This window comes from Tiliqua scincoides, chromosome 6, assembly GCF_035046505.1.
Source record: "Tiliqua scincoides isolate rTilSci1 chromosome 6, rTilSci1.hap2, whole genome shotgun sequence".
Taxonomy (NCBI): domain Eukaryota; kingdom Metazoa; phylum Chordata; class Lepidosauria; order Squamata; family Scincidae; genus Tiliqua; species Tiliqua scincoides.
In genome coordinates, this window is record NC_089826.1 from 61,234,574 (window position 1) to 61,478,366 (window position 243,793).

Below are 243,793 nucleotides of genomic sequence, written 5' to 3' on the forward strand. Positions count from 1 at the left end.
TCACAGACATGCTTATTGGTTAAGGTTGCATAACAAGGGCTGATACCTCAGCAATGCACATAAAAGGCAGCCCTTCTCAAATGTGTTGCTGCTTATTATCTCGATTGCATTTTTCCTTCTGCAAAATGTCCACAGTCACAAATCATCACCATCTTGGCAATCTTCGCAGGGAAAATAATTACTGAGCACTGAAGTATATTAATTGTAGAATGTGTGGGAATCTCCACTGATGCTTTCTATGCTTGATAAGTCATATCTGTGCTGATACCAAGTTGCTTCATTACACATGGATTCCAGCAGCACCTGCATAGCTTATTGGTTGAGAGCAGGGCTCTCCATACCATGGCCCACAGGTCAGGTCTGGCACACAGCTGGATCTGTCCCTTGGGTGAACAACACTTACTGTTTCATTGGGGAGCTGCTGTTCTACGCCACTGACCTCCCTGAAACTGCACCCCGGCCAGCCATTTCTGGGTTCCATCACCCCAGCAGCCTTTGCACTTGGATTTCTAGGCAGGCATGGGTGGCTGGGGCATAGTTTCAGAGTGATTGGTGGTGCAAAACTGCAGCTCCCCACCATTTGTTGTGGGGAAGTCTTTCCTGATGTGCAGCAATCTCCAAATTGGAGAATGCTGGTTGAGAGGAAGACCTGCCCACCCAATTACCAGCTAAGAGGAAGAGACGATGACAACTAAGATGCTGGGAGCCCTGAGCAAAAGCTCTGCAGAGGATTGCACCAGGCTCCCTGCAACATGCTGCAGTCCTAAGTAATTAAAAGCACCTCCCTTCATCCCCCCCTTAGCAACATGATCCTGGGGATCACTTTGCTGCCTCTCCCCTTCTTCTGCCTCTTAAAGGGGCAGGGGAAGTTTTACATGAGCTGGTGGGTTGCAACCCACCAGTTTGAGTGCCACTGGGCTAAGGGATTCTGAGCTGTCTGTGATGGATCAGGAGACAGATCTCGGTGTGCTGGTGGACAGCTAGATGAAAGTGTTGACCCAATGTATGGCAGCTGTGAAGAAGGCCAATTCCATGCTTGGGCTCATTAAAAAAGGGATTGAAAATAAGTCAGTATTGTTAGGCCATTGTGGTAAGGCCATACCACTATGATGGTAACTGATGGTAAGGCCATATCTGGAGTACCGCATACAGTTTTGGTCACTGCATCTCAAAAAGAATATAGTGGAAATGGAAAAAGTGCAGAAGAAAGCAATCAAATGATTAGTAGGCTGGGGCATTTTCCCAGAGGCTACAACATTTGGGGCTCTTCAGTCTAGAAAAAAGGCAATTGAGGGGGGCATGATTGAGACATACAAAATTATGCATGGGGTGGATAGAGGTATGTTCTTTTCCTTCTTGCACAACACCAGAATCAGGGGACAATCACTAAAATTCAGTGTTAGCAGAGTTAGAGTGGACAAAAGAAATGTTTCTTTAACCAGTGTATCATTATTCTGTCCATGCCACAGGATGTGGTGTTGGCGCCTGGCCTAGATACCTTTAAAGGGAGATTGGACAGATTTATGGAATAAAAGTCCATCACAGGTTACAAGCCATAATGGGTATGTGCAATCTCCTGGTTTTAGAAATAGGCTGCCTCAGAATGCCAGATGCAAGGGAATGGCATCAGGATGCAGGTCTCTTGTTGTGTGCTGTCTAAGGCATCTGGTGGGCCACTGTGAGATACAGGAAGCTGGACTAGATGGGCCTTTGACCTGTGGAAGCTCTTCTTATGTTAGGTGACCTTAGGCAAGCTACTGCCTTTCAGCAGTAGCTCTCCAGCTGCAATGTGAACAACAATATTTACAGCCCAATCCTATTGTTTTCCCTGACATAGCATGAAACAGCACCAAAATGGTCTGTGCTGCATGCTAAGGTATGTGTGTATGTGGGGGGGGCAGATCGGGAGGCTTGTGATGTAAGGGAAAATATTAAGCATCCCAATTTCCTGTAAGCCTCCCTATTGCCAATTGATCTTCTTGGACCTGCGGCAGCGGTTTAGCTGGCACAAATCCAAAGACACAAAGAGGATGCGGTGGCTCACTCCAGAAAGGATAGCATCAAGTTGCCCACACTAGGTGCCACTCCCTCCCACCTCTGACATACCTCCTGTCCTCCCTGCTTGACCCCATTCTGCACTTCCCCTGCCCCATTCCACCCTTCTTGCTGACTCAGCATTGTCTATGGGCATTCCTCTTCCCACTGTTGCATGCTAGGCCTCCATGGTCTCTCTGGCAGCAGTCTGAAAGTGCACAGATATGTGGTCTTTCAGATTGCAATTTATGATGGCCAGAAAGTGCTACTTTCTGCCACCAGAATGCTAGTTCTGGCAATGGACCACTACAATAGGATCGGGCCATTACTTACCTTGCAGGGTTGTTGTACAGGTTACAGAGAGATAGTACAAGTGAAGTGCTTGCACATTCAAAAATGCTATAGAAATGATGGTGTTGATGATGATGATGGTTGGTGCTTTTGTATACTCTCTTCAGCAGTTTTACAGATGTGCTGATATCCTTGGTGTGCAAACATGCCCAGTCACTGTGCATTTGTAGGATGTGGTCAGAACTGTTGGGCAACAAGTAGGCATCAGAATATTCTGAGGAATATACAAATAGGAATGATGAAAAACTTCCAACTCTATGGTATTAAACTTGTAGATTTGGAAAATGGAAAAGAAATATAAAGGGGGGAAAACACTCTAAGTAATTGCTTTGAAAGTGTGCTCTGAAAAGAAATTGTAATATGTTCAATATTTATATCTCTAAAGCTTTGAATCTCAGAGCACATATAAGTATCTTAAATTAAATTCATGTTGAGGTCTCAGTGAAAGCACACTGAAAATACCCTTTCTACTGAAAGCACACTGCTGGGCATGAATCAGATGATTACATTTAGATCAACAGTAGGGGTAACAGGTTATGAGTCTTCACTGGGGAATTAACTATTAATGTGTATGACTTCAGCATGGGTTAAAGCACGAGACCCAACTACCTAAGGACCTGCTTTAAAAAAATAACACTTGGAAGAAGCTTTTGCAAAAGCACCCAAAACAAGGCAGCTCATTACACATATCAAAAAGATGGAGTCACTTCAAAGTGAATTCATTTTTCTTACCGTGTCATCAAAGCGTAAAAACTAGTTTATGGTAAATCTGCTTGTAATTGTGTTTTGTTTAATGTATTACTCTGTAAAACAGGTAGCACACAATGTCCTAAATGTTTTATAAATGATTTAATTCAGTGATAAGCATCCAGTGGTACTTATTTAAAAAAAAACAAAAAAAACCTTAGAAAAACACAAACGGTGAGATAAAGGATTCTATCACTTTGCTTAAACATGTTCTCAACAAAGAACCCACACTGGCAGCTTCTAGCATTTGGGAATAACGAACAAGTAGACTTCAATTGTATAAAAATAGGCACAGAGTAAAAAGTTGCCATCGAAGCTTCACAAAAGGTAGAAAAGTTCAGTCCCAAAGCTGAGGCTGTTTCAGAAATTCTCAGAACTTTGGTGGCTATTTTTTTAACTCGAAAATTAATAGAAATCACACCGGGGGACACATCATGGAGTGAATAGTCTCAGATTATAATGAAGTATATACCCAGCAAATTGGAGGTGAGACAAAAGGGCAAGGTATTTCAAACATGTTATAAAAGCATGGACTAGAGATCATAGCATAGTGAGACTGGATGTGCAATGCAAGACTGCGACGGTTGCCGTACCACTAAGTCAACTTTGTAGTGCCTTTGTGTCACAGACCCACAAGGGAAAGGGCAAGAATCACGATGAATTATAAGGTTTCCCTCTCTGTTCTAGTATTAGCAGCAGTGCAGGAGAAGATATTTCAAGACAGGCAGGGTGAAGAAGATGCAACAGGAAAGCCAAGGATTGGGAAAGCAGATGCTGAGTCAGTAGGATACAAGGCAAGTGTGGTAGTGGCGTAGCTAAGGCATCTGCTACCCGGGGTCAAAGAAGATTTTGTAGCCCCTCTCACCAGGACAAAATGAAATTTAATTTATTAGTAAATAAATGAATAAAAAAGTTTTCTGGTTGATTGGCCACATATTTTGATAGAATGCAGATATTTCAGTGTGGTTTGTTTCAATGGATTCAGCATGAAATTACCTTTCCAATGATGTATAGCTTGATGGCATTATTTGTACATACCATAGTTTTCCCAATTTTGGCACTAGTGTCAAGCTCAGCTTGTTGCCCCCCTAAAGCTTGTTGCCTGGTGCAATTGCCCCTCCCTGCACCCCTTTAGCTATGCCACTGAGGAGTGGCATTACTAGTGCTCCATGCTGCAGTATTCTCTCTCCTGCTTCCATTTCACCAGGGTTAAGTCCATTGCACCAATTTACACCATACATTGAGGCAGTGGGTCTGGAAGAGTCCTGAACCATCACAAGACCGATCTGGCCAGTTGTTTTTTTTTTTGTTGTTGTTTTTTTTTCAGAAAAAGTCTTTTTTAAGGAACCCCACCAAGTTTACCTTTCCAACAAAGGAAAGGTGCTTTTTTTTTTTAAAGAGTGGTCAGGCTCTGTATATCAACAGTACTGGGCATTATCCATGTGCATTTTTGCTCTTTGGTGCTGATCAGATAACATCATATTGTATCATGTTTAGGATTTTGCTGTTAATCTGCATTTGTTCAAATATATTACTTTTGTTCCATAGAGGACCCATTCCAAAGGCAGATGACCATAGCAACTTCATTGGCTGCTTTAGCATGTGTAAGGCATTCCATTGCAAGGTAAAGTACTTTTAAATTAAATTAGCCACTTTCCAAAAGATAGGGGGCACAAAAGAACTCTTCAACTCTATCCAACATCCTGTCATAAAACTCCTCCATCAGTTAAAAGATGTGTTGGCACAGGAGTGATGGGACTATTCTGGAGGCCCCTGAGATGTAACACAAAGTGCCAGTACTTGTATCGGTCTCTCTCCATTCTCATTCTGTCCCCTTCCTGGCTCAAAAAGCGCCCAGCATAGGTGATAGTTTCTACTCATAACGCTGGAGAAAGGGGATGAATCATTCCTTTGCACTGATGGTGTTAGAAGCCTAACACCTTATCCTATGCTGCAACAAAGAATATAGGGTGAGATAACAGCAGTAGGACTTCATCATGACAGTTCTGATTGTAACTGTTGCTTTCCTTCCCCATATTCCAAAGGATATTTCAAGAGAGGCAGGGGCAGTAAATTGGTAAAGGGGCAGTAAATGGGTCATCAGCTTGCAAACAGTGTGTCTTAAATGGTTTGTGACTTCCGTTCTTGTCAAGTTTAAGGTAAGACAATTGCATTTTGCAAATACCAGCATCATGGTGACCCTGATGACTGCAACAGATTCACTGATGCTCACATGTATTATGTTCAGTCTGTCTGAAATTTCCTGAGGGCTGTTGCCTATCAAGACTTATGAGTACATGATTAATGACTGCAATTTTTGAAACAAGGGAACTCATAAAGCAAAAAGCAAATTAGCCATGATAGCAGACTGAAGTTTTAGGGTCTGAATTATTTAAAAAATAATAACACTAGATGACTTCTGAAAATATGTTCTTTTTACAAATGTACGGGAGGGTTGAATACTTTATTTCACATTCCTGTTATAACTACACTAATAACTATTTCACATTATAACATAACTACTTCTGAGAACCATAATTTTTTTGGATAATGAGGTGGATTCATTAAGATAAAAGTTCAGACATAATTTTAACAAAAAAAGCTAGTATTTATCAAAAATATTGGAAATCCACATTGTACTCTGATATGAGACCACCCTGTTGAAGAATTTGGTAGAAGAACAATGACTTTAGGCTAACAATTTGTATGGTAATATTAGGTTGCATGCAATTTCAAGTTGATAATATACTAAAAAGTTGAAACCAATAGAAGAATAAGAGACTGATAATATTCTGCACCACAGCAAAAGGTTAACCCTGGACATTTATGAGAAATACCTATGTAGAATTTTCATGCCTTTCCGTATACAGTAGTTACCAAATCCCATTTTACTATAGTAATGTTTTGTATTAACAGCACTGTTCTATGCGTGTTTAGTCTTATTACATTTAGAGGGTCTTACTCCCTTGTAATGGTGTTCAGGATGGCAGCCTTATATTGCATCTTATGCATAAGATACCTACACAGAAGTAAGCTGTATTCAGTTCAGTGGGGTAAGTCCCACCAAACACAATGGATATGTGTGGATATTTCTGACTGAACACAATGGGACTTACTTCTGAGTAAATATGTATAGGATTGTGGTGTTAGTTTCTATTCATATAGATTGGACCTTGTCATCTGTGGATTTGACTCAATGTGGGTCCCCCTATCTCTGAACATGACGAGAGCTGTGCTCTGGTCACATCTGGAGGATGTGTTGAGGCCTCCAGGAGACCTCCAGGAGACCTCAGAGAATGTTGCTTCAGTTTTCTTCTGCCTCCTTCCCTGCCCTTCCCCTACCCTGTAATGCCTCCCCCACCCTGATCTGCCCTTCCCCATCCCCATTGCCCAGTGGAGCGCTTTCCTGTTCTAGAGGGTGCATTCTTTTGAGGGGTGGTGGCAGGTTGTCACAGGCCATGCTGCCTGCGCCCTGGGCCTCCATACTGCAACAGCATGCTTTACATCATGTTTGTGACAGCGTGTTGCAAACACAGTTAGCCAACATAGGATTGAGCTGTAATTAGTTTCACATTGAACAAGCTGGCTACTCTACAAACAGTGGGATGAGATGCAATAAAACTGCTAAGGGAGAAAGGACCATGAAATACAAAGAAACTTCCATTTTTAAAAATTCATTTGCTATCCTTCAAGTACAAGCTATATGTTGTAAAGAAAATGATTTTGAAGAATATGATTTCACCTAAGCCTCTCTAAATGACAATACATCCAACAAAAGTAATGGGAAACAAAATTGTTAGGCGTCCTGCAAGGGGATCCTGGTGGTGGAATACAAAATCATCAGATGTATTGGCAGAAAAATCGCAAGTGACTCAGAGTTTGGTTTCTTTGCAATCTCCGAGTGCTCCTTTTCCAGGTTATTTGTTCTCTGGTCAGGTTCCTACTTTTGTTGCAAGGTTTAATTATCCTGATTGTTTGTTTTTTCTAAATATTTTGAGTCCGTTTGTCTGAATGTTTTAACGATCCTGTTTCATTTTGGTGTACAGGTTGAGTCTGCTTATCAGCGAATTTTCTGTCTGTGGATCTGGCTCAACGCTGGTCCCCTGGACCTGCATTGAGCTAGACTTAATCTAAACTGAACCCTCTGAAGGTGACCAGAGCTGGGCTTCCCTGTCCCACAGAATGCCTATTAAAGGCATAAATACATCACTTCCGGTTTTCCTCCAAAAACTGGAAGTAGCTTTTTTTGCCTCTAGGAGGCATTATGAAGCACACAGAATGAATGAGTGGACACGTGGTGCCTCTGCGGGCTTCAGAAAGGCCTTTGGAAGTGACTGGAGGCTTTAAGGGGCCCTAAACTGTGGATTTGCTTATCCACAGTTTTCTGTGTCCGTGGGGGGGGGGGGGTCCAAAAACAGATTCCCTGTGGATATCAAGGCCCCACCTGTATACATTAGTCACAACCTGTGTGTGCTCTTTGGTTTTGTGGATTTGGATTACCCTTTCTCCTTTTAAAGGATGCCCATTTTACTTTTAGTAGATCTACTTTTGATCTACTATTTTGCTATGCTAGCTGCCCATTCATATTCCCCACCATTATGGATGATGCAGCTGCAGTGATGGAGCATGAATTGCATCCAGTGATGGGGACGGGTAGTGATGCAGCCTGCCAGAGTAAGTAAAAATATTTTCTACTTACCTCTGCGTAGGCCTACCAGTGGCCTATGGGCCTTTTCAGACCCACACCAGCAATATAGCTGGCATAAATCCAAGGAGAGAAAAGAGGTGAGACAGGTTGGAAAAGTGGAAATAGGATCCTGGTGCATGCTGATGCCATTGGGCTCCACCCTTCCCTCCTCTTCTCGGCCTCAAAACTCTCCCTGCCTTACTCCCTGCTCCCACTGCCAACTTACCTAGAGCAGTGGTTCTCAAACTTCCCAGGAGATTTACTCCCGGAGCAAGTCTTTGCGGGGGCAGGGGCAGCAAAGCGATCCCCAGGATTGCGCCCCTGTGGGGGGAGGGAGTGCTATTTTTAACAAAACATACATGTCTGCTCAATTCCTTTTCAGTCTGCTCAATGTTGCAGCTGCTAAGGTAATGACTTCACACTAAGCAAGGGGGGATATTCTAAAACCAGCACAACATCTCTAATGATTTGCAGCCTGACACATCCATTAACAATCACTTTTTGACATCTATGTATATAAGCCAGGTGCCATCCCTCTAAATTTGCACTCTGTCAGTCTCACAGGTGTCTCTGAATGTAGACGGACCAGTAATATGTATTCACATCACTGAAGCTGTTGATTCTGATACACAAAGACATCCATATGGGCTTCTTCACCTGATCTATTTCATTATGAGTTAAGTAACAGAGTCATTCTTAATCCATGCACAAACACCTTTACATAATGTGAGATGGTCAAACAATCAAGATGGTTTTCTAGTTTCAATATCTAGCTCTATGTCAGACGTGGTTCTCCCAGGACAATATACTTCAGATTGCAGGTGACAGCTCAGATGTTTGAATGTTCCTTCATACAAAATATTCCTGCTTTGGAAAATTAGATGTCCAAGGAGGACAGTTCTAGTCTAGCCCTGTCTTACTAGAAAGGACCTTTCTTTTGTTTCACGACTAGTGGGAGGAAAAAAAGAATGGACCACTACGTGCATTTTGTATAAGCAAATGTAGAGAAGTCGTGAATGATCCTCCCCATTCATTTTCATTTTTGTAAAGTGACCTTGGACATAAGAACATAAGAAGAGCCCTGCTGGATCAGGCCCTGGGCCCATCTTGTCCAGCTTCCTGCATCTCACAGCAGCCCACCAGAAGCCTCAGGGAGCACGCACAAGGTACTTGCATCTCGCTGCTACCTCCCTGCATCTAGCAGTCTATTTACGCTCACACACCCCAGCAACGACACCAGATTGTGATTGGGTTTAATTGGGTTAAATTGGTGCTACTTTATTAAAAAGCGTGACCAATTTTTAATGCATGAAACCTGCTGAATATACCTTCCCTCTCTCGCCAGTCTGGGGTAGGCAAAAAAAAAACTGCTATCCACAGCCAATTCGGATGACTGAAAAGAATTCCTACCTGGTCCTTGTGATGAGAGACCAGCTAATCTCAGGCTGTACATATCTTGCAGTTTGCATTAAACTCACAAAGCAATTCTTGCACTATATGAAAATGCAGGAACCATTTAACAGAAGGTAATGAATAAGGCATAATACTTCTCCTGTTTTCCAGAGATACTGGTAATTTGGAATTAAGTAGCCTGGTTCAGTGCTCTGGGCATGACTTACCTGAAGACCTTAGGATAGCAATTCAGTTCCTAAACGTGTTAGGTGCAAAAAATTATATCTGGTTTCTTACATATTGTGTGTTGAAGTGTGCATTGTTGTATATAATTTATAATGTGTACCTTTCAGAAGCCGATAGTTTTGCAACTCTCCAAATTACAGTTCAAGTGACACCGTTTAATAGTGGCAAAGGCTGCTCTAAGTGTTGAGACTGAATACAAAACCATTTCTTTTTTATAATAGTCATAGGTAGGAATCGGTTTAATAGTAGTAACAACTGGTGTCAAAGCAGGTGAATATCAGCATTTCTCTTCTAAATACCTGCATGTTGCAGTATATCGATTAAGGAAAAGGGTGATTAGAGCATGTCATGTGTATGTATTGCAAGGGTGGTGTAACTAGGAGCCCAATCCTATGCATGGGCAGTACCACTCTCGTGGGTGGGGGTGGGGATGGCAGTAGAAGCTGACATCGGATCCTATCCCTCCTCTGACACCTGAAAGCCCTACATGGGCTACTGAAAGCTGCCCAGCTATGGAGCTGGTGCAGATCCAAGTAGCCCCATAGGGGCTGCCTGGTCCTGACATGGTGTAAGGAAACCAATGTTCCCTTTCTGGGGAGGCCTCCAGCTGCCTCCTGGGCCCCACAGGATACAGCAGCGGCCATTTCAGTGCCGCTATACCATGGCACCAGAATCCCAGACAGGATTAGGCTGCCTGTTTTTACAGTAATAGATCTCCCTCTAGCAAGGAATGGCAAAGCACAAACATTGTCCTGAAATTGTTAAGGTCTAAAGAGCCATATTATGAAAACCACTACCTACATCGAATACTTTACTCTTTATTTTCACTGCTTATTAGAAGCTACTCTATCCATTCCTCCCGTTTTGTTTTGTTTTTTCAAAAATTAACTGACAGCAGGATGTTCAGCACTCTTTAAGAAATGTTCACCTATTCTTTGGTAGTACCCTAATTGGTCTCACACTCAATTGATTTTACCTGCCATGAGCAGTGAGGTTGCAAAGTTTGCAGACGACACCAAACTTTTCCGAGTGGTGAAGACCAGAAGTGATTGTGAGGAGCTCCAGAAGGATCTCTCCAGACTGGCAGAATGGGCAACAAAATGGCAGATGCGCTTCAATGTCAGTAAGTGTAAAGTCATGCACATTGGGGCAAAAAATCAAAACTTCACATATAGGCTGATGGGTTCTGATTTGTCAAGAAAAATCCATTATGGGTTACAAGCCATGATGTGTATGTGCAACCTCCTGATTTTAGAAATGGGTTATGTCAGAATGCCAGATGCAAGGGAGGGCACGAGGATGAGGTCTCTTGTTATCTGGTGTGCTCCCTGGGGCATTTGGTGGGCCTCTGTGAGATACAGGCAGGTGGACTAGATGGGCCTATGGCCTGATCCAGTGGGGCTGTTCTTATGATCTTGGCATACAATAAATCCTGCGCTATGAAGTTTGTGTGTGTGTGTGTGTGTGTGTGTGTGTGAGAGAGAGAGAGAGAGAGAGAGGGGTTCAGGCTGTGATTTACAGAGTGACTTAGCCCTATTTTATATCTATGCTGCAATTAAAAAAATAATCAGCTACTCTTTTGTTTGTCTTTTCAAAACACAATCCATAGGAATAAAGAGACAACATCAAAGGAGAGGTTAAATTTTCCTGCAGTCCTGAAAATCAGGTTTAATTAGATTTCTGAAAATATCATTGCATAGCCAGTCTTCTAGACTATATTTCATGAGGTTTTTTTACATTGATCCCCAAAGGATTTATCTTGTCAGATTGCTGATGACCATTCTGAGGAAACCTTGTTTGCATATAGTGATTAAACAAAAGAGATTCCACTGTTCCTGTGGATATGGCATACACTCATTTATGAACTGTGGGCTCTCATGAGTCACTACATATGTTGCTGAATTTTGATGAGGCAAAAATAAAAATATTTAGAATGTCTATATTGAAAGTGCTGAATAAACATTAACAGATTAATTAACACCTGCCAACCCTTTGGGGAGGTGAATAAGTGGAACCCGGGAGAAAAGACTGTTATCTCTATTTAGGCCACCTAATTGTATTTCATTTTCTTGTATTTGCTACATAGATAATTTCAGGACAAAACATCTTGTGTACCCTGGTTCATATCTGTAAGGGTGTTTGTAGCACTTCTTGGCAGAAAAGAAACCATTCTCAGTTGACTGGTATGAGTTATTATGGAACCACAAGGATCCATTTAGTCCCACATTATCTTCATCCATGGCTAGCCAGGTGTCCTAGAAAAGCTAAAAAGCAGGACATTGTGGAGACATATTTCCTTATTTTGTTCCAGTATTTAGTGGTCCTTCTCAGTGACGGACCTACCATTAAATGAATGAGGCAAATGTCCCCGGTGCAAAGCGTCGAGCATCTCTAGGATTGTACGGAAGCCTCCCTGAGTCTTCTGACGTGGTCGTAAACTGTGCTTCTGGTTGCTGGAAGCACAGTTTAAAATGTCAAGGAAGCTTCAGGAGGCTTCCCCAAAGCGTCCTGGAGTTGCACGAGGTTGCATGTGCTTCAGATAAGTGGGGGGAATTTGTGCACAGGGGGGAGGTGGCATCCAGTGGGGGGTGCCATCGCAGACTTTTGCCCTGGGGCACGGAACTGGGGAGGTCCGCTACTTGTCCTCCTATATGCAGAGACATCACTGTCCTCAGCTCCAAATGCAAACCTTAGTTTTCAGCTGAAAACCAGATGTAGCTATTTTTGGCCTCAGAAGGCATTTGAACGACTGAGGAGGTGGCACTTGGCTCTAAAGGCCTCTGTACAGTGGAGGTGCAGCACCCTATAGTCCTGGCCCCAAGTGTTAAAGGGGCCAGGATCACCAGTGTACACAACTAAAACAAGAAAGCTGAGTTTTCTAACTCCAATTGAATTCTAACACTCACCAGGCAGTTGCCCTCTGAGCATAGCAAAAGCACAGATCTTTCACCTGTTCTCCCGTGTCTGGTAAGATGACACATCCATTGCTAGCAGTTGGTAGAAGCATCCAGAAGAAGCCCACTCCTTCTTTTCTGAGGGTATCTTTATACCTCTATGGCAGTGAGCATCCAATCAGGGGGGCAGGCCTGCAAAACGTCTGGTAGAATGATACAATTCCTAGCAGTCACTTGAAGTCACTCATGCCCCTCCCCCCTGGTGGATCTCAGCTGTGTTAAATCACCTTCATTTTGGGGTCCTTGGGCACCACAAGAGAACTCACTTTTTATCTCCCATTGCTCTCACCAGAAAGTGAGATGAGATAAGAAGCTGAGTGCCTTCTTGCTGCTAATCACAGCTGGAACTAAGCGAGCCAGAGCTGTCACAATGGAGTCAACTTCATAAAATGGACTCAGACCAGGCCTTGCTTATTCTTTACACACACACCCACCACAGCATAAGCTCTGTTGGGACAGCTACATGCTGTAATGTGGCAGGGGATAGGGTTGGACAGAAAGTTGGGTGTTTGCCTATCTAGAAGCATTCTTGTTTCGCTCTTCTCGTGCGACATAGATACATAATGTTTTCTGTTGCACCAGCAGATAGGTTTTTCCAAGCATCTTAGAGGGTGTTCTTCAGTGGGATGTGTGATCAAATGCACAACCTCGTTAGTGATGTTGCCAAATCAAAATTTGTTTGGATGTATTATGAAAAGAATCTAATTTCCCCAACAGGTTCTTCTTCAGCTCATAGTATAAAACTGGGTTCTGCCCACGCATGGCCAGTCAGCATTCAATCTGACTGCATAGATTTGTCAGGGCATGCACAGAGGTTCTGTAACCCTAGCCCCCAGTGGAACTCCCAATGACTGCTGTGAATGAGATATAACCCAGCCAGGTTATAACCAGTCAGGCCGTACAGCCTGACACAGAGCTGCACAGCTCTGCCAGTTCCACCCCCTCCCCCCACCTCTCCCCCTCACCTCCTCGCTGCCCTTCCCCCTCCCCAGAACTCCTCCCTGCCTCCCCTCACATCCCCACTCACCTCTCTACTGCTCAGTGGTCCTGTTGAGCCGCTGGGTGGCTGACTATGGGCCCAGCACCAGAGCCGACCCTGCACAGGCTTGTGCTGGGCTAGCTGTGGCACTGGTCCTGAAGTAACGATCACAAATGTGCCTTCTCCTTCCCAGCTCATTGACTATACTCCAGCCATCCCTTCACTTACAGATTCCTTCTCATGTTTAATATCCGCTGTTTACTATAAATGTGTACCACATTGTTAAATTTGTTGGCATCCTTCAGTCTCGGAAGACTATGGTGTCACGCTCTGAATGGTAGTTCTGGAACAGAGTGTCCTCTCCAGTGTGCGAAGCCTGGGTAAAGTAGGTATGGAGGATAGGCTGTTACCCATGCAGCAAATCCCCCCTCTCCACATCGCTGAAATGGTCCAATGGAAAGGCAGAAGCCAATACGGTTGGTTCCAGTGGCGTCACAGGAGTTGCCAGAACGTGACTGTGTTCAGCCATGAACTGCCTCAGGGACTCCGGCTCCGGATTTTGCCTCGAGGTTGACTCCTGAAGCCTTTTCCATAACTGGATGTAGCCACAAGGCAGTGGAGGTTTGGGATCAGAGTTTTCCATCTCTCTGATGAGCTGCTTTCCCAGGCTGACGAGTCCCATCTACCCGGTGGCTGTTTAGTGTACCACATTACACAAATTCATACATTACATACATACAAAGTTAGAGTTGAAACACATTTTTTTTTTAATGCAACTCTCTGTATGAGCTTTGATGTCTGGCTTAGGTAATCATGGATGTCACTGCAAAACATATCTAAATTTAATTTGCACTGATGCTTTGCCTCTTTGACATCAAGATGACAACAGTTTTCTTAATTGATTGAAACATCATTCAATGTGAATAACGTGTTCTTGATCACTACGACTGACAGGGACTGGCATGATGTACACTCAACCTTCTGAAGGTCTGGTATGGAGTAACCTCTACATTTTCCAGACAGTAGCTTCTTCCACCAACCTGCAGAAAAGTTTAGTTGCCACCAATGCAGTGTGTGTTTGTCGATGGGGGGGGGGGGTCAGCATTGGTAGATAGATAGCAGTTGTGCACTTAGGTTAGTGGGAATAGAAACCTGGTTAACAGGGATATTTGGGTTGGCAGCATGGGGGAGCAGATGTTTCTTTATAGGGGTCTTTTTATAAGGCAAGCAGTGGCCTGTGTGAATAGAACTGAGATTGGGAGCTGCTTGTCAAGCAGCTGGAGACAGTAGTGGTGGTGAAGAGATGTTGGCATAAGAACATAAGAACAGCCCCACTGGATCAGGCCACAGGCCCATCTAGTCCAGCTTCCTGTATCTCACAGCAGCCCACCAACTGCCCCAGGGAGCACACCAGATAACAAGAGACCTCATCCTGGTGCCCTCCCTTGCATCTGGCATTCTGACATAGACCATTTCTAAAATCAGGAGTTTCCGCATACACATCATGGCTTGTACCCCATAATGGATTTTTCCTCCAGAAACTTGTCCAATCCCTTTTTAAAGGCGTCTAGGCTAGACGCCAGCACCACATCCTGTGGCAAGGAGTTCCACAGACCGACCACACGCTGAGTAAAGAAATATTTTCTTTTGTCTGTCCTAACCCGCCCAACACTCAATTTTAGTGGATGTCCCCTGGTTCTGGTATTATGTGAGAGTGTAAAGAGCATCTCCCTATCCACTCTGTCCATTCCCTGCATAATTTTGTATGTCTCAATCATGTCCCCCCTCAAGCGTCTCTTTTCTAGGCTGAAGAGGCCCAAACGCCGTAGCCTTTCCTCATAAGGAAGGTGCCCCAGCCCCATAATCATCTTAGTCGCTCTCTTTTGCACCTTTTCCATTTCCACTATGTCTTTTTTGACATGCATTATGTGCAAAGGCTGCACATCAGAGCTGGAATCAAGGGGAATAATAACACATCATCATCATCATCATCATCATCATCATCATCATCATAACTTCTTTCACTCAAGATAGAGTACATAGTTTTCCCAGGGCTGGTGCTATCATTAGGCCAACTAGGCAGCTGCCTAGGGTGCAGACCTCAGAAGGGTACAGTGCTGAACTTTGAGGAACACCGTTTTATACAGATTAGTTTTTTAAATGCATATTAAAAATGCAGTTGACGTTTATATTTTTATTTTGAGATAAATACCACAATAATAATAAATAATAATATACAGTATTTATATACCGCCTTTCTTGGTCTTTATTCAAGACTTTATTCAAGGCGGTTTACACAGGCAGGCTTATTAAATCCACGCAGGGATTTTTACAAATTGAAAGAAGGTTCTCTCTTTCAAGAACCACCATATTCAAGATGTTACACTCCGATCTGGTTTAACATTCTGGCCTCCATCCTCCCACGCTCTGAGCAGATAGAACAGCTCAGCTGCAGCTTGCCAGCTGCTTCAAGGTCGCACGGTGCCGGTGGCCTCGAACTGGCGACCTTGTGGATGTTAATCTTCAGGCAAATGGAGGCTCTACCCTCTAGACCAGACAACATACGTAAAAAGTGAAAATGCACTTTCTTTTTAATCTTACAGTCATATTTTGGGGGTGTTTCCCCCCTGCTCTTTTCTCCTAACAATAGTGAAGTGGGGAAGACGAAACGATAGTAACTGGTCCAATCAGAAGCGACTTGCTGATCATGCTGCTTGCACTGGCCCTCCAACCAATTTGGGTGTTATTCTCCACCATTAATGGTCCTCTTGTCTGATGTTTGAAATGAAGAGGATAAGATCCCGCATGTGCCATTGCTGCTGGATCCAGCCCCACCACCTGCTCTCCATGCTGGTGACTTAGGGCCCAATTCTATCTAACATTTCAACACTGATGCAGCTATGCCAATGGAGCTTGCGCTGCATCCAGAGCTGGGGGGAGCAGTCATGGAGGCCTTCTCAAGGTAAGGGAATGTTTGTTCCCTTATCTCAGAGCTGCATTGCAGCTGCATCAGCACTGAAAAGTTGAATAGGATCAAGCCTTTAGAGCCCAATCCTAAGAGCTCTCAGCACCAGTGCAGGGTGTCATAAATGTACCGTAAAGCACATTTACGACACCCTCTGTGGAAGGAGTACCAATGCTGGCCCAGCGCCAGATGGACGCAACTGGGAGCAAGGGAAGAGCTCTGGGTGGTAGTAAGGACGTTCAGGGTGAGGGAGTCATTCCGGGGTGAGGGGGAGGAACCAGGGTAGGAGAGAGATAGGACTGGTGGAGCCCTGCTCTGCCATATCCTATCCTCTGTGTTGGGCTGCAAAGCCTAACACAGAAGTTCTCAAGTCTATGCCAGCAAAATAGCTGGTGCAGACTTGAAAAGCCCTATTTGTAGGGCCTGGGGCTTTCATTGGGAGGTGGGGCAAAAGTCCCCTTCCTTCATGGAGACTTCCAGCAGCCTCACCAGTGCCACTGGATACAGTGGTAGCCATTTTGGCGCCACTGAACCCAGTGGTGTCACCAGGGATCGGATTGGGCTGCCACTGTGTCCAGTAGGTACAGCAGGGTCTGGCAACAAAGCTCTGATGCTGTCACCTCTTGAGGCAGTACTCACAGAATGACCAAAATGACAAAGCACCAAACCAATTGGAAGCCATTTTACAACAGTGGAAGACTCTTCTACTGTTGTAAAGACTCTTTTAACAAACCCTTCCTCCTGACAGCCCAATCCTATGCTGCCAATCATGGCCCTCCTTCAGTGCCTTCTTTCTAGACTAAATAGCCCCGAACATAGTGTCCTTTCTTCATAAGGGATGTGCTCAGCCCACTAATCATTTTGGTCACTCTCTTCTGCATCTTTTCCCATTCCACTATATCCCTTTTGAGATGTCATGACCAGATAACTCTGGCTTACATTCAGATTGCATTAAAAAAAATAAGTCTTCACAAGGAATTTTCTGGGTCTTAGGTCATGACAACTATGTCAGGACTAAAGTTAACAACACCTATTGCAAGTACCCTTCCTCTTATAATCCGTACAAGCCATACAAGATGATTCTATTTCTATCTAGACACGAATACCTGAATGTACTCACTATGCGCGTCAGTTTGTTTCAATTTCTTTCGGGGGTTTTTGTCAGTGAATCCTGGCATCCTGGTTCATTTTAATACATACCTAGCTCAGTAATAGCAACCAAGTGAAGGGTTAGAGGGGGTCCATTTGCACATCCCATCTCACTGCCTCGAGAACAACTACAAACCATTTAGGTCAGAAAGCTAAGTTGATAAAAAATGTATAATGTGACACGTGCATTTTGACCTACTTAAAGAGAGAACACAACGACTACAAAGGAATGTGGGCCTTTGGATGAGTCACGTGTAAAGCCACTGAGAGCAAATTTCAGAATGGGAGCATGCTGAAAATGTCTTGTACTGAATTCTTCATTTAATGAAAAATTATTGTGAAGCAAAGTACACAGCCTGAAGTCTTTGTTACTCATTCAGTCTTGTGTGTATGGGTAAAAATAAGGTATACTGTTATCCCCACTATGGATGTATGCAACTTCTATCTTCTTTGTGTAGGCATAAGGACATTTTTTTAAAAAACTTGCTGGATAAGGCAGCAAGAAAGGGGAGGTGAAAATGACCAGGCTGTTTCCTCACCTTGTCAGTCTCACTTACCAGAGAGTAGAGGGGTGGATGGTGAGGGAAATGATGAGCAGGCAAGCAGTTAACACAGGGTTATTTAAGAGTATCTCCAAACACCTTTGTGTGCCTGTACTACTCTGGCATAACTGTACTACTGTACTGTACTAACTGTACTACTCTGTTCCTGCTGGAAAAGATTGTACTGTAATAGTATTAGATACATTTTAAAACCTAATAATAAATAAGAACTTGGGGGTGGTGGTGGTGCAACAATACACCAAATATAGAAATGCAACAGTTTGGGAGGAATATCAGGTAGATTCTCAGTAATGAATGTCTGAGCAACTAGTATCAATAATGGAGAGAAAAAGAAATTAGTGTGGAAGTATACGCAAACTGAAAGTACCATTAATTCTTGAAAATGATGGCAGTTACAGCTCACTGGATCCTATCAAGCAGACAAAAGAAGCAATTTGGTCCATATGACCAGAACACCATGACTCTGAAAAAAAGGACCTTTAGGAGACTCTTATAGGTTTGGGAAGGAAGGGAACTAGGCCCTGCCCCATAGTATGTGGGAAGTGCCTTTCCTTCAAGTAACCAAAGGTGTCCAGCAATGATGGAGGAGGTGGGGCACATTTTTCAAGGGGCACATTTGCCCTCTGCTGTCCCCCAGCACTGTCTTTGCCTAAAGCTTCAGTTTGGTGATTGATTGTTGCCTCTATTGCCATCATGTTGCTCTGGGGGCCTTCAGGGGTGTGAAGTGGGAGTACATCCCCAGGCTGCCCTATGCTTGTGTCTTGCATGCCGGTAGGCCTCTAACAAAACAAGAGGGAGGAGATGTCATCTCTTGTCACACTGAGATGTCATCCTTATCACAGCAAAGCCTCAGAAGCAGGCAAGCGAGCCCTAGCCAGGCCTCTTTGTGCACATACAGAATAGACTACAGCATTGATTTTGGATGCCACAGACAACTTCATGGTTTTGGCACAGTGGAACATAACTCGTCAAAATGTCTGTTCTTAAAAAAATATATATATATATATATATATATATATACATTAAAAAGCAACTAATCTCCAAACCACAGTGGACATGCCCTGTGATGTGTCTGAAAATTGCTAGGCAAACAAGATGTGATTTCAAATTGCACCAGGAATTGCACAAGGCTATGGTTAAATTACGTTTTTCCTTTAGTTGAAAGGGCCTTTCTCATTGCATTGAGATAAAACTGTGGGTGAAAAAATCTGTGGATAATTAGGTTATATCTGTGCTGTTCCCTCCAGCAAGTGGAGAGGGTTTCTGCTGCATGGTACATGTTACTGTTTTCCAGTCTTGTGTGAAGCAGGACTGCTTTGCTTCTTTTGTGCCTTGCCTCTCCTGTGCTTTTCTCCCAGATCTCACCAGGAATCCACAAAACTTGCTTGCATATTATGCGGAAATTCTTCTGTGTGAGGAAACATGCTCAGGAGCCACTATATCACCCACTGATAGATAGGGACACACCATTTTTGGGATATTATTGGGTGCCTGACCATACCACAGATGCAAGCCTATTTACACACACATCTTCATCCTTTGATTATTGACCCATGTGGTTGCTATTATCGTATGCATCTACTGGTGCATTCCTGAAATGGTAATTCTGAAATAATCATTATACCTTCTCTGAAATCATTCATTGCCTTTGTGATGCAGTTACTAAACCTGAAAGTCTTGACTTGTTGATGGGTATTAAATGCTCTTAGGATTTCTGGATGTTTGTTAAATGCATACATACACTTAGCAGTGCCTCTGACCCAGAGAAACAGCAGGGCATGTGCATTATGAAAATGTCAGCTGGTTCAAGCTGAGATTGCCTGACCAAGCACCGGGGAACAACTGTGAACCTAATCAAATATTAGAGACACTTTCTCGGCACCAGGATAGTATTCTGGCAACAGGCGGAGGGGGGGGGGGTGTTTGCAATAAATTGCTCTTTCTCCTTTCTTCATAAGTAGGGTCAGGGAAAACCCAGGCCTGGCTGAAGAAGGCCTTTTAACTGTCATGTGTCAAATGCACCAGGATAAAGCTATGCTTGGCTTGCATTTGAGTTGCCCAGATTGATGCCTTGGGCAACTCTGAGAAATATGTAGGGCTTTTTTGGGTGACTGAACACAAGGCCTGGGAAATTGTCTCAGCATGCAGAAGGAGCATCATGCTTTGTTTGAGACCAGAGTCTGAAGGAAGGTAGAAAGGTTGCTGAAGAGGAACCTTTGCTATAATCTAGCTAATTGATTTCTGCTATGGTCCGTGGTGATGCTTGCATACCTTCTAATTAGGATACATTTTAAATCCTGGCCAGTGCCAGGTTGTGCTGGGCCCTGGGGCAAAACAGAGATCCAGGCTCACACATGCACAGGCAGTCCTTCAATGCTGGCACCCTGGCACCTGGATAGCTGGCTGGCTAGGGGAGCAACTTCTCAACCTCCCACCCTCTATGGGTGAAAGGGAAGGAGCTGGTGCTCCCCTGGCTTGCTCCCAGGGCCCTAATACTGCAGGCACCACCATTTGGGAGTAAATTTTTTTGGCTGTAGTATGAGTCACAGCACCATATGCTGTGGTGCTTTCTTTCTTTCTTTCTTTCTTTCTTTCTTTCTTTCTTTCTTTCTTTCTTTCTTTCTTTCTTTCTTTCTTTCTTTCTTTCTTTCTTCAAAATGGGTTTTTACAAGTATTATTCTATGAGAGAAATTCATAGAACACTCCATTTCTCCAGATGTTTCCCTTCATGATGAGATCATCATCCTGGCTGAATAGCACTTTCCAAGCTTCCACAGGCATTTTCGTACAATTACTGTTTCAACTTACACAGAAGTTCCCTTCACCTTCTCTTTACCCTTTTCTACTGGTGTTGATAGATGGTGGTGGTGGTGGTAGCCAAAGAATGTCTTTGTGGGGAGGAGAGAGAGCTTTTTAACCCTCTTCCTCCCTCCTCCCCCTGTCCCAATTTTTGGCATGGCTTAGCAACAAGAGAAGGGCAGTTGCTGTATCAAGTGGGTCTAGGCCAGGGGTCTCCAAACCCCAGCCCAGGGCCAGATGGGGCCCGCAGAGAGCCTCTATCCGGCCCATGGCCAGTCTCTGATCCCCTGAGAGCCTCTGGCCCAGTTGACCAAACACAACCAGAGTTATGCTTGTGGGGTAGGGGAGCGGGGGTCCATTTAAGTGTGTGTGCTTTATTTCTTGGGCTGTGTTGGTGCTTGGAGAAATCCTGGACATTTGAGCCCATTCATTCATTCATTCATTTCAGTCATTTATCCAAGTTCCATCTCTAACGTATTTATTTAAATTTTATATTTAATTTTTTTCCGGCCCTTGACACCATGCAAGATATTTGATGTGGCCCTTCGGCTGAAAAGTTTGGAGACCCCTGCTCTAGGCAAATGGGTTTTCCCTCCTCCCTCCCATGTTGTTGCTCTGCAACAGTATCAGAATGACATTAAAGGGGGATAGGGCCCAATCCTATTCAGCTTTCCAGTGCCAGTGCAACCATAATGCAACCTTGAGGAAAGGGAACAAACATTCCCTTACCTGGAGGAGGCCTCCATGATTGTCCTCTCACTGCAGGGTGCAGCACATGCTGGAAAATTGGATAGGATTTGACCCTGAATCTTTTCTGATTTGGGGGAAAAGAACTCAGATCATTTTTAAGCTGATCCAAGATGTGTTCAAGCCAGCTCATTCATTTTTACAGATTTTTCATTTTTCATCTTGCTTTACATATATTTCATTCATTTTTTCCAGTGGTACATAAAATGTGCCCATTTCCAGAAGTGGGGTGAAAACCCAGTTTCTCTTCATTTTTCTGAATTTTTTTCTGTGGAAAGTGAAGAGATGAAACTTTTTCCTGCACTTTTTTCAGGGTGTAAGGGTCATCTCATTTTATACACCAGGAGGGAACCTAAGGGATTGATTAGGCAATACCTAAGGGTATTCTCCAGTCCCATCCCCCATAAGTAAGAATGAAACTTTCACATTCTTTTTAATGCCAAAAAAGTGGACTAGAAACCGATGTACTGCAATTCTTTGCAGGTTATCCCCCACTGTAAGTTAGAATAAAACTTTGGCATACTTTCAATGGTAAGGGACTAGACTTTGTAATCCACTTTGATTGAAACCATTCAGAAACAGGTAAAATACCTGTAATCAGGTGTGGAACATGCTGGTGCACAAATGTGCCTAATTGAAAAACAGGAGTCAAAATTTGCAAAGTGAGAAATAAGCACCCCTCAGACTCAGCCCCTTCAGGAGATGCTTCATCTGTAATTGAAAACCTGCTTCCAGCAATGTACAGGTTTTTCATGGTAGGTGAGTTATGTCTAGGTTTGTCTTATTTAAGACTTGTGTTTCCAGCAAGTGACAGGGTGGTGATAGGTTCTGTTTTTGTTCTGAGGCTGCAAAGCAGTTGAGCTGTTGCAGCAGGCAGCTCAATGTAAAATATGAGGGGTTTTTTTCTCTAGTTGTTTACAGGGTGTTCAGAGGTCAAACAGACACCCCCTTAAGGCTTAATTTATTGAAGGAATCTGTTCCAGCTAACCGCAGGGTGAACAAAGGTAATTAGCTGAGCTGCTGCAACAGGCACCTCAATGTAAAATATTAGGGTTGGTTTTGGGTTTTTTTTTTTTGTTTGTTTTTTTTTGCACCTCAAGTTTTGTACAGGGCATTCACAAATCAAAGAGGCCTCCCCTGGATATTCTTGTGTGAAGTCAGCTTATGTGCATGATTTACATAAGGATCTAAATGTCAGTACCTTGGACAGCACTGCAAAAAATATCTTAGGGCACAATACTAACCCCTCATGCTAGTGCTTTCCAGCACTGACATAAGGGCAATGCAGCTCTGAGGTAAGGGAACAAACATTCCCTTACTTTGAGGAGGTCTCTGTGAGTGACACACAACTGCAGGATGCAGCACATGTCTCATCAGCACCGCTATGCCAGTGCTGGAAAGCACTGACATAAGGGGTTAGGATTGCGCCCTAAATCCTTTTAGCCTGAGGCGCACATTTTCACCAATTTTGTTTCAGGAATAGGGAAATTTTTGAATTTTTTCTGAAGTCTTTTTCCTCATCTTGGAGGTTCCCTGACACTTTTGTGCAAACACACTTTTGGCAATGCTGTGGTAACACAACCTTGGTCGAATAAGGTTAACTTCCATTCTCTGTTTCCACCATGATCCTGAACTATCCGCGGGCCTGATCTATGGTCCTGGTCACCCACTGATCATCTGGAAACTTCCCATTTTACTACCAGTACAGCCAAGGCTTGGGACAGGTCAGACTGCCTTGTTTCCTGTGCATCAAACCAATTTATAGTTATAAGGGCCATTTACAAATTTCTCCTTACACTCCATAGAGGAGAAAGTAGGACTATAATTGCCAATCTTTCCCCCTAATATTGACACAGCTCCTAACCCTGCATAATATCTGTGCGTTGAGCAAATAGCACACATATGCATCTATATATGCATTAGTTGCCTCCACGGTGACATTCCACTCAAAATATGGAAGTTGGAATCTGGGAACATAGTTGGGTCGAGATGGCAGGTGCAGTCCCACTTCCCTCTCCATGCATTGGATATTCATGCAGAGGGGGACCTGTGAATGGTCCAATATTTCTGAGTCCCAGATTGAAAGATGGTAACTCAATTTGGGCAATATCTTTTTTCTTTCTTCCGTTTTAAAAGATCAGCATACTTTGGGTTTCTCCCTCCCCCTTCCAAATCATGACCAAATTCTCTGTACTATTTCTGGGTCTATTTTTCTCTTGTTTTTTTAAGGTTAGTTCCTGGGGATGGAACTCTGTACCCAACTTTGGAAAAACGTGCTTGGCAGATGAAACAGGGTTTTTTTTTCCTCCTTTAAAGTAAAGCTAATTTTAGGGCAGAATCATGCTGTACATTACAGCTTTCATTATAGTTTGTCCAACGGTGCCCACATACAAGCTGTCCCATGGCTCACAGTTTCAGAGGCCTATATTGGGAACACAGTTTCAGAGGCCTATATTGGGAATATATAATATTTTGTGCTGAACCTCCTGTCAGTTGTTGGAGCACAGTGCAGCTTCTGCTCCACATTATCTCATTCCTTCATGACCTTTAGTCATCACCAGTGTTTTCCCCCCTTTTAAAAATAAAGTTAATTCTCTGCATCTTATTGGACCAGTGAGGACTTTTATAGATCTTTTCTGTTGTTTTCCTTTCCACTTTTAAAATACAAAACACATCATCGGCCCAATCCCCTGCAGGGTGTGCACCAGCAGAGTGCACACTGCACAAGTGCTAGCTGTCACAAAAGTGACTTAAAGCCCTTCAAGATGGCCTAGCAGTTGTTGGCTCTGGCACAAAGGCCCACACCGTCCCAAGTGCAGGCAGAAGGAGTGGTGCATGCCACAGAAGGTAAGAGGAGACAAAATGGGTCAGGGGGAGGGCGAGAGGAGGGTCGGAGGGGTGGAACAGGATGTGGGTAGGGAGGCAGTGGTGTGAGCCCAGATCGGGCCTGGGAGGAGGGTGGGATTAGTGGCAGCCATGAGCGCCATATCCTATCCCTCTTTCTAGGCCTAATCTGCCAACACAGATCCACTTGGACATGCACCAGGTACTTAGCTCGTGCAGTTCCTAGTAGACCCATTGCTCAGGCTGGGGAGTACCCCTGGGCAAGGAGATGAATGACCCCTTACCTTTAGGAGCCTGAGAGAGAGAGAGAGAGAGAGAGAGAGAGAGAGACTTTTGCACTGTCTAAAAAAAGAATTGGCTCCAAAAGCAGTCCTGGAGTTTGACCCCTTAATACAAGTTTACTGCCTATTTTTCAATACATAAACTGCAAGACTCATGATTCTGAAGTCCTGTATAAAACATATATGAGCAGAACGAAAGTTCTATTTCTATGCAACGGAGCGAAAGTCTCCATGGTGCATGAGATTTTTTCTTTATGAAGCGAACAGATAAATTTTGCAGAGAGGCAATTGGTATTTGATCACAGAGAATGTGTTGCTAGAGATATTGGATCATCGTGTTCATTTTTCTGTGATTATTTTACAGTTATGTTTTCTCAGTAGGTTTTTTCCCCCCTTCAAAGACACAGCTCTAGGGATGTGTGGCATGTCTCTGAGAAATGTCTCTAGTCTTATTGAAAATGGTTTTGCAGTCCTCCAAATTCCTTGACTTTTTCTCTTGAGAACTTGTTATCAGGTGTGCTATTTAAGACATGTTTAACTTGTGGACATGGGAGAATTCTATATTGTATGCAGGGACTGAGCAGTGCAGCCAATGGCACAACTCAGTGAAAACTCACTTGGGCTTGCCTTGAAAAAAAACAAGCTTTCCTTTCTGAGCTTTCCTTTGAGGAAACTTGAAATCACTCATAGGTAGGGGATGTTACACAGTCATTACATTACTTTATGTGCAGGAGACATTTATGTATGCATGTGTGCCTGCCAGAAGATCATGGGCAGGACACATGGCTGTTACAGCGCGACTTACCTCTCAGATGACAATGATGATGGCCCAATGGACAGAGAACCAAACATTTTGAAAGAAAAAGCAAAATGACCCATGGAGAACTTGCCAAACAAGAAAACCCCAACAATTGATAGGATATCTACAGAACTACTAAAACCAGTGTCAACCTACATCATCATTGCTCTGTGTCAGGAGACATAGTCTACCTGCAAATGACCTAAGTACTGGAAAAGATCACATTTTATCCCCTTAGCAAAAAAAGGCAATGCCAGAGATCGCTACAACTGTGGCACAATTGTGTTGATTTCTCATGCAAGCAAGATTCTACAAAAGATTGTTTAACAGCACCTACAAAGCATTATCAGAGCTACCTGATGTATCTGATGTACTGATGTGAGTGGTAGATATAAATTTTCCCCTGCCTAGATGAAAGTGTGAATGAAGAACTCAAGCTCAGCCCCAGTTTTGAACTTCGGGCATGGGAACGCCTCAAACAGAGGGGCCCACTGGGTCCCTGAGATGGAATTGTTTGAGGATGATACTTTTTTGGAAAGTTTTTACGAATCCATGCCCGAGGAAAAAGACCCACGGCAGCGTTTTGTAGTTCGAATGCAATATAAAGGGCAGGAGGTAGAGCAGAAACTGTCTAGGGATTATGTAGAAATAGATTTCTTGGAAAGATATTTGAATTTCCCAAAAGAGGAAATCCTGGCAATTACCATCCCACCAGGAATGAAGGAGATAGACCTTTGTTTCATCTCCGAAAAGGCCTATCAGCACTTCTGGGAGCTCTCTAGAGCCGCTTTGAAGTGTGACGCGAGCTTTCTGCAAGAGTACAATGTCATCCCACTCTTCAGTGGAAAAACAAAGGTCTTAATGGTGTTCTTTAGAACCACTGTTATCCCGGTGGAGGATCTCAAGTGCTGGCTAAAACAGAGGTTTAGAGTGTTAATGTCACCAGAAAAGAAAAGAGACAACCGAGGGTATTGGATGGGGGAGTTTAGGGCAATTATTTCGCTGGAGAGGGATCCATATATGGGCCAAATCAGGCACCTCCCAAAATACTTCTTCATGGGAGCAGACAGAGGCACCACCAGGTATAGTGGCCAGCCCTGGCATGCTTTCAATGCGGGACCTTTGACCACATTACAAAAAATTGCTTATCGCAGCTGTGCTCTAAATGTGGGGTCAGGGGACATAGGACCAGTATGTGTCATAAAGAGGTGACCTGCAGTCCGTGCCTCGAGTCTGGACACGCTTACAGATACTGCCCGGAATCCGAGTTCAACAAACGACACCTGGAGGTTTTACGAAGGGACATGGAGAGAGCAGCATTGGTGAGGATCAAGGATGACCTGATGCAACAGGGACGGGAGGAGAAGGAGGAAGGCAGAGAGCCCTCAGGAAGGGAGGAAAGGAGGGAGTTGGCGGCCGAGGGCTCAGGAGGAGCGGGCGAAAGAGAGTCGGATGCCCAGAGATGAGAACGGTGGGAAACCGCAAGTAGGAAGAAGAGAGGCGGTATGAGATCTAGAACGCATCACCAAGAAACCCCGTCCAAGGTTCTCGTGGGGACCAACAGGTTCCAGGTACTCCAGACGCAAGAGGAGGAAGAGACAGAGGGAGAAGAGGGTCGACACAAAGGATCAGAGGAATGGAGGAAAGAATGCACAGGTCAACAAAAGAAGACCAGGAAAATATAAAATAAGAAAGACCATTGCCAATCCCCCAGGGAGACGGGGACCCAGGAGGAAGATCCTAAGCCTCAAAGACCAAGAAATCAGGAAAGAAAGAAGGTGAGAAGGGACTTCCTGCCTCCGGAGGATGCGAAACAGAAGATTCTCGTGGACCTGTGGAAGGAGCGGGAAAGTAAATATAAGCATCTGGTTGAAACCAATAAATTCCTAAAAGTGTGGCAGGAGAAACTGAGAAAGAAACACTCCACCAAAAATATCTTTGAGATCAAGAGGCTGGAAGCAGAAATAACGATCACCAACGCACAGCTGGCACGGCTGGAAGAGGAGACCACAAGGCTGGAGGAGGAGATAGAGAGGGGAACTGCGTCCAAAAGACAGGTAGCCCGGAGGGAATTGCAGGGAGGAGAAGCGGCACTGGGAAAGGAAACCAATGCAACGGTGCAGAAAGAGAAGAGCCCCCCCCCCGCCCTGTCCTCCTGATCCACAGACAAAGAGGGCAGACTGAACTGACTTTCCAGACTGGGAAGCAGAAGATCGTGCTTCAGCTGAACGTAGGGCTACGCCTCAGGACCTGAACCTTGAGGAGGTAGAATTAATGGAGGTTCAAAGATCTGTCCTGTCTGACGCACACCACATGATGTGAGAGATGGAAACAGCACAGAGATAAGCAAACTGGGCACATCAGACGTCGCCAAAGCCATAACAGTCAAATATTTGATTTGAGTAGGATTTTTAGTAGTAATTTTTCATTGGAATTCTGTTATTTTATTATATTTTATATCAATGGCTCAGTTCAAATTAAAAATATTAACGTGGAACTTGAGGGGTCTGAGACAACAAAAAAGGAGAGAGAAAATTCTTGACACTGTGAATCATCTGAACCACGACCTTGTGATCCTGCAGGAGCTAAATTTTAAGGGTGAAGAGGACAGGAGCAATGCTCAGAGGTTCTGGATGTGGGGTCCATCCATTTGGTCCTATAAGACCGAGGGTTCAGGAGGAGTGGCTATTCTAGCGCGAAACCAAGATGACCTGCAAATTCAGAAGTTGGTGGAAGTGGTCCCAGGCCACCTGGCCGTCCTTGATTTTAACATTATCGGGATACAGAAGGACGGGAAGGAATATCAGAAGCGCTATAGACGGTGCAATCTACACCCCGATCCAGGTCGGACCTAGGAAAGAACTGTGGGCCAAACTCAAAGATTACACAATCACCAACAGGTCCCTCATAGTCACCAGATACTTCAATAACAGGTCGAGAATAGAAGACAGGCGTAATCTGAGAGATATGACGACGGGACGCCCGGCTAAAGATTGTCCTCTGACCCTGGAAGAAAGGAACCTAAACACCTTTTTGCTTAATTTAGATTTAGAAGATAAAGCGCTTTTAATTGATAACGGGTTAGATTTTTTTCCTTTAAGTTGCAGGAAGGTTTATATGAGTAATTTTCCACAGATGGCAGGCGGACGTTGGTGGCCAGCGGAATAGACATGGTGTGGGCGGAGAAGAACTGGATGGTGCAATCTTGCAGGATAGGACTGACCCCTTGCTCAGATCACAGGTACCTTTCCATAGAGTTGTACGGTGATTGCCTGACCCTTCGTGGCAAACCAAGGTGGAGACTTCACTCCTGTATGCTGCGTGAGCAGGAATATAAAGAATTCATAGAGAAGTGTATTATCACTTGGAGAGAATTAACTGAGGTCAGAAGGAACGTCCCGATCAGATGGTGGTAGGAGCTAAAGGAGGAAATTAAGCAGAAGTGCTTTGCGATGTCATCGCACATGTACAGGAAAGAACTGGCCCAGTACCATAGAGGTCTTTTTGGCTTTCTGAAGGCCCATCAGAGGATCAACAAAGGACTGGCATGGAATAAGAAGAAATTAGAGAGGGATGGGAAGATTATCCAAGAATATCCAAGAGGAGGAGAGAGGCCAGAATACAAAAGCAGAAATACAGATCAAAGGGGCCAATTGTGGAGTGGGGAGAAGAAACGAAGGGGGGGGGAAGGACGATCAGGAACTTTGAAGGGCTTCGAAAGTCGGGAGAAGAGGTGATAAAATACTCAACCGATGAGATGTTGAGCATCATGAATAATCACTACCAGGAAATGTACGCTGAGAAAAAGATAGAAGAGCAAACCATGACTGACTTTTTGATGAAAATGCCTAGGGATGCCTATGACTCACCCAGTAAGGAAGAAGCCGAGGAGATGACTAAACCCGTAACAGAAGATGAAGTGCTGGAGGTGATAAGAAAGGGACGAGACGGCACTGCTTTGGGTCCCGATGGACTAAATTACACCTTTTATGTTTCAGAAAGAACTGGCCGAACCGCTAGCCGCAGCTTTTAATAGAGCCTTACGGGAGGAGGACAAATTTAGAGATAGTTTTTATGGAGGAATCTTAACCTTCATTTATAAAGAGGGGGACCCTACTCTGCCTAAAAACTGGAGGCTCATTACTCTGACAAACATCGACTATAGGATTTTAGCAAAGATTTTGAATGACAGACTTTCCAAAATAGCCCCTAAGTTGATTATGAGGACCCAGACTAGTGCTGTCCCAGGGAGGAAGATGACTGATTCCTTAGTTCTGGTTAGAGAGATCTTTCAGATGGTGGAGAAGGGAGAGTGGAAAGGGATACTTCTACAAATGGACCTATCTAAGGCCTTTGACAGAATAAACAGAAAGTATCTCTGGCAAACGCTGATGGTAAAGGGTGTCCCAGAGGTTTTCATAAACTATATAAAAACTCTGTATGAGCAGGCATTGGTTATACCACAGGTAAACGGATGGACGGGAAAAATCATACCCATAGAATCAGGGATACGCCAAGGATGTCCATTGAGCCCGCTCCTCTATGTTTTGGCATTAGATCTGTTGCTGGCCATACTCCAGGCAGAGCCCAGAAGGGAATCACCACGGGTAGGGAAGGGAATAGTGCAGAGGCTGAGAATGCCATAAAAACGGTAGCCCATGCAGATGATGTGTACATTATGGTTAGAGATGTGGGTGAGATGGAGACATTGAAGGGAATAATAGATGAATACAGCAGGGCCTTGGGAGCGGTGATGAACGAGGATTTATTCTCTTGTGTCGAGGGGGAAAAACATAGAGTTGAGGGCCATGGGGACTGTTTTTGAAACGGATGAAAAGAAACAAGAAGTTCAAAAGGTGGAATCTGTAAAAATTTTAGGTATAATTTTTGGACTGAAACAAAGAGGGTGGGAAGAGTACTGGAAACTATGGGCCTCTAAGGTGGAGGAAAAACTGAAGAGGTGGAAAAAATGGAACTTGAACCTGTACCAGAGGGCGCGTTACATCAACATGTATTGTGTTCCGATGGCATCCAATTTGGCGGCGATCTATCCCCTGCCGAAACAGGTGGTAGACAAGGTTACCCATCAGGTTTTTATTTTCTTGTGCGGCACTGCTTTCTTTCCTCTTGCCCAAGCGATGGCATATAAGAAATTGAAAGAAGGAGGACTGGGGTTTGGGCCCTGGGGCCCTTGTTCTTGGCGACCTTTGTCTCCTATAACTTTGACAAATGGGTGAAATGGAGACTGAGGCCGCAAGAAGGGGGAGCCTTTGCATCTGTATGGGCCCAATTCGGAGACACTTGGGAAAAGACGACCTGGGGACAGAAATGGTGGGCGAAAGAAGAGACAGGATACATAATCACTCAGGCGATAAAAAGATCTTTGCCAGAGTACATGAGGGAGGCGGTGACTCTGATGAAGGAGATGGGGCTCTCGGCCAAGCCATATAAAACCAGCGGGCTGGAAGGGAAACAACTCAAGCGTTACATGTATGAAACGACAGTACAGGAGTTTATAATGAGGCCTCACCAAGAGAAACAGCAAAGTAAGATGCACCTTTCCACGTACCTCTTTCAGGAGAAGGTGGCGCACAGTGCCTTTAGCAAGAAGAGAATCCCCTTTAGTTTATGGGAATTAAGGTGGAGGGCTTTCAATCAGGTCCTCAGGGTGGCAGCGGAAAACCCATGGTTGCAAGAAGATCAGAAGAGGTGCAAGAGGCCGACCTGTTCGGGGTCAGGACCCTCTAGATCGGTAGGTGCCCCTCCGCTGATAGAAATGATAGTCCATTTTGTCCAAGAGTGTATGCCTGCGATGGAGTTGTGGAGGGGCGTAGCGAGGGCCTTTAAGTGGCCCGAACTGGCTCAACAGGCCTGGGAGACTACCGTCTCTGGGAAGGAGCCAGCGGGAGGTATGAGGGGACCCAAGAGGACGAGTAATGTGGGACAACAGAGGGGAGGAGACAATAGGTGGGAGGTGCCATGATCTACGGTAAGATGGATAAATCTGTATGTTCTTTTTGCGCTGGGCATCCAAAGGGGCAAAGAAATAAAGAAGAAAAAGTCCACCAACACGCAGGGATAGATTCGCTTTGTGGTCTCCAGAGTATACGGTGTCGTGGCTTACAAAAGGGTGAGAACCGGTAGAGACAGGTGGAAAAAATGGTGGGAGTGGTTAGATGGGGTGAATCCACCTATAACGTGATATATCTGTGTTCTAGTTAAACAGTTGATGTAATGTGACTGTAGTTGAAAATGTAAAATGTGATTTCTTTCCTTTGTATTATTTATTGTAGTATGAAACTTTTTAAATAAAAATCCATATTCTCCCCCCCCCCAAAAAAAAATCTATATTTCCCAGTTTTGAATTCCATTCTGGTTGAAATTACTACAATAAATCCTTTTGTTGCACTATTCATCCTTCCCTCCCCGTCCTTTCCCTGCCAAATTATATGGCTGTGCCATTGGCCACAATGCAGGATCCCTGCACACAATTGTTTTCACCCCATGTCTACATGTTCAAAAAGCACTTTCGGTAACAGGGTTTTAAAAATGTACTCTCAAGAAAATCTTACAGAAACCGAATAGGTGAATTGTGCCCCCACTGTGAGCCTGCTTCCTGCTGTTGTTCCCAAGCAATAAAATCCTTACTGTTAAGAAGGTGTAGGAGAGCAACCAGCTGTGTGAAAGACCTTTCCAGCCTCTCCTTAACTGGAAATGATTCTCAGGAGAGTCATTTTCTGCCAGGAAACAGGAACTTTACAGCTTTCACTGCCTAGCAGATTAAATCAGGAGGCAGAAAAAACTACAAAGTCCATGATCCCCAGCCATCATTTCTCATCTGCTAGCACAGATAAGTACTACTGAAGAGATGCTTGTTCAACTTTTTTCCTTTGATAGGAATTCCATCAGGATGGGATTAAGTGGCTACCTAGGCTTAGGTCACTGCTCCAATATTTCCCATTGTCTTTTATTTGACCATGCTACAATATTTGTTGAACCACAGATTATCTTGTGTGGCCTATCTTAATTTTGATTGGCTGGTTCTCTGCTCTGTTCACAACGCTCTGACCAGTCTGGTCAAATAGTGTAGGGCAGTGTTATTCAAACTGTGCGATGCGGCTCTTTAGGGCAGCACCAGGAACTCAAAGGGGAGGTGCGGGATGTCCTCTTGCAGCGATACAGTCACACCCCTGGGCAGAATACGAGTCCGTCTTCTGCCTGTCTCTGCACTTTTTTTTAAAGCAGAAGAAACAGGAGTTGCTCAGCTGCGAGAATGGCTGCTGCTGTCCCGCCCTCTTCTCCCTCCGCTCCGAGGCTGCTGCCTTCTGTGTTCGCTCTTCAACTCCAGCCCCCATCTGGCAAGTACCGAGCATGCTCAGCTTGCAGTCCTTAACCCTCGCTGAACCTTGTCTGGTTGGTTCCTAATTCCAGCCTGGGATCACTTCTCATCAAAGTGAAATCTCTCTTTTCAACCCCCTCCCTCTTCCACTCCCCCTTTCAATCCCCAAACCTTCCTGCTTTTCTCCCCCTCCCCAAATAAAACGCTTCCTATTTTACCAGTTACCAGGGGTCTAAAAGTTGTTTCCATGCAGTTGGCAAAGGGGGAGGGGAGAGACAAGCACACACTTTACTTGGCCAGGAACAGAAAAAGGGTACTGTTTTTAAAGTGATTTATTAATCTTGTTGTTTGACTGAAGAGGAGAGGCTGTATTTTTAAAGTGATGAATCTTGCTATTTGAAGGGAATACTTATCAACCATTGATGAAGTGATTGCCAGCCCAATCCTATCCACACTTTCCTGGGAGTAAGCCCCATTGACTCAAATGGGACTTACTTCTGAGTAGACATGCATAGGCTTGAGCTGTGCATCTCCTAGTATAGGAGACAAATCAGCTTCCTAACCAAAACCTTATCAGCTCTGATATATTTTCATGGTCTATTTTTGTTTTCCCCACCAGCTGCTGGAAAAATTTAATTTCATTAAATTAATAAAGGGTTCTATCCAAGGAGAATGGGAGAAATGACTAGTTGGATTGGGGTCCACAGGGGTGTGTGTGTGTAATGTTGGTCAGACTGGTTGTTCACAAAGTTCATTTGATAAAACAATTCTATTGGTATGCTTACAAAGTTAAAAAAATGAGTCTTCCTGGACCAGACAAAATCTACCTACTCCAGCATCCTGTCTCCAACAGTGATCAGCAGCTGATCATTTATAAAGCATATATATTACTATGTATTAATAATATATTTTTAAGATCTGCATTTAATTAATGATATGATTAATATAATTCATATTAATATAGTTAATATATATTTAATATTATATTATAATAAATATAATTGTATTAGCAACCTTCAGTCTCGAAAGACTATGGTATCGCACTCTGAAAGGTGGTTCTGGCACAGCGTCTAGTGTGGCTGAAAAGGCCAATCCGGGAGTGACAATCCCTTCCACACCAGGAGCAAGTGCAGTCTGTCCCTGGTCTGTCTCCCTGGCTATGGGCCTTCCTTCTTTGCCTCTTAGCCTCAGACTGTTGGCAAAGTGTCTCTTCAAACTGGGAAAGGCCATGCTGCACAGCCTGCCTCCAAGCGGGCCGCTCAGAGGCCAGGGTTTCCCACTTGTTGAGGTCCATCCCTAAGGCCTTCAGATCCCTCTTGCAGATGTCCTTGTATCGCAGCTGTGGTCTACCTGTAGGGCGCTTTCCTTGCACGAGTTAATAAATATAATATAAATAAATATAATATTATAATATATTTAATATAGTTAATATAGTTAATATTTCTGGCCACTTCCTGTTTAATGATGCCACTTCCAGCCCTCAGGAATGTGATGGGGAGTCATGGCCAACAGTCACAGGGGTCAAGGGAGCCACTGGCTGGAAAAGTTTGAGTACCACTAGTGTAGGGGGAAGAGGTGAGTGCATAGTCACCCCACCTGAGCCACTATCCTACTGTCCTAACCAGTCTAGGGAGATGGTTCATTTGAACCATCCATGACACAATTAGAGGTGCTTGAAAATGGTGTTTTCATCTTACTCAACTCAATGTGTTCAGTGAAACTTACAGGCCAATCCTAATAGGAGCAGTGCAACTGGGTGCAGTGGTGACAAAAAGATTACTGCTGCATGCAGTGGCACTGCAGGGGCTGCCAGAGATCAAGGAAAGCCCCAAACCCTGCAATCAGGTTTCTCAAGTCTGCGCCAGCTATTTTGCTGTTGCCAGTTATTTTGCCAGTACAGACTTGAGACCTCCATGTCAGGCTTTGCAGCCCAGCATGAAGGATAGGATATGGTGGAGCAGTGTTCTGCTGGTTCCACTCCCCACCTGCCCTGGTCATCACGTCACCACAATCACTTTGCCAGGAGTTGAACCAACTCCCTGCACAATTCCACACCACTCTGGTTGCCCCCATTCGTCTCCTCCAAGACATTGCCTGGAGCAGCATGGAATTGTGCCAGGAGTGTCTGCAGCTTCCAGTGCAATGCTGCTCTGGGGCATGTCTTTCCTCTTCTTGGAGGAGAGGAAAGACACGGCCCAGAGGGGCATGGAATTGTAGCCACCTCAGGCATGATTCTGCACCATTCTGCGTCACCTCCTCCCAGGGCCTAGGAGAGAGGGTAAAGGGGGTAATTTGTACCCGGGCCCAGAGTCAAAAAGGGGGCCCAGGAGCCAAAGGAGGGGACCCAGAAATTTCCTGGGATCTTACATTTTCCTATCCAGACCTGTTGTCCACATGGGATTTCCGGGGATACTACAACGAGTGTGCAATTGCAGCTGCTGGTAAGCCATATATGTTGGGCCGAGGAATGCATACATGACACTCCTGGACAGTGTCAAATCTTAGAGGAAACTGGCCTGCTGCAGTAGCTCTTTGGCTGGTGGCTCTGCTAACCATGGAGCTCACGGACACTGCTGCAAGTCTGCAGCTGCTGCAGAAGCAAGTTTTGGTCCACCCAAGACACTTTCCATTCTAGTGTGAGCCTAAATATGATGATTTTCTGCATGTTTTTTGAGAAACTTAGGTTTGGTTTTCCATGTTACTGTATCTAGCTGCCAATACCACGCAGGTGGGTAGACCTGGGCTCCAAAGACTTTTCCAGCTATCTCCATCCTCCCCCACCCTGTTTTGCCCCTCCCTGCCCCCATTCTGTTCACCCATCACCACCCTCCTCCGCTCTGTGTTCCCCTTTCCCCCTTTGCAAAGGGGCCCAAAAGAAGCTTTGTACCCCCTGAGAAAATTTCTCTGAGGTCCTGGCTGCAATCCTATCCACACTTACCTGGGAGTAAAACCCATTCAGGGCCTAGGAAAGGGGAGGTAAAGGGGGTGATTTGTACCTGGGCCCAGGGTCAGAAAGGGGACCCAGGTGCAAAGGAGGAGGCCTAGAAATTTCCTGGGTTCTTACATTTTCCAATCTCACCCAGACTCATTGCCCTCACGGGATGCTGGGGCATTACTGTGGGCATATGGTGGCAACTACTGCAACAAGCTGTACACACCAGGCCTAGGAATGTATACATTCCTTAACAGTGTCACATCTGGGAGGAAACTGACCTGCTACAGCAGCTCTTTGGCTTGTGGATCTGCTAACCTTGTTTCGGAGCTCAGCCACCCAGCTGCAGGACTGCAGCTACTGCAGAAGTCAGTTTTGGTGTACGCAGGACACTCTCCATTCTAGTGTGAACCTAAATACAATGATACTGATCTCCTGCAATGATTTTCTATATCTGAAAGATTTTAGAGAGTCTTAGGAGTGTGTTTTCCTTATTACTGTATCTAGCTGCCAATGCCAGGCAGGCAGGTAGACCTGAGCTCTGCATTGGGATGACTGGTAGACCGGGACTCCAAAGTCTATTCTGGCTATTGCCACTTTCCCCCTGTCTGTTTTGCCCCCATTCTGCTCACTCCCATCCCCCCCCCACTCTGTTTCACCCCCTCTCTCTTTAGGAATCGGCCCAAAAGAAACTTTGTACCCCTGATAAAATTCCTCTCAGAGGCCCTGCCTCCTCCATCCTCTTCTCTTTTGTAGGAAGAAAGGAAAAACAAATCCCAGAGCAGCATGGAATCGCACCTGGAATGGCTGCAATTCACAGTCACTCTTGACTCTATTCTGGGCAGCCTCCTCTTTTGTCAGAAGGTTTTTTGCTTTTGTTATGTTTCTTTTAAGTGAAAGAAGTTGCCAGAGCTGCCGGCTTCTTTCTCTTATATAAAAAAAAAAGATAAAAAATGAATCATTTGCCCCCTTGCCGCCTCTTAGGTACACCAGTGGTTTAATACCACTGAAATACCATCTACGAACCTTGATTTGTTTCCATGGTACATGAAAAATCCTTTACTTCTGATTATTCAGTGAGATAATTATGAACATTCCTGAACAGGATCCTGTTATTTTAAAAGGAGTTTGATTAATGTTTGGTGTATGGATGGTGATCTGACAGCCTTACTGCAGCTCATAGTAAGTATACAAGGAGATATTTCTACACTGAAATGAGGCCCAAGGGCTCATGGTACCCAGAGGAATTGTGGCTGCTTCAGTAGTCTCGACTTTACAGGCCAAACTGCAAGGCACTCATAGAACGTTGCAAGGAGATGATCAAAGCAGCTCAGCAGCAGAGAGAGGAGGCAGGTTTCAAAAATAGAATGTGGGGAAAGCAAAAGTGAACATGCATATAAAATCATCATTGCACTTGTTGCTGGCACGAGGCAAAAAAGGCAGGGTTTCCCTAGCAGGGGAAGCAAATTAATAATATATCAGGCTCTGGGAAAAAGTTTGAAGCAGCTGTTCACGTTTCCTGCTAGGTTTTCCTGCTCTGAGTCTGCAAGGCTTTTAGACATCACTTGTGGGGCTTGAATCACAAATTCCCATTTAACTTCTTTGAAAGTGCTCCTTTGAGTCAAATCCTGTTGGTTTGGTCACACTCGGTTTCAAATATGATAAACAGTGCAATCCGATGCCCAAGTAGTGTGTCATCCCTGCTCCGCTGGTGCAATGTCTGAAGCCCATATGCTATATCCTAAGCATGTCCAGCACAAAGGGGGGAAAGGGAAACAAAAGCTTGAGCAACCCTGCAGTGACAAAGCCCTCTCAGCAACTCTGCCAGTTTTAATGGAAACCCCAAGCCCACCCACCCAATATGGCTTGTAGTGGCCCCACACAGACCCCATGTCATCCAGATGTGCAACAAGCCAATCAGCAAACAGTGTTGCTGAGATGCCCCCCCACCACATGCCACAAAATCTGCAACCCCACAAGCATCCCTGGAAACTGATGGGGTGGACCACAGCCCCACATGCATTGTAGTCACCATGAGCTAATCATTCCAACCTGCCCACACCCAATGCCAGTGTCCAAGGAAGGGCCTCTAGGGTGACAATCAGGGGTAGTGGCTGATGAATGACCAATGAACAGCTGTCACTGAACTACTGGTGTCCTGGTGACTGAGCAGACTGACAGTGCAAGTCCATCTGCACCAACCTGGGAATAAATGCCATGGAACAAAATGGCATGTGTGTCTTAGGAGATATGCAGAGACTTGCACTGTGGTGCCCACATAGGCAGATGGCTGCACGCACATAAGTGCTGATGGAAAACTGCTTTAAACAGCCCCCACCCACCCCAACAGTGCAAACATGCTGCATCCCAGGAATGGTGATGATAGGGTACAATTCAGGGACGGAAGGAGCAATGCTGTGAGGAAAAGGGGAGTAACAGGAGTACAAGGAGCAGAGTGAGGAACCCAGAACCTGGCACAAGTGGAACGGTCCTGAACTCCCAACAGAAAGGCACTCTGTGCATTTGCTACATGCTGCAGCCATATCACCAATCTCCCAGGACAGGCTGCACACAGAATTATGGCACTGGCCATGTTAATGCCAAAACAGTACTAAACCACCAGCCACATGCTCCTATGCGTAGTAAGGCTGCAGATAGTATTCATGATGGGAGGAAGGAGGAAAGGAAGAAGACTGGGAGAGATACAAGGGTGGGAGAGATACAAGGAGGATGCCCTTAATTATGCTGATGTGTGGAGCCTATGGGCAGCAGCTATTTGTGCAGGGTGACCATGCTGTATTGGAATCTGCTGGAAGATCTGGCGAAGAGGTAGATGTGGTATCAGCAGTGGCCCCTTTAAGGGTAAGGCCTGGGCATCCAGCAGAGTGTGCTGCACAGCTGCAGCCCCTTGAAGGCAATAGGGCCCTCAGGGATATAAGGAGCACCAGAGGCAGGAAGAGTTTGTGGGTAGTAGAAGGAGGAAAGCTTGAGGAAGGACAGACTGGATTAATGGACTAAGGACTTGATGGCTAATGGACTGCTGATGAACTGATGTGTGAATGGGCTTTGGAAGCTACTGGTGCAGGAACTACTAGAGACACTAAGACTAGTGTTTGGTTGCTGTGCCCAAGATCTGCTGAGGACCAAGGGGCTGCTGTAGTAGTGGGAGGCTGCTGGCAGGAAGGAGGACCTCTGTAGGTTAAACAGGTGAGCTACCCTAGTGGTGGGGTCCAGCAGTACTGCAGGGCAGAACCAGGGTCACTTTTGAGGAAAGAAGGGGAGCTAATTAGCTAGAAGTGGGCATAATTCTCCAGGTGGAGCTTGGACTGGGAATTTGGCAGAACACATGGCCACACTGAGTTCCATGGTCAATGGCCTACACGAAGACCTCAGCAGGTGCCCCAAGAGCCAGCAGCCCTCCCTCAACAGACTGTTGCTTTGTCCCACTTGTGCTACTCTACCATATGCTGCACCCATGGCAATCCCTGCATCACTGTGCCTAGTTGCTCCTGCTGAGTCAGCACAGCCTGCTGGATGTACAGCAGGATCTCTCACAGCTTGCTCTGGCCCTACAGTGAGACATTCACTGCCTACTGTCCACCCTGATGCAACTCCAAAAGGAACAGGTAGAAGTTGGAGTGACTGTGGGTCATGTGCACATGGCACAGTTTCAGCAGCAGCACTGGTGCCTTAACCAGTGGCTGCAGAATAGGAGGCAGCAGCTGAAGTTGTGGAGGCACAAGAGCCAGCTGCTCCAGTGGTAACTTCTGAGTCAACCGCTTCACTGATGGAGGTGATAGTTGCTGAGGCTATGGTGGCATTGGCACCCACCGAGTTGCCTACTCAGCAGAGATGATGAGGAAGCCAGGCCCAAGGATGCAAACAACCCCATCATCCAGAACGTATATGCTCAAGAGACCTAGCTGATGATGGAGTTTTATCAACTTCCCCTGGATCCATGGCTGGTCGGGACCTAGGGTGGGGAAACACAGCACAGGTACACAATAAAGGGTTCAGTCCTTACAGCAAATGGCTCCCCTGAAGACAATCCCAAACCCCAGCTTTCTCACTTGCCACTTGCCCCAGCTTTCTCACAGCCACTGGAAGCAGGACCCCCCAGCCATAGAGGCACAAGCTCTATGGCTGGGGGGTCCTGCTTCCAGTGGCTGTGTGGCCAGCTGTACTGCTCCGTCTTGGCTTTTCCAGTGTCCCTGTGGAATGGCAGGCAGTCCACAACCTCATCCATCCTGGTTCCAAGCACCCAACCAGAGACCCACCATCCACCTGCCAGAGTGTATAGACCCCAACCCTGAACAGGTTCCTGGAGGATGAGGGATATCTCCCCCTGCTGAGCACCTTGGCCATGCAACCCCATGTTCTAAGGGGTTGCATGGCCCTGTTCTAAGGGCCTCCCTTATTCATTATTTATCATTCATTTCTTCAGTAGCCTCAGAATTTTTTCCTCAATTATGTGAGGCATGCGTTTCTATCATGAGATAGTGCCCAACAGTGACACTGCACCCAGTTACTGTGGTGAGCCAGACACTGCACCACAGTGCATTATCCAACTCCTTCCCCTGACCAAGGGCAATATCTGGATTCTCTGCAGCAAGCTAGGAGATGTTTTTTCTTTCTTTCTGCTTCTATCCAGTGTGAGGCCCTGGGTCCCCATGCACCCCTCTCTCAATGTCTGCAGCCTCCTGGTGCTCCTGTTCAAACCACGGTATGGATTTTGGCAGAACACAGGTGTGTTTCTCTCAAATAGTTTTCAAATACACATGGCAATGACATCCTTCTGATATCTGAGAGGCACATAATGACTGCCAGGCTCCCTGGAGTTCCCTTTCCATCACAAAATGGTGGACAGAGGACACCAGTGGTAGCAATATATCCAAAAAGAAGAAGCAGCTGCTGCTGGAGTTATGCTGGGAGTTCCATTGAGTTCTGGTTCATGAACTCCCCCTTAGGCAGAGACCCACATTAGAGACCTGGAGCAGGAAGAGCTGGCCTGGGCAACCCAGGCTGCCTGAATGGCCTGGAGGAACTAGGAAGGAGCACAATTTAATACAGTAGGAAGCAATTCCAAAGGATGCACCTGGGACTCATGAGAAAATGCTATACCTGGCCTCATTTATCCTTAAACAGGAGTGGGGGTGGGGGCTTATGTCTAAGTAGCCATGGCTAGGACTGGGAAGCCAATGTGCCTTGGCATATTCCCACACATGTGGCACGTACCCAGCTGCCAAGAAATATCCCACCAGGCTCTCGCTTCATGGTAGAACTACTAGCCACCCTTTTTCTCACTTTCCCCACCTGCAGGAGATGTGGCTTCAGGATTGGCCCCCCCTCCCCAGTCAGACAGGGTGTCCTGCAAATGTTGCTCTTGCAATTCTGTACTGTGGGCTAGCAAAAGAGACCGAGATAGTAGCAATAGCGATCTGTTCCACCAAGTGTCAAGGGAGTTCATCTTCGCCACACAGTGGCAGTCCTCTGTCATGCTAGTGGGCTTCCACTGAGCTACTTGCATAGACCTCAACCAGTTTTTCTTTTGCTTTAGCTCCAAAAACTCATTGCCTGCCTGCACACCTCTCATTTTCCTACCCCTGTCCCTGACTACAAAGACCATGCTTGTAGAAGAGTGACCCTGGCAATCTTTTTTTTATTTGGAAATATTCCCTAAGTAAAGGAAGTGCTTGAATGCAGCAATTAGCACACCTAAGTAGGAACCTGATTTCCTTAAAAACATCTCTGTGTTCAACCTTTATTGATCAGTGAAGCAGCTTTAATTATCTCCCCCCCCCCCACGGCTGCTCTTGCAGCCATAAAGCAAAGTAATTAACAACTTTCTTTGTTATTTAGAGACTTAAAAAGGGAAAGAGAAAATCTAGATCAGAGATGCTTGTCACTTGTTTTTACTGATAGCAAATCTGGCCAGCCTGATTCTAGTGTTACAAGATGCTGTCATGCGTGGGTTTCAAATTAAGGTTAGGCTTTCCAGGTTTGGCAAAAGAGAAGCGTACTGGTAACCACTGGTGATTCTGGGGGGGACGGGACACTAAGTTTCTTCAGGCACTTGGCTGCTGGTGTAAAGTGGCCCCTTCTCCTCACCTTCAGAGCCAGTCATGACTGCAAATGCAAAAGCTTTTGCACATGCAAACATAGTGTTTCCACCCCTTCCAGAAACACCAATGCTTGTAACACAAAATGTCTATGTTCCTCAGGAAATTTATAACACAATGTGATGCATGCCTACTCAGAAGTAAGTTCCATTGTGTTCAATGCCGCTGACTCCCAAGAAAGTGTGCATAGGATTGCAACCTTAACCAAAAAGCATATAGCACTTGGATTCCTTTGGATGGGAGACTGGCTTTAAAGAAATATGTCAAAGGTCAATTGTTACTATTTCTGCAGTCCAATCCCATGCATATTTAATCAGAAGAAAATCCCATTGTGTTCAATGGGGCTTACTCCCAGAAAGTGTGTATAAGATTGCAGCCTTCTCCCAGGACTGTCCAGCATAACACTTAGCTAGCTTGCATTTAGAATAATCAATACAAATAAGATCACAATCCTGCGATGAGTTGGTGCAGGCCCCCTGCATCAGCTCTCAAGAGTCACAAACATGTCATAAAGCATGTTTGTGCCAACTTAGGAGCAGGCTGTGCTGGCACAAGGATGTGCATCGGCCTGCTGGCATCAGATCCCATAGCTGTGCTGGCCAAGGCAAGTAGGTTTGCACTGGGCGGTGGGGGAGCATGCCAAGAGGCATGGGGGGCATTTCTGGGTGGGAGAGTGCATAAGGTGTTGCAAGGCCAAACAGCCACTCAAATAAGCAACTCAGAATAACTCGGTACACAAGGATGAAAGTTCACAGGCTTTTATTGAATTGTATACAATTGGTCCACAGGACTCATGTCCAGAGCATGGACATCGTCTGGCCAGTGGGTTTTAACCTTTGTACCACACAGTCCTTTTGTCTGAAAATCCAGACTTCTCATTCGCTGAAGGTTCGACATCATAAATGGGGCTCAATTTTTAATAGGACATAGATAAATACTATTTACATACAAGATGGAAAATAGGTGGGCAACAAGTGAGCAAAACCATTGATTGGCTCTAATGATACAGGCTAATGAAAGCCAGCCATTTATGTTAAAACAAATCATTTAAACAAAGCAAATGCTTAGCAGTTTATGAGGGAAAATGTTCAAATGTTCATAAGTTTAATGAAAGCAAACGTTAATGCTATGTTATGGGTGTTTATAGCTAAATTAGTTATTAGTTTCTATGTTTAAGAACTAGGGGAAAATGTTATGTTTAGCATGCTTATATGTTTGGAACAGAGAAAGCATTTTTGGTCTGTAAATGGCAGACAGGCTGTAAATTAGTCTCAAGGAATGTTTCTTGGTAAACTGTCAAGGACATCAGATAAAGTGAAGGAAAAGGGAGTATAAGAAGCTGGAATTTCCATCACAAGCTAATTGCTAGTATGTCAAATGATTTAAGCTTCTCTTGGAATCAAATTTACAGCCTTGTATATTCATTATACCAAAGCAACATACCCAAGCATCATAGAAGTGCCAAATAAATTACTAAGTTAGCATGCTTGCATGCCAATAGTTCTTTAATGCCTCAATAATTATAGAGATTGTTTTTAAAAATGTAATCAATATATAAAGGCATAGTAGTGAATTTTTTAGCTGTTAGAATAGTTTGATCAAAGCATGAAATACACAGAAAGGGGAAAACTATTAAAGAGGCTTATAGCCACAAGTCTGAAAATGTAATTCAAATGTAACCTTGAGGAGGCAGATGTCTGGCAAAGTTAATTAAGAGAGTCTAACAAGGAGACTCTAAGAAAAGTTACTCCCCACAGATAAGAACTCTGTATATCTCTGTAGACTCAAAGTGACAAAATTAGATACTTTAACTGGAACTAGAGAGTTACAACTTAAAGTGAGATTAGATACAACATACAGAGGAACTGGGAGTAGCCAGGAAGCTGATATCACTTGGCACCAAGAAACGAGAAAACTAAAGGTTATATAAACATTTTAATGATGAGATCTAAACAGACAGTTTATCTTGTTTGGCAGATACAGACACCTGCAAATCAGCTAGACAGGAAGAGATAAGCAGAAATAACATTCCAGAAAAAGTCCCCTAATTAAGCCAAAACATAACAAGAGCCTCTGTCTGAACTAAAAGCTAACAAAAGAAGCTGGATTTAGTTAAAATGAATAAGAAAAGTCTCTTAAAATCCTTTTTGCAATAAGAGGTTAGTTTGTCTTGTATTAAATATAAGTTTATACCACTATACATCACAGTAAACAAGTCACAAATAGAGAATTACACATGGAATAGACAGAAGACCAAAAGGCTTAGTTTAAACAGAGGTTAGCAGAAAGCCCACAGTGATTGATGAAACCAGACAGAAGGGAATTTGGAAAGATAACGCTGGTAACTCTATCAAGGTCAGAAATAAATAAATGAATAAAGAATGCCATCAAGTGGTGGTTGGAAACAATGTTTTCTATATGTCTCAAATGTACATTTTGCCTTTTTTGGAGTTTGTAACTTGAAGTCAACCAATCAAATGCTTGTAAAGTTATCTGTGGCCAACCCTAAGAAAGCCCCCATTTCTGATGTCACACTCCAGCCAATGAGAAATGTAAGACTCCTCAAACAAAGGAACCAGAATCAAATATGAGGCTCACACTGGAAAATTGCTCTCTCTGAGGGCTCTGAGAGTTCGCACATGGCTCTCATTGCTCTCTTCACTTTGGACAGGAGTCCCTGAGAAGCCCGTCGCTGGCAATGAAATAAAGCTTGCAGATGATCACCACTCTTGCCTACTGAGTTTGCTTTCGACCTTGCAACACTTATGTACATACAGGTGGGGTCTCATCTTAAAACTTTGCCAAAATTACACAGTTTCCAAAACCAGCAGGGTTCACTGTAACATCATTTTATCCAACACTGACCCTCACTCACATTTATTAGCCTAATTAGGGACCTCTTTGAGAAAATAAGTTTTCATATTATATTAAAGAGAACACACAAATACTTAAACATGGGTGTGAAGACCTTAATTTGGCAGAGCTTCTAACCCATTTATTGACTTTTATTCCTTTAAACCCTTTCCTAATTACTTATGCTACTCATCTGCATCTTCTCCTGGTTTTAGTATATTTCTTGTGGGCCCTCTTGCTAACTTGTGTAAACTAGAATCTTTAAACTCCCTTTTAACAATTTTACTATATAATTCTATATAACTATTTACTTTAAGTATATTGGTATTGAGGGCTTTATGACCTTCCTTTTATGACTGGCTAGCACTTATTAAAGTGTCATAAGGCTTCAGCTAGTTTTCTTGTGACCTTTCTACACTCCAACACAAAACAACCCAAGTAGTACTCTGCATATGTGATTTCTCTCAACAACTCCTTGCTCTATTTACTTTCAAACACATTATATGTATTAATATTATATAGCAATAACTATGACAAAAACAAAAGCACCGCTAATGTTTACGCAGAGTACAAAGACAGATCTCTGCCCTAAAGGGCTTACAATCCAGGCAAGCTGTTTTGAGGCAGCTCTCCACCTGCTCCCCCTCTGTTCCATCTATTCAAACAAAGACTCTTTCTTTAAGGATGGTCCATCTATCTTAACTAAATGTTTCAAACTTGTTTCTGCAGGTGTCTGCCAAGAACAGGCCGACTGATAAAAATGTTTGCTAAACTAAAAGTTTCCTAAAATTAAGCATTTTGGCTTTTTAAGACTTAATTTAATTATTATCATGTATTTATTCCATATATGTTGGTTATACTTTAAATGCAAAAACTAAATACTTATATTTGTTTGCCTTCTTTTGAAAGCTTAGAAGAATAAACAAGTGATTTTTGGCACCTGGCCTGGAGACCTGTGTGCCTGCCAGAAGCAGCCTGCTATCTTTTGTGGCCTTGGTTTCTTTTCTAATCTCTATGTAGCTTCTATGAAACTAAAAATACTGGTTTTTTCCATCCTGTTCTCTGTGAGACCAACTTATGATGACTTTTCTGTGCCTTAAAAAATGAGGCAGTTAGCAATGTGGTTTTTCAAGCTGTTTAAGCATTTGTTTCTAAAAACCAAGCAGCTCTCTCTTCTATTGTGCATATGCTTATAATATTAAACTAATTCTTAATACTCTGTTTATACTCTATTGGGCTATCCAGGTCTAGGTTCAGAGGTCACCTTGCCTTATTGGGAGTTGGGTGGGACCAGCAGGGGCAGTGTGCACTTTGTCCTAATCTCCATCCTCGATTCAGGCAGCCTTACATGGACTTTTTGGATTTGCACGAGCAAAATAACTGGTGCAAATCCAAGTAGCCCCATAGGGCAGGCTGGGGTGTTACATAGGGTAAGGGGAAAATATTCCCTTACCCTGAGGTGACCTCCAGCCTGCTCCTAACCTGTGTAGTATACAGCGCAGGCTATGAGGCCTAGTTGTTCTGTAACAGGTTAGGATTGGACTCCCTATGATCTACTGCCCAATCCTATGCATGTCTACTCCATTCCATTTCTACTCTAGTTCCATTGAGTTGAATGGGGCTTACTCTCAGTAATGTGTATTTAGCAGTGGAATTCAAACTGGGGTGTTGCAACGCCCCAGCCTGTGGGTCCTGGCCTCTGCCCCCTTAAGGTCCGGGGGCAGCCAGGAGACAGGGGAAGGCAGCTGCGCCACTCAGGGGGCCTGCAAGGGCTTGGGTGCACTTGCCCAAGCCTCCTGCAGCCTCCTGGGGGTGCTGGAAGCCCTGTGCAACCTTCGGGAGGGCTGCCCAGGTCAGGAAAAGAGAAAGCGGAGCGGTCGCGCCCTGCTCTGCAAAATCGGAAGCGGATCATGATCACTCCGCTTTCCCTTCTGACGGGGCTGCAGGAACTGGGGTGCACTCACCAGTCCCTGCAGCAGCCATCCCTGTGTGCGGGGAGCCCTGGGCGCGCGCCTGCAGGGCTCCCCAGGTCAGGGAAAGGGAGAGTGGGGCGATTGTGCTCCACTTCCACTTTTGTGGAGGCAGAGCAGATCACTCCACTCTCCCTTTCCCTGACCTGAGGTGCCCTGCAGGTGTGCGTGCAGGGCTCCCCGCACACAGGGATGGCTGCTGCAGGGACTGGTGAGTGCATCCCAGTCCCTGCAGCCCCCTGAGCGATGCAATCTTGGGGATCGCATTGCTGCCTTCCCCCTGCCCCTGCAAAGACTTATTGTGGGTTTCAAACTCCCAGAGAGTTTGAAAACTGCAGGTATGTAGGATTGCAGCTTTACAGAGTTATTGTTCCATAACAACCTCTTTGCATTGTACCTCCTCTCTGCTTGTAACACGTTGTGTTCTGGAATGTACGGGATGTGGAGAGCTGATGGATTGGTTGTTTGGCTTGTGGGCAGCAGGCATACAGAAAGTCTTTTTGGTCCCTTCCATCTCCCTGTCTCAAAAGTTGCATCCCTGGCAGTACAATCCTAGGTATGTCTACTTGAAGGTAAACATTTTTAGCTCTTTGCTCAGGCATAGTCAGAGGCATAGCAAACAATTGGTTCCAGGAAAGTTGCAAGCAGCTGGGTCAGCTGGATTACACTGCACCTGTGATTGCCACACCCTAATTAACTGGGCAGACTCTGATTGGGTGCTCAGCCCACTTAAGCCTCACTAGGCAGCTCCACCAGTGCAGTGGGTATAAACTGTAAAGCTGCTGCTGGAGATTTTGACTGACAATTACTGTACATGAACTTGGACTGACTGTGATCTGTGGATACTGACTAGGCTAAGGTAACTCTGGACTGCTATAATCTATGTGTATGGCCTGAACTGCTTTGACTACTCTGTATGTAACTCCTTGCTCAAAATGCAACAGCTATTCAAAGACTCTGCTGTGTCTGCTACTTTGTAGGCACCCTGCTCTGCAACAGGACATACCCAGGTTTATACCTAACAAACATCACTGAGTTCAGTGTGGTTTAGGATTGCAGCCTACGCCTTTTCAGTTGCATCAATCCCATTGAAAGCAACAGGTAAAATGCATGGTTACCTACTTATTTAATTTTTTAGCTCACACTTCCCCCAGGAGATCAGTGAGATCTAGAGCAGCATACATGCAGGGGTGTGGCAGGGGGTTATAGCTCAGTGGAAAACCACCTGCTTTGTATGCAGAGGGTTCCCAGTTCGACCCCCCCAGGGGATGCACAGAGGAGAGAAGAGTGGCCAGCCCCTGATGCTCTGGCCCACTACCCTGTTACCCTCTTTCTTTTCAATTTCAGAAAGCAAGAGGATATAGATATGACATTCCCCAGATTGCTTAAGGTCTTGTATCAGTCCAACATGAATGGCTCTCCTGTCTCACTGTCACAACAAGCCTGTGAGGCAGGTCCAGGGTGATCAGATACAGTGGAGGACAGAGTGCCTATGCCTTTAACCATTGTAGAGAAGAGAGAATTTTGGCAGGCACAGCTCAACATGGAAGGGTTTGGAAAGCTGCACCTGCCTAAATTCCTCAGCTTTGCTACAAAAGTTAAAGGTATAGGCACTCTGTCCTCCATTGCATCTGGTCACCCTGGGTAGGTCAGCCTGCGAGAGATCACCCAAACAATTTTGTGACTGAGTGGAGATTGGAACTCAGTCCTACTAGTCCCCTTCCCTATCTCACTACATCACACTGGCTAATACATACTTGACAATGACTGCTTATGGCCCTATAAGAGGGGTGTAGCAATATTCTGTTGAATAGCAGAGATACAATAAATGATTGCAAATGAAATCTTAAGGAAATAATTACAAATGTCACACAATTGTTTTCCTTACAGATGCCCATGTTTGTAACTTATTTTCATCAGGACTTGACATTCTTCGGATGTATTCATACTGCAGAATTAATGAATAAAATATGACTATAGGCATTAATGTGCATGTCAAGCTACATTTCTTCCCCAGGCGCTTGAAGATGTAAATCTCCAGCATCAGAGAGTCTTGTGAACAATCTCACCACAATTTTCAGGGATCAGCAGATAAAAATAACTAGTAATCTTTCTACCCATCTAGCCATGCTTGGGCAGAGCAATGAAACTATTTTCATGATTGAGCCAAGTTTGGTCCTGGACTGAGTTCAGCTTGGTATTTGGAAGGTCTCAGGATGATTACAGACTAGTAATCCATTCCAGGCCTTACACTGGGCTGAAGGGGCAGAGAAAATTCAAAGTAAGGAGTGGACATCAGGCTGTTTGTGGCCATCTGCAGAGAAAGAACATCCACAAGAAACTCTGCCCTTTGTTAATGCAGTCTATTCTGCTTTCCTACTCTCATTTTGAAGAGTTGCTGGCACTCTGATATACTGTCCTCTTTAAACAGGCCTTGCCAGTGTTCCAATGCCACTTAACCTAGCCACACAAAATGCCATCCTCACCCATGAGCCCTGCACAAACATCACCACTGCCACTACCTCCCTCCAGAAATAAATACAAAAATCTTGCAAGTGCCTGTCTGCTGCCTGGAGAGGGGCAGTGAAGAAGGTGAGTCAAGCCAAGCAGCCTTCCACCACTTAGGCCCAAATCCTAACCCATTTCCAGCACTGGCATAGTTGTGCCAATGGGACGTGTACTGCATCCTGCAGTTGGGGGACACTCATTGAGGCCACCTCAAAGCAAGGTGTCTTGTCCTATTTTCCCTATCCTGCCAACTACGCCAATTTGTCACATCCGATTATTCCAACTCCCTTCTAATACAATTGCAAAAATGTTCCATCTCCCAATGCCCACTTTTTTTGGCTAATTAACACATCTTTATCTCTAGAAACAGCTGTGGTGTGCAAAGGAATAAACACAGAACTCCTTATCTATAGCAATTAACCAGAATTTATTGCTACAAACACCTTCCCTGCAATCCCTCTTGTCCAGAGGTTTTCCCTCCCCAAAATTCCATTTAACTTAGTGGGTAAAGGTCTGAAACCTCCAGTCCAAGTCCAGTGTCCAAAGCACAGTCCAGTCTTCTGCAGCAGAGTCCCTCCTCTGTGTCCTCTCCAGCAGAGTGTCTCCTTCAGCAGGGTCCTGGCAGTCCTCTCTTCTGTGTCCTCCAGCAGAGCACTGGCAGTCCCTTTCTCCTCGTCCTGGTCTATCCGTGCCCCATAGGTGTGGGGTCCTGTAGGTCTGGGTCAGGTTCCCTCTGGATCAGGTAGCTTTTGGCACCTTCTGAAGCTGCCTTTTATCCTTGGATGTCCCATTATCCAAAATGCAGCTCAGCTGTGAGCTACCTTGTTAGCCCCTTGTTAAGTCCAAGTTAGGTTCAGGTGATCCATCTCTTCAGTCTGATCAAGCTTTTGTACTTTCACCTGCCAGATATTTTTATAATATCCTAAATTTCTAATCCTAATTCCTAAATTTAGGATTGCTTTTACCAAAGCTAGGTGTAATATACTTTTATCAGCAGTTCTTTTGGGCACTATGCAAGGCGTCCCTATTCAGAGAGACTGTGCCCCTGCCCTCAAAATGTGGTGGAGACAACTGCTCACATTCTTTGCAATGTCCATATTACGATGATTTGAGAGCTAAATTTATCATCAGTACTGAAACTGTTACGTGAAAATCCCCTTTTTCCCTTCCAAGTTGTGATTTTTACTAAAATGCAGGCCTAAAACTTCTCTTTCAGGCCACAAAAGGAGTCAAATCTTAAACTCACTCATTTCTCATGTTGTTTGTCAGTCTGGGGAGACTCATTTCCTCTAGAGACACTGGAAATGTCTTTATTGTTTAAGTCAATCACTGAATATGCAAACACCTTAAAGAAGGAGGACTTTGGCAGCAAAGTCTACCACCTATTGTTAATTAAATCACAACCGTTAAAGCCACCTCCAGACTCAAATCCAGTAGCAACAGGAAGTAAGCTACTCCCCCTCCCCCAGAGTCAAGCTTTGCTGATAACTGAGTTTTGGACCCTTCCACCTTTTCATCACATACTCCACGTGTACCATTGTGTGTTACTGAGCATGCCCACAGCTCTGGGATACTTCCGGTCAGTTTAGATTGACTTCCAGGTCAGACAACTCTTATAAGAGAGAACGCAGAGCTCAGGTCTCTCTCTGACTGCCCACCTGCTAGAGGGGCCATACCCAGGACTCTCTTCCTCCAGCTCCCCCCCCCCAGGTAAATATATCATGCATCTAAACTTCCCCCCTTCTTCCCTACCTATTCTTCCCTTCTCCCCCCATCTTTAGTCAGCAACTGGGTTTAGCAGATTAAGGAACCCCTAAAATACCTTCCTACACCCTAACCATTTCTGTTTCTTTTTTCGGATGCACTCAAATACATAGCACATGCATCCACCATGCGTTAGGTACACCAGACAAGTATATACTTATCGATTCTCCATGTGTATTATGTTACCTTTGTGTGTTTTTGCAATAAAAATATAATCCTTTGATTGAAAGTTACCTTCCTCCCAGTCTCCTCATTAAGCTAAACAAGGGATTTCTTTGCTCTACGCTGTCTTGTATCCAGCCTATGGTCCCAAAAGTTTCCAGAAGGCTAATATAAATAATTCCCCTAAACAAAACAGCATTTTTGGTAACAAAACAGGTACTGAAACAGGGATGCAGGTGGAGGAGCAGCTTGCTTTTCTGCTTTCTGACGTATACTCTGATATATCATTCAGGGTTGCCCGCTTTTGTTATGCTGCACAGTTGGTAAGAAAGAAAATTGAGAGTGTAAACTTCTGATTTTATGATTTTATATATATGTAAAGGGGTGTTGGTTTTAATTCTGTGTATTTTGTTTTGTTGTCTGTGTTTAGCTGGTTGGATGACCATAAATAAAGTCAGTCTGTCTGTCTGTCTGTCTATCTAGTCCATGTCCATTCAAAGTCCCATCAAGGTCAAATGAAACTCAGGTGTCCATCCAGGTCTCCATTGGTCTTGATTAATTATAGCTGTGGAGCCAGCCCTGCCCTTCCCAGAGCTGTCAACCAGCTGTCAAACATGGGATCACTGTCAACATCACATCATCCACCTGATGTCCTTCTGATTTTCCATTATACAAGGGAATGTTTGTTTCCTTACCTTGGAGCTGCATTGCCCTTATGTCGGTGCTGGAACATGGGTTAGGATTGTGCCCTTAGTCTGATCTATAACTTTAGCTGTCCTGGACACAATCTCTTTGCTTCTTTCAGGTCCTGATCCACATGACCTAGTAGAGCATTTTAAACAGGACCTGGGCAGAGTGAAGAGGCGACATCCAGGGCAGATAAAGCTGCAGGTAAGAGGAAGAGGCAGAAGGCTTTGCCTCACCATCCCTGGCCCACTTGGCTGCTTCCACAAGCAGCTGCAAGGCAGGGAGGAGGAAAGGCAGTCACAATCACGTTTCTTCCTAGAAAAAGAAGAAGGGGGCTGCCCCTGCCTTGATCCTCTTCCTGCTCCTTTGAGTGAACGTGATCAGCACAGCGGGATGATGTCTGTAGGAACTCTGTGAACATTTGATTAGAACAAACTGGAACATCTGATTGGACTGCCCACCACTGGAAACAAGAGGTTGGGCTAGATGCACTCTTGGTCTGACCCAGCAGAGCTCATCCTATGTTCTTGTAGACTCACTAGCAATTGTTCACTATATTGCACTCTTAGTCACAAGAATTGTTGCAGTAGCTACACCACTGCTCTGAGCTACCTGCAGTGAGGTTTGTAGTGCTCCGCCCTCCCAGGTTTTACAAAGTTTTCAAATCCGTTCTTGTCCTGCCAGGCCTTTGCTGCTGTTGATGATAGACAGTTTGGCAGTATATTAGTGATTAGTTGGATGTCTCCATGCTTCAATTTTACTGCTGCTGATTACTTGCCTTTAAAACTGCTGTGGCTTTATTGTTTTATTACAGTGTTTCTCAAACTGTGGGTCCCCATTTATTTCAATATTTTATTTTTAATATATTAGACTTGATGCTACCATGGTATGTGACTGCATTGGGGAAAATGTTACAGACCTGTCCTTTTAGCAAGCTACTATGCATATGCTTTTAACAATGATAGTAAATGGGACTTACTCCTGGATAACTGTGGGTAGGATTGCAGCCTAGAATTGTTAAAAATTTTCCATGTCACTTCCGGTCATGACATCACTTCTGGTGGGTCCAGACAGATTTTCATTCTAAAAAGTGGGTCCCCAATGCTAAATGTGTGAGAGTCACTGTTTTATTGCATTATGTTGTCAGCTACTGTGGAATCTATGGGTGAACATCTGGGTAAAAAATCAGAAAAATAAATAAAATATTCAGAAGCCACCAATATACTGTTAAGCAAAGCTTAAAATACTTTTGTATCCCTTTGGGAATACAAATTCAGCTATTATACATTTGGGTAATCTACACTGTGATATCAATTCTAAGCTTCTCAGCACTTTTGAGAACACTTAGTAGATTTCCATATTAAGGCAGTCAATGTTAACTTCAAAATGTACCCATTTGAGCTTGTCTGTCTTGAAGAATTAGAGTATCGAGAAAGCTTCACCATTAGTGCAGGCATATCCCATAGGAATAATAATGTAATCTCCCTTCAGTACAAAGAAGACATTAACTGATATGCTCCTGACAATACGTTCTCAGTAGCACATCATTTCAGTGATGCTAGCTGACAGGTCTTGTTCTGTGGGAGACTTCTTTAGAGAGATTAATTTAAATGCCTTTAGTTTTGCTTCAGTAGTATAGCTAGAGGGGGGCAAAATGGTAAGTACTGCAGGCTGTGCAACATACTGTGTAAGCAGCCCCTTCTACTTGCCATAGGAGCCATTCTGCAGCGATGGCAAAATGCAGGAGACCCTGTTTGGTTCAGCCTGTACATTGCCATAGCTGACCAGAATGGCTCCAATGGCAAGTGCGGGAGGAGCACTTACACAGCACATTGTGGCACCTGCAGTACTTACTGTTTTGCCCCCCCCAGCTATGCTACTGGTTTGCTTTATAACTCATGTGGTTTGTATTGTCCTGGCAGGTTAGCTAGCAAGAGGGAAGAGTGGAAGGAATGGGAAGTTGGAATAGGGCTGGGCTCAGTTGCTGAAGGCCAAGGGCCATCAGAAAGCACAATGCCAGTCTATGAAGTGTCCCAGCCCAGGTGTGCCCCACATTGATGTAGTAGGTGTGGCAGGAGTATGGCTTCCCTGCCCAAGATGGCCATTCTGTAATTCTCTGCTCCCACAGCCTCTCATGGGCCTTTGAGAGAAAGCTCCCATTTGTGGATGGAGGGTTCCTGGCAAAAATGATGGTTGGCAACCTTCAGTCTCGAAAGACTATGGTATAAGCCTACAGCACCTGGTATTCCCCGGCGGTCTCCTATCCAAGTACTAACCAGGCCTGACTCTGCTTAGCTTCCGAGATCAGACAAGATCGGGCATGTGCAGGGTAATGTTTCCTGGCAAAAATGAGGTGATTGGCTTCTGTGGCTCTTATGCTCAGTGTTGTGGGAAGGAGAGAAGAGAAAGGATTGGAAGACAGCCTGCCATAGAAACCTTACTGCAGACTCATCAGGACTAATGAGGACTAATAATAATCAGGACTAATGCCCAGGAATGTTATTCATTCAGCACCATCAACTGAGGAGGCACTGACTGGCCTACTGGCTCCAGAGGCATTGGAGCAGGGGCAAAGAGATGTGTGCAACACAAACTCACGGAGTAAATAAGAAGAGCTCAACCTTCATAATCATTTAATAATTTTAAAATATTATTTATTTTTGATAGACCATTGGATTAAAACATAAATTTAATGTTCATGGTGAGTAGATATACGAGTATGTAAAATTTACGAGTAGATATACAAGTATTTAAAAGATATAAGTATTTAAAATTTAAATACTTCTTAAACATTGTGGCTCTCAAGCATCTGAAGTTTAGCCTATGTGGATCGTACATATGATAGTTTGACAGGCTGTGCAATAAATTTAAATAATTTATTTAATTTAAATATTTAAATAAATAAATAAAGCCAGACGAGTGCTTGCCTTTGGTCTGTTCCTCTCAGTAGGATGGTAGGATAAGGCAGTGTCCACTTGGGTGTTTGCCACATTTGATATTTTTATTTCTATGTATCCCTAATGTGGATATTACTTAGGATTTAAATTGCCTAAAATCAGGAAGCTCCTGTTCTTATTTGGTTGGCGAATTAGTAGAACATCTCAATTTTTCATGTTGATTGGAAAACAGAAAAATTACAGGAAGCAGAATTATGGCCAGTTGCAGCTGAAACAGTGGAAAACATGAATGAACTAGGCCCAAGAAAATGGATAATATTCATTACACAATGTGAGTTGTGAGTTGGCAGCCTTCAGTCTCGAAAGACTATGGTATCGTGCTCTGAATGGTGGTTCTGGAACAGCGTCTAGTGTGGCTGAAAAGGCCGATTCAGGAGGGACAATCCCTTCCACACTGGGAGCATGTGCAGTCTGTCCCTGGTCTGTCTCCCTGGCTATGGGCCTTCCTTCTTTGCCTCAGTCTGTTGGCCAAGTGTCTCTTCAAACTGGGAAAGGCCATGCTGCACTGCCTGCCTCCAAGCGGGACGCTCAGAGGCCAGGGTTTCCCATCTGTTGAGGTCCACTCCTAAGGCCTTCAGATCCCTCTTGCAGATGTCCTTGTATCGCAGCTGTGGTCTACCTGTAGGGCGCTTTCCTTGCATGAGTTCTCCATAGAGGAGATCCTTTGGGATCCGGCCATCATCCATTCTCACAACATGACCGAGCCAACGCAGGCGTCTCTGTTTCAGCAGTGCATGTATGCTAAAAAAGCAAATATCTAACAGTGCAGTCCTAGGCATGTCTACTCAGAAGTAAGCAGCATTGAGTTTAATGGAACTTACTTTCAGGTAAATGTGCAGCCTTATCAAACTCTCTAATATAGGGAAAGCCCTATATTATCAAACTCTTGGGGAATTTGGGAACTGAGATATGTCATTGCAGGGGAGGGGAAAAGGCAACAATGCGATCACGAGGATCGTGCTGCTGCCAGGGAAAAGGAATGGGTTTGTACACTTACCTACAGCCAGCTCCAGCCTCCTGGGGGGTCTGCAGGGCTCCCCAAGCCTCCAAACTTCTGAAAAAAGTTTTGTTGTTTTTTTTAAAAACCACTTCCTGTTTTCGTGGTGAATCCGGGAGAGGGCAATTTTTAAACTTTTTTCAGAAGTTTGGAGGCTTGGGAGGCCCTGCAGAGGTGTCAACAGGCTCCCCAGACACCGAGATGGTTGGGGCTGGCTGTAGTGTACAATCCCCTTCCTTGTCCTTGGCTGCAGCATAATCCTGGAGATCATGTTGCTGCTTCCTTCCTCCCCTGCCCATTAAGGGAGACTTAAGGTCTTCTTGGGCTGTCTGAAGGGCTTCCAAGGCTAGTCGGATGTGACCCACCAGTTTGAGAAGCCCTGCTATAGGGCACGTACAATAGCAGAATTCACAGACCAACACTGCAAGTGCCTCTGAGGCATTGAAAAAAGAACACCACAGTCAGGGGTTTCAGGGCCATTGGTGCAAACAGCCAGAGACCTTGCATGTGTGGCAGCAACTCCTGGATGCCATTCTGCAGCAGGTAAGGTGGCAGAGGTGGCAGTTTGTGGGCAGTTCAGGCGAGATCCATAATGATGAACAGGCCAGGTTGGGGGTGGGCAGATCAGAGGCTAGAGAGGGTGGGTCTCAGCTGCAGCAGTGCATACCATGTTTCCCATCCCAACATGCCCCCTGCCTTTCCTTGTGTGCACACCAGCTAAATAGCTGGCGTAGGTCTGAGGAAACCATTGATAGCCAGATGGCCTGTGGAAATTTAAATAAAAATAATTTTTACTCACCTTTCCTGAGCCATCTAGTTGTTCCTCCACCATAGCATGCTCTGTTGGCAGTGCTGCATGCTATGGACTGGTGAAGGATAGGATTGGACTCTAATTGAATGAAGCTCTAAAGAACAAAAAAAGAATGAGTGGTGCAAAGACACACTTTTCAAATGCTGCTTATCTTATATTTAGTAGGGAAATTAACTATTAATAAAATATAATTTTAACTTGTATTTAGTAGGAAATTAACTTTCCTTATTCCCTCAAGTAAGTGTATTTCTAGTGGCTGTTTTCTGGTGTTTGTTTTGCATCATTTTGGAATGTGAGCCCTTTTGGGACAGGGAGCTCTGCCAGCTGAATGGTCCTACATAGATTTGTGCCTGTAATGCTGCCAGCACATGTGGACCCAGAAAGGCCGATGAAGACCAAGAATGGGTCAGTATTGGCGGCACCAGTGCCACCAATATCCCACTCATGCTGCAGTTTTCAAACTATCGGGGAGTTTGAAAACCGCAGTAAGTGCTTGCAGGGGATGGGAGGGAGGGAGGCAGCGGGGGTGCGGGGAAGGCAACAACGCGATCACCAGGATCACATCGCTCAGGGGGCTGCAGGGACTGGGATGTACTCACCAGTCCCTGCAGCAGCGTCCTGGGGTGTGGGGAACCCTGCGCAAGCATCTGCAGGGCTCCCCAGCCTTCCAAAAATAAAAGTGGAAAAATCGTGGTTCACTTCCGATTTTGTGGAAGTGGAGCATGATCACTCCACTTTCCCTTTTTTTAGAAGCCTGGGGGGCCCTGTGGACACTCGCGCAGGACTCCCTGCACCCCAGGACAACTGCTGCAGGGATTGATGAGTATATCCTAGTCCCTGCAGACCCATTAGCAACGCAATCCTGGGGATCGCGTCCCTGCCCCTCGCTGCCCCCGCCCCTTAAGGGGGTAGAAGCCAGGCCCTTCAGGCTGGGGTGTCTTGATGGCCCAGTTTGAAAACCACTGCACTCATGGGATATTATTCACAGGAGTTAAATAATGACTTCATAAGCTCATCATGACTAGTGGCAGAACCCTACTACTACTAGAACAAAAAATGGGGGCAAACAGAAGGAAGTGATAAACTATGTCGAATTTGAGTTGTATGTTGTGTTAGATAATAGAGAAAGGTTTTGTATACATGAGGAATAATAGGGGATAAATCATTCCTGCCTGGTATGAGAGCTCTCCTGCTTTCCTTCAGCCTGAGTGACAGAGATAAGAAACTTAAATGACATTTTTATATTTTTATCTATTTTATTTTTATATTTTATGAATATATATATATTTTATATATATATATATATATATATATATATATATATATATATATATATATATATATATATATATATATTCATATATATATAGGTATTGGCAACCTTCAGTCTCGAAAGACTATGGTATCGCGCTCTGAAAGGTGGTTCTGGCACAGCGTCTAGTGTGGCTGAAAAGGCCAATCCGGGAGTGACAATCCCTTCCACACCGGGAGCAAGTGCAGTCTGTCCCTGGTCTGTCTCCCTGGCTATGGGCCTTCCTTCTTTGCCTCTTAGCCTCAGACTGTTGGCCAAGTGTCTCTTCAAACTGGGAAAGGCCATGCTGCACAGCCTGCCTCCAAGCGGGCCGCTCAGAGGCCAGGGTTTCCCACTTGTTGAGGTCCATCCCTAAGGCCTTCAGATCCCTCTTGCAGATGTCCTTGTATCGCAGCTGTGGTCTACCTGTAGGGCGCTTTCCTTGCACGAGTTCTCCATAGAGGAGATCCTTTGGGATCCGGCCATCATCCGTTCTCACGACATGACCAAGCCAACGCAGGCGTCTCTGTTTCAGCAGTGAATACATGCTAGGGATTCCAGCACGTTCCAGGACTGTGTTGTTTGGAACTTTGTCCTGCCAGGTGATGCCGAGGATGCGTCGGAGGCAGCGCATGTGGAAAGCGCTCAGTTTCCTCTCCTGTTGTGAGCGAAGAGTCCATGACTCGCTGCAGTACAGAAGTGTACTCAGGACGCAAGCTCTGTAGACCTGGATCTTGGTATGTTCCGTCAGCTTCTTGTTGGACCAGACTCTCTTTGTGAATATATATATATATATATATATATATAGCATACATGTGCACTACATATAGCATGCCCCACTGCAGCAATTTAATATAATTATGAATTTGATGATAAAAACCACTGTCATCCTAATCAAGGGTGATCTCTACTTGCCAAACTGATAAGCAGGATATTCCCAAAAAGCAAGTATTTTATTATTTTGATGTACTATAAAAGGAAAGAAAATGGGATAAGGTAGATGCTTGAATATGAGATACCAAAAAAAAGGGAAGGAGAAAAAGAAAAATAGTCGAGCACAGCAAATATCAACTTTTGAATTCTAAAACCCACCCTAGATCTTGCAGTCAAAGGCTGTAATATTTTATCTTCTATAATGCAGCCTGATCTCTTTTTAAGCAATTGTCTCCCTATAGTTCCATAGACAGATAGTTGAATTGGACCTAGGTGTTCCAGGTTCAAATCCTGGTTAATTTGAATTTGCTAGCTCTATATTTGCTAAATTGTTTTTGGGTTGCAACACATACTTGCATTGCAATTTGTCATAAGATGGCCATCTGTAAGGGAAACCAGAGGGAAAAACAGGAACAGCAGTTAGTGATGTGTCCCACCTCTTCTTTTTCTGCTTCCATTTTTTACTGGGAAAATATGAGGTTGAACTGAGAAACATGATCGCTTTTTCTGCCACCACTCTAAGCCAGGAAGCCAGACAGAAAGATGCTGCTTTGAGAAAGCCTCTCCCCTAGGTTAAGAGACAGCCCCAAAATCTGGGAGAGGGTGTTCTCTTAACTAGCCAGTTATGGGACTTGTGTAATCTGGTAGGTGTAGTAACTTATCCCTTCCCAGGTGAACTTAGAGCAGGCAGGTGAGACATTGAAAATACAGGATGTTTATTAAAAGGTTGAGGAATCAAAACAATGCATGGGAAAAGGCAGAAGATAAAAACCATGTGCTGATCATGGAACAAAAAGAAGGAAGGGGCAGGTGGCTGGCAAATGTTGGTGTAGCATTTAAAAAACAAGCTGAAAACAAAAGAAATCCCTGATATGACTAACTAGGTACAATCCCAACTGAAATATCCAGCATTGTGCCAGGGTCCCGATCCCTACAAACATGTAACAGGGTGATTGGGTGTGCTTCTTGTGGAACAGCAGCTGGATTTCAATAATAGATCTGGGCTATAATAACTCAGGGGAATTGGTGTACTCCTGCTTTATATGGCCTGTGGGCATTCACCCTGCCTTACCTGGAGGATTGTTCAATGAACAAGTTTCTGAATCTCCTGCTTTTAGACATCAGGTTGGGAGGCTTAGGAGAGTCCAAAGTAGATGAACAATAGGCAAAAATATATTCCAATTGTAAAAGCAAAACAAAACTGCATTCCTTCCTCCTTCCAATCTGAAACCTCCAGTAATTCCACTCTGTCTTTTCTAATCACCCCTTCAGTGCCCTGCTTCTCACTCCTTTTTTTCTTCTTTCTGCTGCTCTTTTAAGACTCACCAGACTTAGTATGCCTACCAGCACCACCTCCTCACAAATTATCTGAGGCTATCCCTGTCTCCCACTTTTCCACCCACTATCTTTTCTGCTCCAATCAGCAAGGGAAAAGAAAGAAAAGGAACTCTCTCAGGTGAACAGTCATATTCTCAAAGCAAATTCAGAAACAAGAGGAATTAAGGTTTCCTGCCCTCCCCACCTCCCTGCACATGGTTGACCTCTAACTATTTTCAGTCTGTAAAATACAAGAGCATTGCTGATATAATGTGCCTCAGGCACTTTGCTATGGAGCTTGAGCTAGGAACTTGAGTGATCCCTGCCCCCGCTACCTTTCCCCCCCCCAGAACTTCGAGCAGCTCAAACTCTCCCTGAGAGTTTGAAAACAGCTGGGCTAAGGCACAAATCAATCAAGCTCTTACAGCCTAATCTGATACAGCCTCCCCCCAACAGATGCAGCCATACTAAAAAGTCTTATGTTGCATCCTAGTTGCGGAAATCCCAGAGGTCTCCTCTGTGTAATGGAACATTTGTTCACTTATGTGGGGTAAGCCTCTAAGGCACAGAGGGGTCGACTCAAACCTGCACCAGTGAAATTGCTGGCTCAAGAGCACATGGACCCAGGCCACGGGATCAAATCTGAGAAGTGGGTTTGGGGTTTGGTGGCTGCTGCTGAACCCATCCCCTTCCCTGTCCCAATCTATCTGCCCTCCTCCCTGCCCCAAGGTGTTATCTCTTTACTGTGCTGCAGTAGCACCTAAGAGGAGAAGGGTTTGCTGTGGTGCCCTTATGTTATCTGCATCTGCCGTGGGGCACCTCCCCATAGTTGATGGTAATGGCTGTTGCTGTGTTATTCATTGCTGGGGGAACATTGTCCCAGTGGCGGCCACTCATTGGACTTAAGAATGTCTTCACCCCCTGCATGGTTAACCCTGGCAGTATTTCTCTGGCAGAGTATTTCTCTGCCAGTGTTGGGGCTGGGTAGGTGCAGTAATTAGCTTATTGTGTGTTGGGCCAACATCAGGCTGACATTGGATTGACATCGCACAGGCATCAGGTAGCCACCCCATGATTGGTGGGCTGTGTTGGAGTTTCCATGGATGCTGGCAGAGTTATTGGAGGGCTGCACCATCTTGGATTTGTCTGGACTGTTGTTTTCCCCTCCCCCTTTGTGCTGGATGGACTTTGGATATGATAGATGTCACAGTGATACTGTAGCAGCAACATGGAACTTCAGAATCAGATTGCACTGTTAACAGCCCAATCCTACGCATATCTACTCAGATGTAAGTCACATTACAGTCAATGGGGCTTACTCCCAGGTAAGTGTGGATAGGATTGGGCAGTAAGTTGATTAAATTCTGTTAGGTGCAAGACAGACTTTAGCTTATAGTACACTGAGGGCTACTGGGACAAAGAAACAAAAATGGCTATTATTCCCTTTTATTCAAAATTTAAAATCTTAATGGGGGGGGGGGAGTTCCATGCTAACACCTGTGTAATTTAAATTGTCCTTACAAAGCAATTATCATCTCACCAGCATTGGAATCAACAATTAGATGGTAAGGACTCACATGACTTTTTGGATGTTATGGCAGTGCTATGGGAAGAACTTATGGAAAAGTGACACCCATACTGCTGTTGTAAGTTGAGAGGACCCTTTGATGCACTGGAAACTTTGTAAAGATATGGCATCTGCAAATGTGAATGTGGGAACTTCATTGGAAAGGAATTAGGCGTGGATGTTAATGACTCAGGCCAATTATGGTGGAGGGGGCTTATGGAATTTGGAGTCATATCTTGTGTAGGCAGACTAGTATCTTTCCAGCATCTCAATATGAACATTTAACTACTGCTGAGGCTTATGGCCATGCTTGTGGTTGATTGTGTTCAGTATCCATGCTGTTTAATCCTACTATTTGGAAACATTCAGAGCCCTATAATTAAGGTATGGACAACAACAGAGACAAATGGAAAAAAAAAAATTCTTGTTAGGAAACCTAGCAAGTTATTAAAAGAGCCATCTGTAATAATAGATGTTTATACTTCTGCAATACTTATACTGATTGTTTATACTTTTCTTGACAGTGGACAAATTTCTTTCTTTTATTAAAGTCAGGAATGGGGGGGTTGAAGAGGCAGAAAATTGAAACATCAGAGAGAGAGAGATTTACTTGCATTAGGTTCAGAGTGTTTTATCCAGCTTAGGTGAGCATCAGTACAAAATAATTAAGCTAAGGATTTTAAAATAATCAGGCAATGGTTTGTAAAGAATTAACATGTGGAATCAGGGTGGTCATGGGCATATAAAGTAAAAGCTGCTCCCACACTCTGTTGGTTCAGATGATACTTTCAACTCTGACCTGGTTCCAAGTGATAAATCACATATAAAAGGTGTGCTACTTATCATAAGAAAAATGGCCCACATTTCAGGGTTGATGTAAAGTCATGTGTGATGTGTTTTCAACAACATAGAGCAGTGGTTCTCAAAATTTTAGGAGATTTAGGTCCCAATCCTATCCAATTTTCCAGCACTGGAGCAACTGCAATGCAGCCACAAGGTAAGGGAACAAATGTTCCCATAGCTTAAGGAGGCCTCCGTTACTGCCTCCCCACCACAGGATGTAGTGCATGTCCCATTGGCACAGCTGCACTGGCACTGGAAAATAGGTTAGGATTGGGCCCTTACTCCCTAAGTAAGTTTTTGCAGGGGAGGGGTCAGGGCAGCAAAGGAATTCCCAGGATCGTGTTGCTAAGGGGGGTGAGGGAGGGTGCTTTTTACTTACTTTACTAACATAGGGCTGCTGCAGCCTCCAGGAGGTGTGGGGAGTCCTGCGCAGCCCACAGGGCTCCCTGATGCTTTGAACGTTGAGACATAAGTGCGCACAAAGCACTTCCTCATTGTGTCACAAAGAGGAAGTGCTTTGCACATGCTTATGTCTAACGTTAATGAAAGTAAGAAACACTCCCCTTGCTCTCCCTTAGCAATGCGATCCTAGGGATCACCTCGCTCCCTTATGCAGCACACCCTCTGTTCAAAGCCCAGGCCTTAACCCTTAAAGAAGCCACTGCTGACACCACATGCTATCTTCTTGCCTGATCATCCGTGATTCCAATACAGCATGTGTATCCATGGATTGTTTGTGGGATTCATATCAGTATGGCAGGGAGTGCTTCTCTATGCATGAGCTGCTTTTTGTGCATTCCTTGTGTCTGTGTTGGTGGCTGTATATGAATAGACTGACAGCCCAATCTTATTCTGAACCCAGTCTTATCTTGCGGTCTGCTGCCGTAAGCCTAGTTATAGTGGTGCAAAAGGCGCACCTCTGGTGGGTGCTCCAGGACAAACAGCCAGAGGCTCAGAGGCCCACCAACAGCCCTCCCAGGCTGCACTAGAGCAGGTAAGGTGGCAGAAGGGACAGGTCATGCTTGGTTTAGGTGGGTCCCATAGCAGCTGTGCAGAGCCTCCAATGAAAATACAGGTGATGGAAAGATCAGTTAAACTAATTGCCTCCAGCCCTGAGGTCATTCAAAAATCATATAACTGCTAATTGCCCTGCAAAGAGCTCAGCTCCTGCAGTTTGCAAACAGATGTGAATATAGGGAGATAAACGTTTGAGCATCTTTTGAGGGGTTGTTATTATTCAATAATTTCTTTCTGGACGTCTTTTTTTAAGTCTCGTAAACCTAGGTGAGTCCCGATAGACTGTCATTTTAAAAAGCGCATCCTGGTGCTAAAAAGTTTGGGAACCACTGATATAAGGCATTTTATTAGCCTGCTCTCCTTCAACTAGCATCTGATAAATCTGAGAGATCTTTGTTTATTAGATGTGCTTCTTGGAGTAGATTTTCAGAAGTGCTAACTCTTAGTGTATGGGACAAGTTCTACTGCTTCAATAGCCATACTACAAATCTCTGATGCCTGCATTTGGAAACTCATGATCAAAAACAGTCTGCAGCCAGGGAGTTTCTGCTCTCACTGTTGAAGCAACACTCTCCGTACATGGTCAGGGATTCCCCACTGCATGCATGAAGTATTTTCCAGTTTGAGAAGACGGGGGGGGGGGGCTTTACATAACTCTCTCTATGTATCAGAACTGTTGGATGGCATTCTATATTTCTCATTGTTCTTCTGTGTTGCCCATTGGCTAATGAAATTACTTTTGAGAAGCTTCCTTTCACAATGAGCCTGAGAGAAACCATTCTATGTATTTCTCCAGCACATGGCAAGCAACTATATATAAACTCAAACAAGACTGGATTGTAATCTCGGGAAAAGCAGTTCGGTGAATGACACATAAAGTAACAACAAAGGCATCACTCAGCCAAGCTGAATCATCAGTATAGGATGTTATACATATAATCACTGCAGACAGAGCAGTTTTGAAAGGAATATATTATTTTATCAAATGCAAAGAGTTTTCACAGTATCTAATAATAAAAAAATACCACATAAAGTGGCTTCCCTGTGATTAATGGCGTTTTCCTGTAATCAGCTGCACACTTTTCATCAGCCAATGGAAAAGCACTTCAACATGCCCTTTTAAGGTTTAATGCGGCATTTGTCACTGGCACATAACAAAATTGGTGAATGTCCAGTCCAGCAGCATCCTTCCAGCTGGTTATCGTCAGAAACGACTGGCACTGATCCTTAAACTATTCATTTCAATGGAACTTAACTGGCTTATGCGTCTGGATGTTTAAGCCCAAACCTCAGTTGCTATTCATCCTCTGTGCTTTTCTCCACAATGCAACATAATTTAGGTTGCACTCCTACATGCCATTTCCTGGGAGTAGGTCCTACTGAAGACAATGAGATTTATTTCTGAGTAAACATGCATAAGATTGTGTTAGAAGACTGTGATAATTAACCCTTCTGCCTCTCTGCAAACTCCCCTCCCCATCTATTTCACTTAAGGAAAGCCTCTGTGCAAGGTTGGGAAACTTCCCTGAGACACTGTAAATTTGGCACTGTCACAGAAAGATGGCATGGCCAAGCAGGAAGGTCGCTTTGTGGATTCTCTATCTTCTGTGTCTGGGTCCAACCAGGACAATAGCCATAGCCAGCTTATTGCCTGAGGGAGCAAATACGTAACAAGAACACCCACTCCATTCCTACAACAGGACACAGGAAAGCAAGGGAAGTGGAAATTCATACTTCCAAGATTGGACTGTTGTAAATGTTTCCCATCTCTTCCGCCTCCCTACTGCAACAAAGTAGAAGAAACAGCTAGTTGATTCACAACATTTCCTGCCAGGTCAGCACTGTACCCTAGTGAAACTGTTTAGTTTAAACCTGGGGTCTCCAGGGGGCCACTGAGCCTCTATCCAGCCCACAACAGTCCCCCTGCAGACCTCTGGCCCACTTGACTGAATGTGTCTGGAGGGCTGGGGAGGCCACATCTCAGAACACCTTCTAAAGGGCTAAAAACATCCTGGTTTTCCCAGAAAACTGGAAGTGACATTTTTGGGCCTCTGGGTATGCTTTCTGTGGGTCAGGGAGGCCTCCACAGCACTCAGAACATGCTCCTGGTGTTTCCTGTGATGTGCTGGTTCTGAGAGTCTAATCCTGAGCTTGCACCGCCAGCGCTCCGCCAGCAATGAGTGCCACAAACATTTAAAGCACATTTGTGGCCCTCAGCAGTGGTGTAGCTAATGATCGTGTAGCCTGGTGCCAAGCTCAAAATGTTGTCCCAGAAGTGATGTCACAACAGGAAGTGATGTCATGCCCAGGCTTTTAAAAAAGTGAAAACTGGGAGGAACCCACCTCCTCCCCCAGCAGCTTGCCACCTACTTGCTCTTCTGCCTCCCCTCTTTCCGTGGCATAGCTGAAGCATCTATCTGCTACCTGGGGTCAAAGAAGATTTGCAACTCCCTCAGACAAAATCAAATTTAATTAAGTAAATAAATAAATAGTATGCTTCTTATCGGCCAGGGTCACCATGCTAGGGTGAAGAGGGATGGCTATTCTCGCCCTGCTAAATATAAGAGGAGCATCACTTGAAAAAGTGCCTTTTTACCCAGTTAGCAGGGGCAACTGTATTATGATGCAAGGAAATGAGAGCTGATTCATATTAGCTAACACCTTATTGGTTTCATGCTGAATAATGATAACATGTCATTACAACATGTCAATAACATAATAACATGTCATTGTCTCTCAGAACAATCAATTTCATAGGTCAGTTTTGAGTTAAGCAAATCCACTTTTTGTTCCATAAGGCAGTTGTGTTTTCATTTTATGATTAATTGGTCATAACTTTTGATAGAATACAGATATTCCAATGCAGTTTGTTTCATTGCATTCAGCATAAAATTACCTTTCCACTGATATATAACATGATGGTATTATTCATACATACCAAGAATTTCACAATTTTGGTCACTAGTGTCAAGCTCAGTTTGTTGCCCCCCTAAAACGTGATGCCTGGTACAACTGCTACCCCCTGAACCCCCTTAGCTATGCCACTGGCCCTCAGCACCAGCCAGCACTGGGCTAGTACCAGTGGATCACCGGTACTCCACAGTTGCCCAAACTGCCAGGCATCGGAAAGCGGAGAGGCAGGGAGGAGCAGTTCTGGGGTGGGGGGAGGTGGTGTACTGGGGAGGGAATGGGGCATGACCAGAGGAGCTCTGCTCCTCCATATCCAGAGCCTCTGTGTTGAGCCATGGGCCCAACACAGAGGCTCTCGATTCTGCGGTAAGCCAAGGTATCACATATGAGGCCAGGCCCCTCCTGCTACAAAAGGCAACCATGTGGTTATAAGGGTCTCCAACTTCTAGATGCTAACCAATCTGGATCTGAATGAACCCAAAGTCCTGCAACATCAGTAACAGAAGGGTAATTTATTTCCATATAATGACTTGAAGCACATTGTATTAAGAGGGTACAGAATTTCAATAAGCCATACAAACACTAACAGCATAAAAGACTAATGAGAAAACACTAATTCTCATCTAAGAGGCCTTTCTTCCTAATACTCTCTAAGTAAGAGTTAACAAGAGACTCAGCAGAACCCAGGAAAGCTCAGCCTGGGGGGGGGGGGGATTTTATAAGTAACATAACTCACTCCTACCTCTTCTCCATTTTGCTTCACAGTTGCTTTTAAGTTCCCAATTATAGGCTCAACCACCCTAGATGAAGAGAGAAGAAATCTCACAGTTGATAGTTAAAGTAAAACAACTCTAATTCTTACTTTTCCATGACACAAGGGTTGCCACTGAATCAAGTAGCCCCATCGTGGGGCTACTTGCCTTACCTGGGGGAAGGGGACGAAAGTCTCCTTCTTCCAAGCTGCCATCAGCGCTACCTGGTTAGCGCTCAGGATGCTGCAACAGCCATTTTCTGCACCACAACAGCCTCACACTCTGGGCAGCATAGGATTGGGCTGTGAGTTATTTATTCCTGTACAGGGAAGTAAGCTGCTTGTGGTATGGGGAAATAGGAGTCCATTTCAGTGTCTTATTTTTGTGGTGTGTGTTGGTGTTTGGAAAAATCCTGGAACATAGAGCCTATTCATTCATTTAACTCATCTAAGTTCCAACCTTACTGTATTTATTTAATTTTTTCCATCCCTTACACTGTGTCAGATATTTGATGCAGTCCTCTGGCCAAAAAGTTTGGAGACCCCTGGCTTAACCATTCCCTCTTCACTTTTCCACACTCATAACCATCTTTGTTGCTCAACTCCAAACATATTCCAATTATCTACACCAGGGGTGCTCAAACTTTCAACTTTAGGGATGCTGGACCTTTAACAAGTGTCTAGAAGAGAGAATTGCAGCAGGTGCAACTTGTCATCCCACAGATGACAAGCTGCACCTGCTGAAATTCTCTCTTCTAGACACTTGTTAAAGGTCCAGCATCCCTAAAGTTGAAAGTTTGAACACCCCTGATCTACACCCTTCTTAAAGTACAATAACCAGAATTGGACATATATTAGACCTTTTATATATATTTTTAATCCATAGTCACCTGCCCTTAAACCTTTGGGATACAGATTAAAAAAGAAAAAAAGAAAAACCTCCACTAACATCAGAATAAATAAATTGCTTCTTCAATTTTCCAATAGAGACTTCCTAACATTTGTTTGAACTGTGTAGCTGTTGGCACAGTTCACTGTTATAGTCAGGATATTGGATTAGGTGAACCATTTGTCTGATTAGAAGAGCAATTCCTGTGTCTTAAAACAGAACCAACAATAGACTCCTTAAAAAAAAATTCCATATGTGTACCAAAGCATGTTTATAAATAGGTTTGACATCATTGGTAAAGTCAAAGGCTATAGAACTCTCAAAGGCCAACTGACTTACTTGTGTCAACTGGGAAAAGAATGAAATAAAGGTCTTCCAGAGAGAGAAAATATATTTACACCTTTAAGAGCTGGAGTGCTTTCAAATGAGCATTGAAGAAGAAGATGGTGGAGAAGTTTGTATTTATTATACTTCTCATAAGAATTGCTATTGTTGCAATTCTGTTGCTACTGTTGCTGTTGTTCTATCTAATAGAAATTTTGGGGCTAAAATTTGATCCTTACTGTACTAGTTGATGCATTGTATGTTGGCAACCTTCAGTCTCAAGAGACTATGGTATCGCACTCTGAAAGGTGGTTTTGGAACATCGTCTAGTGTGGCTGAAAAGGCCGATTCGGGAGTGACAATCCCTTCCACAACGGGAGCAAGTGCAGTCTGTCCCTGGTCTGTCTCCCTGGCTATGGGCCTTCCTTCTTTGCCTCTTAGCCTCAGACTGTTGGCCAAGTGTCTCTTCAAACTGGGAAAGGCCATGCTGCACAGCCTGCCTCCAAGCGGGCCGCTCAGAGGCCAGGGTTTCCCACTTGTTGAGGTCCACTCCTAAGGCCTTCAGATCCCTCTTGCAGATGTCCTTGTATCGCAGCTGTGGTCTACCTGTAGGGCGCTTCCCTTGCACGAGTTCTCCATAGGGGAGATCCTTTGGGATCCGGCCATCATCCATTCTCACGACATGACCGAGCCAACACAGGCGTCTCTGTTTCAGCAGTGCATACATGCTAGTACATACAGCACGTTCCAGGACTGTGTTGTTAGGAACTTTGTCCTGCCAGGTGATGCCGAGAATGCGTCGGAGCCAGCGCATGTGGAAAGCATTCAGTTTCCTCTCCTGTTGTGAGCGAAGAGTCCATGACTCGCTGCAGTACAGAAGTGTACTCAGGACGCAAGCTCTGTAGACCTGGATCTTGGTATGTTCCGTCAGCTTCTTGTTGGACCAGACTCTCTTTGTGAGTCTGGAAAACGTGGTAGCTGCTTTACCGATGCGTTAAAGTTGATGCATAACTTGGTGAGATATAAGTATTCTGCAGTGTGGACAAGTCTAGGCAGACCTGTGACAGCTATTTTGCTGTTGGAAGTGTGATTGACCCATGCTGAGGACTGAGCCTGGGAAGGGGCTCTAGCATATCAGCAGTGCAGTTGCTGCCAATTCCATCCCCCTTCCAGGACACAAACCCTCCCTTGTTTCACTCTCTCTTCACTCCTGTTCTGCCTCCCACCACCCCTCCCAGCTTGTCCAATGATGTACCTATGTCATCCAGTGGCAGGAGACCCTTTGACATGGGTGGGAAGTTGCATTTGTTCCCACTGACTCTGCTGGTCACGCAAAGTTCCATGCTGACAGAATGCCTTTTGTGATAAGGCTCTGAATGCTTAATGGCAGCGCCTTCACAAGGCAGGATCTGAGGACAGGTGGCTCTAGGAGTCAAGTATAAGATTAGGCTGAAAGTTTCTTTTTTCCAGAGCGAAATGATAGGTTAAAAGAAAAACATGCAATTAAAATATATTCATCTCCAAAAATAATGAATGTACTCTTGCTAAGTGGACAAAGAGGACATTCAAGATGATGCTTCCTTTACATTTTGCAAAGAGAATTCTCTTATATTTTGAGCCTGTTCAACTCAGCATGGTATCTTTTCCAGGGGTTATGTGCTGTTGTCTCCCTCGTGTCTTTTGGTCTCTTGTGAGCTGCTTTGGGAGAGGGAACCTTTTTCTGCTATGCGAACCAATTTATGACCTTTTTGTTGTTGTTTAAAGCATTATACAATATTCTTAACAACAATTATGTTAGATACAAAATGATATTTGTATCAGTTTTATCATTTAATTTTACTTTCAGCTCTAGAGGGGATGAACATTTAATTATGTTAGGATAGTTCTGTGTTGCTTGTGCAAGAGTTGAGAGAACAGAACCTCCTCAATGGGCAAATATCAGGTATGTAACAGTTACATTAACTGGAGTAGTTACACCTGTAACATGCAGGAGTGGTCAATTCCAACAGCTATGCCAAAGGTAGTATCTCAACCCCAATGCTTTAAAGGGCTTTCTAAGATACACAATATATAAGCAATGACAGTACTAGCAATAAAGCAAGACCTTTCCCTCCTTTTAGGCAAGAGACAGAAGTATTTCACAAATTCCTTTTAGCCTGGAATTGGTTGTCTCATTACTCATGAGAACACAAAGCTTCACTTTCCCACTGTAAATAGATTTGTTGATAAAAATGTCGGGTATTGTCATAAAGTACAAGTACGCACTGAAATCAGCTAGTTTTTTTTAGTTTCTGTGGGGGGGGGGTGAGGGGGACCATTGGCTCTTAGCTTCTTCAAAAGAATATGTAGCTCTATCAAGAGCTAATGGAAAGATATAGTCAAAAAGTACTTACAGGACCTGAACAAATACACTGTGCTTTCAAGGTATAGAGATTATGACATTTGCTTTTTGGGGGACAGAGTGGGTTAGAAGTGTAAAACAGAAGTATAATAAAAATAAATACCCAACCCTTTGGAATAATGGAAGTATAATTTCATGCTCTTGGTCTTTGATTTTTTTTATTCTTAACAACTGAAAATGTTAATAAAAGCAAAAATGAAGGTAGATTACCGTAGGGCCCAATCCTATCCAACTTTGCAGTGCTAATGCAGCCTTGCCCATGGGGCATGAGCTGCATTCTGTAGTGGGGAAGAGCAGCTACAAGATAGCTCCTCAAGGTAAGGGATGGTTTGTTCCCTTACCTCAGAACTACATAGTGGCTGCATTGGTGCTGGAAAGGTAGATAAGATTGGCAGGGATGGGAACTCAAATCAGTGAATCAAGCTTGAGTTGTGAAAATGTGCATGTGTTGCGAGCTGCTGCTCAGGCCGCTGGGACAGCTCCGCTCTGCTGCTGGAGCTCCGCCGACGGCATGGCATGCAGATAGCTGCCCAGTTGATATGGTGCCTATCTCCCAAGGTCGGCGCGCTCTCACTCCTGGTGACAAAGAAGACTCAAAGTTCTCCACCACATGCCTCCTTTACTATGTACAAATATTTGCAGTCCAAATAGTACATACAGCACACAATTCACAGTTCAAACGGACGTAGCCTCCGGCTCAACACTGTTCTGCTTCTCCCACACCTTTGCATGCCCCTGCGGGAACTTATACTTCTGACACCCAATCAGAGTGTAGGAAATAGTGCACAGTCATGCTGACTATGCAGGTGCTGTCACACGCACACACACTCACACAATGTCACCTGATGCACATCACCCGATGTTGCATCAGCTCCAGGTTCCCAGGGTGCTGTGCTGGCTTGCTGTGGCCAAGGCTTCAGGCCTGCTACTATGCAGCCAGTAAATTACATGTTGGTACTGGGGATCAACCCTTGACAGCATATTTTGGTGTCTCGTTGACTTGTGAGTCGCACTCATGGAATGACTCTGAAAAACATTTGATTGGGGGTGGCCCTAACTTGGCACTCGTTCCCACACATGCAGATTTGAGTCTGCCTTGTCTGGGTGTGCTTGCTTATTGTTTTTGCAGCATGAAAAACCTTATGGGTTTTTCAGACCAGGTGAGCAGCAGGGAGTTCCAGCCACAAGGCAGAATAGGGTTAATGTTTTCCTCTTGCAATGTATGGGGGAGGGGTAGGAGCAGGTCTCTGATAAGAAGGAAGGAACAAATGAATGGATGGTCATTGGATGCAAGAGGAGGAGCCCAAGGGAGTTCTTGCCTTATGATTGACTGGAGAAGTCCAGGGAGGGGGAAGGAGGCAGTTTGTAGCAATCATGCTTGCCTATTTTTTAATAGCATGAATAGGCATATAAATAATATAAATAATATACCAAATATAAATAATATAAATAATATAAATAAATGAATAGGCATATAAATAGGCAATCCTGCTTGCCTATTTATTTTAATCATGCTTGCCTATTTTCTAATCAAGCAGTCCTATTTTTTCCATGGTGGGCTTAAAGGGAGGGAGGTGTTTTGACTCGAGTCCTTTAGAGTTGCAAAGGGGTGACTCAAAAATTGTCCTCATGATGACTCTTTTTTGAGTTGAGTCACGGAGGGTGGTGACTCTAGACTCAACTCGAGTGAAGCCCCACTAGACTTTCCTATCCCTGAGTATTGGGACCTTAATTACTTTGATTAATTTGATGTAAAATGGAACTAAAAAACTAGTGTTAGGCAACTGTGGAGGTCCCCAAATTGGACTGAAATTGCAGCAGAATGCTTCAAAACTTTGCCCCTTTCTTCCATGACACATTCCAGTCTAGATTAGGGACCCCGTGGCTGCTATTTATTTATTTTTTTAAAAAAGACCACAGAGTCAAAAAGTGTAATTAATGTTACATCTACTTTGACTTTCAGTGGTTTAATTAGGCTATATCATTGTTGAAGAAGACTTACTTTAACTGATAGAGAATGAAGCTGTGAAAACTGCTGTCAAAGATTTAGCTTCAAATAGATTAAATCTGTGTGCTTTCGCACAATAATTATTGGGCTATTTTTAATACCACTTGTGAAAATATAAAAAAGAAATGAAAAAAATCTGGTTAGTGAAGGACTAATGGCAGGGAATTGTAGACCTCTAGGATATTGCAACACATAGTATAATGTGAATATTATGAAATGTTCCCATACCATGAGGAGGCCTCTGTTTCTGCCTTCCCACCATAAGAACATAAGAACAGCCCCACTGGATCAGGCCATAGGTCCAGCTTCCTGTATCTGGTCCACCAAATGCCCCATATGCATGTGTGATTTGAATGAACAAGGTCTTTATTTTCATATTAAAGAATAATCACATATTACAGTTCTTGTTATCTGCCAAGGTTAAGTTCCTGGAAACCCTAGTGGATAGTGAATTCACATATAACAAACCATTGATCCTATGGGATTGGGTTAGGTACAAGGGGTACCCTGGGAGGGGAAAGGAGTAGCATCAGAAGAATCCAGCAGAGACCCTCAGGAAGGCAGTAGAGTGCAGTAGGAATATCTCTGAATGCTGCAGACACCTTCCAGAGGCTGCAGGAACCTTCAGAATTGTACTTGCATCCAGCGCAGACTTCTTTAAATTGACTGGCAGACACTTCTGCCAGCCATTTTAAAGGGATCTGTTTTGGTTTCAGGCACCATTCTGAAAGCCCCTGAAGCATCCAGAAGGTCTCTGCATAGCAGATAACGAGAACAGAGGCACGGATAACAAGGGAAGATAGCAATTTTTCCCCTTGCAGATAAGTGAATTTGCAGATAGTGAATTCGTGTATTGTAACGGGAACTGACTTTAGAATAAAGAAATTCTTGCACATTCCTAGTGAGCATTACCAGCATGTTTCTTCAGAGAGGCCAGCTGAACTTGAACTGTTTTCAGTTTCACAGTCTATTTGGAGACACGCTGTAAATCCAGCCATGTGAATCGGTAATATGTACATACAGAGATCCTGCTTTGGTGAAAGGGATCAGATTCACTGTACCTGGTAGTGACCCACTTTTATGCACATAGACTTTCTGCACAAAGGGACAATGACAGTTTGGAGATCAAAAGTGGAGACGGTGTGTGAACCCACTCCTTCAACTTATTTCAATAGCTCTTGATTCGAACCAGGGTTATGCAGTAGCGTAGCTAGAAAGGGTAGAAAGCACTATGCTTTTCAGGGAGCCTCACAGTGCCATGCAAGCAGCCCCTCCCCCTTGGAGACATTCCAGGCGAATGCCTCCATTTTGCTCCAACAGCCAGGAATGGCTCCAAAGGGGAAAGGGAGGGGCCGTTTGCACAGCGCGGTGAGGCTCCCTGCAAAACTTAGTGCTTTGCTCCCCCTCTAGCTATGCTACTGGGGTTAAAAAAAGGGTTACCATGTTGTCTATTTTAAACAAAACCAAAATCCAGTTTTTGTTATCTATATTGTAGAATTCTAAATGAAGGCACTGTTTTTAGAAAATAGTTAATTACTAACTGTTGTAGAAAACACACATGTACCTCTTATTAATCATGTCTATTCACCTCACCAAGCAGCATTGCATTTGATTGTTCAGCTTGCCTATAAAGGTATTACTTTCCAGCTGAGTGGGGTGGTACACTTGAAAGCTCTTTTGGTTGTATTGATTTCTAAGTTAGGCCAACTTGTTGTTTGATCTTTTTGTTTAGCATAATTGATTTTCTCCCCATCTATACTTCTCTACTTGCTCTAAACTTGCTCGGCACTCTCAGTCTGCTACTGTTTAACATTTGCACTGCTAACTTGGGCATTTTTGATATATTTGACTTGTGATGAATTGTGGGGCCCGCACTGAAAAGCACTACTAATCTCCAGGCTGTTCAAGGTGTGATAGCAGGCTAACTTTAGTCATTGTCTTCAGAGTATTATCATTGTATTAAAACACATACAGCAGGGGTGTCAAACTAATTTCATCCTGGGGGCCACATGGCACTTGTGACATCCTGTTTTTTTAAAAGCTGAGTCTTCCGCCTTGCTCTGCTACCTCCCCCACCGCAGTCTCCATTCTACCACCAAGCATCCCCTGCCCACAAGTCAGCCAAGCCTCCCAGTCACCCCCAGCCCCCCCAGACACCATTCTACCATCAAGCATCCCCTGCCTCCCCCTACCCCAGACCCCATTCTACCACCAAGCATCCCCTGCCTGCCAGCCAGCCAAGACTCCCGGTCACTCCCCCAGCCTCCACCTACCTGCCACTAGCCATGGCCGGAGGGAGTTCCAGGGCCAGGGACGCCACACACAGCGGCTCTGGCTCCCAGACCCCCTCTGGCAGCGACCGAAGCTCGGGAAAGCTCTGACTGTGGCTGGAAGGAGGACCGAAGGCCAGGGATGCCACGCACGGGTGCTGCAGCCCACAGTTGCCCCATCTGGCTGCGGGTGAGCCCTGCTTGCGCCCAGAGGGAGGACAGAGGGCTGGGGACGCTGCGCGTGGTTGCTCCAGCCCTCGGAACTCTCTCCAGCTGCAGGTGAGCCCTGCTCGTGCCCAGAAGGAGGACTGAGGGTTGGGGACGCTGCGTGCGGGTGCTCCAACCCTCAGCTACTCCTTCCAGCTGTGGGCGATGCCCATTCGCAGCCGGAGGGAGGACCAAGAGCCGGGGATACCCTGTGCGGCTACTCTGGCCCTTGGAACTCGCTCTGGCCGCAGAGCTCTGGTTGCAGTTGGAGCGAGCGGGGGTGGGGCAGCCCCAGAACTCCCCCAAAGTCCAGGGGGCCGCCTGAAATGGCTCTGTGGGCCGCATCCGGCCCGCGGGCCGTATCTTTTACATCCCTGATGTACAGGCTATGCCTCTTGCAAACCTCAACTGCTGTTGAAAGGGGGCATGGTATTCAAAGCAAGAATTGAATTTTGTATTCAATACAAAATTACCACTAGCAAAAGAGACAGTGAGGGAAGCCTACAATTCAGCGAGCTTTTCAGATGTCACTTGGAGCATATTATGTCTTTCCTCTTGTGAATGGGCTATATCTACCAACATGCTTGGAACACCCTGTTTGGGGAAAAATAAGCATCCATAGTAAAGCTGTTTATATGTTGGAGTCAGTAACAGACCTATAATGCCACCCCCCACACCACACCACCCCCCCAAGGGCAAACTTACCCAAGCACAACAGTGCAATGCTCCACAGCACTAGGAAAACCTTCTGAGGTTTCTTCCAGTTTCCCGACGGTTTCCCTCAGAAGGCGTTTTGCACGCTGTGGAGCACCACTCAGGGCTTCACCTGCCTGTGGAATGGCTCTGACAGGGAGTCGTGGTGGTGCAGCAGGCAGAGGTGGCAGAGGCAGGTGTGGTACCTGGAGCTTTTGCCCCGCTGCCCCCCCTCAGCCCAACCACTGATTGGAGTTATTCTGTGTAGTCACAAACCACTTGAAGCTTCAAATAGTTCCCCAGCCCACCTCATAAGAACAGCCTTTCTGTCATTGCCACAATCAATAAAGTTTTGAAGGAAGAAATATTGTACAGTAATTGTATGAGATATATACTCTTAAATTCAGCAGCAGATGTCAGAAGTGAAGCCTGGTCAAGTCCATGCCAATTCGGTTCATGCCCCTGAAAGGGAGAATGCTCATGCCTGGCTACAATCCACTTGTGCCACTGATGCTGCAGCCATACCCCCTCCCCCATAATCTATCCACTATCCTTCTGGCTTACTGGGCTTACTGGAGGGGGGTTGAGCAGCAGCATAATTCTGCCCTCTTGTGGGGTTTGTAGCTATTAATCTTGTTATTGCTTTATCAATAAGACCATTATAGAACATCAGATCTAGTGCAACATTTTTTTTCTGCCAATGTTGAGTAAATTCATCATGTAAACATTCTGCAGTTCTAACTTATTGCTCTTCCTCACATTCCACTACTACCTGCTCTTATTATACAGCAAAACTATGCAAGCTCTGGCTATCTGTCAAAGCCAACTGAGAATAAAGTAGCTACAATGAAAACACTTTGTAAAAAGAAAATAGAAAGACCTGTCTTGTTGGTTGATATAAGAGTCCATAGTATAGTATAACCAGGAATAAAAAGAAAACAAAGAAAAAGGGGGGAGATTTGCTCCTAACAGCTTTACTAATAAATGAGCCTCCCACAAACTCCCATGGCACACTTGCAGATCATTTGTGGCACACCAATGTGCCATGCAGCACTTGCAATCTGGGCCTCTATGCTGCCCTGGGCCAGGACTACAGAATGCTTCCTTCCAGCCAACCCCCCCCCCTTTCTGTCACCTCAGGGCCAGAGAGGCTGCATGCAGCCTCCTCTGGCCCTCCAGAGGTCTTCTGAGGCCTCTAGAGGGCTTTTAAACATCACTTCCGGTTTTCTGAGAAAAACCGGAGGTGATATTTAAAGGTGTGCAGCCTCCCCAGCCCTCCAGAGAACTTCCAAGACTTCCGGGGGGTGGGGTGCTTTATATGTCACTTTTCATCAGAAAACCAGCAGTGATGTTTAAAAGTTCTCTGGAGGCCTCAGAAGGCATCCAGACGGCCAGAGGAGGAAGCACTCAGCCTCCCTGGCCCTCAGAGAGCTCTGGAGGGCTGTGAAAGGCAGTGGCGATGAAGGGGTGTGGATGGTGGAGGGGGACAGCTGCACTGCTGCCCCCTGAGGTGTGGCACCCCAGGGCATTTGCCTCACTTGATCCCCCCCCTCCAGGTATGCCAGTGCCATGCCACAGTTGAAAATAGCTGATCTGGGTGTCATAAAATAACTCACCTCCTTAGGGGTGTAGTGATAGACCAAGCCTCTGGCAAAAAGGTGAGAAAATGCACCTGAATATATGTTCAAAAAAGAATGGTGTAAATCTAAATATCTATATCAGAATGCAGTTATATCCTAGGGGGTTAATAGTTCAAGCAGCAATAGAATTTAGATACAAGACTTTTTTCTAGTTAATGCAGTGTAAACCATCCTGGAAGGAGACTCAAGTTCTCATAAAATGAACATTTTGAACATTTTGTCCATTTGACTCCTGAACTCTCAGTACTCATGGTAGCTGTACCAACAATGCCATTAGGGTGCACCACAGAGGATATTGGGATGTGCTTCCTCAATTGGCTACAGTGTACAAATCCAAAGACGTTTTCTGGTACCTCCTGTGGCATTAGAGAACAGCACTGACTAAGTTGCTGGACCAAGGCAAATCCCTGAAAATGCCCCCCTTAGCACCCAACCTGCCCCCTTTTGACACATTGGGTACAATCACTGGTACTAAGATTTAGATATCAGTCCAGCCTAGGGTTGCCAAACATCCAGGAATGACCTAGAGCAGTGGTTTTCAAGCGTTTAGTTGGGACCCACTTTTCAGAATGAGAATCTGTCAGGACCCACCAGAAGTGATGTCATGACCGGAAGTGACATCATCAAGCAGGAAAATGTTTAACAATCCTAGGCTGCAATCCTACCACACTTAAGTGACTATCATTATTAAAAGCATATACATAGTAGCCTGTTAAAAGTACAGATGTGTAACATTTCCCCAAATGCAGTCACATACCAGTCTAATATATTAAAAATAAAATATTGAAATGAATGGGGACCCACCTGAAATTGACTTGTGACCCACCTAGTGGATCCCGACCCACAGTTTGAGAAACACTGACCTAGAGGCTCCATGAACCAGCATCAATCTCCAGGTAATTAATAAAAAACAATCCAGTAGATTTGAACAGAGCCTCTGGGAATATCCAACACAACATCATGTTAGGAAAAGAAATCTCCAAGACAAGCTTCAGCCAGAGTTGGCAACCCTAGCCTAGTGATGGGGGTCCTCAACTAGTGCCCCAATTTGGCCAAACCCTGATGCCACCCCTCAGAGATTTTACTAGGCCACAGCTAGTATCGGAAGCAGTGGAATTGAATGGATTGACAGTTATAGTGAGAGTGTTTTCAGTGTGTCACTGAAGTAGCAACTGAAATAGCAAATGGACAGTTTTGTTTCCAAGAGCAATCTCCAGTCATCTGTTTGGGGAAGCCATACTGCTCAGATCTTACTCTGCATTCATCCTACCAGTTGAGCCCTAGAATACCCTGTACAGTGTTCCTTTTAAACCATTCCTGCCCCATTGCATATATGCAACAGGGATCAAATGTGTACACCTGTGAGCTGGGCAGAAATGGGTTAAGCTGAGCAGCCAGGCAGCCACACAGTGCAAAGCCCTAGAAAGCCAAGCTCTGTGTAGCCCAGTGTTCCCAGAAGTCCAGTGATGACATATGACCTCATTACCATGCATCTGGAAATGTCACAGGACTCCACTGAAGTAGCAGAAGGGGTCTACTCACTGGCACACCTCTCGGATTGAACTCTTCTGGGATCTCAGCTCCAACAGAAGACATGGCAAAGGATGTTGGGTACTATTCTTGAACTGTGTGCTTCCAGCAGAGCTTTCTGCTTTTCAGAAGTGTTTTGAAAACTAATGTCAGCTGCAATCCTAACCACACTTTCCTGAGAGTAAATCCCATTGAACAAAATAGGACTTACTTCTGCGTATACCTGGTTAGGATTGTGCCCTCAGTTGCCGTCAGGACCAAAGCTGATCCTCATGCTTAGTTCCAGAATTTGTTTTCAGTACTTAGGCTGTTTCAGTACCAGAACTGTGAAGTAAAAATAAAACATGCCATTGGGCATGTGCAGAATATATTTCCCTAAACTCTGAGCATGCCAACTCACTTAGATTTGCAGAGCTTCAGAGAGGACACTCTGGTCTCCCAGCTAAGATGGTGACCCAGCACACAATAAAACGTGAGCACTGGATGCAGTTTGCGTTTTGAAGGGTTCCTATGAGTTTCTGAATACTGAGGATGACACTTGGAAACATTCTCATAAACTGGAGGGCAGCAGCATGCTTTAATATTTTCATTTGCATTTAATTAATATAATTTGCTTGTCTTTGGCATAGTTGTGGAACATGCTGGTCCACAGCTGGTAAATTTGTTATACTTTTTTTAAAATATGATCCCAGAATATTTGCTTCCATTTATGGAAACCCTTGGTGCTGGCAATGAATCTGTCACCTAGACGATGTTATAAATACCCAATCCTGTGGGATCGTCATACTGGTGGAACTGGCTGGTAGCTTTCCACCAATGCTGGCTGCTAAAAAGTAACTCCGACAGCATGCCAAGTAGTGTACTGCTGGAGCACAGGCGGGAAGCCAGGCTGGACTGCTGGCTACCTGTCAGAGTAGGTGGGAGGGGTGGAGAGAAATGAAACTGGGCAGGGAGGAGGAGAAAAGTACAAGGGGAGAGATAATGAATGGACAAAAGTTGAAAACACCTTGTTTCCAATTTACAAGTCCGTCCGTCCCCATCTGAATCACTCACCAATTCTGGGGAGAGGGGAAAGGCAAGCAGGCAGGCATCTGCTCCAATGCCAGTCACAAAGCTGGCTTTAAGGCAATTGGATTGATTGGGCCCATTTGGGCCCTGTGCCGGAGGGGGTCCCATGAAAGGGGGGTGAGCAAACTGCCCACTGATGCAGCCTGAACCTTACTTTTCATCTGATGCTTGCAAGGCTGATGCAGTGAGCAGAGCATCTCTGCTGGTGAGCCCTCCTGCCTGCCCCTGCATTGGACTGGCGCAAAATCACAGCCCCCAGAAGCAGTTGGCGGTAATTGTCGTCATGCTGTGCTTTGTGGCTCAGGCACCATCTGTCCTGGGCCTGCTGCTGCCACTTGTCCTCATGAGTAGAGAGGTCGGGGATGAGGGCCCCGTGCAAAAAAGTTTGCATTGGGCCCCTCATCTCCCAGGGTCGGCCCTCGCCAGTCACTGAGCAACAACTGGAGGAAGGGAGGGGGGCAAGAAAACACAAATGACTTTTGGTTTCAAAATTTAGAAAGGGCTGCCACATTAAGAGGACAAATGGAGGAGAGGAACAAGCAATGGCATTAATTTAAGGCTGCAATAATTTTCCTGTGGGTAAACTTAGAATTGTGATTGAACTTAACAGAACTTACTTGTCAGTAGACATGCCTAGGCTTTCACTGAAAGGAAGAATGCCAGGTGTAGGCAGAGAGACTTTTGCACTCATGAAAATAAGAATTTGGCCCCCAAATGCCATCCTGGGATGGCATCTTAATCTCACCTTAATCTCTGCTAGTTGATAATGCTCAATATGGGACATGTCTGTTGCTAGAGTTTCCATTGAACTGTGCAGAAAGCAAAATGGAAGGAACACACAGAGGTGAAACATCCGGTAGTCTCTGAGGAATGTTTACCAAAGTCAATAAGTTTAGATAAATTTATCAGTGATTCCTTTTTTTCCCCCCTCTCCAATGTGGAGAACAAAATGCTATATGGATAGAAGATGGTGGGCATGTAGGCTTTAAGGAAAACCAGAGATCATTTATCTGTGCCCGACTCAGTGCATAGACCAGGGGTGCTCAAACTTTCAAGTTTAGGGACCCTGGACCTTTAAAATTGTGTAGGAGAGATAATTTCAGCAGGTGCAGCTTGTCATCTGTGGGATGACAAGTTGCACCTGCTGAAATTCTCTCTTCTATACACTTGTTAAAGGTCCAGCATCCCTAAAGTTGAAAGTTTGAGCACCCCTGGCATAGACAGTGCTTCAAGAATGCCATCTGGATTCACAGCAGTTTCCCCTCCATAAAAAAATGGCACAAACTTTCACTTTCTTTTCCCCAGTATGGAGAATGAGATATTTGAGTAGGGGGTGCTGGCAGCTGTCACCCGCTGCACAGACATGCTGTGAGAACAGATGAATCAGAACCATACTTTACACACATTGACACAGAAATGATTGATAATACCTAACTTAAGTGTGAATATGCTTCAGATCAAAGCCTTAGTTAACAGTTCCTGTTCTCTTTTCTTGCAGAACATGTGCTCTTATCTTTGTCTCTGGGTTGCAGAGCCCTGTACCAACCACTTACAAAAGCATCCTTCGATGCCATTGGTGAGCCTTTCGTTGTATTGTTCTTTCATGTTTCTAAAAGCAAACACTGTCCCATCAGCTCAGTTACCTGTGGTGGATGATAAAATATCAGTTTAAAATGTTGTGTAAAATAATATATTTCTGGTGAAATTTCTTTGTGTCTCCCTGGTTTTGCATAATGTTGAGCTTGCTGCATTTCTAACATTCTCATCTCCATAGTCATTGCTAAGGGCTTTGAAATATCTGTTCACCACATTTTTGAATTTAAGATGAGCTGTGACCTAATTTTTTTTCCTCCAGTGCCAAAAGCATTACATTTCCAAACAAACGGCAAAAATTGCATATTTGATGAAACTTATTAGGATAAAGCAGTCATTCATAATGCACCAATGCAAGCTCACAGTACATTAGTTTATATTAATGAGTATGCCATCATGGCCAGAAGCATAATCAATGACTTCAGTGAATCTTTTGTGCCTAAGAGAGAAATTCAGAATCAGGATCAAAATATAGAAGATCCTTCCTCTATTACTTTCTTCTGAATAAGTCTGTGCTGTAAAACATGACCTTTTCTTTTTCTTACTCTAGAGTCTCTTCACCACACCACTCTTTCTATGTCATATAATTCAGTATTCTTTCTGCAAGTTGAGGCCTTGAAGGGCAAGGGCTGGGAGTCCACAAAGGGATAATCCACTCCCCTACCAAGCAGCTGTATGAATTTCGGCAGCCTAGAATTCTACTGAGAAAGTATAGAGTTGCACTGTCACTCAACACGTTCTCGCTTTTTTATATGACTCTGAGGTTGCCACCACTGTCTCACCAGCCAATGGTGATGAGTTGCTCTTTGGTGGCCTCTGAGTTAACTCAGGAACCTCCCCTTGGGATCAAACCAAAATGGCTGGGTCAGTCCTCTCCCTTCTACTCTCTGAAGGTGGGTAAGGAATAAACTGACCTTGGCTGGCACCCACCTGGCTGCCTGTAAGACTCTAGTGAATAGGCAGGATAATGGCAGAGGAGGAGGGGGGAAGCCAGGCAAACAGAAAATGGGAGAAAGTCACATGGGGAAACCTTGGGGGTGGTGTCCCCCAGGGGCCTAGATTGAGCTAACACCACTTCTGCAGCCTTGTTAGGGCTTCTGTTTTGTACTGAGGTGTGAGGACTGACAGGGATGAAGGAGATCCTGGAACTAAACTGTTGATGTTGAGACATGTTATATTTCACCCACATCCTCTATCCAGGAGCACAAGCTAGCCAAATGATGTGAAATACTGTACATTTAAATCACATCAAATATAATTAGAGTTAAGCAGATAAAAGCTGATAATTGGTACACGTACTATTCAAAACACGCTGGTTATTAGGAATGTTTGAAAAATAAGACATGTGCACACCTAGTTGGGGTGGAGGATAAATGCACCTGGTAGCAGGTAGCAAGGATAGACACTGGTTTCCCCAGGGTCAAATAACCAATGGTGTTCAAATTTCAGGAAGGACACAGAATGTTCAATGCCAACAGTTCCTTCTTCATAAGCAATTCTCCAGTCTTTCAATGTATATTAAAGTCATATCGTAGAAGTCTTGGAGAAGCCTGTGAGGCTTAAACAGATGGGAGAGAGATAGCTCTGCACATGAGCTATTTAAGAAGCAGACAGTGCAAGGGTGGTCACTGGTCATCAAAACTGTACAAGGGTGCCCAAAATTATTCTCTTGGGATATGTGGGCAATACCAGTGTACAGTACAATACCCTTGTACATTGTTGTAGGTTCAGAGAGTTGAAGGCACTTCTTTGAAAGTGTTAACTATCTTGTGATGTCTGCACTTTTCAGAGTTGCCTCCTCCAAAAAAATCTTTCACATATCCTTAATGCCTTCCCTTGAAAGAGTAAAAATTATCAGTCTAGGCTTCTTATCAACCTGCTCCTTTATTAAACATTGATAATAAAATATGGCCAAGGGTTCACAATAGCCATAATCTCCTTTTACCTTATCGTGTTAGTTCAGATCAAACTGGCCTACTTCATAATGGAGTGAGTGCCAGAGCCAATATTAAACATGATACATTGTGTTCAGAGAATTCAGTTGCAGTCTTTTCAACTAATCTTTAGTTCTGAGAAGCCTTTGACCTGGTTAAGATTGGAACTCAGTTTCAGATATTAGGTAGTGCTGATCCTTGCAGTAGAATATAACATCATGTACTTTTACTTTCTCCCTGGTTAAATGTACAGTATTTTTTCCATTCCAGTCAAGCATAGTACTGTACACTGGTATTGCCCACATATCACAAGTGAAGAATTTTGGCAAATGGGTTATAGTTTTATTGGCCATACAACATGAACTGCAGTGTGGTGTTATTACAATGGGTAGGGACATGCTAATTCCAGTCCAGGTTAGGGTGACCAGATACAATGGAAGACAGAGTGCAGGTGCAGCTTTTCAAACCCTTCCATGTTGAGCTGCACCTACCAAAATTCCCTCTTCTCTACAATGGTTAAAGGTCTAGGCATTCTGTCCTTGATTGTATCTGGTCACACTGGACCAGGTACTTGTGCAGCAATCCAAGAGAGGAGGAAGTCTGAGTTTTATATGCAGCGGTATGTTTGCAAAAATATTACTGATTTAACATTAAATTATTTGAGAAGTACAGCTTAACTTTACATATGCCCAACCCATGCACTACTGGAACTAGCATTCTACAAGCTCAAGGTCCTATGACAGCACAAAATCTGAACTGTTGTGGGCACTGTTGGGCCACTGCTGTACATGGCAAGAGGCCTGATTTGCATGGCAGCAGCTTCTGAAGCCTTTACAGGCACTGATAGTTTGGTGGCAGGGGAAAGGAGGGGAGAGGGCAGACCAGAGGGGGAGGAGCCCAGTGCAAATGCACATGCCAGATGTTATCTTCCATTTTTTGGAGATGCCTTGTCCCCTTTCTCTCCTCTGACTTATACCTATAGCTGGTGTGGACGTGCAAGGAAAGCGCCCTACAGGTAGACCACAGCTGCGATACAAGGACATCTGCAAGAGGGATCTGAAGGCCTTAGGAGTGGAACTCAACAAGTGGGAAACCCTGGCCTCTGAGCGGCCCGCTTGGAGGCAGGCTGTGCAGCACGGCCTTTCCCAGTTTGAAGAGACACTTGGCCAACAGTCTGAGGCTAAGAGGCAAAGAAGGAAGGCCCATAGCCAGGGAGACAGACCAGGGACAGACTGCACTTGCTCCCGTTGTGGAAGGGATTGTCACTCCCGAATCGGCCTTTTCAGCCACACTAGACGCTGTTCCAGAACCACCTTTCAGAGCGCAATACCATAGTCTTTCGAGACTGAAGGCTGCCAACAGGGAGGTGTGGACCCAAGGAAACATAGGCCATCAGACATGATGCAGAGGTAGACAAAAAAAAATTTTTTTTACCTTCTGATTGCCCACCATCACTGTCACAGTGTTTACACTTGCCTCTGGGCCTACAAATTCATCGCTCTATTGGCTTCTACTTTGACCATTCAGAGCAAACCTGTGGTATGCTTCCTATCTCCACAAGCATGTTACTTCATATAAAACCCTAGATCAGGTTCATGGAGGCAGTTCAGTCCCCACATCTACACAATTCACTAATGCTGACTCATAAACTTTTGAGAAGTATATATTATTATGACAACAAGGTGGTTTCCCAACTGTTATTTGGCGTTCCTATTTGGATCGGAGCTGTTAATCATTTATTGGACAGAGTACAGGCTAAATTCCTCAGGAAAAGATAGGGTCTTCCTAAGTGTGTGTCGTATGCTGCAATCTGTCTGGAAACTGGACAAATGGTAATTGAAACAAAGCATGGCTGAGGACAGTTAAGTACTGGCTCCAAGTACATTATTGTTCAGATCCACGGAGCCTTCTCCATCAAATGCTCCTAGAAAGCAGTGTCCTGAAGTGGCTGACTATTGTGGAACCATGGGTATAGATTTAGATTCCTTGTGCTTACTGTCTCAAATAGAAGCATTCCGGAAGAGATAGATGGTTGGCAACCTTCAGTCTCGAAAGACTATGGTATAAGCCTACAGCACCCAGTATTCCCAGGTGGTCTCCGTCCAAGTACTAACCAGGCCTAAACCTGCTTAGCTTCCAAGATCAGACAAGATCAGGCATCTGCAGGGTAAGATCAAGCAAAGATTTTTAGATATAGAAAATCAAAATCTATATTCCATGGCTAATAAGATTTGCTCCCCCTTGAATCTGATGGTGGCAGTGAAACCTGGAAATAGGGCCGCATATTTCTTGTTCCAAACTAGTTGTGAGGAACATCATGTTTTTTCACTCGCTAGATTTAATGTTTTACCATCAGAAGTCCTGTTTGGTAGATTTAGTGGGATGTTTTATTCCACTAGGTGCTGTTCCTGTAATCAGGGCTGCGTTGAAACTCTCCAACACATTCTACTGCAATGCCCTATATATGATGATATCAAAGCCAAATACTTAAACCCGATTTCAGTAGACAAGAAGGAATATCCTGATGATGTTAAAATACAGTATTTGTTGAATGATGTTTCCAGCAATGTAACTGAGAGGATGGTGGTTTATTTACAGCAAATGTGGTAAAAAGAATTAAGAGATAACACCTGACAGTATGTCTTTATGAGATAAATACCCTGAACCTCCTTGATCATCATGTAACCCTTTGTATTAGTATTAATTACCTTAGGTCCATATCTGCTGTTGTTGTATCTGTATTATATGCCAGTAAAGATCTGTTTGAGTTTATTATGACAAACAGATAAGATATTTAAGAACAGTTCCTCTACCTTTACATAAGGCTAGCACAAGAATGTTTTCAATTAAAAAAAAACAACATAATAAGCCAAGGCAGTCAAGAAAATAACAAGTAACATCTAAAGTTGCCTTGTTAGGGCCCAATCCTATCCAATTATCCAGTGCTGGTGCAGTTGTGCACTACATCCTATGGTGCAGGGGCAGTCACTGGGGTCTTCTCAAGGTATGGGAACATGCGTTCCCTTTCCTTGGGGCTTCATTGTGGCTAAACCAGAGCTGGAAAGTTGGATAGGATTGGGCCCTTAGTGTACTGCACTCTCCATTCACTGGGTCTTCTCATCCACAGCAAAACTCCTAGCTGCAGAGTTAGCTAAAACAATACAATGGCTCCCTAACTTGAATACTCTTCATTCCTCCTACCAAGACCTGCTATCAGTTCCACATCAGGACCTATTATTACCAACCTCTCATTACTCTCCAGAAAAGTCCCTAATCCTTCAAATCACTTACAGTCTTTACCTTTATCTAGACACTTTACATCAACCTTTCTTCTCCTTTACCCCATTCTTACACAAAATAGGGCAACTAAAGAGATGATCTCCAAGAAAACCACCATTGAATGACAACCACCACTGCAGCTGTATCAGTGCCGATTGTGGGGAATAGGATTGTGCCGAAAGTCTTGTCAGTCCCTGAACAGATGAAACCCTGTGGATATTTCCTTGAATGCCATGACAAAAGGTCAGGTATTCAGTAAATGAAATAGAAAGCAACAGATTAAATTATGTCTTTGCAAACTAGCATAGATCACAATTTTTTCCTCATGCATTTTTGATAAATCATCCTTTCCTAGACTCTGAAACTCCTTTTGTAGAAAGGCCTTTGTGACAAAATATTTTTTGATTAATATACAGGGTAATCACCAGCATGACTTGAAAAATGACATTTTTTTCTTTCTTGGGCAGATGTAAAGAAGCAAATATTCTTTTCATTTGCTTCAGTGCTATAAAATATTTCAGTCTTTCCCCCCCCCCCCTAAATTTCTAAAGAGCAATTAGGTGGAAATTATACATTGAGAAAGAAAAAAGACTAATGATACCTCCCAACAAAATATAGTTAAAATATAATTATCTACGCACTACTGAAACAGAGATGCCTGTGTTGGCTTGGTCATGTCATGAGAATGGATGATGGCTGGATCCCAAAGGATCTCCTCTATGGAGAACTCGTGCAAGGAAAGCGCCCTACAGGTAGACCACAGCTGCGATACAAGGACATCTGCAAGAGGGATCTGAAGGCCTTAGGAGTGGACCTCAACAAGTGGGAAACCTTGGCCTCTGAGCAGCCCACTTGGAGGCAGGCTGTGCAGCATGGCCTTTCCCAGTTTGAAGAGATACTTGGCCAACAGTCTGAGGCTAAGAGGCAAAGAAGGAAGGCCCATAGCCAGGGCGACAGACCAGGGACAGACTGCACTTGCTCCCAGTGTGGAAGGGATTGTCACTCCCAAATCGGCCTTTTCAGCCACACTAGACGCTGTTCCAGAACCACATTTCAGAGCGCGATACCATAGTCTTTCGAGACTGAAGGTTGCCAACTACTAATTATCTAAAACAGATGTATCATCAAACTTCAGACAAAAACCACATAATTTATTATCTTTCATTCCTATGTATAACAGTTCAGTTGAAATCCAGCTCTGCCCCCAAATTTAGCAAACAGGCTGGATCCTACCCCCCCCCCTTCAGTGCTAGGCTACTTGGAACTGTGCCACCTATTTAGGTGGCACAGATTCGAGTAACCTCATTCAGCCCAGTGCTATGTTACTTGGGGTAATGGGAATTACTTTCCCTTGCCCCAAGTTGTGCTGCAGCCAGCCCCAACCCTGCTCTGGATACAGGGCAGGTCAGCTGGCCTGCCTACTCCAGGGCAGGTTAGGATTGGACTAATCTAGGATTAGATTCAAGGAGGAAAGCAAGGCAAGGGAGCCAGGACGGTGGAAAGTGTAGATTGCAAGGCAGCTCGGTGGACACTTCAATGGTGCCTTACAAAAAGGACAGTTGCTCAATGGGTGCTGAAGTAGTGGTATTTTTGTTCCACTCAGGGAAGGGGAATGGGAATGAGGGGAGAAAGGTTGGAAAGGGCCTGATACCTCTCCTGGGTATTGGCTGGCACAGTGGCTCTTGGATAGAAGAGGGAATGGAGGTTCTTCATGCACCACCTGTGAACAGATAAAATAGTGAAGTGGCCAAAGCATGGGGACCAACAAATGAACATTGAACATGAGAATTCTGTGACCACCTTTTTATATTCTAAATTTCCATAAGGAAGCATAGGGGTTCTTGTGAGTGTACTCATCTAGGATCTTTCTTCTATTCCTGAATGGCCCTAGATGGTCTATCCTCAGCTTTAAATGGGCACTTGTTTTTCACCTTGCCAAGAATTAATTTGCACCTTAATTAGGCCTTGGCCTCCAGATTAGGACAGCTAGGGCTGGGGAACCTTCTTTTATGTCATTAACATCTTTGTTCCAAATAAGAAAGTTCCCAGGATGTGGCTTTTTCCCAAAAGAGAATCCCCCCTCCAAAGAAAATGGGGAAAAGGCAAGGCTTCTTTTAACCCAGCCATCTGGGGGGGGGGGGGGTAAGGTGATTGTACTGATCTCCCAAAATTATGGTCTTTCTTGAAGCTGAGGCATCTTGCCATCAGCCCTGTTTGAATGCGATGGGACTGCGAGCCCAACCCTGAGCTGCCCAGTGTGCACAGCTGCAGCGGCAATGAAAATGGCCGCCACTGCATCCTGCACACCAAGGCAGCTGCAGGCAGCACCTCATGAGAAGGGAACTTTTGTCCTCTTCCCCCAGGTAAAGGGAGTAGCCCCGCAATAAAAGGTAAAAGCCTCCATGCTGGGCGGTGAGCCTGATGTGGAGGCTTTGGATTCGGTGCAGCAAAGCTCCACTGGTCCCGCCTTCCTCCCTCCCCGCTCCCTCCCCCCAGCATGTCTCCCCTGCCCTCTTCCCGCCTCCCCACAATGCCTTCTTCCTGCCTCCCCCCACACCCCCGCTTTCCACTGTGCTGTTCAGTGGTCCTTGCAACTGCTGAGCAGTGGAGGCTGGGTGCCCGCCCAGCGCTAGCCCAGTGCCGGCCAGCGGTGGGCTAGCACGGGCATTTATCCAGTGTTAGGGCTTGTAAACATGCCTTATGGCATGTTTGCGACAGTGCGTGCAGTCAGTAAGCCAGTGCATGGAGCTCAGGATTGTGCCCTAAGCTGGGTCATGCTTTCCTCCTGGTTTACACCCAGTGCCATATTCACTTAAAAACATATATGTCACCAAAATTACAACTGGTACGGCCATAAAAATGAAAGAATCAACTTCTGATTTAATTCTGTGGTTCATTAAAAGGAGTTGACTAAGATATGCAGGCAATTAATAGAAAATGAAGATTTGAGCAAGGCAACAGAAAAGAAAATTAAGAAACAGGTGTCAAAATGCCTCCATAAATTACAATGATGCACATCAGCAAGGTCAACAGCTACCAGGTGGAAAACCCACAGGGAGTGCTACTGAGATGAAATAGCTGAGCCAGAAATTTGCTATGTGTTTGCTGAACCCAGGTGGAGAAGAGGAAATGTGGTAAGGGGACTGGGAAGAGATAAGAGAAGCATGTAAAAATGGTTGATCAGTCAGGCAAAACTCCTATTTAAATACTGGAAGTGGCAGGAATTGATCTGCATTCTCTCCAGTGACTCTCTTGATAAGCAGTTCTGAATAAAGCAAATTTCTAATGGAACTAGATAACCGTGTTTTGCTGATACATGGCATGCAAGCAGACACTGTAGTTGAGGAGTTATTTAGCTGAGAAAACCAGTATGAGTGTGCTGGGGAGTAGCTCCATTTGGGCAGCATCAAAGGGCACTGGCCATTTTGACTGCCAAGAAAGCAGCCAAGTGTGCAGGGGCATGGGGAAACATGTAAAATGCTCTCTTCTGTCTTCCCCTTTGCTTTATTGGTTGGGATATTCCTGGGAGGAAAATTTGTATTTTTCTTGACATTAGTGCAAGAAAGGCTGGATAAAAGATAAGATGGGTGGGTTAGAATGTGGGTCTTTCAAGGAGGCATATGTAGGGAACCTAGGGTTCAGCAGAGAGAAAAGGGGGGCTGCTTGATGGAAGGCATAACGTACAAAGAGTGAATGGGATATCATGTTGTTTTTCTCAAACAATTGCAATCCTAGACTCTCTCCTCCTTTGAACTAGCATCACAAACTGATACTGTGAGCGCACAATCCAAAGGCAGTGATCTGCTAGGGCGGCATGCAAAGTGTTGTAAACATGCCATAAGGCAAATTACAACAGCGAGTGAGCAGTGAGCCTGCAGTGAGTGAGTGAGTGAGTGTGCACCTCTCCACCAATGCTTCATGCAAAGGAACGGGAACACTGGGCAGTGGATGGATGGCAGGAGTGTAAATTGGAGGCAGGGAGGGAGAATTTCTGGGGGGGTGGATCAGGCCTGGGAGGGGGTGCAGGATTGGTCAAACAGGGCTGCTGTCCAGGCCTGGCAGCCTAATATAGCTGGCAAAGATCCAAATAGCCCCATAGGGCAGGCTGGGGCATTACTTGGGGTAAGGGGGAAAATATCCCCTTAAGCCAGGGAGCCACCCAACCTGTTCCTGATGATTGCTAGACACCAAGCAGGTATGAAGTCCCACCGCACCAGTGCTTGTTAGGATTGGGCTATGAGTGGGTACAGTCCTTGCCCCTGTGTCATCAGAAGCAGCAGCACCCATTTGCCCTCAATTTTTGTCTATGGCTCTAATGACAGCCAAGTTGTGAATCAAGTGCATTAGCTCACGCCTATACAGCTTGTGACGCATCAGGCAGAATGAAGCGTTGTGTTGCAGCCTGTCAGATGTTTGATAAGCCTCTCTGTTTTTGCAATTTTAGGCAGGAAGCAAAAACAGGAAGGAGCTTGATGGTCTACTGTGCAGAGCTGATCAGATACTTTCAAGTTGTTGAACCATAATTCATGCAGGCTTGTTTTAGGTTGTAAGGAAAAATAGGAGTTTCCATTATTATTTGAATACGGCTTCATGAAGTCAGGTTAGTTTTCTCAAAACTTTCATTCATTCATTTATTCATTCATTCCTATCCTGCTTTTAACTAGGTAGTCAGTTCCAAGGTGGCTACCAAAAGTATAAAAGCGTTTTTAAGAAACCTCACCCATTTACAATAAAACCAGATCAAACACTTTAGCAGCACCAGGAATAGTTCTAAAGCCAAAAGGCTGACAGAATAACAACCCAATCCTGTGCTTCCCAGCCCCCAGGGCTGCAGTGGTGCAGAAATGGCTACTGCTGCATCCCATGGGACTGAGAAGCAGCCCAGGGTCTCCTTGTACTCCCCAGGCAGCCCTGATGGGTCTCCTCGGATCTGCGTTCACTATTGAATGGGTGCAGATTCGAGGAGACCCATGTCAGGTCTCCCGGGTCAGAAGGGGGGGGGGTTAGGAAGCCCTGCTTCCTCCCCCCGCCATGCCTTCCTCTAGCCCTGCCCCAGAATGCCTCCCCCCTGATCCAACTTACCAGTCCGCCACCTAGTGCTCACCTGGAGCTCTGAGTGGTAGTTATCGGTCCTCTGCCCGGTGCTGGCTCAGCGTGGGCTTGCGCTGAGTCAGTGCCCATGCTGCCCAGTAGTGTTATAGGCAAGCCTTATGACACATTTGCGACACTGTTTACTGGCACTTGGCTGGTGTGGGCCCATTTGGATCAGGCCCTAAGTCTGACCTAAGTACCTTTTTGAAAAAAAATGGTGGGGGAGGCTAATGTCCTGAGGCAGGGAGTTCCACATCTGTTTGTCTTTTTCTCTTTGAAAAAGAGTAGCTGTGGCTCCACAGAAGACTGTAAATGTCCTATTTGAGCATGCTTATGCATGATTAGTAGTGTGTAAGCCCCAAATGAACACAGTGAGTTGATAAATGTTGACTGAGGAGTGAGTCAAAATACATGGGACTAAGCTGCTTGTTGATTATATAAGTTTTTAAGGCATTTGGAATCCAGGAGCTACATGAGGAGTCATCGCTTGAACCTATGTATACACATGAATTCTTGGAAGCTGTTCACAACATTTCTAGGTTATGAAAATATATGTGTAAATGTTTATTCTTTTAAAAATGAAGAAAAAGTGGTGCCTGCTTAAATAAATATTTAAAATTTATTCCATGTTTAAACTGCTGGGGCATTCAATGCTGTTTTCAAAAGGCTGACTCCCTCTTTTAATTACTAGGAAAAAAAGATTCTTAGTATTCAGCCTGCTGTGAGAAATAAAAAATTCAACAGAAAGAAAAATTAAATTATTGGAAAAATTACCCACAATACAGGTCCCACAGTACAGATGTTTAGCTATTTTATAGTTGTAGTTCCTACAGCTATAAAATCACCAAAATGCATTTTCCTAATGGGTGCAAAACACATTAGAAAACTAACCAATGCCAAATATTCTGGGGTGAGAGTTACAAAAATGCTATAAAATAATTTTTTCAGTTGAGAGGAATTTTAAGAAAGAAGAAGCATATATTTCAAAATACGTTCAGGGTACACCAGACACTACACTAGACCTGTGTCTGCAGCTGAAAACATCTGCTCCCACAAACAGAAATTTTCTGTGACCGAACATCAAAATGTTCCATGTTTTCCCACCCCATGACAGCAGCAGCACTTGATAGGGAATACAGTACAGCTGGGGAAATGCAAAATGTCATGACATCTTCTGTCAACAGCTACAAGTGTAGTGTCACATCTCATTTAGCCCTTGGTTTGCTTGAGTTAATGTAGAGTTTTCTCTTGTATAGGTACCGCAGTGTGAAATGCAATGTCCCTCTGATTATGGAACACCACAAGTTTGATTTGTGAGGGTTGTGGAAGCAGGATCAGAATTGATTATAGTTGCCTTCTTCTATTGATGTACTTCAGCCAATCAGGTTGTATTCTACTATGCTTACTACTAATCCTAAATATACCTGGCAGTGTATTCTCAGCCTATTGTCTTTTTGTTCTGCTTTTTTTTTAGGACCTTAAGAGTAGATCTCATGGGGAAATACATGATTCCATATTTATTACATTAGATCTCTTCGGGCAGCTAATCCTAAGCTTCCCAGTGCCCGCTGGAGCAGCAGTGCCAAAGCAGCTACTACCATATCCAGTGGGCACCAGGAAGCACTCAAAGGGGACTTTTGTCCCCTTCACTCAGGGAAAGTCCTGCAAAGGGCTTCTCAAGTCTGCACCAGTTATTTTGTTGGCACAGACTTGAGAGACTTCGTGTTGGGCCAGAGTTCAGGATTCAGCAGAGCAGGGCTCCACTGATCCCACCCCATCCTGCCCCAGTTCCTCCCCAGCCCATCCTTCCACCCTTGTTCCACCCTTCCCCTGCCCCCAGTGGCTGCACCACCACCCAGAGGTTGCACTTAACCCTGGCGGTGTCCTCTTCCTTCAGGTGCTGGGTTCAGCACCTGACTGGCGCGGGCCCAATGCCAATGTTCCTTACTCACAAGGTGCCATAAATGTGTTTTACAGCACATTTATGGCACCCCTCACCAGTGCTACATCTCAGCGCCGGTGCTGGGCCAGTTTGGGACTGAGCCCTAAATCTTTTATTCTATGATATGAAATGTGTTTCTGCAATAGTTTGACCTACTGCCTTGTATTTAGAAATCTTACACATATAAAAAAAATCTAAAGGATTTCACATTACACAGACCTTCAGGCTCACAAATATTTTCCACATTTACATGTGGCTTCATGAAGATTTTGCCCATCAGTGCATAATTTCGCCATCGTGCTCACCATATTTCTACAATTAGCCTTTGAATCATTTCATAGTGTATTTAATACTAAAGGGGTACATTCAAGGAGCCTTTCTATCTTCTACAAAAACACTTTGCTGACCCACTCACAGGACCTTACATGCACACAAGCATGCATTCACATGCATACACACAAATAGCTATGCAAAGAGCTTATACAAGCATTCCCCCCCCCCCATGCTGTGATAGTTAGTTTCCATAGCAGTTCTTAGCTTTCCAATTAGGCAAACGGTTACACAAGCAGGGGAAATTTTTGGATTGTGTTTTACTCTACCAATGCAATGTATGTGGCATAAATCTTCCATTAGCAAAGCAGAAGTGCACCTTTGGCTCCAATCCATGATAGGGAAATTTTAGGAGTTATTCTAGAAACACAAACATAAACATGCCACTGTTAACGATTATACACTTACATAGTAATAAAATAAACTTAGTGCTGGTGCCATTCAGGCCATGGGATTACTTATGAAAGGGGTGTGATAAGTGGAATGATAATTAAGTGAAACCAAGTGTGACAGGCTCACATCTATCTATCGCACAGTTAAATTAAGCAGATATCACAAATATTGCAATCTGTTGGCCATTCCACACTGTCTAGAATTTGGTAATGGACCATGGCTGGTACACCAACCTACTTGGAACCTATGCATATTGTACCGATTGCACACATACAACACACTTCTTGGCATGTGGCCTTTGGAAGATTTTTGGAACTCTTGGTTTTGCTGAAAAGTTGCCAATTAATCATTTGGGGGGGGGGGGATACAGAAGAGGAATTCATTTTCTTCCTAAGAACAATCTAAATCTTCAGTTAGAGTTTTGCAGATCCTTTAGTGTGACTGAGGGGGGCGAAAAAACCAGCATGTTGAAAATAAGCAAGCACAATTCTTGGCAGCTGATATTTTTCTGTAGTTAACTGGGCCAAGAATCAGCATATCAGCAGGGCCTCTCACAGACCATCTTGTTTGTTTGACCCTGCTTGAAAGATGGAGCTCAAACACATGAACTTCCTTAGCAGGAGATATTGATTTGCTGTTGCAGAGCAAACACTTTCAAATCTTGGTATCGCTGTAGGAAAAGCTATGAAATCTTTCTCTGAATACTGTACTTTCTCAGCGCTCGTCACTCTTACAAGCTAAAAAGTTAAGCATATTTACTGAGACATAAATGCCTTTCAATTCAATGGAGCTTGCCTGTCCTGTCCTTTTCATCAGCCTTTCTCTAGCTAGTTATCTACCTGGCATCCTTCTCAATCCCATTTGTTTGCCTTTTTGACTTGAAGTTCCTTGTCACTGCCCTACCCAAATCTTTCATATCAGGTCCCTGAGCCAGGGTGCAATCCTAACCCCTTATGTCGGTGCTTTCCAGCACCAACATAAGGGCAATGCAGCTCTGAGGTAAGGGAACAAACATTCCCTTTGCTTTGAGGAGGCCTCTAGGAGTGACACCCAACTGCAGGATGCAGCACATGTCCCATTGGCACCGCTATGCCACTGCTGGAAAGCACTGACACAAGGGCTTAGGATTGCGCCCCCAACAACACTGCTTCTATCATGATGAGCCCCAGACAACAGGAAAGAATAAAGGGTTCTATTTAGTCCTGTGAACTTATTTTTAAAAACAGGTTTAGGCAATGTGAGCCATACTACTTCACTGTAGTTAGCAATAGTAAACAACCCTCCCCTCCAAAATCTTTCTGCCTTGAAAAGCCAAATCTATAGGTCAGTGGTTGCCAAACATGCAACCACTGTGTACCAAAAAACCTGTCCCCATTCAAACTGGTGCTTACTGTTCCACCTCTGTGTCACATTCTTTCCTGGTAGATCTGGGCACCAGGTTGCTTTGGGTGGTTGCGTCTGACTATACAACAGGATGTCTAGGCAGATATGACTGCTGAGATTGTCCTGGTGCTCAGATCTACTGAGGAAGAACAGTGCGGAGGTGGAATGGTAAGCTCCGCTCACAGAATGGAGGGCTTTCCCCAAGCCCCATATATGGGGGGCCAGCGTTTGGAAAGCCCTGCTGTAGGGGATAGTAGATGCCATCTACTTTGTGGCTGCTTCGTGGGCTCAGGTCAAAGGAGGACTTTGGCAAGGCAAGGTAAGGTATGGCAATGCTTGACAGAGAAAAAGCCATTTATATTGATAGTGGAGTTAGCAAAACTGTGCTTAAGAAACACCCTAAGCCCATTCAATGGGAAGATTGTTTGACCTTGGGAAAGAAGTGGATGTCTTCAAGTAGCAGAGGAAATTATATTTCTCCCCCCTCCCCAGGTGATAAAGGAAAAACATATTACTTTGTTCCATTTAAAGAGCACTTATATTCAGGAAGGTAACGAGGCCATTTAGTTTAATCCTAGTGAAGCTCTTACACTTGAGCAATATAAATGCTGTTAACTCACTGTTAGAAACTAAAATATCCAAAGGAGCTTCTCTGTGTGGTATACTGACAATGAGATGAGTGGTTAGTATTGAATGTTTCCTGCAAGATGGGACTTTGTGGTATTAGTGCTTTCTGCTTGGCTCCATGAAAGTTGTTTAATGTGCAAAAGGGTACAATTTGAAAGTTAATCCCTACTGCTTTGTGGGACGGGATGCTACACATACTGCATTAGCAATATGCATAATTCCTGTTCTTCTCTAGTCTGTTTTGGGATCCTTTGTTCAAGTCTGCTAGGGAGGGAGGGAAGGATATCCTATTTAAATGTAATTAAAGACTTCATGCTGAATGTTACAGATTTAATTAATTTCTCTAGTTTCATATAAGGATGACTAAGCCTTTCCCACCCCCCAAAATTTTTGGATGGGCAGCATTCAGCTTTAGAGGGAATGCTGGGTAGCTATTTTAAACCTTGAGTGTGGGGAAATAGGCTTAGCCACCCTCAAACAGCAGTATCCGGACACGCTTCTGAGCATTTACCACACTGAGTTTGTCATGATTTGGAAAATTTTCATTTTAAAAAAGTAGATTATCTCATTTAAAGCTGTATACTCCTCAGTCTCAACTCAAGACCATATCCCATTTGCGAGAATTTGGCTCCATGACTGAAGTAACAGAGCTGGAATATACTTGAGATATTCAAGGAAAATAAAGAGCTGGAAGTTTTCCTACAATATTTTATCCTGTTGGCCTTTATTGTGTAAATTTATTATCTTTTAAACTTATCTTTATAGATAAAAGAGAGGGGAGAGGAGGGATGCATTTTGAAATATGTGCTTGTGGCATGTGCTAGCTGTTAAATTGGTGTAAAGTGGTGGCTGAGAGCACAATTTTGTACATATCTAAGTAAATCCTTCTGAGTTAATGGGATTTAGTACCAGGTAAGTGCATATAATACTACAGTCTAATAGCCTACTCTTATCCGACAATGGCCCAGAGTGTGTAGCACTTCCGACAGAAAGTGTGCTGTATGAGACCAGACAGCCCAGGGGAGGTAAGTAAAATCTTACTTATTTTTACTTACCTCTCCATAGGCTGCCTGGTCCTCAATGGGTCTCCTCTTTAGTTGGAATAAGTCCAATGAGATTCCTGGGGCTGGGACTGGACTGGGAAGGCGGTATAGTATCGGGGGGATAGGATTTTGCACGTATGGCTACTGCGGAGTGCCTACCCCTCCTGTCCCCAAATTGGTTCCCACCCTATCCACCCCAGTTGTCCTCCAATCTGCCCCTGCTGCCTACTTAGCAGCAACAGCAAATGGTGGAGGAGGTTCAGGGCGAAGCTGTTGCCTGTGCACAGCTTCTAGTCATTTGCAGCCTGCCCAATGGCAAATCAACTTTTGCAGGTTTGCAGAATGGTGAAACATTCTGGGACTTATGGTGACAGATTGTGGGATCTATCACCATAAGGCTCAGATAGAATTGGGCCATAAGAGACTGAGCTGAAAATCAGGACTCCCCTGGTCTTGCCTTTGCCATAAACTCAGCCTTACAGCTCAATCCTATGCATGTTTACTCTGAAGTAAGTCCCATCATGTTAAATTGGCCTTACTTCCAGGAAAGTGTGTATAGGATTGCAACCTTAGGCCGACTCTTCCCTCTCATACTCAACTGCAACAGTTATTGATATGGGGATAATAGTGCTTACGTACCTTACGGAGTCAGTGTAAGGAGTCCAATTTCTCTGGGCTACTTCATCAACGTATAAGTGAACATATTTCACATGCTGATCTAAAACAATTATTTCACAATATCCCACTCTGCAGAGCTAGAAGTAACACATTGCTTAGACCACAATATGGCGTTATTCATTTTTTTATCTCTCTAACCTTATAACTCTACCTTAACAATTAAATACAAAGTTGTATTATATGGTGCTCCTGGCAATTTTATTTTCATTTCTGTTTTGCCTGGAACTTTTTTTTTTTTTCTTTCAAAGCAAGAAACTAATCAATGTCTACCACGGGACATGTAAAAGCTTTTAATCAAACTCTGCTGAATCATTCTGAAAAGTGCAGATTTTGTTTGGGGCTTTTTGCTTCTTACTGTTCAGAAAACCCAGTAGGACAGCTCAGACTGATCTACCTATGCAATTCCAATGCTGATCCATTCACAAATGCAAATAGGTAATTTTCCGTTGTCTTCTGTAGTGAAAAGTCACTTTGAGAACCATTCATAACTTCAAACTTCACAACTTTCAATATCCCTCTTTGCTGTTAACATATTCAGCAGTGTCCTACTTAACCCACATACCTGCCCTATTTCTTATTTATTTTGTTCCCAAACCCACACCAGGTTGAAAGACCTTAGTAAACTTTTCAAAGTTCTGAAGTATAAGCAATGAACACTTTCAATTATCATTTCCCATCCTTTCTTCAAGAGGCTAATGTTTAGGGTGGGAAACAGTTCTCTCTTAACTATATTTTTACTGAAGTTACTGGAAGTTACTACATCACTGACAGCACGCTCCAATCTTCAAGCTCCACCAGCACAGTGGTCTCTGCACAGGTAGAAGGTGTTGGAAAAGTGCTATAAAGTGCTCCATGACACCTGGTGACTAACCATTGGCAGAGCAGCCTGTACCTCACTGCCAATGCTGCATCCCTCCCGATGGCTACTGTTATGTATGTAAGTTATGCAGGATCGAAATCCTGCATAACTGATTGGCCCAGACTTATGGCTGGCCAGTTGGGTGATGGATCGAAATCCTACTGTCCAATTGGCTCCTAGTTAATGTTTCAGCTGCACCAATCATGGGAAGTGTGGGCAGAGCTAAAGGGTATAAAAGCCAGGGGTGTTTGCCTTGTGTTTCTTTGCCAGGTTTTGTTCTGAAGATGGAATAAATGTATTGAGCTGTTATTTCTATGCCTTCCTTTATTCGCATGTACCCACTATATAACAGCTACCAGTGCAGACAGGTAAGGTGCAGAGTGTTGCAGGGATTGGGAGATGGTGGTGGGAGGGTGTATTGGAGGTAAAGAGGTGGCATTTCTGGGTGAGTGGAGGGTGGAATGAACTGAATCAGGCTCAGGAGGGGGCGGAGGCTTCCTTCTAGGCCAGCCGGGGGCTACTCAGACTTCTGACAGCTATATAACCAGTAGAGATCCAAGTAGCCCCATAGAGCTCTCTTGGGAGTTACTTGGGATAATGGGAAAAATATCCCCTTACCCTGCAGAGACCTCCAACTGCCTTCTAACATGTGCTAGATGCAGTGCAGGCCATGCAACCTGGTTGTGCCAGCACAGGTTAGAATTGGGCTGTTAGTTCATGAGAACCATGGCAGAGTCCATCAATTTTCCTTCAAGTACACACCAAAAAATGTTGGTACTGGAAACATTTATTCATAAACCTGTGAGTACACTTACATCAGAGTATGCTGTACTGAAGACAGTGGAACATAATTCTGAATAAACATATATATGACAAGCTGGTAGACTCAGTTACCTACAGTTTTAGAGATGCGTGGTTTGAAAAGAGGCATCTAAATTCACCTTAAATTTTGTTTCAGCAAACTGTAGGGGCTGGTCTCAGAAAGGCTGCTAGTGCGCCTTCCTGGTGCGCTAGCAAGTATTGCCGGGCTTTCCCCCCTACAGCCAGCAGCAGGGAGTCGCTGCTAGCTGATTGGCTGGCTAGCCAAAAGGGGAGTGGGACAGGAGTGGCGTGCATGCGCTGGAAGAGCCAAGTCCATTCCTGGCGAGCAACCGGTGCGGACGCTTAGCCAGGAGCAGGAAGGAGGCTTCCCTGGAGAAGGGCCTTGAGCGGGCATGCACACTGTCAAGCCCCGTCAGTGCCTACAGCCGCCGAGCCCCAGGTGCGGGTGAGGGCAGCCCCGCGGGCAGCCCAGGTGATGCAAGCCAGTGGCAGCCAGGACTGTAGCCTCTGTGTGCCCAGCGGGCGGCGGCGGGAGCCTCCTCCCAGCCACACCAAGCAGCTGGGTGCCGGGGGGCGGCCACCTGCCAAACGGACCGGGCGGTGGGTCCCTCTGGCAGCCAAGGCTGCGGGCTCAGCTCATCCCTTATCAGGCAGTGGCGGGTGCTCCTCCTGGGTGGCGGTGGCCATTTTGGGGGACTGTGTGGCGCTGCAGGGCCCAAAGAGCCTGGTGCCATTTTCTTTCCCCGCACTCCCCCCCAGTCCTTGAGATTGGCGGCCTGACTCTCTGTTAGGGGCTGCTGGGGGGGCTTAATTAGAAGGGAGGTATTCACCCCCCCATTGCACATTAGCCTTTGGCTGAACCCACCCCCCTCCACTGGCTGGCAAAGGCCCCTTATCGCAGCTGCATAAGGGTTTTCTCAGAAGGCATCAACTCCTGCTGGCCACCCCCTCCCCCACTTTTTTGGGGGTATATTTCCTTGGCATCTTTGGTGGCAGCAGGGCGATCCAGAGCACCGGTGACAGCGGAGAAGTTCTTCAGCAAGGCTGTCGTGCCCTCCTCACGGGGCTACTGTATCCTACTGGTTAAAGTAAGAACACGGGGGTGGTGGGCCCCAGTCTCATATACTACCTTGGGGGATGAGGACAGGGGGAAAAAGATGCAGAAGTCAGGTGATAAGGCTGCCAAAAGGCCTACCCCTGTGCGGCCACCCCCTTCCCGCCCTTCTTCCTCAGACGAGGAGGACCAGATGGCAGAGTTTCGTGCCTTTATGGCCCATTACAAAGCCAGACAAAAAGAAAAGGCACTCAGAAAAGCTGGTCAGGGCGATGGGGGCTTGAGTTCCAGTATGGCCCCTGGTCCTTGCAGGTCTGCTAGAAAAATAAAGGCACATTGATGGCTGCCTCTCTCCCTCCTAAGCAGGTCGCCGCCTCAGCTGGTGCGCTGGTCACTGCCGAGGAGGGTGACCCACAAGAGGACAGCTCCCCTGAGGTTGAGGTGGACAGCCCAGACCACAGGCCTATAGAGGCAGCAGGGAGCAAGGTGAGCCAGTGTTTGACTTTGACCAGAACCTGGAACCGGTTTGGGATGCACGGGAGGACCAAAGCTGGCCTTCTGGCTGGGCTGTCCCGGAGCAACCCTGATCCCCTTGGGGGCCCCCTACTTTCTGGTATGGTCCTAGCTATCCACCGTACCCTTGGACATTAGGCTGGAGAAATCACTGGTAGGTCAGGTTGAAGGAAGCAGGTGTCCGAGCATCGCCTGTATCCCCCCCTCCCCACACAGATTTGGATCCAAAGGGTCAGTGAGCACTCAAGAGTAAGTTCTTCCCTCCAGGAATTACCGTGAACCTTGTTGCCCATAATTTTCCCCATCTGCAGGTTGACAGTGCTCCTGCAGTGCCCCTCCCATGGAGTAAGTGATAGGTTGTTAAGTGGGAGGATAGGTGAACACCTGACTCAGCTATATATTTATGACTGGTGGTGCAGCTCCTTGGTCACCCAACAGAGAGAAAGAGGGTATCACAAACATTACCTGGGAATTTTTTCCTATGGTGATTGCCTTAGCACTGATGAACTTGCCAAATTCGACAGCCCATTGCTACTGCAGCAACTATGGCAATGGTGCATGTTATTAATCACCTGACTTCTAGGTCACCCTGGGTTAAGAATGTGGTCAGAGCTTTTGTTGCTCCATACCTGGCCACCCGGTTTCATTCACCGGAGTCAGGTACCTGAGTAAATCTGTGGCTTCAGCACATTTTGATCGTCCACTCCCCTCCCTGACAATGGGGGCTTTAACCCCTCAAACCATTGTCATTCCTACCTGAGCGAGGGGAAAGGGGATTGGCAGCTAAGTTAAATGGTGCCTACCTGGCTGCCTCATCCTTTTTGCTGGCAACCTTAGGGGGAAGAGGCCACACCTAGGATGTTTGGATTTGAAAGATGCTTGAAGGATTTAGGAGTGATGTTCCTGTGGCCTAGCTTCTGCCTGACTTGCGTTGCAACGATGGTTGCAGGTGGGACATTATGCTCTATAAGGATTTCAAGTTAGTCACTAATACTCTTTATGGTCCACAAACTGACTTTATGACCCACAATATGACCTAACCCAATTTTGATGGGTCATGAAACTGACAAGTGGCTAAGCTATATGCATTAACATTGCAACAGCCCACTCTTTGGGGAAGAGTATATAACCATTATAGACACTGCGGCATGAATGGTTAGTATAGCCTTAATTTAGTGGGTTCCAATGCTAGAGTTTGCTTGCCACTGTGCTATATTGATTCCATGTGGGCACTAATATTCCACACCGATACCACTATGGTCAGTCTGACCGACGGGGGCACAGGTGGCAGTGAGGATAAGGTGTTCCCCAGTTAGGAAACTGGTCCAAGCCTTGTTACTCCTTGTACCTGGCTATAGTCTTAAAGGTTTCAACCTGGCTTGTTCTGGGAATTCATAATAGCAATACCAATACCAATACCAATAATAATAATAATAATAATAATAATAATAATAATAATAATAATAATAATAATAATAATAATAATAACAACAGGTATTTATATACCGCCTTTCTTGGTCTTTATTCAAGACTTTATTCAAGGCGGTTTACATAGGCAGGCTTTTATTTAAATCCCTTATTAAATAGGGATTTTTACAATTTCAAAGAAGGTTCTTTCTTTCAAGAACCACTACATTCAAGGTGTTTCATTCCGATCTGGCTTCACATTCTGGCCTCCATCCTCCCATGCTCAGAGCAGATGGAATAGCTCGGCTTCAGCTTGTCAGCTGCTCCAAGGTCGCACGGTGCTGGTGGCCTCGAACTGGTGACCTTGTGGATGTTATCTTCAGGCAGACGGAGGCTCTACCCTCTAGACCAGACCTCCTACCAACACTCATTTTTTGGAGGAGCGTTTTTAGTTGCTAGCTCCAGAAGCCCACAAAAGGTCTTAAGTGTATGCCTTTATGGCTATCTGAGCCTGGCCCAAACAGGGTCCAGTGGCTACCTGATCATTTCAAGTTTCATCCACCTGAGTCAGCTACCTGAGTAAATCGCTGACTTCAGCACATTTTTGATAGTACATAAGAACATAAGAACAGTCCCACTGGATCAGGCCATAGGCCCATCTAGTCCAGCTTCCTGTATCTCACAGTGGCCCACCAAATGCCCCAGGGAGCACACCAGATAACAAGAGACCTCATCCTGGTGCCCTCCCCTACATGTGGCATTCTGACTGAACCCATTCCTAAAATCAGGAGGTTGCGCATACTCATCATGGCTTGTACCCCATAATGGATTCTTCCTCCAGAAACTCGTCCAATCCCCTTTTAAAGGCGTCTAGGCTAGACGCCAGCACCACATCCTGTGGCAAGGAGTTCCACAGACCGACCACGCGCTGAGTAAAGAAATATTTTCTTTTGTCTGTCCTAACCCGCCCAACACTCAATTTTAGTGGATGTCCCCTGGTTCTGGTATTATGTGAGAGTGTAAAGAGCATCTCCCTATCCACTCTGTCCATCCCCTGCATAATTTTGTATGTCTCAATCATGTCCTCCCTCAAGCGTCTCTTTTCTAGGCTGAAGAGGCCCAAACGCCGTAGCCTTTCCTCATAAGGATAGTCTGCTTCCCTCCTGGAAAATGGAGCTTTAACTCCTCAAACCATTGTCATCCCTACTTGAGCGAAGGGAAAGGGGACTGGCAGTTCAGTCAAATAGTGCCCACCTGGCTTCCACATCCTTTCTGCTTGAAACCTTAGGGTGGAGAGGCTACACCAAGGGTGTTGGGATTTGAAAGATGCTTGCAGGTTAGAGGAATAATGCTCCTGTGGACTTGCTCCTACCTGCCTTGTGTTACAACAGTGGTTGCAGGTTGGGCATTAATGCTCTTTAACTATGGTCCACAAACTATGACTTCATGACCCACAATAGGTCCCAACCCAATTTTGATTGGTCATCAAACTGTCAAGTGGCTAGGCTACATGCATTAAAAATTGAAACAAACAACTATTTAGGGGAAGAGCAAATAACCATTATAACCACAGAGGCTTGAGTGGTTGGTATAGCCTTAACTTTAATTGGGTCCCGATCCCAAAGTTGGGGTGCCACTGCTCTGTAAAGGGTGCACAGGTGGCACTTGAGGACGAGGTATTCCCTATCAGTATGGTTGCCTAGTCCATGCCAGGTCAGCTTTTGTCTAATTAGCTGCACATTGGCACTTGGACTTCTACCCACTGTCACTGGTCTCTGACACAGGCCATCAGTTCCTGCCAGTAGGGAGCATCAGGATGGCAGGACTTCACCAGGGGTTTTCAAATTAATGTAGCAAGGAGAATTTATTAAATCTGCCCCTGTGGTGGCTGATCGCCCCAGGCTTATTGCCCAATATCATATACAGGGATTACCATGAAGTTTTAGCCCCCTTTAGTGGGGGGCATCTCCCCCAGCAAGGTTGCTATATGCTTAATACCTAGGTGTGGTAGCCCTGTGCAGATAGGCACAGATGCAAGGGCCTTGGTTAAGGCTAGGGTCTTTGCAATTATTAGCCCACCTAATGTGGGTGCGCTGCCTCTACTCCTTGAGAGTGGGGGGATGTTCGGTTACCAATCCCGCCTAGCGGGTGTGTTCTCCCTACTCCTCGAAAGTGGGGTGATACCTTTGGTAACCTGCTTAACAGGCATGGTAGTGCAGCCATGCATTTATCAGGTGCAGTAGCCCTGTGCAGATAGGCACAGATGTAATGGCCTGTGCCAAGGCTAGTGTCTTTGCTTATTAACCCACCTAATGGGTGCCCTGTCTCTATTCCTTGAGAGTGTGGGGCTATGTTCTGTTACCAACCCCGCCTAACGGGTGTGCTGTCCCTACTCCTCATAAGTGGGGTGATGCCTTTGTGTTGGCAACCTTCAGTCTCGAAAGACTATGGTATCGCACTCTGAAAGGTGGTTCTGGAACAGGTGATGCCTTTAGTAACCTGCTTAACAGGCATGGCAGTGCTGCTGCACATGTACCAGGTGCAGTAGCCCTGTGCAGATAGGCACAGATGTGTTGGCCTTTGCCAAGGCCTTGTGTCTTTGCAATTATTAACCCACCTAATGGGTGTCCTGCATCTATTCCTTGAGGGGGGGGGGATTTTGTCCCTTCATTTGAAGGTGTCCAAGACTGACCAGACAGGGCATGGGCAGTGAATTCAGCTTAAACGGGCTCCTATGTGGTACCTTTGCCCTGCATCTGCTATGGAATAGTATTCCTTGTTGGCTCCTTCTGGAGCGGGCCCGCTATTTTGACATTTGGATCGTTCCCCCTTCACGATTTATCAGTTTCAGGCCATTTTTAAAAGGGCATTGGCTCACTTGGGTTTGAGGCCAGAACTATATAGGCTTCATTTGTTTAGAATTAGGGCAGCATCAGCAGCAGCTCACATTGGTTTTTCGCTCTAGGACATCAAGTGCATCGGCAGATGGCACTCTGGTGTGTTTAAATGCTACCTTCATTAACACTAGGCCTGTTAGTATAGGCCGTGACTCCCTGGGTGAGACTCGGGGGTAGTTATTCTGCAGTGGCGTTTACCCCAAGTTGCTGTGCCACATGAGCGCGATCTGTAGGTGCCGTCTTTGGTCTATAAGGACCCCTGTTGATCAGGCTGTGGCCTGGATTGTGTTTGCCCCCAGTCCTGTTTTGGATGGGGGTGATGTGTTTGTGTTGACCAGGTTACTGGCCACGCAAGTGTTTGCCCAGACCCATTTGGGTAGGGCGATGTGTATTCCTTACAAGGTTGAGGGAATGGGTTATACCTTTTTAACCATGAGCTATTCTAAGTGGGTGTTAAGTGAGTTCGCCTCACAATGTGCTTTTCTGTCAACAGGTCCATGAGGGAGGTGCCCAGCCATGGTCCTGATCTGCGGACATTCCATAGTTTTTTGTGCCTGGAAGCACGCCATGTCATCCAGTTCCAGCTCTCAGCTGGGTGATGTTGCACACATTGATTGGCTGGCCAAGAGGGGTATGTATTGGAGTCATTTTTTCCCAGCCTTTCTGGATTTTATCACACTCAACCCCCTGCCCCAGGTAATCATTGTCCACTTAGGCAAGAATGACTTGGGCCAGAGGACATCTATGTCCTTGAGGCTCCGGGCCTGCAGGGATGTTGCAATGCTCATTAATCAGTTCCCTGGAATTACTATCCTGTGGTCTGGTATGCTGCCTATGAGGATTTGGAAGTGGGCACGCAGCATTAGAATAGACGTTGCTCGCAAAAGAGTTAACGCTTACCTGGGCAGGGTCGTCATGGAGCCCGGGGGAGCTATCCATAATCCTGGAATTTGTTTTGGGCAGCCTGCTCTTTACCATGGCAATGGAGTGCATCTTTCCCCTATGGGTTATGGGCTCTTTTTAGCAGACTTGCAATAGGGCTTGAGAACCTTTTTGGGTGCAGGGAAGGCCAAGCCCTAGGCTGACCTTCCCTTGTGGCAGTAGAAGTGCAGGGTGGGTAGGCAGAAGACCTTCTTGGTGTCCAATCAAAGTCAGCAAGGACAGAGGGTGAACAAGTACCGCTCCCATGATGCCTGACCAGCTCGAGGAGGCAGGCTGCCTAGCCCCTTGTTTGAACTTGGGGGCCTTCAGGTCACCAGGGGTGACCTGAAGGCATGGCAGTTTGGCTGACTTACCCTCTTTGGGCGATGTTGAGAGGTGGGCTTAATAACAATTGAGTTACGCCTGGAGTCGGATGGATGCCCTATGAGATTGGGGGACGAAGACAGCTAGGACCGTTTCCCCCACGTAGGACCCTGCACTTGGGATGGGGTTTTGTTAACCCCTTTGTTGCCCTGTTGCAATGTTTTGTATTCAATAAAGTGATCCATTTTAATTCCATACCTGTTGTGAGCTGTATTTGGGGAATGCATGGTAATTGTGTTTTCATTGCCTCTGTTAAAACTTTCCCCATTGATTCGATAATTCTTTCAGATGTTGATGTGATCTGGGTTCATCACATGCAAGTTATCTTGAGAAGTCTTGCTTTCGTGGGTTAAGAAAACATGAAGCTCATTAGAAAAATTTTCTGAGTTTAGAAGTGAAATGGAGCAACAGGTCAGAAAATTATCTGAACAAATGAAGCAAACAAACTCCTCCCTGATAAGCAGGCAGGAACAGATTATAAATGACAAGAAAAAAGAATGGATCAAATGTCGGATGAAACTAAAGAAGTGGAGTATTTTGAAATGAGACAGGAGACAGAAAAAGCAACCGTCACTATAGGAATTAAGAATTTTAAGGAAGAAAAAAGAGGGAACATCCAGAGAGCACGCTGTCTCAAGAAGAGGAAGAATTTTTGGATTAGATTCAAAAACAACAGAATGAAGAAAAAGAAAGAAAAAAGAGAGGGGCCAAGAAATTTAAGAGATTTAAGAAGAAAAAGAAGAAAGGGAAGGAGCAGTGGGAGGAACAGGAACAAAAACACTGTAAGACAGAGAACAAAGACAAGACAGAAAGCTAAAATGGCTGAAAAACAAGTAGAACTTTTTTTTTCTTTTGTAGATATTAGTGGATCAATTTTTTTTAAGAAATGAAGAGTATTCTATTAATCATATTAAATCAAAGTAGATGTAAATGAAAATTTGGAATACAAATATTGCAAAAATAAGATAAAGGGGTTATTTTTTAAAAGATAAGTTATATAAAATAATTTACAGATGGTATTTTATTCTAGAGAAAATAGTAAAAGAGTACCCTGCGTCATCAAACAAATGTCAGATGAGTAAAAAATTGAGGGAATTTATTATATGTGGTGGATAGGCGAAAAAGTAAAGAAAATTTGGAAAATGATACATAACATGTTATAAGAGATATTGAACTGTGTATTACCATTTTAACTGGAGGCATTCCTCTTAAATGTGATATTAGAAACTAAGAATCAGACAAGAAAAATTTTATTTTAAGTATTAGCTTAGTGGCAAGAAGAGTGTATAAGTAAAAATTTGAAGCCTTTTTATGATTGGATAGATAATTTTAGAGAAAAAATAGTTTCGTTAAACTATTAATCAGTAGATTAATAAATATGATAATTTTTGTATTGATGAATAATCTCGTTGGGCAATGTATGTTGTAATTGATGGCCAATATCCTCATGTGTAACCTGTGTAGTCCCAGCCCTAAGTTTTTCCCATGTTCCTTACCTGTATCTGTAATAAATAAATAAAGTATTGCAAAGAAAGAAAGAAAAATTTTCCTGAGAAGGAGACCACTAAAGTTGCATGCTTTGAAGAACTAGTTGGTGATATGTGGCAAATCAGAGTCCATCCAACACCTTTTGTGCATGCTTCCATTAATTAATAATTCATTCATTCACATTTTTATACCACCCTTCCTCTAAGCAGCTCAGGATTTGAAATAAATAATAATGGCCAGAAAATAAATGCAGTGAATATTTCCCCACAAGCAATGGATGAAATTCTGTATCAAATGGTATATAACATGATGGTATTATTCCTAAAAGCCATGATTTCCAGAATTTTGGTCACTAGGGTGTCACCCCCCAGCCCAATGTCTCTTTGGTCTGTTTTGAGTTAAGGCAGTGGTTCTCAAACTTTTAACACTGAGACCCACTTTTTAGAATGACAATCTGTCCAGGACCCACTGGAAGTGATGTCACAGCTGGAGTGACATCATCAAGCACAATAAAATAAATTAATTAGAAATAAATTAAAGAACAATAAATAAATAAAGGGGAAGCCAGCCCTGTTCCACCAAGTGAATTTTCTCTGTAGCCTGCCTGCAAGAACACCCCCCCCACACACACACACACAAATATCAGTGAGATTTTCCCACCCACTCCAGCACTTCTCCTGCCTCTTGCCAATGAAGGTAGGTCAGTGGGAGAGGAAGGAGGCATGAGGGAGGGCAGAACAGGGGTGGGAAGGGGCAGAAAGGGTGAAGGAAGGGTGGCAATGGGGTTAGGGGATGAGTGGATCAGAACCAACAGAGGGTGGGATTGGTGGTAACATCCACTGATATCCTATCCACCTTCACAGATGCCATCCCATGGTGCTCCTTACTCAGAGGTACTCCTCCTGGACTGCCTTCCCACCATAGGATGCCAGCGGTCACTATTTTGGAACCATTGCATTGGCAGGGAAAGAGGGTCATGGATATGATTGGGCTGCAAGTTCTTTTTTCTCTATAATTCAATCCTTTATCTTCCTCCTCAATCCTCTCAGAATCTCTTCCAGCTCCTTAGACAGCTCTTCTGCCACAGCTCCTGTAGGTCAAAAATAGTTGGTACAAACATCCAAGAGGGCATAGGTGTACATACAGTTGTAAGGGCATATGTACATTCAATTGTTTACAAAAATATTCATTCTGTAGTTAGAACAAGAAACCTGGAGGGGGAGGGAGAGAGAGAGAGAGAGAGAGAGAGAGAGCGCCCACCACGAGGTCTACAACAAGCCAGGTTCATTGGCTGACAGATCATGTTTGGAAAGGAATGGTTTTTCTGTGAGTTCTGTACTTCAGAAGAGAACTACCAATTGCCAACTTTTCCTGAAACACAGTGGTTCTGTAGCTATGGATAGTTTCCATAGCAACGGAAGAACATGCTATTACATCATGTGTGGCAAAACTCTGCACTTACAGCTCCGCACTCTCTATTTCTTGTAATAGTTTTTGAGCCATGGAGGGTTGCAGGAGACTTTCAATGAAAACACATTTGCTTTCCAATATTTTGTATGAATAAACAGTGATGTTATATGCGGTTCCTATATTTTCTACTCTCTTTTCTGTCATTCATGTCTGTTATAAGCTTCTGTTATAACTGACGTGAACGACAAATAGAATTGGGAACCTGATTCCAAATGTATATTTCTGAGAAGGTGTTAATTTCTTTTATTTTTATTTTAGAGCAGTGGTTCCCAAACTTTTTAGCAACAGGGCCAGTTGGACCCACTGAGATTTACCAAACTTTTTAAAAAAGGAGATCTAGAAAGAGAGCCTAAAAGACATCAACCAAGTTGGCTGCTGGAATGCTGCCTGGAGTGTACGAGCCACAGCTCTATTTTCGTTTTATTAATACCATCCAGTCTGAATCGCCCAATTTTAAAATTAGGAACCCTGGCAGATTTCATAGACTTTTATGTCTGCTGTCTTTTTGTATTGAATTCAAGGATTGTTTTGGATTCCGGTGGATTGTTTGCTAGGCTTTGGACTGTCCGCCCTGATTTGCAGACTGCTGGTTGACGGGACCTGTGGAAAATGGGGAAGAGAAAGAAAGAAAGAAATAATACTTTGTGTATTTGTTTACAGGTAAAAACAACCGGGAAAAAAAGACTCACACAACCCAATCCTAAGCTGCCCTGGAGCAGGCAGGCTGGTGGGCCTGCCCCACATTCAAGGTAAGGTTGGGGCCAGTTGCGGCTCAGCCTGGGGTAAGTGGAATCATTTCTCCTTACCTCGAGTAAAGCGACAGCAGCCCCAATGGGGCTATTTGGATCTGCACCACCTCAGGAAGTGGTGCAGATCCAAACCACACAGAGCTGCCCAGGCTGCCTGGGAATGGGGATAGAAACTGGCATAAGTGCCAGATCCTGGCCCTGCCCCCTCACCCGTCACCCATCCACAGGCCTGCCCACCCACACCCTTCCCCCACTCCAAAATGCCTCCCTCCCACCCTCCTCAAGTCCCTCCAACACCAGTGCAGACTCACCAGTTGCTCTGGACAAGCACGTCCCATTGTGTCCTCCCTCCTCTCCCACTGGTGTGAAAATGTTTTATGGCAATTTCGTGACACCAGTGGGCCAGCGCAAGGGACTTGTGTTGGCCCAAGAGTTCTTCTGGATTGCGCCCACAAGCATTCATCTCTCTATACATACACATGCTTGCAAACTGTAGGAACTGAGCTCTTTAGCAACTATCTGGCTTTTGAATAGCTTCAAGGATTGAGGCAATTTAGTTAGCTGATCTTTGCATGACCTACCAAAAAATCAGGGCATGATCTATCAGTGGGTCCTGCAGGCATTTGGGAACCACTGTTTTAGAGCATTAGAATTCTGAAGGGCAACCCTTAGGAAGAAGTCTTTAATAAAAATGTCTGTATTGTACTGAGCATATGGGAGTGAAGCCTCTGAAACGGATGAACTGACAGTGATGGACTGATATTTAGGAAAGGGGAAGAAAGAGCAGGTAGCTATCAGGCAAGAATACCAGAGGCAAAGTGGAAGAGTGGGGGGGGGGGAACAGAGCAGTGACTCTCATAGGGGACAGGGAACTCAGAGCAAAGATGGGTACAGAACAGGCCACAAATTGAGAAAGAGAAACCTGGGAGAAGGGCAAATGCTGGAGAAGGAGGCTCAAGGACAAGGGAGAAAAGATAGAGGAGTGACATAGGAAGGGACTTTGGAGACTCTTCCAAGTGCATAAGACTAGGAAGACCTATGTGTCATGGTATATACCAAAAATATGTGCAGAGAGAGTACCAGGGATGCTGACCAAAAGGCAAGAGGGTTAAAACAAATGGAAGGAAGTAGCAGCGAGATGAAAATCAAGACATTTCATACATTAATTTGAACTAACCAGCCAATTCTTTGTCTGCAGGCTCCTAGTGACAAAGTCATTTCCATTTTTCTGCAGGAACAAGAATTGGAAGTACCCAAGACAGAGACAATGAATTCCGTTGGTTGTTAGGACTGAAGCCAAGGCAAAGTAGGGAAATGTGAGAATGGAGTCACATGCATGGAATCTTTTTGACTGGGTGATGTGTTTGATATAGTCTTTGGTTGCTATAGCAATGACATCCAGGAAGCTGGGCGATTCATTATTTCTTCCTATGAGATACAGAATTTCTAATTCGTAAACACTAAAGGGGGCTGTTTTTGTCCTGTCAGGGAATAAGCGTAAGTCATTCAGGATGCCTTTAATTTTGTCCTGAAGTAAACATCCAAAAACAGATATTATGACTAATTTCATGACTTTCAGATCACCTATCCTTATTTGGCCCTCAAACAAAGAGCTACGTCTTAGGCCCGATTCTGTCATTACCTCATGTAGTAGCTGCAGCAGCACAGGAGCATACAGACTTCGGAACCCCAAAGTGTAGCTATTTCCCATGCCAACTTCACTGTTCTTGGGTCAACATCAGAACTAGCTGAGCTGACAGTCTCTGCAATATAAGCTCAGCTCTACTGAGGGTCCAAGAACTGGTTGGCATAAGACAGTAGCCTTCCCAAAGGTGGGGGACAAAATGCTAAGGTTTGCATCTCCTCCATGTTGCTCTTACCACCCAGAATGGCTCTGAACGTGAGGAGGAAGGGCTGCTCACATGGCACATTTGAGTCATCTGCAAAACTTAGTGCTGCCCCCCCAACACTACTGACTTGAGAACATTACTGCACCCACTTCTTTTTGGACTGCTTTTAATGTGTGCAGCCCTTCTTGTGTTGGTATAGTAAACACAGCCACCATGCTAAGCCCCTATAGCAATGGTTTTCAAACTCTCTTGGAGAGTTAGCACCATTGTAAGTCCTTGGAGAGGGAGGCAGTGACACAATTCCCAGGATCAAACTGCTCAGGAGGGCTGCAGGGACTGGGCAGGGGGGAGTTCTCCAGATTCCAAAGCCAAGCTCTGCCTGGAAAATTATGCTCACTATATGCAAATTAGCTCCCCTTCTTTCCCCCAACAAATGACCCTGGTTCTGCCCTGCAGGACCCCACCTCCAGGGTAGCTCACCTGTTCAACCTACAGAGGTCCTCTCTCCTGCCAGCAGCCTCCCACCACTACAGCAGCCCCTTGGTCCTCAGCAGGTCTTGGGCACAGCAGCCACACACCAAACCCCAGTGTCTCCAGCAGTCTCCAAAGTCCATTCACCAATTTCTCCAGTCTGTCCTCAAGCTTTTCCTCCTTCTGCTACCCACAAACCCTTCCTGCTTCAGGTGCTCCTTATATCCTTAGGTACCTCATTGCTTCTAGTGGTTGCAGCTGTGCAGCACACCCTTTACTGAAAGCCCAGGCCTTAACTCTTAAAGGGGCCACTGCAGACACCACATTCTACCTCCTCGCCAGATCTTCCTCAATTCCACTACAGGGGGTGCACTCACCAGTCCCTGCAGCAGCCATCCTGGGGTGCGGGGAGCCCTGCAGGTGTTTGCTCATTAGAAGTGAAAGTGGAATGATGAAAGTGAAACCCCACTTCCGGTTTTGTGGAGGTGGAGTGTGATCGCTCCACTTTCACTTCTAACAAGCTGGGGAGCCCTGTAGGCATTTGCGCAGGGCTCTCCGCACCCCCAACAGGCTGCTGCAGGGATTGGTGAGTGCATCCCCCTGCCTCCCTCCTGCCTCCACCCCTTAAGGGGAAAGAGGCCAGGGCCTTCAGGCTGGGGTGTCACGACACCCCAGTCTGAAAACCACTGCCCTATAGTGAAAGGCACACCATACTCCTTAGGGAGCCAAGATGGTGTAGTGTTTCTGATATTGGACTTAAACCTGGAAGATCCAAGTTCAAATCCCCACTCAATCATGAAGCTTTGTCACTAACTCTCGGCCTAACCATCCTCACAGGGTTGTTGTGAGGACAAAAGGGGAGGAGAAACCATGTATACTATCCTGAGCTCCTTGGAGGAAGGGTGGTAAGAAAAATGTGAAAAATAATTCAGAATTTTTTCATCCAAACAACATGTCTCTTTCACAGCATGAAGTGCTGTTGACACAAAGCTATGGCCATCTTCCATCATTACTATCACCTGCCTGCCTGGTATTACTCCTCTGCATCTTCACAAATTCACTTCCTGTAGTAATTCTGGTAGACAGAAGAAATGAAGGCACAAGCCATAGATTTCAGGCCAAAACACATAACGTTATGTGCATGAGCGGAACATGGTGGAATTGCAGTGAGGAAGGGGTTTAAAACTTTGTCCTGCCACAGTTCCAATCTGGATTGTGCACTTCTCCCCTCATGTGCTATTTACTGTAGCAGAAAAGCTTAATTTGAAAGTCATTTGAAGCTTTTCCCTTGTTGTACATAGCATGTGGAGAGGGGCAGAAACAATATTGTATCCATCCCAGGGGCAGAGTTAGAGTGTCCCCTACCTTCACATTGACAGTTTTTGTTACGTATGTTTTCCACCACCACCCACATGCTAGTTTTTAAAGCATATTCAACATAGCATATGTTTTTCCCCTTGTAAATGCAAAATTCATGTACAATGGTGGGAGTAAGGGAAGAAGGGAGGAATTCCACTCCAGTTCAGATTAAAATTCAGACTAGAAAATAACTTTTGGATGCTAATATTTGGCTAGCATTGGAGGCAAACATAATTAGCTTGCTAGATTCAGCGTTCAAGCTGCACTAGGATCAAGTTCAATAGTGTCACTAATATAGGGCCTAACTACATGTTACAGGAGATGTGTGGGTGTATTGGAATAGTAGAAGATATTGCGAGGAGATAGGATATGGTGTCTGCAGTGGCCCTTTGTTCTAGTGAATCTGGGAGACATGGGGTTAAAGCCTGGGCTTTCACCGGGGAGTGTGCTGCACAGCTGCAGCCACTAGAAGAAACTAGGCCCTCAGGATTATAAGCAGCTCCTGATGCAGGGAGAGTTTGTGGGTTGTAGTGAGAGTGGAGGAGAAAGAGAGGAACTTGCTGGTGCATGGCTCTACTTATTGGACTGATTTTCTGGCAACTAGTTCTTGGACTGGTGGACAAACCATGAACTGGTGCACTGACTAACAGACTAATCCAACAGAGACTACTGAGTGTTGGAGAGCTGAAGTGGTGCTGCTGCTGTACCTGAAAGGACTGCTGCTTGAATGAGGGGTGCTGCAGACTTACAGGCAAGCTAGCCACCTACTAATCTCCTTCCTGCTGGGGGACAGTGGTAGTTCTTACAGCCTGCTAGACCTAACTGGGGAAACTAATTAGTTTAGTGGGTCTGTGTTCTTTAGGCAAAAAGCTCAGAACAGGAGTTTGGCAGAACAGTAGGCAATGCCAATCATTGCCTCAGGAGTATGTCATTGAAAGATACGCATGTGATGACATCAGTGTGTTAAAATATCATTGCCTTCCCCTTGGCTGCTAGTTCTGGGGAGGAGGAATGCTGCCAAAGGCACCTTCTTTGTGTGCAGAAAGTCCTAGCTATGATGACTTATCACTTATATTTCAACCATAATTAGTGCTGTCAAATACAAATGGGGACTGAGTGCCTATACCTTTAACCATTGCATAGATAAAGGTATTTTGGCAGGTGCAGCTTTTTAAACTTCTGTGTTGAGCAGCATCTGCCAGGGATGAGCAGGGAGTGGGAGATGGGGCTGGGATCTGGGATAAGTGCCAGATCCAAACCCTGGGGTTCCCAGTTAGGCCTGATCCCAACCCCTGTTCCTGGGGAGAATGGAGTGGTTTGAAGCCTTTCTGCTCTCCTTGGACTTGTGCCACCTCAAGAGGGGGTGCAAGTCCAAGGAGACCCATAGGGGCCAGCGGGCCTTACCTGGAGGTTAGGGGAAATGTTTCCCTTGCCTCTGACTGAGCTGCTTATAGCCCCATCCTGTGCTGAATGCAGCGCAAGCCTCTTGGCTTGCCTGTTCCAGTGCAGGATAGGATTGCGCCCATTGGCACTTAACACCCACAGTGGTGACACTATAGGTGTTAAGTGCCATTGTATAATAGTGTCTATATGTTAAATGAAGACTAAAATTAATAAAGTTAATGAATGAAAATGTATTTTATAATTTTACTTTTTGATTTTTTTGACCCTAGTTGTGCCTTTGGTGGTTCCCTAAAAATGTTGCAAAAACGCAACTCTTTAAAAATGCTTCGCAAATGCATCTGTGCTAGGAAATGGGTGTTAACCTGTTGATATGTTGAGCAGCTTTTAAAGGTTGATTTGCACTGCCAATGTGTGCACATGGTCCTGGGTGCACACTCATTTAGTGCATGACTCAAGTCAGACTTGTGTTATCTTTCAACAGGATTGTACTAAAGGTGTTTGAGGCCCACAAGCTTCTAGCAGAAGGTAAATCTTGGTTCTTTGGAGCAGCCCATCCCTTCCTCACTCTGGCTTGGAGAAACATATAGTAAAATTCCAAAAATGGCTACACCTTGTCCTGCCATCCTATCCAGACTTGCAAGACAATGTCACAATGCTATATTTCCAGCTTTAAGCTAACCATAACTATTTGGGGTCACAAAAGATTACTTCTGACCCCTGACTCCCCCTCACTGACAACTTGGTCAAAATTCATATGCTAACTGAGACATTGGTCTCATGAGCAATAAGAAATGGCCAGTGACCAGTGGCGTAGCTAAGGGGGTAGCAGTTGCACTGGACATCAAGTTTTAGGGGACAACAAGCTGAGCTTGACACTAGTGACCAAAGTTGTGAAAATCTTGGTATGTATGACTAATACGATCATGTTATATATCATTGGAAAGGTAATTTAATGCAGAATGCAATGAAACAAACTGCACTGGACTATCTGTATTCTATCAAAAGTTATGGCCAATTAACCAGAAAATGAAAACTGCCTTGTAGAACAAAAAGTGGATTTGCTTAACTCCTAACTGACCTATGAGACTGATTGTTCTGAGTATCAATGAGATGTTATGCTACAGCTTGGAACCAATAACTATTTATTTACTTAATTAAATAAATTATTTAATTTATTTAGTAAATTAATTATAAGTTTATTAATTTAATTAATTAATTAAATAAATTAATTATAAGTAAATTAATTATAAATTTATAAGTAATTATAAATATAAGTAAACTATTTATTTACTTAATTAAATAAATTTGATTTTGTCATTCAGGGGAGACTATAAAATTTTTGACCCCAGGTTGCGGGTAGATGCCTTAGCTATGCCACTGACTGGGGGGAAGCAGCAGAGGAAGTGGGTTGTGAGCTGCTGGGTGGAGCAGGTGGGTTCCCCCCAATTTTCACTTTTTAAAAAGCCTGGGCATGATGTCACTTCTGCTTGTGACATCACTTCTGGGGCAACATTTTGAACTTGGCACTGGGCTACAAAATCATTAGCTATGCCACTGAGTCAGTCACATCCTGCCCAAAGTGTGGCACCGTGGGAAATGACCATCTTCAGCAGGGATGGACCATAGAAATCCATGAAAGACCGCCTCTGGATGATAGAATGGTCTAGAAGCTCATCCCAAAAAGACGGTTAGACTTTTTGGGGGGGCACTATAGAAAGTTTGGCCATAGGCCCCCAAAGTGAGCATTTGTTCTCCCATTTACACTTCGTTCTTCTGAGATTTGGTTTGCTGGGGCTGTACCACTACCTTCTCATCAAGTCACCCCAGAATCTCCATGTCAACCCTAGCACCTGCTGAACTATTCTACAAACCCTCACTGTCTTCTCCCTGAAAAGTGCCTCAGCTTCCTTGCCTTACTTCCCATTTCTCCCCTTTTCCCCACTCACACCCATCCTGAGCATCCTTTAGTGCCACTTCAGGGTGTGCGCATGTATTTATAAATCTTTTTTTCACAGGTTTGGGTAGAAGTCCAGATATCAGTTCATAAAATACGGTCATCTGGTTTCCCTCAATTGACACTTCAGCTCTGGGATGTCCTGAGGAATAGGATGGTCCCAGGAGCTATGGTAACTGTTGGGAGCAATCATACTGTGGAATAAAACTAACTCTCCCACTGGAAGTGACTGAAGTGCTTATGGTCCTTTGACAAGCTCACTCCTTGCCAATAGCTGCTGTTTCAGGCTACAGTGAATCCCTGCCCCAGCCATGATCCTGCTTCTTAACTGGAATCCTTTGAGATTCATTTCCCAACTTCCATTAACGTAATGTCACTGATACTGCATTGTCTACATCATCTCATGTTCAGAAGAAGAGAGCACTTCTAGAAGGTCAAACCTGAAGTGTTATTTCCTTAAGGCAGGACTCATGGGGCCATATTAATCTCAAGCCTTTTAAGATCCTGAGGCAAATATAAGCAATTGGTTGTCAAACTGATAGTGTCAGCAGTTTCTCTTCTCTTTTAAAGCAAGGTTTCAGAGTATCTAAGACAGCTATGCTTTTCTTATTGCATTTTTAAAGTCTGTTGGCCAGGACCCAGACAGTTACACAACTTTCTATTATCATTTTTTTCTTTTTAACTTGTTGAATTCAGCCAGTGGCGTAGCTAAGGGGGTGAAGGGGGTAGCAGCTTCACTGGGCATCAAGCTTTAGGGGGGCAACAAGCTGAGCTTGACACTAGTGACCAAAATTGTGAAAACCTTGGTATGTATGAATAATACCATCATGTTATACATCGTTGGAAAGGTAATTTTATGCTGAATGTAATGAAACAAACTGCATTGAAATATCTGCATTATATCAAAAGTTATGACCAATTAACTAAAAAATTAAAACACAACTGCCTTAATGGAACAAAAAGTGGATTTGCTTCACTCAAAACTGACCAATGAAACTGATTATTCTGAGAGGCAATGACATGTTATTATGTTATTGACATGTTGCAATGACATGTTATCATGATATAGCATTAAACCAATAAGGTGTTATATGAGTCAGATCTCATTTCTATGTATCATAGTACAATTATACCTGCTAACTGGGTAAAAAGGCACTTTTTCAAGTGGTGCCCCTCTTGTATTTAGCAAGGGGATAATAACCATCCCTCTTCACCCCTGCACATTGTCTCTGACTAATAAGGGGCATACTTTTTATTTATTTTTTAAATGGAATTTGATTTTGTCTTGGGGGGGGGCTACAAATCTTCTTTGACCCCAGACAGCAGATAGCCTTAGCTATGCTACTGACTGAGGGAAGGCAGCAGAGCAAGTGGGTGGCGAGCTGCTGGGGGGAGGAGGTGAGTTCCTCCCAAGTTTCACTTTTTTAAAAGCCTAGGCATGACATCACTTCCTGTTGTGACATCACTTCCCGGGCAACATTTTGAGCTTGGCACCGGGCTACGGGATCATTAGCTACGCCACTGAATTCAGCAACAATTTAATCTGAGTGAAGTGCGGCCTTGGAAGATTAAAATATAAACTTAAACTGCTGCTGTCTCCTCTGACTTCTGTGGATACTTCCATGAGGTACGCAGCGTGTACATTTTTCTGCAAGCCACATATTTTTGAGTGTCTGTGGAGCTTGCAGTATTTAATCTTTTGATTTCATGTCAGATGCTAATTACCTGACTGATTGCTTGAAGTTATTTGATAGACATTATTCCACATTTTTAGTAAATGAATCCAGTCTCGCACTTTCTGCAAATGCCGAAGTCTAAAGTTTTCCATCCAGTCTAAAAGGATCTTCAGGCACAAATCTTCAGAGTACCATTGGCCCGGCCCTTGAAGAAAGGCCCCTTTTACTGTTAATATGATCTTGAATCAAACTATATGTTATGATTAGAGGTGGGGTTTTTTGTTAAAAACACGAAACATCACATTTTGTGTTCAAAATATCCGAATAAATACCACACTCTGGCGTTTACGATGTTTTGCAGAAATTAAAATAGATTATTTTTTTCCGTTAGAAATAATACAGTGGCTGCATTTGCTGACACTATATCAACTACCTAGTATACTTTTAAAGTCTTTAAAATTAATGAGAACTTGGAATTAAAACACAACATCCCTTTCTACCGTCTTCTTTTTTTATCATAAAATATGTGAAAATACATAACTAGGGGTGTTTCAGAATCGTTTTGTTTAATGTATTAACCCCTGCTAACTGGATATGAGGCACTTTTGAAGTGGGTGCTCTTCTTTTATTTAGCAGGGGGAGAGTAACCGGCCCACCTCACTCCAGCACTGTCTTTTCTAGTGGCTATCTGCTGGTGTTCTTTTGCATCCTTTTAGATTGTGAGCCCTTTTGGGACAGGGAGCCATTAGTTGTTTGATTTTCTCTGTAAACCGCTTGTGAACTTTCCGTTGAAAAGCAGTATATAAATACTGTTGATGATGATGATGATAATGTATAGTTTGAACTTGCATGACTTACAGCTCCATCCTATTCTCCCTGCCCCCCCCCCCGGCCAATGCAGTGGCAACAAAATGACAATCACTGCATCCTATGGTGGGGGGTGCAGTCCAGAATGTCCCCTCTAAATCAGGGAACAATCATTCCCTTCATGGGTGTAAGCCTCTGTGTTGCAAGGGTAGGGAGATTAGATAGACCTTCACTAGCTAAATAGCTGGCACAGGACTGTGTGGACCCAAGTTACAGGATCAGGTCTGGGAAGGAGTCTAGGAGATTGGGAGTGGTGCCGAACCTGCCCCCTCTTGAGCCTGATCTGCCTACCCCATCTCTGTTGTTGCCCTCCCCCTGCCTTCTTTCACCCCTTACCCACCACTTACCTGCCCTCCTGCCAACCGTCCTGCCTCTTCCCCTGATTTACCTGTTCCAGCAAGTGGTGGGAGAAGTGCTAGAGCAGGTGGGAAGGCCCAAGCTGTCCTGCCATAACTGCTGGCGGTGCCCCAAGTGACACAGTATTGGAGAGCCTTTTGTGAATGGTGCCGACTGCTGTACAGCAGTCATCAGCTGCTCAGGAGGCATGCTGCCATCATAGTTCACATGACCAGGTGAAATAGATACCAAACATTCTGTGATGATGCTCAAAGTGATGATAACTCAGGAATTAGCTATACAGTCTCTTCTGAGCTCCCTTTCTGACTTTGGCTTTGACCATTCTCCTGGCTTCCTCACCATAGCCTCCCAGAGAGAGTTTCTCCACTCTTGCATGCAGCTGGTGGGTTTGGGGACCCCCTCTTTGCTTCTGCCTACTATCTTACCTCTAATTCTCTTTCCTTCCATTGTTATTGCTCTAGTCCTCAGATTCTCCTGCTGTCCCTCCTTGTCTCTGTTCCTTCAGTATTCACCTTCATCCTTCTGTCTCTGCTTTTTCCTTTCTTTCTCATTCCTTTGTCTTTGTCATCTCCCAACACCTCATTTCCTGCCATGCTCACCTCTCTCTCTCTCCATCCTCCCTTCCTTCCATAGCTCCACTTCCCGTTCTCTGTTCTCTCCCTCCATGCTCATGTTCACCTAAGCCTGTCTCACTCTCCTCCTGTTTTGTAGCCTTCCTAAGCCCCAACCCACCCTTCTACAGAGGCTGGCTGGCATCCCCTGACTCAGCCTGCCTCCCTTGATGCTTGTTGTTGATGTCATTGCCGAGTGACTGGGATAGAAGACCAGTCGTTCCTCAGAGCCTTAGGCCACAGCGGGATACCACAAAACCTTACAGGCTAATGGCAGCTTCAGGGAAACCATTTTGTCAAGGCTGAAGTACAGTCAATCCTCCTTATCCACTGGGGTTAGGTTCCTGGAAAGCCCAGCGGGTACCGAATCCACAAATATGATCCTATGGCATCAGTGGGGTAAGCTGGAGGAGTAGCTTACCTGCCAGCAGCATAGACCTTCAGAAATCAGCTGAGACCTTCAAAATGGTACCCGCAAGTAGCACAGATAACATTAAAATGGCTATGGGAAGATTCAAAATGCCAGTGGATGGCTTCTGAAGGTCTCCACTGGCTTTCTGAAGCTTCTCATGGCAATTTTGACTGTACAAAGCGAGAGGATGAAATACACCAGAATGGTGTAGTAGTTTGGGAGTTGTACTTAGAGCTGAAATATTGAGGTTCAAATCCCTGCTCAGCCACAAAGCTTCCTGGGTGACTTTGGGCCAGTTGCGTTCTCTCAGCCTCACCTACCTCACAGGGTTGTTGTGAGGACAAAAGGAGGGGAGGAACGATATACATCATCTTGAGCTCCTTGGAAGAAGGGTGGTGTAAAAAATGTAAAATAAAATAAGAATACTTGCCCCTGGTCACTGTTTTCTTGAACCTACTTCCTTCCAACCACTGTGTCTGCACTATAAGTGGAAAAAGACTACAGAGGGACTACTCATTTAATGAAACATGGTCATTTGGCTTTATGTGTAAGCATCGCGTGTATATGGTTGGTGCGTTGCTGCCATATTTATCAGTTTTAAAAAATTAAGTACAGTCTTATCAATTCACAATTCAACTCTAACAATACTATGAGTGTAAAGAAGATATCCTTAAGATGCAGAAAATGTTCCGCACAGGTGAAGTGCGGTATCTCATAGGTGAATGTTTTGTCAATGTACCGGATTCATTTTGATGAATGTCCAATTTAGCCCTTATGTCCTCGTAACTCAGTGCAATTAAAACACCACACAATTCATTTGTCTGACAAATTAATTTCCTATTTGAACATACTGCCTTGGCCTACAATAAATGGTTTGAAAATTACTAAACGAAAAAGGAAAAAGCAATAGCTATTGTACAGGATACAGAGGTGACAAATGGACACCGTGTACAGTTGTAGGGCATTTTGAAGTGACTTTGCTTCCTGGCAGTGGGCAGCATCCAGAAGAGGATAAGGGAAAAGTAATACTGGATGCTATTCACTGCCTGGAAATGCAGGTGTTTTTTTTTGTCCTGGATATTCTTGGTTCCTTTGCTGTTCTTGTAATAAGAATTACTGCCTCCTCTGATACGCTGGTATTTAGCTTATTAGTGAATTCCTGGTTTCACAGAGCATTGAGTAGTTAAGTGGTAAGCTCTCACAATAAGCTAATGATCTGTTTCAGAACCATTACATTCGTCAGAAAGCTAATTGCCCCGTGTGATTTGGTTGGCTTAGAAAAGGAATAGCTTCCCTAGTTTGTAAATGTTGTTGAACTCTTGGGAACATAAAGCCATGGTGCCATGTTAGTACAAAGCTTCTTTCCTTTTTCCCCCTTTCCACTTCAACCATCCTCTGAGGCATCGATTTTCAACCTTTTTCATCTCATGGTGCACAGAAAAGGCAGTAAAATTGTCAAGGCACATCATCAGCTTTTGACAGTTGGCAAGGCACAGTACACTGATAGTAGGGGCTTGCATTCCTCAGTGGCCCTACTAACAAATGATCCTCCCCCAAACTTCTGTAGCACACCTGCAGACCATCCATGGCACACCAGTGTGCCACAGCACAGTGGTTGAAAATGACTGCTCTGGGAAGTGAGCTGTACTTAAAGGTACAATGCCCAGTTAAACACAGTACCTGAAGAGAGCACAAGGCCAATGTTAGCAAGCCTTAGCGATTGCACATAAAGCCGTTGATGTCCCAAGCAGCATCAGGTGCTTTGTCAGTTGTTTGTTTGACAGGATGCATGCCCACTGGCGGCTTACTAGCGCTGCCAAGTTTACTATTGGCACTACTGATGTCCATGCCCCGGCCACTGTGGAATTCATAAACAAGCCATGGTAGCCCATTTTGTCAGTCATTCATTTAAGATGTTTCATCATCTGTAATGAGAATTAATAATAGAAATGAAGGAGAACATTACTAACTAAAATTAAAACAAAAAGCAAAAATTAAAAAACAATACGTCCTCCTTTGGGGTATTTATCAAATTATCAGGAAGAAAAGCAAGTTCTAACAAATTAGGACACAATTCTAACTTGTGTTTGAAGAGGCAGGCTGAGTTCCCTGCACCCTATCCAGCATGACGAAGGTGCAGGCTGGGGCACAACTTGGAGCAAGGGGATTTTATTCCTCTTACCCCATATCACGCACCAGCCAGTTTTATGGGGCTACTTGGATCTGCACCAATTTTGCAGGTGTAAATCCAAGCAGCCTGTGTTTGGGGCTGGGCCAATGGTTAGAATCTGGCCTGTGCTGCTGCAGCCGGTCCCACCCCCTCCTGGGCTTCAGCTGCCTCCTGGGCTGCCCTCCCTGCCTCTGTTACACCCTACCACTATCCTTTTCCTACCCCTTTCACCCGTTTGCCCAGGTACAAACCTACCCTGTCCAGGCGCAGGTCAATACTGCTAGGCCAGCACATGCCCTTTTGCTATCCTAGCCTGCTCCTGAGTAGCATGTTTTATAGCATGCTCATGACACTTAGAAACCAGCACAAGGGATTTGTGCCAACTCAGGGGTAAGTCTGGATTGCACTGTTAATCGTGTTCCTGTTAGAATTGTTTGATACCTAGGCTTCTGGTTTTTTTTTTATACAAATTGGGAAAAAGGAAGAAGATAGAAGATGTGAATGGGACACAAGAGTTGGAAAGGAGGAAATGGGTGGCAAGTGTATATGGGCAAATGTCAGCTGAGTAAGGACTCAGATCATCAAGTTAAAACAACTGCTGTAATCATAGTAGCCCTCTTCATACATTTCCTGTCATACAGCAAACTTATAGAGGAGGAAGAACAACCTTGCCCATTGCTGTGCACTTGGCACAACATCTTAAAGGAAAGCCTGCTCTTCAGCCCATCTGGAACCCTGCAAAATCAGGTTGCCAATTGCATGGAGAGGCTACACATGTACAGCCAGTGCTTGTGGCAAGTTGCTGGAGGCTCTGGGGCTAAATGCTACAATGGGCCCCCATGGAATTTCTCGCCTGACCACTGATGGTGCATTAGGTGCTACTGCTGTCATTTGTACTGACAGTTCAGGGGTGGGCCTGACCAGGTGAGCTCCCAAATGTGTGTATACCCTTGGCCAACCTCTGGGGTGCACAGCCGTATGGCTGGAGTTTGGGTTTGGAGGCCACGACAGCAGGTACCCTGTTGCTTTTCCTTTCGTACATTTGTTGTATCCATAGAGGACAAAGGAGTGAAAAGGGATAGTAGCTGCCTTAATGTTGAAAAATCAAATTGTACTGATCTTTCCCTTGCAATGCTTGAAAGAGAGATGTCCTATTCAGAAGTGCTGTAACCATGGAGATATGGTTACAGCATGTCCATGAGTGTGCCAGCAAGCTCTCTTCTTCTGCTTCTGGCATGCTTTAAATCCCTGTCCGCACTCACCACAGTTAGTGTTTGTCTGCAGTGACAAACACTGTATCAGGGAAGATCTCTTCCCAGAGAGGTTGAGAATGCTCGCTTCCCAGTGTTTCCTGTCGTACAAAGATCTGTTTCCAACTGCAGCGTGTTGCTGCTGAGAAATTCTGTAACCTTGCTGGATTGAGCAGTGGTGAGGCTTGGAGGAATGCACCTTATGTGTCCTGTACTGTGTACAGCATCCGTGGAGATTAGAATGTTTGCATCCTGTTACATTGTGGATGGTTTTGTGGTTGGTTTATCTAATGACTGCAGATGTCAAGGTGAACAATAAAGATGCTTTCAAATTCATCTAAAGCTGGAAGTTTGCCAGGAAGGACTATTAGGTAAACAAGGGATAAATAGGATGCAGAGACATTGAATGGATTGTTTGCAAGTGTCTTTGCTGCAGAAGACATGGGGCAGATCCCCATGTCTGAAATGACCTTGTCAGGGAGGAAGTCTGAAGCTCAATACTAACCTGTGCTGGAACAGGAAGGCCAACTGGCTTACACTGTATTCAGAGCAGTGTTGGGGCTGGCTGTAGCTCAACACAGGGTAAGGGGAATTAATTCCCCTTGCCCTGGGTAACTGGTCAGCAACCTCAATGGGGCTACTCGGATTTGCCCCTTCTAAAGAGGTGGCACAGATCCAAGCAGCTGGCGCTATACTGGGTCACTTGGGAGTGGGGTTAAGATCCAGCCTAAGTGCCGGACCCTGGCTCCACCCCCTGTCCAGCCCCAGTCCACCCATAGACCCGCCCATCACCCATTCTCACCGAATCCCCACAAGACCAGTGCAAACCTACCTGCCTGTGTCGCGTGGGCTGGATTCACCCCCGTGGGCCAGTTCATGTCCTTGCAGCAGCCCAGCTGACACTACAGGAGGTGCAAAAGTGCCTTGTGGCACGTTTTTTACATTCCCAGGGCCGGCACAAGTGACTTGTGCTGGCCCAACACCAGCTCTGAGCTGTGCCCAGAGTCAAATAGCTATGACAAGCAATAGGGTTCTAGAGAACATATTAACATAGCAAAAATTAACAAATTTGTGAATCCAGATGGCATCCACCCAAGAGTTCTTAAAGAAATCAAAAGTAAAATTGCTGGTCCTCTAACAAAAATATATCCTCAGTGCCAGAGGATGAGAAGACAGCACTGATATTGAAAAAATGGTTCTAAGGGAGATCTGGAATATGACAGTGATAGTCCAACTGTACCTTTGATACTGCATGCCACTGACAATAAAATAGACCCTCTAAAATAAAAGTTGGTGTCAGTTCTTGAAGTCCAAACAGACTTGTAAATGAATCAGTGCACTTAGTGTTTGTCTTGAGAGTGTGTTTGTCCACTCAGGTAGGCCGTCTTGTTTGCAAAGTTAGCTATTTCAACCACCACTTATATATGCTATTATTTCTCATTCATATTGATTTTTCATAATTCATTTCTTGAATTGTTCTTAATGATCATATGAGGGATCATATTAAGGGAATGCATTATTATTTTGTATGATTCTAGCAGATCCCTTAAGAGAATGGCCATCATTAGCTGTTTCTTATATTTTAACTTCAGTTGTTAGCTTGCCCCTGTAAATTGAGAGCTGGCATACATAGCTGATAATGATAGAGTAATAGGATCACACTCCCTTTGAAGTTTTGTGTTCATAGATTGGGATAACTGTTGGGTCTGGCCTTGCACCTGAATGTCCAGGTACAGCTGTGGCCAGGAGTGCTTCTACCCAGCTTTGGCTGCTATGTGAGCTGTACCCATTCCTGTCTCAAACAGACCTAGCCACAGTGGCCCATGTCTTAGTTAACTCTCAATTAGATTATTACAAGACACTTTACATGGGGCTATCCTTAAAGACCCTCCACGAACTTCCACTGAAATGAAGCTTTAAGAGATCTGTCCTGCACAAGATAATTTGACACAAGGGAGGGCACAAGGATACAGGTCTTGTATGCTCCCTGAGGCACCTGGGCCCTGAGCCTGATCCAGCAGGGCTGTTCTGATGTTCTTATAATCATGTTTTTATTGCTCTGATTGCGTTGGTTGATGAAGGTGCTGATGGTAACCTTTAAAGCCATTAATGGATTAGGTCCAAAGTGTCTGATGTGTCTGATGAAGTGTCTTTCACCACACCCAATAAGATCTTTTAGGGAGGCTTTCTTGTGGGTTCTGCCACCAACAGAGATCTGGCTGGTGGTGAGTCATGAGAGGACTTTCTTGGTGGTAACCCCCACTCTGTGGAACTTCCTATTCTGTGAGATGAGACTGGCACACTTCTTGCTACTCTTTCAACACTTCCTCAAGATGTACTTGGGTCCTCAGCCCTGTATTGGTCTACTATGAGTCTGGCCCCTCCCCCCATGTTTTGTAATTGTGTGTTTTTTTTTTAAATTAGGCAGCCTTACAGCCCAATCCTGAGCTCCGTGACAAGCAGCTTCGGCGGCACAGAAAACGGCTGCTGCTGGATCCTGCACATCACGGGCTACTGCAGGCTTTTGGACTTCCGTCCCCTTCTCTCAGGTAAGGGAAGTAGCCCTGCAATGGGGGTAAAGACGTTTGTGTAGGGCGCTGAGCCCCACACGAACGAACAGGATCTGGTGGTTTCACTGGACCCGCCTCCCTCCCTCCCTGCTGCCTTCCCCGGCACGCCTCCCGACTGCCCTCTCCCCGTCACACCTCCTTCCCGCCCCCTCCCCCTCTTTCTGTGCTGCAGCTCGGTGGTTCATGCGACCACCGAGCGGCACAGACTGGGTGCCCACCCGGCACTAGCCCAGCACCAGCCATAGCTGGCCTGGTGGTAAGGCTTGCAAAAGTGCCTTATGGCATGTTTGCGACAGTGCACTCTGGCAGTAAGCCGGCGCGCACTGATCAGGATTGGGCTTAGTCGGTTGTGCAGCTTTTGGTCTTACAGTGTTTTTATTTTATTTTTTTAAATATAATCTGGTTGTTGTAAGCTTTCTTGGCTCTTTTTTAATAAATAAAACAAACAATTTTCTAAAGATTCCATTCTGTTGGTTATATGCATTAATTTTCATGCAAATTAAACAAAGAACTAACAAAAACAGATATAATAGATCTTTAAAATTATTGCTATATTTAGCAGCTTGTTAACATCACCAACATGCATATTTCCTGTGAGTTTATATTCAATACAAATAGTTTAAAATACCAGATCTGAAAAATGCTATCCATTTTAACAACTGACCTTTTCACCAAAATATAGACCTTTGGCATAATTTACAATTTTGTTTAAATTGCATATAGCAAATGATATTTTCAAAATAATAAAAATATACTTTAGCATTTATGAATTAAATACTTTAGCTCCTTAGATAACCCACACTGATTGATATACTATATTCTCGTTGGAGCAATGATTTCAAGGCATGGTCATTTTCTAGTTTGATTTTGCAGTTTGTACAGGGGAAATGAAAAACATCTTAAAAAACAAAGCAAAACTGAAGATCAAGCTCTTGAAACTACATTTATGCAACTTTCTTGGATGTACCATAAAACAGTACTTTCTTAATAGTCCTAATAATATTGTTTGAATAAGGCAAGATTTTGGTAAGAATTTCAATAGTGTCTCTCATAGAATTAAAATTTGATAGATTGGCCACCCTTTTTATTCTGATATCACTACAGACAAAGCAATGCCAATGTACAACTAAGCATCCTCTGAGGATGAAATCACAGTGAAGGAAGCTGTGGTACAGAATTTATTTTGTCATTCATACCATATGATGTCACAATAGAAGAGCACTGGTTATTTACACAGTAGTTTGATTGGCAAAGACAGTTTGTGTATGAGCAAACGTGAGTCAAAAGTTTTGGGAAATTAATTGAGCAGCTTGTTCAGATACAGCAAGTTTGTTGTACTTAAAGTAAGCTAAAAGGCTTTTGTTTTTCAGATTAAAAAAACCCAAAACCCTACCCAACATAAGTCGGGGTTTCAAGTATATATGCATGTATTCTGTTTACTTCATGAGCTACCCTAAATTGTACAGTTATATTATGCCTCAGAAAAGAAGAGATTTTTCAACTGTAGGCTTAGAACTGAAAGAAGTCTATAGAGTATGATGTCTATTGAGCATCTCCAAAGGCATTGTGCCTAAAGTGTTGGAAAACAAATCTGGCGTTATGTATAAGTGATTTGATAAACCTGTTAAGCTAGACTGTACAATTTTAACTTACAATAACCCAAGTCAGATTCCCCCCCCCCCCCCAAGATGTTCTGAACTAATACAGGTCAACATTGACTCCATTTGAGAAACAGGATGTTGGATGTTTAGAAAGTCAAGATCTGGGGAAGATTTGGAATGTAATGGGTTGTATCCAAAGAAAGTTAGTCACAGTTAATGGCCCAGTCCTACTGGTCACGTGCCACTTCAGGGTCACCAGCACAAATGGCCAGAGGACCCACATGCACACCAGCAGCACTAGATGCCATATTGGAACAGGTAAGGTAACAGAGCAGATGGCTCAATGGTGGGAGGGGGAGGATCAGGGCATGAAGCAGGAGGCATTTTGAGTGCAGGAGGGGGTGCATCCTAGTGGTGGCAGTACACATCAGGATGCTATTCCCATTTTCCCAACCCAACACACCCCCTTCCAATCCTTAGACTGACACTAGCAAAGTGCTGGCTTAGGTCCGAGGAGGCCTATTGATTGCCAGGCAGCCTATAGAGCAGGGGTCTCCAAACTTTTTGATCAGAGGGCTCCAAACTTTTTGATCAAATATCTGCTGTGGTGTTGAGGGCTGGAAAAAAAAAAATTTAAATATAAAATTTAAATAAATAAATTGGAGATGGAACTTAGATGAGTGAATAAATTGAAACCCACTTTCAATGAGTGAATAAATTGAACCCACTTGAAAAAGTGCCTGCTAATTGGGTAAGGCACTTTTTCAAGTGGGTGCTCCTTTTTTTAGCAGGGGGAGAGTATCTGGCCCACCTCACCCCAGCATTGTCTGTCTAGTGGCTGTCTGCTGGTGTTCTTTTTGCATCTTTTTAGATTGTGAGCCCTTTTGGGACAGGGAGCCATTTAGTTATTTGATTTTTCTCTGTAAACCGCTTTGTGAACTTTTAGTTGAAAAGCGGTATATAAATACTGTTAATAATGTTAATTAATAATAAATGAATGAATGGGCTCATTCATTCAACCTCTCTGGCCCTCAGAATACCCTCCAGACACAATCAGAGCACAGTGCTGGTCATGTTCAGTTGAGTGGCCCAGAGGCTTTCAGGGGACAAGAGGCTGGCTGTGGGCCAGAAAGAGGCTTGCTGCAGGCCGCATCTGGGTCCCAGGCTGGGGTTTGGAGACCCCTGCTAGAGAGGAACAAGAAAAAAAAATATTTTCACTGACCTCTTCCAGACCATCTGATTCCCCACCACCACCATTGCAGGCAGCACTATTTCTGTTGGCACAGCTGCATGATAGAAGATGGTAGGGGATCGGATTGGGCTCTGTGTTCCACTCAAATTTATGGGGCTTGTTAGCCAAGCTAACTCATCCCATTTATTTCAGCGTTGCCCAGTCATAATTTTCTTTTGATACAACCCAAAGTTATCAGTTCAAAATGCTGGCATATTCCTAAATAGAAGGGATTACAATTTGTAAGGAATATAGATCATTCATCCAAGGAATAGATCATTCCTCCAAGTGCCTCTCTATTACCAAACAGCAATTAAGTAGAAATAATCAATTTGCTTTGTATAGCTTCTAAATCTATCAGTTTAAAAAAAAATCCCCAAACATACAAAACCCAAGCAATTTGGGCAAGGCCTGAATCTGTGAGACATAACTGTGAATTACTGACCCTTGTTTTTCTTTAATAGGTAGTGCCACCTTCTGTAATATACATCCAAGCCTGTTATTGTTGTCTACCTGTTGTCCACTCACCATTTATCGCAGGTAGGTAGCAATGAAATTTTTGTGTTTATTTCTCTGATCTCAATATGTCACAAAGTTCAGTTTAACAGGCAGTAGCCATAGCATCCCATGGGGACAGATGCCCCTGAACAGATGCCCCTGAGAGCTCCAGTTCTGTTATTCAAAAAGAGACTCAGTGGTCACAATTTCTTATCAGCATGGAATGTGCAGATTTTTTTATCCTTGGTGATTTCAGTGTGCATCATACCATTTCCTCACACATATGCAACTATGGAGGTTTCTTTCCCCCTTTCCTCTTTTCCAGATAATGATAATGTTTAGGATTTCCCTATAATTCAAAACTCTTCTTGATAGCTTATTAGCTGGTGGTTTACTAATGCATATGCTTTGATTGACCAGCACCACTTTGGTTTTGCCTCATTCCTTGGTATGGTGGTTTTAAAAAAATATATTATTATTACTAGATGCATGTATTTAGAAAATTTTCTTATTCATATATGAATTGTCCCTATTTTAATTTAGCAAGAGCTACTTAAAATGGAAAGTTATGCTACCATAACCCTGCTTTGTGTCATCAATGGCCCAATCCTATGTGCACCTTGTGCTGCTAGAACAAGCGTTCCAGCAGCAGAAGGCCCCCTCCATTGTGTCACAGATGCAGCAATGATGAGTGCAACAGGACTGCCAGTGCAAATAACTGGCAACCATGAATGCCATTGGAGTGCCCAGACATTGCTGGAGGAGGTATGTTGGCTGCAGGGCAGGGAGGTAATTTGGAGGAACTGCAGGCAGGGAGGGAGAAGGTGGATCCAGCAACAGTCACATGCACTGGTTCCTGTCTTCCATTTTTCAGTCCACCCTGCCCCTGGCTGTCCTCAACACCAGATATAACTGGCATAAGGCCAAGGAGACCCAAAGGTCATCAAGGAGCTTATGTAGTAGGAAACATATTTTCCCTTACCTCTTGCAGGCCTCTTGATCTCCCCCACTGTAGCAAGCAGCGTGACCTTCCATGGCACACTGGCATGATACACTGTGGAAGGGGATAGGATTGGGCTGTAAGTTACAGTTCAAGAAGATGAGTGTGGTACTTTCATAAAGCATAAAATATGACTCTATTCCACTGAATATGACTCATCTCCACTGAGTTTCTAAACAAAACAGAAGAGTTACAACTATTTGTTCTGTGATTCTATAATGACCTAAATTTGTAGTTGTTTCAATGAATTACTGGGCTTGTGCTAACCAAAGGAAAATATTTAAGACCCACTGATTTCAATGGGAGATATTTAACCACATGTGCAACTACTCCTGTGGCATCAGTGGGTCTTAAAAGTGCTTAACATATCATGTCTGCCCTGTGCAACAACATCATGTAGTGCAATAGGTTCTTTAAAAAAAAATACTTTGGCTCAAAAATACCATACATAGAACCTCATCTGAGTGCATTTGTACATTAGAGGATCAGGGCCCAATCCTATCCAACTTTCCAGCTCCAGTGCAACCCTGAGATAAGGGAACAATTCCCTTACCTTGAGGAGGCCTCTGGGAATGCCACCCCTAAAATTAGAATGCAGTGCCTGTCCCATTGGCATGACGGCATCAGTGTTGGAAAGTTGGATAGGATTGGGCCCTCAGTGTCTCAATGCAGAGTTCGAAGTATAGGGAAAACAATGCAGATTTCACATTTGAGTGTTGTCCACCAGAATGTCTGCAAATCAACAGTAACAGTGTTTCGATTTTCACACCGAGTCGACCTTCACTAAATTGTTGTTTGTGATCAGTGGTGAGGGTTTGCTTTTCATCCTGTCGACTGCATCATTAGAGCTGTCCTGGAAGAAAACTTTTGCTGTACAGATTGTCACAATAATTCGTTTGTATTCTCGTCTGAAGTTCTGGTTCAGAAGTCCATAAATGATTGCATTAAGGCAGCTGTTGAAGTATGCCATATAGTAACTAGAAACAAACAACCATTCTGGAATCCTGGGCGTTACTGTTTCTGGGTTGACAGCCACCGCAAGGCCTATAAAATTCAAAGGAGCCCAGCAGACAGCAAAGAGTACAAAGACCACAAACATTGTGATGAAGTTCCTAAAGTCGTGTGGCTTTAGTTTGGGTTTATTGTCAGGTTTAACTCTCCTCCGTACCTGAATGACCAAAATCCATATCCTCAAGTAACAAAACGTCACGATGGCTATAGGAAGCATGAAGTGGAAAAACACAACTGCTATTGTGTATGCAGAGCTCACTGACTGTGAAAAGGTACATGAGTAGATCCTGGCATCATACTGAAGGGATCCCACAAAAAGATTGGGCACTATGGCAACAAATGTTAAGACCCAGATAAGAATGACATAGCACAAAGCATTCTTGTCGCTGTATAGCTTGTCGAAGATGCGAATGTTGAAGATGCTACCATAACCCTGCTTTGTGTCATCAATGGCCCAATCCTATGTGCACCTTGTGCTGCTAGAACAAGCGTTCCAGCAGCAGAAGGCCCCCTCCATTGTGTCACAGATGCAGCAATGATGAGTGCAACAGGACTGCCAGTGCAAATAACTGGCAACCATGAATGCCATTGGAGTGCCCAGACATTGCTGGAGGAGGTATGTTGGCTGCAGGGCAGGGAGGTAATTTGGAGGAACTGCAGGCAGGGAGGGAGAAGGTGGATCCAGCAACAGTCACATGCACTGGTTCCTGTCTTCCATTTTTCAGTCCACCCTGCCCCTGGCTGTCCTCAACACCAGATATAACTGGCATAAGGCCAAGGAGACCCAAAGGTCATCAAGGAGCTTATGTAGTAGGAAACATATTTTCCCTTACCTCTTGCAGGCCTCTTGATCTCCCCCACTGTAGCAAGCAGCGTGACCTTCCATGGCACACTGGCATGATACACTGTGGAAGGGGATAGGATTGGGCTGTAAGTTACAGTTCAAGAAGATGAGTGTGGTACTTTCATAAAGCATAAAATATGACTCTATTCCACTGAATATGACTCATCTCCACTGAGTTTCTAAACAAAACAGAAGAGTTACAACTATTTGTTCTGTGATTCTATAATGACCTAAATTTGTAGTTGTTTCAATGAATTACTGGGCTTGTGCTAACCAAAGGAAAATATTTAAGACCCACTGATTTCAATGGGAGATATTTAACCACATGTGCAACTACTCCTGTGGCATCAGTGGGTCTTAAAAGTGCTTAACATATCATGTCTGCCCTGTGCAACAACATCATGTAGTGCAATAGGTTCTTTAAAAAAAAATACTTTGGCTCAAAAATACCATACATAGAACCTCATCTGAGTGCATTTGTACATTAGAGGATCAGGGCCCAATCCTATCCAACTTTCCAGCTCCAGTGCAACCCTGAGATAAGGGAACAATTCCCTTACCTTGAGGAGGCCTCTGGGAATGCCACCCCTAAAATTAGAATGCAGTGCCTGTCCCATTGGCATGACGGCATCAGTGTTGGAAAGTTGGATAGGATTGGGCCCTCAGTGTCTCAATGCAGAGTTCGAAGTATAGGGAAAACAATGCAGATTTCACATTTGAGTGTTGTCCACCAGAATGTCTGCAAATCAACAGTAACAGTGTTTCGATTTTCACACCGAGTCGACCTTCACTAAATTGTTGTTTGTGATCAGTGGTGAGGGTTTGCTTTTCATCCTGTCGACTGCATCATTAGAGCTGTCCTGGAAGAAAACTTTTGCTGTACAGATTGTCACAATAATTCGTTTGTATTCTCGTCTGAAGTTCTGGTTCAGAAGTCCATAAATGATTGCATTAAGGCAGCTGTTGAAGTATGCCATATAGTAACTAGAAACAAACAACCATTCTGGAATCCTGGGCGTTACTGTTTCTGGGTTGACAGCCACCGCAAGGCCTATAAAATTCAAAGGAGCCCAGCAGACAGCAAAGAGTACAAAGACCACAAACATTGTGATGAAGTTCCTAAAGTCGTGTGGCTTTAGTTTGGGTTTATTGTCAGGTTTAACTCTCCTCCGTACCTGAATGACCAAAATCCATATCCTCAAGTAACAAAACGTCACGATGGCTATAGGAAGCATGAAGTGGAAAAACACAACTGCTATTGTGTATGCAGAGCTCACTGACTGTGAAAAGGTACATGAGTAGATCCTGGCATCATACTGAAGGGATCCCACAAAAAGATTGGGCACTATGGCAACAAATGTTAAGACCCAGATAAGAATGACATAGCACAAAGCATTCTTGTCGCTGTATAGCTTGTCATACTTGAGGCTGTGGCAAATGTAGCAATATCGGTTGATAGCAATTCCAGTAATGTTGAAGATGGATCCGATAACACTGAGGCCCATCAGAAAGCCGCTGATTTGACAGTGGACGTATCCTAGGTTCCATCCATTGTGAAAGACAGATGTCAGGACCAGAGGGTATGGATAGATTGCCACCACCAGATCAGCAATAGCTAGGCTGACAACAAAGACGTTCCCTGAAAAAAAAAATACACAGAGTTGTAAGTTAACAACAGACTGTTACTGTTTTGTTTGGAACTGAAGTCACATTCTAGCTGAACTCCCAACATAATGCAACTTTCAAACAGCTTTCTCACAGGACCAGAATAATCCTGTGTCTTATCATGAACCAGAATGAGGTGGTAGAATCTTAAACTGACAGAGTGGGCTGTCTCACTACAGCCTACAAGAAATATTTTTTCAGGTCTATCCACTGAAAAGCTGGCAGCTTTGAGAAGGTTGGTTTAGGTGTGAGGAGATGCCCTGGTTATGCCCACTGCCAGATCTACTACCCAGTGAGGGATCCAACCTTGGCTACCAACCTACCTTGGCTACCAACCACCCCTCTTCCTCCTACTGCAGTGCTCCGTTCCCCATGGCAGAGCTTGGAGAGTGAAAGAGGAAGTGAAGAGAGTAGGCTTCTGCCACTCTTTCCTTCCTTTCCTTTAGCTCCACATGCATTTGCTACCTGAGGCAGTGCTTGTGCAGGCACCAGTTTTCAGTGAATCTTTGTGAGTAGAAAACTAGGACACCATAGAGCAGTTGGGTTACCAAACTGTGGATCAGGATCCATTGGTGGGTTGCCGCCTGATTTTGGTGGATCGCCAAAGAGTGATGGAAAGATCAGATAACTAATTGCCTCAAGCCCTGAGGCCATTGAAAAAGCAGATACTGTAGCTACTAATTACCCTGCAAAGAGCTCCTGCAGTTTGCAAGATAGTTGCTAACTGCCCTGCAAGGAGCTGAGCTCCTGCAGTTTGCAAGCATGTGTAAATATAGTGTTGGTCTTTTTTTTCTGGTTATTATAAATAATTAAATAAATAAATTTCTACATCTCCTTTTAAAAAGTCTGGTAAACCTAGGTGGGTCCTGATAGTGTCGTTTTAAAAAGTGGGTTCTAGTGCTAGAAAGTTTGGAACTACTGCCATAGAGGTTAGCATTCCCATCTTCCCCCTCCATGTTAGTTTTTCTCCTTGTAGAGATGGTGCTTTGTTTTACACAGGAGAGCATTAAAAACTTGCTGTTTTATCACCTCATTTACTTGGGTCATCCTAATATTACATGCAAGTATTTTGGAAACAGTAACTTCAAAGATTGTTTAATTTCCAACCTAGTCGCTCTTCACAATAAATCATATTACTACATTCCAAAATTAAATTACAAACATTCTCAGTAAAGGAGTGTTATGAAGTAGTTATATTTTATAAGTGTACTTTTGCCTGTTCTCTGTGGAATTCTGTGTATGTCTCATGGTCTTAGGTCCTTTTCCTTTCTCCCCCTTTCCTATTGCTAGCAGAGTCTTCCAACAATCTTTGTTTGCTTCAGTTAAAACTTTGTTTGCTTCAGTTCACCAACCAACTTGGTTGGTTGTGCCGTCATTGAGAATGATGAAGGGAATGGCAGCCAGAAACGGGGCCTTTTCGGTGGTGGCACCTACACTGTGGAATTCCCTTCCCTTTGAATTGAGAGCAGCTTCCTCATTATTAGCGTTCCGGTGGGGCCTGAAGACTTTTTTATTCAGGAAAGCCTTCGAGGTACCATAAGGGATTTTTTTGTGAATTTGTCTTTTACTGCGTGCTGTGTATTTTATCCATGTATTTTATTTTGTTGTTTTTAACTGTTTTGTATTTTTAATGTTTATCTGTTTTGTGTTTTTAACCTGATTGTTAGCCGGGAGAAAGGTGGAATATAAATCGAATAAATAAATAAATAAATTATATGGCTCTTTCTGTTTAAATTCAATAATGTCTCAAGTTACTGCTAGCTGGTCTCCAAGCAGAGTGGAGGTAGAGGTCAAGTTTCAAGGGGCTAGTAGTCCTACAATCAGAGGGCAGGCTGACATCCTTCCAACTCCCAAGTAACCATAAGTTCCTTCTCTAGTCAACTACAGCTCTAGATACTAGCCCACTCACTGAGACTGTAAGCAGAACAAGCTGGTGGCCTCATCATCCACGTATAATCAGTTAATCAGGTTGTGTAGGTAGCACTGTTAGGTTTTGTTTTATTTTAGAATTGTCTAAATTAGCCTTCCATTTTGCAGACCTCCTTTGTGCCAAGCTCATTTGAACTTAGTGGCAAGAGCTTTAAGAACAATGCATGCATGAGATTCTGCAGCACTTCATCACCATCTACTGGTGAGAATTATTATTGCAGGTTAAAAAATTAAGTAACCCAGGGGTTTCCAAAGTGTTCATTACAACACCTTAGGTAGGGCAATTGTTCTCAAACTGGGGCATCACAATGCCCCAACCTGAGAGCCCTGGCCTCTGCCCTCTTAAGGGGTGGGGAGGGGGTAAGGCAGCAATGCAATCTTTTGAATCATGCCACTTTGGAGGGCTGCAGGGCTTTTTGCCACTTACCAGAGCCTGCAATAGCCTCCCAGGGGCGCAGGAAACCCCCACGCCAGCCTTCACAGGGCTCCCCATGCTGCAGAGTCAGTGAAAATTGTGATTGCGACCACTTCTGGTTTGCGAACGTAAAACTGGAAGTGGTTGTGATTTTGAGGGTCTCTGCAGCATGGGGAACCCTGAAGCGGTTGGCACAGGGGCTCCCCGCACCCACGGGAGTCCGCTGCAAGCTCTGATAAATGACAGCAAGCCCCTACTCCCCTCCATAGTGGCGTGATCCAGTGGATCGCATCGCTCCCTTCCCCCTGCCCCACTCACACTTGCTACAGCTCAAACTCTCCCTGAGTTTGAGAATCATGGTGCACTCACAGGGGTACTGCAGGATGTCTCCTACACATTATCCTAGGCACCGCCATCTTGGATCTTGCAAAAGTTCATGAGATTTAGATGCTTCCTTCTTGGATCTCATTAGATTTTGCGACATCCAAGATGGCAACACCTGGCTAAGCCGGCAAGAAGAGGCTGCAGGGGCGCTGTGACCTGGGTAAGTTTGGGAACCATTGCAGTAACCCTTTGCTTTGCCAAATTCCATTCTCATTGTTCCTTGTTCACTAGATTTTATTTCTTTTATTGTATTAGCATTTTAATAAATTTTTTGCAAATAATTCTCAGCCTGCCTTGTTTTGAGAAAAGAATCAGTGGATTGTCAGCTCTCCTTGCTCTGCAGGCACTATTGTGATGGTGATTTTAATACAGACCCCTGAAGTTTAATATTCTGGGTGGGGAGGGATCTGCCCAGAGAGCCCCTCTGGCTAACCTGATCTCCTGGGCCTGTGACAGTGGATTCAAGCTACCAAGGTATTTTCCCAGTAAACTGTGTGACCAAACAAGGGGAAGAGAGAAGAATGGGAAGGGAGTGAGAGCTAAACATGAGGTGCTATTGCCCTGGATGAGTTTGCAGTTGCTGGTGATGCGCCGGGGTGTGTGTGTGATGTGACGCGCCCTGGGGGGATGATGTGCTAAAATCGTGGCTTTAGGAGCTACCCTGTCATGCCATACACTGTTAGATGCAGAATTCCTAGGGGAATGCAATGCAAAAAATGGAATAGAAATAGCTTCTTTCCTTAAAAAGTTATGGCCAAAAAAACTGGATCCCTATGGAAAATGAAAGTGAGCCGTATTGTGTGTTTACTCGCGAGTAGGCATACTTCCCATAGTCCTTCAGAAAGGGCAGGCTGAGAGGAATCCAATGGCACCAGAATGGTCCTGATCCAATGAATGCAGCCCAAAAAAAACACCTGAGAAGGAGGCCCCATCCCTCCCAGCTGCAAGTCTATTGAGCCGGAAAGGAAGCCACATGGCTGTGTTTACTCATGAGTAGGTGAACTTGCCTTAGTCCTTTGGAAAGGGCAGGCTGAGAGGACTCCAAGGATGTCTGACTGGTCCTGATCCAATGAATTCAGCCCCCCAAAACACCTGAGAAGGTGGTCCCCCCAGCTGTGAGTCTGTTGAGCCCTATGGAAAGCGAAGTAGCCTCACAGTTGCATTTACTCGTGAGTAGGCAGACGTGCCTTGGCTGGTGGTCAGGCCAGGCAAAGGGGAATGTGAGGACACCAGAATGGTCCTGATCCCAATCTGATGGAGCTGGAGTGCAAGAAATGCTCCAGAAGGCAGCCTCTTCCCCCCACCCCACTAAAAAGGACAAAAAAAGAGGCTTGAACTGGTAAGGGGAAAGTTTTCTATTTTGTACTTGCAAAGCCAGGTGGGTCTTTAGATGGATATGCCTGAAATAGAAGAACTTTAAACTGGGCACTGGGGAGGGCTGGAAATCTCACTGATTCTTTTGGGGGGGTTGTTATTGGAGGCAGACTACAGAGTAAGCTGCATTGACCACTGTGGGACTTACTTCTGAGTAGATATGCATAGGCTTGGGCTCACAGGCTGCAATCCTACCCGCACTTTCCTGAGAGTAAACCCCATTGACCACTATGGGACTTACTTCAGAGTAGATTCACTTGGTGGAACAGGATTGGCTCCCCGTTATTTAATTATTTTTTTTATTTTAATTTAATTATTTATAATTATTTACATTAATTTGCTTGGTGATGTCACTTCTGGCCATGACATCACTTCCAATGGGTCCTGGACAGATTGTCATTCTAAAAAGTGGGTCCCAGTGCTAAAAGTTTGAGAACTGCTGCAATAACCTGTTAGTAAGTTGACACAGGTGTGTGTTTGTGTGTGTGAGACTCTACAAGGTTTCAAAATCACTAAAATCAGAATTTGGAGGAATAATACCATCATGTTATATATCAGTCAATGCGTAATTTCATGCAGAATGCAATGAAACAAACCACATTGAAAAATCTCTGTTCTAACAAAAGGTACAGCCAAAAAACCAGTGGGGGCAGGGTTATGGTACATCACCACACCCTCCACCTGGGGCGTTGCCCCGCCCACTGCATGGGGTGATGCGCAGGCCTCCCATGCCAGGTGATGCGAATCCTAGTGACACCACTGCTTATTCCCTAGGCATAGGGAACCTTCCCTGCACCCTCTTATCCACCTCCTGTCCTCCTCCTTTTTTCCTTCTCTCCTTTCTTCTTCTGCACTGGTCTGTCTCTTTCCTTCTCTTGTTGCTTAGGAATTTCTATTTCCATCCAGCTCTGTTCCTTCTTCCTGGCTGATCCAAACCTTCCCTCTCTCCCAGGATTGCTAACCCACTCCAGACTGTCCCTTGTCTGTCTCCTTCTCCTTGAGTATCCTCCTTCCTCTTTCTTGCTCTCCTTCTCACCCAGGCTTTCACCCATGCAGCACAGTGCAAAACCGCCCTGTCTGCAGGGCATGACCAAACAGTCACAAACCTTTCCAAATCCATTTGTTCTCTCTTTTCTCACAGGTTCCAATCTCTGCTCCTGCTCCTCTTTCAAACAATGCTCCTTAAACTACAGTTGAAATTTTTGCTGGGATTCATGTTGAAACAGTAAGTTCTTTCCCCTCATTATGTCCACCCCAGCGGGTTACAAAGTGATGCATCTCTAGCAATCTTGGCTTTCTCTCTCTAACATTTGACTGCTCAGAAGCAAAATGTTTTGGTGGGTATTTGTCCCTCTTGTGGACTTTTTTTGTTTTAAAGCTTTAAACTTCTGCATCTGGGGTATTCATAAGTACCTAAAAACCTCCAGCTTCTTTATGGCAGGTAATTTTGACTGTAGTCCTGTCAATACTGGGGTGGTGCTACAGGAATAAGAGGGTTCCACCTTCCTGGATGGCCATTTGCACCACAATGTGGATGGGAATGCTCATTTAGTGGTGCATCCAATCAATGGAGTCATCAGGGTTTGCTCACTTGGTGTGGGAGGCCAGAGCATCACCAATATGATGAATCTGCTCCCATGCAGTGGTTGGGGCAATGCCCTGGGTGGTGGGCATGGTGATGTACCATTGCCTCATCTCACTGGTTTTTTGGCTATAACTTTTGATAGAATATATTTCAACGCTGTTTGTTTCATTGCATTCTGCATGAAAACATGCCTCGATTGACAATATAACACAACGGTATTATTCAAAAAAATACCAAGATTTAAAAATTTTGGCAAGTAGTGTCACCCCCCTGTGTGTGTCACCTGGTGCAGCCCACACCCCCTGCACCCCCTCTAGCGATGCCACTTGAATTGATCCAATCCAATTGAAAGTAATGCAATCAGGATGGCCATCAGCAATTGCATTCACTTCAGTATGCACGTCCCATTCTGGCTCAACTAGGTGCAACTAGATCCGTAGCAGGACAATGGTCTGTAAGTTCAAAAATGGTCCACAACAGTAGAAAAGCAGCAGAAATATTGTATAAACTCCCAAGTACTCCTGGAGTACACATTGTACAGGAGTACACATTGTACAGTTGATATCTCTCTCAGATGTGAAATGTCTATTTTAGAATCCAGGTTCTATATATAAACCTGGCTTGTATAAAAAGAATACATGTGCATATGAAATTTTAATTACATGGCAGGGGCCCATGGGATTTACTTCTGATTAACAAATTAAATCTGGTACTGCAGGTGGCCTTGCAAGAGGATGTGAATGGCTCCAAGCCCAGAGTGTACATGTCGGCATAAAACACGTGTGCTGAACCATCTCTTCCACTTTAAAAATAGGTCTTTTCCGTTACATTATTTAGCAGTTTTCACAAGGTTCTATTTTAGTAGCTCAGCCAAGAGATTTCCACTCAGTGGCAGCAGCTGTCACGTTAGTGGCTTGACTCAGTCAAGTGACTGCATGCAGGACCTAGAATAGAGCCTTGCCGGTTGGGCAGGAAGTGACCCAAAAGGACTGGAGACCAGACAGCTCCAGAAACAAGCGTTCTTCACTGCCAGATGAAGATCAGTGCCCACAATGCAGAAGGCTGGTCATCAAACTAGAAGTGAGACCGAGGGAGCTGCTTTTGAGGAAAGGATTGAATGGGTCCATTCCAGCAGAGGCTAGATGTGTGGGTCCAGTACAGAATATTTTATACATCAGTGTTTCTCAAACTGTGGGTCGGGACCCACTAGGTGGGTCGTGAGCCAATTTCAGGTGGGTCCCCATTCATTTCAGTATTTTATTTTCAATATATCAGACTTGATGCTACCATGGTATGTGACTGCATTTGGGGAAATGTTACAGACCTGTACTTTTAACAAGCTATTGTGTATATTATTTTAACAATGGTAGTCAGTGGATAGTCAGTTGAGAGTTGAGAGACCCTGTGTCGGACCAGGAGGTGGGGTTCTGGATCTGCCTGAGCTCTGCCTCCCTCCTGCCGCGCTTCCTCCTCCCACCTTCCCCCACCCAAGAACGCCTCCCCCCCCCCACCCCTACATACCTCTCCACCACCCAGAGCTCATCCCTTGCTTCGGGTGGCATGCGCTGGGCCTTCAGCTGGTGCTGGCTCAGCATGAACTGGCCCTGAACCAGCGCCAGCACTGACCTGGCTCTGAGTGTTGCAGGCATGCCTACAGCACATTTTCAGCACTCAGCGCTGGCAGAGAGCTGGCGCTGAGAGTTCAGGATTGGGCCCTGTGTAGCATTTAATTTACAGGTAGGAGTGAATATGAGAAAGTCTTTCTTCTCAAGCTATCTGATCATGTAAACTTTATAAGCATGAGTAGTGCACAGTTAAATTTTAGCATAAGTAAAACCATACAATGTTTGCTCATTTTTCTATAAGCATATTAAAAGCTGTCACAATTTGGTAATCTGCCACTTTTTCCCTTAGGAAAAAAATTATGGTACATTTGAATGAGGTCCAGATAATTAGGTTTGGAAGAAACTATGAGGTATGGTTGGAAACCTTCAGTCTCAAAAGATTATGGTATAAACCTACAGCACCCGGTATTCCCAGGCAGTCTCCCATCCAAGTACTAACCAGGCCTGACCCTGCTTAGCTTCTAAGATCAGACAAGATTAGGCATCTGCAGGGTATGCATTCTGAATTCCTCAATGTCTTCTGAAAGCTTCCAGTGCCCAGTAACTGCTGGCAATGCATTCCTTCTCATTACATTTCTGTCATAATCACTGACAAGTGCCACAAGTTAATCGTCGTCTGACTGATAGCCAAAGTACTGCATACTGTGTACACCCCATCTAGTATGATAGCCCGAATGAGGAGATTATTGCCTTCCTTTGATTATCTCAGCTATTCATTTTAGATATGTGGAAGGAATTTCAGAGCTTTCAATTTGTTTGCTCTCACTAAGGCTCCAACTAGATGAAGTTGTGTGATTTTTTTCTCCCCCCTAATGGTTTTGTGTGACCTTTTTTTATTTTTTGTAGCAGGCTTAAGGTTATGGTCAGGGCAGGTAAAGCAGTGTGTTTATGTGTGTGGGGGGAGATGCCTAATCCATTACTTTCTTCCACTTGTTCATTGAAAATTTCTCCTCTCCCTCTCTCCACTTCCTCACTCACGGGGAGAAAATAAGGGAATAAAACAGATATAGAGTGCAATCCTAACCCCTTATGTTAGTGTTTTCCAGCACTAGCATAGCGGTTCCAATGGGGCGTGTGCTGCATCCTGCCGTTGGGTGTCACTCACGGAGGCCTCCTCAAAGTAAGGGAATGTTTGTTCCCTTGCCTCAGAGCTGCATTGCCCATTTCCAGAGCTGCAGTGCTGGAAAGCACTGACATAAGGGGTTAGGATTGCGCCCATAGTTACTCTGTTCATGCAACATGCATGTATGGGAATGCATTGAAAAGACAAGGATTTGGGATTGTACCCACCGACCCTGCATACATTCAACAGTGAATATATTTAAACCTACATACGTCCAAGAACTATATGTCCAAGAGCATATGCATTGAATGCAACAAGTTTCATGCTGAAGTCCTTGCACCTCCAAATAGCACAATGAAAGATTCTGGTCTAAAACCATGACTGCTGCCAGTCATAGTCCAGAAGACTAGTATCAGACCAATGGACTGACTCGCTCTACAATCCTACATGCTAACTGACTATGCATGATCTGGGATCCTGCCAAACTCCGGTATGGACAATTATTTGGATGTGAAGTGGATATTGAACTGTGGTTGTGGTTGCTGCCCCATCAGCCATCCAAGGCATGACAGCAGATCTGCCTCAGTGATGCTATCATTTGGTTTAGCACTACCCTGAGGGTTGTGCTGCCCTCATAAACTCTGGAAAGAATGTGGCTCTCCACCTCCCAATCTCTCCACACCTCATCAGGAGAGTGTTCAGGCTGTTGCAGGCTGGCAAGTAAAAAACCACAGTTGGGGAGGCAGAGGCCATGGTGCGGCTCAAATAGCATGGCTAGTTCTGGAAGGACTTGCAAAGGCAGGAGGGGGCAGCTGCTTTGACCCTATCCCATGTGTGTCTAGTGTCTGTAACCTGCCATGGATTCCCCAGTGTAAATGCCAGAGCTGATGCTTCTCATTTCACAGTTCCTTTTCTCAGTGACGGTATGTATTGCAGCCCACAGTAACCGATCTAGGAAATTTCTGTGAGAAAGCAGTCCTATGTCTATATCAAGCAGCCAGAAGTGATAGCTGTGACAAATAATGGCATGACAAAAAGCTGTATATTCTAAAACTGCAGTTCTCAAACTGTCATGTAGAGTTTGAGCTGCCTCTAGGTGATTGTAGGGGCAGGGAGATGGTGGCGATGCGACCCCCAGGATCCTGCTGCCGCTGGGAACAAAGCGGATTTTTTTTACTCACCTCCACCAGTGCCAGCCTCCAGGGCATGCAGAGAATCCTGCAAATCCCTCTGCAGGGCTCCCCACACCAGGGCCTAGGATAGGGGGGTAAAGGGGGTAATGTGTACCCGGGCCCAGGGTCTAAAGGGGGCCCAGAAGCCAAAGGAGGGGGCCAAGAAATTTCCTGGGAACTAACATATTCCTATCTACTCAGACTGTTGCCCATATGGGATGCTGGGGACACTACTGATGCCACATGGGTGGGTAGACCTGGGCTCCTAAAACTTTTCCAGCTATCTCTACCCTTCCCTCACCCTGCCTTCATCCCTCCCTGCTCCTATTCTGCTTGACCATCACCACTCTCCCTTTCATCCCTCTCCCTTTGCAAAGGGGCCCAAAAGAAACATTGTACCCCCTGATAAAATTCCTCTCAGAAGCCCTGCCCCACGCCTCAGACTGTCTAAAAATAGTGAACGCGACCTATTTCCTGTTTCACAATTGCAACCCAGAAGAGAGTCACGATTGCTATTTTTAGACATTCTGAGGCATGGGGAGGACTCTGTTGTGCTCCCCAAACCCTCCTCTCCCCCCCTCCCCACCGCAGGCCGTCACTGGCGAAGGTAAGTAAAAAGAAAAAGCCCCTTTGTCCCTGGAGGCAGCATGATCCTGCGGATCACATCACCACCATCCCCTGTCCCAGCCATTAAGAGGGCAGAGACAGGGCCTCCCTGGCTGGTGGATTGCAACTCTCCAGTTTGAGAACCCTTGTTCTATAGCATCCATTTCTCCTGGCACTTACCGGTGACCTAGTTTTGAAAATGAATAATAACATAATTATCTGTTCTGGAATACTAACTGCAGTCATTATGATGCAGCTAAATACGAGCATTTCTGCTGAAAGGCAACTAGGCTGTAACGTGTATGTTCATGTGTTTAAATGCAATTTTTGAAAATAAATAATGTTAAATGAGATATACTTTCATTTGTGCCAACAGTGGAAGAAAAACAACAATGCATGCAGTCATTTCTAACGTAGACGTGTGCTTCTAGAGCAAAATCTAGCAGTGGTGTAGCAACTTCAAAGTTCCAAAGCACTTCACTTGTATACTACATAGTTGTTATTCTTATAACAGCTTCCATGTATCAAAGTAAGCTGTTGTCCCATCCCCATTTTGAAGATGGAGAAAAATGGGACTGAGAGGTAGTGGCTTTCCTAAGGCAACAATCTAAGGGCACAATCCTAAACTAGGGTTATGACGGAAGCGCGAGTACTCTGCCAGCACGCACTGTCGCAAATGTGCCATAAAGCCCGTTGTGACAGTGCACCATTTAGGCACCATTTAGGCTTGGGCCTTCCCACTGGTGACAGTTTAAAGAGCGGCACCCACCAGAGCGAGTAAGTCCTGCGCCAAGGGCTTATCAAGAGAGGGCAGAGAGGGGCATAATGGGGTGGGAGGAGGATGGTGATGAGACAGGGTGGGTGGATCAGGTCCAGGATGGGGTAGGATTGTTAGTGCCAGTGCATGCTCTATTCTTTTCACCTTCTTGGACCTGATCTGCCAATATGGATCAGCTTGGACTTGCGCCAGCAATTTAGCTCGTGCAAGACTGAGTAGACCCATTGTGCAGGCTGGTGCTTCCCCAGGGCCAAATGTCCTCTTACCCCAAATAGACTTTCTGCCTGTTAGCTTCCCCCACAGGATACAGTGCAAACCACTCTGGTGCCGCTGTATTGGCACAGGGAACTTAGGTAGAATTGGGTTGCCCATTCATGACAGAGGTGAGATTCAAAACAAGGAAGTCCTGACTGGCAGCTCCATCCCTTAACCACTACACTACACCAGTTTGCAATGCTAAGTAAATTCACATCAGAAAATTCACATCAGACTCATAAATGCACCTTTTTCCTTTTTCAATAGCTTTTCTTTCACACTGCCTTATGGGATTTTCAGTATATGTTTGATTTTTTAAATTCAGTAGTATATCACATCAATGCAGATAATTGTTGACCATTCAACCACCCTTCATGGTCCTATAACCTTTTATAGCTGGTTTATGAAAACTCATTCTTTGGACTATTATTTTATCACATAACTTATGCAAACAGAAAAGTGAAAAAGTCATCATGAGCTGTCTGGTCAAAATGTGGAATTTCTAAGCAATTTTAAAGATTTATGAATGGAACCAGGTTACTATTATTGTTTTTCAGGAAATAGTAAAAGAATGTCCCTGTTGAAGATTCACAGTCTCTTGTGTCGCAGTGCTCTTGTGTTGTCTATAACACTCTGAATACTGGAAGGGGATACTCTCTTACAGCCCAGTCCTAACCAATTTTCTAGTGTCAATGCATCCACAGTGCAACCCCAAGGTAAGGATGCAGTGCCTTCCCCATTGGCACAGCTGCATTGGCACTGGAAAGGTGGTTAGAATTGAGCTGTTAGGGCACAATCCAAGCTAGGTCTTCTCAGAATAAGTCCTATTTTGTTCAATGGGGCTTACTCTCAGGAAAGTGTGGTTAGGATTGCAGCCTTAGCTGTTCTCTACAGTGAAAGGTTGTAGCTCAGTGACAGAGCAAATAGTGTGCATGCAGAAAGTCTCAGATACAATCCCTGACCTTTCCAGATGGACTGGGAAAGACTCCTGTCTAAACCTCTGGGGAGAATGGAATGGTAGGTAATACACAAGCTCTGCAGTCTTATCTATGAAGCTACAATGCAAGAAATTCAGACAAACCCTACTGCTCAAGATATTATAGTTCTGTTATTGCAGTGATCATCACACCTCAACTTTTCATCTTCCTCAGACAGTATTCATAAAGTTGACTCATCACAGCATTGATAAGTAAGCCCAGGCCGTCAGGTCCTAGACAATCATCATATAGTGAGTGAGGCCATTCGTCCTAAATCAGATTATTCACACTGACTGGTAGGGGCTTTCCAGGGTTTCAGACAGGGGTCTTTTTCCTGAACTACATGGATATACCAGTGATTGAACCTGCTAACATCTGAATACAAAGCAGGTGATTTGCCACTGACTATAGTCCTCTCTCAACAACAAAACAAGGCAATAAGTGTTACTGATAAATGGAATCTGAAAAAGTAGTTGCAAGTCTCCACCAGGGTTGGACCATCCATGAGGCCAATTGAAAAAGTTGCCTTAGGCAGCAGACTGGCAGGAGGCATTCACCTCTGTCTGCTCATCTTCCTACTCCCTAGCTTGGAAAAGGAAGGCAGGACTGAGGAAAAAAAGAAATATGGAGGAAGAGTGTAGGATAGAACAAAAAGAGGAAGTATGGAGGACAGAAGAATGGGGAGATAGAGCACAGGAGAGTGGGAGGGGATGCAGGTGCATCTTCAGGTGAGAGTGAAAGCATTTAGCACTCTGCCTCAGGTGGTCTTGGGCAATGCCTTGTCTCCACTCAAGAGAACCAGATGGGGGTGGGGTGGGGAGGTCCAGGGTTTTAGTCAGCCTTCATCACATCTTATGGGCCATGGAAGCCAGCTGCCAGTTCCTTATAATGAGGCTGGTGATGACCCATTAATTAGCCACTTAATTTTGCTTTCAAGGCAGCACTGACTGTGATTTACACTGCCCCAGCATAAAGCAGCTAAACAGGATCAGCAAGGATGTCTAACAAAATAAATACAGACAGGAGAAGAGTAGAGTAGTAGACAGGACAAGAGCTCAGTAGACAGGACAAGAGTAGTGCCTTTAAACAAATGGAAAGGCTATATATAGATGGCTAAAGATAGTTTCCTTTTTAAATATTCACTAAGAACTTAGTACTCCTGAACCTTAGTTGTAAGTTCACCATCCATTTTTAGCTACACATCTAGAGTTTACAGACCTGCTTTATTATTTAAGAAGATCTAACAAAGCAGAAAAGCAACAAGGAAATTCTCCACTTAGAGAGCTAAAAATATAGCGAATGCACAAATAAAAAATGGAATAATCAACTTTTTGTATGAGTTAAGGACAGGCCAGCCAGGGCTGAATTCTCAAGACAATCAAATTCTCTCTGTAATGACGTGCAGAAGTGGAAGTGGAAGAAAACTTTTCCTGCTGGAAGAGGTGATAACGAAATAAAAACACATAACGCCTCTTTGGCATCGTGTCACCCCATAGGCTGGCCCCACTCTCTCTGGGCTGCAGCTATGCACCAATCACATTCAAAACTGCACACCCAGTTGGATATGGTCCATGATGATTCTGGTTTTGCCTCAGTGGTCCATGGTCTTCTGAAGATTGGGAACCACTGACATAGAGACTCATAAACCAGAAAAATGCACTCCAGAATCATGGTTTCAAAATGTCATTTAAAATCCCCTTTTAGCCTTCTGAGGAATATATTATTATTTCAAATGTTGGAATTATGTTTTGTTGCTCTGTTTCTGGACTCCTTTTGTGGCATCCTTTGAGTCTTTTGTGCCCTATCTTATGCAATACACAGCAGAGAACCAAAGCATGGAATAGATTGCTGACGGTTTTCCCCTTGGGAGCAGCAGGTCTCAATCTTTTGAAACAACACAGGTCATAAGACGGAAAGCGGAAAAAGTACTGGATAGAGGTAGACTCACAATGAATGTTTCACCTAGAGTTTCACCTCCAGGAGGTGCATTATTGTGACAGTTATTTCAAAAAGGCTGATGGTAACCTGAGGGCACATAATAAAAATGTGGTATCGTGTCTTATTTAATACATGCATTTCTTTCTGGAATATGATATAATGGCAGCAGGGAGAAGATTTATGGACAGCTAATCTCCACGGTACTTGTATTTTTCTTCAGTTCCACAAACTTTGTTTGATTCCTCCCCAGTAATTGCCTTAGGGCTGCAAGCATATTTCATATTTAAACGTCTTTATAACTATATAGGGACAATAAGAGCCCTTTTGGAGAGAGATACAGAAAGGAGAATGAACTTTAATTCCAGAATCAAATCTGTAACAGACCCAGCAGTGGGAAGGGTGGGCTTCTGGATCAGGAAAAGGTTCTCATGGTTCATGTACATGTGTCTCTGTGTGCCAAGCAGTAACATCTTTTACAAGGAAGTGTTACTGCCGTCATATGGAGGTCACTTAAAACTGCACAACTTGCCATTCAAGTGCGTCCTTAGAAGGCATTAAAAGTTCTACAGTGGCACGGAGAAAATTGCCTGAGCTACATATTGGGCCAAGTCACTAGAATAATGCTATGGATGATCTGGTGTCTGTAAGGAACATGGAGAATCTAGCATTGTCTTATACCAGAGTAGGTCTTGCACAACTCAGAAAAGCCCTGTTGGATGATAACGTGAGGATGCAATGGTGATGATGTAAGATTTCTTTGCCATCATCACCACCACAGAGTGGTCTTGATTTCATACCTGTTTTCAATCGTGTTTGAACTGAGTTTTATGACACTTGCATTCTAGCTGTCTCCCAGCCTGCTTTGTTGTTCCCATTTCTCTGGTAAACCAAAGCATTCTATGGCAAGGGCAAGAAAGGGCAAGAAAGGGTGCTTAGGAGCAACAGTGCTAAGTCATACTCCTTAGAACAGTGGTTCCTAACCTGTGGTCTGTGGACCACCTGATGTCCACAAGCCCCTGAAAAGTGGTCTGCAAGGTGTCTGAAAAGAGAAAGATCACCTTTGATCACTTTCAGTGTGTTAGGGAGCATGCGTTCCCCCATGGATCACCAGAGAGGGTGGAGAATGCACTGCCCTCAGTTACAGCTGGTACTTCCAGTGTCTCACTGAACACTCCACCGTGGACTACTAAATTTAATTATAATTTTTGTGTGCAGTGGGTGGGGGTTGCATGTGGTTCATGATTATTCCAATTTTTGCCACAGTGGTCTGCGGGCTCCTAAAGGTTGGGAACCACTGCATTGGAATGACTATGACCTCAACAGAAACACCTCTATGACAATTGTAAACTCCCTTAGTGCTCTCAGCAATCCTTTACATTCCATCATCTTTCATAGGGAAGAAGTCAACACCAGGCTAAATCAGCCTAAACAGGAACTGATCAGAGCATTACAAAGGATTACAATAAGAATCAGCCCAACCATGAGGCTACCAGATTTGACTTGCATCAGTGGAGGATGGTGAGGCAGCATATATGGAGTTATCTTTAGCCTGATTCTGCTGCTGCCTCCCTCCAGCCTGCCACAGGTGTGTGTGACATTGATGTGCTTCCTGCTCACTAAAAGCAAGCAAGAAATGGATCATCCTCTATACACCAACCTCTCCTCATTCCTTTTCCTGGTCAGACCACAGGAGGAAGGAGTGAGGGAATTGGCTTGCCACTGCCCATGCTGAAAAACCTGCACATCCCTGATCTTGTCTGATCTTGGAAGCTAAGTAGTGTCAGGACTGGTTAGTACTTGGATGGGAGACCACATGGGAATACCGGGTGCTGTAGGCTTATACCATAGTCTTTCGAGACTGAAGGTTGCCAACGATGCTGAAAAAACAGCATGAGCTGAGATGGGCTGCTTTACTACCCCTTCCTTCCTCATGAAGTCCATTTAAACTTAAAGGGATCACAGAAGGATGAAGTGAAGGGAAGTAGTCACTTACCTGGCTCTTTCCTTGCCATCCCTTTAAGTAAAACAGAAAGTGAAGTGCATACTGGGAGTTCCCTGAACTTCCTGTTTTATCAAGAGGATAGTGTAAGGTAGGTAGCTGCTTTTCTTCTTCTGGGGGGGGGAGCAGCATCAGGCAGCAGCACTGATTCAGCGGACCCTGCCAACGGTTTCCTGCCCCATTGAAAACACGTCAGAAGTGTGATCTGCCACATGTATGGGGCTAGAGATATGTTGGCATGCCCAATGGTTGTCCTAAAGGCCATAAAGTCCTGAGCTGCCCAGGATAGGTTCCCTTGGTACTGGTGCTGAGGTTCACCTTGATCAGTTTAAGATTTTTAGGCAACAGGATGGTTACATTAAAAGAAACCCTCTGTAGTGCCCAATAGAAGAAACAAATGTTCAGTACTGAAGTACTGATGGATAAGGAGCCTGGAATCCCTATAGGCTGTGACAACAATGTCCCCAATTCTCAAAACTGTGTTGGTGCTTTACAAAATTCCAGGTGGATACAAGTGAGAGAGAATCACTTCTCTCAGCTAAGCCATCAGGTCTCAGTAAAGTGCACCGTCGTGAATGAGAGGTTCCTCCTCTCGCCCATGAATTTTTAGCAACAGTCCTAAAAGGGGACCTACAGGATGGAGGGCCAGCTTCAGATGGTAAATGAGCAGAATGTAAGCCAACTCTCTTAAGAAGCATTTGTAATGCTGACTCCATGTTAGGGAATGGTAGAACTGCCTCTGAGACAACTGCTACCCACAAATATATGAAAGCATCCTAGTAGTGCTATGTTGGGTTTTGATCTCTAGCTTACCAAAGTAGATTATGAAATTTTATTCCACAAAAAGAACCATCAATATATGAACTCAGGCATTCCCTAATTCACTTCCCTCACACGGAACAATTACATGAATCATGCTCTAAATTTCTCAAAAAAGTAAGACAGATTTTCTTTTGGAAATAGGCTAAACAATGCACTGCAGAGATAAACTCTGGTATAAAAACTCTGGTTTTAAAGACATAGCAGCTCTCGGGAAATAATGAAGTCACAAACTATTCTTTACTGCATAGAACAAACCTTCCCCTAGAATCCATTTCCTGTCTCTCTCCTTATGATTACAACAGACAAATTGCTATTATTGCCCATGTTGCAAGGGGTGTGTCCACCAAAAAGGCATTTGCACCCTGTATTTAAAATAATGAATGACTAAATAAGTGTTCAATGGCTCAGCACTACCTCTCATGCACCCCTTGAAACAAATCAGAGGTTGATTATAATCTAATGGTTATTATCCATGTGAAAGGACCCTGTGAAAGTTCCTACATCTGGGACCAGGCTGCCATTCATTTTGAAAGAGCAATGTAATTTCTTTGAAAGACAAAGTTTCTCCAAATGTGCTGGAACACATGCAAAAAGCTGGTACAATAAACAAGATTTCAGGGTCTGCTAAAGAATTTACATGTGCCTCAAACTTTCTTGTTCTTCGAAGTTCACTTGCCTTCCCAGAATCCTCCTGACAGACATATTTTGTTACAAATGCTCTTTCTAATGACTTCCACAGAAAATGTCAGGCACTTATATTTTGTATCTCTTGGTTTGAGTCCAACTACATACTAGTTGGACTAAATTATATTTGACAGTTCTTACACTTGGTTTTTTGCTCCTTCTCAGCATAACTGCAATTGCTCCACTGGCAATGAGAATGGGCAGCTTTTAAATGAGTCCATATCTTTGAAACAGAACACAGTACTTGGCCCAACTATATTATGTGAGGCCCTTCTTAAGAAGGCAATGTTTCCCTTCAGGGTTACGATGTATAATTACTGTAAAGAACACAGAAGCAGGAAACTTCTGAAACTGCTGTCTACTTACATTTCCTTCTAATACTATTGCTTTACCATCAATGTACAGCATGCAGCACATACTTTAAAAAAGTACCAAGAGGAATGGAAATATAAGTTGTTCATTTCCATTCAGTGTGGAGGCATCTTCCATAAGTAAAGACAGGTTTGTTTCTAGATACTCCCCACTATTTCATGTGCTTCTGCCTCATTTTCCATAAGAACATAAGAACAGCCCCACTGGATCAGGCCATAGGACCATCTAGTCCAGCTTCCTGTATCCCACAGTGGCCCACCAAATGCCCCAGGGAGCACACCAGATATTTTCTTGGGGCTCATGCTCCTTGAACAGTAGCATGTTGTGTCTTTATTTTGAGTGGAGACCCAGGAGAACATGCCTGGGCTGTCGCAAAATAGCAAAGAAAGTCACAGTCTCAGGACCCTGGACAGTTCTAAGGGAGCAAGAGCCCAGTCCTGAGCTCCACGTGCCAGCTTACCACCGGTGTGCACTGTCGCAAACATGCTGTAAGACACGTTTGCAAGCCCTAAAGCCAGGTGAACACTGGTGTCAGCCCAGCGCTGGCTGGTGCTGGCAGCGGAGAGGTAAGCAGGGGCATAGGGTGAGACGGGGAGCAGGCTTTCTGGGGACATGGGAGGTGGGCAGAGTACAGGGAGAGGGCAGGGAGAAGGTGTGATGGGAAGGTGGAGGGAGGTGTGCTGGGGGAGGGAGCGGGGAGGGAGAGAGGTGGGGCTGGTGGAGCTTTGCTCCACCGGTTCCAAAGCCTCCATATTGGGCTTGCTGCCCAACACGGAGGCTTTCACCTCACCGCCGACCTTTTGGTCAGCGGTGAAACAAGTACTCCAGGGGTTTTCAAACTGGGATGTTGCCCCGGCTTCTGCCCCCTTAAGGGGCGGGGGCAGCCTGGAGGCAGGGAGGAGGCAGCGGCGCAATCCCCAGGATCGTGCCGCTCAGGGGGTTGCAGGGGCTTGGGTGCACCTACCCTAGCTTCCTGCAGGCTTCCGGGGGGCTTCGGCAGGGCTCCAAGCAGCAGTGAAAGTGAAAGTGGAGCGATTGCGCCCCGCCTCTGCTAAAGCGGAAGTGGAGTGCTATCACTCTGCTTTCACTTTCTCCGGGAGGCTGAAATCCGGGAGGATTTCGGATTCAGAAAATCCTAAATACGCTTTCCTGGGAGTAGGTCCAATTGAAAACAGTAGGACTGATTTCTGAGTAAACATGCATAGGCTTGTACGTTTTACAGTTATTCATCCATTTGCTAGGAAGATTCCGCTGATGCATTGTGCAATAGACATAAACTGTCACTGCGTACACACAATTTAGTATGGAAAGGTTACCAAGATTTCTCATAAAAGTGTATAAACACTTAGCATTTACATTGAACTTTGGAGCATTCAAGATACTTTGAATACATTATCTAAGGAAATGTTACAACAACCCCGATATATCATTCATCTGCTATGGTCAGATGTGCTTCTCAAATGAATTCTTTCTCCTCTGCACTAGAGCTCCCTTTTGTGTCAGTTCTCCTCCACAGAAAGAATATTGAAATTGACATAAAACTGCAGTAGAACAGGAGAAAATAACTTAGAACTGTTTCACAGCTCAGTTTACTAACTTGACATAGGTGAAGCTATGAAACTGCTACTTTTATACATGGTCTTGAAATAATCGTGGTGTGCACATGCCTGCCGCCTTTCAGATGCACAGACAGAGGCTGACTGAGGCCAGTTGCCTCATGTCGGGAGGGGGTTAGAGCCAGTGCTGTGGCTCCATTTCATTATATAATGAAATATATAATCAGCAAAAGCATAGTTACTATCTCCAATGTTAATCAACATTCAGTTCTGCTCAATACTGCAGAAGGTCGGTTTCCTACTTGGTAGTAACAATAACAGCCCAATCCTATCAGGACTTTTCACTGATCTTGTGGGCTAGGAGGGGGAGGATCTTGATGTCAGCCATACACACCAAGACCTATCCCACCCTGGACTCTCCCCTGAGAGTGTCCTTGGAATTATGCCAAATAAAGAGCTGGCATAAGTCCAAGGACAGCCACTGGAGACCAGGCAGCCTACAGAGAGACAAGTAAAAGAGATTTTTGATGCAGTGAGTGCTCAGTGGTGCTGTATACTCTGCTTGGCAACCTTCAGTCTCGAAAGACTATGGTGTAAGCCTACAGCACCCAGTATTCCCAGGCGGTCTCCCATCCAAGTACTAACCAGGCCTGACCCTGCTTAGCTTCTGAGATCAGACGAGATCAGGCATGTGCAGGGTAACAGTTTTATACTCTAGGCTGCTGGTAGATAGGATTGTCCCTGGGCAGCTCAATCCTATTGAGGTTACCGCAACACAGTACAGCGGCACCAAAAAGGCCGCCACTAGATCCCGCAGAGCTGCTAGAGGTATCCTCAGTGGCTCGTAACCATCCTCCTGGCTTGGGAGACCTGACACTGGTCTCCTCGAATCTGCAGCTGCTCAATAAGGGGCGCAGGTCCAAGGAGACCCATCAGGCCACCTGAGGATTACATGGGGTAAGGGAGCATGAGCTCCCTTACTCCTAGTAGACCCCGCACTGCTTCCCAGTCCCATGGGATGCAGCGGTTATCATTTCGGCGCTGCTGCAACCCTGGGCAATGGAAAGCACAAGATTGGGCTGTTAGTCTGTTACTAGAAGTGTGGCTACAAAGAGCTTTAAGAGTTTTGTGGGAAAGAACCCTGTCAGTTCACTGTACATTTTCATTTGTCACTGCTAATAGAATTTGATACTGCCATTCTTTTCACCACTGAAAGCTTTGGTTTTTTGATTGGTATTCCTAAGGGCAAAAATAGAATAGCATTCTACTGTATACTGCTGAAGCAAAATATTGACGGCTTCATTTGAGAAATTAATTTGCACACCGGAGAGAAGAAGTAAGTTGCTTGGGGAATATAGGGGCCTATCACCCCAGTGATATTCTGCCCATAGATCGCCATAGCCCCCTCTAGGGATACATGCAGTTAACTGTCAGTTCAAAGATGTCATTAATTCAATGAATAACTTGCCCCTGAACAGTTTCCTACTGCTTCATGAAGTTTTAATTTACATCTGTAATTTGTTTTTAATCTCATTTTTGCTTTGAGTCATGAGTTAAAAGCCAAGACAGGCTCTTCTTCCTGGCACTTGTTTTTTTCAAACAATAAATCTCACCTAATATTTACATACCTGCCAAAATACGCACATTTGAAATGAGACTAATAGCTGGCATACTCTCCAAATTTAGTTACCCTAAGAAAAGTCAAGTCAAGTAATGCTGATGCATCTAAAAAAATGTTCGGAAATATGCTGCATGTCAAGATTTCAGTAGTGGAGTCATTCTAAAGCACCACTTAATAGGTTTACCTGTTTAATTTTATTTTTTTTAAGAATGGGAACAAAAGTCTTTTTTTAGCTAGAATCAGACAAGTCACATGACAATGTTTCAATTGTTCTAAACCAGGGGTGTCCAGACTTTTTGGCAGGAGGGCCACATCATCTCTCTGACACTGTGTTGAGGACTGGGGGGAAAAAAAAGAATTAATTTACATTTCAAATTTGAATAAATTTACATAAATTTTCATAAATGAATATATTAGAGATGGAACTTATAGGAATGAATGAAGGTCCTGCAATGGCTCAAGGCCTATAAAAGGCCTTGCACAAAGCAAGGCTGGCCTTTCCTTCACTGCCTCTGCTGCATCACAGACATGAAAACAAGCAATGGAGGGAGCCCTCGTTCCACAGCTTACGCGAAAGGTCGAACAGCCTCCTTGCACTGAGCGCAGTTGCGCTGAGCCAGCATGGGCTCCAGCAAGTCTCTGGAGGGCCAGAGTCTCATTGGAGACTGAGGGCTCCCCGAGGGCCTGATTGGGAGTTACCGACAGCCACAAGTGGCCCCCGGGCCAGGGTTTGGGTGCCCCTGTTCAAAACCAACAATTTTCAAGCCATGAGTGGTCTGAACGTGAAAGTTTGTGGAGGGTCATTTATTAGTAAGGTCACTGGGAGACATAAGCACCAGCAGAATGGTGTACTTTGTGAATTAACAAAAAAAAACTGATGGTGTGTTTTGCCAATTTTAGCACCTTTTCAGTGTGCTGTGAGATGAATGAGGTTGAAAAACACTGCTCCAACCTCTTATTTAATGCTTATTGAATTCATCATTTGTGAAGGATCATTGACAAAAGAGCTATTCAAGTTCTCAGATACATACAAAGACAATGTGTGTCAATAAGCCATGAGACTTTTTTTTCCCCCAGAGGCAGACAAAGCCATTCATACACGAAATCATTCTTTGCTTATAATGCAGTGGCTTGGAGCCAAAGAATCTACTCACGCAGGAGGGACCATTCATTTCCCCTCTAACATTATGTCTGCCTTCTAAAAATCTGGTTTAGAGATTGTACCAATCATCCAGAGATAGTTTTAATCGATTTTATGATTATGCAAAGGGGGGTGCTGGTTCAGCCATGAGGCTGCTTCCCATGGTGGGCTGGAAGGGGGAGGGAACTGATGAGAAGTACTCCAACTCTGTGTCTGCTCACCACCACTCCCCTTCAGCCCACTGCCCATCCAGATGCTTCAATCCATGCTCCGATTCCCTTCTTGCTTTCTTAGATCACTTGAGAGGAAGACCTTCCCTTCTTGCTTGCTGAGAGCACTTGAGAGGAAGATCAGGGCAGTGGCAGCCCACCACATCCTCCAGCCCGGCTGTCATTGGCAATTGCAGTGGAAGAAACGTTGCCTTCTTCTGCAGCTTTGCCTTCTTCTCCTTCTTGCCTACTTGGTCTTCTTTCTGGGTGGGAAAGAAGGAGGAGGTGGAGGAGGTTCAGATTCCTCAACTCCTTCTTCTCCTTTCCATCACTTGGGTCATCTTTGTTGCTCCTACTGCTTCTGTCACCGCCTTCCACTTGTTTCCACCCTGCCCTGTTGAAACAAACAGGCTGGTTGGAGCACACTGGGAGTGGAGTTTGTTTTCAGGTGGCCAGAAAGGAACAAGTGGAAGTGGCAGCAAAGGTAAGAAACTCCAAGATTGCTGCACTAAACTCCAGAGAGGCAAGAATGTAAAGGCCTTGTTGTGCATCCTCATTTTAATGTCTTTACTATATATCCTTGGTTGTAGCTCGGAGAAATGTAGTCAAATCATAATGTATTTCCTTCAGGAAGGTTAGTAGACCTTGTTATGCTTGTCTTCCCAATCTTCCCATTTTGGTTGAAATGCCAATGAATCAAGATTACTGAGAGACTTACACCATAAGGATGAATCCATGTGCCTCCCTGCCTTACTAGTTAGCTACCCCCCTCCCCCAAGAAGCCAAGTAAAGACAGAACCCGAGGCAGTAGATTATCAAGGGGAGGGAAGCCACCTCCATTCAACTGCTCATCTCTGCTGCTTCACACATTCTCTGGATTGGAAAAGGAAGAGAGGGATGGACTGGGAGTCGGCATGTGGAGGAGAGAAGAGTGGCGGACTAGAGAGATGATTGCCTTTCCTCTCCTTCATACTTCATCTACTGCTCTATTCCTTTCTTCCCTTTCCAATGCAGAGAGTAGGAGAAGCAAGGCTGGCACATCAGTAGGCAATAGGGCATTTGGCACACCATCTCAGGTGCCAGGAGGTCTTGGGTCCTGAGTACCATGAGTACAGGCAAACTAGGCAAAAGGAAAGCTTCCATGTTCAGAACACCTCACAAGCCCCATGTGTGCCCCATTTGGCACATGGAAATGTACATGTAGTGTAGTCATGTCACATGCACTTGATAGTCAATATTGGAATTGATAGTCAATATTGTTAGATACAATTGCTGGGTAGCAACCCAAAGAACTATCTTGTATGTGCAACAGAGAATGCAGCCATACAGGCTTTTCTGCCTGTTTCAGTCCCATTTCATAGCCCATGCTCCTTTCCCATCAGCTGTGGGCCACATGATGTCAGTATCATCTGCTGCAATTGTGGGACTGTTAAAGTGACAGGATGATTCTCTGGCTCACAACATAGCAATTCTGGGTCAGCTTTGATGGTGGGCCCAGAACCCGCCACCAGAAGATCAGAGTTGTTAAAGCTGACACCACATACGATCTCTTTGTCAGGGAAGATCTGCCCAGACACAGCTCCTGTGTCTGGTACATACAATAAGCTCTGAATGATACAATAGATTTTTGGACATTAACATTTCACACAGTCAGACTGCAGAAAGGCATAATTTAGAAACATTTGGCTAACACAAGTATTGTCCCATTAAAGTACAACAGGGAACATACTTTTTCATAGGACATGAACGTAGTACGGTGTGCTGAATTACTTGAACAAGGTCAATGAGAAGCAGTGGTGCAGCTAGAGGGGTTGCAAAATGTGCCCCCCCCCCACCTTCAGAGCCATTCCAGGCAGTGGTACAAATGGAAGCATTCAACTCTGTTATGCACCCACTGCCTGGAAAGGACCCAAAAAGGAGGGGCCGCTTGCATGCCACAAAGAGGCTCCCTGCAAAACTTAGTGCTTTGTACCTCCTCTAGCTACACCAATGCCGAGAAGCTCAGGACTACACACCTGGTTGTGTCTGACATTTTTGTAAATATTAACTCCCCCAAAGAATTGAGCTTTTACACTGCAAATTCATTTGTATAAAAGAGATATACGTGCCAGAAGGGAGGCCGCTTTGAAGAAGTTAGCTTCAAGTGAAATTGATGAGCATATCCATGTAATTACAGGCACATATTTCCAGTGGCAGCAGTGTAAATAAAACTTAATCATCTTAGCCATAGGAACAAGTTAAAGGCTGCACAGTAGGGAAGGCATGCGAACACAGTCATATCACAGCCGGGACTGTCATGCTATCCGGTGTGCGTGCGGAAAAATATAATTTTGGCACATGCAGTTTTTAATTGCTTCCAGCAATAATGTGGCTAAATTAGGTTGTTGATCTGCCACAGGAATGAAGAGAGAGAAAAACATAACCTGTGAAGATAAACGTGATCTTCTAAGTCAGAGAGGTTGCTGTTTGGAGGCAACAAAAGGAAAAGAAAAGCCCCTTTCTACTTATGTTTACTAATAAGTCCCATTGATTTCAATGAGATTTACTTCCAAGTAACTCCTGTGACACCGCTGGAACCAACCGTATTGGCCTCTGCCTTTCCATTGGACCATTTCAGCGACGTGGAGAGGGGGGATTTGCTGCATGGGTAACAGCCTATCCTCCATACCTACTTTACCCAGGCTTCGCGCACTGGAGAGGACACTCTGTTCCAGAGCCACCATTCAGAGCGTGACACCATAGTCTTCCGAGACTGAAGGATGCCAACAAGGAACTTCCAAGTACATATATTAAGGATTTTTGGCTAAGTGGCTTTGATTCTGCTTAGAAAGAGTTTTCAGAATCCAATAATACTGGCTTCAGATATATTCAGTACTTCCTATACATAATAATTAATATTTATATAACCACTTTTCAACAAGAAATAGTTCCCAATGAGGTTTACACAGTAGCTCCTAGCTCAAAGGGCACATGCTTTCCATGAACAAAATCACAAGTTCCATCTCCAGGTAAGGCTGGGGAATCCCCTGTTACCACGCCTGCTCAGGGGCATGTGAAAATGAACTCACAAGTTTACCAAAACCTGCACTTTCTTTGACTGTTGGCTTGTGAAACACCCCAAAGGGAAGTTGGCATTCCAAAGATTAAGAAAAAGACAGGATTAACCAAATTACAATTTATTGAGGGATTTTTACAATAGGAGGAGGGGGAAATGAAAAGAGGTGAGAAAGGCAAATATAATGCACAAATCTCAATTCAAAAGGAAACAGTCTAGAAGTGGTGGGAGAGCTATGGTACATGACAGATCTATGGTACATGACAATCCTATCACCTTCCCCCACTGGTGTAACTAGCATTGTGCCAGTCACAAAACAGCCTCCGCCAATGCACACTGCGGGCCTGCTGGCAGGGAGGCAAGGGCAGCCTCCTGTGCGCCAGTGAACAGACAGGAACCGGAGCAGGTAAGCCTGCATTGGAGGTTGATGGGAGGTGGGTTGAAAGGGTCAGAGGTGGATTGGAAAGCATGGCGATGGGGGTAGGGAGGAGAGCAGATCAGGCCTTGGGGAGTGGGATCAGCGGCAGCAGTGCACCCCAAATCCTGACCCCATTTCCCAGTCTTGATTCACCTTCCTGGGTCAACACAGACTTGTGCCAGCGATTGAAAGAAATGAGGGTGCAGTTGGGTTAGCAAAAGGCAAACAGGAAAGCAGGAAGAAAGTACTGCACATGGATCACATATGAGAACTTGGAGGGATGGGAAGGATGGGTTAAAGGCCAAGATTACTTCTCCTTATTCTGCTGCGTTGGTTTCTCAAAGATATGGGGTGCAACGTGGGTGTCTCAAAGCCAGGTAGCCCAATTCCTGAGAACTGCTGTCTTTACAACTGGGCGACACAAATCCTAGTGATGCCTCTGGCACCAAAATGGCCACCAGTGTACACCATGTGGGCAGAAAGGCAACTGGAGGTATCCTCAAGGTAAAGGAACATTTGCTCCCTTACCCCATGTCAAGTTCCAGCAGCCACTATGGGTCTACTCTAAAGTGCTGGTGCAGAACCAAGTAGCCCCATGTAGGGCTTTTGGGCCTGGAAGGAGGGATAGGACCCAGTAGCAGCCTCTGCTTCGGTTCCCACCCCATTCTGGGCCTGGTCCACCCACCTCCAAGCCACACTTCTGCCACCAGGTTCTGCCCCCTTCTCACCTTCCCCTGCCCTCTGGAATGCACCACTCAGCGGCAAACTCACCGTTGATGCCACCCGGGGCCTCTCTAACTGGTGCAGAAGCCCAGCACACACTCACACTGACCTGTGCACTGGCACCTGCCTCCTCCAGGCTGCTACAAAGTGCTTTACAGCACTTTTGCAATAACTGTTGCCAGGGCCACACACCTGAAACTAGTGCTGCAACCCTGGAGGCCTGGGCGATAAGAGCCACAGGTAGCTATGAAGCAGGGCATTTGAGAGCCTAGATAAGCAGACATTTGAGATAATTAGTGGATGAAATGACTTCCTGGAGGAAAAAGGACAAATGTTGTTGACAAGCTGCTTGGTGCAAAAGGACAAGTGAGGTTTTCTTAAGTGCCAGAATCATGGCACTTACACCGTGACTGAGCAGTTGCAGAGAAAGGCTAGGCAAAGAAAAAGAAGGGAGGAAATGGGAATAAAGTGGGCAAAGAGGCAGTTTACCTTTTCTCCATGGAAACTATGAGGTTGAAAGTGCGTCAACACAGCCCAGCAGGAACATCACTTCACACACTGCAGTGAGTAGTGGAGGAAGGAGGAAGAAACATGAAGAACAATTTCAAGTTCTCTGGCCAGGCTTTTTCCTGGATTTTTATACTTGAAAGGGGGCACCATCCCCTGAGCCAACAGGACCTCGTTCCTGACTTTCTTTGGTTCCCCCCTCCCCCCAAAATACCGTCCAACAGTTGGATCCACTGATTATTTTCAGCCAAAGAAAGTTAAACTAATTAAGGGCACAATCTTAACCAGAAGTAAGTCCTATTTTGTTCAATGGGGCTTACTCTCAGGAAAGTGTGGTTAGGATTGCAGCCAAAGGCTGTTAGAGTGTCAGATGTCTCCAACTGGATAAGGGAACTTGATGACTGCACTTTCTTCAAGACTCAAAGCTGGTGGAAGACCCCCCAGAGGTAAATGTCCATGGTCCTTTTGTTGGCTTCAGTGCCTCATTTGCTTCTAGTAGTAACAAGATGTACCAAGGTCTGAGTTATGTCCAGCAAGTGAGATAATGCCATCAAGCAATTGCAGTCCCTTTTGGAAATAGCTATAGGATCTCTCACACCAAGAAGAGAAAATAGGAGAGAGGAAAGAATGCAACTCCCACCCACAAGAGGGTCCTATGGTCCTCTTTATCTCACAGTTTTGGAAGAGCTGAAGATGTACCTTTTTTTATTTGGTCTTTGATTGTGTTTAATTTCTTGTGTGTTGCTGGTGGCCTGTAATTTCTGCAACTTGTTTTCTTGGTGGGTATTTCTTATATGATTTAATGGTATTTTACTGTTGTATTTTTAATCATGCTTATGAATTGCTTTGGATTGCAAAAAAAGGCAGGATATAAATCTTTACACTAAAATAAATAAATAAATAAATAAATAAATAAATAAATAAATAAATAAATAAATAAATAAATGTATGTATGTATGTATGTATGTATGTATGTATGTATGTATGTATGGTTATTTTAAGTCAGGTTTGAGCTCCACACGTTCCTAGCATTGAACCTGGATAAAAAGCATGTTGGGCAGCCCAATTCTAACCTGCACTGGAGCAGCTAGGCCAAGTGTCCTATGCTGTATCCAGCGCAGATTAGGAACAGGCTGGAGGGTAAGGGGATATTTTCCCCCTTACTTTGAGTAGTGCTGCAGCCTGCCCAATGGAGCTACTCTTATCTGTACCAGCTAAATAGCTGGCACAAATCCAAGCAGCCCCATGTAGTGCTTTCAGGCCCAGGATGGGAGTTAGGATACAGCAGAGGCCTGCTCTGCAGCCCTGCCACCCTCCCAAGCCTGAACCGCCACTTCCCCGCCTCCATTCTGCTCTCCTGCCACCAGTTGTGGACCTGCTGGAAGGTCCAGTAGGGTAAAAGCCGCGGGCGCGAGCTGCCAGAACCCCATGGAAGCCTCTCTGAGGTTTTCCAGAAGCACAGTTTATAGCATCAGGGAACCTCAGAGAGGCTTCCCCAATGTGGGTAGAGGTTGCGTGAGGCTCCGTGAACCTCATGTGAGTGGGGAGGGGGCCAGCTTTTTGTGTGTTTGTGAGGGCACAGCCCACAGGGGGGCACCAACGCGGACCTTTGCCCCGGGCATGGGAGCTACACCGCTGCCTGCCACTCTCCCCCGTTCCTCTGCCGCTTGACAGAGGACGCACTTCCTGTGGCAACCAATGGTGGGAATGTAGCACTGGCAAGCTATCTGCCAGCACAGCTTGCACTAGAAAATGTGCTTTATGGTACATTTGTGACACTCTGGGCTGGCACAGCAGCCACTGTGCTGGCAGAGGCCAACAATAGGATTGCATTGTGAGACACGTTAACACAGGTAAGGGGTGCTTAAAAGCTACTGTCAATCAGTATAGGTGCTACTCAAATAGATAGACCAATAGGCTCAAATCCTATTCCCTGCCAGTAGTGCCAATGCAGCCATACCAAAAAGTTACACACTGCATCCAGAGATGGGGGGCGGGGGTCTGAGGGCAAATGGGATGTAAGTAAATAACATAAGCCCTGCATAAGCCCTGGGGCCACTTCTGGGTCTCCTTGGACACACGCTGCCTCTTTTGGTGGCATATATCCAAAGAAAGGATTGGGGCAGGGGGGTTTACAATAGAGGGGATAAGATTTGGTGCATGCAGAAGGCTCTTCCATTATCATAAACCCCTCTTCCCAGTGGCCCAATCCTGAACAGGATTGAGCTGTCAGTTTAAACAAGCTCCAGATCTGACAATGGATCTTAACAACATATGCTTTGTTTAACAACCAGTATATGACTGAGTTGGGATGAATTTCTGGATTTCCATATTCAAGAAAGTATGCACCACACCTCATACGTTCTCATGCGTTTATGCTCGTCCTAACATTTAACAAATGAAAAGCTGTGCAAAATGCTCATGCATTTCTCACAGATGGACAATGCAAAAAAGAAATGTCAAGACACAATTGTTTTTCAAAAGCAATTAAAGTGAAAACAAGTGTCTCCAAAGTCATTCCAGTTCATTTTCACTCTCCTTATTCCATATCAGCAACCTTCTATTCTTCTACTGGTATCTATCTTACTCACATCTTTATGAACCCCCAAAAAATGGAGATAAAATTATCAATTTCGTGGTTCACAAGCATTCTCTTTCATGATGTACACCTGATGGTACTGAGCCAGAAATTGCCGGTGTGATTAATCAAGTCAGTTCCTCAGGGAACAGAGTGAGCCATCTATCTGACTACATGTTGAAGTATTCAAATGTCACTGTAGCAACAGAAGTGTGTTGTTGAGTTCATCATTTTTGCAAATCTAATGAATGTGGCTGGCGTAAATCTAATCAAGCAAGTCCATCTGAACTCTACTAAAATGGCTAATTAATTAGTCATTGCTTTGGTGGCTAACAGCAGGAGCCAGCAATGAAGTACCGAGAGACTAACAGATCAGGCCACCTTTCTGCAAATGTAAAAAAAACAGAACTAACAAAACCTTTAACCCTGCCATGTTTTCTGCAGACAAAAAACAAGTGAAAGAGGATACTTCGGATGAGTTCAGATAGATAGCTGATGCCCAGTTGATTCTGGCTGACTCCATCGCTCAATGGAGGCTCTTCTGTGTTCCAAAAGTTATTTCAGAGAGAACCCATTTCAGATGGAGCTGCCATGTACTAAATCAGACCGTCAATCCATCATGCCCAATACTGCCAGCCTCTTAATGTAGAGGTTTTCTCATTAATTGCTATCTGACTCTTTAATTAGAGATACCAAAGACTGAATCTGGGTCCTTTGGCATGCAGATACATGTTTTTCCATTGACCATCCCTGTGTGGTGGAAGTTTCAAACACAAGGGCGTAATCATACCCTGCGCTGGAACAGGCAAGCCAAGAGGCTTGTGCTGTATTCAGCACAGGATAGGGGCCCAAAGCGGCTCAGCCACAGGCAAAGGGAAACTTTTCCCCTTATCCCTGGGTAAGGTGCCCTGACCCCAATAAGTCTCCTCGGACATGCGCCAGCTCCTGAGGTAGCACAAGTCCAAAGAGAGCAGAGCTGCTTCAAGCTGCTCCAATCTCACTGGAAAGGGAGGCTGAGATCTGGCATAACTGTCAGATCCCAGCCCTGCTTCCAGTTCCCCACCCGCCTGCCCCTGGGGCTGCCCACTGCCCATCCTCCCCCCACCCAGGAATGCATTTCTTCTGCCCCCCACCCACCCCAGAGCCTTGCATCAATTCAGCCGGGCAGACGCAAGACTCGTGGAGGAAGCCGATGCGGAACATTGAGTCAGCCGCCGCAGGCCAGTGTACCTCTGAGCGCCGACCCAGCTTCCTCCAAAGGAGGAAGGGACTTGCACCGGCCCATGGGCGCCTCTGAATTGCACCCTAAGCTGTCATGTGATTAGTGATTAATTTGATGTGATTTCATGTGATAAGTTCATCATTTGAAACTCATGAATGTGTGACCCTCTTCTCCCCCTGCCCTTCAAGATAACTGCAGTTAACAGCAAATAACACTCCAAGATGGACCACAACTGTTTGTCTATACAATTCTATGAGACACTAGGTAGCATCCTAAGAAGGTTCAAACTGATGCAGTAGAATTGACTACTGTGGTTATACAAGGAATAGTCCTTCCTTGGATTTGAAAAACTCCAAGGCTGACTGGGCAGATATCCAGGATGATTGCAGAATAAATATGTGGTAGAGTGGAAGATCAAACTAATCACCCATAGGAAATATAAAATTAATGGGCTACGATTAAAAGTTCTACTTCAGTGCATGGAGGGGAAATCTTCCCTCTGAACTGCTATGCCATATCACAAACTTCTTTTGAAAGTCCTTTCGACATTAAAAGTAATGTGTCAGGAGCCGCATCTCAAAAAAGACATAGTGGAAATGGAAAAGGTGCAAAAGAGAGCGACTAAGATGATTACGGGGCTGGGGCACCTTCCTTATGAGGAAAGGCTATGGCGTTTGGGCCTCTTCAGCCTAGAAAAGAGACGCTTGAGGGGGGACATGATTGAGACATACAAAATTATGCAGGGAATGGACAGAGTGGATAGGGAGATGCTCTTTACACTCTCACATAATACCAGAACCAGGGGACATCCACTAAAATTGAGTGTTGGGCGGGTTAGGACAGACAAAAGAAAATATTTCTTTACTCAGCGTGTGGTTGGTCTGTGGAACTCCTTGCCACAGGATGTGGTGCTGGCGTCTAGCCTAGACGCCTTTAAAAGGGGATTGGACGAGTTTCTGGAGGAAAAATCCATTATGGGGTACAAGCCATGATGTGTATGCGCAACCTCCTGATTTTAGAAATGGGTTAAGTCAGAATGCCAGATGTAGGGGAGGGCACCAGGATGAGGTCTCTTGTTATCTGGTGTGCTCCCTGGGGCATTTGGTGGGCCGCTGTGAGATACAGGAAGCTGGACTAGATGGGCCTATGGCCTGATCCAGTGGGGCTGTTCTTATGTTCTTATGTTCTTAGGAGGTATGAAGATCTGCTGTTCAAGAAAAAAATAGCCACAAGTCATGAATTCATGGAGCAAAGTTTCACAGTTTGGGGAACCTGACTACAGAGTGCATCTACCTTACCATGACTTAGTTTTACTTTGTCCCCAAACAAAGGTGAGTCTGCAGCAAAGAGCAAAGCTGAAGGAAACCTGTGGCATGCCAAACAGAGATTGCTGGAGCTGTCTCCATCCAGTTACCACTACTTTCCAGCAGTGGCATTGCTAGGGGGTGCAGGGGTGTGGGCCGCACCAGGTGATGTGTACGGGGGGGGGGGGGAGGAGTGACACCACTACTTGGCAAAAATTTTTAAATCTTGGTATTTTTGAGTAATACCATCATGTTATACGAGGGTTATAATAAGTTTTGAGTAATACCAAGTTTTGAGTAAGGGTTTTGAGTAATACCATCATGTTTCCTCGTATATCAACTGATGCATAATTTCATGCAGAATGCAATGAAACAAACCACATTGAAATACCTCTATTATATCAGCTAAAAAACCAGTGGAGGCAGGGTGATGGTACATCACCATGCTCACTGCCTGGGGAGTTGTTCCACCCACTGCATGGGAGGAGGTCCATCATAGGGGTGACGCACTGAACTTCCACACTGAATGACGCAAGCCCTAATGATGCCACTGCTTTCCAGAATGCCCTGGGAATGACACTATATTATGCCATGTCATCATTGCCAGGGCATTCCAGGAAAAAAATTGCAGCTGGGCAGAACCAGGTGCTGGGAAGAGAGCCAGCACTTTCAGCACTGCTACTTTTGTCACCCACAAAAATATAGCACAAACTATTTTTTTAATAAAAGAAAATACACATGCCACTCCTCCATGACACATAAAGAACATCACACCCCCCACCCCAAAAATACTGAATAGGCTCTCCCATTTTTGTGATCAAAATGGCAAAAATCAAAGATGTACATTTGGATCAGCACTGTACCTCACCCCTGTATGCCCCATTCATTCTGGATTTTTCATTTCTGAGGCTGAGCATAGAAACCTTTATTCCTTCCCACCGAGTGAGGCATGATGATTTTTAGATATGCATGAAGGTCTAAGATAAGGTTGGGGATAAGTGTAATGATTGCTGATGTCACAAAGCTTTCAGTGGCTACATATAACAAGAAAAACTGTGCCTCTATGCAGTTTCTCAGGTAAAGAGGCTTAGATTTCCTCACCCTTGTAAATAGTTAATTTCCCCAGACATAACATATTAACACCCACCCACTGTAAGAGAAGAGTACCTCTCCCATGCACAACGGGAAAGCAATTCAGGAGTAGCAAACAGACAGACTTGCAGAAATTTGATAGGTCATTACAGAAGCAATGAGAAATTACACTGGAAAGTGTGCATTTCCAGCTTTGAAAAATTTGATGGATTAGCTAGGTCATCATGGGCTAATTGGATTTGGAATCCAGTTCTCATTCCTATTAAAATGGATTGTCAAGCTGTGATTTGGTCATAGCAATTTTGTATGAAGGCCATTTCCATCCATGCTGTAACTAATTTGCATTATGATGGAACCATATAGTATTTTTGTTTCAGTTTCAGTATGTAGTCATATGTTATCATTTTAATTAACTCATTTCATTATTGCCAAAAGGATATCAAGATAGCGAGGTCTTAAGACAGGCAATTCTACTACCTGTACAGCATGCTGATAAAGGTTATCTGGGGAACGTGTAATTTGTTCATAGTCCAATCCTAACTAAACTCCGCCCCCTGCTGATGCAGCAGATGATATCATCGCTGAGCGCTCTGGAGCTACTCCTGTGCAGCCATGGTAAGGCTCCACAAACTCAGGAGGGATGATTAGAGGGAATATTGGTTGCAAAACAGTCATGAGTAAGAATGAGCAAAGGTGCTCCCCAAATTCACTGCCCCGTTTGTAGATGACAAAATTCATGGCAAGTTCATTGTATCACCACTTTCTGGCATCCACAGTAGCAATCCCCCCTCCTTTTTCTGCAGCTGCCAGAAGCAGAAACACTGGGCTTCTGTCAGAGGTCATGAAGTTCCTCTTAATGGTCATCTCCTACGGGTCACAACTTCCCCCTGACAATTGCCTGAATGTAGCACTAATCCAGGGCATTCTGGGGGAAAATGGCAGCCATCACACCACAAACTATAGCCCAGTGGTTCTCAAACTTTTAGCACCAGGACCCACTTTTTAGAATGAGAATCTGTCGGAACACACCGGAAGTGATGTCATAACCGGAAGTGATGTCATAACCGGAAGTGACACCATCAAGCAGGAAATTTTTAACAATCCTAGGAGGCGATCCTACCCACATTTACCCAGGAGTAAGTCCCAATTACTATCATTGTTAAAAGCATATATATATTAGTCTGTTAAAAGTACAGATCTGTAACATTTTCCCAAATGTAGTCACGTACAATGATAGTATTAAGACTAATATTTTAAAAATAAAATATTGAAATGAGTGGGGACCCACCTGAAATTAGCTCGCGACCCACCAAGTTGGTCCCAACCCACTGTTTGGGAAATACTGCTATAGCCCACTATTGCTATGAATGGGACGTTGCATGTAAAGGCTTGATTTCAAGTCGTTTGGTCTCTTCTTCACTCTTTTTCAATCCACACTTGGCCATGAGCGGAGGTGAAATGTCAGCCACGGGAAAGGTTTCTGGGGATCTCCATTGGTACTTGCAAATCAATACATGGACCTGCTTATATGGACCATAGTATATGCAGGAATCAAATCCAAACTTTCACTGGCGTTACAGCCAGTTTTGGACTGGGCAAGTCATTTAAATTTCTTTTTATCTTAGAAAAAAAAAATCAATACATATCTGAAATGTGTATACATTTGGTGTAAAGCAGATTGTATTCCCGAAGGAAAATCAGTGCCAAATATTACCATATGACTTCAGTCAAATCATTGCAATCGTATAAATTTTGCAAACAGTATGCTATTCTTTTTTAAAGAAATACACACTCAGACAGCAGATTCTCCAGTTCTTTTACTGCCATTCTTGCTGATTGAGGATTACTTTCAATGCTATAAAACTGCTAGCTTGACACCATGTACTGAAGCGTTCAATTTTGTGGGATACGGGTTAATCCATCTTAAATTGCCCTTAATCTTTATTACTAGATTAACAAAATATATGTCCCCTGTTTCTTACAGATTACAGGGAAATAACTTGCTGTAATTGAAAAAAACTCACATAAAACGGAGCTCCTTCTCAAAATCTCCAAATGTGTCCTCTGAACAAAAACCATCATTAACCTCTACTAGTCATCTTTGAGAAGCATGAACTCTTACTGGAACCAAATCTCTCTTTTCTCTTGGATGTTCAGGAACAAACACAAACAGAAAATCAAAGCAATAAAATAATAACCGCAATAGCAGCAACACAAGAACAGAAACTCTGCCATGGCTTGCATTCTCATAATACTTTTTCCAAAAGAACCCCACCGCAATACACCATAGTCTATGCTGCATCAGTCTTTGATATGGGATCTTTGGAATTCAACTGGGATCGTTAATAGTAGCCTCTCAAAGCCCCTTAGTGTGCAGAATGCCTGCTGAGCAAAAGTGCAGTTTGTGATAAGAACTTGATGCAACTGAACCACAAAGAACCTCAACAGCTTGGGGGTGCTCCAGTAAGAAGATGATCATTAGTAAACAAATAATTTAAGTGATTAAAAAAAACACAATGATCTCACTATTTAAAATATTTTTAATGTGCTTCCTGAGTGGTCCAAGAAAAGAATGTTCCTATGCCCAACTTTCAATCTTCTATGGACCAATCCTACCTTGGGATGGTGCACTGGATGCAGGGCTGCCTAGGGAGCAGGCTGGTCAGATTCACACCAGCTCTTTTGCTGGCTTAGCTTTGCGGAGTGTGGACAGGTCCAGGTTGGACTGGGGGTGCAGTATATGGCAGACACTGGTGCCACCACGACCAGCTTCATCCCACCCTTGTCCCACCTCAATTCGCCCCATCCCCGTCCACCCTAGCCTTCCACCAGTAGCTCACTAGGAATCACTGATGATCGGCTGGCAGCGCACAGATTTCTAGCTGCTGTACCATCAGCAGCACTATGCAGACCAATGAAGAGCTGCCAAGCTGGCAGACCTCACAGAGGATTGGGCTGCTAGGCTGCAATTTTAAACACAGCTACAAGGGAATAAAGCCCATTAAATACTGTTAAACTTACTTCTGAGTAGACGCGTCTAGGATTGCACTTAACCTTGCTAAGAGACTGGCAGCACAGTTTCTGTACCAAAGCAACACTGCTGCGTATTCAGTACTGAAACAGTTGGGAGACACTGATTCAAAAGGAAAGTTACAATTTTAAGTATACATGAATAATCACTTGGTATCCTTGTTTGAAAACATTAGCAAGTCCTATTTAAGCTATCTGACTGCTATTTAAACCTGCATCTAAGGGAGAAGGTGGGAACTGCTATATTTGCCTTGTTCTTCACAATTCCAAAAATGTGGACCATTTTTCCCTCTAGTGTCTGATATTGTAAATTGCAGCTGCTTGAATGCACTCCTGAGCAATTATTTTAATGATTTCTAAAGACTGAAATTTTGCTACAGGTCAGAAGGCAAGACTTAACTAAAACCTGAGCTGCAATCATCTTCTTTCTGAAGTCAGTAAATGTGTGGCCAGTGACCTCAGATAAACGAGGATGTAAAGAATATTGTGACGAAAAGTATGTAAGAGACCCTTCTATTTCAGAGAAATGACATTCCATTTCTGTTCCAAAAAGATGTCTTCACTAATGCTCTTATGTTTCCAGTCATATTCTGTGTGAGATGTGTTAACTCCTTTTTTCCCCAGTCCTACCCCCCAGCAGCCTATATAGTACAGCGGCGCCAAACAGAGTACATGCTCCTGGATTCCCAGGTGGCGGCTGTGGCTAGGGGGGCCTTTGCTCAGCTTTGGCTGGTGCGCCAGCTGCGGCCGTACTTGGATCATGCAGACCTGGCCACGGTGATCCATGCCTCGGTGACATCGAGATTAGATTACTGTAACGCGCTCTATGTGGGGCTGCCCTTGAAGACGGTTCGGAAACTGCAACTATTGCAGAATGTGGTGGCCCGTGTGGTTACTGGAGGTAGGCAGTTCGACTCTGTCAGTCTGTTTCTCCAGCAGCTGCATTGGCTGCCCATTCGTTTCCAGGCCCAATTCAAGGAGCTGGTATTGACCTTTAAAGCCCTATACTGCTCTGGGCCAGGGTATCTTAGAGATCGCCTACTCCCGTACAATCCGGCTCGTCCTCTTAGGTCATCAGAGGTACGTGGGGCGGCTGCAAGAAATAGGGCCTTCTCAGTAGTGGCACCAACGCTATGGAACTCCCTTCCCCTTGACTTAAGAATGGCTCCCTCCCTTGAGACCTTTCGGCGAGGCCTGAAGACCCTTCTGTTTAAACAAGCCTTCTGAGTTCTCGGCCTTTTTAACATCTTTTTAACATCTTTTAATATTTTTTACAGGCCTGATTCTTTTATGACTTGCTGCTGCTCTATGCTCTTTTTACCTATTTTTTATTCTGACTGCTGTTTTTTATGATGTGTTAATATGTTTTTATTTGTTTTTAAATTATGTTTTTAATCTGTTGTAAGCCGCCTTGAGTCCCTTTGGGGAGAAAGGCAGGGTAAAAATTAAGTTGTTGTTGTTGTTGTTGTTGTTGTTGTTGTTGTTGTTATGCTGCATCCTATGGTGGGGGGTAGGGTGACCAGATGGCCTGGGAGAGGTAAGCAAAAATTGTTTTACTTACCTCCCCATAAGCCCCCTAGCTGCCAATGGGTCTCCTTGGACTTACACTAGCTATTTAGCTGGCATAAATCCATGGAGCCTCCAAGGTTATGTCAGGCCAGGAAAGGGGGTATAGAATCCTGGCAAGCATTCCTGCCACCTGCCACCAAGATCCACCCTCTCCTGCCTTAATTCTCCCTTAATTCTCACTCCCTCCCCATCTTCCCTGCTCTTCTCAATGGGCCATGGGCATGAGGCCAGGGCTTCCAACAGTTTGCACCAGCTGTGTTGCAGCGTGCAACAGTGGTGCACCTTTTTTGATGCCACGCTGGGACTTAACGGTGGAGGATTGCATGATCCACCACCATAGGAACCCAACAGGATTGGGCTGTTAGTCTTCTTTACCTGCATTAGTCATGTTTCTTATACACACACATTCATCTTCTTTCCAATAAAAGTTATTATTTGAAGTTAGCAATCCAAATGTGCATACACACCAATACACTTTACTAGGTTGTGCAAAATAAGGAGAGGAGTATAAATCAGATACTGTGGCTGCTAACTACCCTGAAAAGAGCTCAGCTCCTTCGGTTTGTAAGCCAAGGTAGATATAGGGAGATAAACATTTGAGGTTTATTACATAAAAACAAACAAATAAATAAAATATTTGTTTTTAGATCTCCTTTTTTAAAAGTCTGCTAAGCCTAGGTGTGCCCCGATAGAGTGTCATTTTAAAAAGTGGGTCCTAGTTCTATAAAGTTTGGGAACCACTGATTTGGGTTATTAGATTATTCTAGAGCGGCCAAGTGGCCCAAATAGTAACAACTGTGATTGATTAAATACTCTTGATGCTCATTCGAGTCTCATGCAAAGATTTTGCCAGATTGCTTTGCTATTGATTTCAGATCCACTCCCTGTAACCTCAAACTCATCCTGTAGTTGAAATATGAACTTAGACACACGGTATTCCATGCTGGATCCACATGCTTGAAGCCAGGCTCATTGTTTACTAAGATACACTCTTCATGTCCCCTTGAAACAACAGAAAACACGATTTTGTATAGGAGTGATGAAGTACCAATTTTGAGATTCCCTAGATAAACCAAAAAACAAAGCAAACCATACACCAAAAAAGGCAAGCCTCAAGATATAGCTGAAATCACATAAAGCTTTCTCTTTTTTTTTTTTCTCCCAAGTAAGTAACCATTCATGCACGGTAGCTGAAAGACAACAACAACAAGCAAACGAGATGATGGACTTCAATTTGATTATAACAAAATAAATGCAGAAATGTCCTGACTATTTCATAGTTCACATAACACTGCAATGTGCACAGCCGTACATGAAGGACAGATGCTGCTTCCAAGTATTAGAATAATCCTCTGTGAAGGCACATCTATTTATATAAATGATATGGACCCAGGGGAAAATAGATACTGGCAATATGAAAAGCAACCAATGAGGGCAAGTCAAGAACCAAGGTGCGGGGGACGACGACGACACTTTTGGGCAGCAAGGTCGGATTAAAGGCTAGCCGTAGGAATAATTTTAGCATGTCTGATCTGATGTTCAAACAAAGCACATGAATGCTTTCATACAAGCATTGCCCATGCTGCACCAGTTCCTAACATTTAAAAAGGGTAGTTCCATGAGTCCATTTCCTCTGTAACCAGAGTTGGGGTGGGGAGAGAAAGATGACGGGCAGGTACAGGTGGCATTTATTTTGCTATGTAAACCACTTTGTGAGCTACATTTAGTTGAAAAGCAGTATATAAGTGCGACCTTGGTATCCGTACCAGAGGCATCACTGGGGCTGGTATCACCCAGTGTGGTAACTCATGGCGTCACCCCCATGGACTGCCTCATAAATGTAATAAATAATGTAATAATAAATAATAACAAAATAATAATAATTGTCACTTTAAAAAATCCCATAATTTAAACCCTGAAAATCTGTTCTCATATATGTTTTGAGTGCAACAGGTTGTTTGTGCAAAATGCTCCAGTATGGCGGCAGCCATTCTGACAAACGCTGAAACAAAGTGTGACTTGAAATGATTGAATGGTGCAGGATGTTTCTCCTTATATTTAATATGCATTAAACTTTGCAATTTTTTACGTTAAATACCCATCACATGTTTATGAGTTTGCTTGCATCTATTAGAGAGTGGCTATATCAGTCAGGTTGAGCCAGGCCTGAAATGTATGTAAACAAATATTTAAGAGGATGAGGTCTCCCTCAGCTCAATCAGAAGCAATGCCTGGAAAAGACCCTGTTATTTTTACAAGAGCCCAGTAAAAGTTTTCCCACGTCTTAAAGCACTATCCAAACAGAAAACAATTAAACAATGTAACCCCATCAGAAGGCATAGGGTGCAATCCTAACCAGCACTTATGCCTGCATAGGAACCCTGGGAGGCTTGCGTCTCTGTGGGAGGAAGCTGCGTCGGCACATCTAGATGCACTGATGCACGGAGGCCAGCAGAAGCCTCTGGGGTGGCTTCCTCCCCTCCACTTGTTCCAGCGCACCTGCGCCAGCAAAAGCAATGAAGGTAGGCGTGGGGGGGGCAGAGAGGAGGCAGGAGGAGGTGTTTCTGGGTGGGGGGGTTGGGTGATGGGTGGCCCCGGGGGCGGGCGTGCGGGGAACCGGGGGCAGGGCTGGGACCCGGCGGTTATGCCGGATCCCAACCCCAGTCCCCGGGGAGGACGGAGTGGCTTCAAGCTGCTCCGCTCTCTTTGGACTTGCACCACCTCCAGAGGTGGCGCAGGTCCGAGGAGACCCATTGGGGCCAGCAGCCCTTACCCAGGGGTAAGGGGAAGAGCTTCCCCTTGCCCCTGGCTGAGCCACTGCTGGCCAGAAACCCACATTGGTTGCAGCGCAAGCCTCCTGGTTTGGACTGCGCCCATTTATGATTTAAATCTGATGAATAAAGCATTCCTGGAAGTATAATTAAAGTAGTGTATATGTGAGATTGGGGGGGGGGATTGGATTTTGAAATCAATGAACTTTCAGATTCCCCCCTCCTTTACACTGCTATGCTTTCCTAGATGATCCCAGGCCAGTTAGTACCTCACGGTGCTGTTATGAAGATAAAAAGAGAAGGGGAAGAATTATGTGCACCACCCAATATAAGGGTGGGATATAAATGTTATAGATAAGTTCTATGTATTTGAAAATGCGAAGAACACAGATAAAAATATACACTGAAATGTCCTCAAGGGTACTAAATATGAGTAAACATGCATGTGCTGCTCAGTTTCTGTGCCCATAGGACTCAGTATATTTTTCTTGTTAGCTTGGGGGGACTTCCTTTTTGAGTGTTTTTGTGGGGCTGCTGTTATCAGATCAGGGCCATTCTGGTAGCTTTGTGTTCCCCTTTGCCTGGCCTGCAATAGGAACCAAGGCCTAGTCCTGAGCAAACATTTGCATGCAGCTCTGGTTCAGTTGACATAGAACTCGATGCATCTTCCATGTCAGTTTGGAGGGGGAGACTTCCTTCTCTGGTATTTTTTGGAGGCTGCGTTCATTGGATTGGGACCATTCTGGTGGAGTTGTGTTCCACTCAGCCTGCCTTTCAATGTGGACCAAGGCATGGTCACGTACTCATGAAAAAACACACACATGCAGCTCCGTTTCACTCACCATAGGGCTCAATATATTTTCCTAGCCTGCTATCAGCTTGTCAGTTTCACAAGCCATCAACAATCATGACCCACAGTTGGGAAAACACTGAATTAGCATAGAGGAATTTTTATAATTGGCAATTTTCCTTGATACATTGTGCCATCCACTCCCTGTTCTTGGCTATCCCTAGTCATTTTGTAGCTATTTACTGGATCTGTGGTGGCCATTCTGAATATGCAGTGGCTATTCTGAAGCCATCATCTACCATTTTTGAAAACTCACAGCAGTTTCAAAGCTATCCACAGCACTTATGAAGCTATCTGAAGCCATTCTGAAGTAATCAGCAGCCATTTTTGAACATCCACAGACATTCTGATTAGAGATAACGTAAAATTTTATTTATGCCATTATTTTGGTGTCACCTCCACCAGGTGACACCTGGTGAGGCCCACACCCCCTAGTGACACCCCTGATCCATGGGATACATAATACCTATGGTCCATGAGACACCCCCCCCCCATGGATACTGAAATTTGCGAATACCAAGGTCCATATATAAAGAGCTTTTATCTAAAAAGTGCCAACATTGCCTTTCCTACCTTTGTACGGTGAAACCATGCCGTTTTCCAGCTTCTGCAGCTATTTTTAGAGCTTAAAGACCCACCTCTGGGTTGCATGAAGATTCCTGGTTTCTCCCAGCATCACCCAGAATGTAATTTTTGCCTCATCTCACCTGCTGCCCTCACACTGCATGTTCCTGATATTGTGTGCTGGCTACTCTGGAGGGCAAGGAAAATTTGGAAGGGGATTTGGAAAATAAATCCAGGTGGGCATATTCATCAGAAAAAGCATGCAGGTTCATCCTGGCACAAAAGATGGCAGCATGTATCAAGGCAACTTGCTGAGATTGGATCATGATTCAATTTGGGAAAAATTATCTTAGGCTTACAAGTCCCATTAAACTCAATGGGGCAAGTAAGCATGGATAGGATTGCCCTGCCAGTGAAAACAGTTATTAACTTATGGGTCCCTCTGGGGACTTGGATCCCTTTGGGGAGAAAGGCGAGATTAAAATACTGTAAATAAATAAATAAAATAAAACTAACATATACAGTATCTGCAGATTCATGAAGGCATAAGATGAATCCAGAAGCAGTTTCCAGATATTGAATTTGTATACCTTGGGCTTATCCCAGGGTTGCCAAAGCTCTTTGGGAAAAAATCCAAGATCTTCAAGGATCTTGGAGCTGCCCAGCACTGCAATTATCTGCTCAACAGCAACAGACTTGTCAGCACAGCTGAGGGATTAAAGCAGACTGACTTTTGCTAAGAGTTTTATGATAACCAGGAAAGAGCTGCTACCATTATTACACAGGTAGAAAACAAGACTGAAAGGGAACCCAAAGCAAATCTTACAGGCCAACCCACAAGCCTTAAACTAAGCAACAACCCACCCACCCCCCGCCCCCACTGGCCAACATGTACATACTTCCTGCCCGTATACTGTACACACTGGGTGGCTCTGCTCACATGATGTTGCTCTTTCAACAGGATTAAGGCTGCAATCCTAACCACACTTTCCTGAAAGTAAGCCCCATTGAACAAAGTAGGACTTACTTCTGAGTAGACCTGGTTAGGCTGGTACCCTAAGGATAGAAACAGTCACTCTGTCACGTACAAATTTGCATCAATGCTTTGCCATTTCAGCCTGACCACTGGAACAGGGTTTCTATTTGCTACATGTGAGTCCCTGTAGTTATTTCTGGTGCCCAGCGCTAAGTGTGAGAAGTGTTGTTGTCTGTTTTCCCTCTACATTTTGCCTATGTGTGCATGGATCTTGGTTTCCTACCCCCTGGGGTGCTCACTGGCGGGAAGAGTGTACATGGAAATACCTAATTAAAAATGCCACAATTGCAAAGTTTGGATGACTTTTTTTGTTCCCAGAGGCATATTGATGCAACAACATCCAATCATGCGGAAAGCATACTATTAATACACAAGCTTTAGAAGAAGGCAAACATTAATTAGCCTAATGCGCTTGAAAAAACTACCAATCCCTGGTACTCTTGTTGGCGGTCAACCGCTACTCCAGAACAATTTGAGGGTAAGTGATGTGTGGCTAACAATATCTAATTTAATTAAACCATCTATCTCTGTTTTTTTAAAAAAAAAATTCAAAACTCAACAAACAATCTCCACAACAAGAAAATTTAAAAAAAGAAAAAGGAAGGATTCCCTGGAAAGGAGACTAACATAAGATAACCTTTATTGCCCCTTGTCCCTCACTTCTATGAATTCCTTAGGGCCCAATCCTACCCAACTTTCCAGTGCCAGTGCAGCTGCAATGAAGCCTGGAGGTAGGAGGCCTCCATAACTACTCTCCTGCCACAGGATGCAGCACACGCCCCATTGGTACAGCTACACCAGGGCTGGAAACTAGGATAGGATTTGGCCCTTAATCTTTACAAAATGCCATAGTCCCTGATAAATGACCTTGAGCAAAATTGAGTGTATGATGCATTTAGAAAAAGCACCATATTATGGAATTGAAAAATCTACTTTTCAATTTGTTACCCTTTTGTCACTGAAGATTTACTTTTTTCCCCAACAAAACTTAGCAGCACAAAGAAATTTTATTTTCCTCAATATATAAATACAAGCACCCTAAAATGATTATCCAAGCCTATGGCAACTCTAATCTTCCTAATACTTGTGTTCCTGGAAACACTTATGTCTGGGCTTTCTTAAAATGCCATTGTTCCATAGACATATGTACACACTCTTTCAGCCCAATCCTACTGAAGGCCTATGGCAGTGCATCTTGTGATCTATTGCTGTTCCCAGGCTGGCATCATTAAAGCTGTGCCACTGTTGTATGCTGTGGGACCACTAGCACAAGCAGATGAAGGCCTCACACGCATGCCAACAGCTCACCCAGCCCAGCAAGTAAGGTATGAGCAGGTGAGGTTCAGGGGAGGATTAAGGCAGGGAGTAGGCCAAGCCAGGACAGTTGGGGGCAGAAGAAGGAGGATTTCGGTGCATGCCAATATCCTATCCCCCTTTTCTTGGCCCAGCATGCCCCCTGAGGCTCCTTGGACTTATTTCAGTTTAAATAGGACTTATGCCATTACTTGCTAAAATGGGGAATCATATTTCAATTGTTGCCTTGAGTGGGATTCCTCAGCACAATCAAAATTAGGGCCCAATCCTAACCCCTGGTAAGACTGGCACAAGTTCCTGATGCAGGCCCGGTGGTGTCGCAAATGTGCCAGCTGCAAAGACTTAGGAGCTGGTGGGTAAGCGCACCAATATGCACCAGCCTCTGCATGCCAGATCTAGCCTCTGCGGCGCCAGCAGAAGGATAAGTTTGCACCAGCCTGGGGAGGCCGCTGCATGTGTTTGCGGAGAGCAGAGGGAGGACAGAACGGGAGGCTTCTGGGGTGGGTGGAGGATGTGTGGCAGGCGAGCAGGTGAGCAGACCGGGCCTCGGAGGAGGGTGGTGCCAGGATCCAGCACTTGGGATGGATTCTAACCCCCCTTCCCAAGCAGACCAGCCCAAAACTGGCCTGACACCAGTCTATTTCAGTAGTGTAGATCGAAGTAGCCCCATTTGGGCAGCAGCCGCACAAAACAGGGTAAAGGGAAGTTATTTCCCTTAATCTGAGTTGCACCACAGCTAGCCAGCCTGCCTGTACAAGTACAGGTTAGGATTGGGTGAATCATGTGCATGTATCCCTTTCTAATGCTCTAATTCTTAATGAGCTGTTTGAGAAGGGGAATTGGATCAGCCATTCCTCTTCTGCTTTGCCCTTGTCAAGCAGCTAATTGGTGGGATTCCAGTATTTTGTAAAAACAATCATGCCAAGAGCAGCAAAACAAAACTCAGAGAAAAAATCTATACCAGATATACTGTACTCTTTATGGATCAAATAACTTCTGTTGTACACTTTTATAAAGGAGGGATAGTGTCATCAGTACATTTTATTAAAGACTTGTGGGACGCATGCAATAAGGCAAAAGCACTGGTGGACCCAGGGGAACAGGGGTGCAAATGCTCTGGGCGCCAGGAATTTAGGTGCCGGGGGGTGGCACCATGACCCGCCCCCACCACTGGCTTTTTAAGTAGTCAGGGAGCCACACCAACACACCCACCACAGGCAGGAGGGCAGCCACTGTCAGTGCAGTTCTGCACCAAGCTGAGGGCCACCCTCCTCTCCTCCTCTTTCTTTAAAGCACTCCTGCAGCCACTCTAGGCACAGTTCGCTGACCATGTATGAGGGCTACTTCCCTCACCTCCCCTTTAAAGGGGAAGAGAGATGGGTGGCCCTCAGAACAGGCGAAGAGCCCACCTGGCAGGAAGCAGCGCACGTCTCCTCCAATTTCAGAGGAGGTGCGCACTGCTTCAGGCCCCGAAGGAGCCATTCACACCACTCCGAGCAGCGCAGATGGCTCCTTCCAAGCTTTTCCATGCCACTGGAAAGTGCCCAGGTGGCGGTGGCACTTGCCTCCTAGTGCCTTCCAGCGGCATGAAAAAGCTCTGTTGGAGCTTCCACGCCGATAGAAGCGGCACAAACAGCTCCTTCAAAGCCTGGGCACCAGGGCATTTATCAAAGGGGGAATGGAGGAGGCAGCACACTGGAGGTAATTGTGGTGACAATGACGTCATCGCAGTTATTTTCGGGTTGGGTGGGCGGTGGGTGGCATAGTGGCCCCTGGCGTGAAAACTGCCAGGGCCACCACTGGGCAGAAGACAGCTAAAAATTAAACAAAAATATTTGTAGGAGTATACTTTAATTCCTTGTACTCATCTAAAGAAATATACTGTGTGTATATTAATAATGTCTAGTACACAATTTAAAAAAGTTAATAGAATCATGTCGTATCTTGTACAATCTAATAAAGATTAGTATTCTAGGAAGAATTAGTAGTACCTTGATCAACATCATGAGCAAGAACAGATTTTAACAAGGCAACCTGTGGTCAACCACCAAAACCAGATTTATTTATTTATTTATTTATTTATTTATTTATTTATTTATTTTAGCACACGGTTGAAAATAATCCTACAGTGCTTTTGCCAGCAAGGGCAAACATCTGACATTTGTTGAACTTTGACTAAGTGGTGCCAAAGGAAGTATAAATCAAATACTTTGCCTAAAATGGCTTTTTAGGAAAATCCCTTAGAGTTTGCTGTAGATGAATTAACAAGCAATTGGTTGTAAAGGGAGTTCTCCATAGACAGTAAGCTAATGTAATCTGACAGGTTGAATGGTGCAAAACTAATGGTCGCAGCTGTCCAGTGACTGTAAAACAGAAGCTGGATAAGGTGAAGGTATTTTTTGTATGTACAGAGTTCTGCTTGTCTATGCAAATAACACCCCAAGCCAGAGAGCAGCAAGTACAACAAATATTGGTGGGCTTATGGAGCCCCACCACCTCCCTTGGGACATATCATATTCTCCTTTCATCTCCACATGTAGGCTTAGAGTTCCCAGATTGGATGCATGTCAAAGCCTGAGATTTCTAAGATGGGGCCTGGTGATTTCATAAGGCTGACACACCATGAAAAATGGAGAAAAATCTGGCACTCGGGAGGTACCCTAAACGGGTAGGATTGCTTCCACAGTGGCCTCCCCAAATGTTCCAAGATGGGCAGCCCAATCCTAACCTGTGCTGGAACAGGCAGGCCAGCCGGTCTGCCCTATATCCAGCATGGGATGGGGGCTGGCTGAGGCACAGCCCAGGGAAAGGGGAATTGATTCCCCTTAACCCAGGTAATACAGCAGCAGCACCAATGGAGCTACTCGGATCTGCACCACCAATAGAAGTGGCGCAGATCCAAGCAGCCCAATGTTGCATGGGTCACCCGGGAGTGGGGTTAGGATCTGGCCTAAATGCTGGATCCTGGCAACATCCCTCCTTCTGGGCCTGTCTGGCCCATGGGCACGCCTGCCACCTGCCCCCACTTCAGAATACCCCAGCTCCGACCTTCCCCCGCCCTCTCCAGATCCCTGGACCAGCCTGAGTCGGCCAGCGCAAACTCACTGGCTTGGGGCTTGCTCCAGCACGGGAAGGCCGGTACACGTCCTTGCACCACCAGCCTGCCCGACTCACAAGGAGGCACAAACATGCCTTATGGCATGCTTGCAAAACTCCTAGGCCAGCTCAAGGAACTTGCATCGACTCAAACAGTGCTTAGGCTCTAATTAACCTTGGGTGACTGCCTCAGAGAAAAGGAAAATGCTGGAGAAACAGGGGCAATTTTGACAAACAAGCCATTCTATCTGAATTTCTACAACTACATCACACCCACAAGGCACCCTAATGACAGAGCCAGAAACTTCATAATTCTGCCACCTCCAGCCAAAAGCTGTTGGTTTCTCTCTACCTCACTATTACATTTGCCAATCAGTCACTCTTTACTAACCAAACCAGTAAACCCATATTCAAGCAGGCAACCAGAATGAGGTCTGGAAAGCCAATAAACATCAAGCCAGCGCTACAAAAATGTAGGCTTTCTTCCAGACTGTTACCCTGCAGATGCCTGATCTTGTCTAATCTTGGAAGCTAAGCAGGGTCAGGCCTGGTTAGTACTTGGATGGGAGACCGCCTGGGAATACCGGGTGCTGTAGGCTTATACCATACTCTTTCGAGACTGAAGGTTGCCAACCATTTTTCCAGGCTAGCCTATCTGCTCACAGCTCATCAGGTTTCACTCTTGATTAGACCCTTGACTTGCAGTGTTCTGCCAGGTTCCACTCATGATTTGTCCTGATTCCATTCACTGGTGTGTCTCGTTACTGCCCCAGCCCTACCCAAGAAGTCAGTGTTTTCGAAAGCAAACATTGGCAGCCCAGCCCCACTGCCAATCATTTTCAGTTTGCTAATGTGGCCCGCCTTCTGCCAGAGGACCAGGAAAAGGCTTGTCAAAATAGATGTTAGAGATGTGACTAAAAGAGAATGATGGAATGTTCAACAGAGGAAGCTCAACTCCAGCTAACTGTGCCATTCTTTCAAGAAACCCCATTATTACATAGTTAAAGTGAGACAAATCTATCATTTAAGTAAGGAAAATGGAAAAGGCTGGAGAAGAGTTTGGCAGGCTGTTCTTAATTTCAATCATACAGATAAAAAAAAAATATACCAAAGAGGAACAACAGATTGAAGGACTCAGTGGGAATCCCTTCAAACCCTTTTCTGAAGATAAATACACCAGCAGGGCTGCACATATTTGGAGGCATTTCACTTCAAAAATTTGTAATTAAAGTACGGATGTGTTAATTAAATATCACATGTCTATTCGGAAAGGGTGGATTTGATAATAATAGACACATTTTCAAAAACTGACTGCTATACAGCTCTGCCACCTCTGAACTGAAACTGCAGTTTATAGCTAGGCCACAGATCTGGAAATCCAAGCCTAGAAACAGAAAACCTAAGCGTAAATTGCTGGAATTAGCTTTCTTTTTCTGAAAGATTTAGGGCCCAATCCTATCCTGCGCTGGAACAGGCAGGCCAGCTGGCCTGCACTGTATGCAGTGCAGGGTTTGAGGTGGATCCCGCACAACTTGGAGTAAGGGGATTTATTTCCCCTTACCACATGATGCACAGCAACCACCTCAATGGAGCTACTTGGATCTGCGCCAGTGAAATTGCTGGTACAAATCCAAGCAGCTGGATGCAGTGCTGTGCAGCTTGGAAGGGGGTTAGGATCCTGCCTAAGTGCTGGAGGCTGGTTCCACTCCCCTCCCAGGCTTGGTCCACCCACTGGTTGGCCTCAGCCGATACCAACTCACCTCAGCCGGGAACAGATTTGACAAAGAGAGGCCGACACATGCCCTTGTGCCAGCCTCCCCAGCTCCTGAGGTGGTGCAAACATTTCCATCTGAAACATTCACCTGAACGTTTCATCTGAAACGTCCACGATTTTGAAGTGCCTGTGTGCTGCACTCCCGTGGCATATCGCATTGCCACTCTGTTTGGTGAAACTAAGCACATCTAGTGACCACCCAATCAAACTCACAACATTATGTGGTATCAGATTTGAAATTAAAAAATAGGAGGCGTTCCTTTTGTACCAACTCTTGTATTTATTTTCCTTATAAAGTTGGCTAATGTTCCGTGATAAATACATGGCAGTGGCTACAAGCCCTGAGAGACTGATTAGAAACGTTAGAGTAGTTCTAAGGAGTTAAGGAGCCATCTTTTAAGTGGTGGTCCCCTTATGTTTAGTAGGAGAGCAATTATTCCTATTCATGCAGAGCAGTATTGTTTCCATTGGCTGCTTCCAAGTGTCTCCCTTGAGGCTCCTTGGGACAAAGAACTATTGTCTTATATCTTTGCTACTGCTTTTGAGTTGATTCCCTGCTTTATGAATAAGTTCTTAATTCTTAAATAATAGCTCCCAAAGCCTTTGATCAGGGACTTCCGGTTTTCATGACAGGCATTTGTGGGGGGTGGGGGTGGGCAGGCTCCAAAATCTTCTTTGACCTTGGGTATCAGATGCCTTAGCTATGCCACTGACCATAGCTTCCAAGTAATGAGAAGTTGTGGTTCTGCTTTGGTCAGACCTTGCCTGGAGTACTGTGTCAGATGGTGCTGGGCCTCAACATTGGAGGATGGCTGTCCCGAGCTCCTGGCAGATAGCCACTGGCCAGTGGCAATGCTGTCTGGAGTGGGGGGAGGGCAGGAAGGGGAAGGTCTGGGGGGGCAGGCGGAGGAGAGAAGCAGGCCCAGGAGGGAGGCTGTGTTGGCAGCAGACTCTGCTGCCGTATCTTCTCTGCAGCCATAACCTGACCCCCCTCCGAGGCGCGGAAACCCGACACAGGTCTCCTCAGTTCTTCATCAGCTCAATAGCTGGTGCTGATCTGCGAAGACACATTAGGGCTGCCTGGGTGCTACACTGTTTGTTCCCCTACCCTGAGAAGAACCAGCACTGCTTCCTGGTCCATAGGATACAGCGGTCACCATTTTGGTGCCGCTGTAGCCCTGGGCACTAAGGAAGCTTAGGACTGAGCAATAAATCATTCAAAACTTGTGAAAGATTCTTTCTCAGTGCCACTGATCTGTAAAGTAACAGCAGCAGCAAAGAGTAAAGAGAAGGTTAGTTGCAGTCTTGACAAACTGAATCTTTACAAATGTTGAATAGGACACAAGAACCATGGCACCAAATGCTGATTCAACTATCTTTCTTACCTCTCCTCCCTTCTACACATCAGGTGCACTGTCCTTTCCTTTATTTTTTAAAAGTGCCACATTAACAGACATGCATTGCCCCATTCATCTGTTGCCCATTTAGAGAGAGGATTTTTAAAAGTGAAAACCTCCTCCAGAGACAGAGTAAAGGATTCCTGGTGATACTACAGAACCTAACCACTCCATATTGCACACAATTTCCTTGAAATGTGTAGGATGATTTTTGCAGACCTCAAGTTTGGAGACTGACAGATATGTTTTAACTGAGCATGTTGGCATTGACATGACTGGCACTTCAGAGCAGCCTACATAGAAACAAAGATGGCTGCTTTTTACTAAATAAGGCCATTAGTTATTTATTTATTTAATTTATTTATTTACTAAATAAGACCATATTGAACATATATATAAGACCACATTGTCTATACTGACTGGCAGTGGCAAAGCAGGCATTCTGTCTTTGAGCTATGACCTTGTCTGCAAAAGGATAACATTATTGACGAGTGTGTGTGTGTGTGTGTGTGTGTGTAATATTTCCTATTGAATTCAATAACCTTGGCTGGATTATTCTCCAAGCTAAATTTATTCAAGGAGAAATCCTACTTCTATCACTTCTTAATTAGCCCTTCAAGCCAACTTTTATATTTCCTCACATTTTGTGAAGCCCCAGTTCAATCAACTGTACCAAAACATAAAAAGTTGCTAGGCACTCAGCAGAAGTTAGCTTACCCATAAAAGACTGAACTATAGTTTGAGGTAGCTAAGCCAGAATCAGGCTGGATCAGGCCCGTGATATAAAACAAACTTCTTTTAATAATCAGTGCCTTTTGTTTTGGTCATTATGCCTTTTGGGGTGTTAGATGGGCAGCCCAGTTCTAACCAATATCCTGCGCTGAGAATTGCAGCACGGGAATTGCGGCTGCTGGGAGGTCTCCTTGGGGTAAAGGGGTGATATCCGTTTTGCTGGTGCATATCTAAGCTGCCCCATGTCAAGCTTCCAAGCCCAGGAAGGGGGATAGGATACGGCTGTAGCTGCAGCTGCTGTTCTGCCCCTCTCCTGGACCTGATCCAAATCGTCCCTGCTGTCCCCCACCCTATAATGCCTTCTCCCAAGCCTGTTCTGCCCTCCTTCCGTCCCCCCGCTGGCTGGGCACAGAATGGCAACCAATGGTGGGAAACTGGTACCAGCCTTACCATAGGTGCGACAATCGTTCAAACTGCCGCAACGTGCCTTACGGCACATTTGCGACAGTGCACACACCTGTCCCATCAGCAGCAGCTGGCTTAGAATCAGACTGTAATTTTCCTCTGATTTAAGGAAGCATAATTTCACAATCTAGCCAGATTGTATCCACAAAGAAGGCAGAGTGATTTTTTTAAAGATGCATATTAGGTTACATGGACCACCCACATACCTCTATGCCTCCCCTCATGGGGTCAGTGACTCCATAAAGCATCTCAGCATATCTACAGCAAATTGAATACATGGATGTGCCAAACATGGCAGGCTTTCTGACTGCACTGACTGTTGTGATACAAAAACACAATCCCCCATATAGTCTAATGTCTGAGTCATCATCTAAGACCTGTAACATTGCCAGAAGAGTGGTATCTCATTTTGGCAGTCCGTTACTAACTGCATACTGACTCTGCACAGAATTAACTCTGCAATGTCTTTCTTTATATGCACATTCACCTGCCATTTCAAGTTAGCATCAAATTCGAAGCCCAGGCCTAAGGTAAGCATGCCACAGTGACGATGCACAGAACAGTGCGCATTGACATTACTCGGGGCAGTATGCCGTACCAAACAAATGAGTCAGTCTGTCCTGTTATGGTGCTTGCCATTAATAACAGCCTAAGCCTAGGCATATCTACTCAGAAGTAAGCCCTTGATTTCCATTGGAGATTACTTCCAGGTAAATGTTTATAGGAATGCAAGCTAATGCTATTTAGAGCCCAGTCCCGAGGCTCGTGGTACACATGTACCGCCGGCTCCGATGTCGCAAACATGCTGTAAAGCATGTTCACAGCACTGGGGGAGGAGGAAGCGCTGGCACTGAGCCAGTAGGTGCTGAGTCTCAATGCTGAGAGGATGGCCAGCCAGCACTCCTGTAGCACCAGCTGGAGGTGAGTGTTTTCAGGGTGGGGGAAGAGGTGGGGAATGGCCAGAACAGGAGGGGAGGGAGGGCAGAGGGAGGGTAGGGGAAGAACAGGCCCGTGAGGGGGTGGAGATGGTAGCAGCATCTGCTACTACATCCTGAACCTACCCACCCACCCACCCCCGGGTGCCTGGCAGCCCAACACAAGCCTCCTCAACTCTGTGCCCACTCAAACATGGGTGCAGAGCCAAGAAGACCCATTGCTGCCAGCTGCTGTCTGCCCAGGGGAAAAGAGTGAACGATCCTTTCCCCCGTGGAGACCCTAATGGTAGCCACAGTGCCCATAGGATCCGGCCTTTACCCTTTTGGCTGTCACCCTTTCGGCACCACTGGTGTCCTGAGTGCTGTTGGGTTTAGGATTGGGCTGCCTAGGTGCTTATTGTATCCTGTACCTGCTTTAAACTGTTACTAATAGAGTCCTATGACTTTGCACTGATTTTGATGACTGGAATGCCTTTAGGATGGTTCCTGCCCATCCATCCTAATCATATCACACTCCATGCCCATATTTTCTTGTGCTGCCAAAGTATCTTGAATCCCAATACCTAGCTGATGGTTTGGCTAACAGTGGCCATTTCCAAAAGACTGGTTTTGACTCATCCTGCCTATTGATACAAGTCTCAGGCACATGTGGAATGCTGACACCATGCTGAAAGAGGTCACAGTGCTATGCCAGTGAAATGGGTGCCATGCCTTAAAATCGAGCACATTATTGCCACAGGTTCAGGATGTTGGAATCCTACTATCTTTTAAAATTGTATTTATTTTCATTTTCCTATTTATATCCCACCTTCGGGACCCAAAAGGTGGCTCAAAAGTTAACTACTGATCCGGTATTGTAAAGCGAAATCAACTTAGCATACAATCACCCATATAAAACAATAGAGTAAAAGTACTCTGGTGGCACATTTGGAAGCAAGTGTAGGAGTGTCATGACCTGGCATTCAGATCAGCAGTTCCAGAGCAAGGTGCTCACTTGGAGCTACTGGAGGCCTTCTTTGCTGCCTTCTAGGTGCCCCAACTTTTCCCTTGGGTTTCCATTCACGGGCAGGTCAGGGAAAGCCCCCACTCTGATGTCCCGCAGTTCTTACATATTTCCTAGCATGACTGTTTTGTTTCTGATTGCATTTTATTCAACCATCATTTTCAAAGAATTGCAGCAGCTGTTACCCTGCACATGCCTGATCTTGTCTGATCTCAGAAGCTAAGCAGGGTCAGGCCTGGTTAGTACTTGGATGGGAGACCACCTGGAAATACCAGGTGCTGTAGGCTTATACCATAGTCTTTCGAGACTGAAGGTTGCCAACCATTCATTTTCAAAGTTTCCTTCTGAAAGGAAAGAAAGGGAACTTTTCCATCTAACCCACTGGGGTTCACAGTTGCTTGAGCAGAAGCAAGGCATCCACTAGCCCATAACTTTGTGCAAACTTGAAAAAGATACCTTTGTGGACATTAGGAAAAGGTGCCCCTTCCTCCCCACCAGAAGTGACATTCCCCTGATATTCCTCCTCCATCCAATGTGAATGGTGCCCCATTATACGTGGGACCCTTGTGCCCCATTGTACATGGGACCTTGTGAATGGTGCCCCATTGTGTGTGGGACCTACACAACTATACACAGCAGTCCTGAGCAGAAGGAAGCAATATGACTTGCCCACCTTCCAAAGGCAGCTACTTTCCAAAGGCAGCCGTTCCCCATGTCCCAAAAGCTTTTCTTGAGGTGTCAGTGGGAGAACCTGTTCAAAAGTGGGCAAATCAGAAACTGGAACTTCACTTTCAGGTGGTGCCTCAACCAAATTCCAGAAATTTCCCCCTTTTCCTATAGCTCCCCCACCCACCTCCCACTCCATCCCACTCTCTTCTGTCGCCCTGACATTCTGGAGTTGATTTGGGGGGGGGGGGATGCAAAGGACTGCTGTGGAGAGGGAAGTTCTCTTCCATGGGCTTCCTCTAACTCATGCAGCTATGGATGCAACTCAGCTGAACAAGTTGCCCAATATTCATTCAGATGATGATATGGAGGACGCTGGATCAAGCTCAGGAGACTTTAAAATGGTCCATCAATGATGACCACCAAGCAACATTTTGATAAATTGTCAGCCCAATCCATAGCCCAGGGCTTTTCAAACTGGGGTGTTGCAACGCCCCAATCTGAAGGCCCCAGCCTCTGCACCCTTAAGGGGCAGGAACAGCTAGGAGACAGGGAGGAGGCAGTGACGTGATCCCCAGAATCAGGTCGCTAAGGGGGCTGCAGGGGCTTGGCTGGACTTACCAGGGCCTCCTGCAGCCTCCTGGGGATGTGGGGAGCCCTGCGTGGCTCCCCAGCTCTGCAGGGCTCCCCAGGTCTTCAAAAGTGAATGCGCAGTGATTGCACTCCACTTCCGGTTTTGAGGAGGTGAAGAACAATCACTGCACTTTCACTTTTGAAGACCTGGGGAGCCCTGCAGATGCTCGCGCAGGGCTTCCCGCATCCCCGGGAGGTTGCAGGAGGCTCTGGTAAGTCCAGCCGAGCCCCTGCAGCCTCCTTAGTGACAAGATACTGGGAATCGTGTGGTCCGTCCCCCCGTCCCCCCACAAGGACTTACTTCAGGGCTTGAACTCCCTTGGAGTTTGAGAACTGCTGCCATAGCCCAGAGGCTACAGGTTCTGGCTGGCAGTATAACATGTAAAGCAAGCATTTCCTTCTTTGTACAAATGGTAACTGATATGCATACGACCTTGTTTTATTCATGTTTTCTTTCAGTAATATTTCCCTTGAGAGAAGCGGGGGGTGATATTCTGACTTGCTGTGTAAGGACATTGGGTTACAATTTAGCACTCCCACCTTAGAAATATGTTTTGAAGGCAGCTCTATTGATTTAAACGAAACGGCCACCTTAGGGAAGTAGATTTAGGGCGCAATCCTAACCTTGAGTTTGGCCGGCCCAAGTCTCTTGGGCCAGCCCAGGAGGGTCGCAAATGTGCCATAAAGCATGTTTGTGCCTCTGTGGGAGGAAGCCACATTGGCGTATCTAGATATGCTGATGCGCGGAGGCTGACATAAGCCTCCGTGGTGGCATCCCCACAGCTGCTTGTGTCAGTGCACCCACTGCAAAGGTAGGCGTGGGGGGGGAGGAGGAGGGAGGCAGGGTTTCTGGGCAGGGGGGAGGGCGGGTGATGGGTGGCCCCAGGGGCGGGCGTGCAGGGAGATGGAGGCAGGGCTGGGACCTGGCAGTTTTGCTGGATCCCAACCCCCGTCCCCACGGAGAACGGAGCGGCTTCAAGCCGTTCTGCTCTCCTCAGACTTGCACTACTTCCAGAGGTGGTGCAGGTCTGAGGAGACCCACTGGGGCCAGCAGCCCTTACCCAGGGGTAAGAGGAAGAGTTTCCCCTTGCCTCTGGCTGAGCCGCTGCTGCCCACAAACCCACGTTGGATGCAGCGCAAGCCTCTTGGCTTGCCTGCTCCAGCAGAGGTTTGGATTGCGCCCTTAGGCTCACAGCTCAGAACTCATAATTCATCCAGGCCAATCCTACCCCAAGAACAAAAAGGCAACATGTAAGTGTCCTTTTCGTCATCTTAAGTATAATTGCACAGAATTATAATCACACTAATGGCTAGTGGAAGTTCTGCAAATGTATTTTCTCCATTCCCTGGATTTTGCTCGATTTTGTGTTTTATCCCCTCCCCCCATCCTCTCTCAGATCTACAAGGGAACATTTTTTATTTTGCCATTTGAGCTGCACTATAATTATTTTTAGCTGAAGACAGTTGTGCTATCACAATCTATTGTTCGGAATGCATTTAAATGTGAAACCAAGGATTAACAATTCATGGGAAATAGGAAGCGAGGATTTTTTCAGAAAGAAAAATCCTCTCTGCCAGTTTGGCTACTGAGAACTGAAAATATTTTCTAAGACTGGAGATGGATTGAATTCTTTAGGGCTAAAAAATATTTTGGCTGCATCTATTGACACTATATCACCTACCTAGTATACTTTTCAAGTGTTTCAAATTAATAAAAATGAGAACTTGGAATAAAAACACATAACATTGCTTTCAGATCACAAAATCTGCAAAAAAAAACAAAAACCATTTTCAAACACCTCCAACTATGACACAACCCAATCCTATGCATGTCTATTCAGAAGTAAAGTCCCATTAGTGTCAATGGGGCTTACTCCCAGGAAAGTGTGGATAGGATTGGGCTGACAGTCCTTTAACCATAGTATATGGTGCACTCCCAAGTGCAATGCATTTGGTCACTGAAGTGGGGTGGGCTCCGTTTTCTCTGTGACAAGATACTGCAGTTTTGAGTACCAGGGAAAATGTGATTCCCCCAGAATAGATGCATTAATGAATGGATTTCCCCCAGTGACTGAGTCGTAGCTATGTGTTCAATGCACAATGAAATGATGATCTGGAGGGACCTGCGTTCATGTAAATAAAACAGATCTGATTGACTGATAGATTGAGAGCTCTGCTGCCATTAATATTTCAGTCTAGAGCATTCCATCACTGCCCTGGAATCTTTTCAGGCTCAGTCAACAGTAAGGCTGCCTAATGTTCCTTAAAGATTTTAGAGATTTCTCTCTCTCTCTCTCTCTCTCTCTCTCTCTCTCTCTCTCTCTCTATATATATATATATATATATATATATATATATATATATATAAAGAGATGTGAGATGTATATAAAGTGATGTGAGATCAAGCCACAGGACAATAATGATATAACTGCTAATTATAATGATAAGACAGGATATATTCCATATAATAATGAATGCTATAGATACATGTTTTATATACATTTAATATAGATAAAATGTTTACAAATGTTGCATCTCTGCAATGTGACAAGAAGGTCTTTTCTTTTTCACTTGTTACATATTAACAGATATATAAAATGAAATAAATTTTGAAAAAAAACAAGCTTTGCAGAGATGCGACATTTGTAAACATTTTAATCATGTATCTATAGCATTCATTATTATACGGAATATAGCCTGTCTTATCATTATAATTAGCAGTTATATCATTATTTTCCTATGGCTTGATCTCACATCACTTTATTGACATTCAAAGGATGGAATGATATAGGATTGCTATCATTCATACATGCATTTCTGCCATCCCCATTCTGATTTGTGCTCCCTGGGGCATTTGGTGGGCCACTGTGAGATACAGGAAGCTGGACTAGATGGGCCTATGGCCTGATCCAGTGGGGCTGTTCTTATGATCTTATCAGCGATGCTCCTATCAGTACTGTGATAGTGTTGAGTGGTGTCAAGCCAAGTGATCTTGCAACGCCAAATGATTCTTTCCTTCAAAAACTTTACTGTGAAATCCAGCCATGGGAAAATGGCACCCCTATGAGAGCACAGGTTTACATCCCTCAAAATTGATGATAATATTTAGTGATAGGCTGTGTTCCCTGAACTACATCATCTATCTCTTGACAGATATCACTTTAAATGGCCAGTTAAAAAGATTTTGCTGCCATCCTTCAGGATCTTGGTTAGCCCAAGCAGCATCAATTTGGGGGCCCGTGCTCCAGGTCACATGACCTCTGAGTAGAACATGGTATAATATCAACACATTTTAAAATACTTAGCATGCAGTGTACGTCCTGGCAAAGAGCAGTAAGTACACTGAACACTGAACACTGAACACTGAACAGTGGAAAAATGTGCTTCCACATCACAAAAAGGGAAAACTCTTCAGTAAGAGAGCTTGAGAGAAACATCTGTGCTATTGTGGCCAGCTGTTGAGGATGGTAACTGAGGGGAAAATTATATAGTAAATGTCCAACAAGTCAGCCTCAACATCTTCCACAGCCCTTATCTTTCCTACAATAGTGCATAAGACAGGTTTCTACGACTCACGTTGCTTGCCTTTGACACCAGGTTTCCTATTTGTTGAAGTGGTCAGCATAAAAACAATCTCATGAGCAGAAAAGAAAAGCAGAAAAGTGGGGTCTTCTGTGTCACCTGACAACCCCAACATCATACAGTGAATAGCTGAAAGCTGGTGCTGAGCCCTCATTTTTGCTCTTTGTGCTGCAATTTTTTTTAAATTAAAACATCAGAGGCACTGATGATCAGAGGCAATGACAGCCCAATCCTGAGCTACCTGGAGCATGGGGCTGCTGTGGCGCCTAAAATGGCTGCCACAGTACCCTGCGCAACCTAGGCAGCTGCCACCTTCTCAGAAGGAGGAGACTTTCATCCCTTTCCCCAAGTAAGGGAAGTAGCCCCACAATGGGTCTACTTGATTCTGCGGTGGCTCCAGAGCCGCCGCAGAATCAAGGAGTCTTGTGTTGGAACACACAGCCCAACACAGGGCTGAGACTCCACCAGTCCCACCCCCTCCTGCCCTGCTCCCTCCCCTGCCACGCCTCCTCCCCGCTCTTCCCTCACCTCCCCCACTCCAGAACACCTTCCCCACCTTCCCCCATGCCCCCACTGACCTCTCTGCCGCCCAGCAGTCTGGGCGACCGCTGGGTGGCAGAACATGGGCCCAGCGCTGGAGCTGCCCCAGCATGGGCTTGCTCTGGGCTACCTTTGTCACTGGGCCCACGGTAAGGGCTTGCGAATGTGCCTTATGGCATGTTTGCCACAGCGCATGCTGGTGGTAGTCTGGCACACAGTGCTCCGGATCATGCCCTAAATCAAATGCTTTCTGTCAAGCTGTGTGATAAGGAGGGGGGAAAAAAACCATCTCACTTGTCAGGTATATTATTCTGCAAGCTGAAAAGGAATGTGATCATCACTACCTTTTTATTAAGTAAGAAAAATAAGCAAACACAAGCACAGGTACTAATATATTTTATGTCCCACTTTGGGCATTTGCTTCAGCATGAGAAAAGTGGGAGATAAATATTTTAAATAATTAAAAACTTTTGCATCAGTTGGTTACTTTTGAGACTTTACCTTTCCATAGTGACCCTTTTCCAGTGCCAAGGAAACTCTTAAAGCAAACTTAAGTTGGCAAAGTAAATAATCTGCTTGGGTAATTAATAAAGCATGGGTTACTACATCCAAACAGCTTAGCTGGAGTAGGATTTTTTTTTCCCCTGATGCTAGAGGAACCCATAATCTGAAAGAGAGCAAGAAGCGAAGAACACTGTTCATTAATCCCTTTAAGAGTCTTTTACAGTATTACCATATTGAAGATAAACTGAATTTGTTTCTCGGTTTATGACCAAAACACTCTTCTTCTGACACCCTTCTGTCAAAGTGAAATACTGCCATTCCTTTATGCCCACAGCAGTCAGTGTAATTATTAAGGCTATTAGAAATACTGTCAATATAGAGACTGAGGCAAAGGAGTAGTCACTTCTGGGGATTTTGTAATGGCCTACGCAAGAAAGCAATTTGGCGCAGAAGTCATTTGAGGAGAAACATGGAACTCACGGCTGCAATTGTAAAAGTCTAGTTCTCCCCACCCCCATCATTCTAGTCACACTTTACAATGCGCAGAATGCACACTGGGTAGAAAAGCGATTGCCTCAAGAATGCAAAGGAGAGAAATGCCAATGAATTGTGTCATTTTTCCGTACTGACATCTAATCACACTGCAAGAAGCCATAACTCAGGTTTCCTTTTTCCAAAAGCACCAGAAAATATTGCTATCCCAGAGACAACATTCAAAACACAATTACAGCACAATTTAGTTTTCTGTGGCATTTTTCCTTAGGTTTGTGGGAGGGGGTATTGCAGAGAAAATGGGCATTTAAAAGTGGGGAAAGTTGGGGTGGTATTGCTTCAGTTGACCTCATGGATGGGCCAACCCTGACCAGGAGATAACAAGGATTAAACACAGGACGTTTTGCTTGCCAAGCATGAGCTCGGTCAAGGACCAATTGTCCCTCTTCATAGTTAAAAGTATGGGTCTGCTGCTGTCACATGTGGACTAGGTCTAATTTGTGGAAGTACCATAAGGCTGAAATCCTATACAGCTGAGAAGAAGAGACCCATTAACAGGTGTTTGTTCCTGGTGAGTAAGCTAGGAAAATAGCCCAACTGAACACAATGGGCTTACTTCTGTGTAATATAAAGAATACCATTTTCTTGATCCCCTTGAACAGTAGATTGAAGGGGTGGAGGGGCCGTTTGCCCACTTGTTTTCACTGCTCTTCCTTCTCCTTCTGCTCCCTGGAAGAAGGGGACAGCGAGGAAGAGGAAATGTGGAGGGGAGGAAAGTGCTGAACATTGAAGCGTGGGGGAAGCAGAGACTGGGTCCCCATGCTAACCCCTGGTCCCTGTTTAACACCTGCTAATTGGGTAAGAGGCACTTTTTCAAGTGGGTGCTCCTTTTTTTTAGCAGGGGGAGAGTAACCTCACCTCACCCCAGCACTGCCTGTTCTAGTGGCTGTCTGCTGGTATTCATTTGCATCTTTTTAGATTGTGAGCCCTTTTGGGACAGGGAGCCATTTAGTTATTTGATTTTTCTCTGTAAACCGCTTTGGGAACTTTTAGTTGAAAAGCTGTATAATAATAATAATAATAATAATAATAATAATAATAATAATAATAATAATAATAATAACAATGGGGGGCAACCTTTGGCAACCTTTGGCATTCAGCCTGCAGAGTCAGGAGGACTTGGGCCAGCCCTGCTTCAAGTACTACTGAGAAAGTGTTGCCCGAGAGTCTGGAAAGCTACTTCAAGTCTTTTTAGACCATTTTGAGCTAGATGGACCTATGGTCAAACTCAGGAGCTGCCAAATCCCAGCCCATAGGCCGGATCTGGCACACTGAGAAAAGTCTTCCAGCAGAAGTGGTGGTGAAGCCTTACTGTTCTGTACCACAGCCTCCTACCTTCACAGCCGATCTTTGCAGAGTTGTGCAGAGCAGCCGCTTTTCCCCAGAAATCAGAGCACAGAACCTTCTGGGGTGATATGTGGCTGAAGCAGCTGCCCCATGTCCCTCTTTGCAAAGATAGGGGACTGAAACATGGAATGGTAAGGCTTTGCCACTACTGCACTGCACCTGGTGGGTCACTGATCTAATATAAGACAGTCCGTCACTGATTCAACCTGAGGTCCCCTCACTTCCAGAGGCTTTTCTGAGCCCCGCAGAGGGCACATGCAACCTCCCATGGCCTCTGCAGGACTCAGAATGGCCATTAAAGCAAAAAAAAAAAAATAGACGCTACTTCTGATTTCTGGAGGTAGGCCTCCTGGAGGGTTTCTCCAGGCCTCAGAATGTCTTATAAGGTATAAAAACATCACTTCTGGTTTCCCTCCGGAAAACAGAAGTAGCTTTTTTTTTTGCTATAACGGCCATTCTGAGCCCTGCAAAGGCCATGGGCAGTCACACATGGCCTCTGTGAGGCTCAGAGAAGCCTCTGGAGGTGAGGGGAGCACAGCTCTTCCTGACTCTGGAGGCTTCAAAAGGGTGACATCTACTTTTAACATCTACGTATAGTGACGGCGTCACTTAACAACAGGGAAGCAAGGATGCGTCCCCATTGTTAAGTGATGCTCAACTGTACTGTATTTTGATCATTATCTCATTCCTGATTTTGGACAGTGGTAAAATGCCACTGTATTAAAAATGAAACTCTTAAAAAACCTTCATCATGAGGATCACTAGTAGCATGTGAAACTCATGATAAAATGGTTCTGACAACCTGGAGGAAAAGGGAAAGCAACCAGCCAAGTTAATTGCTAAGTAATCAATAAACAAACTTGGTACTAAAGGCTAAAATTTTCAGGCAGGCATTCCTCATGCCTCCCCCAGTCTCCAAGACATATCTGCAGCTCAAGTATGGCTGTTCTCACCTGATGTGCATTTTAAAAGCCAAATAATGAGTGCCAGATGGCATCTGCACGAGAACCCTAAAATAACTCAGATATGAAAATGCTACTAAGAATAATAAGTAACTGTACTTCCTTATCAGCTTCTATACCTAAGGTATAAAACCTGCTACTCCAAAATCAAGAACAGTCTTTGAAAATGGTTCTGGAGATTAATGTGCAGGTTTGTGTTAGTTTAACCACCAGCAGCGGACCTAGCTCTGGGTCCTGAGCCCATGTGGGGAGCCTCACTGAGGCTCCCGAAGCAGTTAGAAACTGTACTTCCGGTTTTCTGGAAGTACAGTTTAAGACTGTGGGGAAGCCTCAGAAAGCTTCCCCCTGTCAGTCCTCATGTTGCGTGAGGCTCTGTCGTGCTCGAAAGATGGGGAGCGGCTTCACGGACATTTGCTCCGGGAGCAGGGAGGGGTAAGTCCACCACTTTTAACAACAGCTGTTTATTTACGGCTAAACATATGGATGAACACAACAGGTGACAGAAGAAGTAAAAACTGTTAGAACCTAAGAGAGCTATATAAAATGCACAGTAGATTTTATTAGATGTTTCCCCTACCAAGGAGCAATAAGGCAATACTGTACTACTGAAAGTCAACATTGGAAGCTGTCTTCTACTAAGTAAGTCCATTGGTTCCGCCAGCTGAGGACCATCTTCAATGATCAGCAGCAACAGTTTTGTCCATGCAAAGTATCGGTATATGACTTTGGGTCAAGCCCGTTCATGTCAACAGGGTCATGCACAAGCAAAATTCCTGACTTATTCACTGCATTGTTTAAAATACTGTGCTCTTACAGATTTCACAGATAAAGGGCAGAGACTGGAAACCAGTCAATTGCTTGGATCATTCAGCAAGTATGTAACTGAGGGACAAATCCCATTGAACTTTCCAGCATCAATGCAGCCATGCCATTGGAGCATGTAGTGGCGTACCTGGTGGGGGGTCCAGGGCATCACATGTCCAGGGTGGCAGATGCCTCAGGGCTGCAACTGCTCCCCCCATGCACCACCCCCTGGAGGTTCTGCCCCCCCGTCCCCTCTACCTCCCCTCACAGAGGCCTTCTGAGGATTGGGCAGGCCACATATGGTCTCATCTGCCCTTCTGGAGGCCGAAAACTGTCACTTCCAATTTTCGTTCCAGAAGTTATCCAGAAGTTATCAAAAAAAACTGCTCTTGGTGCCATTCCAGGCGCAGCCTCTCCAAGGCTCAGAATGGCTCTGGACATGACCAGAGCAAGGCTCCAATCACATTTGGAGCAAAGGTGGGCTCTGAAAACCACGTGTTTTGTTATCCACTGTTTTCGGTATCCATGGAGGGTCTGGAAATGAAACCCTTGGGATAAAGAAACTCCACCTGTATATGTAAAGTATGTTTAGCCAACCCTAGAAAATATTCTAGTAGCAAAGATCTGAATAAACACTAGAAGTAACATTGAGAGGTTTGACAAATGGGCAACTTTTCCTGAAAGATGTGAAAGGAGAATTTTATATTTGGTACATACAGTTCCCTGGATCTGACTCTCTTAATGTAAGGAATGCAAATTATGTCCATGATAATTAGCATTACCTTCTTTTACTTGACAGGTGATTTCAGAAGATTGATTTGGGATTGCTCTTCTTGGATCGACAAATCTTACTTACACGTCATGTCCAGCTAGACTTGAGTGCACTCTCATTTAATTCTGTTTTTCATGGCTACCCAAACTTGACAAAAATGTATGCAAGACTTCTCAAGCATTATTTTTATGCAGTCCTTTCAACAGGACTGTAAAATAAATTGAGTATTTTTATCCCAGTATTGCAGTTGAGACTGTGAGTGGCTTGCCTAAGGACAGCAGGTGAATTCCTGGTAGAGGTGCAATTCAAACTGAGAAAGTCCTTATTTACCATTCAGGTTTAGCCTCTTTCACAGATCACAGCCAAGCTAAATTTGATCTTGCTGTGAAAACAGCAACACATCCAAAATCTCGGATTATCTAGGGGTGTTCTTCTTGCTTTCTACTTGGTTCCATCTCCCAAGGCCTTTTCCAGGCATGTCTGTACATCACATCGTTTCCAACAACTTGATTACTCCAAATCTTGAAGACTGGCAGCTAAATGCGTGAGCTGCTCCCTGAGAAGCACTGTTTGTACTGAGGTGTTATAAAAGTTCCATCTGTGGTGTTAAAGCTGTGATGGTTTATTGGCATATCTAAGCCATCACTTGATATTTAAGTCACCAAGTGATGAGCCTGTGTATGTGAATGAACCTGATGAGCCCCTAATGATGAACATGGACTCCTAAGAGTTAACTAAGCTAACGGATGTCAGAGCCACGTATTCTAGCAAACCAGCACCAGTTTCCTGCCTTATAACCAAAGTCATCTCCTATAGTGCTGTTTCAAACTGTGCTCGGCTTTACAGGAACAGATCCCCCGCATTATTGGACATATTTCTGTATCTGGTGGTCATCTTTATCACAAAAGGTGATAAAGGAGCCTGCCAGTATCCTGCTGTAGCATGTAAATGATAATGAAGTACTCTTTTTCCCTTAGAACAGCAATAATGCAAACACAAAAATGTTCTTGAGGTTGAAAAACAGAATTTCTAAATTAGGCAGATACCTTCTTAAAATACAGTAACAATTTATCCAAGAATACCAGCATCCCCAAAACTTATCCAAAACTTAACTTATTGTAGTATGAAGCTTTTTAAATAAAAATCTATATCTCCCCCCCCCCCAAAAAAAAAAAATCTATATTTCCCAAAACTTATCCAAGCCAACACTATTATCAGACGTTGCAGACCGGTCCATCAGGAACATATGTTGAATGTGGAAGAGGCAAGAGAATCAAAATGCAACAAGCCAAACTGCTAGGCCATGATCCAACTGAGAAATTAGATCAGAGTGCAGTCCATGCTACAACTAATATTGAAGAAGTCCATCAGTTTTAGAATACACACACACACAGGAGGCCAGCATGACACCCTCATGATGGACCTCCTCCCATGCAGAGGGCTACTACATGGCTTCCTGCCTCTCTGCTCTCCTGTCAAATTCCCTCTCCTGCCACCTTCCTTCATTGAATTTGACCATGGTTTAGCATTACATCTACAGTTATAGTAGCTCGGTTCCTTTGTAACCAACATTTGAAAACCTGTTCCTAACTCTGGTTTTAAATCCTGGTTAAAAAGATTAGTATAACAATTGTTACTACTGGTGAAGCTCTATGCAGTGTTTCTCAACCAGTGGTACTAGTACCTTCTAGTGGTACTTGAGGTGGTGCCCGGTGGTATGTGTGGGACCTCCAGACCCCTACCTCCTTGCAGCAAGACCAGCAATGCAACAAGCAGCAGTAGGAGGCTTGGCTCAATGGGTAAAACTCTAGCGTGCACTTTTCATGTGCTCAAAAGAGCCCCCCTGTTTGCCTTGAACCTATTACTAGTGTTTGTTGCATTATGTACAATCCGGAAGTAACTGGCAATGACAACACTGTCAGTTACTTCCGGTGGTAATTCCAATAAGTGGCCATGCAGAGTGATACAGTAGGGGACAAATGCTGAGAAACACTGGTCTGACGCTAAAACATCATGTTTTAGCCAATGAGAGAAGCAAAATTGTGTTGAAGAAAGGCAGAGGCGATGGGATAGAACTCACAGATAACTCGTGATATAATGAGAAGCATTACGTTCACAGTGCAGAAATATTTTGCTAGGGTAGTAAGGGTAGTAGTAGGGTAGTAAGTGGCGTATACAAATGGTTGAAGTTGGGGAAAATGGGATGATGATAAACAGAAATGGGACAAGAATCTAAGGATATGCCAAGGAGAGCCTGCCAAGGAAATGCCACTCCCTTCCTTGGAGGCTTAACTTGCTTTTTAATTAAATTAGCTTTACTCTCCTCTAAGCCAAGTACTGTAGTTTTAAGATTCATTTTTCTCAAAGCCAAAACATTCAAATTTGATCTTAAAAGTCAACCACAGCCATTAGTGTTTAAAGGAGATTTAAGCCTATCCTGCACTATCAAGCCTAAGACATTTATAGCATGTTTGTGTATTTGTTTAGTTTTTCCTGTGGCAAATACATTTGAATGGCAACAATAAAAAGGAAGACATATGTTGTTGTTGGCATCCTTCAGTCTCGGAAGACTATGGTATCGCGCTCTGAATAGTGGTTCTGGAACAGTGTCCTCTCTAGTGCGCGAAGCCTGGGTAAAGAAGGTATGGAGGATAGGCTGTTACCCATGCAGCAAATCCCCCCTCTCCACATCGCTGAAATGGTCCAATGGAAAGGCAGAAGCCAATACGGTTGGTTCCACCGGCGTGGCAGGAGTTGCCAGAACGTGACTGTGTTCAGCCATGAACTGCCTCAGAGACTACAGCTCTGGATTTTGCCTCGAGGTTGACTCCTGAAGCCTTTTCCATAACTGGATGTAGCCACATGGCAGTGGAGGTTTGGGATCAGAGTTTCCCTTCTCTCAGATGAGCTGCCTTCCCAGGCTGATGAGTCCCATCTACCCGGTGGCTCTTAGGACAAATACAGCCAAACTGAGGGCCTATTCTTATCCCCCAGCCCCCAGGAGTTAAGACATACAGTATGTAGAATTTGCCAAAAAAGAAAAACAAAAAAGGGATGGAGGAGCCATCCTAGAGCCCTGCTGTTACAAAATCTTTACCCCTGAAGGCTTTAAATGAATCTGTCAGTTTTAAAAGAATGCAAATACAATTGTATTATCAGCTGGTAGACTGCTGTAATTATTTAAATACCCTTTTGTTAACCATTACATTCCTAAAATGATCAACTTGGCTGTTTTAGTAGTGAATCATCATTACAATAAACTTACATATATTAACAGAATTACAAGGCTCCAAACATAATACCGAGGAAGATCAGTACAAAAGGTATAAAATAATTTTTGCTATCTAAACATTCTGCAGAGCAAATTCAGACTGCAAAGCAGAATAGACAGAAGGAACAAACCTGATAGCAGGCACGCACCACATAATCCTGAATATGTCTCAATATGAAACAATAGGTTGGTTTCCTCTGGTTGAAGGCACTGATCTTTGCAATCATCTCATTTCGCTCTGACAAAGAAAGGGCATTTGGCAGGCCCCTTTCAGAAGCAGATTGCTGGACGAATAGGAGCCTTTGGTCTCATTCACTACATCGACAAATCTCATATTCTATGATTGCCTGCCCAGTCAACTAGGGCTGACATAGCACTCAGTCAATCGGGGGTCCAAAAATATGTTCTGTTCTCTTGTCACTAGGGATGCTCTCTTCAGCATGCTAACAACCTGCTTGCTATTCACATAGTTACTGAGAAAATGAATGCATGCTAACTGGGAAAGAAGCATGTTCTAAAGTGGTGTCCTCTTACATTTAGAGGATCTGTCCCTTTTTATCTCAGTAGGGCATCTTTTCCAGTGGCTGCTGCTGGTGTCAATATTGCATTTTTTCTTGGGGAAGGGGCAGGAGGGTTCATTTTAGATTGTGAGTCCTTTGGGGACAGGAAACCATTTATTGATTTATTTTGCTATATATTCGTGAACTACTTTTTATTGAAAAGTGGTATCTAAATATTCTTGATCAGGGGTGTCAAACATAAGGCCCGGGGGTTGGATGCCACCCCCGGAGGCTTTTTATCCAACCCTCAGTCTCTCAGCTGCTGAGGTATTACAGCTGAAATGGCAGCCCACAAGAAAATTGGGCTTTCCTAAATCTTGAAATATGATCAAGATTTGCATACTTTCTCTTCTGTCATTTGCAGTTAATGAGTTTCTATATGAGAACAGGGTCTGATTTCTGGCCATTAGCTGCTTAATGATCATACTTTCTGCTTAATGACATCACTTCCAGCCCTCAGCTGGAGTCCTGAATGCTAACTTCAGCCCTCTGTATGAAATGAGTTTGATACCCCTGTTCTTGATGATGATAATACATCATAAACCACAACCTTATAGAAATCATTTTTTTGAAAGCACATTTTATTTCTGGAGATCTCCAGTTAGAGGAAAACTAGTTGGTCAAGTTGGAGCTGCCGATAGCTATGTGTATGAAAAGACTTCTTTTCCTATAAACATTCTTTGATTTCTGAAGAAACAATGTAACTTAAAGATGTGCATTACACAGCTTGGTCATTAGGTCACTGAACTAACTATACACATTTTGAGAAAAATCTCCATCGTGGGACCTTATTTTGACTGTACCTACCAATGCCAATAAAGGACATCAAAAAAACTAGTTCTCTCCTAAATCATTAACACAGACCTGCACTTCAAGCAGTTCTCCATTGAATGGGTGCAAAAAAACAGCCCTTTTCACCACACTTTAATCATGCTGTGAGTACATTAAGAAGACATCATCTCCCCATGTTCATTGAACCATATTTCCCATGCTTACTACAAACAAATGCAGAATGCTAGGAGGCTTTAGCCACATAAAGTGATGCCTTGAACATATCCTGCCCATGTGCAGCAATGCTTTCTGCAGAGAAGAAGCCCACAAGCAGGGCATGTGAGAGGACTGGTGAAGGTCAGCTGGAGCAGGAGAACATCATGGCCTCATGAATGGGCTGGTCCTGGTATGCCCAAAGATTATCTTAACTAGCTCTGGGTCATGACATCTGGTTTCTTGTGTCCAGCTCAACTCCGGCAGGATTTGACCAAGATTTAACAAAAAGTTTGTTCACATCATTCCATACTCTAGGTACGTAATAGTATGTTGCTTTATTCACTTTATGTTAGGAATGTATGCATATCTTGACTTTAATACCTAAATAACAGAATTAATGTCCTGTTACTTTCAAGGCAATTTCCCTTGTGAACAATTCAAGTGTTTCAGGAAAATAGTTATCAAAAAATAAGCAATCAATCAATCCTTTAGCCCTGCAGTTTTCAAATTCCCAGGGAGTTTGAAAGCTGCAGTAAGTTCTTGCGGGGCAGGGGGGAGGCAGCGGGGGGAAGGCAATGGTACTATCCCCAGGATCGTGCCACTCAGGGGGCTTGGGTACACTTACCAGAGCCTCCTGCAGCCTCCCAAGGGTGCGGGGAACCCTGCGCAGCTCTCTGCAGGGCTCCCTGATGCTTCAAAAGTGTAAGTGGAGTGATCGCTCCTCACTTGTGAAACCATCACACCTCCCACCCACCCTCTCTTCGCCCCCCAGGCCTCCCCCCTCCCTGAAATGCCTCCTCCCTGTCCCTGCTTACTGTGCTGCAGCTCTGCGGTTTGTGAGACTGCCGAGCAGTGGAGGACGGGTGCCTGCCCAGCGCTAGCCCGGCGCCAGCCAGCGCTGGGCTAGCATGGGTGCTGGCCTGGTGGTAAGCCTTGCAGATGTGCCTTATGGCACATTTGCGACAGTGCACTCTGGCAGAAAGCTGGAGCGCTGAGCTCAGGATTGGGCTCTATGCCCTCTCCTGGGAGGCAGGGGCAGATCTAAGGGGAGCCATGGGTATATGCTCTTCCCCCACCGTCACACCAGTGGGGAAAGGCACCAGCCAGGATGGGAAGTGGTTGAGGGTGCCAGGGGAATGCTCACTGGATGGGGCGAGAGGGCAGAGTCAGAATGGAAGCCCAGGTCTACCTGACAGGTGGATCTGGTCTCCCTGGATGGGAGCCCAGGTTTACCAGCCAAGCAAACCTTGGCCATGGAGGCCAAAATTCAACCAGAAGCCCAGGTCTACCTGCCTGGAGTTAAGGTAGTGCTCATGCCCCACCCCCCTAAACACTAGATTCACTCCTGCTAGTAGGCGACCATAAAGGTGGCAGTTTGTTCACCTTTATAGGTTCATCCTTAGGTGTACTTAAGTCTTGATTTAGACTTTAGAGAGATTCTGCCCAACAACCTCTGCCTCCAGACCAAACATCACATACGAAACACATAACTGAAGTCTCAACACTACAGTTGGAGTGATTCAATCGATCACCACAATCTTCCAATCTTTTTGTATCTAGTTATATCAGGACGGGTCAAGATAAATAATATCAGGTAAAAGTGACTTCTACCTTTGTAAAGATCATCTTTAATTTATGAAAGTAGCATCTGTCATACATTTTGCACATACACAGAGCTGCTCCAAAATTCTCAGGATAACAAAACAAGATTTTAACATCAAAATAAACTTTTTTTCACTCTCAATTGCTAAAAATTATCTTAAATATTTAAACACAAATTAAGAGGGTTAATCAGATTTTTTTAAAAAAAGTTCTTACATAAATCAGTTACAGGAATTTCACTAATCAAATACAGATATCCTTTATTCATTAAAATGGCATTTAAGGGCCCAGTTCTATCCAACTTTCCAGCACCAATGCAGCTGCACCAATGGGGCATGTACTACATTCTGCAGTGTGGGGGGCAGTCTTAGTTGCTCCTAGTTGTATCAACTCTGGGAAGCTGGATAGAATTGGAAATATATAAAGCATTTCTGTAATCAAAAGGTTTAGGTGAATGAAGTGGAGAGCTATTTATAAATGGTTACACTGATATGGACCACAGAAGAATTTTTTGATATGAGGCGTACTATTGTGTCTGACAAAACCTTCAGCAGGACATTTAAAATAAGGAATATATTTTTGTTATGGCTTGAGCTTAAAGTTAATATGATTTCCTTTTACATCTTTTTACCAAATCAAAAGACAGTGGAATAGATTCTCTGTTGTCTTGTATACTGTTGTCTTGTATACTGTTACACAAGGCTTTCACTTTAGAAACATTTCCAGGGAAGTGGTTTGTCTAAATGTGTTAAATAACTAATTTTAAAACGCAAGGCTGTAAATCCTTATGACCAGTTGGGAATACACCTCTTTGAACTCACTGAAGTCACTTCTAAGCAAAGATGCATAGAACTGTAAATTAACAACATCCAGGACTCAATTTTAAATTAGGAAATGTGGAGAGAAAAAAGAGCTGCAGAACTTTTTTTTACAACTCCATAACCAAAAACCTAAGTGAAAACTTGCTGGATTCAGACAACAGAGAAAGATAGTTTGCCCCCTTTCTGCATATCAGCGTAATGAACGGAGAAACAGTAATAGGGTATGTCATGGAATAATATGAAATAAACTTAAGGAGGACAATAAGAAGGCCAGAAAGAACAAGAAACAAAAAGGGACATGCAAAGTATCACAGATGGGAAAACAACGTGGGCGAGAGATCATGGAAACCGTTCAGCACAGGTTCATTATGATAAAAGCTTGTTAAAAGCAACAAAATGGGACATAATTCCAACTCAGTCATGAGTTCAGTGAGGCTGAGCTGCAACTGACCTCTGCTGGATTGTACCTATTTCAGAAGAAATCATATTTCAGTTAAATCAGGGATGTCAAACATTTAGTTATTTGACTTTGAGTCCAATCCTGAGCTCGTACTGTTGGTGCTCCGCTGATGGTGAGCATTGTAAACATACCGTAAAGCACGTTCATGGCCCTCAACACCAGCCCAGCACTGGAGGTAGCTCAGCACCAGCTGGCGCTAAACTACCACTGGTGGATCGCTGGTGCTCAGCAGGTGCTGCAAATGCTATTCAGCCCACTATATAAATGAGTTTGACACTCCTGTGTTAAAACCCTCAATGGCAAAATGCATTAGACAAAGTAATAGATAGTTTGCATACATAACAAGAAGTAATAATATTTGCATATAAAACATTGTTTAAAAAGAAAGCTCAAAAAAGCAACACAAAAATGTAAGTCTAGCACATGAAAATCTAGATAACACATAAATAAAACAGCAGAACAGACAATTCAACATGTATAATGAAAAGCCATTCAAGGCATGAGAGAACAGAAGTGTCACCAGGTTTGGATTGGGAGGGACTGCCACAGTTTGGGCCAGTGGCATTGTCAATGAATAATGGCATTGTGTAGCCCAGTGCCAAGCTCAAAATGATGCCCCGGAAGTGATGTCACAACGGGAACTGGCGTCACACTTTTTAAAAAGTGAAAATTGCAGAAACCTGCCTCCTCCCCCCAGCAGCTCATCACCCACTTACTCTGTTGCCTCCCCCCAGCCAGTGGCATACCTAAGGCATCTATCTGCTATCGGGGGAAGATTTCGTAGCACCCCCCACAACAAAATCAAATTTAATTAAGTAAATAATAAAAAGTGTGCCCCTTATTGATTAGAGACACTGTGCTGGGGTAAAGAGAGATGGAGATTCTCCCCCTGCTAAATATAAGAGAAGCATCACCTGAAAGGGTGCCTCTTTACCCAGTTATCAGGGATATTATCATACATGGAAAAGAGAGCTGACTCATATTAACACCTTATTGGTTCCATGCTATATCATAATTACATTTCATTGGCTTTCAAAACAATCAGTCTCATAGCTCAATTTTGAGTTAAGTAAATCCCTTTTTGTTCCATAAGGCAGTTGTGTTTTCATTTTTCTGGTTAATTGGCCATAACTTTTGATATAATTTGGATATTCCAAGATGGTTTGCTTCATTGCATTCTGCATTAAATTACCTAACATGATGGTATTATTCATACATACCAAGGTTTTCATAATTTTGGCCACTAGCATCAAGTTCAGCTTGTTGCTCCCCTAAAGCTTATTGCCTGGTGCATTTGCTAACCCCTGCACCTCCTTAGCTACTCCACCACAGAAAATGCCTTCTTTCTCTCTCTGGTCATTTCAGGTGGAGTAGGTTTCTGTTCCATAAGACTCTGGAGGATGACTAAGGGCCCAATCCTATCCAATTTTCCAGTGCCGGTGCCATCATGCCAATGGGGCATGCACTGCATCCTGTGATGGGGAGGCATTCACAGTGGCCTCTTCAAGGTATGGAAATATTTGTTCCCTTACCTCAGGGCTGCATTGCGGTTGCACCAATACTGAAAAGTTGGATAGGATTGGGCCTTAAAATATCAGATATGTCAAACACAGCTGAATGATATTCATCACCCCTACTTATCCTGCACACTTGTCTAGACCAGTGTTTCTCAAACTGTGGGTCGGGACCCACTAGCTGGGTTGCAAGCCAATTTCAGGTGGGTCCCCACTCATTTCAATAATTTATTTTTAACAGATTAGACTATGCTATCATGGTATGTGACTGCACTTGGGAAAATGTTATAGACCTTTACTTTTAAAGAGCTACTCTGTATATTCTTTTAACAATGATAGTAAATGGGACTTACTCCTGAAAAGTGTGGGTAGGATTGCAGCCTAGGATAGCTAAAAATTTTCCTGCTTGATGATGTCACTTCCAGTCATGACATCACTTCCAGTGGATCCTGACAGATTCTCATTCTAAAAAGTGGGTCCCAGAGCTAAATATGTGAGAACCACTGGTCTAGACATTGGAAAGGTCAAGAAAAGACTTTGGAAAGGATTTAGAGAAAAGGAAACAACTAAGAACCTAAGCACCTGAAAAAATAAGCAGCTTATTTCAGCATTAACTTTCATGAAGTATTTTGTGCAGTGAAAGTTTATGGTGAAATAAACTGCTAGTTTTTCAGGTGCTACAAGATAATGTGTTGTTATTCTTGCAAAAGATGAGCAGCCCAATCCTATTCAGTGCTGGCACAGAGGAGCTGCGTGGCACTGTATCCAGTGCTGAATATGGGCAGGCTGAAGGTCTCCTCAACAGAAGGCAACCTTTGTTCCATGTCAAGCCCCAACCTTCCCAATGGGGGTGCTCAGATCTGTGTCAGCTAAATCATTGGTGCAAGTCCAAGTAGCTGCATATAGGTCTTTTAGGTATGGGACAGGGTTCAGATACAACAGAGGCCTGGTCTACCATATCCACCCCCTCCCGGGCCTGAATGGCCCCCTCCCCAACTCAAAACACCCCCTCCCTGCTTCCTTCCTGCCTTCCCGCCACCCTCCCCCACCCCTCTGCTGCCTGGCACAGCACTTTACCTGCTCCATGCCCATTGGGTTGGATACAGTGCCAGCGGGATGGGGCAGGCCTTCCTGCCAGCACTGCAGACTCTTAAGTCTTTGCAGACATGCCTTATGGTACTTTTGCAAGGCTAGCGCCAGTACAGTACCTGCTACACCAACAGTGGCAAATGTTAGGATTGGGCTGTCAGGCTGCAACCCTGTGCATATTTACATGAGAATAAGGGTCTTTGCATTCAGTGGGACATACTCCTAAGTAAGCATGCATAGGATCGCACTGTAACATGGCCACATCTCAGAAAGCTTAAAGAAAGGGTTACTAATTTCAATAGGTCTTAAGTATGGCATCACACACACACACACACACACACACACACACACAATACTTACTAATTAATATGCATACGTACATCATACATACTAATTAATATAATAGTTTTCAGTGTTACGTATTAACTTCTCAGGGAAAATGCATAATGCTGAGAATTATTATATTAATTGTGATGCATCGTTCATCAGTGACATGGCATTAAGAACATAAAGAACCTGTCCCAAACATGGATTATTATTATTTTCTGATTGCAAATTGGATTCTAGCAATGCATCATGTTTGCTGTCAACGCCTAGGAGAGCAAAATCCAACAGATTTATGTATGTTATTAGACTTCATTTAAAAGTTCCATGGTTGTCTGGGATTAGAAATATTGGGAAAGGGAAAATGACAGTGGGAAGGATAATAGAGATACAAACTATGATGGCTGTGGATGGAAAGAAGGAAGGATGGGATTTTTTGTGACAACCACTTCATCCAGCCGTCAGTTGGAGGGAGGAAGAAGGTAGTGTTGTGTGTAGGGATAGGAGCTTAGAGCGCAATCCTAACCAACTTTCCAGCACTGACAGAGCTGTGCCAATGTGGCATGCACTGCATCCTGCAGTGGGGAGGCAGTCAAGGAGGCCTCCTCAAGGTAAGGACATGTTTGTTACCTTACATTGAGGCTCCATTGCAGCTAGGTCAGTGCTGGAAGGTTGGTTAGGATTGCACCCTTAGTGTAAGAGGTTATTGTACGCCACCATTTCAAGGTTCAGCAGGATGAGGAAGTACATTTTAAAAACTGTATAGTGCTGTTCTCAACACCAGACAAAACGCAATAATTCTGGTAGACATCCCTCTCCCACTGCCACACACACACAATTTGCTTACCATTTTTGCTACCTGATGTCATGAAAGTCTGAAATACCAGTATTCATCATCATCCATTTTTCATTTCTTCAGCTCCTGAGTTTGTGGGTCATGAATTGGACTTCTAGAGGTGAAACTGAGCTTCTGAGGCTCCATGTTATTGCTTGAGTCGTCCATTTTTGCTTGGGGCATCCAGAGGCATTTCAAAAAAAATATCTGTAATAAAGATCAGGACTTTCTTACTCCAAAATGAAAAAAACCAACAACTATTTTGCAAAAATCAGACAATGAAACATATTTGATCAAAAGGTTAGTTTAAAAACAGATCATCAAGAACACTGAGAGTCAAAGTAGCATCTTGATTCTCCGAAGAGAGTTTCTACTTTGCACTGGGCATTTGCCTTCCAACACATGCCTATGCAACAATGTAGAAGGCTCTTTTGTGAACCATTACAAATCTTGCTACCCAAAATATCACATATAATTTAGAAGAAACCAAAGTCCAATTCTGCAAGACCATAAGGTCAGGAATGTTTGAAGGGCTTGACTGTAATTTGAAATTCATATTAATGTTGACTAGAATGCAGTTATTTGCTTTTTTAAAAAGACCAAAAGCTGAGTGCCATATTGTGTAGAATCACATGGTGCAGCTAGACTGTATCACTTCAGACTGGAGATGACAGAATGCCCCATTGTCACAGAGGTGGTCACTTATTTGGGTTTTAATTTAAAATGTGACTATGGCAGTATTGAGAAATGACTGCTGTTATCTGTTGAAAATAATAACTAAACACCTCTGTGTGAGTAAGGGGTTGAAATGCCTTTAAATGCTGAGTAGCAGTAGTTTAGTAAAATCATGGCTTCCACATTGCAAGAAGCAGTGGCTCTGCTTTACTCCACGCTTCATTAGAACTCATGTTGAGTATTATGCCTATTTCTGTGCATCACACTTTAAGAAGGATGCAGACAAACTGAAAAAGATTTGGAGAAGGGCAATGAAGATGGTCAGGGTTCTGGAAAATAAGTCTTATGAGGAAAGATTGAGGGAACTTGGCATGTTTAGTCTAGAGAAGAGAAGGCTGATGAGGGACATGGTAGTACTCTTCACTAGAAGGTCTGTCACATGAAAAAGGACAAAGATATGCTCTCAGTTGCCCCAGAGAGTAGGACTAGACCTAATGGGCTTAAACTGTACAAGGAGAGATTTTGGTCATACATCAGAAAAAAATTTCTTAAAGGTAAGAGTGGTTCAACAAAGGAACCGATTACCAAGGGAAGTGGGGGATTGTCCCTCTCTGGAAGTGTTCAAGCAGATGCTTAACAGTCATATTTTGGAGATTCTCTAGAGAGGATTTTCCTGATTAAGCAAGGGGTTGGAACTGATAGCCTTGAAGGCATCTTCCAACTCAATGATTCTGTCAGGGGGGAAAAAATGCTAGTTTTCTAAGTGCAGAGAGTATTCTTAAACATGAGAAGATTCTAAAGTGATACCGTCTAGAAAAATTACATCATGCAGATCATTTTGCTTGGGTATATTTTGTTTAATACTGCTGCTCCTGTTGGTCTGGTGCAGACACATTTCTGCCTTTCTGCAAAGTTGAGTTTTTAAACTGAAAACCTGTCTCAGGAATGCATCCTGCTTCATTCCAGTTCTAATGTGAATTTCCTTCTCTCACCTTGTCAGCCTTAAACTACACTTAGCCCTTAGATGAACTGATACTAACCATGGTTAACACTAGCCAGGGTTTCAAGAAGATTTGCAAACACTAGCTAAGAGCAGATCCTAGTCAAAGTGCAGCACCAGTATAGATGTTCTGTTATACCAGTAGGCTCCAAAATGTGGCCAGATCTGGAATTTAAAAAAAACTTCCCTGCACCAACAGCACTCTGTCCCATGCTCTTGCCTGTTATCTTTCAACTTGATCTCAGAAAGTTGTACTGGGCAGCCACTTCCATCCAGAAATCAGGGCACAGAGCCTGATGGGGCAACAGGCAGTGGAAGCAACTGCCTGGCACAACTTTCTGAGATTGGCTTGAAAGATAACCAGTAGCAGTGCAAGAACAGAAAGTACCGCACGAGAACAGCTTTTTCTTAATGCGGTAGTGCACTTTGAAGTCCACTGCTCTATACCAGGGGTAGGCAAACTTTCAACTTTCGGGATCCTAGACCTTTAACAATTGTGTAAGAGAGAGAAATTCAGCAGGTACTGCTTCCCTCTTCTATACAGTTGTGAAAAGTCCAGCATTCCAAAAGTTTACCAACCCCTGTTCTACACTGATCAGGCTGATCAGAAAAAAGAGGGGGGGGGGGATTTATACAAAAACAAGGGAAGAAGGAAGAAGTGCAAGTTCCCTAAACTGGTTTCCAACCATTGGTTGAACTGAGCCAGTGCTACACCTGTACTACACTAGCAGCACAATCCTAACCATGTCTATTCATAAATCAGTTCGAACTGCATTTACTCCTGTGTAAGTGTGTATAAGATTACAGCCCAAGTACAGTTTGGGTCAAGGGAAGAGTAATGACCCTATTCATTCAAAAGGCAACAGACATCACTCACAGCTTCCTCACAAGTCTTCCAACACTTCTATCCTGTCTTTGATCATTGTACCTTCCTGTTCTCACTGATACCTAGAGAGGGTGCAAAGCACTAATTTTTGCAGGGAGCCTCACTGCAGCAGGGAAGCACCCCCCCCCAGCCATTCCAGGTGGTGGGCACAAAATGGGGTGTCTGTCTGGCTCTGAAGGGGAGGGGGCTGCTTGCATGTTACGATGAGGTTCGCTGCAAAACTTAGTGCTTTGCACCCCCTCTAGCTATGCCACTGCTAAAACTAGATGCCCAAGTCTCAATCTTAAAATCTCAAGGAAATGAGAAGTGGGCGCTGGGCAAACATCCTCAGGTTGCTTTGTGCTTCCCACTTTGGCAACGAAACTCAGGCAAAAGTCAAGGCTCCTCCAAACTAAAGGCTCCAGCCCCAAAACCACTTCAGTTAAAATATTTTTTTTGTATAATTTCTTCCTATTTTGTGGCTGAGCCTGACCATAGAAAACTGGCTTACATTGGTCTATCAGCATTGTCTATAGTAACTGGTAGCAGCTCTCTAGCATTTTCGAGACAGGTCTTTCCCTGTCTCACCTGAAGACACCAGGGAATTAACCTGGGATCTTCTTCATGAAAAAAAAAACTCTGTACCACTGATCAATGGCAGCATCGCTCAAAGGTTGCAAGAAAACTTTTTTTGTATACCAATGCATTTCTGCAAACCCTTCAATAAGCTGCATTCTCACCTTTTGCCCGTGATGCATAAACACATTGGTGGTAGGAAGGGGAGTAAAAAAAAAAAAACGACCCCACCAATTTTTCTGATCTTTTTTTCTGTGCGAAGTAAACAGCTGAAACATTTTTTCTGAACTTTTTTCAGTGTCTTCAGAGTCACCCCAATTTTAGGGTCACCCCAGTATACTTAAAAAATAAAACTTTGGCACAGTTTTTATGGTAAGGGGCTTGACTTTGGAATCAATTTTGCAGCCCTTCAGTTACAGGTAAACACCTGTATTCAGCTGTACAACATACTGTTGTGCAAATGCAATTATGGTAGGAACAGGAGTCAAATTCAGCAGTATTTGTCACTTTTCACAACTTCCTCTTGTTCTTTGGGGTCATTCTGCTGGTTATTAGCTACATACAATGCTTGGGAAGATAATGAAAGCACAGCTTCAGTTTCAGAGGTTGCCTTGAGTCTCTGGTCACAGTGAGAAGCTATTTATCTCCTCTATTGTTATGTTCAGACAATAGCTAAATTACTGAGCCATCAGGCTTTTTTTAAACTATGTTTTCCTAGCAACACTGAATGTGGCTGTTAGGAATTATACTGATTTACCAAGTTTAATTTATAGCTCACTGTTAAGTAGAAATCAACCTTCAGTCATTAGGAAATTCTTTTTTTCCCTATGTTTTTTAGTGCTTATAACCAAAAAATGTGTTTGCAACAACTACATTGCTTGACTTCACAGCACAACCAGGTAAATTCTTTTCTCTTTTTTCTTCTCCCAAGGTTTCTGTTTCCAGCTCTGCAAATGTGTTTATTGACTGTCATTAAATGCTTCACACCTCTTTGTTACCTGAGGAAGGTTGAGATAAAGAACTATTCAAGCCTGCAATTCTTTCCCTAGACCAGTGTTTCTCAACCAGTGGTGTGGGTACCACCAGTAGTACTTGCCAGTTTGCTCTACACCAGGGGTGCCCAAACCCCAGCCCTGGGGACACTTGTGGCCCTCAAGGACTCCCAGTGTGGCCCTCAGGAAGCCCCAAGTCTCCAATGAGCCTCTGGCCCTCTGGAGATTTGTTGGAGCCCACACTGGCCAGACGCAACTGCTCTTAGTGTGAGGGTGACTGTTTGACCTCTCCTGTGAGCTGTGGGATAAGAGTTGCCTCCACTGCTTGTTGTTTCACGTCTGTAATGCAGTAGCAGCAGCAAAGGAAAGGCCAGCCTTGCTTTGTGCAGGGCCTTTTATAGGCCTTGAGCTATTGCAAGACCTTCATTCATTCATATAAGTTCATCTTTAATATATTCATTTATGTAAACTTATGTAAATTTATTCACATTTTAAATGTAAATTAATTCTTTTTTCCCCGATACAGTGTCAGAGAGATTATATGGCCTTCCTGCCAAAAACTTTGGACATCCCTGCTCTACACCAATATCTCTTCTGTGTAATAAGCCCATGAACTTCACAACATATGATAAATGTCTCTCATACCTTGATTGCCTGTTGATTCCTGTTACAAAAGCCTCAGAGAAAAAGGCACATGTTCATTTGTCACACATGACCAAGTGTTTTCTGTGTAGGAAAATCAACAAGTATCAGCCCAATCCTATCCAGAGCTTAAGGTGGCAGATGTTGTGATCCATCACCATAAGGCCTGGAATGGTATCACAAAAGCTGCTCTACTGTCATGCACACCAGGACCACTGGTGTGAATGACCAGAGGCCTCGTATGCATGCCAGTGGCTCCCTGATGCCCTATCAGAGCAGGTAGGTTAGTGGCACAGGCAGTTTGGCGTAGGTCCACGAGAGGTTTGGGGTGGGCAGTGGGCCAGGCTGAAGCGGGGAGATCTTGACAACAGTCGTGCATGACAAGATCCTAGCTCCCTTTCCCTGCACCAAAATGCCCTCTGTGTCTCCTTGGTCTTATCCTAGCTAAATAGCTGGCATAGGTATGAGGCAACTCATTGGCAGCCAGGCAGCCTACGGCGAGGTAAGCAAGGAAAATCTTTACTTACCTTTCCAGCACCATCTGGTCACACCTCTCCATAGCATGCAGCCTGTGCTCTGGCAGCAGTGCCACATGCTATGAACTGGCAAGGGAAAGGATTTGGCCTTATGTCACCTGTGTGAAGTGGCCCTCATTTTCTTGTTTAGCTAAGGATACCATTTGAGCAGAGTCAAGAAGGAAAAATGGTCACCTCAGAAACACTGATAGAGTAGACCAGGGAGGGTCAACATCCATATTTTCAAGAGATATTCTGTCCTTAGGGGGCCAGAAGTGTATTTGCAGCACAACAAAACCTTACATGAGTGATAAGCTTCTGTAATAAAATTAGGGTGCAACCTAGCAGTAAGCTATTTGTAGTTACAAGTCTCCGAGGTTCTCACAGTAAGCTCTGCACAGATATGGAGCGCATGTGTTTTGGCATGTTCAGCGTATCACACCTGAAAAGCCAAGGTGTTATTTTAAAATGTCAAATCTCTCTCACACAACTTTTGAAAAATAATTTCATTTTCCATATTAGGAGCTTCTGGTAGCCAGATAAAATTCCTTCATAGGAGGGCCACAACTTGGCCATCCCTGCATTAGGCCTTTGATACCTGCAGAAAAAAACCTTCTCTCTGGTGATAGAATATAGTGGAAGAATATAAGAAAGACTATAAGGGTGATCCTAAGAATATTAATGTACATAAATGTTGTTGTCTCCCTCCTTTCCTCCAATTGGCCAATAAAAATGTGAGAGACAATAAAGTTACAAGATTTTGAAACTGCCCCCCCCCCACTGCATTCAACAGAGATAGGACATTCTGACAAAAGAAAAAGAATTATATTCTATGGAGTTATGGGATTCTGCAATATTGACAAGAGCAGCATCAAACTTCAGGTGTCTTCATGTAACCCAAGAGACAATACTGGTAATTACACAGAGATCTTTATGTTCAATATCATTAACACACCAAAATCCTTATGCCTTCTATGTATCCTCTGCAATTTGTAGAAAAGTTACAGTCCAGATAGACAGGTCAAAAAGTTACAGATAAGACAGGTCAAAACTGAGCCCTTCACCCTGATTCACTTCAGAAATGGAAGCTCTCATGTATGGATACAAGACTGCTTGTCTACAGGAGCAGCCCCAGTCACTTCAACAGTGTTTGTCCACCATCTTCAATGAAATGAATGGGACAGCCCATGCTTGCAAGCCCTCTCTGAGTATGCATCAGGATTAGGTGTTGGTGTAAACTAGAGTAAGCACTAGCACCAGTGACTGTACTTTTCTCCTGGACTCTCTTAAACCCTAAAACAGATCAGATTACACTTATCACAGTCAAGTACATTAAATAAAAGAGGATCATACCAGCAGCATCACCAGCTTCTGGGTCTAGAAGAGCATCTACTGAAGCCATGCCTGAGACTATGAAGGAGCCCTCTGTATCAGACTCGCATCGCTTGCTGGGACAAGACTTCTTTGGGATACTGACTCCTCTGTTTTGAGTACTCTCACTAAAGTTCTGATTGTCAGGCAGAAGAACCATTTCTTGTCAAGGTCCTTTTAAAGCCTTCCTACAACGCAAGGGTATTTTTTTTCCAGTGCCAATAAAAAGAAGTCCAGAGCTCCACTGTGAAGTTTTCTTCAATCATTTTGTAATGAGAAGGGTGGATAGAAAGAGACACACAAAAGCTGCAGATAAGGCTAACACAGTATCCATTTTTTAAAATCAAATGTTAGGTTGTGTTAATTTGTCTGTTCTCGTTGTAGAAAAGTAAAAACTGTCACCAAGAGATATTTTCTTCAGGATGCATCTTCTGTTCCTTCTTCACCTGATCCAGGTGTGATATAGAGTCCAAATATTCCATAAAGGGACTGCCAGAAAATGATCAATTAGCACTCTTCCATTTGGGCGTTGCAAATAGTTGTATTTTCTTTGTAATCAGAAAACCACAAATCAAAAGATGTGTGTGTGTGTTCACCCATCTATAAAAATGATTTTAACAGCATAGGTAGCATGAACAAAATCAAAGGAAAATCCTTGCTCACACAACAAACACGCATGCACAAAACCACAAAGTACCCAGCGCTGGATGCCCTCCTGCAGATATGCAGTTTTAGTCCCATGCTGCAATGCTGTGCCTTGCTTTATAACAGTCATATTGCTATAAAGTTGCACAAATATGCCAATATATATGACTATAAAAATCACAGAATTTACGGCATTTCTAGCCCAATACTACATGTCAGTAAACAAACCTCGCACTGAAATGAATGGTTAGGAAATGCACTTTAATTTTTTCCCCATTTTTCAATAATCCACAAACCCATAATATCTGTATAATGAAGTATAGCTTACAAATAGGAAATTTTTTAATGTACTAGAATAGCGGCTCTCAAACATTTGAGTCTCCGGAGCCCTTTATACTCCTAAAAGGATTCTCAGGGAGCCCTCCTAGTGCATGTGCAGAGTATCGGAGCCCCAGAGAGACAGTGCAACTGGGCAGTTGGGGGCCACATATAGCATGCCTATGCAGCAATGCTAATGTGGTGCCTGCTGCATACCATGGAGGAGTTTTGGCCTCCAGAGGCCTCCTTGGTTTACAGAAACACTTGTCCCCTTGCCTCAGGGTAAGCCCATGCTGGCCTGCCAGCTGGCACATGTCTGTCTGTGTGGACTCAGAAAGTCAAATTGAAGCCAGGAAGGGTTTGGCAAGCACCACTGCCATTGACACTGCCCCTTCCTGGTCCCAATTCACTCTCCTCCCCACCCTTGTTGCCAACCCATTCCTCCCACTCAACTTCCCTTCATCATCTGAGTGTTCTCACCTGTACTAATGGTCATCCATCATCGATTGGTGTGCAGAGCAAGCTGCTTGCAACTTGCGGCAATGGCAAGGCTGTGCACTCTGGAGTGCTACATTTTATGACAGCCTGAAAGATCCTAACGCTGACAGAATGCTCATTCCAACAGCATTAGATGCCAGCCTTAGGGCCTGATCCTATCTAACTTTCCAGTACTGGTGTGGCCGCAATGCAGTCTCGAGGTAAGGGAACAAATGTTCCCATACTTTGAAGAGGTATCTGTGACTGCTTCCCTACCACAAGATGCAGTGCATGCCCCATGGGTACAGCTGCACAGGCACTGGAAAACTGGATAGGATTGGGCCCTTAGAACCCAATCCTATCCAACTTTCCAGCCCTGGTGTAGCCATGCCAATGGGGTTTGCACTGCATCCTGTGGTGGAAGGGTAATTATGGAGGCCTCCAAAAGGTAAGGGAACAGAAGGTATGGACTGCATTGCACCTGCACCGGGGCTGGAAAGTTGGATAGGATTGGGCCCTCAGTTAATTATAGCAGTAATTGTCCCATGATCCACCCTATGCTTCAAGATCACAAGAGTTCCCAAGTTGTATACAGTGACTCTATTATGACATTTGCTCTCCATCCACAACTGTAACTATGAGGTCAACCAGAGAGACTCATGCTTCTCATAACAGGAAGGTTGTCCCCTAAACAGTGTAATAGCCCAATCCTATGCATGTCTACTCAGAAGTAAGTCCCATTAGATTCTGTGGGGCTTACTCCCAGGAAATTGTGGATAGGATTGGGCTGTAAGTTTCTTGGGAAAATGTAAGTTCAAGCCTGACTGCCTCCCACCTTTGGCAGCAGGGGGGTTCCAGGCCTTGTGGGGGTGTCAAAGAAACTTGACATCAGTGGCCAAAATTGTGGAAACCTTGGTATTTATGAAACATACCATCAGTACATATCATTCAGTTTGTAATTTCATGCAGCATGCAATGAAACAAACCACATTTAATTATCTGGACTCTATCAAAAGTTATAGCCAAATAAGCAGAAAAGGAAAACACAACTGTCTTATGTAACAAAAAGTTACATAACTTTTTATGGGGCTGCCCTTGAAGACGGTTTGGAAACGACAATTAGCGCAGAATGCAGCGGCCCGTGTGCTTGCTGGACACGATGGCTTGACTGTTAGGCCACTGCTCTGGCCGCTGCACTGGCTGCCCATTTGTTTCCAAGCCCAATTTAAGATGCTGGGTTTGACTATTAAACCCCTATAGGGTCAGGATATCTGAGAACCCACCTTCTTCCATATAATCCAGCTCGGATCATCAGAGTGTACCGTGTTGCCTCTGTGCAGGGTTCTTTCCAGCCAAAACACAGAAGGGAGGGAGTGCGCCCAGGGCCGTGGGTGAGGGGCTGCCACTGCGGAGTGCCTGGGCTGAGGCACAGCAGAATGGCAGAAGACCCCTGCAGCCGCCTGCTCAGCTGGAGAAGGGGGAGACACAGCTGAGTGGCCAGCTGCATCACCACCTCTCGGCTAGAAGGCAGGGGCAGTAACAGGCCTGCAAGGCGCAGCCAGAGGAGTCAGCTGGCTTGAAGTCCCGTGAGAGCGGGGGAGTGGACCAAAGCTGGAAGGGGCAGTGCTGGCTGCCAGCTTCAAAGGGAGGTAGGCCGCCAGGGCAGGGGGAGGCAGGATGAGGAACTGGAGTCACAGGAGCAGGCCAAGTGACCTGGGGGATGAGGACAGCACTGAGAAGAGCCCTGGCTTCAGGAAGAAGCTGGATCTGGAGGCCTGGCTGAGGGACAGAGCCCTGGGTGGAGGAGTGAGAGCCAGGGAGCAGGAGAGACCTGCTAGGTCTTTCCAGATTCCACCCTTCCAGTGATTGAAGTGGGGTCATACCCAGTGGCAGCAACTGACAAGGGCCTCAGGCAACCTGCCAGGGGAATCAACACCGCCTTCCAGCCCTCCCAGAGTCAATCATCTGCTGGACCCGGGTCTACCCTCAACATGGCCAGCTGAACACCCAACTGATATCACCCTGGGTGAAACACCTAGGTTCAAACTGATGGTCAGGATGGCATCCTGTTGAAGGTCAGACACAGGGGGGTGCGTGAGGCAATGGGCCTGACAGAGATTGGCATCAAGGAATTCATAATGTAACACAACCCCTGAGCCAACGTTAAGGTCAGAAGCAGAGACTGTGTGGGAGAAACGGACTCTTCAGTGACTGGGAGGTGGGAGATGGAAATACAAGAGCTGGAGGCTGACTAGCAGGACTGCCTCATGAATGTAAAGGCTCTCACTGAATAAAGCACATGAACAGAACTGTGAGGAGAGTCATTCTTGCTCACGATCAGAAGACCACAAGGGCTGAACCCCCCATGGGATGCGCCCCTATGTCATGTCTATGGGCCAAGGGCACCCATGGACATGACACACCTATTGTATGGAATTTCCTCCCTCTTCATTTAAGAACTGCTTCCTCCTTGCAGGCTTTCTGGCTGGGCCTAAAAATTTTACATGTCTTCTAAGTTTTGGGCTTTTATTATGGATATTTAAGGTTTTTATGGGCTGCATTCTTTTTACTGCCTACTGCCAGCTTGTAATGAGATTTTTAGGGTGCATATTGTTGTTCAGGTAATTTTAATGCTTATATTTTTATATTTTTATGACCTGTTGTAAGCTGCTTTGAATGGCCACTTGGGAGATAAAATGGGATGTAAATGAATGAAGGAATGAATGAATGAAAAGTGTATTTCCTTAACTCAAAAGTAACCAATGAGGCTGATTGTTCAGAGAGACAATGAGGTGTTGTTATGATACAGCATTGAACCAATAATGTGTCAGTGTGAGTCAGCTCTCATTTCCATGTATCATAATACAAGTACCCCTGCTAACTGGGTCAAGAGGCACTTTTTCAAGCGGTGCTCCTCTTATATTTAGCAGGGGGACAATAACTGTCCCTCTTCACCCCAGCACAGGGGAGATAGATATGTGATGGCAAAGGATGGGCAGCTCAATCCTATGCTTCCCAGCACCCAGGGCTGCAGCAGGGCCAAAATGGCAACAGTTGCATCCAATGGGATAGGGAAACAGCACCAGGTCTCTTCAGGGTAAGGGAACTTACAGCGTGTAGCACTCCGTGGTCCCAAGGCGTCTCCTTGGATCTGCGCCCACTATTGAGCAGGCACTGAGTGGAGGAGACCCGTCTGATTTCCCAGGCCTGGAGGGGGATTAGGGTATGGTGGCAGAGTCTGCTGCTGTCTCCACCCCCTCCCACTTCCACCCCTGCCCTTCCCTCTTCCCTACTTACAGTTCTGGGTGGCCTCCGCCTGGTGCTGACTCAGCGCAGGATTGTGCTGAGCCAGCAAGGCCCAGTGGTGAGTGTTTGCAACAGTGCTGGCAGAGGACCGGCATTGGCCCAACAGGATCAGACCCTGAAGGCTCTTCCTGACATGGTCCCAATCTGGATCAAGGCTCTGGATCATGCCATTCACGCAGAATAAAAATCATGCAACTGCAACTATGTCTAATTTGACTATAAGAACAACTTTAATCTGGGTCATACCACTGTTGAATTGAGTCACAACTTCCCACTCACACCTCAAGCAGAAATTTTTCTCAGTCTTGCTACTTCAAGTGCAACTGGGACTGTCCACTTAAGCATATACTCTTCTCCTGAACTACAGGTCTACAACCTGACAGATGCTTCATTTGTTGGATCCAAAGAGATCCAACAATGTATTAGAACAGGTTATGGTTAATGATGTAAATTTTGCAATTATGCAAGTACGGTTGCAATCTTTTACATACTTACTTGGAAGCTGCACCCACCACAACTCCCCAACATGTGTGCTAGTACTGGAATGCTACATTGTCCCATATGAGGACCCATAAATGGGAGTGCTTCCCTTGTCAAAAAACATGTCATGCTTGAAGCTCCCCCCAAAAGGTGTAAACTTAATGTTTCGGCTGAGTTTGAAAACTAGCCTTATTTTTGTTGCTGTCTCTCATCTCATTCCAGCCTCATTCATAGGATAATCCAAGTCAACTTCTAGGTAAACAGATCCCCCAAAACCGAAAAGAACAACCACAGCAGATCACAGGCAACACTTTGAACACAGTGTAATCCCTCCCATTAAACCGACAAAATTCATCCACATGGATGGTAATTACTTTTATTCTAAAATGCCTTAAATGAAAACCTGCTTGCTCTTTCTAACAGAAAGCGACCACCAAGCCACTGATGATCTCTCAGATTTCTCAGAAAAGACCAGAGAACCCCCAGAATATGTGGAACTCATCCCACTGACACAACAGAAGCTACTTAGAGAATTGGTCTCAGGATCTAGCATTTATCTTGTCTTACCAGACAGCACATTGCAAACTTACATTGCAAGTAAGTTTCTAGGTTACTATCCGACACAACCCCGGGGAAGCCATCTTCAACTTGGCTCATTCACAATGCTGGAGAAGGGGGTGGCACAAGGGGGAAGGAGATTTTTCTCTGTGTTGCTGATGCAATTCTCTGCACGTGTTTCTCTCTGAATAGAAGTTTAAAGGGGGTTTGGAGTGCATAGATTGAGGACAGCATAGACTGAGGACCGCGTGCGCACCAGCTGGTCTGAAATGATAAAGCAGAATGACTCTGAAGGAGAAGTTCCCTGTCTGCCAGGCCATAAAGTCAAGCAGATTTCCTCAAGAGACCATCACTAATTTATCCTGTACAAAAAATTAAATTAAATTAAAATTAAAAATAAAATAAAAACCAGCCATTAGCCACACCACACACTCAGGCCAATAAAATATGTAATAAAACACCCCCTGAGTAAAATCTGCGTTGCTGCTGGAGGTTCCCTCTCTAAAAAGGGTCCATCACGTGGGTGGGGGGAAGAGGGTGAAAGGAGGTGAGGAGCCCGGCGGTGACTCCAGCCAGGCCCAGCTGACTTTGCACCGCGACGTCACAACCCCCAGGCTGCTCTTGAGCATCACACTGAAAGCGAAAAGCTATTGAACGGCGGCGATAGAGGCGATCGCCCTTCTCGGTTGCCACCCCAGACCGGCATCCCACAGCCCGGCAGGCGGGGCTCGGGCATCCCCCGCTCTCCCCAACCCCCGCCTCCGGTTCGATCGCAACGCGAAGCTCCCCCAGCCCCCCCCCCCGTCTCGCGGAAGATCAGAGTGGGCTGGAAATAGCAGGGGGGGGGGCTCCGCCGCGGTGCCTAAAAATACTCATCGCCTCGGGCCACGGATCGCAGCGGAGAAGAGCTTCAGAGCCCAATCCTAAGCATGCCTGCTCAGAAGTAAGTCCTATTATAGTCAATGGGGTTTACTCCCAGGAAAGTGTGGATAGGATGACAGCCTCAATCCTAAACTGCCGACTCAGAAGGAAGTCCTATTATAATCAATGGGGCTTACTCTCAGGAAAGTGTGGCTAGGATGGCAGCCTCAGAGCCCAATCCTAAGCCTGCCTACTCAGAAGGAAGTCCTATTTATAGTCAATGGGGCTTACTCCCAGGAAAGTGTGGCTAAGGGCGGCAGCCTCAGTAACTGCCTCGCCACGGATTTGCCGGTGCCCAAGAGTTGGGAAGCCGTTCCGAGTTCGAGGGCGCGGAGAGGACGCAGCCCAGAGCCAGGACCGGGGACCGAGAGTGGCGACACGCGCGGATCCCACGACAGCAGGGGAGATCCCGGCCAGCCTCCCGCTCCCCGAGCGGCTCTCCTCGCCCGGCCGGACGGAGCTCCGCTGTCCCGCACTGCCGCTCGCCTCCGGCCCCGCACAGTCGAGGCAGCCCCGCGCGCACCTCCTGGATGGACGCGCCCCTCGCAGCCAGGCGCACCGAGCACAAAGCAGAGGGGGGAAGCACCAAGGGGGGGGGTCCTGCACCGCCAAGGCAAGAGGGGGTCTTCCCGACGCCTCTCCCAGCCCCCTCCCCGGACTCTCCGCCGCCGCCCCCCAAGCCCCCTCCCCGCCGGCAGGCACGTCCGAGGCGAGCTGCTCTGCTCGGTCCCCGCTCCTCACCGGCGTTCCTCAGCTTCTTGTTCCTATAGACGGACAGGATGACCAGCAGGTTGCCCAGCACGTCCACCACGATGGTGAAGATGAGGGTGGCGGCCAGGGTGGAGGCCACCCAGGGGGGCCGGTCCAAGGTGAGCGCGTCCTGCGGCCGGGAGCCGTTCAGCTCGCTCCCATTGCCTCGCATGGTGCCGGGGCGGGCTCACTTGGCGGGCATCCCGGGGCGGGCGAGGAGCGCGCCTGCTCTTGCTGCCGCCGCCGCCGCCACCCACTTGCAAGAGGCGTCACCTTAACTCTGCCCCAGCCGGGGGGATGCTTAAGTGGGTGGGGGGCACTAAGGCCCCTCCTGATCCCCCTCGGGCCAGCCCGCCGCCCTCCGCTCGTCCGCTCCTGCCATGTCCCCCTGGCTCGGACGGGCAAGTTTCGCTCAAGTGTACATGTGCCAGGGATAGTTACTTTTATAGCATCCCCCTCCTCCTCCTCGCTCGCCCGCCCCACCGCTACAGCTGCTGCAGCTGCCGCCGCCATCCACCACCAACCCTCCTCCCCAAACAGCAGCAGCAGCCCCCCCCTTCAGCCGCCACTGCTGCCTCCAGGTGACATCTAGCGTTAGCGCCTGGCCTCCCCCTCCCCGGACACGTGCGCTGCGCGGGGATTCCAGCTGCCGCCTGAGCGGCCAGTGTGTAGCAAGGGCGCCCCCGTGAGGAGCTGGGGGGAAGCGGCGCCTCCATTCACGGGCGAGTTGTAAGCGGGAGTGAGTGAGCGAGCGCGCCCCATTCATTCTTTTCCTCGCTTTCCCCATTCATTCATTCATTCATTCATTCATTCATTCATTCATTCATCTGTCCGTCCGTTCATTCATTTTTTCGTTCATTGAAAAAAAGAAGCCGGCCAGGTTCATTCACAGTTTTGGCAACTGCAAAGCACTAATAGAGATAGAGACTGCATGGGATTGGCGGGGGGGGGGGGGCAAAGGGTGGTGTGTTTCTTTGTGTGTGTTGTGTGAAAAATAATGCTTTGGGTTAACACTGCCGTTCATTAAACTCTTAGTCCCGATCCTTATTTGGAGGCTACCGACGAGACAGAAGTCAGAGTTGGCTTGAGAAGGAGGGATCTAATCTTGGTTCTGAGCAGAGTGAGCTATAAAAAGCTCCTCGCACAGATATTTGCTCAGCAAGGGGGGCACCTCAGGACCCGAATCCCCCAGAGCAGCACGTGCATTTGCCTCACAGACGAGGGGAGGGGGAGAGGAGGAGGAGGAGGCAGGGAGATGACTAGGAAAGACTGCCTCGTTTTCTGGGGGAGAGGGGTGACCCGAAAGTATACCAGAAAGTCCGGATCTCTCCCTTTTTGGCGTTCCATCTCCTCTCTTTCTCTGACTGGGATCCGATATTAGTCAAGGGGGGAAGGGGGAACTGAGGATCTGCTATTAAGGCACACTGCCTCTAATCTCCGGAGTCAGCAATGGGAAGATGCCACTGAGCTCCAAGCTGGGAGATGCTTTGTTCCCCATCGGGGCAACTACTTGGGGGGAGCGAGAGGGGGGCTGTCAAGTCATTCAGTAACCAAGACGTTTTCTCCTAACGGGGGGGGGGGCACTCCAGGGCATGATGGGCTGGTAACCGACCCAGGACTCTAAGCAGACCGATTTGCATTTTCAGAGTGTGGAAATACATTCCGCCCCCCGACTCGAGCAAAATACCTGCTGCGATTTCCAAAGGTGTGAGCTTTAAACTGTGTGCTATTCAATAGGAGAGCAGTTCATGCAGCCCTACTGCATGCATATTCTTCCAAAAGCCCAAACACAATTTGCAGCCCAATCCTGTGCATGTCTACTCAGAAGTAAGTCCCATTAGAGTCAATGGAGCTTACTCCCAGGAAAGCGCGGATGGGATTGGGCTGCTAGCCCCCAAATCTGGCTGAGAAAACAGAACAAGGCTAGCCCATTTTAGCTCTCCCCAGTTTGACAGAAAGATATTAATGCTTTTTTTTTTTTTCTTTTTTGGCCAACGGAGAAAATTGCTGCCATTTGTCAAATGGCACCAAACCTTCTGGGCTGAACAATCTGATCCTTACCATTTTGTGATTATAATGGCATTTCATTTCAAAGCTCTTGAGCCTGCATAATTAAAACTACCATTGCGGGTAAGGAAAAAAAATGGAGGAGGGAGATCAGATAATTATGAACTACAGAGCTGCTTAACGAGCTGCATAACAAGCAAAAAAAAATAAAATCTAGGAAATGATTGACACTAAAATAAGCAAGGTCTGAGAAGATGCAGCAGCCCTGTTTGCCATCGCATTGGCACACCATTCGTTGGAGGGGAAAAAAAAGACGGAAAAAAAACCTTGTTGCTAAAAATAGCACCCAGTGCTCTAACACGTGCCCCGTGCTAGAAGGAAACTTTTATATTATTTGTATTCATCACAGATTCGTAGGAATGCAGGGCCAGGAGGAAAGTGAAGGGCTTCTGGTACACCCCCTGCACGGAGACAGGCGTATCCATCCTCAGACATTCTATCACTGGAAGAAAAGAGGGCTGCTTTGAAAAAGCCTTTTCAGAATCCAAATGGGAAAGAATCAAGTGGCAAATCTGCATGGCCCATTCGTGCAGGATTTTATTCACATCCCTGCTCCCAAATCAATCAGAAATCAGTTCTGGAGAAATGCTCAGGTAACTTATCTAGTGGGTTTGTCTCAAACCTCATTCACTATTGTGTTGTGCCTGCTGATCCCCCCCCCCTCTCTCTCTCTCTCTCTCTCTCTCTCACACACACACACACACACACACACACCATTCTGGATATGGACCTTAATTTGTGAATGCATGGAACACTTAAAGGGCATTCCTCCAACACAACCCGTAGTAACGCACAACCACCAGCAGGCGGAGCTTTAGTAGTCACAGAATCACTCTTCTAGTAAAGGCTGCTTCAAGCCTGCCCATAAGATGGGTGCAGGGTGGGTCTGGCTGAACAAACATAATAAAGTACTTAATATGAGGGTCTGCTCGTGTTCAAAATGCAGCATGAAATCTTTGGCTTCCCACCAAACTCTTTTGCACCTTGGCTGCTCACGAAAAAAAAAAAATGCGTTTTTGGTGCAGAGAGCACTTCTAGGTAGGAAGGCATTGCATGGAAACCTGGAAATATCCACAGAGTGTGTCACACTAAGAAGGATGCAACTGTATCAAATAAGGGATTGGCCACTGGTTAGGACGAAGGAAGTGTGACATGGGGAGGCGAGTTAATGAGCATGGCATGCTTTATTGGCAAGCCTTCTGTTCCCCTCTGGGTATAAGCTGGGAACCCACATAAGCTTCTCAGTTAATGGGCATGCTTGAAAAAGTAGGTACGTGCAATAATCAGGTGCAAGAATCATTATGCCTAGAAACATGGAGCAGGGAATAAGTGTCATGAAAGCCAGCTTGCTCAAAAGGCTGCAGGAGGCACATGCTTTCCATGTCTAAGACCTCATCTCTGGTATCTTCAGTACAAAGTATCTCAGGTAGCAGTGTTGGGAAAAGACCCTGCACGAGAACTTGGAAGGCCACTCTTTGTCTGAGTGGGCCCTCATAACCAAGATGGATCCAAGATCTGTCTCTGAAGGCAGGTTGTGTAGATCTTCAAGCCAACCATGCCATGTGCCACAGAGGATAGTGAAACACTTGCAGTGTCATATATCAGTCTGTTCTGGGGAGAAATTTGTTCTTAATTCTGATGAATGTGTGATAAAGGATTACCTAATCAAGGAGGCAACACTGGGGGGGAGGGGAATCATCTTACTTAAAGCCCTTTGCTGTACTGTGGACATCTAGTCTGGTCTCTGGAGTCCCTTGAAAGTCCCTTGAAAGCAAACAATGGAAGAATCACCAACTTTGAGAATACTCAGCTGTTAATGAGAACCAAAAGGGATGTGCTGGAGGTTATCTGTAATCAGATCCCCCAACTTTGTTTTTTCTTTAAAAACATGTGGGGGTGGGGGGAGACTCCAGTGTTGATCAGAACAGTAATACTTAACGCATGCCTGTCTTTTTTCCTCCATTGATCCCACAGCAGTTTGGGGTGGGAGGGATTTAGATGAAGGAAATGGTGGTGAAACACCCTCTCCCCCAGTGTTGCTATTGCTCTGAGGAAAATCAGAGTGTCCTGCAGATGCTTTAAAGTGCCAGAAATCATACACTTCACAGAAGCGATGGGGAGCAGGGCGATTGCACACCTGGTAAGTTAGGGAGAGGCAAAGGGAAAGGGGCCTCTCCCTGCCCACTGCAGGGGAAAGGGAGCTGCTGCTGCTATGATCCTCTTCCAACTTGCTCTCTTTATGTCACAAGAGACTCAGAGTCTCCAGTGGAGCAGCAGGCAGATGGGTTGGGGCTTGTCTGCTCACCACCCTTCCAAAGGTGCCACTCCATTTCATGTTGCTTCCTGGCAAAGTCAACCCTGCTACTTCTCAGCTCCCTGCCAGGAAGACCTCAGCCCCGTCAGTGACCCAATGGGGAGGGGAACAGAGCAAGAGCATGCCGTGTACTGAGTCAAGTCGTAGGTCCATCAAGCTCAGATTGTCAACACTGACTGGCAGCAGCTCTTCATGGATTCCAACAGGAAGGTTTCTTCTCCCCCAGTGGTGTCACCAAAGGCCAAAGAAGAGGAGAAAGAACAGGGTAGCACCGAGATCTGAAAGCTGCCAAAACAGGAGGAGGTAGCAGACATATCTATGACTACATTGGTGCTGCTGTTGCTTCTTCCCCATAGCCACCATCTTGACTGGGCCTCAGAAGGCACCCCCTTCCAGCCTGCCCCCCCCCCCACTTGCCACACCTCTGCCTTACTTGGAGATGCTGGGTCACCAGGACAGTTTGCATGCAAAGCAGGTATTTCACCACTGAACCAGGGGCTCTGCCAATGACCAGGGCACCAAGAGCCACTAGGGCAGGAGGTCTGGTCTAGAGGGTAGAGCCTCCATTGCCTGAAGGTTAACATCCACAAGGTCACCAGTTCGAGGCCACCGACACCGTGCAACCTTGAAGCAGCTGACAAGCTGAAGCCGAGCTATTCCATCTGCTCGGAGCGTGGGAGGATGGAGGCCAGAATGTTAAACCAGATCGGAGTGTAACACCTTGAATGTAGTGGTTCTTGAAAGAAAGAACCTTCTTTCAATTTGTAAAAATCCCTGCGTGGATTTAATAAGCCTGCCTATGTAAACCGCCTTGAATAAAGTCTTGAATAAAGACCAAGAAAGGCGGTATATAAATACTGTATATTATTATTATTATTAGGAGGTTGCAACCCCTCCCTTCAAGCAAGGGAAAATCAGCCTGGCCATAACTGGAGGCAAAACCTGGTGAATAACTCACTACTTCATTCTGGAACCTCAAACTGGCCTCTCTGCCTTTTCTCACCCTACCATCCTTCCTTCATACGTATGTCTTGTCTTTTAGTTTCCAAGCTTTAGAGCATAATCCTAAAGATTTGATGGCCCCCCACCATATCCCCTCCAGGCAGGGGTACGTTTGTACCAGCCTTGGGAGGCTGGTGTTGGGGGTTGGGGAGGAGGGAGGGCAGAATTTGGGGATGGGGGAGAGCAGGCGGCGGGTGCACCTGTGGACAGACCAGACCCAGGAGGGTCTTAGGCCAGATCCTAATCCTTTTCCTGAGCAGCCTGGCATTACACTGGGCTGCTCAGATCTGCCCCAATGATTTAACTGGCACAAATCTGGGTAGTTCCATTAAAGTGGCTGCCACGCGACATGGAGTAAGGGGAAATCAATCCCTTTACCATAGTCTTCCAATACCATAGTCTTTCGAGAATGAAGGATGCCAACTGCCACTCCAAGTTGTGCTGCATCCACCTCCTACCCTGCACTGGATACAATGCAGGCCAGTCTGCCTGCCTGTTCCAGCACAGGAGAGGATTTGGCTGCCCATCTTGTTTTTCAGCACCTGCCACCAGCCCTGTGTTCTGAATTTTGAGTGATAAAAGCTGCTCTGAGAATTTTTCTCTGTTTTCTCTGCAGGTCCAGATCATATATGGACCTGCAGAGACTACAAATAAATGTCCCCTTTCGTTTGGAGAGATTTGCTAGGCCGGCCACAGAGATGCATTTTTATTCTTCTGATGTGGTGCCGGCTTGCTTGGTGTGTGCACTTTAGACGAATGGCTCTTCTGACAGTGAGGAGAGCAGATTTGGAATGAGCATTAAATTTCACTCTGAACCCATTTGATTTTGAAATAGTAAAAGATGAATGATGCTTGCAGAGCAGAACCTAATTCAGTGGCAATTTAGCAACTATAGCCCCAGTTGTATTATTGGCAAGGTGCTGAGAATCCACAGCCACATTGTGCAATCAAACCATCTGGAACGTTTCCACCAACAAGTCAACTTCAAAAGCAGCACAGATGTAGAAGGATAATAAGCTGATCTTACATGTGATCATGTCTGTGTCTTTAATAATTACAGAATAAATGAAAAGACAATGAATGGACAGTTGAAATGTACATTGGAAGATGTTGCAGGAAGAGCCTCTTCATGGGCATCCACTCCAAGCATTGAGTAGGCTACTCTCTTCACTGAACTTGTCACTTGTCACTTAAGATTTCCTAGCTTCATAACAAAGGGTGTAGTGGGGTGGGGGAAGCAGAGAGAATGGAGCTTCTGGACTTCACCTACAGTAGGAACCAGAGCACTCAGGTGCTGCTTTTGAAACTTTTACTCAAAGGATCTTAGCTGAGAAGGGGTGTCAAAATAAGGCCCATGGGCCAAATGCAACCCCTGGAAGCAATTTATCCAGCCCCATTTAAATTGGGTTCTCCCAGCATGGCTCTCTCTTAACTTGAAAATAGGAACAAGATTTGCACATTTTCTCTTATGTCATTTGGAGCTAATGAGTTTCTATGTGAGAACCAAGTGCTTATTTCTGACCATCATCAGCTTAATGGTGTCACTTTCTGCTTAATGATGTCACTTCCGGCTCTCAGGAGGCACCATGAATGTAACTTTGGCCCTCTGTATGACATGAGTTTGACACCCCTGGTCTATCTATGTCATAATCTTTTCCAAGGGCTGCCTGAGAGACAGTATGTAGCCTATGCTGCATTAGGACTACAATCCTATGCAGATTTTTCTGAGAGGGCACAATCCTAACCAGGTCTACTCAGAAGTAAGTCCTATTTTGTTCAATGGGGCTTCCTCTCAGGAAAGTGTGGTTAGGATTGCAGTCTTAATGCTTCAGAACACAGTGGGTCTTACATCTGAGTAAATGTGCATAGGCTAGCACTCTACTAGATCTTTTGTGTTCTTCTGGGATATTTCTAAAATTCATTTTCTAGTTTTCAGACATTTATTTTTAACTATTGCAAACCCTCTCCAAGAGCTTGGAATGAAATGAGTTAGATCTTCAAATGGAGTACAGCATGCTTCAAAGTTGTAATAAGTGGCAGAAGAAGAAAATGCTCTAATTAAGACTTTTCAGTTGACTTTTGTTGTTGTTGTTGTTGTTTACTCTTAGTGGAGCATGGTTATGGAGGGCAGCTATGGGGTGCCATGACAAGCTCCTGCACTTCAAAATTAGTCACTGTACACAGCACTTCTCTAACACCAACTAGAATCTAGAGAGGAAAGAAAAATAGTGTCTGTAATCGCCATTAACAGTTTAGAAACATTCCCTTATATGGGGCACTAGTCAACCCTTTTAAGAAAATAGTAACTTGTAGCCATACTCAAAGGTCATAGGAGGCTGACTGAGAGCAGAGGAAGACTTGAGATTGCTACACAGACTGTTGAGTCACTCTGCAGATTAAAGTGGTGTTTTATGCCAATCCCGATGCCTGTGGTGAATACTGATAGACCCCAAAACATTACAGATCCCAATGGTGATTTTCTGAGACTAGCCACTGGAGATTTTCAGTGTCACTTAAAATAATCCATTGTAGGAAATTCCGACAATGTACTGGTGTCCCCACTGTCATCAAGAAGCCTCTAGGTACCAGCATACACTGCCAATGTCTTTGGCATGCACCTCACAGATTTCAGAAAAGAATTGTCAAAATGTACATTTGAACTACATTCCTGGGGAACATTCCCATTTTCCTACAAGCTTTCTGGAGGAGAAGCTTGGTGGTGTGCTCCTTCTTACTTTTCAGCCTCATCACCTGCAGCATGCCCAGCTGGTCTCCCTGCGCAAGCTGGGGTAACCTTAAAAGCTGCCAGGCCCAATGTGGCATCCATTTTCATAGGGCCCCCCTACACCCCCCACCCCACCCCCACTTACCCAGATAAGTGGCAGGTGCCCCTTTGGTTGATAGCAGCATGCTGCAAAGGGCGGCACTACCCAAATGTAGGTTGTGATGACGTGATGATGTCACCACCAACCTCTTCCAGGAGGCCCATATTGGGCCAAATGGACTTGGGTGGGCATCTTCATGCTTCCATTAATCACACTGGATTCCTAATGAGCAAGGTACTGACTGGAGCAAGGTGATCTACTCATCAACCCAATGCAGGGTGGGAGGCACAGGGCTTGATTCCGTCAAATGGGTCCAATTGCCTTAGGGCCAGCCCTGTAAGCAAGCATGGTAGGAAGGGGCTAAATCTACTGGCCAACTGGTTTACCAGCTTCCATAGGGCAAAACAGCCATGACACTATCTAGGACAAAGGACCAGTTCTTACACAGGCAGCTGCTATGTATCAAGTCAGACCATTCGCCCACTTTGCCTGTTTCAACTGGCAGCAGGCTTCCAGGGTTTTAGACAGGAATCTTCCCCAGTTTGACCTGAACATGCTAGGGATTTAACCTGGGCCCTCCTGAATACAAAGCAGATGCTCTATTACTGAGCTACAGCTTCTCTTCCTCACAGTAGATGCCGCTACCTGGAGGCAGGAACTTCTGACCAGGTGCATCCATGGATGCAGGGACTGCTTTCCAGCAGTGATGCCAAGGCAGGAAAAGACTGAGAAATGGGCCACCGCACATGCGCATGAGATGCCAAGAAGAGGTGCCTGACCTTTTGAGCTCATGGTGGCTGCAATTTCCATGTTCCTGGACTGGCTGTTCCCTATGCAGCCATGTGCTCAAATGTCAGGCAAAACCCAACCACTGCTATTGGATGTATGCTGAGCTCAAGCTGGATTAGCTGTGAGCATTCAGGCACAACTGCTCCGAAAAGCGGCTGGGAGGGAATGGTATGAATGGCTTGGAGCTGAGGCATGTCATCCTGATTCCAGTGGAAGGTGTGGGTCGGTTTATTACACATTGCAGGACTTTATGGCATTTCAGTTTGATTGGATTTTAAAAGTTTAGCATGCAGCCTGTACTATTATCATCAGTTGTACACACACACACACACACACACACACACACACACACACACGTTTGCTTAATGAATCTGAAGGCATTGCTCTTTGGCAGGTCCTCTGAGCATGTGCAGAGAATTTTTCCTAGAGTCCTAAAGTCAGCACAGCCAATCTAAACAGATTTAGATGTTAGTAAGGCAAGCTTCTAGCTGGAGGTATGGCTCTCTGATAGTCTGTTATAGGCATTTGCTATTGCTTTGTGTTTCATTTGTCCCTTTTCCCTCCTGCTTCAGAGTACAGAAATCCAAAAAGCAGTTGCCCAGCCTGCCCCAAGAAGGCTTCAACTCCAGCAGCCAGGTGGTGCACAACTGTGAACAATCCCTGAACTTTTATCCTAGGAGAACAGAAAATCTGTAGGAACAGATGGTGATTTGGAAACCCAAGTAGGTCACTCTCTAACGCTAACGCTTGTGCTAATGCTGTCCTTTCCCCACTAGCATGTGCTCCATTCTGTTTTTCCCTCAACCATCTTCAGTGCTTTGGGTAACTTTTGATCTCCTGCAGTTGCGAAATGCATTTGGGTTGATTCCATGCTTATTTTGAGGTTCACGTTCATAGATGTTAAATAAAACCAGGCTAAGACAGTACTCTTCTTCATAACTGTTAGTCAACTCCTCCCCGTCTGATGCTTTTGCAATTTCTACTGTAATTAGTTGGTCTGATCTCCAATCAACCAAATCAATTAATTAGGCACATCCAGTATAGTGAACTATCACAATATGGGTAAATTTGCACGGTTTGTAAGAGGATGAGCTGTCACTATCAGGGCAGAAGTGCTCCAGAGGATCCTGGAATCAGAGCCACAGAGGTGGTTGGATATCCTGCAAGTTCCACATTTATATCCCACTCTGCCCTGTGGTCTCAGAGGGGTTGTGGTGTTTTTCTATATGTTAATAGTCCTATCCCCATCTGACTCATTATTGCCCCCAAAGGATTTGGGGAGATAAAAGAAGACAAAGGAATTCAAAATTACACTATAAACTACAATATACACACTATAAATTCAAAATTGCATTATAAACAAGAAATGTGTTTGGGGGGGGGGGGAACAGCCCAGTTTGAAGTGTGAATGTGGCAATGCAAACCCAAGTGACACCACTGCCAGTATCAGTCGCCAATGCCAACCACTAGAGTTGTGGCCCTTTAGCTTGTCAACAGCTGGGACCCACTTTAGACCTTCATCAGCAACTTGAGACCCATCTTCAAAAGCCAGTGCACAAGAGGAGTGGGTTTTTCCTCTTCTACCCTGCTTTCTTTGCAGGTCATTTGGAACGAGAGGAGGGGCAGAGAGCATCACGGTAACAGTGTGCAATTGATTTTGAAAAGTGGAGGGAGAGAAACAGGAAGTGAGGTGGAGTAAGGAGGAGCTGAGGGAGTGCCTAGAGTAGGGGAGAGCAGGAGGATGTGTGAGCAGAGCAAGGGGACCTCTTGAAGAATGACGCACTCTCTCCAAAGCCCAAGACTGGGGGGGGGGGAGATGACCTAGCCCCTGCTCCTGTACAAATTGTGTAGGCGTGAGTCTCAAAATAAACAACAATAGAATGATTCTGGGCACCACAGTTCAACAGACTGCAGTTGTTCAGAGGAGGGTGACCAGAATGGTGAGGGGGCTGGAGACCACGTCCTATGAGAACAGATTGAAGGAACTGGGTAAGTTTGGAGATGGTTAAAGGGTGGTGTGATGTAAAGGGTGACATATATCTCAGAGGGGCTGTCAAATGGAAGAGGTAGCAGATTTGTTCTCAGTTGCCCTGGACGATAGGACCAGTGGGCCCAATTATGAGGCCACCTGAAGTGACTTCATGGAGCAGCACCCTTAGAGGGAGAGCAAACAGATGAGCCATCAGTTCACTGGGACAGGAGGTCTGGTCTAGAGGGCTTGAGCCTCCATTTGCCTGAAGATAACATCCGAAGGTCGCCAGTTTGAGGACACCAACACCGTGCGACCTTGAAGCAGCTGACAAGCTGAGCCGAGTTACTCCATCTGCTCTGAGCGTGGGAGGATGGAGGCCAGAATGTGTGGCCAGATCAGAAAGAAACATCTGAATGTTGTGGTTTCTTGAAAGATAGAACCTTTCAAATTGTAAAAATCCCTACAGGGATTTAAATTGCCTGCCCATGTAAACCGCCTTGAATAAAGTCCAAGGAGAAATCTGAGGACCTAGAAAGGCGGTATAGAAATACCTATATTATTATTATTATTATTATTATTATTATTATTATTATTATTATTATTATTATTATTATTATTCACTGCCCTCTGCAACCCACCACTTCACTGGGTGCTCAGATCCTCTTCAGACTTGCTCCAACTTGTGCTGCTGAAGGAAGAAGTAGTGGGGGCAGACTCCTGAACTAATCTCCTCACCTACTACCTGAGGCTCAAGTAGGCAGGGAAATGTGTTTTGGACCCCACCTGCCCATCCCTGCACTTAAAAATGTCACTGCATGCAGCATCCCCTGCAGCCATTCATTTTAAACAAGGAGGCTTCATGCAGCTATCTTTGTAAGAAAAAGCGGGATTGAATGAGCACATCTGTTCATTTGCCTGCCCACTAGAGGAAGAGTGTGTGCAAGCAGAAGCAGCACGGGGGGATGGATTCAGGCAGTCCGCTCAGTCCTGAGCTGCCCAGTGCACAGGGCTGCAGCGCTACTGAAAATGGCTGTTGCTGCATCCAGCACACACCAGGCAGCCACTGCTGCCTTCTCAGAAGAAAACTACTTATGTTCCCTTCCCCCAGGTAAAGCAGGTAGCCCCACAATGGGGCTACTCTATTCTACGACAACCCAAGGGTTGGCGTAGAATTTATAGCCTTCATGTCGGGTGGCTGGACCAACATGGAGGCTCAGGATCTGGTGGAGCAAAGCTCCACCTGTCCCACCTCCCTCCAGCCCTGCTCCCTCCCCCCAGCACCCCGCCCTCTCCCTGCCCTCCCTCCAGCTCCCATACCCTGGAATGCCTCCTCCCCACCTCTCCCCATGCCCCCACCTACCTCTTCGCTGCCCTGTGGGCTGCGCGACTGCCAAGTGGTGGAGCTCCAGTGCTCCACTGGCACTAGCACAGTGCTGGGCAGCGCTGGGCTAGCACCAGTGCTCCACCAGTGCTAGGGCCCACAAACATGCCTTACGGCCTGTTTGCGACGGGATGTGCCAGCGGTAAGTCGGCGCGCACTCTTTAGGATTGGCCCCTGAGTGAGCAAAGTATGATGATCTCAAACTAGCCACCCTATTTGAAAGTGCTCCCAGGTCTGTCCCCAGATGAATGTTCTCTCATATGAACACAATGACTGCCATTTATCCCAATGGGGAAAAATGACATGCTGCCCCCAAAGACATCCCTGTAGTGGCAGCAGAGCAGAAAGAGAACAGCCTGGCCTCTACTGATGAGGAGCCCTGGGAATGGGGGAAGGAAAGTTAACTCCCTGCAGTGCTTTAACCTTCCTCTGTCTCTTCATCCTGATGATATTTTTTTTAAGAGATTTGAGCTTTTTTTTTTTTGTAATGGCAGCAATAATTTATTTTTCAAAATACTGATGCAGTCTAGTTCCAACAGCTGTGAACACACAGTCTGCAGCCGTTAAATAGAGACAGTATCAATATTTTGTCAAGATTCAGCTTTCTCATAATAGCAGCGGTAGTTGAGAGCAGGCCTCCTTTCTAAGAGATCTTTTCAAATGACAAGTCAAAATCTTGCTCCTAATGTGATGAGTAATAACAGTGTGATTTTGCAAGTCTGGCAATCTCTATTCAGCCCCCCTGTTTATCATATTTCTTGTTTGTTTGCAGAGGCATCTTTGGTGGTCTGATTAAAAGAAAGAAAAAGAAAAACACCTTTATAAAGGACTACAGTACTTGGGCTTATCTAGCGCCTCTGGAGACTTCTCTGACATTTTAAGCTGTACCAAGCCTGTACAGAGGCTCCTGTGCCAGAAAGAGGAGATGGTAACATGGCACTCTGGTACAGGAAGAGGCAGTGGTGTCATGTGGCTGGGACAGTTATCTCCCCCCACATGGTGATCTGGAGGTTTGTTGGGCTGTCTCCTGGGGTGTGCGCACTGTGCTCACTGCTCAAGTGGTGATGGGAGCACTGAGAGGCTCTCCTGCCCATGGCTTCGTCTGGCTCTAAATTGGAGCCATTCCAGAGTCATGCAGTAATGACTCTGATGTGATGCAGTGATCAGTGATGCAGTGATGTGGGGGATGACCTCATGGCATCATCATGTCATCCTGCCCTGGACACTGGCCAGCCTGGCAACATCACTGGGAAGAGATTCTGTACATACCTGGTGTGGGCTGTAGCATCAAAGACCCCAAGACAAGTAGCCTACTCGGATTGTAGTGTCATATGAGGACATAACTAGTGCAAGAGACTTATTCTAATTCACATCAGGTAAATTGCCAGTGCCAAATTGATGGGTCCCTTGGGGAGAGCCCTCAGGCACTGATGGTGCATTGGGTGCTATCACCGCTGCTTTGTATTGAGGAGTCAGGTCTGGCCAGGTGTGCTCTCTAATGGGCATGAGTTTTCAACCACTGGCTGGCCAACCACTGATGCCACCTTTGATTAGGGGGTCCTCTGGGATTCCAGGACTCACTCAAGTATTGTAAGTAGTTGGACAGGACTGGTTGCATCTGAATCTAAACCAGATTCCAAAACAATTGGTGGACTGAATGCTAGAAGAATTGGTGGACATTAAGGTGAAAAATTCTGTTCAGCCAAAGAGTTTTTTTGAATACAATATAAACAATAAATAATTCATCATTAAAAGAACTCACTTTTCATCTCTATGTTGGTTTGATTCCCACAGGTTTTCATTCCACACTATGAGGAGAAAAATTGAGTGGCTATCAAACAGCTGAAATAGGAGCAAGGATTTGGAACACTTAATGTTGAGAAATTATTATTCAACCATTTCTCAACATCATACAACTTCAAGCCATGCCTTCAGTGTATATCTGGGTATAGGTCTATATCTGACCAACAGAAGACCACCTAAGAATCCCACACCACCAAAATAAAAATAGGATAGAAGAAAATCACCGCAGACCCCTGCCCATAAATCGATCCTACAGATAAGTCGAGGGCAGGTTATGAGCCAACAATCATGGAATTTTCTATGACCCTTGGATAAGTCGGAGGTTAAAGTTAGGGGAGTGTCTGACTATAGTTTTGTCTGATTTTACCCGAGGCCAGATCCTGTAAAATAACCTACCACTAATTGTTACCTAAGAACTGTAGTCTCTAATTTATTAAAAACATAGTAAAAGATCATAAGATACATTTTTATACTTTTTAAATTCTGGTCTTCACCACCTTTTTGTAAACACTATCAGAGTAAGTGCACTGTAAACAACATACCAGTAAAACAGTGGTTTCCAACCTGGTATTCATGTACTCCCAGGGACACTCAACAGGACCTTTAGGGGTACTTGGAAAAGAATGGAATAATGGCAGAAAAAGGCAGGTCGTGCTCCAGAATGCCTTGCAAGGACCAGCAAGGTAGGAAGGGAGGTAGCTAGTTGGCTGTGAAAGCCCCACCAATAGCTAGTTTTTGGTCATCAATTCATGCATGAACCAGTGATTGAAAACCAGCACAATAAAAAAGCTGAAATATCATATGGAAAGTGATCAATCACCCAGAATTTCTCAGCACACTTCTGGTGCAAAACAGTGCAAAGGCAGAGTTTTCTGTTCTTCAAACAGATGAAAAGAGAAAGTATGTGATGAATACATTAAGTCTGAGAAGAGATGAGGGCTTGTATTATTACAGACATTTTGCTAATATGAAGGGTACAATTTATGGAAATGGGCTGCCAAGGGATATGCAACTGAAAAAGGTTGGGAACCACTGCAGGAGAACCATGAATCAAATCCACCTTTAAAGTGTGTTAAGCCTGAAGCTCTACATACAACATACAACCCATAACACACAACTGAGAGTGTGTAATTCAATTCACAGCAGAGAGATGAGATATTTGCAACCCTTTTTACTCAGAAGTAGATCCACTACTTTCCATTCTTAAGTGTTATTCTTAAGTAATGGTGCACCGAACTGTAGCCTGGGACTTTGTTTCAAATGGAAAGGAGGATCCCATCCTGGTGTCGAAAAAAACAGACCTGCTTTGCAATTATTTCCAAAGAAGGACCAGGCTGTAGCAGCAGCATTTGCAAAAGGGAAAGAAGGAAGGAGAATAAAAGGTTAACTTTGGCTGGAATTTCCCAGTGAAGTTTCCGTAGAAACAATCTCTGCATCTCTTCTATGAGAGCTGCTGCTTGAGAAAGAAATGAAACTGTTCAGAGCTGAAAGGCTCTGCCTTCTGATTGACCCAGAGATAAGGCGAAGTGATAATTGGAGCTGGATTACTTGGCAAAAATTTTACTTACTATAGGTGAGTATCTACGGTAATTGATCAAGCATGCTCAGGTGGGGTGAATATTCTTTCTGGGATGCAATGGTACTGCAGAATTTCAATGGCAAGCTGAAATTTGCTAGCAAATCTCCATGTCACAGAAGACTATAAACTTTGGAATTGTTGCCATGTCTCAGGAGATGTAAGATATCCTGAAATCTAATCATGAACTGACTTTAGATTTCATAGCAAACAACAGTACCGTATATGATTCAGTTCAGTGCCGGTTAAGTTCCCCTGCTGCCATAGCCCTTGTCTCAGAGGTGATGCATCTACCTGTGCACACACTCCTGTCATGTCCTATTGTGCAACTATCCCAATCAAATGCTTTACTATAAGACTGATCAACTCAAGTAGGAATTAGAATTCCTCTCTGCTTGTCATTTTATTATCATCAGGGAGATATGCTACCCCATCTTCCTCAAAACAAAACAAAAAAATCAATACATCACAAGATGTCTCTTGGTGAACATGTAATAATCAGCCTGCAAAACAACAGCTGTTATACAATAATTTGGCCACAGAAACATTCCACTGCCCGGATTGAGCTGCTCACTGAAGATTATCTTGACTCATTGGATTCTTATCTGCTTCACCTGCAACTTTAAGAAAACGGATTTGTGTGCCTATGTAGATTATTACATGACATGCAGACCCAAATCAGTGCACATGCATCTGTCCAAAGGAGAGATGTGCATGAATGCATGTACACATCTATGCAGATAAAGTGGACTTTGAAACCAAACCTATGGGGAGGAAAAAGTGATGCCAATTCACGCCCACTGCTACTAAAGGAGTCAGAGTGTCTAGTGATATCCAAGCAGGAGACTTCATGCCTCATTACCAAAATATGTATAAGGTTGTTTTTCCTGGAATATTGCCAAATTATGGAAGCACCAGAGCAGACTATTGTACTTAACAGTCTGTTCAGATGCTGTCTTATGAATTCTGCTGATGTTTAGTTAAAGGCGTTCCAATTGCTCCCATTTTAACTCCCATGAGGCTACTGTCAAGGAGCCTGGTCACCTACTGCACTCAAAAGACATATAACCTTTTCCTGACAGAGCATACCTAAACTGTGGGGAGCAAAATGCTTTACTGGTGGCAATTATAGCCTCGTTAAATGTGCATCTCAAGCATTTTTGACCACTTGAGATATTTTGCTTCTGGCTACAGTCCTTCATGCTGCATTGGATGCCACCCCCAAACTCATGAGACTGGCTGGGGAGAATGGAGAGAGTATAAATTCTCCTCCCCTTCTCAAACTGTAGGGCTCCCCTCCCATACACACACACACACACACACACACACACACACACACAGAGCCAAGACAGCCACAGCAATGATCCCAGGCAGACCAGCTCTTGCACCCACATTCACCAACCTTCCCAATGTGTAGCCTAGGGTTTCCCCCCCCCCCCCAGTAGACCTGGCCTCCTGGTTAGGCTAGTGAGGAAATTTTCAGCTCCCCTCCTTTGGTTTCATCCACCATGTCACCAGATACAGTCCACACATGCTGCAAACCCCTTAGTGATGCCACTGCTCTGAGGTACTATCTAATGCCGAAGCATAACCTGTTATCCAGAAGACTTGCAAACCCCCCTCAAGGGCTGCAGGATATAAAAGGACAGTTGGTGTGCCCCATGTGAACACAGAAATGCTTTAGGGGCTCTTGGGGGGGGGGAAGCTACAGTCTTTGATAGCAAAGTTGTAACCTGTGACTAGTGTTTGCCCTGAAATCCAGTTGAGTTTACGAGTGAAAAGCAAGGTAGCCAAGTGTGCAGATGACACCAGTCTATTCAGGGTGGGTAAAGCCAAACTGGTTTGTGAAGGGCTCCAAAAGGACCTCTCCAGACTGGGTGAACAGGCATCCAAATTGCAAAGGCAATTCAATGTCAATAAGTGTAAAGTGATGGGACAAAACATCTCAGCTTCACCTATAACTGTCCTTTGACTGTCTTTTAACGTCATTCAGCATCTTTAACAGACAAGGAATTATGTTGGCCACGCAGTGATTGATAAAAGATGTGACGAGCCCAAATGAGCTCAATTGCTCTGTCAACCTTGACTTTGGTTTCACCACTGCAGATTCATTTTTGCCTTCCCCGGGGTGTTGGGTGTGAAACATTCCACACCAATAGGCTGAGCATGAAAGGACACCGGTTGTGTTCTCAAGTCAGCTGTATTCATTACATGTCACATACCAGCCTGCAATTTCTCCTGCTGCCAGTCTGTGT

General features: G+C 44.9%; 2 protein-coding genes, 1 long non-coding RNA gene and 2 pseudogenes across 3 annotated transcripts; 2 read left to right on the top strand and 3 right to left on the bottom strand.

Moving 5' to 3' along the window:
- Window positions 1–133,187: 133,187 nt before the first annotated feature.
- LOC136656066 (melatonin receptor type 1A-like) lies at window positions 133,188–134,343 on the bottom strand. The gene is made up of 2 exons (XM_066632904.1): window positions 134,278–134,343; window positions 133,188–133,904 (listed from the first exon to the last, which is right to left on the bottom strand). The coding sequence occupies exons 1-2, from the start codon at window positions 134,341–134,343 to the stop codon at window positions 133,197–133,199; spliced, it is 774 nt and encodes a 257-aa protein (XP_066489001.1). The 3' UTR covers window positions 133,188–133,196.
- A 706-nt stretch (window positions 134,344–135,049) lies between these two features.
- MTNR1A (melatonin receptor 1A) lies at window positions 135,050–225,981 on the bottom strand. The gene is made up of 2 exons (XM_066631985.1): window positions 225,801–225,981; window positions 135,050–135,927 (listed from the first exon to the last, which is right to left on the bottom strand). The coding sequence occupies exons 1-2, from the start codon at window positions 225,979–225,981 to the stop codon at window positions 135,059–135,061; spliced, it is 1,050 nt and encodes a 349-aa protein (XP_066488082.1). The 3' UTR covers window positions 135,050–135,058.
- Window positions 156,084–156,207, bottom strand: LOC136656298 (5S ribosomal RNA; annotated as a pseudogene).
- Window positions 190,064–190,180, top strand: LOC136656525 (5S ribosomal RNA; annotated as a pseudogene).
- LOC136655486 (uncharacterized) lies at window positions 224,810–235,582 on the top strand. Its single transcript, XR_010794660.1, has 3 exons — window positions 224,810–225,081; window positions 228,226–228,469; window positions 235,379–235,582. It is a non-coding gene; the product is annotated as an uncharacterized lncRNA (long non-coding RNA).
- Window positions 235,583–243,793: the final 8,211 nt, after the last annotated feature.

Bases quoted from the DNA above. Each gene is read 5' to 3' on its own strand.
- LOC136656066 (XM_066632904.1), bottom strand. From the start codon at position 134,343: ATGCCAGTGTGCCATGGAAGGTCACGCTGCTTGCTACAGTGGGGGAGA. The intron at 133,905-134,277 runs GTAAGGGAAAAT...AGGTGCACATAG, and splicing joins GATCAAGAGGCCTGCAAGAG to GATTGGGCCATTGATGACAC.
- MTNR1A (XM_066631985.1), bottom strand. From the start codon at position 225,981: ATGCGAGGCAATGGGAGCGAGCTGAACGGCTCCCGGCCGCAGGACGCG. The intron at 135,928-225,800 runs GTGAGGAGCGGG...TTTTTTTTTCAG, and splicing joins CAAGAAGCTGAGGAACGCCG to GGAACGTCTTTGTTGTCAGC.